We start from the raw sequence: 288,358 nt of genomic DNA, 5'->3' as shown, positions 1-288,358 counted from the left end.
CCAGTCCATTCCTGAACTAGATCTATGAATTTTAACAGAGGTACTTTCTCTCCTCAGCACCTGCCAGAATAGACTGATGCAAGAAAGCTGAGACTCATACAGAAAACGTGAGGTACATCTGCATCTGTGTTCTGGTAGGATGCTGAAAGTAGGAGATCATATTCTTATTAATTGCATTTATAGCAAAATGATCATTATTGAACAAAATTATTATTAAAGAGTCATGTTCCACAAGTGTGTCCACAGTGATTTTGTGTTTATCAGGACTTGACACTGGCTAGAAGACCAGCACCCATGAAAAACCAGCCAGTCATTCTCCTCTGCTATAGCTGAGCAGAGAAGGGGGAAAGAAAAACCAAAAGGCTTATGGTGTGAGATAAGGATTAGGAGAAAACACTCTAAGGGCAAAACACGCTCAAAACTTACAAGGTATGAAGAAAAAATTATTAAAATAATTTAAAAAAGATAATGAGAACTAAAATAAACCTTTAGAACAACTCCTCCTCCCCAGCCCTTCTTTCTTTCCCACTGACAGTGCAGGGAGACAAAGCATGGGGGTTTTACTCAGCTTGTCACTTCTAAAAATCTTCAATTTGCTTAGGAAGAGGAGTCTCTTCTGTTATATTGTGGGGTCCTTCCCATGGGAGACAGTTCTTTGTGAATTTCTCCAACGTGGTTCTAATTTTCAGGAGCAGCAGTCCTGCCCAACCTGCTGTAACATTAGTCACTCCTATTGTATTGTATTTTTGTATGTTTCAGTTGTAACGGTTTGTACCTTGGTTTGTTCCAGTTTCCCCCTGTTATAATGGTTGTGCCCCTGTTGCATCCTCCCTCCTCTTTAGTGTCAATCACCCTGCCTCCTCCCCCTGTTCCCTAAAAACTGCATGTCACTCCTTCAACCCCTCCCAGTGTCCTGTCTGTCAACCCATGCGCTTGCTCTAGAAACTTCTACCGAGGACATCAAGTGATAGGTTCTGGCACTGGAGCCCCTCCCCCAGATTACTCCCATTGGTTTCCTCAAATGCCTCTTCCCCTGCTCCCCACGCCCTCCTGTAACCCCATTGGCAGATGGGCGAGCCCCTTCCCTGTTCACCCTTTATAATATGTTGCACAGCCCAGTCCGGCCCCTTCATTTGGGGCTCTTCCTCAATAAACCCAGACTGAACCCTCAACAGAAGTCTACTCCTTCTTCTACCTTTCATTCCACAGAGCCTCGCCCGTGCAAGGCAAAAGCCTTAGTTGCCCTCCCGAGGAACGGGAGAGTGTCCCCTGCCACTTGCTGTGTCAGAGCAAGCCAGGGTGACTCCAAGTGGACACTCAGAGAGGCACAGTGGCACATTCTCATGGGCAAAATAGTCTTTTCGAACTACGTGGTATGGGTCATTTTAGTTCATGGGGTGTAGTTTCTTAAGGATGATTTGTTCTGGTTTGGAAGCAAGGGTTGTCTCTCTCTGTTCAAGTTTCCCACTAGATTACAGTTTTTCAGCATCCACATGCTTCATCATGAACACCTTTTCTCACGGGCTGTGAGTACATGTCTGCATCCCCACATGTACTTCACAAATTACAGGGAAACAGTTTGTTTTATTATAGTCCTTACCATGACTTGTAGAAGAATCTCAGCTCTGATGCCTGGAGCACCTCCTGCTCCTCTGTCCTTTCACTGACCTTGGTGTCCCTATGTTGTTCTCATGTGTCTTCACCTTTTCCTTTTGTCTGACATAGGAAAGAGTTGGGGTCCGTAGGTTTGGTTGTTAACAAGTTCTATCAGTTGAAAGGTTCTTATAGGGTTGATCCCATCCAAGCTCTGCATTGGGAATTACTTGTCATGACCTTTGCTGTTGGCCACATGGTCCCCACCGGCACAGCGCAGGTGGCATCAGCTGCCGCAGTACCAGCTCCATTCAGCGCCTCTCTTCATGCGGGGCGTGGAAAGGAGCAGCTGCTGCTGCTGCCTCTGCCCTTCTGCCCTCAGCATGGCTAGTTAAAACAGCCAAGCAAGCACAGGTTGCTGTGGACCATGCTGAGATAGCCCTGGCCACATGGGCGCTCCCAGTGCTGCCTCCAGCTGCATGGTCCAGGCTGTGTGGCGACTTGTGGCACCAGGATGGCCCCTGTTGGCATGGCCCCTGTGGCCACCTCACCACCCCTTGGAGGAGGAGAAAGAGGAATTGCATGTGGTTTTTTTTCTTCTTAGGTATGTCATCACAGAGGTCTTACCAACTACTGTAATTGGGTTAGCAGCATGGTTATTTTCAGAGCCAGCCTGTGACTGACTTTGCCAGGCATGGAGGAAGATTCTAGCAGCTTCCCACAGAAAAAATTGCTTCCATGGTTGGTTTCTTCCCTCCTCACAAAAAAAAAACAAGCTATGCAAAACCACAATCAGTGTGCTACACCACCATTTGCTATTTCTTATTGTAGGAGTGGTTGGTTAGGGAGGAATCATGACCAGACAGGTAAGGCAAGGTAAAATACTTAAGCATTTCCTTGATCTTTACCCAGTGCAGGGGTTCCCATTGGATAGACAGAGGTTCAGACTGATCTAAGTCATACCAAATCTATTACAGTCCCCAGACACTTTGTAGCTGAGGCTGTGCTAGGCTGCCTTATATTTTATTCTAAATTTGCAATTGCTGCAGTTGTGGAGATCATACCCAATTGTTTTGTTTGAAGAAAAGCTGAAATAGGAAGTGCTATTTAAAGTGTGACTTTGAAGGAATCACTGTGCAAGTGGTAAAATGGCATTACTTAATGAATTAGGAAAAAGGATTGGAGACCTAAAGTCTACTCCACGACAGGGAGAGACAAACCATTAGCATTTGGATGTCTTCCTCTTCAATTTTTTCATGAGTAAATAGAGGAATTAATCGCAGAGAGTTGAGGTAATTAGATGTTGAAGTGCGCTGTACCATGGTAAGAGTCCTGGCCTAGAGAGGAGCACAGGAGGATCTTATAAACAGCTGAGACAGTCCTCCAGAAGCTCCATTCATCTTGTCCACTGACTGCTGCCCAGCCTCTGCTCCACTGAGAGCATATCATGGACCTGAAAATGGCAACAGGATAAGAGCAAAGGTTTTAGTAGAGCAAAGGTTTTAGAAAATAAGATGAGAGCATAGCAGGGAAGAACATGACATCCATGGGCATGATGGAGAAGGAGAGAAGAACCCCCAGTGGCAGGGGGGTTATACCTAGATGCTCTTTAAGGTCCCTTAAAATTCAAATTATTCTATGATTTCAAAATTCTAAGAACTTGATGAATCCTCACATGGAGTCAACAACAGAAAGACATGAAGCTGCAGAAAAGGCAGAAAAGACTGTAAAATCAGCACTTTAACAGGGAACAGAAGCACAGTAATACTAAAGATGTAAAAAAACAATATTTGAAAAGACGTGCAGAAGAGGGGAAATCACTTGGCCTTCTTAATTCCATGGCAAAAAGAACATTTGACTTCAGAGACAGAAGATAGTGTTTCTGATCTCACAGAAGGCAAAAACTAATGATGAAATGATAAAGAGTTTACAGTATAAAAGACCCTATAACTGTAGACAATAATCCAAATAAATGTTACACTGTCAGAAGTAAACAGTAGACGCACTGCAGAATTGAGAGACACTGTCAAATTGAAATTCTTGGGAGGGGCACAATTGACAGGTGGAGATCAATAGGGAAAAGAGATTTGGTGTGGAAGATCACAGAGAATGATAAGTTCCAAGTGGAGGTGAGGTTGAGAGCACATCACTGGAGTAAGATGTGAGAACCAATGAACTATTTTAGGACAAATGATAATATAAGGAGTAGGAAATAAGAGGCATTAAAATGGAAGTGCTAGCTGACTTGATGATTATAAAACTAACAAAGGAGATATTGGAGGATTCAAAATTAAAGGGGGTGTAAGCAAATAAAGTCAAAGGGGAGTTAGAATAAAAGATGTGTAGTGATGCCAGCCACAGTGGAATACAATCAAAACAATTAAAATTCAGTCTTTACAAAATTATATTTTCTGATTGCTTCTGCAATAAACATTTTAATCCAAGTCACTCTTTTACATTAACTGAAGATCACAACATCTTATTCTTGATTGACAGGTAGACATCTGAGATAGACAGGTTGTCAGAGCTACTTAGAAGGTGGAGAGGTTTGAAGTGAAAGTGGAGACTGGCTGGCTGAAGAACTGAGCACATTGGCTTGGAACTATCAGTTTTTTAAAAAACTGCCAAACAGTTTACCCTTGTTAAAAGGAGATAATTTAAAAATATATATGTTTTGTTTTGAAATCCTAAATGTATGCTAATTTTTAACACAGCCTTTAAAATTGTCCTTATTCTAGGATTTTTACTCTTTGCTAAACTCAGATCTAGTATGAGATGCAAATAATAGAGAAATCTAAGTTGGAAGAGGCCTTTAGAAATCATCTGATCCAACTTCTTAGTCTTTAGATTAGGTTATCTGGGGCCTTGTCAAACTAAGACTTTAATATTTTCAACAAGGTGGACTCTACCATTTCCCTGAGCAAACCATTCCAATATTTCGGAGTGCTCTTTGTATGTTTTTCTTCCATCCAGGCAGCAGTTTGTACCCTTTCCCTCTTGTCCTGTCACCATGCATCACTGTGAAGCAAGAACAGCTTTTACTCTATAAATACCTGTTAGATACAAGATTCTTTGATCTTCTTAAGTTCATCATGCCCTGGCAGAGCAAACACAATTCCTTCAACCTTTCACCATATGCCAAGTTCCCCAGCACTATGATCATCTTGTTCCCACCCAAACTGGATCCGCTCCAATTTTCCAGTGCCCTTCAAAACTTATAAAAATCCTTTTGAATGTGAAAGTGTGAACAGATTGTCTGCTGTGAGTTGATGAAGAAAGGATGCCTTTGTATTCTAATCCTAGTAATTCTTTTTGGTATCTCCAGTAGCCATCTGCTTCTTCATTTTTACCATCAGCTGTGAAACGCCATAGCTTCTCCATGTCCTTTCTGAGTCTTTTTTCCTCTGATAGCACAGTACATTGAGGTTTCCTGACACTGAAGTCCCCTCAGTGTTTACTTACATCATCATACCCCATTCTTTACTCAGCTTTGTTTCGCATGTTCAGCTAAGATGCAGCATGTGCTGAGTCTAATGAGCAGCATGTTAGCTTTCTTATTTCCTAAGGGGTACAGAGTGCTTCTTTTCTTTGCAGAGAACTGTTTGCTTTAAGAGTTTGGAGAAATAAGTTCACACTTGGGAGAAGATTCCTTTCTCACAAGGTTCTTTATTGGATAAATGTAAAAATGTCGGCAGTCCATGAGAGTTAGAAATTAAAAGGTTAAAGGTGAAAGTAAGAGAAGAAAAAATGGTGGAATTCTAGCAGAAAGCACCATCTGCCTTCATAGCAGCTAAGAGAAATTGTCAGCAAGGATCCAAAAATATAGTTCAAAAAATAAGATATCACAGGACACTTGTGTCTATGATGCTAATCATAATCTTTTGCTCTTACTGATGACCTAAAGAATATGCAAAAACCAGGGCAAAAATAAAAATAGAGAAAATGGAAGATGGGGGAGTGTTCTAGGTTAACCTTCAGCAAGACTTTCTTTTCTTTCATTATTTTCAGAGCTGAAATTTAGAAGGAAAAAGCTGTGCACTTGAGTGGACTTTGAAAGGAAGTAGGTTTTCTTTACAGTTTTTGGGCATCTTTGTTTAGGAGAAGCTGTTGCAGCTGTGATTAAGCGCAAAATGTAATGCCAATGTATTCACAGGGCTGTTTCCCAAGACAATTTCCATTTGTTCCCCATATTTGGCACAATTTTAATACAGATAGGAAATCTAGGTTCAATCAACACAAGGTTGTCAGCCTACAGAGGAAACAAGAAGTGATCTGGAACTGGATAGTAAAACAGACTAACATGGAAACATAGAACTGTGTATATCTGGAATGAGAAAATGTAATTTAAGATATGAAGAACTGAACAATACAGAGTTTCTTCTTCCTTATAAATGTGTGGTTTTACAGGGAGAATTACACCACTTTAGTAAGCATACCAGGTCAGCGATCTTCAATGCACAGAGTGATGCTGTTACCTAATACTATGATCTTATAAGAAGTGACTAAAGGCTGCTGTGAGAGTAGGTAAGCCCATATGCTGCCACCAAACTCAAAAAATAGACAATGAAGTGGAAGGCAGCTCCAAAGCCAAAGAGGGACTTACAGACAGATCTCTGATGTCCTGGAACGTAGAAGAAGAGAGTTTTCAAGGAGTGTAGAAAAAGGCATTTGGAGTGACTGCCTAGAGAAAAAGAATGAGGGTATTTTTTTCCAGGTTCTAGGAAAAAAACATATCAAAAATAGAAGAAACATGTGAGACAGAACTTTTTTTTGTGGATTGTCAGCTTTGTGATGAACCTACACTACATATCTGTATTAAAATTCTGCCAAAGCACAAAAATTTAAAAAGGCTGAAGGTGGAGATGTGAAAGTAATATATTTAGTGCAAACAAGAGTGAAAAAAACCAAAATTGTAATATATGGTAGGGATAATTAATGCTATTAATGTATGGTATAAAAGATTGTAAAAATCCAAACATATGTCTCTGAGGAGAGCAGCAGTCTATTCAGATTACAATGAATTCCCGGACACAAGCTAAGATAACAATCGATGCTTTAACATAAGAATAGTAGCTTCCAGGGCGATGATCACCGGTATCTCGGGAACCACCTAAGAGCGATTATTGCCTTGCCCATTGCATCTATCAAGACAGTCAGGAGCCAAACTTATACATCTGAATACATGGCTTTCCCTGGAGCCCATCAACGCTGACTGCACGCCTGGAACTGACCTTTGTCCCGCTCTGCACATTGAAAAGAACAGTGATGAATGTGAACAGTTACAAAAGAAATTTGGACACCTTTGCCTCGAGCACAATAAACTGTATAAAACCTTGCCACAAGAAGCGGCATTCGTGAACGGGGGAGACTCTGACACTCGAGGGGTCAGGTCCAAGTTCACCCAGCACCGATCCTGGGCTTGATGCTGTCTCTTTGGCTGTGGTGGTCTCAGAGACCGAAATTCGGTTGTGCAGATAGATTAATAAATCTTTTCGAAATTTTTGATAATTTGACTCATGATTGATCATTTATAACAAAATGACCACTTTTTACCTCCCAAAACTGGGAAGCAGTAGATTCTGTCCCCTATTCCTGATGGTTAGTAACTTACAGAAGGTTTTCTGTTTAAGTCTTAAATTACCATCCAATGTAAGTAAAGATGGCAAAATTAGACCATACTGCAGTATTTTCCTAGATTTAACCTGCAATCCTGCAACTACTGTACTCATTCAGGTACAGGTGCATATGAAAATATCTCAGGATTGTTAGTAGAAGGGGAATGAACGATCTTCACAGTGAAGGAAGATAGCTGAAGTCTGTGTTTTAGAAGCTCACTGTGTAGCAGAAGACAAAGCATAGGGTACTCTGGATATACAAGCCTGACATTGTAAACTAGGCTTCTGCAAGGTCTAAAAATATTTGACTGTGCACTTGGGTAATATCCATCTAATACTTTTAGCAAGCTAGGTAACTGTCTCGGTTTGAAAGACTGTCTGTAAAGGAAGGCAGGAGCCTCCCTTGAAATGGAAAAAATCAACCCCTTCCCTCTGAATTACTGTAATTTTGAAATTCAGGGGCTTTTAGGCAGAGATATGAGAATAGGATCAACAGTTATTTACTAGTATGTATAACAAGGCAAACAAACAACGCCTGCAGGGGGCGTGCTGGTGCGAGCTCAGGGAGCACGCTGTAATGGCAGCTTGGCCCAGACAGGAAAGGATAATGGCGGCTTTGTCCTAGACAAGAAAGGGATAGAAGAGAGACTTTGCTTCGCAAACCTTTGGTCAGTCGATCCTAGTGCCCCAGCAGGACCCTCAGAAGCAGCAAGCTGGAACGGCAAAAATGAGCAAAAATCCCTGGGGGCAGTAGACGAGATATATCAAACCCCACAGCTGTATCGGGAACCACTGGACGTCTTGGCAAGCAGGGCGTGCGGGGCTACAGTATAGCGAAAGCTTGGAGCAGTGGCAAAGAAGTGGCGGGGGCGGACCAGCGGCAACCCAGCTCCCAGCAGGGCAGGGAAAGGCAAGCTCTGGATCCCGGGATTTTCCCCTGACGCACCTGAGCAGATGGTGGAAAGTCCCTCTTTTAGTGACGCAGGCTGTTAATAAGGTTCCAGTACAAAAGCTGCTCTTACGAGCAGAGCTCCATTCGTGGTAGAAGAAAGGCAGCAGGAGACGGAACACTGCAGTGGTGACGAATTCTCCCCACCAGCAACCGACTGCAGCCTCTCTCCCTTCTGAAAGCTGATAGCACAAGGGACTGCACTCAACCCCATTTTCCCAGTCCAAATCTCGGGCCTGAGCTCTGACAGCTTCTTTTGTCTCTCTTAAGTATCCAGTCGTTATTGTCTCCTAGCAACATGTAGGAGGAAGATTCCTCAAGAGGGGAAAAAGTCAACATAAGTACAACTCCTGTAACCCAGCAATAATGTAGTGTATGACCACAAATGATCCGGGACTTCTTGAGAAAGGATTTCCCCATCTAACCCTGCATTAACCTAAAGCTTGCCTCTGTGGAACTTCTACATACACAGCACCAAACAGTAAAACAAATGCTGTGAAACAGTAGCTGTGCTGGGATTCTGCTGTCCTCCAAGACATAGGTTGGCATGCATGAACACATTGACATGTTTAATGTGCTTGTGCTGACATGTCCAGGAAAGTGTATGACATCTGTGATTTTAGCCCTCCCTACCAGTTATTTGCATACTGTTGTCTGAGGCCATCAGGAGTGTGCATGAAATCTATGTATTTGCTGGAATATACAACACACATAAGGCTTCTCAGATGCACAATGGGGAGTTCACCAGCTACACATTATTTTACATTTTTTGTACCAATTTTAGAGTTTCAAATAAAACAGAATGGATTAAAGAGGACACTGGATCAATTTGTGACTACAACTGAGGAACCTGGGATCCATAAACCAGTGAATGGATCTCCCTCATCCATATGCAAGCTCTGATTTCCAAGTTTCTGGGAATATTTCCAATGACAGTCCCTCTTAAATAACACCAATGCAAGTATTCAATACAGGTCACTAATAGCTACTAGAATTTGCATTATTTTTAACTGTTTCAATTAATTGTTCAGTAATTTCAATTGAAAGTCAAAAGTGGAATTGCTAGGAGAAAACAATGCAAGTTTTTCTTTAAAGCAGTGTATCTTTCAGTTAAGAGGAAAGAATCCCATGTCAGTAATGCAGCCTTTACTTCACTGAGCAATAATAATACTTGACAAAAATCCTATGAGTCTGATTCAAGTTTTGGGTCATGGATATTAAATCTGCAAAGTTACACCAGGGTAAAATAAATCTCTAAAACACACAGAAGGAGCAAATGTGCTTACAAGGTGCAGAAACATAAAGAAATTGTGTAGAAATCCGATCTTATGAGAGATTTTGATATGCAATGTTATTTCCCAAGTAATTGTAAGAAAATTCTGATGCAAATCTGCCATGCTATTCACCTCACTAGAAAATTTAGTCCCTGAAACAAACCAAATAATAATTGTATGTGAATACAAAACAATTGAAATGGTTCACAGATATTTTGCATTCTTTCAAAATAATTTATTGTGAGAAGAGTTAAGATTTTCATTTCTTCTGGACAATAAATCAACCAAATTAACAGAAAACTTGACCGTAGCGTTCTTTTAAAATGCACGGAAAGATTGGTGGCAAATGTATTTACTTCTTCATCTCACATGGTGATGAAATAATTTCAGCAAACACTATTTATTCTGAGATATTATGTTGCTTTCAAAGTCAATTTTCATCTATGTTATATCTAATATGCAGAGGACAAGGACCATTTTCCTGGACTGGATGGGTCAAACAACCAGTTCGTGAGTGGAACACCAATAATATGCAAAGTCTAACAGTGTATGTGGTACATACAGAGAATTACAGAATTTGTAAGTTCCTCTAGAGCATCAGCAAAACTGACATATTTCATAAATTTCAGCTTTTTTTGCACTGGTGCAAATTTTCCTTTCTCTTTAAAGGTATTTATCCTAATAAAAAGCTAAAATTGTATCCTGCTGCTCTGCCATATGCTTATTCTAATATAAATCAAGCGTTATTCCTCCAAGTTTCATTTTACCACAGTAAAAGTGTTGAAAGGAACACTGAAACTTCCCAAAAAATATTTTTTCTCCATCAATGTGGCAAGGACATTTGTGGAAAAATGATAAATTCGCATCAGTGAATACAACATTAATATAAAAATAATGTTTTTCTCATAAATCTGATAAAATGTATCTATTCAAAGTCTTCTATTTGAAATAATTCTGTAAGGAAAAGTGAATTAATTCCAGTTTCAATTAAAAGTTTCTCATGGGAATGGAAATTGATACAATAAATTGAGGCAGCTTATTGTTTTGCTCTCCAGTCTTTGACTTACACAACTCGAACTGTTTCTCTGAGCTCATCTCTCAGTGCTTGTGCTTAATAATCTTTCAATGAAGACAAAGTTAAGGCTTCCTTTTCAGTTTTGTGTTCTTTTTAATATGCATTAGATCAACTAACTGAGAAAAGTCTCTAAATATATTTTAGATGGACAAACAAAGCAAAATCAGTTATTACTGAAATAATTTCCTGTCTCCACCCAGTAAAAAGCAGAGTCTCAGGCTCAAGTGAAAGATGAAAGAAAAATGCACATTAATCAATTATGAAAAAGAGAAAGTTTCTTTGAATCAGGAAAAGCTGATTGGAATTAAGATAGGCTTTGTTCATATCTGCAAGTTGCATGGAGAGTACTTTTCAGTGGAACAGAAAAGGGGGATTTGGGAGTGTTTGCCTGCTTAATGCTATAGTTCTTCAGAGCCCATGTGAAAATTTGCTGCTAGCTATTAATCATCATTGTGTCTCTGCAAAGGAGCTGTTACAATGATGACTATATGTCATTATATTTCCACTCTAAGTAATGAATCAGAGTGCTGGGAAAGTTGGATAAGAGTGGCTGGCAAACTTTTAAGCTGTGGAATCTATTTAAATAAATTTACATCACATTTGCTATTTTTGCTGGTATGGGAATCATACTTAAACATTAAACAATATGCTATGTTCATGGGTCCTGGTCTTTTATTCTCCTGTCTCTGAACCTACTTTCCAGGTCAGCTTTTGCCAGTGCTGGCAGCACGTTTTTCTCATAGCCTCTCCTTCTTATAGCTTTTAGTTGCTTTCAAGTTGAATTTATCACAATGAAGTTTTTATGCATGACAGTTTGGAGAGCAGAATAGGTGGTGTCTGAGCCTGCTGTGTTGCTGCAAAATGGGCTCATTCTCTGCAAGCCAGCTCAGTTACTGAAGCCTTACTGGTGGGACACTACAGTGAACAACCAGATGATCCCATCCTGATGAAAACAATTAGCTTCAAACTGCAAGAAGCCACAGGGTCACCTTTTGTTTCAGTGAGACTGCACCATTTAATGTGCTGCAGTAGATTTCAAATTTACGTCGATTTATCCTGTTGTACTCTTCTTTTATGGTCTTTATTTATAGATGTGTAAAGCAATTGGGAAAGTTTGAGTCTCATACAGTTCAGGAATTGTATTAGAAATCTAAACCATTGTCTTATGTTTATTCTACAAAGTACTAGACTTGAAACATGTCAGGCTTAATTGTGTTAGGCTGAAATGCCTAAAACAGAGCCCTGAGGTTCCTCAAACAGAACCTGAAAGTTTCTCTTCAGCTAACCATCAGTAACAAGCCAACAATAAACAACCCCAAAAATGTTCAAGATGCCAGTACCGATGTCTGTTACAAGAATACTGAAAAGAACTGGTAACCATTTATAAATGGAAAATTATACAACCATTAAAAATTAGTTAATTTTGAGCCTGTATCGAGGTGCTGCAAGTCACCTATTCTTCCCAGGCACAGCTGGTTGTGTTCATTGCTAAGAACCTTGTAGGCCACTGAATTCAATAGTACAACACAGCTGCTACTCCTGCAGGGTAGATATTACTTTATTTTGGCATTAACTTAGCTATTAACACAATGATAGTTTCTTATTTTTTCTTATCAGGCTCTCCTAGCACTACTACGACAAAACAAGCCAGTTGCACACTACCTGACTTTACGCTGCTAAGAGCCAAGTACCTGTTTTTCAGATTACCCAGGAAAAAAGATTCTGTTGTCTTGATTATATATTTTGGTATTTAGTAGATAGACCCATCAAATAATTCTCATTCTAGATCAAAACTTACAGCAAAGATTATTTAGAATAATATGATGCTTCCACCCTCTTTGTCTATTGCCTCCCTTTCCACTCTCCTCTTATTTTCTTTCTTATTTTTCTGGTTTTAATCTGCAGGGAAAAAAGATTATCAAAATTCCTCTCTTGTAATCTGCTTGGTGTGGCTTTGTGTTTTTGAAAGGTAAAATTAAATTGTGCCATCAGGTCTTTTATGTCTTAAAATTATTTCTGTTTATCAAATGACCAGATAATGTATTTTAAATGTCTAGTTTTGAACAACATAAAATGCATTTATTACAGATACAAAAAACAGTACAAAATCTGGGCTAATTGCAGTTTGAATTTCAGAAGTCTATTTTTTCCCTACTGTTTATTAACCTTTCTTCAACAATGCATGAGTACAGCTTGGTGCAATTAGTAGGCTACAACAAAAATTAAAATAATTAGTACCACATTTAAGGCCAGGTATAGACTTCTTGGTCAAAAAAATGATGGACTAAGAATATTTGACTTCTAGATATAATTTATTCAAATTATGTAGGATATTATATATTCAAATGTGCAGTGATATTCCTAACTATTGGATACAGATTTTCTTCCCTATCATGCATTTTCTTCCCTATCACAAAAAGGCCAGACATTATTTTGCAATATTGCCACAGCTAGACATTTCCTTTATCCATGAGTGATCTCATGCAAAGAAGTTGTGATACATGATGGTGTTTTACTCCTTATTTAAGTAGAGAAATGTAATAAGTTGTGTAGGAAGAAGGCAAGTTAATCTGTTGAAGAAAAGGTTGCATGAACCTGCCTTTAAAATCCCATGAAGAACCTTTGCTTCATGTATTTTAGTCAAGAAATATGGCTTTGTTGTACTTCTTCAAGACCAGTGACATAGGTCTCACTGATTTTATCAGTAGAAGATTTAGGTCTACAAAATGGGAAAAAGCCACTGAAATAAAAGGTTTCTCAGGACAAAATGGAATACAAAAAGAAAAGAAAATAGAAAGAACCAGAAGAGCAACATAGCCTTGAAGCCAGTTTAGTTTGAACACATGACCACTATAAATCATGAATGTCCTAAGCAAGAATGTATGTGGTTGTGTCAAAAAATGAAGAGCCTAATTTTAGGTCAATAAAAATAAAATATTTAAATTCTCTTAAGTCAGTTTTATAATAACTTTGTTGTGGGTATCATGGCCTCAGTGCAAGAGATAAAAGTTTGCAGGAAGTTTGTATCTCTTATGCGACTGGCATATTAAGAAATGTTCACAAATTTGAAAGCTTCCCTTTTCTTTTATCCTCATAGTTGAGTTAACAAAAGATTTTACATCTCCCATAAAGCTGTGCAGGGGTTTCAGAAGATGTTTTGTTCCTAATTATCCTGTTTATTGTAAAAATTGACTCTTGCAAAGCGTATTGATGCCAATAGGGATCACTGGCTTCACAACACATCCAAACCAGGCAAAAACAGACTAAGAAGTCTTGAGAGTTTTGGTATTTATTAGCATGGCCTAGAAATCATCCAGAATTACGGAGTGTGATGTTAGAACAATATCCATACTTACTCTACCTAAGTAATGTTGCAATGTTGTAACATATTTGTGTTTGCATGCACATGCATACAAAGTGGTGGAAAATTTTTTGTGCAAAAAAACCTTGCTGTACAACACTGATGGTCTTTGCTGTTGTGCTGTTATTTCATAGTCCTCTAGTATTGCTTTCTTTTTTCTTAATTTTCCAAGAAACATAGTGCGAAGAGTAGTGAGAGCAGATTTATCCGAGTCCAAGCCATTGCTGTCCAAGCATTTCTTGGAGTAGAGTCACTATGTTGCCTAAATCTTGTCCTGCAAGCGAAGCCAGATGGACAACATAGCTAATGTTTCCATTTTCTTGGGACTCAGAGGGGTGTTCTCTGTAATGAATTTGATATTTTAATTTTCAGTTGTATTTTGCAGAGTGAATTTGGGAGTGATGAAGCATGAAACATCACTTTGGCAATTAGTATCCTCACAAGAATATATGATTTCTACCTGGACCTGGGTTGCATTGAAACCCATGAAATTGGAAACTACCCAGAAAAGACATGCCATTCCAATGAAACCCAAATATCTGGTAAGGCTGAGTTGAAGAAGTTGACTAACTCATACTGGAGTACTGAGAACTCAGTCAATGCCTAAATTCAGATATTGAGTTTCTTGCAACCTGCAGGACATCAGTGACATCATATATACATCAAAATATATTGGCTTAAAAAGAACTGGAAGAAGCAAAGGAAAGGTTCATTTAAACCTTTTCAGCTGCATTGGTGTAATGTGATGTGAAGTCAAGTGCTTATGCACTTGTAAACACATGGAAACAAACTTGGGAGCCTTTGGGTGCATGACCATGATTGATTTGCAGTAACTCTTTCACAATACAAGGGAAAGATCACACAAACTAAGTGGAATTAAATAACCTCAATTTAATTTATAAGCATTGCAAAGGAATCATCTACTAGTAGATACTGTATCTCTAAGGAATTTGTGGTTTAACTTTCAGCTGTACATTTTTTGACAAGTTAAAGCTAGGTGTCTGTTTGAGCCATAACATTTATATGAGTTAGGCTTCTGGTTACCAAGGCTTTCCTATGATGGCTGTGACAGAGAAAAAAAGCCTGTCAGCCAGAGCCAGATCTTTCTGGCCATCACTCAAGTCTCTCCAGACCTGCTGCTAGACACTTTACCAGGTATCTGATCTGGTAATTTTAAAAGCTGTTAACTGACCCAGAAACAACGGAGAGACTGGGATTGTATTTTACACTGGAGATCCAGATTAAATGATTGAGACCTGAGTAAGATCTGGTTGATAAAGTGTACAGCCAACTGGAGGTAGATGGAACTCTCAGCAGAGAGTAAGTCAGTGGTGTCTGTTACAGACGAGTGATCGTTGGCTCTCACAATTAAGAGATGGATATTATGTGTATGTTAAGAGAAATTTTGTAGATGTATAATGATGTTATTGGAGAAATTTTGTAGATGTATAGTGATGTTATTGGAATACGTCTTCCCATAGTTCTCTTTTCCCTCCCCCCTGTAACAGCCCTGGTAGTCAGGGCATTTGGGGAGGGCTGGCCTATTACTAGGAGGCATGGCATAACGACACCTGACCTCCAATCAAGATGTAAGAAAGTAATCTCCAGCAATGGATGGCAGAGTAGGAGTTGACTGACAAAACTTCGGGACCGGCTAAGGGTATAAAAGGCAGAGCATCCGTTTTGTGGATAAGCACATGGCTGCTGGTCATGGAGACTCCCAGTGCTGTAATTTTTCCTTATTCAGTCCTTATTCAGTCCTTTGTTGTATTTTTGTTAAGGTTTGGTAAATCTTCGAAATTTTCAAAGTGAGCATTGTTTCTCACAAACAGGGGCTCATCCAGGATAAAAACCTCATCTCTGTGACCCTGGGAGATTTTGAGAGGGAGGTGTGCCCTGCCAAGTTCAGCAGCTCGATCGACTTCTCTTCAGGTCACTGGATAAGTAGCAGGTTAACACCCCAAAACCAGCAAAAGACTAAATAATTAAAAGGAAGAGGGGGAAGTTAAGTACCATCCTCATTATTGTTTTGGCCAGATTGATTGTCCATAATCTGGGTGTACAAATGTCAGCTTCAGACAAGTAGTACACGGGATCCATCTTGGTTGGAGCTTCAGGATATTGGATAATTGGACATATAAGGTGGGAGGGAAGAAATGGGGACCCCGTGGCCGATAGGACATGTGTGGAGGAGGGGCAGAGAAGCTGCAGCCTGGATGCGTAGAAGAGGAAAGTGGGGACCCTGTGGCCAGCGGGACGCGTATGATAGAGACATATTAGGTTTAAGGGGACCCAAAAGCCTAGAAACACCAGATTGAGGGTCACCAGATTTAGAGAGTATTGGAGTGATGGTGACAATCGCCCATCAGAGAAGACTACCCTGTATCAGGGCGAGGAGTCATGGCAGTGTTCCCAACCCGCCGGCGCAAAGGGAGCCGGAGACCTGCTCCGTGTTGGGCGACAGCATGCGCAGCGCTCAGCGCGGTGGATTTCTGGTGCTCACTCAGTGCATTAACTTCCCAGAGCTTGCCAACCCAAGCTAAGAGGGGGTGCTACCACTGGTAGCGGCGACTGGGAGACACTGAGCGCGGGGATGTCCAGTGCTGGCCCAGTGGTGCGGGATTTCCTGGGTGGGGGCCGCGAGCGGACGGGGTTTCTTGAGCGAAGAAATGCCAGTGGGACCTGGTGCATTTGAGAGGCGGCCAGCGGGGACCCAGTACAGTAACTTCCAGGTTTTGCCAACCCAGTCTGAGGGTCGGGAACTTCTTGTTGTGCGAGGGGGACAAACCACGGGATTTGCTAGCTCAGTGGTAGTGGCGTGACCACGGGGGGTGTCAGGAGGCAGCTTGGTTGTGCTGGGGTGTCGGAGAGTGCGGCGCCCGCAGCCGCTGGGGTTGGGAACTCCTGGTTATGCAGGGGCTTCTCCGTGACTCACCAGCATCCAGCCGAGCGGATGCGGGGGGGGACGTCCCGGAGGAGACGCTTCCCTGCGGCATCCGGCGGCACAAAGCTGAGCAGGCGCAAAGAGAATTGGGGTGCCATGTGGCCAGGTTTTTGGCAGTCGCCCCATGTTAGCAAGCTGAAAGGCACTGGGAAGGGGGAGTGGGAAAATGCAGCACCTCCCCTGTAACACCCGCCGGCATAAAGCCGTGGGACTGGGGTACCGAAGCCCTGCGCTGTTGTCCCCAGCACTGCCAGCTCCGCGGGGAGGTGGCGGTGGCTTGGGGGCGTGGGGCCTGGTTGCGCACAGCGCCCCTGGCGATCGGTGCCTTTTGGAGGGGTTCCCGGTGCTGTGGGCTGGCCTGTGAGGGGCTGTCCGCGGCGACTCAGGGGTGCTGGGACCAGTGGCGCTCAGCAGGACTGGCCTGGGAGCTCTGGGCTGAGGAGGCTTCGCTGTAGTGTGCGCTGGCACGTGGAGCCATGGGGCCGGGGTGTTGGACTGGAAGGCTTCTCTGCTGTCCGCCAGCGTGGAGCCGCACGACCATGGGGGTCCATGTGGGTAGCTTGGCGGTTGTTTGCACTGGTGTGCCGGGAAGGGGAGACTGAGGTGCAGAGGCTTCCCCTGACCCGTCGGCATAAAGCTGTACGATGCGGGACCACGTGAGCGGCTTGGCAGCTGCTTGTGCTCCTCTGCCGAGGGTGCTGGGGCACCAAACCGAGGCAGGAGAGGAGCAGCAGAACCAACTAGTGGTAGGGTTCCCGGACAGTAAGCAGGTCGTTTATTTGCTTTTGTTTTCCAAGAAGAAGGTAAAGCTTCTTTCTTTCTTTCTTCTGGCTAATCGGCTCTCTCTGTCAGGAGAGCCTGTGGTTAGACTTATTAGGATAGGACTGGGAGCAAGTAGAAAGTCCCCAAGGAGGGAAGGAGGAAGTATAGAGATGTCAACAGGTATACCCTCCGATAACCCACTAAGAAGAAAACAAACTTAATAGAGATGTGACCCCAACGCTGAAACTATATGTACTAGCCATGGTGTGAGTCAAAAGAAGAGTAGATGTATCAAGTTTTAACTACTCTGCCCCCCACTCTGTCCAAGCAAAGTCCTGGACTCAAGAAAAATGCTAGCTCAGAGTGTGCTTTGTTTTTGTCGTCCCTTTTACCACCTCCTGCCTTCTTGTCTCTTTCTCTGTGAATACTAATTTTTGATCAAGTGTGTTATGTTTGTCCAATTATCCCATCATAAAAAACCAAACAATATTTAAAATAGCAGCAATTTTAATAGTTTATTGACAATATAATTTGATTAAAATAAGGGATAATTTGGTTCAGATAATAGTGCATAAGCAAAAGATAACCATGGGGTATGGAGTGCAGGGCTCTTGGACCCTTGCCACATCACGTACGAGCTTGCCAAGTGAAGATTCCCCCCTTATAAGCCAGGTGTCAATGTCATCTCCCATTTTCTATTCATCACACTTTTACCTCCGCCCTCATCACCACCTTTACTGCGCATGCTCCATCACTCGTTTTGGTGGTCGCACAAATCTTTGGGGGTCGTCATGATGAAGGCCTCTCCTCTTCCTCTTTTGTCCTTTAATTCACCTTTGCATTACACATGTGCACTAAGCCAGTAAATGTAAGCCAAAACTAACATTTTACTACATTTTAGCATCAAAGCAATAAATCTCTTATAATTAGCATTTTCCTGGGACCCAACCAGATTTTCCCTTCTTTTTGTTAATTTTGGGGTAACCGTTATCTCTTGCTATTTCCTCCTATCCTGAACATCTGCAGGGAAGGGGGGTGGTAGAGCCCCTCCTCTCGCTTTTCTTATTGGCATTTCAACTTTTTAACTGTTTTATTATTTCCAAATATTGATTACTGTATCCATATTTATTACTGTTTCAATTTTATAAGCACGAATCATACCTATTTACCACAAGTGTAACTAAGAACAGTTGTTTTCCATGCAAATTTAATACTAACAGGTGCTACTTCTCTTTCAAGTTAAGAGAAGTGCTTGAGTGTCAAAAGCTTAGATATTTTTCCATGCATAATGCAGATACCTTTCCCTCTTTCAGTCTGAGATGAAATCTTGGTGAAAAACTCTGTTTCAAAGTCACTGTAACCCCTGCAGAGAGGCCTGGATCTTTCCTTACCATATCCCCAGGCGCCTGTGAGCTGTCCTCCATAGTAACAGAGGCCACAAGTACCCCACCTCAGTTAAGAAGTAAAAGGTGCCCCTTGACAAAACACAGGCTTCTAGGGCAGTGGGATAAGGCTCTTGTTAGTTCCTACCACATCATCCCATGATAATGTAACAGGTGAGAAATGTTGTGTGTGCTATGTACTGGCAGTGATTCTCAAAAATCCTTCTAATCCTCTCCTTTGTGCTGGTCTGGCTCCTGGAGAAGACAGGACAGCGAAAAGTGCTCAAGTTTTGCCCTTACAGAGTGAGAGGCAGGAAGCAAGAATCCAGAGTGGTGTCTCTTTGACCTTTCCTTTAAGGACATGCCTGTCTGTTCCCACCCCAAAGGCACAGAGGATGCTCTTTAAACTGTGCCACAATGTCCCACCCACACCCCCCTCTCCTGTCCCCATCCTCACCATGTCATGATCTCACAAGGAGAGATTCGTAGGGGCATTGGGGCCAGGAGAGCTCTGGGAGAATGCTGTATACATGTGTGCTGGTGAGCATGGCTCTGTGTGCACATGTGTTTTCTTGTGTGCCCAGATGTGAGTGTACATGTCGTGCTTTGCACAGTGTACATGTGTGCTGGTGTGCACAGCACTGTTCACATAGATAAGCTGATGTGTACACGTGATTTGTATACTGCTGTTTACACATATGTTAAATTGCACAATTTCAGGTGTGAGTGGGTCTCTGCACAGTTCTGTGCTTGTGAGTGTGAACAAGTTCTGCAGGTGTGAGCATGGCTCTGTGTGGGACATGTGTATATTAATGTGTATGACACTGCACACATTGGCGTGCAAACGCTCTATGCGCAAGCAGGTCTCACGCTTGTGGGTCCATATGCACTGGTAGAGATTGTACATAGGTGAGTGTCTGTGTAGCACATGTGTGCTGGTGTGGCAGGCCGGGTGTACACAAGTGCTAGTAGCAAGTACTGTGGTGCACAGGAGCTCTTTGCAAGTGACCAGGTAACTCTGTATGTGCATCAGCTCTGCACATGTCCCTGTGTGCACACACATGGGCTGGGGACACCCAAGGACATGGCTCTGGATACACAGTTCTGTGCATCCATCTGCTGTCCCACCTGGGAAAACGGACCTGTGTGTATATGGGTGTTTCTATGTGTGGTACTACCTAGCTCTCCTGGCTAGAGTGGCCCCTGGCTCTCTGTGTACGCTCTGTTCTTGTAGAGAGAGGAATTTGGCTCTACATATAAATTTGCAAAAAGGTTAAGGTTTATATAAAGTTGTGTACAGTGATTTCCATCAAATTTAAATTTCCATTAAATCCCTATAAACAGGTGTTTCTGCAATTGCTGTAATCCACTGCTGTTCTAATCCACATTCCCTGGAAACTGCTACCATCAAAATGGGATGCTAAGCCAAGTGCTTTAAACCTCTCTGTGATTGTAATGCTTCCTAGGCCACACTGTTCTCTTGCGTCAGCAGTGGTGGGTAACTACTTTAAGACTCAATTACCCTTTCAAATAATGAAACATATGAGGCTGTACTATGTGCATTTTCTTCAGTTTAACCCCTCAGTCGGGAGGTCCCTTTCAGGTACTGCTAACCACTGAATCAGCTGTGTGAACTGCAGAGTGAGAGTAGAGAATTAAAGGCCTGGTAAAAGAACCCAAAGAATAGGCTATAACATCCAGACCGGATGAGAGATAACCAAAGAAGCTCGAAGATGTCCAAAAAATAGCTTCCACCAGCCAGCTCGAGGACTGTTTTAACTAAGACTTTGGGCGGGGAGTTTGAACCATATTGATTATTGATGTAATTGTCCTGTTTTAATGGATGGGAATTACAAGCATCTGTTGAGGGGAAGTACACAGGAAACTGTAAGGTATTGGGGCAGTTTCCTTAGGAAACAATTAGAGTAAGACAGGAAATAGAGGGCAAGAATGGGTTGGCCCCTGTGTTCGCCACTGAGAAGATTAGAGCCCTGCTGCAGGCAGCAACCCTGTAGGCATGGTAAGGGGGGGGCAAGAAGGCCATCTGAGACATCTATCATTCCTCAATTGTCTTTTAATACAATAGGGACTAAAGGGCAAGACTGAATTTGCCTTTGTACTCACCACTAAGATACACCGGCTGTGGGTAGCAACCCCATAGGCACTGTAGATGGGGGGTAACAAATCCATACCAGACCTCTGTGATCCCATTTTGTCCATTCCAAATTAGTGTGTCTAAGGAAAACGTGAGATTTTTTGTTCTTTTCCCACTGTCCTTGCCCACATCAACAGATGCTAGTATGAATCATTAAATTTATATTTTTTGAGTAGTCAGAGTAGATTATCTGAGTGAAAATGAGAGTTAATTGTTCGAGCCAAATGACTTATAGAAAAGAAAAAAGGGGATTTGTTTTAGATGAGTAATGTGATAGTTGGCTCTCACAATTAAAAACAGATATTATGTGTATGTTAAGATAAGTTTTGTGAATGTATACTGATATATCCTCCCATATTCCTCTTTTCCCTCCCCCCTGTAACAGCCCTGGTAGTCAGGGCATTTGGGGAGGGCTGGCCTATTACTAGGAGGCATGGCATAACGACACCTGACCTCCAATCAAGATGTAAGAAAGTAATCTCCAGCAATGGATGGCAGAGTAGGAGTTGACTGACAAAACTTTGGGAGTGGCTAAGGGTATAAAAGGCAGAGCATCCGTTTTGTGGACGAGCACATGGCTGCTGGTCATGGAGGCTCCTAGTGCTGTAATTTTTCCTTATTGTCCTTTGTTGTATTTTTGTTAAGGTTTAGTAAACCTTTGAAATTTTAAAAATTAGTGCTGTTTCTCGCAGTGTCTCACATGAAGACAACCATTGCCCTCCAGGGCTCCTTCACATCATCGCCAGAATATCTGTTGTTACCAACATTACAATATATATGTTTTCCTGTTCTGAATATGTGGGAATCTTTAAAATCAGAGCGTTTTTGGAAAGGTATAAAAGACAGGCCTTAGAGACAGTAGAACTGTGATTAGACCTAAGTAGTAGCTATAAGATTGGTTAGCAGAAAAATTATGTAAGAAGTAGAAAAGTAAGGACAAATAGAACAATGGTCTGTGTATTAACACTTGTCTAGAATAACTCCTTAAGTTGCAGAAAAGTATATCTAGTAAGATATTAGGAAGTTCTAAACTTAATAATGGAGTTATTGTGTTGGCATTGTGTTTTAAGGCTTACAAGTAGGTATTGTATTGGAAATAGGCAAGCATTGTTTTAACCAAATGTAGGTGTACTTACAGTGGTTGGATGCAACTACTGTCAATATGTTTTTGCTTTGTGTGATTGGTCAAAAAACTTTTAAAGTAAGTTGTAACATTCTTTGTCTGCTGCCTGGGATGTGATCTAATGACATCTTCCCATTGTCATAACCATGTAATGAGTCTGATGCTGGAAAATAAAACAGCTCAAGATGTGTTCTTAGCAGTCCCGTCCTGTTCATGATTTGTACATAGCCCCCAACCAGCAATATGAATACAATGCTTCATCATTGCCAACAAGGCCTAATGAATCCTTACACCAGGCTGGTTAAGATAGCTAGGATGTAACTAAAGACTGTTGTTGCCTGCTGCCTATTCATTGGTTTCTGTCAAACGATGAAGTCTTGGTCTGGCTCCCAATGGATGGGTGTAGATATTAGAAAATGATGGCAACATTTGACACTAATTGGCACCCATGCCAGCTGCTTTCAGCCTCTTAATGTGGTCCCTCCCCATGAGGGAGATGAGGCATGCTGGTGGTAAGTTTGCTCTCTGCAGCCTCTACTGCAGGAGCTCTGTGACAAGTAGTTCAAGCAGACAGGAAAAAAAAAAGCCATAAGGAAATAGTTTTGTATGGTAAACCCTATATTTTTGAGCAGAGTGTTTAGCAATCAATAGCTTTTGATATATATCTAATGCAATGGCAAAAGTTTACGGTGGCCTTGAGATCTGGCTGTACACACGCTTCAAGCCCTTGATCAAGTCTGACAGATGAATAATGCAATGGTTGACTCTCACAATTAAAATGGAAATATCATGTGTAGATGTTGAGAGAAGTTTTATAAATTTATAGTTGTGTTTTACCCCCTACTTGCGTTGTTATCACCGGGTAACCTGGGTAGTCAGGACATTTGGGAGGGTCAGCTTACTGACAGGTTACTCTGGCAGCACCTGAGCGCCAATCAACATTTAAGGAAGTAAACTCCACCACTGGACATGGAAGAAGGAGTCAATGGACAGAACTTTGGGAGGGGCTAAAGGGTTAAAAGGCGAAACCTCCATTGTGTGGAGGAGCATACGGTGGGTGGTGGGAAAAATCCTCTGCTCCCAGCACCGTAATATTTTCTCTATTCAGTCTTCTGTTGTATTTTTGATAAAATTTTAATAAACCTTTTAAATTTTTTAGGAGTATAATTTCTCGTGATGGGGGGCGGGGGTGAGGCTTCCCCCAGGATTTATACCTCACCCCGGTGGCACTAGGAGTTTTCAAAGGGGGTGCCCCCTGCCACAAATTTGGCAGTCTATCGAACTCTCCGAGGACCACCGGTGGTCGCAGATTAGAAGCCCAAAGACAACATGAGGCTGGATAAAGAAAAGGGGAAGGGGGGGGGTGAGTACCATCCTCATAACTATTTTTGCCAGGTTGTGACTCTGTAATTCCACTATATAAAAGTGAGCTTCACACTAATACTATACTGGATCTGTTCTAGTCCCTTGAAGCATCAGGATATTGGACCGTAGGAAGAAAAAGGGAAGAGCGGGACGTGTGGTGGTGAGGAAAAGCAGAGATCCCCCAAAAGAGGACCCCTGTGGCCGGCAGGATGCGTGAGATTGAAGAGTTTGTGAGGGGTTTGCGGCAGGGGTCGCCCGTTGGGGGAATCGCCTTTGTGCGGGGACGGGGACCCACAGCGGGATTCCCAGATGGCACACACAAAAGGGGCTGGTGAGCTCCACATGACGCAGCGGCCCGTGCAGGGTGCAGTGGCTCGTGCAGCGCTCAAAGCGGGGGCTGCCTCTGGGGCACATGCAGTGCTATAATTTCCAGAGACCGGGCTGGAAGCGGGGCGACCGCCGAGGGGTTTGTGTCGCCCAGGAGTCATTGTGGCACTTTGCACACTGCCGACCCGAAGGGGACCACGGGCAGACTAATGCCGAGCCGAATCGGGATGGGTGCAGCCACTGAAGCCGCGGTTGAGCTGGGCCAGGGGTGGGGCCACAGCTGCCAAGGCGAATTGGGCCCGGGGCAGGCCACAGCCGAGCTGAGCCAGGTGGGGCTGGGAGCTAAGTGCCTCTGGGGACCAGAGGAGGGGGGAAGAGCAGGGACAAGTCTGGTGATACAGAAGCCCCTAGATAAGTGTTTTTCTTACTTGTCAAAAGAGGGGTACAGTTTGTGGGGTTTTTTAGGGTTTTTTTTCATCTCTCTCTTCCCTTTTCTTTCTTTTTACACCCATCCTTGTTTCCTCCCCTGTGAAACAGAAAGAGGACAGAAGAATTTTCTCCTTCTAACGCCTTTATTAAAGTGATCAGCTCAGGATTAGGAAGGTCGACGAGGCTGCAGTCTTCGTTTTTTTCTCAGTGTGGCTCAGAGGAGGAGGAGAATGTGCAGCTTTGTCCACGAGGAGCGCAACTGGGGGTCCTACCCTTACAAGAATACCAGAGCAGGTCGCCGGACTTGTTCAGCATTTACTTCCTTCTTGGCCCCTGGTCACCATTCCAGACAGCTTCTGTAGTCAGGGCGAGGGACTCAAAGATCTGCTAACATCTCTGTAGGTCTAGCACCCTGTTCCTCACGTCCAAGAATCACTCTAATTTCTTAATTTTACATTTGGCTCGTTGTTTTGAGGGGTTCTATGGTAAATTTGACATCCCATAGTACATTGGTCTCAAAATCTGCATATTCTGATGTCCTTTTCCCTCCCTGACTGGGAGAGGTACACCTTTGCCTTAGGCTGGGTTTTACCAATAGAGAAGGAGGGCTATCAACCTGCCCTGGCTAGGGTCGTTAAGTGATACAAAGAGAACTATTAACTCTAACGACTTGTAATTAACATAACAAGCAACACTGCCGCGGCAACTCCAGGTCTAAATTTTGTAACTTAGTTTTTCTACAGAAATAAAATTTACTCAAATTTACTCAAATTCTGTTCATAACACCCTGCCTCTTCCTTTCCCTTGTAAGAGAGGCAGGCTCTGTCGGGGGAGGGCCTGTGATTGGTCGGTCAGGATGGGACTATGGGCGAGTAGGGAATCCCCAAGAGGAGAAGTGGAAATTTAAGAGATACCAATAGGTATCTCCAGTACCTCCAGATAGCCCACTAGGAAGGAAAGTAGCCCAGAGGAAATATGACCCCAATACCAGAGATAAAGACAAGCTCAAAATGAGTCAGTATTGCACGGTAGAATACACCACAGGGGAAATCAGGAGCAACCATGTACACTGGCCAAGATGTAGATCAGACAAAAGATAAATATCTCGGGCGGGCATTAAACATCTGTGTAAGAGCTAAGATACCGTTCAATCAGGAAGAAAGTGACTACCCTCCCTGCTGGGAGGGGGAGACCTTATCCTCGAAGGTGATCCTGTTTAAAGTATCAGAGAATGAGACCCTTTAAAACACTTGTCCCCTCCACCTCCAGTAGCCCCAATTGCACCTCTCCTACCCTCTGATGGGCCTAGCCAAAACACCAGAAACAGGGTGGCACAATGAGAGGAAAGCAGATCAGAGGATATGATTATATCCCAATAGGATATATAGGATATAGAGCAATAGGATTATATCCCCTGAGGGAAGTACCCCGGTGGGAGCTGCAGGGAAGAATTGGATTCGTAGTTGTACCTCTAAGTTCCTCTGATGTGAAAATGTTCAAGAAAGAATTAAAAGGATTACTAGAGGACCCCATTAGATTAGCAGAGCAGTTACACCAGTTTCTGGGGCCCAATATTTATACATGGGAAGAAATGCAATCAATGACTGTGCTATTCACACCAGAAGAAAGACAGATGATCTGGGCGGCTGGGATACGGGTATGGGAAAGGGACATCCAGGGGCCTAAAAAGGTCCATAATGTGCCCCAATTGGGACCACAACAGCTCTGGGGGAAGGCAAGACATAGAGGAGTATAGAGCATTAATTATAAGATATATCAAAGAGGCAGCTCCATGAAATCAAAATGCTTGTAAAGTTTTTGATGAACAGCAAAAGAAAGAAGAAATCCCAACAGAGCAGCTAGAAAGATCGAGGAAGAATATGAGGCAATATTCAGGATTGACCCTGATACAGTAGCTGGATGGATCTTACTAAAGATAAATTTTGTCACTCAAGATATATGGAGAAAGTTAGAAATGTTAGATTGTTGGCAAGAAAGGAGATTAGAAAATCTTTTAAGAGAGTTACAGAAGGTATATGTAAAGAGGGACAAAGAGAACGTCAAGGCAAAAGCCAAGGTAATAGTAACCACCATTAGAGAAGGAAACCAGCACGTAAAGAACAACACATGTAAGGGAGGGGGACCCTGAATGTGAGAAGATGGATGGAGGGGGATGCAACTTCTTGGGACTGGGCACAAAAAGGATAGTTTGGGAAATGGGGAAACCTAGGACCAGTTTCCTTTTACTGTAAAGAGAATGGGCATATCAGAAAGAATTGCCCCCCACAGGGAAAAGGACCTGAGGATCTATGAGACTGAGCAAAAAGGAGAAGTGGGAGATTAAGGGTGTCAGGCTTTACCTCCTAGGGACTGAATACCATCAGGAGCCCTTGATAACTTTAGAAATAGGTCTCCAGGAAGAATTTAAAAGAGGAAGAATTTGAATTCTTAGTAGAAACAAAAGAACTTGTGTTTGTAGAATTCCAAAGGGGTGCAAAAAAGGTCAAGATACCATGCAGGTAGTAGGTGCAAAAGGGAAAGGGTTCAAAATCTCACTTATTACAAGTTTGAAGGAACAAATAAAATAGGAATTGGGATTCTATTAGTTCCAGAAACAGGGTACAATTTATTAGGATGGGATTTACAGGTGCAGTTGGACGTTGGAGTACTCCCAGAGGAAGGGAAAATGGGAGTTAAGCTTCTCCAATTAAGGGAAGAATATGAGGAGAAAAGTCATAAAATGGTGTGGCCAAAATCGAAAAATTGAGGTAAATTGAATATGAAACCTGTAGTAATAAAAGTAGTTCATGAGGACCATCCAGTTTCCAAGGAGGAAAACTGTTGTACATTGATGGATCTTAAAGAGTAGTCCAGGGGCACCAGGTATCGGAGTTTGCTATAGTGGATGAAGGGTTGGTCAAGGAAAGGGAAAGTTACCTTCCAAATGGTCAGTTCAAGCATGTGAGTTATATGCCCAAAAGCGACCTCTGGAAATATTAGCACAGAAAAGGGGAACAATAGATACAGACTCAAAATACACTTTTGGAGTAGTGCATACACTGGAAAAATTCAGGAAGAGAGGAGGCTATTACATTCAAAGGGAAATTCACAAAAATTCACAAAAATCTTATTTTAAAGTGTTAGAAACCTTATGATTACCAGAGGAAATGCCAGTAGTATATGTTAAAGGACATTAAAAAAGGCTGACTCAAGAGGAATGAAGGAACAATTTAGCAGATTTAGAAGCTAAAAATGCAGCTGAATCAGGGACACTCTCCACATGTGGCACAGAGATGCAGGGATTGAAGGGTAATTTACTACTAGAAGAGGTCACCTATGGATTATTAGTATTCTGAGGAGTAAGAGGTGACCAAAAAATATTACATTATTAGCGCAGAACATTTAGGAATGTAGTTAACTTTCATCATATAATCAGTCCCACAGAAGTCAACAAAGCTTACTGTTAGCAATTCTGGGCACTTGGTGCTCTTTTTATTTTGAATCATTGAGGTTTATGTGAAACGTGTTCAGTCTAGAAATACATTACCTAAAAAATATTTTTGTATTTATATTGACAAAATATACAGTTACAGTGTGAATTTTATGAATGCCAGAGACTAAAATACCTTTTATAAATATACTGACATTCATAATGAACTGATACCTTGCAAACTATTTGTGTTTCTCTCACATGTTTTTTGTGTCTGGGCTTAACCCTGCAGGCAATTATTTACTTCAGTAACTTTTCCACATAAGGCTTCTCATGGCAATCTGAAGGCCTATCCTCACCTAAAGGACAGCTGTTTGAGCCCTTCCCTAAGGTTGCTAAGTAATAATTTCCACTTGCAGGACTTTCACATGATACTTATAACTAAAAATAAACTCCTTCATTAAAATGCACAGACTACCAAAAGCAAGGGTGTCCTAAGTTCTCCTGATAGAGCTTTCTTTGGATCTCTTGTCTCCAAAAGAATGGCCACATGCATCTCTGATTCTTCCCTGCATAGAAAAGTGCCTCCCAATTAGACTTCAAAATCCTAGAGATTTGCGCCACTCAACCAAGTGCCTTACTGTGTCCAGCTGAAGTAAAGCCTGGCTATGAACAAGTGAGCAAGGGGCTACTGTGAAGTGAATACCAGGGACCCAGTGAGAGCAATGGCATCTGTGGATGCAGATCAGCATAACACACCTGCACAAGTAGGGATAACCAGAAGATGACCACACAAAAGGAGAATCAGAATGCAGGAGAGTGGTTGAAAAACAGGGATGTGGGAGAAAATGCAGTGGGAGGAAAAGGAGAGGGGAAAGGAAACAAATTGAAGAAAACCAGAAGGCAAGAAATGAAGGTAAAGACTGACAAAAAAACCCCAGCAGTGGTGAGCTAAGAGTAAAAAACAGTCATAGGAAATAGCAAATTACATATTGGAAAACTAATGGAAACTTTATAGGACTTGACAAAAAGCTGAATGTTACACACAAAACTATGGGGATGGACAAGTCTGTATCATGGCCCAGTATTTAGCACTAATGTTTTTGTAAGAAAGTTGAACAAGATAATTGAAGTTTCTGCTGGAAAACAGAAAGTCTAAAGGTGAACCAACAGCTACATAGATTTCTAGACTGGTGCCAAAATTGAAAGGGTGGCAGGAAGTTGCTGTGGCCTCCACTATTTCATGCCCTCCTCTGTAAATTTCCAAACCAACCCTGATAGGGTTGACCTTTATTCTTAGCTCTTAAAGAGTAATGGTTTTTGCCTGACAAATAGACTACAAAGCGGGTATTTCCAAAATATCCGTCACTGCAGAAACACTGAATTTCTTTAAGGAACTGCAAAATATCTATCCTCAGCTTCTGTGCTACTTTGGACAGCAATTATTTTTAATTAATATACAATCCTTGCTGTGCAAAACACATAGCTGATACTTTTTGAATTTGCCACTTCATTGTACTTGAGCAGAGCTCATTGGATGTGGATAGATACAACTGAGAGTAGTATTAGATTGTATATTAGGAAGAGATTCTTCTCTAGGAGGGTGGCAAAGCACTAGAAGAAATTGCCAAGAGAAACTGTGGATGTCCTGTGAGGGTACAGGATGTGGTTGGATAGGGCTTGAACCAACCTGGTCTTGTGGAAGGCATCCGTGCATATGGCATGGGAGTTGGAGCAAGATGATCTTTAAGGTCCATTTGAACCCAAGCCATTCTATGACTCTATGATCAAACTGCCCAATGCCTGTTTTCCCTCCTTTATGTAGTTCTTCACTTACTCTGTGCAGTCAGCTGGACTGGTTACTCTGGATAATATCAGTATTGTTCTGTTCAGGGTTGTGAGAGATTGGAATGTCAATGGTTAATGACTCAAAGTATTCTTTCATTTGTAGAGGCAGGAGGCTACTTTGCTGAAGCCAGATTTGCACTTATCACTCAACTGAGGGAAAGGCAGAGACTTTTTTGTATGCTGCAGTTTGAGCCAGGTAAGGGAGAAGTCTGGTAAGAAGCAGATCATGCGGAGAAAGGATAGTGCTTTTTATCATGCCAATGGTTTTACAGCTGGGTCAGATGTAATCTCCCCTCCCCTCCCCTCCCCTCCCCTCCCCTCCCTTCTGATGGGGAATAACTGGCTCAACTATGCTGATGACAGACGTAGCTGACATCTCTTAAAAAGACTCATAAATCATCAAATACCCCCAAAGTGCCCCCAAGACTTTCCTCCTGAGGTCTACCACCAGAGGACTGCACAAGTGTTACAACAGAAACACAGTGCTGAAATAGACAGTGTAATACTTCTTCCTCCTGCCCAGGGGAGGTACATTCCACCTAAACCTAAATGTACATTAACCAGTTCATCATTGTGTTTCATGGGGTTTTCCTGTGTCCTGATGGATGAAGACTGTGATCATCTCTACAAATAGACACCAAAACTGCAACAATCAAGGCAAGATCCATGGGTGGTGATACCTTTCCACTCTTATCCTTTCTTTCACTTTCTTTCTTTTCCTTATACATTTTTGTCAGTGTTTTTTTATGCTTTTATGTTGCTATATTATATATATATATAATATATATATAGATAATATATATAATATATATTATATATTATAATATAATTCTATATATATTATCTATATTACTATAGATAATGATAACAAATGGCTACCTGTTTTCCACTATAACCAATTTGATCTAAAATAAACCCATATATATATTTATTTATTTTTACATATATTTATTATACCCACCAGTCATTCAGTGTCATCTCACTTGCTGTGCCCCAAGGGATGTTTTAAAAAGAACCTGGGTTACCTTTACCTTCTGGGGCAGGTGATAACATGAGTTCACCCAGGACATCCTTACAGCCACTGTCTAGTCTCACCATTTCTATGCTGTTACTTACCTTAGGGTTTTTTATGCAATGCCCAAATGCTGAAAAATTGAATACTTCCGCAGTTTTATAAAACTATAAAGAAATTTTACTGTCTGTATTTATTTCAGTGGGCAAAGATCTCCTTAATCAGAATGAATCTGTCCTCATGAGGCAGACCTTCCTCACAAAGTCTATGGAATGGCTGAGAACAAAATATAAGTCCTATATATTTGTTGAATTATTTTCCTTATTCTAAGAAACCATTTTCAACACAGAAAAATACTGTTCAAAAAGCTACCAAAAACCAGGACAACAAAGTTCTATTCATTTTCTCTTCCACTTAGCGAAACAGTTAAACCTATGCATATCTTTTAACTGTGAGGACACAGTTTAAGTTTATCCTGCTCATGAGTCTGTAGCAGATTAGCTTCAAGGTACTCAGTATCTTGCAAAGTTGCTCTGGTGAATTTGCTAGCATTATTAATATTCCTTTCAAAGTCTAATTGTGCAATTTTCATTTACATTATGTGTCACTGACTAAGTAAGTAGTCAGTGGTGAAAGCTGGTGAAAACTATTCACAGGACTACTACAAAATTAAGTAAAATATGGCATATTCAAAACTTTATTAAAGGATTTGTTTTAAACAACATGACAATATTTCATCTTAGTAGTTTTTATTCTCCTTTATTCATTAATATTCCTAGATAAGGAGAAATGAAAACACAAACTTTACAAATCCTTGCTGGGTGTGTTTTTCCTTAAGCTATGTAAGAATTAATCTGTTATATAATGTACTTGGATTTTTAATATTATACTTGATATATTCATTTTTTACAGTAATAGTGTAGTAATACATGAAAAGCATGAAAATTGGCTTATGGAAATAAAAATTTGATGCATACTCCATGTATTTATATGCGTATTTATATGTGTATTTATTGAAATAGGCACAAATTTATTGATGTATATATGTACACATGTATTTTATATATTTATAGTGAAATTTTAACATAATATGAACATGGTAAAATTATATACAATATGCAATATATATTTTAGTGTATGTGTATGTATACATACATGTGTATACATTCTACATGTTCTACACGTACATATTGGATACTGCAAGCATTGTATATAGAGGTATGTATATATGTATTTATTTATAAACACACCCTTTCATTAAAAAAAACCCCAAACAACCTTCTGATTTTTAAACACTTTTTGCCTTCAAATAAAATAGGAGGGAGGCATTATCAAAATATTTATTTTGAAAAAGTTTCAATACTTTCCCCAAAGGATTATGCTTATGCAGTCTAATTTTTCTCAAAAGCTGTTTAAAGCATAGAATACAAAGAAATATTGGCTAATTTTCCTGAGAATTTGAAGGCTGCAGTACTGCTGACTGGCAAGCAACGGATTTTCAAAAATAGTAGCTGTCTTAACATTCTCTCTACAGATCTGGCACTAACAATCACATATTTAAATGAATGAGATAAAAGCCCTGTATACAGGAACCAAAGAGGATATTTAATTTCTATGTGATACTGATATGTGTTAGGACCTCATGACACACCTGTAGCAGATAGTATAAGCTAAACAATACTTTCATGTGCTGTTTTTATTTACATTATAATTGCATATTTAACTAGAAACTCTTAAAAGAACAAATAGTCACCCATGAGACATTGTAGGTATATTTTGCATAATTCTCACACATACTTGATTTCATTAGCTACATGTCTAAGAATATATATAACTGTTCTGTAATGGGTAGCAAATTTAGATTCTGTTATTACAAATTTCACTTGTTTATGTAAAGAAAATTATCATCTTGTAGTTGCAAACTACACTATTATTTTCCTTACAGACAGACATCATTTAACTATTTTACCCTACCTTGAAAATGGTGCTGCTCAGTTTAGCAACAATCATGTTTATGGTACTTAATAAGCAGCCTCAAAAAATAGTACAAAATCACAACAGTGAGCTTCTGATTAGTAAACACAGTAACATAATATAAGAAGGATTATTACTAAAAATAGGATTTTTTTTGCCTGTTATCTCTCTGAATCTGCAGAATCATTTCCCAAAGAAAGACATTTTATTTTGATAGGTCTTCAATCAAAAAAGCTTGGTAAAACACCAGACCATTATATGCTGAAAAGGTAACACTAAGCCTCAACAGAAAGGCAGTTCTTAATTTTTGTGAAATCAAATTAAAGATATGTGATAACAGTACTAAAAACTGCAAAAATGAAACAGGGCTTATATTACCTGAGATCGCAGATGGTTGTAAGGGAATCCTTGTGAAATAGGTCTGCATTTTGTGAGTCAAATGCATTACAAACCATTTTTCTTCTTGCCAAGTCAGAAGAGAGTCAATATTTAGATACATCTTGAAATACAATTTTTGGTAAATGTAACATACAAACAATATTTTAGCCTATTGGAGGCCTTGTATTACATGCCAGCATCCATCCTAAAACTATGTGGCTTTATATACTTCAAATATTTACACAGTTTGTTATGGTAGCAGAGCATACTTTGAAAGGAACTGAACTTTGCAAAAACATCTTAAATCATCCTTACACAAATTTTGGCAGTACAAAGCACAAAATGTAAAGGATTTTGGTTTTGTAAAATTGCCGTTTAAGAATCAGATACTTCTCTATACAAAAGACTGATTACGGCCTTCTGCATCATTGTTTTATGGTAAGAATCTGCCTTCATCAAACTTTTACCTTAGGTTTTAGGACAGGGATTTATTATAGATCTTCATTGTAGAGGCTCTACGCACACCCTGTAGCTTGGCAAATAGGTCATTCAATGAAGATTCCCTTGTCTTCTTTAGAATATTAACATTTAAAACAGATTTTACCATCATCCTGTGGTAGATAGATAGTTAAATGCAGCATAAAAAAAGGGAAACTTCACATTGCATCTGTGAAGAGCACACTCCTTTGCAGATGACTGAATACTTACAGGAATGACAATAATTGCACCATCACACCTGTCAAACTTCTTGGCCACTTTCAGGTAAATATGTACAGAAGTCTGTGCAAGAAACACTTGAGAACTGTTTCCAGGGTTTGGCTTTCTCTCACAAATGCTCAGCTATAAAAATATGAAATCACTGGCACTGAAATAGAAATATTTCTTTGTGCACCCAAATCTACCTATATCTTCATAATTATGACTGTAAACATTTATACAACCTCTAGATTACAAATTTCCTAGTGATACAAATTCAACAAATGTTTTCTCCCAATTTGTTGTTTTGGTGATGTATATTCAAGTACACAAGTGCTCACAGGTTTAGGTGTATCTTTACATTTAAACATGCCTAATGCAGGACCAGATCCTGAGTCTTTGCTGAGGAGGCTTTCACAAGCCATATTACACATATTTCCATTGTTTAATCCCAGTCTTTCCCTGCAGACAGTGTAGTTTACACAGTCACAGACCAGGGCTTTAACTCCTCAAACTGCAAACACAGAACTTCCATTGGCTCCACAACAAATAGGATATGCAAAAGGTTCTTGTGTTGGGACCATGATTAGGTCACCTTGCTCTGAACACAGGATGAAATGGAACTGGAGAACTAGAATCATGGAATGTCCTGAGTTGGAAGGGACCCACAAGACTAAGTCTAACTCATCACTACTTTCTGATTTCTGTTCTCATGGTGAGCAGCATTTGGTCCCAAAAGAAGCAGTGGTAGATCAGTGGAGTAGCTCGTGAAGAAGCATCATTCAGGGAGAAGATCTTGGAACCTGGTTGAGTAACTTGTGGCCACCATGTGTTCATATTGATGCTGAAGAGTAGATTGAGTTTAGAAACAGAAAAATATGCACACAATTGTTCATCCAAAAGCATGCAGTCATATTAGTAGAGTGTGAGGGAGAACTTTGGATGGAAACTGTGCAGTATCAACAATATCAATGTCTTGAAAGAACAGGTTTGAGCACTGTGGATGTTGACAGAGTTGCTGCAAATGCAATTGTAGAGAACTGCAATTTGCTGGGCTACGTGGTCATGGTATGATGTCTAAAAAAGCCACATAAAACACCACCTTGCTCATGTTTTGCTCCTGCCTGTAAAAAACCCAATAAACAACAACAACCCCCTACAAATGAAGCATCAAGTGCAGTGGTCCCTCTCCGGTGGAATCACAAGTGTTAAATAAGCCTAATCTTTACTTTAGGGTTTATTTCCTTGTTAGGCTCTAATAGCACTTCTGCCCCAAACACTGAAGTCTTGATGAGAACATGGTATGACAGGTTTGGCTTTTCCCCATGCAGCTGGCACCCCTGATAACTGAAGCTGGCATCTGCTGCAGCAGGGTCAGGAGAAGCTCCTTTGGAATGGGGTCTGACTGTCAGTTTCCCACCAGCAACCAACTCCTTCTCCAAAGGCACTCAGTGGAGGACAATGCCAGTTGTTGTTCCTATTAGCGAACTGGTGGAAGGAAAAATCACTGTTTGCCCAAGCATTCGTGCTGGTCAAACACTGCCAATAATTACTTCTAGGGTCTCTGGTTAACTCTGCTCTCCATTTTAACATAAAATGCTATTAAGCCAGAGGCAGGAAAAGCTTTCTGTCTCTCCCGGACTTTTAAGAGATTTCTTGGATGTTTTCTGGGCCTCATCTGAGGAGCAGAAGTGAGGATGCACTTGAATCTGTGATGGGCTCACCTGGGTCAGGTGAACATTTGCTGGAAATGCAACCCTTCTGCCTCCAAAAAATAAGGAAATTTTGAAAAAGCACACCTCTGATTTCTCATTCTTGGATTTCTTTACAGCTGTCAGTAATAGGAAAAGATGTTTCTGATTAACATGGGTATCCCTCAGAAACTTATGTAGGCTAAATTTTTCTGGCTAAGTATGGAGCACTAAACTGCCAGAAAATTGGAAGTATCACAGGAGTGGTGCAAGTCAAATAACTTTGGTTTTGTACAATAAGCAAAACAAAAGTGTTGCTGAGACAGTTTATAGGATGCTGGTAATAAATGTTGTCCTCTTGACCATTCAGTTTTCACCCATCCGCCTCCATTCACAGTCCTCCCATGCAAATTACTACTAGTGCTATGCAAAATACCATCATAAATATGCATAGTTCTGGACATTTATGGTAATTTTTCAGGATTATCCAATATGACATTTGTGGGACAGGAACATACATCAATTTAAATGAGAGTGACAAATATCTTATCATTTTTATTTCTATGGTATTTTTAATATTTCCTTGAACTCTCCTGAGAACAGCTGGTAGGAATTTGAACAAAATATTTTAAAATTCAAATACTTTACTAGCATACTACTTTTAAAGCTTCATGTTTTAATGCGTATCTGGTGTGTATTATCTTAATGCAGATTATTTATGTGCAATGAGAATTTTTTGTTCCTGCAGGTATTTTATATGTGATTGTTCTATTCTCTACAGATAATAATCAAGAGTAAAACAATCTCATGAATTGGGCTGATTTCTGAAAATGAGTTTGATCTGTCTAATTACTTCAATAATGATTACCCACCTGATAGAACAATTGAGCAAGATTTTCCTCTCATTTTTATTTTAACCGCAGAGAGACACATTGCTACGGCAAACTGCAATTACATTCCAGATCTGTTGTATGTCATAGATGTTTGGATACATTTTTAGTGGAGAAATTAACTGAGACATAGTCTAAAACATTTCTGCTTAGTTACTAGTTACTAATTAGGACCATTTTTGTTTTGGTATTTTGAGTTGGCCAGCACACCAGCTAGATCTTCAAATTCATGGTTTCAGTTAAGATTAGTAAAGTTACTTGTAAATGAAGGTGCAAAGCATTCTGAGACCTCAAAGTATCAGTGGATATTTACCACACAATAGCATACAACAGAAAGTTTGAGAAAACTAGATTTTTACAAAAAACTATTTAAATTGACTGTTACATTGCAAATAACAGTGTTACTCAATATTGTTGTAGAATTCATTAATTTGCAAAGCAAAATCTTTGTTATTTGCACTGCTAAATGCCTCCAAATATTCACTAGTAAAACATGCAATATCATTATTCTATGAGTCTTTCAATCTTAAGAGAAATTATTCTATTCTCATATGCTTAAACAGACAAAATGTTGCAGACCACATAAAAGGGAGAACAAAATTTAATTGTATATGTTTTTAGTAAAATTTATTTACTATTCATATATTTCAACAATATATTTCATGGTGTCTCTTAAATACATAAATACATCACTGCATTTGTACTTTGAAAAATATATGTACTTTTTGCTTTATTCATTAATTGTATGGTATTTCCATTAAAATACTATACAAGTAATGAATGGTAATATCATTCATTAATGGTATGGTATTTTTAATGGACACCAACACAATCCTGTCCTCTTTGTGGAATAAGAGTGATAGAGTTCACTGAAAGTCTTTCATTATTGTGCAAGGTTTTAGATTTAATTGGGGAAATTTGCCAGAAGGTAATGAAACAATGTGGGAAGTTTTCACTTTGCATTACACAGGGATGTCAAATCTGGCATTTTACATTTATTTGTGGCCATGTATATACACAGTGTAAACCTGACTGCGACACACTGCAAATGTAACTTACAGCTGTGTTACTCATATGAAAGGAGGGAATATTTTGCACCCAAGGACACAGGTTCATGGAGGTGCTCACATATCTGCACAAGGGCATTGGTACATGAGCCTCCCAACTGCACAGACTAATATGGTCCCCCCAAACACTGCATTTTCAAAATGGCTAAAATTTATGATATGCCAGAGCATCTTTGAAGATGAAATTAATGTCTTAAACACGTGCTTCAGAATATGTGGATATGCATAGATGTAAGTATAGGAATTTTCTGTTTGAATAGATATTGAGCTTTTATCAGCCACAGAAAGAGTGACCAAGGTTTACCACCATCTTATCCCTGTTCACACAGTTTCTATGCCCAGAGACCTCCATACAGTCACAAGAAAGAGTCCTGCAAAAACATTTAGTGCCTTACAGACACGGGGCCAAAACTAATATCAAGGCATGGCTCCTGGATAATCTCTTTCATCACAAAGTTATTGAATAAAATATAATAGGAAAACACTAAGGCTGCATCTCTGTGTGCTCTCAGGGCATATTTTTTTCTTTTCTGTTAGCATACACTGACTCTTGTAGGAGCAGCACAGAGACTGAGCTGGTGTTTGTCCTCTGTTCTCACTCTTCAGATCAAGCTAAGTTTCAGGAGCTGTTCCGAAAAAAACAAAGATTTGGAATCCACATTTAAGTGGATATGCCTGATAATGCCCTGATCCTGAAAAGCCACTAAATAGGTAACAGAATGTATTGGCATCAGAGTTCCTGGGAGAGCCTTTTGGAGAGCAGCACTGGTAAAAACTGTAATGTGTTACTTTAAATTAATAAGATGTCAAAGCATTGTACTATCTCTCAATAAAAACGAAGATCTGGTTTTACCGGATATCATATACCAAACTCCAGGATTCACTGACAGGATCTTCTCCCAATCAGATCTCTTATGAAGCTGCAAGCATTTCACTGGCCAGATCCCAAGGGGGCGTGGAGTTCAGACCAATGAGAAAATCCAGACCGGGTCTTTCAAAAGTGTTTATAAAGAGTAGGCTGGCGAAATAAAACCCTCAGGGCCACATGAATGTGTGGGAGTAAGTGTCTTTGTCTCCTTGCCCCTCACCTCTCCCCATGTGCAACCTAACAGTCTGGTTTATTTAAAATTTTCTTAAACTATTGGATTATTACCAGCTATTAAGACAGGAGTGCTAAGCACCACCAAAATACTTTATGAAGTTATTAGGTGACAAAAATCAGAGAGTTCTCTGTTATAAATTCACTACCTGCGCACTCACGTGTAGGAGTTACTTGTATCTTTCATGCTGCTTGGGAAACACTAATTGATGCATAGAGCAGGTGGAAAATTGCCTCTCCCTACATTAAGATAGAAATATGTAAAATCTTTGTTACATATCTCTTCAAGATTGTTTTAATTTCCCTCTAAAATTTTTAATTTAATTTAATTTAATTTAATTTAAGTTTAATTTCCCTCTAAAACCATAATTTATAATAATAATAAGAATTTTATTTATGGCAAGTAAACTTCTGGAATTAAACAGAAACTTGTTCAACTGGAACATAGTAGATGTTGATAGATATTTCTTTTGAATTGCTAAGGAGCAAAATACAATAGTTTGATGGCAAGAATCTGCCTGGTTATCACATAAGATAAATTTGTAAGGAATATAACAAAGATATTTACTTACTACTGCTGTTAAACCAGCTTTGTTTATCTTAGAAGATTTTTCCATCTATGGAGGGAAAACAAACTTTCCTTTGAGAGGCTTGTGAACTAAATAAAAAATGTCAAGTCTAAATCTCATGTGGATATCCATTGGGTTTTATCCTGGATCGTCTTCAGGATACAGATGAGGATGGGAAGTTCTCCTAGCTCGGTCACACGGACAGCTAATTTACAAGCGTGGGCACACACTCTATGTCCTGTATCTTCCCCTCACCCCAAGACTTGGTCTCAGCTGCCTACCTTTCATGGGAAACTACAAACCAAGGAAAACATACCAGTAGTAGTGCCTTGTAAATTAACTTGACATTTGATGCAGAGAAAAAAAAATCTAATGCTAAAAGCCTACAAAAGACATGGAAAACAAAAGACTCAGGACACGCACTATATATAGGTGGATTTAAGAGCTCTGGAAGGTGGTTATTCTCTTGCAAAAAACACACTCAGCCCTCCTTCTTGTTGTTAAGCCAACTCAGTCACTCTTCGTTAAAGCCTCAACATCCACCAAATAAAGAAAAAGATACCCTATACATTCAAAAAACAGTCCTCTATGGAGCCAAATAACAGCAATGAGCTGCTAGCTCTGGGCTCACCTTCATCTTATGTCTCTAAAATTGTAATTTTTTGAAATATGCTGTTGTTAAAAGATAAATTGTAATCAGTGATACTAATGCACTCCTAATAGGCCATGCTAAGTAACTAAGATGTATGCCAGTATTTTACGACTTGCAAGCAGCCTGTGAAACATGTGATGCACTGCTGTATCTTGAAAATTAGATTAAATATTTAATTTTCCCCTGTACTTGAAGTTACAAATTTTTTTTTTCCTATGTCAAAGAATACATGAATTAAAAAAAAGCAATTGATGGACAATCATCTGCTTCTGTGACCCTGCTGGTGGTACTGATAGCAGTACGATACAGAGGGACAGAGCAGACACAAATGCTCAGGAATGTTATTATGCTTTATTGTGTCTACATGTTCCTACCTCTGTTCCTCTTCCTTCTTTGTGTCCTACCACACACACATATAAACTCCCCTCTGCAAAACTGGCAGTATTGCATCTCACAACTGCCTACCTTACAGTTTACAAGCAAAGGGTTGTACTGATAAAATTCATAATCTTAGTGTCCCTGCTTCTTGTTATTCACAGATTTATTTACAAGTTCCTGTGTTCTGCTTTTTTTCCTGTTACCACAGTTTACATCACTGGTAGGCCTATAGCTTTGCAGGAATTTTAAATAAAAATCAATATATATATTTGGCAAATATTCTGTATTTCCATAATTTAGCTGTTTGGTTTTTTTTTTTTATAAGATACAATTTTAAGAGGTTTATGGGCTTACAGATATATGAAAAGTATATTGATTGGCTTTTTTAATACTTCAACTACTTAAGGTTCTGTTTGTGTAAAATAGCTTGAATAAAATGAGTGTGTATATATATGTGTGTGTGTATGTAAATGCATTTGAAATGAAAATGTTCATAAATCTTTGTCAGTTGTGCTGATTAAGCCACACACTGATATGGGCAGTGATAAGGTTTTTTGCAAAAGAGTTAAAGCGTTAGAGAAAGATTTACTAATTTTAATTTTTCTTTTGGTAGAGAGTAAAGAAATGATTTAGCTAGTTCAAAGGAAGCAATTCCTAATTATCTAATTTTCACTTCTTTAAGAAAGCCTTTCATTAGTTTACAATTGCCAAATGAATATTTCCTTTTTGTGAAGAGCAGGATTTCATGTATGACTTATTTTCTAAATATTTACAGACTTGCCTTCAATCTGTAAATTCTTGCAAGTTGCTACTCTTATCTGAGTAAATCAATAAATTACTGAACTGAGTCGTTTCTTGTAAGTAAATTTACTGAATCTGGCTCTAAAATTTAAAAATAATTTTAATATTAATTCCATGTACTAGTTCTGTGTATTTTCTTCTGCCACTTTTTGTTTTTGAGATCCACTTGTGAAGAAATAATTTATATTACTTTTTCAGAAGCTGATATAAATTACGTTTACTGAGCTACAACAATAAAAGAATATCACAACATGTGCATATGTAGCATCTACTTTTCCCCCCATTTTTGTTTGAAGTAACAGGATTTTCCTCGTAAGTTCTCCATAAGTAAAAGACTATTGCTCTTAATGTGGGCATACCACATTATTAAGTGAGATCGATATCTTTCAAAAAGATAGTTAATTTGCAGTCAAATGCAGAACAGTTCACATTAACAGTATTCTGAGGCTTAAAGATTATTCATTCTGGAGCTTGATGTTTTATTTTCTTCTGTAAATAACCATAGTGCTTTTGCAAGACATTGCCTCAGCAGTAAAGCAATTTAGAATGTAGGATATTTTTAGATTACATTAATTGGAAGAGGGGAAGGGTGGCAATGAAGTAAGATATATGAATTTGTAATTCATATTTGTACTCTGAGCTCATAGTTGTACTTGGAGCTTCCATCATGGCTGAAGCTGGGAGCTGACATCTAGTCAGTGCAGCATGGCTGTAAAAAAACTCTCTCACCAAAGCACAGAGCAGAGGCTCGCTCTCTCTCTCCTCTATTACTGCTGCTAGCTATTACCATGCTGATTCTATTTTAGAAAAACAAAAGCAAATAAGCAAATAGCTGTGGGTCAGAGAGACATATCTGGACTGTCTGTTAAAGAACACTATCAATCCTTCTGGTCCAGAAAGAGATCTTTTTATTTCTGGTCTTTCAGTCTCCCATTCAAAAATGCGACAGAAAAATAAACTGAAATGAGCTGGCACTAAACATTTCAATTCTCTACTGCTAGGTTGTTACACTTATGGCCATGTTTTAAATCGTCCCCTCCTCCACCATACTTTTGCTGATTTCACCTCATTTGCCTGACCTTATTATGCATTTAGCCTTTGTTGTGATATAGAGTGCAGCATGGTGACAAAGCAAACGTATATACAGAGTAAACATTTTCTCTTCTTTAAAGTTTTACCTCTATCCAGTATTAACATTTGATTTTTCAGTATAATTCAACATTAAATCAGATCTAAGGTCTTGCTGATAAAATAATTACAGATTTTTTACTGCTTGAGACAATAAGAAGTCAATGTCTAAACTGCCTCCAAAAGTCTTTCACTTTTAATTTTTCTGCTGACAACATTTTAGGCAAACACATTAGTGGGATGTAACAATTAAGAATGTTTATTTTATTATTAAAATAAAATACTATTATTAAAATTTTATTTTATTTCTTGTTTATTTACAACAAGTGAGATATCTGCTATATGCCTAACTATATATGTAGCTTGATAAAGTAATATTGTAAACTGCTTAATTTGACTGCTATGGCTCAACATGGACAGCCAGGTTTCAATTCCAAAGATTTCTGTTTGTCTTGCATCTGAAAATAAGGAGACTGTATCCTCTTACTATGTTATTACTTTTTGGTTGTTCTTACACTTGCAGCAGTTTGTTCAGTTTGTGTTATGGAAATTTCAGGCTGATTCATCCAGATTTCCACTGGTTTCATGGATCTGCCAGTGAGAGGGAAGGTTTCAGAAGAAGTTTTTTGGTTGCTGTCCAGAAGTAGGTGGTAAAGTCCTGAAAGTTGTCCCCTTGAAAGGGAAGAAATGTCCCTCTGGCTGCTGTCAGAACACACCTGGGCCCACCTTGCAGGAAGCATGAATTCTTTTAAAAAAGAAAAAGTCTTTTCCTTCAGTAGAATTCTAGGGTGTAAAAGGAAGGAATAATCCAGATGAAACTTGAACTTCATCTTGTGATTCTGTAATATTAAGTACCTTCCCTGCTGAAAGATTCCTACATGGGAGATTAACCATTTTGTTATTTTCTAAAATTTGGTGGAAATATTGGAGTTTTTCAAATACAATATCATTTGGTTTTTTTCTAAACAAGATTTTAGTAGTGCTCAATTGTTACAATACCACCATCATCACCTTCCCACAGAAACGAGAATGTAAAAAGGTATTTTCTTTCTCAAAGGAGGGTGTTCTCACACCATTCTTAAGGAACATGATGCTGTCTTCATTACCTTGTTAAAGAGCATTTCCAGTGGAAATCTTGGTTACATCTGATCAACATGATGCAGCATAAATAAAATAGCTCCACAATACAAAAGAGGAAATATTACCTCTAAGAATTTGTCCATGCCTTTCTGGTAGCTGCCAAAATTAATTCAGGCAGCTTTGTTTGTATCTCACTATATTGCTTAAAAATATGCTTTACACATTTTTAAGCAAAATAGTGAGATAGGTAGTGCTTTTAATTGTTACAGTTATTTTGATCCAGTTGTTTCTTGTGCTGTGTAGTCTGGTCATCTTTCATACATGGAAATAGCAGTTGTTTATGGTTTTCATGGCACTTTTTTTGTGGGGGACTTTCTATAAAAGCTGACAGATACAGTCTGGGAATATGCATATGGGGGCTCGGAATTGTCAAAGCATCATTCAGACTACCAAACTGTCAGTGAGTTCTGCATACACACCCATACCAATGTTCTGTGTGTCTTTCGCAAACCAAATCTTATCAGGCAATAGTTTCACAATAACTATAAATGATATTTTAAGGAATGTAAAGGACTTTGTCATGTCATGCATACTATTATGCTAGCTTCTGTCTCGCTATGTGTGTGGTTGGCACAGAAATCACCACACTGAACAGGCAGTCTATGCAACGTCTTCCTCTGCAGAAGATAGGAGTTCCTTCCTGTTGGCTGCTCACCATGAGGTGACCATCAACATGACCTGAGTCAGTCACTCTGGTGTCTCCCTGAGGAGACATAGGATGAAGGATATCGTGTAAACCACTGGTTTTACAGAACTTTAATGTGCGTTACCTAAGAATCCCTTCAAGATCTCACTCTAGACACTTTTCCTATGTAGGAGAAATAAGATCAAAGTCAAGTGTTATGGATAGATCTTGCAGGAGTGGGTTTCATTGAAAGAGATTCAAAGGTCAACTCACACTCACATATGAAATATTTAACTCACACAGTCTTTTGCAATGGTGCTGTTTCACACAAATACACTGTTCGGGATGACAAATCTGCAAGTATAGGAAGTCTAAACTCCTGGGAGCAATGTCAACAGGGTGCTTTTCATCCATTAGATACTTATGAAACTGACAGAAATCAGCTATGGAAGATTTCTGAAGAAAGCATGGTTATGAGTTATCACATGCCAGCTGAGAATTTTGAAAATTAACTAGAGATGAGGAAAACAGACCTAAAAGTCACCTATTCATGCCTTGCCTTTCCATACCCATCTCCAGGACAAGCCCACAAGACAGGGAGAGCAATTGTCTTCATAGGCATGAAGTTCTGAAGATTTTCCTTGAAGACTATCAGGTGCAGAAATATATGAGCTTCCCATGGTAGCAAGATTGGAGGGAAGGTGTTTTGAGATTTATTGGTTTTTTCCCATTGTTGTTGTACTCTAACTGGATTGGCAATAAATGAAACAAATTTTCCCAATTAACTGTATATTGCTGTGGTGAAGCATCATACCAAATATCTTTGCAAATTTTCTTCCATTATCTTTGATGTACTTATATCAAAGACAGATTTGATATATTTTGTTATTTAATAAATAACTAATAGTTCTTATCTAAAATAATTATTTCTAAATCAATATCCCTATTTGGTTATATAAGTAACATAGGATTTTCTCTTGCTGGGCTAATAATATTTTGGAATGAGACTTTTAATGCTCATGGCTGTGAATGATAATTTCCACATCATGAGTGTTTAGCAATTGTTTAAAATTTTCTGTTAGTGATTGTTTTCTCCAATAAACTACTTTCTAAGACTATTCATACATAGAAGAGCAGAGACAACTACAGCAAATCACTCAAAGATATGAACAAACATTTCTTGACATTGATGCAAGGTGTTCACTAGCCTCTAATGCAGAAGGGAAGCAATAGCTATAGGCATTCAAAGTCATCTCTGAAGCTTTCAACAGATTTCAAACAGGAAAATAATCCTATTTAGGGTTGGTTTTGGCTTATTCAACAGGTAGAGTGTGTACTTGGATGGACTCACTTGCTCTGAGTTGCTGTTAGTTTTGAGTGGCTCACCACTGCAGTTGCTTTCATCCTACCTTATGTTGCTGGAGATGGTCAGTGGAAGTATTGTTTCAGTTTCAGCTGTCCAAATCTGATTTTTCTTTATATATGTACAAATATTCATCCACATCCACATATTTTCACAAGTTGATGTTGTAATCAAATACAGACATTTTCTCTCTTATGGAAATTTTAAAAAATTTCCTAATCTACTTTTTACCAAAAAAAAAAAACCACCAAACTATTTTATACAAGTATATGCTAAGAGTTTTCTAGAAGTCAGAGAAGATATTTTAAGTCAAAAAATGTGTCTGTTTCCCTGCTCTTCCCCTGTGCTGATGCATAAACTTCAGCCTAATATTTGCCTGTATTTAAACTGGGCCTTTGACACTTTTATACTGATTTTTCAGTAGTCCAGATTGATGGTGGCTGAGCTGTAAACAAAAAACTGTGGTGCAACGATACTCAGTGAATTTGGAATTATTCCAAATTAAACATCCATCAATGATTTTCTCACAGCTTTAGCTTTCCACCATATCTTGAACAGACTATATAAGCAATGAAAAAACTGTATTTAATAAAAATATTTTACTCCAGAGAATGAGCTAAAACTGAAAAGACCATCACTGAAAATAAGAACCAGCCTTGCAATCTTCAGACAGAGCTCTCCAAGGGTAGTCTTGTTGCCCTATGCCTTTAAATATGCTATGTTCTGTCCCCTACTTTTATTTAAATACATACATACGTGCATATGTTTGCATACATTTATAGCATTTCCACCATTGCAAAGGGATTTATATATAGCATCTAAGGGTAAAATCCCCAAAACACCATGAGCTTTAGAAAGTTGATTTATGGAAGAAAAATACACTCAGATGTGATTTAAGAAACAAAAGGTCTCTTACATTTTCTTTCTGTCTTGTGGTCATTTTATGATGGTACTCTATTTCCTAATCCTCTGCTTTATGCCCAATACAGGTTGCTGTATCTCTAGGGTGGGTCTGGGAGAGTGGGAAGCCTTGGCATTCTGCCATGTCCTTTTTTTCGAAGCCTCATTCCCATGGCATCCAGGGTGCCATGCAATCTGATTTTTTTGCTTGGCTAGCTTGGCTTTTTTGTTAGTCCAGGCAAGGAGCTTTCTTATCGTTCCATGTCCTTGGAGAGGCTGCGGCAGCAATCCTTTGGTATCTTTTTCAAAATGAACTGGACGGTTTGGTTTTGGTCTAAGATTAGAGAGGATTACTGGCAGGAGAGAGGTTCAGTCGGAACTGGTAGGAAAGGCAAGGGGCTGCTCTTTTTTGGCTCCACACCTCAGAAAAAGCCCAGCCACTGAGAGAAAGCACACCAAGCCCACCTGTTTCCTGTGCTGTGAAGAGGGGAACGATACGAGCGTCACCAGGTTCACATCTGTTTGCCTGAACTGCTATTTGAATCTCATATTTGTTTTTTGTTTGGTTTTTTTTCCTGAATGCCCATGCCATTTTCTACCCACTGTGTGGCAACCTGCTGTTGTTTTTTAATTTCCCTGGCATTTTTGGGTTTTGTTCCAGAGTTGGGGTGGGGGGGGAGTTAAGGTCTGACATTTCAATATCTAGCATTTCTTTACCTTTTTCCTGTACCATGTGGGCAAACTGTCAATAAACAGCTGATTATTTGGGTTTTTTTCATTTTCATTCATTGGTATTAGTTTCCTGTTGGCAGAAAGGGGTTGTTGGAATCCTTTTAGAGGGAACACTTATTCCAGGGTGTTTTCTCCTAAACTTGTCTCTAAACTGAGACATGTCTGCATTGTGCTCAGAATTCTTCTCTGTTCATATAAAGCCTTGTTTCTCAGTGTGATTTTCCCATCGCAGTAGCCAACAAATACCCACTCTGTAAATAAAATTTTCATAGGATTATGATTCTTGTAGAACTGCAGGGCTACCAAGCCCACCCCAGCTCCAGATGCAGAGCCCAGCAGCCCACCTACCCTAAATTCCACTCATGCATAGCTTGGAGGCAAAATATATGTGATACGTTTCCAAGCACTGCCCATGTACAGTAAAGTGTATGACCATGGTTATTGGTTACTCTGTTGGCTCAAATGAGTGCAGCCTATGCTACGACTTTGAAGGTCCTACCATCAATCTCTGCTGACTGAATAAGAAAAACACTATGTAACAGTATCATAATGGTTTCAAGGGAAGCTTTCATTCTTACTCTGCTAAACTTTCAAAAACTCAACTGCACAATTCTCTTCTAGTGAAACTTTAAGACAGAATTCACAAACTGACAGTTTTCCAAGATTCTAATGCAAGAGGGGGTTGTCTTTTTATTTTTGCCATATAGGTTCCACTGCCTGACACACTTTTTCTGTAAAATGGTGACAAAACAACTAAGATGTAGACCCTGGAAGAAGAAGAAGACTATCACTTTTTGTGCTGATCAGTTAATTAAAACTGAATAGCATCTATGATACAAACAGTAGGTAAAGGGATGTTTAGGTTTGCTGTTGACATTTATTTTGCCACTAGCTCTCATTCCAGTCACTGAAATATTGCCCTTTCTGAGTAGGATAGCCCATTTTATGACACAATTTACTAAAAGAAACAAACAAAAAAAACCCCTCCCCTCTCCCCCCTCAAAAAAACCCCAAAATCAAAAACCACCAAAAAAACTCAAAGCATAAAATCATCAAGTGATGGGTCGTAGTGGTGGTTGTGGCAGAAGAATGGAAGATGCTGTTGACAGAGCTTTGCTCAGGACCCTTACTTTTCAGAAAAAAAAAAGTCACCTTATTTGGAGCATGTTCAACTCTCCAAACATATCAAATTGACCACCAGGCTCTGGCCTATCAGACATAAAGCTAGAGGAGATGCCAAAACAAAGGAGTTACCTAAATAAAGCTGGCCTGGATGCAGCCAGCCTAAATTCTACCTAAATCCTTCTGCCTGCCTTTATAATTGGCTGCCTCTATTTCTTATCTCTACAGAGAAAGTCAGAACTATTCCCCTTCACCAGGAATGGACAGTTTCTAGATGAGGACACTCAGTTTTGCGCAACTTGCAAAGTTGATTTGCCTCATTGCCTTATTCATGATTGCCTCATTCATGAATCTCATGAATTCAAGATTCATCAGGCCATAGAGGCAAAAAGCAGAGCAGCTAATGCTGCTGCTGTACAAGTTTTATGATTTCTAAAAAGTAAAAAACCCTGTTTCTATTTTACAAAAATGATCTATTTTTTCAGAATATGTAATATGTACAGACACCACATCAACTACATCCACCTTACTGATCCAAGTCAGCTGAGCTGAACATAAAATTTGTCCCATCCAAACCCTTTTCCAGGGGGAAGGCACCTTGATGCTATTGGCTAGCTTGGTGAGTCTTTGCTGTATCCTTAAAAACTGGGATTTAGACAAAATCTCAAAGCTTTCCTGAAGAAATGGTTGCATAGAATAGCAAGGTAATCTGTTTTCCTGTGTTCAGTTTAAATCAGGTTCTTAAATTCATTATTAAGAATACCTTGAGTTAAGGTATTTTCTGCTTTCCAAGAGTCTTAATTGTTACGGAATACTGGTTTTCACCGTCTTCTAGATAAGCTACCTTTTCTGTTGTCTTTAGTCCCTTTTTACTAGGGAAGACCAGCGCCTAAGGTACATATCTCTAAAATAAGACTCAAGTGAGCAACAACAGCAAACGCAGTCTGAGATCTTATGGATGGCTTCACAGATAAGAGGTAGCACTAAAATCTTGAAGAGATTAAGCATTTTGTTGAACTTCATATTAATAAAATATTTTTTAAATTAGATGCTACTTGTATTACAGAATAATGTACATTTTAATAAAGACCTTCAACAGCATAATTATTTCATTCTTCTAGAATTAGAGACCACTAGAAATTAGAGGCATTTGCATATATACCAATCTGAATACATACACAATTTTGTGCATACTTTCTCTTAAAGAGAACTGTATATATATAAATATATGTATTGTTACATATTTTAACTTGACAACAGATGTGGAATTGAGAGACTTATTAGGAAGTGCAGCAACTTTTGTCTTTAAGAAATGTTTAGATACCTATAGATCTTCCTAGTACATAAGACTGCAGCAATGCTTTCCTAACAGTAAGCATCCTGGCTAGCAGCCAGCACTGCCAGCAGCCCGTTGGGACACAGTCCCACTCACAGGAGCCTCAGCTCAAGGGACAGTGCCTAAGGAGATCCCCCACATTATAGTGACGAGATGTCTCCTTGGGACAGGACTAGAGTCCACTGCAGCCAACAAGGAAAAGAAGCAGCCCTCAATCTGTGGTGAAGTCCTGGTTTATTGTAATCCAAGGGGGTGCAACAGAAAAAGGGCACCGAGGGGCGGGTGCAGGTGGGTTTTAAAGGGGTAGCGGAGGCACCCATCCTCGGACAAATCAAATACAAACTACAGATAATAGACATAATCGATAAACCTATAGTAACAAAGTAAGGGGGGGATTCCAGCTCCTAAACCAATCACCCTCTGCCCTGGGTAGAAGGTTCTAGGAATGTACTGGAAAGGGAAAACCAGTTAGTTATTATGGCTACTGGGGGGGGGGGAGTGCAGGGAGAACCAATTAATTACTATAGCAACCGAATGATAGACAAGAACTGGACACTGAAAAACGCGGGAAGGAAAAACTTGGGCAGGACCATTAACAGAATATGAAAGGGAAATAAGAACGAACCATCAAACACACCACAACATAAGACATTTATTATCTTTGAATTAACTTCTGTAACCATGAGTTTTGACAACTGAGAGAAATTACTGACATTGACAGACTTGTGAAAAACAGTTTTGTTCACACTTTTTCTTCATATCAGTATTGTCCTTTGTCCTACATATTTTTGGAGTGAGGATTTTGATATTAAGAACCTAGATTTTCAACCGCCTGTTTACAGACTTCCCACTGAAATCAGGTCACACCTTTGGAGTAAATGGAATTTCTGAACATGAAGCATATTGTTTGCAATGGGTTTAGCATTTTAACTTGTTTTCTGATAGTAACTTGAACACCCTGATATTTTGGGGCAGTGTAGGTTTTTCAGGTTGCATAATGCCAGTAATGTTGGCAAGTTATTCCTCCTCCCAGCAAAGGTGGCAGAAGCACAATGTAGATATAGCATAATTAAATAATTAAGCATTATTAAATAATAATTAAACATCATATAAATGGCACCAATTTTGTCTTGCTGAAATTATTAGGAGAGGCAGTATTTTATTTTACACTACAGAGATCTTAACAAACAGTGTTTATCATTTACTCTTTTCAGCACAAACAATTTTTTAAATCCTCACAAGAGAGAAACAATTAATGAAAGACATTTCATAATTGATATCTTTCTAAGGTCAGACTACTATCCATAATGAAAATGCCATACATAACTTATGTAACCTTGATGAAACAGAATGAGACAGATATACCTCCAGGTATAGACCAGGGCATATTTTCTGCTGCTTTCTAGCTAATACCATTTAAAGAAAACATTTCAAAAAAATCATTCCATAGCAAGAAAATTCATTTTCATGCATATCACTTGGCAAATCGTACTTATCTTATTTATTTGTGTAATCCTAATTTGGCTGATTTTTGACATCATTTTATGTCAGGTCCACCCTGACGGAAAAGAACTGTAATCAAAACCTGTTCTGGTGAAGAGGTAAAGAAAGCAGAATTTGTGAATTTTCTTGCAAAAGGCTTAGTAGTAATACGCTACATAATTTTACTGCCCACACTATCTTTTTAAATTCTCTGATTTTCTCATAGTGAAATTTCTGAGGTTTTAAAGGCTCTACAAACTAACCAAAAGCAACAACACTCCTGTGTTTGCCATTATGCTGAATATTGTTAGGTAAATACTAGTTAGTTAACCTCCAAGAAGGTACTTCATTATGGCAGAAGTCTGGGCTATCATTGTTAATAAAACCTGGACCTAGAAATTACTTAGAAAAGCTTTTGGCTTCACCAACCAAATACTCCTCAGAAGAGGCTGATGTCCTCAGGTTTACTCATTCAGCTGATGTCCTCAGGTTTACTCATTCTAAGTGTTTCCTTTGGGCCCAGGCATTGGGGAACCTTTTCATCAGTTGACATTGTCAATGCACAGACAGTTGGACATACATCACTTCAGATTTCTTGCCTTTCAACAGTATTACCTCAGTTTGGTAGAGGAGATCTCATGCTGGTCTAATTCCAGGAATAATTTCAAAGACATCTCAGCCATTCTCCTCAGAAAGATGGGTCAATAGCCATGCTCTGAAACACAGAATTTTTAAGAACATTAGAAAAATGTTTGCTATGATGCTTAGTCATTTTTTAAAATGCAAATCAAACTTTAAATCACAAAAGCTCCCTTCTTTGATTCTATGTGCAATACACTGATGCAGATGAGGTGCTCCTCTACCGAGAGATGAATCACGAATTTTAGAGGTAGAATGACACACAAATACTTGCACAAAGGTGTTTCTGATATTTTGCTTTGATATTCTTGTCTTAATAAATTCATTTGTATTAGAGTAAAACGGCAAATGAAATAGGAATATGCAGTCCCCAAGAAAATGAAAAGCACTTGAAATCTCCTAGTTTTAACCTGAGTTCTGATAGTATCTTGTACTTTACCTATAAATAAGCTCTACCTCTGTGTATACCTCTATTGATGTGAAAAGGGAATAAAAACATAATTTACAGTTTGCCAAGGTGACTGTGAGGATTTTTACTCAAAGCAGCCATTCTGTTCTAAGGCATTACATTATAAGTATTACTATTAGTGGAGGTTCATGCAGTAAATCTCTTTTAGAAAAATATTTGCTAGACAAAAATATCAGCCTAGAGCATGAACAATACATAAGATAATTTTGCAGGAGTGAGCGGCATCTGTTTAACTAAGTGGGGTTTTTTTTGTACTTAGCTTGCTACCATTTTACCTGCTGAAGTTCCAAACTATTTGAATCTAACCAAAAAGACCAGACTAAACTTTTTTTCAAGGGCAAAAATACAAGCAACCTGGACTGAACCTGTCCCATTTTGTCTCAAATACAACTTGAGCTTGGCTTTCCTTTGTTGTTTCCATAGCCCAAGAATAGGTGATAGGTTGCAGACTGTTTCAGGCCAATATCTTGTCTCATTGCCTCCTCATCAGAAAGCATCACATATAGGTTGATGGCTGACTCACTTTCTGGCAGCCAGGGCAGAGCAGGTTATGTTACACAGTATTTAGATACTTAGTGAGGATGGAGCTAAAGATCTACACAAGTCTTACCTGTCTTTGGCACTAGGCCAAATATATCAGCAATCTTGCAAGCAGCCCTTGAGGAACTGGGGAAAAGAGATAGAGACTTTGATTAAGGAGTGTGGGAACACAACTTCCAGCAGCAAGTCCATCTGATGGCACCAAAAACTCCAGATTTAGCTGTGTGCATCCCATGCACATAAAGCACCATTGCTTCAAGGCATACTCCAAAGCAGATCAGATAAATAAAAAAAGAAAGCAGACTACTGGAATGTTAGCTGCATGCTGCGGGCAAGTGTTGAATATTGGAAAGCATACCACAGAGATGTAAGCATACAAGGAAATTTAGGGTTATGAAGTATTATTTTTAGAGTGCACATTAACCTAAATGATATGAGAGAGCACATATTTTCCATCACTTATTAGGTAAAATTGTAAGAACATTAATATTACATACGAACATTGCCTTAACATAATAATTCTGTGCTTTGCATGTCTGGGTAAAAAATACACTTCTGATAGGAGTGCTGAATTATTTTATGCCTGAGGTTAGCACAAGTTGTTATTCTGAAGCTGTAACAAAGTTCAGACAGTCAAAAGAGAAATGGAAAGACAGAATTTATAATTTAAATGCAGTGCCATTCATAACCTCAATATATTCAATGAAACTGTGAGAAACATCTTTTTTCAAATTTCAAAGATCCATAAACATATTATAGGAAAGGGCATTCACTGCCTATATCCTCTAGATACTGTCATTCTCTGAAGTGAATTAATTTTGCATTTTAAAATATGTAATCACATGAAATAAAACAGCACATTTTTGCAGAAAACATTTCTCAGAAGTGCTTTGCTAATCATGTTAGAAACATACTAGTTGCTGGGTTTTGTTTCTTTTCTTTAAAAAGTTAATCATATCCAAAGGCTGCATTATGTAGTTAGCTGATGCTAATCATTCACCTTATCAATTTGACTTTATGTCAAATGAAAGGTTCTTATCATTTAGCTGTCTTTCAGTTTGTGTCAGGCTGCAATGCAAGATGTGTTTGCAGAACAAACTTAAGAATAATGTATTGTACATCCCTGATGTAGCTGTTTCATAAGGTCACTTCCTTCATTTGAGTTCATTGGTATGACTAATGCATGTAGAGTTAGGCATGTGCATTCAGCCCTGAGCCAGCAAATATTAGCACAGTGGCAGGGAAGTTAATCAATGCAGAAGCCCCCTGTATTCAGTATGGGGATACAGAAAACTGCCATGGTTGGAAACAAGGTGTTTACAGGACAGGGACCTTTGAAAGAAATTAAAACACAAAGCAGTTCAACTCTGCTTTCATAACAACCCATTAAACACACACACAAAAAACCTGTTTACTTCATTGTAATGTAATTTCAAATAGTATCAAAAGACTTTATGTTGGGAAAAAGAAGGACCATTCAACAGAATTATGTCTAACTCACTTTTTAAAAAAAGAAATACAGGAAAAATCGCTAATATGGTATTCTCTTTGTTGTGTTTATCCTCAGATAATTTCTACAACTGTGTTACTCTACATAAAGCACTTTCCTTTTGAGAGGACTGCAGTTCTCACAAACACGCTCCAGTAGCCTGCTCCTGAAAATAAGTTACTATCTCACTGGAGTAAGTGCTTCTTCAGCAAGAGTTGCAATAGGGTTACACTTGAGTAAGGGCTGTCTATAGTGAAGCAATTTTCTATGCGTGTGAAAAACCTTCCAAGAAGGATTTAACAAGCAAGACCTCAGTACTGCAATATCTGCATTTAATATTATGCATATGAGCCATCTAGATACCCTATAGGGGACCCTTGAGTGCATAAACATTTGAAATATTGAAAGTGACATTTTTTTTTTGATGCACAAGAAGAACAGAATTTTATTTTTTCAATGTTATTGCTGTTGTAGGTTTCTTCCTTTTTTTCCTTTTTCACTCCAAGTCTTTAGTTCAGTGAATTAAGCCATACAACCAAGACAACAGGGGTAACTTTTGTTCATTCTCACTGCCAAAAATAAAAACGTAGGGTGAAAGAGGTGGTGGGGGCAGAGGGAGAGAAAGAGGGAGAAGAAAATTGGGTCCATTCGGTAGATCAACAGATACGTAAGGTTAAGTGTAAAATCTACCCTTTTATAAGTTTAAATATATAAGTATTATGTTTATATGTAGACATGTTCATATGTGTGTGTATATATATGTGTATATATATATATATACACACACATTAATTTGGTATATGCTAGGTTCCAAAACACTACAATTTCTCTCTCATGAAGGAGACACACAAAGACTTATTTCACTTACTAACAGCATTTAAGGAATTGCTAATTTTTATACCATGCATATGTGATTCTCCTGCTATATGTACTGATTGAGGAAAGTTAAATTTCTAGAGATTTTTCCATATAGTATGAGAATCAATTTATTGAAAAGTTAAGCTCTTGTTACAACTTCAAACTTCTGAAAACGCTGTGGTCAAGTCAGTATTTTCCCACACACAGTCAGGCTTTATAAACTAAGTGTTTATTAAACCCTTTGACTAAATATGAGAACAATTTTTAGAACTTGATAAGGGTCACATAAAAAGGCTTTCTTTCATTAACAATTTCAGCTGCAAGTACAACCTAACAGAGCCTGGTGAGACAGAAATTATAAACAAGCTTGAGCAGCAACTATTCAAAATGCTAGATTGTAATTTTTAAGACTGATTTTTTAAAAAATCAATAGATGTACTATTTTCCAGCCCAAAGGAAACAACTTTCCCATTTCAGTGGAGGCATCAAATGTGCCCTCGCCAGGCTGCTTAACAATGGTCATTCCATTACCAGCAGATTGAAGAGAGAGTTACATGACTCATATCCTTATCTCCTGGGCAAAGGCCCCTTAAGCATCCTCCAGTATGTCAGCACCCTGCTGCTGTTGCAGACTCTGAGCCTCCTTCAGAGCTTGTTCTTGCTCTGACAGCAGCCTCAGGCCCTTGCTGAGCACTCCTTCTCCTGCTCACATCCTAACTGCCTTGCAACAGCTCAGCTCCCAGTAAGCCCTGTTACCCAGGAGATCTAGCTATCACTCACCACGCATCTTCTTCTATCACTCCAAGTCAGAACAGCTCTCCTTGCACTCCATGGCTTGGTGTATCCTTGAATTGTCCTTCTTTTGTGCAGAAGCACCACTCATGCCTCTCACAAGCTGATTAATTATACCCTCCCTCCCTAACCCCCCCTCTCCCCAGGTGTGATTTCAGGCCCTCTCCAGAGCTCACCATTTCCAGATGATGCTGACAGGTGTTAGTGATGCAGCAATTAGTCCACCACCACTATCATAGTGTGCAGTGGGCAGCTTCTGTATGAAGAAATGGCTTCCTGGCCTAAAAGCACTAGACTTTTACAAGCAAAAGAATGCCTTCCAGCAATTTAATTGAGTTATTGATGCTGACTCTTGTTCGAAATATTTTTGTTCTTCCTCCCAAATTCTGTGTCAAAACATCCCTCTTTTTCATTCCATCTTTCCAAAATGTATTTTCAATATGACACTGCAAATACTCTTGCAAGCAATCCCCTCAATCACCTGTGCCATTTTCTGCAGCTTCACTTGCCTGCTTACTCTGAAAACACAAGAAGAAAAACACTTGAAAACAAACTCCTAGTAAGATGACTGATTTTACTTTTTTTTGCGCTATAATCTCACTTGTAATATAAACAGCAAAATGACACTAGGCATAGATAATTGCTAAAAAGAAAAGAACCCAAGCATTCATATATTAATACTTGAAAATCAGGTTTCTACAAGTTCTGTGTTTTTCCATTTATTTCAGCAGCAGAAATAAGTGCTTATCATTTCTGGAAAAATGGGTCACATTGGACAAGAACAAGATTTTCCATGAAATTTGGCAGGTTGAAAAAACCCCAAACCCAAGCTCTGCTATCTTTGTTTTCCCACAGAACATCATTAAATCCCAGGCTTTAGAAGTACTACATCTCTTCTGTATAGAATGAAAGATACCAAAATTCTCATTAATTGTGTGTCTGCTACTGCATGGCAGCAGTAGCAAAATATTGCAAAGTTGTAAACAACAGTAAAATGAAAGAATCTGTGGGAAATGTTTATAATATACACAGAAGGTTGTGTAAAAGCACAGATTGTACCAAGGAAATCAGAATAAAAAGTTGTAAGGACTAGGCTGGGAAAAGTGCTGTTTAGTGACACAACAATGTGTACTTATCTGCAGTCAAGCAGGGTACTCATATTTCACAAACTCAATGAAGCTGGGCCATGTCAGTGACTATGATAAGAGATAGGTGATACCAGTGGTGGTTTTTATGCATCAGCAGCTGGCTGAATAAGTGGCATTAAATTAAACATTCAGGTGAGTAGTCAGTTGTACAACTTCAACAGAAATTGTTCAGAGCGAATATCTCAGAACAAAATCCAAATCCTAGCACTCAGCTAGTTAAAAACCTCCAAACATAATAATGAATTGTATGAAAGTCACCATCATATATAAACACCCATAATATTCAGAGTTTTTCCTATTCATCTGGTACTTAATGAATTCTAACCTTAAAATTCAAATTTTAATTTCATGGCAATATATTCTAAGTCAGATTTTCCCAGCACAGGGTCCACTGAAATGTAAGCATGGATTTTGCAATTGTTCACAGGATCCCTCACATGACAAATCTGGCCCTATTCTGATTTGTTCTCTGGACTCAAAACAAAACAAAACAAAACAACAACAACAACAAAATAAATGTTTAGATAAAGCAAAAGACTGCCTCTTTCTGGGGTGCAATGCAATAGTCTGGAGCAGAGCGGTATTGAACAATGAAATCATGTGTGAAGGGTTAGAATTCTGGATAGACCCATTTCCACAAGAAAGCAGTGACTGGATATAGCCAAGCAGAAGGATCAGTATGCGAAGAAACATAATCAAGAATGCATATGAAGAAAATCTGAATATATGGTTGTTATCTGGCAGGTGGTAGATGTGTGGAAGCAAGTGTACACAGAGGTTTTTCTCTCTTTGTGGTTATGATTCTTATTTTTCAAATAAATAGTGTCTATAAATAAAGGGATAAAGCTTCACCTCAATTAAGAGTTTGTAGAAATACAGTGAGGTAATTAAGAATAACACCAAGAAAGTTACTCTGCTGCATACACGAGGATATCATTGCACCTAAAAAGAAGTTCAAAGAAGAAAGTTTTGATATAAATTTGCTGTATCTCCAAGAAAAGAGAAATATAAGTATTAAAGTCATTAAGTTGTATGATTTTACCAAGGTCACTTTCATGTAATCATAATTTTGTTGGAGACTGATTTATGAGTGGACAGATTTGGCAAAAATGTCAAATCACAAGTTTTTTAAATAAATACGTTAAAGAATACTTTGTTTTCATTTCAAATAAATTACAGAGTTGTATATTTTTTCATATTTATTTCAAGGGTAAGGACACAGGAGAATTCTGTTGCACAAATAAAAACTGTAGAACAAAAAGAAGCAAAGGACTTCTCTTAGTTTTTAAATTATTTCTGAATTTAATGAAGCACAAGCTATATTTGATGTTGGAGTATGAAGCCCATGGAAAATTGCAGATTTTTTTCTCTATTGGAATTTCAGGATCCAACTACTACCACTGTTTCACTACTAAGAATGCATATTTTTTCTTTGACTTTCTGTCTTTGTTAGGCATTAAAATTTCTTGAAACACTAAAATTTTTAAGCATTATATTTTAACTTTTTAAGCATTTTTAACCTTCTTAAACTTTTTAAAATGCTTCTTTAAGCTTTCTTAGGCATTTTATTTCCAAAACAAACATTTTTTTCCCCCAAAGTTTACTTTTACTACAATTTCATCACAAGTCTAACAACAGAATCAAATGAGACTGATGTAAATGTCACAGCAAAAATTAAATAACCTCAGTTATTTAGCAAAAGCAACTTTACCTTGCGGTTGATTATTTCAATATTTATAACTTCCAAAATAAATATACTAGCAAACATTCAACAATATCACACACATCTTGCTTTAATTTTGATGCCAAAGCCTGGAATTCCCCATGGCTCCTGCTAGGAAGAAGGTGGGTATTTCTTAATTCAGTTTGCTGAGGATGTGAATGGAGAAGAGACAAAACAGATGAAGAAGGCAGCCAGGGCACCATGGGTAATACCATTAGTAAAAAAGAGAGGGCAGAAGAAGGTCAAATATCTAGGTCAAATTAGGCAGGGCAATGTTATCAGGAAGTCCGCATACAAAGGCAAAAGGGCCTGGAATTCAACCATAAGGTGATGAGTTTGAGAGACATACAAAACTTCACAGGGTGTGCCCAGCATCTTTCAGAATTATATTTGGAGACTAACTTTTCATCATCGTACATTAGTAGTGACTTCAGAATTAGGTCCCAAGTGTTTGGGAATGTGCCTGGAAAAATGACATCATCTGTTTGTCAGATTATTTTCATTAAATAGAAGTATCTGAATGAAATGAAGAAAAACCAAATGTAAGAAGAACAAAGTGAATTCTCTTATACTGTTGAAAAGGTTCCTGGGGCAGTAGTGGGCTCCTGTTCTTTTCAAGATAAAACATTTTAAGGAACAATCCCTCAGTGGCATAGAAAGGTGACCTATTAGGTCTTCACCATGCTTTATTTCTGTGGAACTGAACAGATTCAAAGCAAAAGAGCAGCATTAAGAAATCACAAACCCTAGTTTAGGGCAAAAACCTTATTCCATCAATGTTTGTGTGACCTGTGAAAATGCAGGTAGGTAAGTCTTTGCTACCATGACAGAAATGGAAGTACCATTTCTGTACCATTAGCAAAAATGCTAAAGTTGGTGCTTTTGCAAATATGTGTTAATGCAGATGTCCTAGTGCAGAGCAAACTATACATCTGTTTTGAAGACTCCTACTTTCATGAAATAAGAAGCATGAAATTTCATTAAATAATATAGGTAACATAACAAGAAAGTAAGGCAATACCACCTGCTATACAACACAAGTGTTGAATTAGAATATGAAGCATCCATGAAAAAGTACAGTCAAATGCCTGAGAAATATCCACTGCACTAACTTTATCTGAGCCTAGTACTGTTTTACAGAAAATTGCTGTGAAGAAGCCACAATGAAAACTTATCTATTCATTACTGATTTTTTTTCATTTTGAGTACTTTCTGTATAATTTTGACAATTAGTTTATCACAGAATACTATGAACAAATATTTTAAAACCATCATTATGCTAAAAAAACCCATAGTCATTCCTGTGATACAATATGAAGCAACAAAGAAATCTTTGTGTATAGTCCAGCCAACTAAGTTAATATCATCCCTGGATCTGTAGGTTTACAACCAGAATCCTCAAACAGAAAAGTGAGAAGTGCAACAAGCAATACTGCTGCGCTGCATTTCATTACGGTCACTGTTCTGGTCTATGAAAAGGAGGTTGCACTCTTCCTTCCACCTTCCAAAAGTAAAACCCTACAATACTGCAGGAGCAAGGCAGTGGTCACACAGAGCTATTATCACCCTGTTCTTCAGTGTTAGGTTTTTATTTTGATAACACTCTACCTGAGAATATTGTAAGAAACGTCAAGTAAAGCTCTTTTGGTCCCATGTGTGCTCTTAAGGTGACAAGAGTACAAGTAGAGAAGGGTTTTTAAGAATATTGAGGGCTAAAGACTGGAAACAGTGCAAGAGCCTGATAGCAATTATGGCCAGAAACCTTCACAATGGCACAGCACATGTACTATTCATCCTGCTTTGCTCTTTCGTTATGTTGCTTACACATCTATTTCAAAAAATACCACAAAGACATTTTCCATTGAGGGGTCTTCCTCAAATGTGGGTACAGCTGCCTTCCCAATGTAACACTGTTGCGGTGTGACCGCTTTTCTGTTCCTAGTTTTGTTTTGTATTCAAGTTATATTGTCAGTGTTTCAAGTCATGTTCAGTTGGTATGTTCTGTTCCCCCCATTTATATGTTATAATGGTTCTGCCTTGGGCTCCTTCCCTGCCTTTCCCCCTTTCCAGTTATCCGCCAATCCCCAGGTTGTCAGGGTAACTCCCGCCATTTTGTATCAGTTCTTATGTCAGTCTGTTATCCCGTCCCATGTTACTATGGTTTCTCCTAAACCCCTCCTATGTTTCCCCGGCAACCACCCTGTCCGTCACTCTCTGCCCACACCCTCCCCCTAGAACCTTCTACTCTGGGCAGGGAGTGATTGGAGCAGGAGTTGCTGTCCCTCCCCAGTGCATCCCCCATTTGCTGCTGCTTTGTATCAATCAGTACGTTCTGTATTCTCATTGGCCTGGGGGCGGGTTTCTCCTCCCCTCCCCTCGGGAACCCTCTATAGTCTCTGATAACCCCGCCCCTCGGCGTAGTTCCTGCAGTCTCTTTGGGGTCTTGATGATGTTCGTATCCTGCTGCGGAGAACTGTCTCGCTTCCAAATTATTCCTGTGCGCTCGCCGGGGTCTCTCCTGCTCATCGGCCAAGGGTGAAGCTCCTCTTCCACAGCCGTAGAGGAGTCATCCTAGGAAGCAGTAAGCTGGAGCCTGTCTCCTGACTGGAGCTGCTGCTCCGCGACGACGCTGCTTCCCCAGCCAGGCTGCTTGCGTGTTGAGAGCTAGCCGGAGCTCGGAGACTTGCACGCCAGCATAACACTGCTCTTTGTATGTATCTGAAAACAGTATCTGAAAATGTGTATTTAATGGGACAAGTTTAGGTCTTTTCCATAATCACTGCATTCCATTTTCAACTCCTTCCCTTAATTAGATGTTTGCAGAAAATATCTCAACACACATCTGACTTGCTGTATTTGATTTTGCATGCATTACTTTTTTCCCCTCGTTCATCATATGTTTATGTACCTCATAGTACCATAGGAGTTAGAGATACAGTCGCTTAAAACAGAGGTCCAGATTACATGCTTGTTTCTAACATAGTGATTTTCTTATTGCTATTATCTTCACTGAAGGTATTATTCATGATCCCAGTACATCTCTATAATAATAGTCTCTGTATTGCAAAATTGTTTGCAAAATTATTACAGAAACATGCTGTTTCTGCATTCCTTTATTGTTAGAATCTGATATTTTTATTTCAGAATGTGTAACTAAGTCTATAAAACGTATTTTTTAAGAAAAAATGCCTAATCCCTATGTGTATAGCGAAAATAAAGGCCAAAACTGAACAAGAGCAGTTGGAAGATGGTAAATTATATATTTTAGAGCAAAATTTTTTGTCTCTCTCCATTTCTTACCATATGAGTTATAATGCTTCAAAGTAACATCTCGCCTTAGAGAAAAATTATATAGCAACCTAAAAGGTTTTTGGCTGATGCTGAGGCTGACTTGGCCTTTGTGGATAAACACATTTCAGAAACTTTTCTTGAGCCTTTTGACACTGACCAAACACTGTTTCTCAGCATTCTAAACAAAACGGAATTTGGCATTTTGGTCAAGAAAGGGTAGTATGAATGTAGGTAATGCACGGTTAACAGATTTTTTTTCCTTTTAAATTTTAAGTACTTTTAATTTCACTTTTTTTTTCCCCTCTATTCTGTGAAAAAGGGAAAAGGTAGAATATGAAATATTTAGCATCTCAGCAAACCATTGGTGTGACACGAGGCCTGAGCAGGACCTCGGGACTGCTAGAAAAGGATTTAGTTCATATAATGGCTGTGATTTCTGTTTATGGACACTTTGTATTTGATTGTGTGTTGTGTCAGTAGTCTGAGATCCTCAACAGACACTTTTATTAATTTTAATTTTTTTTTTATTTAGCACATAATGCAGATAATCCAAATTTCAAAAAAATATTACTTCTTAATCAATGGGAAACATACAGTAATAAGAAAAATGCTTCCTGGGTCTTAAATTGACACCAGTTTATTCTGAGACATGACTTTATAATTTAAATTTAATTAAGAAAGAGCAATAGATGACATCCTAAAAACAGTGCTGAGATGACAATAATGTCTTATTTATATGTATATTGGTACATAAGCAGACTTGATTAAGAAAAATTAAGTATACATATATTTTTGCAGAAACTGGACTGAGTAGAGCTGAAATTATTTAATCCATCTTTAAAATCTCCCATTAAAACTACTATTCTGTGTTTCAGTATGCATATACACGCATCAATGTGATTCTTGAGATATTTTATACTCTGCAGTATTGTAAATTCGCCTTGCCTTTTACTGCTTCTATGATGGTTAAGCATACATAAAATGTACTGTAATTTTGGTCCTGTGATTCTTGTCACAATGGATAAAAGTCTTTAAATAATGATTCCAGCAATATCCATTACCCACTCACATAAAAAAAATAGCAGGTTTTTCTCTTATTTATGCCAATTTGTTTTTTAAGGTACTAAACCAATTTAGAAGAGTTGGCTGGAGTGACAGATAACCATATAACACACAGCACAGAGTTACTTCACTGATTTAGGAGAAAGATGATTCATCATGCTTGAATGATAAGCGTAGGAAAGTCAAAGGGTGTAGGAAAAAAGAGGAAGAAGAGGTCTCTGAGACTTGGGAAGAGGAAACAAAATGCATATTGGAAACCATAAAGAAAAAAGCTATATAAAAATCAGACAGAAAATAAACCAGAATAATAAAAGAAAATGCATGCAAAAGACTTGCAGGAGTCTTCCTCTGTCTCAAAAGAGGGTTGATAAAATTTTGCACAAAAGGGCTACAAATGCAGAGCTTACATCAGATTTTACAGAAGGAGGGGCTTTATGCTTTTACAGTACTCTTACAGACAAAAAGAAAGCTTAATTTTTCATTCCAGTGGAGTATTTGATCTAATAAATAGCTTTATTAAAGAAAGAATACCTTGAAAGTACCTTAGGGAACCTTGTGTAAATCATATTTTCTGATCATATTTGTTAAATCATATTTAACAAACCATAGCACTAATCTTAAAAAATTATTGGCGTATAAAATATCAAATTTAAGATATTTCCAGTTTCTAGATCTGAAAGATATCTTGGTTTGTGTTCTATATAAGAATACAATTTCTCTGAGGATTTTTTTGTTGGGCTTTTTTTCATACAAAACCTTTAATCACAATCCTAATGAATTTGTAATCACTGTTGTGCCACATGTAATTTCCCTTAATTCTGTGGGAATTAGGTATCTAGGAGAAAAAATAATTGGAATTGAAATCCTTGATCAGATTGACTTGACTCTCCAGCTGGCCAGCACTATCTAAATTGAAGAAGAATAACTTAAAAATAGCAAAGGCCCACGATGAAGTTACCAGTCCAGAGGAAAAGTTTTGTTATTTGACTTGTTGATTGTTTATCTGTATGCAGTTTGTTTCTCATATAACATAACTGTGGCTAATTGAGTTGTCATAAAATACCTAATACTCTGCTGGAGTGTCATCCTGGTTATTGCTTTTGGAAGTGACTTCTATACATCAGTTATGTAGCTTACCTTAAGAAACACCACTTCCTCTCATCTGGTTTAAAATATTGTTTTCAGGTTTTGAGAATTATCCCATTTATTAAATGCAGTCTGCCTTGCTTTCTATGGCAGAAGTTATTATATAGCACCCATGATTTTACTTTTGCAACTATTCACAGGTATTTGATCAAGATTACTTAAAGGAGCAGTTAAAACCCCAGTGTTAGAGAAATGAATATAACACTACTCTAGAGTTTATGTGCTAGCAGGTTACTTTAAAACATTAATGGATAGGCAGAATTGACAGGTTTTACATGTAAGGGACTATACTAATGAAACCAGAAATACTGTGTTGAAATGCTGAATTATAAGGAGTATGATTTACAGTTTATTCCAAAGCAATTACTATCTATGTGTAAAATTTTAATGTCAGAAAAAAATACAAAAGCATCTCAAACTTTAAATGAGAGTGATTATATGAAAAAAATTGCTGGTTTTTTCATAAGTAAATAGTAAAAAATCAATGCAAAATGTATTTTCATAGCAGACAATACTTAAATCTAGCTTAGTTACTGTTTCAGAAATTTCTTAAGGTGGCCATATGCATTTCAACAAACACCAGTAATTTTAGTCCATGGTGTGTTGCTATTTAATAAGTATACTTTGTTTTCCTCATTTTCTTTTGTTCAAGATTATTAATTCCAAAACCTGAAATCCTAATAAACTGTCCTTGAAAAACAGCTCTGAATCTCAGTTACATTTACATTGTCATTCTGTAACCCTGGTTCATTGCTAATTGGGTTCGTTTCTGCTTTTACCTACCAGAGCATTTTCTGGGTTCTTCCCTTATGTTTGCTATGTAAACCCACTATAAGCCTCACACCCCTGCCAGTAACACTCTCCCCTATGCGAGATTTTTGGTTATCTCAAAATTTATAATACAGTTATATTTGGGTATTTTAAACCTCCTTCTTATTTTTCCCTGGATTTCTTTATCTATCAAAATATTTTCCCTCCTGCTTTCAAATTTGTCACTTCTATACTTTCCAGAAGTGTTGGTGGGTTTTTTGTTAAGTGTTTTTTTCTGTAAAATGTTATGCTCAGTTAAAAAATTTGTCTCCTTTTAGCACAGCAACAAAATTATTTCCAGTCAACCTAACTGAAACAAATTAGGCCTAGGAGAAAATAGAATAGTCCTAAGCCACTGTATATTTTTTGTCATGGAAGCATTCATAGCTGTGTTTAGTTCTTTAATCCAGTTTTGTTCAACGGCATATACTGTATATGTACATTATTTTTTTTTACCTAAAGACATAGCTAAACTAAGTGGGAAAAAATCATGTCAAAACAGTGATCTTATTGATGCATTAGTTAAAGTTTGTTCAATATTTTTAATAGATCACTTGGTAAGTGTGCCAAGTATTTTTTTTTGGCTATTACTATAATTCACAGTCTTTTGGTTTCTTCTGGAGGAGGCACATATCCTTAGGAAGTCAGTGTGATTCCCTCGCTTTATTTTGAGGGAATCGGAAAGATGCATCCTCTGTTTTATAGGCGGTCATGTATTATGCCATGAATGTCACAGCCTCCACACACTTAGGGCCACATCTGCCAAAGGTAAAACCATTTTTAACAAAGGATGCTATCAAATATACTACAGGACTGAGTCTAAGACCTCCATGAGAAGAAATGGACTGTCATTCCTAACCTGGGGAAAAAAGTTAATACTTTTATTCCTCTATCTATGCACATACTATCTCCTCAGATTCGAAGACAGATTCTTTTAAAGTGTTTTCATTTACATATGAATTATAAACCACTAACTTACAGGAATATGTAAATTAAATAGGCATGTAATATTAGACATAAAACCCACAATTTTTATCTTTAAGAGAAAACTTAGGTGCTCAAGCATGTAACCATTACAAGCATAGAAATTCTTATGTGAATATGCCCTATAAGGTTTTACTTACGCTGTTGTAAATCTAAAGTAACTCCTTTGACCTTAATAGCTTTACTGAAGATGTACCCCTTGTACAGATGAGACTAGAATTTGGCCTTTTAACCTCAATTAAGCTCCATGCACGCATAGTATCATACCATGAAAGTCAGGATATCTGAAACAGGTCGTCTGCATGAAACACTATCAGTAGGGAAATGTTTAGGCTGTGATTTTTAGAATGTTTAGGCCTAAAGTAGGCTTAGTTAAGTCAGTGGCAGTCTGACATATTCATCAGCAGTGTCCCTGGGCAGAATGCTGAATTTAGAGCAACTCTGGGTGTATAATTCCCAGTCAGTTTACTTAAGAAAAAGTTACTTAGAACATATGCTAAAGTAAACAACGAGATTAGGGTCAATGTTCTGTCTTTGAGGCCTTTCTCTGGCTGAAGAATTAAAAAAATACTAGTTTTTCCCTTATGGCCTAAAGAAGACCCAACAGCCAAAATATCACCTTTAACTTCTGAGTATCAACTTCTATTTGGTATCAATTTTTCTTTCATTTTCCAACTTTCATACAGCTACCTCTCTATCAGTATCCAATTTTTATGAGACATCAGGTTTTTCTTCTGTAGGAATCTCACAGTGATGCCCACCAGGCAAGTGATTTTTTTAGCAGAAACTACTATTAGAGTCAGTGGAAAATTCTAATTAAAAATCCATGTCACAATCTGACCCAAAATGAGTGAAAAATTCTTTGTGAAAATCAAAAAATAAATGACATTTTAATTCAAAATTGGAGGCTTTGAATGAGCTTCTAGAAGTGTACACTGAAGAGTATGCATTGTCTTTGGCTTTTGACTACTTTCCAGGTACATAGGGAAAAGCAATCAGATTATAAGTGGATTGAGAAGCAGAAAAAAGAAACTCATATCAATTATCTGTGTGGAGATTTTTGCCCTATTCTCTTCCACACATTTCATGCTTAGTAAAAAAAAAAAAAAAAAAGAAATGCAATTATCAAGTATTTCATTTCAATTGTTATTATTTTAGAGGTATAGTTTACATTCTTAAAAGGTCCCTAAATACTTTTCAGTTCAAACAACTGTTATACCACTGACACATTGACAATACCATATTCACTGGCATTTATTTTCATATTGTATGTTGCAGTATTTTTCTGTTAACTATTCAAAAATACCACCTTTTTTAAAACACTATTTTTATTCTTGTTTAAAAATAGTAAATTATATATATATATATGCTGATTTTGGTACTTTGTAGCTTCATTTTTGAGATTAAATTGTAAAATCTGTTGATACTTGTGAAAGGTAGAAAAATAACTGTTGTGTAACAATGAACCTTTTATTTTCCACATATTGAATTGAAGTGTGGAAGTAATATTAGAATACCTAAACCACTGGTTCGAAAGATTAATTTGGAAATTAATCTTTGACACAAATACATTCAGCAGCAATAAATTTTTAAACCCTTTTATTTACTCCTGAACTGGAACATCTATAATTTTAAATTGCCTTTATGCCAAACATGGAAGAAAACTTTGCAAAATGTTGCACTTCAACTGGAAAAATAATTCCCCTCCTTACTTTAGACACTGTAGTCTTACATGAGCATGTTTCTGACAATATTTTTCACTTTATTAACTCAATAAGCATCAAGCAAGTAAGCAGGATTTATTTTGTGGTCATGGTGTTTGGTATTTGGGTTTCGTAAGGGGGCATTTTTTGTTTGTTAGTTTGCTTGCTTTTGTTTTCTTAAAGATAGTTGTTTTCTTTTTTATAATTTAGGCTCAAGTTCAGAACAAGCTTTTTTAATGAATTAAAATGGCCACATTTAATAGCCACAACAATTTCAGAGTTGCAATCAAAAAGTGTAGGGACTCTGCTAATTGTACCAAAGTGCTGTGCAGGGAGAATCAAATGTTGCCAATAGAGGGATGTAAAACAAATTCATTAAAACTAATGCAGAAATTTGTGTCTGCACTACAGTCTGTATAGAATAATAGGTGGGAATCTAGAAATCCTGGCTTTAGCTCAATTTTTACTCACGTGAATTACCAGAAAATATTGCCAAACTTTATGGTGACTGCCATGATTAAAATCACTTTTTAAAGAAAGGTGCAATCTTTCTTAGCTCTTGATTTGTTTAGGCTGAGAATCTGCCAAATTTCTGAGCAGGGGAATCAATAGCTTTGCTTAAATTGCTCATTGTCATAATAGAATCTTGCTCTTTATTACTCAGCTTTATTTTATCTACACTAGTCACCTAGTCACCAGTCTTGACTTAATTCTATTTTCCAAATTAATAAAAGCAATGTTTGAAATGGAAATATAAGTGAGGGAACTGTTAGAAAAAGGGAAATTGATGCTTAGCTTTCTGATTAACTTAGGCAAGAATACATCTACGCAAAGAATTTAAAGTCACATGCCATGTATTACCTCAACAAAGATATTTTTACTTGGATTTAGTATTTATTATATTATACCTAGTTTAAACTAGTTATGTTAACTAGCATGCTCAATTATAATTTTAATTTTTGTAATTTTCAATTATTTTTGATTTCTTTTTTTCGTTTAAATCTATTTCTCATTCTTTTCTTTGTGAGAAATAAGTGTTTGTGTTGATAGAACACAAATGCAATGGTCAAAATTATCTACATTCTAGAATTTAATAATAGAAGTAATTTCCCTATTATTTCTTATTTTGGCATTTTAAAATCGATTGTAATATCAGGTGTTCCCATATGCAAATATTTCACCATGTTTCCTTAAAAGTCTTGCAGTGCTGTTATTTTCCTTTGTATGAAAGATTGTTAGGTATAGAGGGAGGCACTTTTAGCCATGCAACTACAACAACATGTCTAGAACTTGATTAGACAGCAGAGAACTAATCTCACCTTTGATGCCATGAAAGAATATTAGAATGCAGAGAGATGTGTTTTGATAACAGTAAGACCAAACATTTTCGTTTTTTTTCTTTTTTTTTCTCTGAGTAATATCAAAACACTTCAGCAAACATGAAACTTATCAATAGTAGTTTTTTTTCCCTCTCCAGATGTGTTCTCAAGCACTTCTGTTCTTATGTTCATCTCTTCTGACCTCATTCAGCAAAAACACAGTGTTTGTCCCCAGTGAAAGGAAGAGTCCTTCAGTAAAAGGCAGTATAGAAGCATGTACAGCGCATATCCAGGATATCTGATCTGATATCATGCAGCTCAGCATTTAGGTTCTGCGCTTGACTGTTTTATTATCAGTATTGCAAGAGTTTAGATACTCACACAGTACATCTCACGGTTAGGAGAAAGAAAAGACACTTCATTGCTCACTAGTAAACTACAACAATATTTACAAAGAGCAAATCAATACAAACCTTGACTTTTCATATATGTCCAGGCCCATTTTTTTGACATGCTGGATTTGTGTATAATAATAATAATAATCACAAATGCAAAGTAGAATTCTTTGGTTATTTTAATATTGCATCTAGTAAACTAAAACTTAAGAGTGTGTCCTTCTAGGGAAAGGGTATAGTCCAGTATACAAAAATAGTTTTTATCTCTGTGCAGTGTTTAGGATAAAGGCTTCAGCACCAAGAAAAGATAAGGAATTTTAAACTTGACTCAGCTGTAAAATAATCCCCACTTTCTGTCTACATAAGGAATGCACCATCTAAGCTCTCCCACACTGATGGGAGATTTGACCACCCAGTAACAGAGCTGACTGATTGCCCAGTATTTAATTATACTCATATTAATTTCTTCTAGGTGCTCCATCGGAAGACTGAGATTGTCAGATGGAAAGTGGAAGCATACCCCAGCTCCACTGATGGCAGTCAACTAAAGAGCTCTCACTTACCGTTTTCCTGATCTGTTCTGGTTTTGTGGAGACTGGCATTAAAGCTCAGAAAGGAACAGTCCAGTTTTATCTGTGGGTTGTTCTGTCAGAAATTCCTGATATCCTACATGACATTTCACTGATTGCTAGATTTGGGTCAGAAAAGAAATTTCCTTGAGGGCACATTGACTCTGTCTTGAGATATTTTATTGTTCTTTCCTCTGCATTTGAGAAGGGAAATTATGGTCTTTCAGCTGCTGAGTGTCTACTACAAGATGCTGAGCATTCTCAGCTTCTATTAAAATTCAAATCAGCATATCACAGAAGGCACTTTGGTTTTTGCAGGATTGTATCTTTGCTTGGTCCTGAGGAGAGAAGGGCAGGGCAGGAATTAACCTGGCCAAAGCATGAAAGTTTTGAGAACTTCAGTTGATCTACCTAACCTATCTTCACTGAAAAGAGAGTTGTCACCTAAATGTGCAGCTAACATGGAAAAAAATGCAGTTGCCAGTACTCAGAATGATAAAACATAAAATCAGACCAAGATCCAAACTGGTTCCCAAGCAGTGCTGAATATGCTCTTGAGCATGTATGTTCTTTGAGGCCATGTCCGAACAGAAGACTCATTTTGGCAAAATAATATAGCAGATGTTTAACGGTTATTCATAAACAATGCTGAATATTCCTTAATTATACATGTATAAATAAACTCCAAGTTAGATAACTGCAGTAGCAGCTCAGCTGTGCCTATTATTGACTGAAGAGGATGGCAAATTACGAATTTCCCAGTGAAAATATGTACATTTAGGTCTTTCATGAAGAATTTCAAATTAAAAAGAAAAATATTTTGAAAGAACAATAATTCCCTCAAGCTTTCTTAATGTATGAAAATTACTTTTAAAAAGACACATAATTTTGGAGGAAGGTTATCTCTCAAGGTCTTCTGAAAGACAGTTACAGAGTTGAGAGATTAACCTGCTTAAAAAAATAATAAAAGCCTCCAAATAGTGAGCTTCACAATGAGGTGTACCTTATATTATTATTAATAAACATTTATGAAGAATTTTATATATGAAGTGCCTTCTCTCCATCTATGTACACCTATACATTTTTTACATTAATGTAAACATTTGAGACTACACATATAATTCCTGATATACACATATACACATGGCAAGCATTTTGTAAGGATGCTGTATTACTTCCAATATCTTTGCAAATAAAGATAGGAAAAGGGTTTTTTTAAATCCTGATTTATAAGTTAAGATCAACAGATCACATTTTGATATATTAGAATCTCCATAATGTTATACTTTATTTCATTACTACTTGAAATTTACATTTTATGGAATATTTTAAATGGCAATTAACATTCAAAATTTAAAAATATGTTAGAAGAATTCTTTAAAAAGAATTCTTCCAGTATTCTTAACTGATTAAAAGAAATTTAATGTTATTTCCTTCAATAGGTTTTTTGCCTTTGTGAGGAAGACTTAATTGTTTGTTTTGTGAAATATTGACTAAAATGTAATTTACCCATCTATAATCTGCCCCAAATTTTCTGTACAGAAAGGCTTATAACTAAGCTATACACAGATTTTATACGTAGCTAGAAGAGAAATCATGTAGCAAAACCACAAATCATGTTATTTTGTTAAATTTACTCAAAGTAAACTTTTTCTTTACTTAGTAAGTTTCAGACCTTAGGATTTTGGTACAGCAGTTCCAAAACTCTACAAACTTTGTTGTGATAATCCGTTTCTATACAAATCCATTGTATATTAAGTACAAATTTATCTGGAACTTTAACTTAGATTGGGAAAAATAAATTTCACAAATGCATTGTAGAATGAGTCTTCATGGCAAGATTATAATAAAACTTCTTATTGTAAGTTACTGTACAGATATCCTCAATTGCTGTATAAAGTTTATTCTTAGCTTTGCAATGCTTTACATTCTGACTTACTGAAGAGCCTCTCATTTTACCCATCACTGCACATTTTTTCCTCTTTAAGTACATACCCTTTATAGCCTTTCCTGCTGTTTGGTAGAGTGAAACAACCAGAGAAACTGGATGTACATAATATATGTGGGGCTTCTTTTTTGACAGTCTTACTTCCACAATCCCCTACCATATTTGTTAGGTTGGCTTTAGAAAACAGACTTTCCAACCTTAATCCTCATTTAAATACTGAAAAAATGCATGAAATAATAATAACAATAATAATAATGATAATAATAATAATTGTTATTATTAATTTTGTTGTTGTTACTGTTATGTTGTTGTTTTGTTGTTGTTACTGTGATTGGTAAAACAAGACTGGCAAACCTGAGGGGAGAAAATAAATAATTTCATTCTCTTCTCATTTTAAATCACAGCAAATACAAATTAATTCTATTAACCATCGCTGGGGACAGCTAAAGTCAATAGGTCAGACAATATCCTGGTTTTTAAAGGGTGATTTCTAACACTGATGCCCTCACTACAAAAAGATCATCTTCTCACTTACTTACCCTAAAGGACAGCAAAGATCTCATCCCAAGACCAGCAGCTATGCTCTCTGTGTTTAATTCTGACAGAAAAATCATCTTCTGCACTGGTATGGAGGAAAAGATAGCAAGCACAGAATATCTGAGGGGGAAAACAAGAAATGGAATGTGGAGAAACTGCAAGAGACAGATCGTGTGAAGGCTGTGCCCACACTTTCACCAACCCTTTGTGACATATAATACACACCAAGATATAGTTGGCATCATGAAATGTCAAGGCAATATTTGAGCAAAAAAGACTGTATGAGAAAAAGTGTAAGACAACCCACTGACTTTGTCATGCCTAGGTACTGTTGGAAATTATAAGGGAAAAAAAAAGTTAAAATGGATTCCCTTACAATTCAGAATATTCTCTGATACTGTGATACTGTGATTAAGCATTGATAGCTCTTTTTTCCCACTCCTATTTCCTTTTTAAAAAACATATAATTTCTGTTATTTTTAATGTGGCCTCAGCCGGGTTTCAGGGTATCCTCAGTGGGCTACCACAGGGTCCCTCATAGCGCAGTCCTGTTCAGCATAGCCTGTCCAAGTTCCCAAGCAGCTCCCAGGCACAGGCTACCTTAGCAAGCTTAGGTGATACCAGCTCTTTCATGACTATCAGCTCATTTTGTGATTTCAGCTCTTTAGCTCGCTAAGTGCCTTAGGCAGATGCAGGGAGAGAGAGGAGAAGTGCTGTGTGAGGTTCCACAGGGGTGTCTTTATTGAATCTTCTGCCCAGAGGTTCTCAGGGACAGCTTTTCTGCCCAACTGGGCAAAAGTAGGGGTTTTTATAGGATATAGGAGTTTTAGAAATTGTCCAATAGTAGGGGTCGAAAGGAAAGTGACCTATAGGCTTACAGAGGGATAAGCCCTTTCCAAAGAAAAAAAGAGCTTCTAAGGTTCAGTCATCATGACTAGGCATTTCCTATCTTAGGGTGCTGACTGCCAGGGAGGCCTTGCAGGCCCTATGCCTTCTACAATTTTTGAAAGGTCTTTTTTTTTTCTCTCTAATTTGGCAAACAATGACCAAAAAAGTTCTACACTGGAATAAATTCTCTCTAGGTAGTTGATTCTATATTGTACATAAAATATAATCTATATTGCATAAAGTCTATGTACATGTGTATATAAATATAGACAGATAGATATATGTATATATGTATAACTGTAAATGATGCACAGCAGTGATGGTGCCAGTAAGACATAGAGAACAACTCAGAGACACCAAATCAGCTCTCACAGCATACTGTCAAAGTGCTTGAATTTGGTGGGCTGGATTATATTCTTCTTATTGAACAAGGCAGATGAACATTCCTGCTGTGCTAAAACTGAAAGTTAAGGATGAAACCAGGACAGATCTCTCTGAAAGTAACCTGGCCTGGTATTCTGTCAGTGTCTACTCAAATACTATAAATATTTGACACTCAGTAATTTTAACGTTCTACAGACATTCATAAAGAGGCCTTGATTTTGCAATACTACCAACATCATTCATTGACTTCAGTAGAAAGATGCAAGCATCTTTAAAAGACAGTGCAAACTGCCAGACCACAAAAATTTAAAGATACCTTTTTTGACCATTGTATTTGTAAACATGTTACTATAGACCACAATATAATAATACACGATATGCTGTATTTGTATTTCATGCACTCACAGAAAGGACTAATTCATACACTGTGTTACCAGAAACTGTGAAAAAAAAGACAAAGGCAGTAGATATCTATGGAGTGTCGAATAAATGGGAATAATGTGACAATATCCAATATAATTAGACCTTTGGGATCTTCAACACCTTTTAATTTCTGATTTTTAAAATTTATATTTCAAGATAATATTTGTATTCCTATTACTCCAGTGATGGTGTCTGGCCAGCAAACACTATCACAGTAGGTGTCTATTATATGCGTTTCTCAAAATGAGCATGCAGACAAGCTATCCACATTTATCTTTAGAAAACATTTTATTTGAAATGTTTTCGATTTCAATTTGAAATGTTCAGCCTCAGGTGAAAACATCACCTGGAATCAAATCTAAATCAAAACTATCTAATATAAAAATTTAGAGATGAAAATAAGATCTAAGAGCTGATCTAGTCAATCCTCTCAAGAACTCAGGACTGTAACCTGCAATAAGTTCTCTGGAGTATTCTTTACTCTGGATTTAAATGGATCAGTCTATGGAGTCAACATTATTTTCTTTCAATCTAACCCACCATCCACCTCCTCACTAGGAGTTTTTTAGATACTCAGACAATGATCTCCTGTGCTTACATTCTTAATTACCTTTCCTAGGTACACAGTTGATCACATCAGCATGGCCCTAATGTTACATGGTGTTTTGTGTTTTATTGGCCAACTTTTGGTTAACCTTAAAGAAAACTCTGGGTGTATACAAAAAATGACCAACACAATGCAAGCTTTTGGCTGCTGAAATTATTCCTTATCCGAACACCCACACATATTTCCCTTGATCATCAGTTAGCTTAGTCACTTCTCATAATCTTTTCTTTTGAAGCAATGCCTCCATTCTGTTATTTTTATAGCTTTTTCCATTTTTTTCTCTGCATCTTCTCCGTTTGACTTATTATACATCTTTTTTTAATGGCAAGTTGTATTCTAGGTAGTCTAATATTCTTATGCCAAAATTATGGGGTCCCAACAGGATGTTTTAAAATACACTGCATATGAGGGATTGCTGCTATTTCTTCTTTTGTGTTTGTATTTTTTTAAATCACATTTTATCCTTGTAACTTGTTCTTTCCATCCTTTGGTCTCTTTCAATTACTCAGTGTCTGTATCTGGTGAATATTTATTTGTGTTTCAGATTTTTTTTCCCCACTCACATATTAATTGCCTTTTTTTTACTTGTTAAATCTTACATCTAGGTTTCCAGAAAATACTGATAACCTGTCTTGATTATGATAATTCTTTTACTTTTCCTACAAGTTTTCATAGCATCTCAAAATACAGTAACCTGAGTTGTTTCCTTTGCCCTCTGCAAATTATTAATTAATAAAAATGTTGAGATTTAAATTCAGTATTCATAGACCTAAATAACAAACTTTCTTAAAATTACTAAAGTGTCTGTAATTATTTGGGTTTTTTTTGAGAGGGGGAATATTATTATTTTTAATTATTAGAACATTAAAATTGCATGTTCTTTAGCTTGTTTTTGGGTTGACTCATCATTTTGTAATTGAGAATTCAAATGTTCTGTGGTCTTTGACACTATGTAACTGGTGGCAAGTTAGACACAGAACTGGGATTCATCTGAGGGAGCTAAGCTACAGGGATAAAACATTAAAAACCGAACAGTTTAAAACTGAAAATACAGAAGATTGTATCCATTCATGAGAAATACCAATTTCATGTATGCTAGCATGAACCTAAGACTCTGTTTTAGCAGCTCCGAATTATAGGAGATGCTGAATTTAAAAGACACCATAAGACAATAAAGATTGCCTGAAAAGCAGGGACCTTACAGGATTGGGCTCAATGGCTGGGAGTCAGTACAGCATATTTTTTATTTGATAGGCCTTCATTTGATAGACTACATTCTTACAGATACTTGAATATACATTGCTCATTAAACACTTATAAAAATATATACAAGCTTATTTTTTGATAATTGCAAGTGGATTGACATTTTCAATTTCACTGAGAAATTAAACCTTTATGTTATATATATTATCTTATGTTTCTTGTGTGTATAGCCAGGGAATGTTTCTGTATATTATATGTTTCTAGGAAAAATGTGATGAAATGGCTGACTTTCATTTCTATGAACTAGTATATCTCTTCAATGATACTCTATCCATTTTGCAGATGTTGAGAGACAAGAGCAAAACAAGTGAATATTTCTAAGCAAAATGCTTCAAAATGGTATACTTTCAGAGAAATATTTCAAAAATGTACCGCATTTATGCTCAAAATGGAGTCTTTCCCTGGGAGAATTTACATGTTTCAGCATTGTCTATCAGCAGCATTTAGAGCAGGAGTGGTACCATTCAAATGCAGCATTTAGAAGTGACCACTTGTCATTACATGTAGCTGTATGTTCAAGAGTCTTGTAATAATAGCCTTTAATTAAACTGCAGACTGTTAAAGGTTTTCTGTTACCCTTTGAAGTTCTTAATGATTAGTTGTGTCCAGTCTTTTATGCCACACTTAAGGATAAATTAAATAACTAAAATATACCTACAAGAGAAAGAAAGACTTTATAAATTTTAATCAGATTTCTGAATTTCAAGGTTTTTAAAAATAATAGATGTTTTGATTTTCTTTTGTTGTCACACTAGAATGTGACATACACTTGAAAAAACCAGTAGATTTTTATGGGAATAATCAGTAAGCATGACACATGTAAATGAGCTGTTTTCTATGCATGGCTGGCAAAAGTGCTAATTAAATAGTTGGTATTCAAGGCTATGCTCCTTCATTGTTTAGTGACATAAAAATCCAGTGATGTGTGCCAGCAGACATTTTAAGTTGAATGTTTTCTCCTCTGTCTTCTTTGCCATGAAATGGAGGCACCATGATAAGAACACTAGTGTAAGCAAAACACTGAAATATGCTTTAGCAATGTTTTAACCATGTAGTGTCACTAGTCTAGTTTTCTAATGAATTTTTAATTTCTTTCCTCACATGAGGACATTATGAGTTATTACTGATGCATATTAAATCATGTATAGGAGTCATTTTCTCACTAAATTTACATAAAATGGCTAAATGCCAATGCACCAAGTGGAGCTTACTATATCTGGTACAGTAAGTATGCCTCTGCAGGTTTTCTGCGATCAATTTCCTGTATTTCATCAGCGGCCAGATAAAGGTCTTTTCTGAAAAGGGATAATAAAAGCTATTGTGTATACCCTGAGATCTGACTATGCCTGTGATGATTTCTACAGGGTTATTAGAACCCAGTCTGGAATCAAAATTTGCATGAGACTGAAAATAAAGTTCTTTTGCAGATATAGCTAAATGGACAGCCTAGTGCTTCTAATAACCAGCAGGCTGCTTATTGAGGCTTTCCACATTTAGCACTGAATACTGACTTGAAAACACGCATAACCCATTGTTTTAATTTTGCAATTACTGATGTATCTCTGACACTCCTGTTAAATCTGTAGCCACTGAAATCTTGCCATCTCCTCTCTGTTCCTCAGTGTAATTTAAAACTGCTGTTCTTCTCTTACTGTTACATACACTCACCTTTCACCCATATTAACTCTTCCCTTCTTGTCCTCATTCTAATAGAAATTCTGTATATTCGCCAAAATATATTATAATTGATAACAAGTGTACAGTAAGAATGGCACCATTGTTGTAATATTATTAACCCAAAACAGACTCCTTACAACTAATGAAGGAAACGTCGTTCTCTCACTCTTTTTTATTTTTGATATCTGGAACATCTTTTGACCTGGCACAAAAAAAGGTGCTATTTAAAAATAAATGTATGCTTTTCCCTGCACTTATTTTGAATTAGTCTTGATAAAAAATTAAGTAATTCATAATATATTATTTAGATGCAATGGTTTTATGAATTCCAGGGGTATTTCAACTACAATTATAATAATCTATTTATCAGTAAAAAATTTACATAATCACACTTCCAAATCCAGCAGACTGGAGAGACATCAGAAGGACATCCAGGAATGTGCATAATGACTCTGGGCATTAGATTAACTTAATAATATAGTGCTGTGCAAAATGTTATATTACATAGCTGTATATGATGAATAATTTTTAAAATATGAAAGCAAATAATAACTTTCTCTTCTCAGTTTTATTTTAAGCAAAAGACAATATTTGCACACAGACTAGGAATGAAATTATTCTATAGGAAATAAAGTATTCTTCCTACAAAACTGGAAGAAATTAAACTAAAATATAATTTATAATATCATCCTAGAGTCTCTCTCCAACTATTGTGGGAAATGTCAATTTAATGATAGTATCATTAAATGGTTGCTTGATTTTTTGTAGTTTAGTCTATCTCACTAATTATCGGGACTAAAGACCAATGCAGGGAAAAATGAAAGTTTTTGATACTGTCAATACTCACAGTCTAGGGACAGAAGTGACTTACTTCTGGTAACTGTGTTATGGATCTGTATTATGGAATTGTGTTTACTGTGAATATTGCCTCAGCACATGAAGTCACAGAATCAGAGAATCACTGAACTAACTAAGCTGGAAAATACCTTTTGGAGACAAATGAGGTAGAGCATATGGATACAATGGAACATAGTAAACTCACTTCATGATGGTGCAAATGCTGATACAGATTGTAGGTTTCCAGATTCAAAGTTATGAGTTTGTATATGCCAATGTCCATGTATATAAAAAAGGATCTGCTTAGCTGTTATATGAGCAGAGCCATATGAGAATTATGGGAATTTAGAGGAAGACATAAATTTAATATTCATAAGTTTCCTGCAATATATTTATGTCCACTGGTAAGATATTGGTAACACATAAAATCCCAAGTACTCAGCTGAAGAAGAATCTCTACAATGTATGCTTACACTAATTACTGCCATAGAGAAGTGGTCTATTTTGAAACAACTTTCCAAAGTCCTGTACCTTCCGACACACCTAGAGTGAATTCTGACATGATACAGCAGCAATTGCTTTCTGTGATAGAAAATAGCAAAAGAGAGTAATTCATATATATATATATCTAGAGAGAGAGAGAGAGAGAGAGGGAGAGAGAGAGCTAATTTAAAAAAGAAAGCTAATTTTACCTTTTCTGCTCTACCACAACTGCTGCTGAATTAGATGACAGGAAACTGTGTATGTGCAATACCATCCTTTCTGTGCAGGTTTTCTGTTACTGACTCCAGCTCTCTCTCATACAAGGTTATTGTAGGTTAGATTCCAATTACATTAAACCAGCACTGTTATTCTGATGATAATTATTTTATTACACCCTAAAATCTTGTTTCTTAAAGATAGTATTCTACATGACAATGATACTGGAGTATTTTTTATGGTAATGTCCCTTTCAGTCAACTGCTATTATTAATAGAGACATATTTTTAAAAAAATAATTTTAAAATAACTATTATATGCCCCTTTTATTTGACACAGAGTTTATTCTGAAGGAAAAATGATCCCATTCAGACTATACAGGTTCTTTTGCAAAAGGTGAAATGCTGCTCCTATTTGAATCACAGACAGTTTTACCAAGTTTTGACCCAAAGCACAGAATATTAATTTTTCCCAACAAACTATTTTAAGACTCTAAAGAAGACAAACTGCTGACTGTCTCACATACTCATTTACTTACAAAGTCCATTTTGACCTGGCTACTACTTTTCCCATGCTGAGGTACAAACTAGAGATCAAAATGCTAAGCAGAAGGAGATTCCTTATCACAATTCCCTGTGCACTGGCAGTTTCCTTTATTTATTATGTTGGTGTGCTGATCTTGCTCCCTTCTGCAGCCCTGCTCACCCACCTCACAGTACCATCAAAACCATAACAGTAATTAAGCAAAAATATCTGGGTTCTTATCACACTTTGGCACAGATATTTGAATAATCAGCATTGAGGAGGAGTGAATACCCAATCACTATTAATCTTGGGCCTGTCCTGGCCAGTTCCAAAAGCTGGACTTAAATTATCCTTGTGGGTCCCTTCCAACTTAGGACATTCTATGATTCTGTGCTTCAGATTTTAGTAAGAGCTGAAGGAACTGAGAAATATGGCAACCAAGCATCTACACCTGAAGGAAAAAGATCGGTTTTGCCCTTAACTCAGTGCATCCCATACATTAAATATAAGTGTTTACCATTCTAGCACAAACCACCTTTAAAATGTGTTTTTATGGTGTAGGCCAGGCACAGAAATTTCAGAGGCAGTTATGGATTTTTAAATGAACAGCAAAGCACCTTGGGTATGAGGTGACAGCAGGGGCCTCCAAGGAGCCTTTTAGTGGCGTATGCAGAGCAGGTGGGTTGAGCCGCACCTGGTAGTGCTGTGGAGCCAAGATGGTATCATTACACCTGCATAGCATGATTTCTCCTTAATCTTTTCCGTGACTTAAAACAAGTTAAAATATCCATGCACGATGTCATTAACTGGCTTTAGTAACTACTTAAGACCTGGACTTGGTTTTAATTTTTTTTCGAATCTCTCTTGTCGGAGGAGCACACCGGCGCGGCGGGTCAGTCGCGATAATACCTCAGTTACTCGGCAACGCGGGGGAAGGGAGCTCCGGCTGCTTTCAGCGGCGGCTCCTCGGCGGGCAGAGCTAATTAGAGGTGGTCACTTGCAGCAATTAATGGCGGTAATGCAGCCCTGCGGTCGGAGAGAGGGCAGGAGCAATGAGGCCGGGCGAGGGGGTACCGGTTCGGTACGAGCAGGAAGAGAGAGGCATGGAGCACGCATCGGCGCAGTCCGCCGCTTCCCGCCCCATCCCATGCGCGCCGCCACCGGTCTCCTGGAAAACTCCAATCAGAGCGGTCGTCGAGCGGGAACGGAGCCCGGCGACTGGACCGCGGCGTCCCCACGGCTGGACTGAGACTGCGGACGCTCGGGATGCTCATCGGCGACGCCGCCGCAGATCTGAGTCAGTGGCTTGGTCTTCGAACCCTCAGGATCGAGTTGGGGAGCCGTGGAGGGAAGGGCGGCCTGGCAGGGAATCCGCGGACCGAGTGCAACCTCTTCATTTGCGAGGGGAATTTCCGTCCCCTCCTGTCCCTTCCCCACCTCCGCAAGCATGGATTAGCATTAGCTGCACGGAATTATGGGGAAAATAGTTTTTTGAGCATTAGATTTAAAGACACAGACTGAACATTCCCTTTCCACTGCATTACTGCATACGTACCTAAAATAAGTCTGCACAGCTTGGTGTCAGACTCAATCCTGATCTCCACAAAGTGGATGACACAAGTTCATCCATGTCAGACTCTGACCCTGGCAGGGTCACACCAGCTCTACACCATAAACTATGGATGTATATGTATACATACACAAATGTATGTCTATAATTATATGTTTATACACCAATGAGAGCTTCAGGAAGAAAAAAAGAGGCACTATTGACAAGCAACAGCACAGTCAAAGGGCTTCTTTCTCCTCCTTTCCCACTCCCAGAAAAAGCGATAAGAAATGCCTTAATATTTACCACATGCACTTGCTGTTTAATAGAAAATCTAATCGTCAAAGTCTGACATTTTCTTTCTTCTAAATTAAAATAATGGAGGATGTAAGGGGTAATAAATATGCTTACTCCAGGGTGAGGAATCTCTTGAAGTGGGGTATGCTTTAAAAATTTTAATGACCTTTTTAAATAGTGTCCCTGTGGGACAGCTATGCACATATACCTCTCCTTCTAGCCAAAAGAAGTCAGAAAACTGTTTTTAATTCAGATGGGAAGGGAGGGATCTGGCTAACAGGCAGTGTGTCCTTGGTTTCTCTACAAAACAAAATATTTCACAACAACAATTTTATTTGAAACAAAAATAATGAATCTGCCCTATGCTATTGCATACTAGTGGAAAGTTCAGGAAAGTAGAGGTGTGGTCATGAATATATCCATTCATACAAACAACACTTTGGGTGGTGAAAGGAACTCCCTCCTTCAACAGGTGCCAGCTTTTGTTCAGCAGGCAGGGCACTAGTGAAGGACTGGCTTCTCTTCAAACCTCCCCATCACCTGCCTGCGTTGCCCTGCTTCTGCTCCCGATCCAGATGGCCCCAGCTGCTCCTCATTCATGAGTGGTTGCATGAGCAAGTCAAAAAATAATTTATCTAGCACCAACACCTGCCCAGTTATCCCACCAGTCCTCTGCCTGCCCCATGCACCAGCATTCCCGATGTCCAGGGCTGCAGCAATGGAACTGCTCAGAAATTCAGCAAGTGGAGCTGCTGAAGAGATGTGTTACTCAGCACAAGGGTAGTTGCTCATCATTTCAAGTTTTTATGCCAGGAACTGTGCTGTGCTTTATGAAATGCAGACAGAATCATGGTCACCTAGGTTTAAAACACATTCTAACAAGGCACACATAACTAACTCTTCACCATGCCTTTGAGACGGTTCATAGTCTTTACTGTGCATGGATCTTAAGCAGAGGACTAACTTGAACAGCACTTAGAAACCATTATAAAGTGAGGGTAAAAAAGTAGTAGTTAAAAATTGAGAGAACTGAAAACTGTCCTTCTGGTACCTGTGTAAACACTGAGATGCCCTGGTGGATTTCCTCCAGCACCCGAAGAAATACATTTCTCATTGCTTTGCTTGTGCCATTTCTGCTTTACATTAAAGAAGAAATCATCTGCTAGACTCATACAAAGTGATCTGTGTACTGTAAAGTACCTCTACTAATATTTTATCAGTCCTAAACTGGAGGGTTAAAATAAATACGTTAGTTTGCGCAATTTATTTTTTAAATTTCGTAAGAAGCAGTTTGGTTGCTTGAAATTTTCAGGAAATTGTTATCCAGCTCTATGTGCTGAAGTCATTTTAAGAAAATTAAAGTGTTTGTCTGGCTGAAATAGCGTGTAAATGAACTAATTTTTTTTTCTTCTGCCTTCATTTGTTGTATTTCATGCGTTGTAGGCACTACCAATGATATTAGTTGTAGTGTGGGAAAATATTATAATTGAGGTCTGGTAAGTTATTTGCAGACTTCAAGTTTTTCTTTACACCGTGCTGACATTTAGTACAGCCCCGTTGAGGAAAACAATGTTGCCATTCATAGCTCTAGACGTAGATTTCAATCGACTTAAGCGGGTATAATGAAACTTGGTCATTCACCAGTTACCCATAATGTGTTCTCAAATTTTCTCTCAGCAAAAGTATAATGACTCAGTATTGTGTGGTTGCATAGACAAGGACACAGAACAAGAGACACCAGTTTTGTCTGACGGTGTGAGAAAGTCGTCAAGGGATCTTTTCTTCCAGATGGTGTTAAATTCAGCTGCCTTTTTAATATTGGCCTTGCACAGCAATATGCTGTTCTCTTTTCACAAAGAATAAGCCCCAATCCCTGCTAGTTAACATGCATACTCACACAACCTGCAACTATATTCCAACTGTTTTACAATGCACTGGTATGCTAAATAAACTTGATCCAGTCTCCTCCAGTGCTAGAACTGGCTTGGAGAGAAATGCCCACTTATAGTTCAGCTTTTTGGGTTTGGGTTTGGTTTCATTTCCCATAACATAAAACTTTTTCTTTGGTTGATAGAGTGACTTATTTTTCCACACAAGCTTTGAGGGAACAACATGTAACAGGTCGATAATTCTAGGGAAGGATTACCTTTCCTAGTTACTTGCTGCGTGAGCCTGTTAAAGCATAAAATTGAGGGCCTGCTACCACATTTCCACATGCTCTCTTTCCCCAAGTCAGAAGTTTACTGTGTAGGAAAAAGGTGCAGAGAAATGGGTCTCTGCTCCTGAAGAAGAGGAGTAAGAGCAGTAATAGTAATAATAGCCAATAATATTATAATATTTTATTGATTAATAATCACGTGACATTATTAAGATACAAACCAATTTAAGATTACAATGGCAAACGCGATTATAATGCTGCTGTTTTTCTCTGATATTTTCTTTCACAAATTTACAACGAAGACCAAGACGCAAGCAACATCTTAAGTAAATTAAGTAAATTAACCCCATTCATGCCTAAGTAAACAAGGGGTTTCCCCAGAAAACAGTTTATCGCCTTAATTGAAGCTTGTTAAGAAACAAGACCACGCACTTTGTCATGTAAATGTTAATTGTAGTAGACAAGGGCTCTAGGTAAATAGCGCCCCTAGACAAGCAGTTAAATGAGAGGCGGGCACTCTGCGGTGAAAGCCCGGCGGCTCAAACACAGTTTTGATGTAAATAAACACAGCTCCCCTCACCGGGACCTGCAGCAGTAAAACTTTGAGCATACGGAGAGCAGCCAAAACAAAGGTTTAACCTCAAAAGAGCCTAGCCGGGGTCCCGGCCGGCACTGCCGACGGCCACGGGGAGGACCCTCCGGCGGAAACTAAAGTTATTTTAACAGCTACAGAGAGGATGGTCTAACTTTTGAGGCAAAATTCTTTGGTTTAGCTACACAGTGCTCCTGCTGCTTCCAGAACACGCTAGCTGGATCCTTGTTCCATCCTTCTCACAGTGCAATGTGTGGCGTGAAGGTAAATATTGCCAGTATAAGCCCCAAACCAATGTTTTTTATAAGCAGTTCGACAACGAAGCGAAAAAACAAAATAAAATCAAATAATTATAAAGAGTGGCGAGCAAAGGTTTTGCCCCAGACGGATGGAGACCGCTGACCCACATTCCCTTACCGCTGATCTTATTTTAATCTGCCGTGGAGAACGTTTGGTTACTAACTCAGTATCACATTCGAGCGTGCCTCCGGACAAACTTTTAGGTCAAGTCCAAAGGAAATATGTTACCCTGAGCAATGAATCCCCCTCAGTTTCACTGCAAGAGGTGCCTAAACAGCCATAATTATAAAGATAATATTTGTTAAAAACACAGGACTGTTTGCATCCCGACACATCTGCCCTGACCTTCCCTTCCTCCATCGGGACCAAAACCCGCGTCCCCTCGCGACCTCCGCTGGAGAAGGGCGCAAGTTCCGCCCGGGCGCAAGTCCCACCCTTCTCCCTCGGAGGGCGCGGCGGGGTGCGGCGCAGGGGAAGCGGGCGTGTTCTGCAGTCCCGTCCCTTCGTCCAGCATTTCTGGGATGGCAGTGGGTGGGAAATGCTCTCGCGGGTGTCGGCGGTGGGCTCCCCCAGCCCCGGCCCCGGCCCCCGCCGGGCTGTCTGTCACCGACCGCCGGGGCACGGCGCTGCCATTTGCCCCGAGCGTGGGAATGGGAGCACCCAGCCGTTCACATCTCCTGCACGTCGTTTAACGGAATCAATTAGGCAAGACAGACCCTCCGCTTCTCCACCTCCTCCCCTCCCCTCCTCTCCCTGTTTTTGTCAGGTCTGTATACGTCCTAACTATTTCGGTATAGGATGCCAAAGCTGTTTCCAGGATAGACCTGATCATCCTTAAACAAAAAGAGAGGAGGCGCACACGTGGGTTTTGGAGTAAATGTCACTTTCATTTCCAATGTTAGGTGCAGAGCAAGGCATAGAACATTTTTACACACATTGACGGGGGGAGGGCGATCTCGTCTCATGTCTTTCTGCTTCAGTAGCTTCCTCAAGGAAACCCTCTCGAAACAGAGAAGCATCTATGCTCGCGTTTTGAATAGAGGAATAAAAATCGGCCATTATTTTTTTCTCAGTTTTTGTTCAACTCCGCCGAGTTCTAAGTAGATATAAATTATTAAGCTTGCCTGCACTTCGGTGTAAACTTTTTCTGAAAGCCTGCTTTCACATGATTTGAAATGAACCTCAATGCTTTGTCTCAGATGCACACAGACAGGTTTGGGGTTGGATTGTTGTTTTTTGTGGTTGTATTTGGGTTTTATTTTTCCTCAGTTCGGTAGTCAGCTCTGTATCATCAGCACCACCATCTTCATCACCAACTACCACCTTTATTTTTAAGGCCATTTCATTGCAATGAATTACTTTGCAAAATGAAACTCAGCATTCGGTTTCTAACAGAAAAAAAAAATCCTCTTAGTCTGGTTTAATACTGACTGTTCTTGATTTCTCTTTATTTATTCAACAGCAATAGTTGCACATACATTGTTTACCATCAGTACCATGTTCTCTCTGCAGCGGGTGAATATCCATTCTGTGCCATGAGACAACTTCATATTTTGGAATAAGTGCACCATCAGCTTTGTATTTTGGAATACGTATGCCATTTAACTTTCCCCAGTCTCACCTTTAGCTGTAAAAATGTTACATTCAATAAGATTTCTGACCCTTTTTGATTTTTACTCTCTCGCAGCAGTCTTTCATTTTCTCACGCTGTACGATGATCTTGAAGGAGTTTTCACTTTCGGTTATCTAGCTTTATGAAGACCAAAACACTCATACAGCTAGATAACCAAAGATAACAACTCACTTCCCTCAGAACTTTTTTTTTTTGTCCTTGTTACAGTCCATTCTTTCTGGCAAAACTATTGTTTCCTCCATGAGTACTAGCGCTGCTTTAAAATGTCATCCTTTTATGTAAGTATTTCTCTATGTATGTGCCGCTACAGAAAGACCCCTTGCCTCCAAAGTTTATTGCGAACTTTTTGTTTCAGCCAGTAATTTCCGGCAAGGGTAGCCATCAATTCGTCTCTTAATACCAGAAAATAAAACCAGCTATTAAGTCGCGTCAAACTGCGTTAAGAGAGAGGACCATCCATTCCTTTGCAGGCCCCTATTTGCATTGTGAATCGCTTCGTTTCCATGAAAGGCACCTTAGCCTCTATAAAGATGAAAAGCCTTCGGCAATTTCCAACGCAGTGTAAGGAGGAACAAGAAGGTGGGGAAAATCCATTTCAGTAGGAAGTAACAAGATGATTCGAGGATGCGGCTCCTGATCCCCTTACATTGTACACGGCATAGAGCTCTTTGCCAAATGGTGGCAGCTTGATTGCAAATATCTTGCCTGCGTGTGTATTTTAGAATAGGGAGATTCGCCCTTTCTCGGAGCTCCTAAAGCTGGGGAGAAGAAGACGGCGGTCTTGCCGGCTGCTGCTGCTCCCGGTCTGAAAGAAGGAGATAAGGGCCATCACTGGAGGGCTTTCAGTGCCAAAATGCGGGCCAGCCCGGCAAGGTCAGAGGTCCTGGACCGCGAGAGACCAAGATAATGATGATGTCATGAGAAACTTAGAGTACACATGGCTATTGATATGCATGAGCCACCAGCGGCCGGCGCCGGGACCGAGTCTGGTCTGGCCTCCAGCATCGCCGCCTCCGCCGCCCTGGTGCGGGGGATCCGCTCGCCGCCGTTACCTTTCTCCTCCTCTGCAGCACAGACCGCTCTAACATCCGGAGGCCGGGAGAGAAGACTCTCCCCGGGGACGGTAAGCAGCCTGTCCGACCCCAGGGAGCGCTGCTGCCCTTCTCTTAGGACAGCCCCCGCTGGTGACGAGGGATGCCGCGGCGGGGAGCGGGGCCTTGCGCTTGAAAGCCGGGAGGGGAGCTGTGCTACGCAATGAGTCGATGTGTAATTACATTGACAATTTGCCCTGTCCTTGTGTGTCTATGAGGGATTTATTGGTTTTTTTTTTTGTTGGTTAGTTTCTTTGGGGAGAGAAGGGGTGTGCATTTATTTTTACTCCGCATCTCTGTCGTGCTTGGCGTCCATCGTGGTTCAGGTATTTACAGCGGGACGGTTGCGCAAGGCGTTCTCTTCTGCCTGTCTATGCAGGAAGCTGTAAGCAGCAGGCTCATCGTCTTCTGTAGCTTCTATAACCTCTCTCCGCCCTTCTTCCCACCCCTTACTCCCTCCCAGCCTGTGTGTGTTTCTGCGTGTGTGTTAGAATGCAACACAGGTGAACATTGCAGCAATATTTACTAAGGCCATACATCATCTGACAAAATGCCTTAATAAAAAAGCTGATTTATCGTTTCTTTTTATTGACCTTGTACTAAGAGAAAAGAACTGCATGCTGGTGTTACTCATGGAACCGACAGAGAAAAGTCTTGATGAGTTATGTAGAGTTTTATGATTTAAGTCTCTCAGCTCCTCCTCCTCCCCTCCCAGCCCCCCGCTAAAAGAACATTGTACTTTGAATTATTTAACAATATAATTTGTATAGAATTTTTTCAAGTGCAAACATTAAAGGTCTCTCGAGTATATGTGATAAAATGAACCTTCTCACTGTGATCTACCATGTTTACTATTGAAATTAATAAATGCACTTCAACAGCTCTTGTGTGCTATGTTCAGCGTAAGATACATATAAAAAAACTAATCACAGACGAACTATAGACTGCTCACAACTCTTAAAGGAATATGAGGTTAAAATTCATGCTGCAACTTTTCTAAGCTGCAAAATAAAACATGTGTCCAAGTACAATCACAGTCTATAGGTCGCACAGCATTTAAATGCATTTGTTTGTAGATTAACCTGCACTTACATACATTGCTGTTTTTTAGGTCGATTTTTTTAAATTCATGGGGTTAAACTGAACTTGTTGATGCTCTATGTCGGCTACAGAGCTTGCTTGTATGATAAAGCTTATGTTGCTTATGTTCCCTTGTGTGTGCACAGGGGAGCTATACGTATATGTGTCAGTCTAGGTGCATGTGTCTGTGTTTGTGTTAAAATATATATGCAGGTGTATGTGGTTACACTGTAAAACAACAACTGTATCAACAAGCCCATTTTTATTGCAATTATGGAAACATGAAAATGGGGGGAAAAATTCCATTTGTAAGACATGGCTCAAAATTAATACTGCCACCAAGAAGTAGCACACAGACATTGCTAATCTACTAACTGCTAAATCTGAATTCTGCGGGGACATTACCAATTTACTTGTGTTTTCAGATTCTAAGACTTTGAAGCGAAGCACTTCTGTTTTAAACAGGTATTATATATCCTGGTATAGACTCTTTTTTTGCCACCAGGAAAAGGAACAGTGTTTTTTTACCTGGGATACATAAGACGTACTTGTGAGCAGTGTTCTTTGATGAAAATTCAGAACCTGGCACAAAAATGGTTAGAATTTTTATGATGCTGTGTTATGTCTTACTGAGCTGCTTCATTATCTCTTGGATTGTTCAGGCATAACAGGGACAACTGAATCAGACATCTGAAGCAACCAGAGGCGCATGATCATCTTGATTACTATACAAAGTTCTAATCAGTTTATATGAGTTTTTCTGAGTTGGCAGATAGGCAAAAGATATTTTTTGCGGCAATAACTAGGGGCAGTTTTGTTGGTGATCCGCATGTGTTGCACAGGACAGGTTTGTGAGCTTATGCATTAAACTCTTTCTGTCAGAGGCATGAAATTACAAGTGATCCTTGTGTATGTGTGGGTGTCTGTGCATCTATGCTTACATACAAGTGCATATGTACATATGTGTATATTAACACAGATGCATATGTACATGTTAAATGCATGCGTGTCACCAGTTGTCACACCACCAGATTTAAATGCAAGATATGTTGATGTAAATTGGTGTTTTTTCAAAGAGACAAAGCATATCTCTAAAACACCAAGCTTTCTTTTCACAGCCTCGCTTACACACTAACTTGGGAAGTAACTGCAATAGACCTGACATATTTTGTTGATTAATCATTGTAGCCTAAGCACATCAAAGGAGGCAATGTGGTGGTTATGACCCAGCTGTTCATTAGTCCTATTACCAATTACATTTTCGAGCTCTGAGACATCAAGAGCCTCAACATCATAATGAGTTTAACTTTTTGCTTATTCTGAATATGAAAATATATTCAGCAGTTGTAAAGCACTTTTCTAAATCTGGACTGTTGCCTAGCATGTCGAAAGTTTAAGAAAAGCACAGTTGTGAAAATTCTGCCCAAAACATCACCTGGATTGTCAAAAGTAGCTGTTAACACTGCCCACTCTCTTCCAGTTTACATAATTGTATAAAACTTATTCCAAAGTCACTGTAGAAATACCTTCTTATTGGAAGTTATGGGATACAAGACATTGACTTTTTCCTTCTAGCTCCCTAGCAAATTCCTGCTAATGGCTTGTAGATTGTCATACTTGTTTTCTAATCTTTTTATAGGTCTCCAGATGGCTGTGATGTAAAGAAGAAACATCCTGTATGGATTTCTTAAGAGCAAACCGTTTCTATTGACTTCAAAGAGGAATGCTTATGATTCTCTAATTATTCCAATCACACCCCCATCCTATCTCCAGCAACACCACCTTCTTTGGGAGGACACACAGGAACCCCACTTAAGCTGCTGTGACATACATAAGAAGTGTGTAGTGTTGCATAAATTCCCTTTTTGCACTAAATTATGACAAAATTCATGTATACATTGTGGCATGCCAGTACAGTCCAAACCATTTTCCTCTGCAGAGCAGCATCCCTTTTCTCTCATTCAGGGAAGTCATTCAACTGCCTCACCCTCAAATGAAGGTGGCTTATAATTTTTTTTGTGACCACAATTTCATTTTTCAAGCAACTGAAGATTATACTTCTCTTACATTAAACATAGAGTATGCAAAGAGGTACAAATCCAAATTCAGACATAAAAAAAAGACAGAGTATCAAGAATTCAAAGTCACAGGAAAAAAAAATCAAACCCCCAAACAGTCAGTTTACACGTGGAAACCATGTGCAGTTAAAGGATATGTTTTCTGTCAGTAATGTATACAATATCATCTGACTTTTATTAAAAAAAACACTAAACAAAGATTACCATTTCTTGTTGCAACTGTAACTACCTGTGGTCTGAGTTGTTTAAACCTGAAAAATAGCCCCCTAAAAAGAAAAGGATCATAATTTAAACATCTTGTTCCAGAAATATATGCAAATGGATAAATCTATGTGATTAGAAGGCACCGAGTATATTAACTTTTGGGATTATTAGATAAATCACTAAACACTTGACCCTAGATTAAAGGTGGAAAAACTAATTACATTAGCTGCAGATGATTTAAGATGATGCAAAACAGATATGAGTGATATACTGCTGTATCTGCAGGGTTAAAGATGGCAAGCAATATTTACCAGAAATATTATACATAATGTAATGTAATGTAATGTAATGTAATGTAATGTAATGTAATGTAATGTAATGTAATATAATATAATATAATATAATATAATATAATATAATATAATATAATATAATATAATATAATATAATATAATATAATGTGTATTTTAAACTACATTGTTATTTCTGGAGAATTACACTTAAAAATAGAAGGCTAAAAATATTATTTGGGGCTGCTGAACAGAAGGGGTGAAAACTATAGAGGCCGATCTGGGATGGAAACTGTAGAGGCAGATCTGGAATTTTTGTACTATCAGCTGCCAGTTGCTTAATAAAGGTTGGAGGCTCCACCTAGCCTTCAGCTCAAAACATGCAAAATATATTATACCAGCACTCTCCTGCCAGATTTCCCACATTTCCTGACTGATGATGTCGTGAAACCAGAATTACTGGGAAGGCATAGTCTCTATTTACAGCTCTGCAAGCTTATGAAGGGCTGCGGGGGTAAATAAATACAATGTAAGTTGCTAGTTTTCATCGCATTATATTGATCACAACAGCCTCAACTAAAAAATTATTATTGTTATTGTTATAAATGTTGTTGTTGCTGTTGTTGTTATTTCCCAGGCAGCAACACTGTTCTTAGATGTTGTGATGAGGCAGTTTCACCCAACGGACACGAGTGGACTGTGGTTGTTGAAGGATGACATTGTTTCACTGGAAATGATAGGGAGATGCAGAGGGGCACCCCCAGGCCAGGGTGAGTGGCCGGGTAGCTCTTCACTGGCCCTCCTGCAACTCCATTGGAACTGTCCTGTCCTGACACTCCATTGCCAGATGCGTACCCGTGCTGAGCAGAGCCATTTTGGCAGGGATAGATTTTGGAAAACCCGAGAAGTGATGGTCGCTTGCACTGAGTGACCCACTGCGTGGGAGGCAGCAGATGGACTAACTGCTGCAAGCAATCCTTTGCACCCTAACCAGCTGCAAGATATGCCTCTGACTTACCTTCTTTCCTCTCCCCTTCTTTTTTCTTTTCCCTCTGCATTTCTTTCCCCCACCTCCCCCACCCCCCCCCCCCACCAACTTTGTGGGGTTTTTGTTTGTTTGTTCATGTGGTTTGTTAACTGCTATTCTTTAACTCTGTGTTTGCTCTTGTGCCTGCGCATCTTCCAAGGGCAACCAGGCACTGCAAAAAAACTCCCTGAGAAGCCCCAGCTGCTCAGCATCCCCTGGCAGTCTGCTAGATAATTAACGTTTCCCGCAATTAAATACAGCCTGACGACCAACAGGTTTAGCAACAGACACAAAATCGGCTCACCGGCTTAAGCCGCTATGTCTAGTCATAAACCCTGCCTTGCTAATCAAAAGTCCCTCGCCGAGAGTGAGACAAGGCAGCTGAGCGACCCGCGCCAGCTACCCGGGGAATCTACTTGGGAAATCTGCATCTGTCAGGGGTTCAGCGTCCAAATTTTGCAGGGAATTCAGGACACACACACATACACAAACACTTCACTACTTACATATCTTCGCCTTTATCAGGAAGTGATTTTACCCTACATGTAGGGGGGTGAGTTGAGCCTCTGGTGGCAAACAAAAATTCCCATAGCCAAGGCCTCTAGGATCAGAAAAAGCTCTTTCAGGTCTCCAGAAATTCAAGTGTTTCCCCTCTCCATCCCTATTTAAAATTGTCCCTTAGATCCATGGTGTTGTTCTTGCTCCAGCGACTCTAAAATAGTTTAGAATCTTCCATCCATAAAAACGGGGGAGAAATGGAGAAAGTTGGCTTGGGTTTGCCGTTATTATTATTTTTTCCACACTTTTTCCCATGCCCCGGAATAGAAAGTGAACTGTTGTATGTGAGGTTCTGCAAGATTTTGGGGGTTTGGCCAAGGTCTAGTCCAGCCTCTCTGCTGAGGAGGACGTGCTCCGAAATTCAACCAATTTCCCCAACGCTTTTGTTGCTGATGAACTGAAGCTCTATTGTTCTTCATCCATTGCCACGGTCTTTTTCAGTTCCTACTATATGTTATGCATTGCCAGAGATAATGAATTTGCACCAAAACCTCTCATAGTCCCGTTCTGACAGACAGAACAAATTAGAAAAGTCTAGTGCAGAGAAGAGCAATAAGTACTTTTTTCCTAGAGAAGAAGAGAAGCTTGCATTTCTTTGGAAACATTAAAAAAAAAAAAAAAGGGAAGAAGCAAATGGTCGAACTTCCTAGGGTGTTTTCCTCCTGTTAACTTCTGAAGAACAGTTTCATCTGAGTCTTGTTTCTGGGAGGCACTGATATTTTGTGCAACTTTTGTCAAAACCAAGCAGCCGGTCAACAGCAGGCAAAACAACATCAACAACAACAACTACAACTACAAACAAACAAACAAAACACAAAAAGCCCCCAAAAAACAAACAGGAAAAATCATGCTGTTAACAAAAAACACTCTTCCCATTCCTGTTGTCAGGCGAACTTGTAGCGTGACCTCTCGTTACTGGGAGGAGGATGTCCTAAAGCACTGCCGTTTCCTTCTGCTCCCTCTCATCCATCTCTCCGGGTTTGAAAACAGCATGAAAACACCAGTAAAAGCCCCACCTAGCTTTTAGGGTGCGGGGGCCGACGGGAAGAAGTTTGGGTTAGCGCCGGAACGGGAGGTGTGCAGCGAGGGAGGGGTGCAAAGAGAGATGGAGGAGGAACAGAGGAATAGAGAGAGGTATGCAGGGTGAGGGGATGGCAGGACGGCTCATTACTGCTCTAGCCCCTGTCTGGGGGCGTGTGGGGTGTGACTGAGGGGGGTCGATGTCGTGCTGGCACCTCAATCTGGGTCGGATATACACGGCGCCCCTCGGAGGGGAGGGGGCTGCGAGGGGTGGGGGTTGGCGGTGGGAGGAGCGACGCTAAAAAATTACTAAATACATACATACACATATAAACACCCTACAGATGCCCTTACACAAACACATGTGTGTGTATGCATGTGTATGCATATGTATGCATCCATTCATATAAATATTCATAGATATGATAACAAGCCTATGACCCCCCCCGGCGCTTGGCTCCAGGGAGAGGGAAGGTGCTCTGCCGCTCTCAGCTGCAGGCTTCTACGGAATGTTTCCACGGGGAGAGCCTCGCAGCAGCCCTGGGCAGGCGGGCATTCCCTGCTGGCACAGCCTTCGGAGCCCCGGCGGACAGAGAGCTCTGTGAAGATCCGAACGCCAGCCCCGAGCGGACATAGAGAATTCAGCACGAGTGCCCGGCTGCACGAAAAAAAAAAAAAGAGTAAGAGTCGACAGCGGTCCCCCGGTCAGAAACACACCCACGTTTCCCCTTCTTGGAGAGAGCATTTAAGTTTAGTTGAGATACTTTGAAGGGAGATGCAGTGCTTGAGCATGCGGTGTGTTGCCCTAGGAATGGCTGTGCTGAGGTCCACAAACATACTCTAGAACAGCTCATAGAAGGCTGAAAAAGTGTACATAACGTCAGCAATAAAGGAGAGAAACTTAGGTCCTAATAGAGAACATCACGCGTTTCTAAGCCACCGGCTACATCTCACCCTGCCGCCTCGCCGTCTGAAGTTCCCCGGGAAGTTCTCTCAAACATCATGACACACCTCAGAGTCTCCAAAAGGGGAAAGGAAAGAGGAGGACAGAATGCTCTAACCTACACCCCGCCAGTACGGTATCTGATGAGATGAGGGCTACCCCACCCCTCCGGTCGCCAGCCTACCTTCCCCCACTTCCTCTCTCCGAGCCTAGTACCTGCGATGCACTATAGAGCAGCGCCCGGATGAATGCTGCTCCCTCACCGGCTCAACGCTCATGCAACGCTTTGGGTAGGGAGGGGGGAATTTTCTTTCTATCTTTTAAAATTGCTTGGAAGTTTCTATTTTCCGCTAGTCTCCTGATGAAAAGAAGCAGCAAATAACGTCCAAATACCACTACTACTAGTAGTACAATTGCTACTGTATATATATATATATAACAGAAAATTAAAAGAAAAAAGATAGAAAAGGCTAGACAGACTCTGCAGTGCTGCGGCGAGGTCGGCTTTCTTTTGGGGCCAAGCGTTGGGCTGGGCACCACTGCTGCTGCTAGAGCTTACTTCATGGGGTAGAGTGTGGGCGGGAGCCTGCGCGCCCGCGGAACAGCGCGGAGCATCTCCGCGGCTGCGCCCTCGCTCCGAGTCTCCCCATCCCCTCTTCACGTTCAAGGCTTAGCGGAGCGGTCGCGTCTACTGACGTCAGCTGAAGGCATTCTGCACATCCATCTACACTTACATACATTAACGAAAGCAGGGCATTAAAAAAAAAAGAAAAAAAAAAAAAGAAGGAAAGAATATTCAAATCCCCCTGTTTGGAGAAGAGACCTCGGATCCTGGGAACGATCGTCCCTATTTGCGAAGATCCTAATTAGCGGGAATTAGTAGGGCCTCTCCTTTTCTTCCAAATATCATCATCATTATCAACAAAACAAACATCCCCGAAACGAGCGATCGGGGCCGGCCGGCGGCCCGTAGAAGAGCCCGTATGGGCGCGGGCGGCCGCGGTGTGTGAGGCGGAATCCACTGTTGTGCCATTCTCTTCTCCTCCTTCTGCTCCTGTTGGCTCCAGCGTGTGTTACTTTTAATACTGATGCGTATGTAAGGTATATTTGCATTATTTTTAATTTACTGAAAATTGCAGCCTGCCACTTGTCGTTTGCTCCTCCCTTTCTATTTCTTCAAATCTACTTCTCCTTTCCCCCACTCCCTCCTATTTCCCCGTGTTTTGGTGAGACTGCAGTGTCTGTGTCTTTATATACTGTTTCCTCCATGCATCTATTCTGTATAAGATTACAGGTTATGAATAATGCTAGTTTTACAAATCAAAGTGCATAAGATGTTTATTGGACAATAAAAAGGCTTGAGGGTCTTACTACCCTGCTTAGTTATCACAACGCTAGCTGGAGACTGGAAGTTGATTATCTAAGTAACTTCATATTAAGAAAAGCAAGTTTTAGAAATCACCAACACACCCCTCCTCTTCCGTCCCATTTTAAGGTATAAGGAAATATAGATAGGGGTGCAGTGGGGGCAATTTAAATGGATTTAAAAGATTTCATTACTGTTTTGCAGCCTCTAAGTGCACGTGTATCTGCGTTTATTTCAGAAATAGTTTATTTCAAAATTATTACTTAAAATATGCAGAGCCAGGTACGGAGAGATTTCTCTGAGGAAGACATTTTGTAGTTTCTGTCTTAGGCGCTGCATTATTAAATGTGTGACATATGGTTTCTAATATGTGCATGTTTGAATCCAGCACCTAATTTTTCACAGAAAGAGCATTTAGATTTTCTTAAAAAATACTGCTTGTAGCCTTGCACCTGCTTTATCCAAAAATCCATAGGCCTTGAATTATATGACCATCACAGGTAGCACATTTCAGTTTACCTTAATGTGTAATGAAAAGAAAGAAGACTAGTTTAAATACCAGAAGACTGGTCTGGTTTTTTTAGTCCAGGAATGTTGTTTTGAAACGAACAATGTCATTCCACTGAAAAAAAAAAAGAAACCCCATGCATAGTATTTTTTTCTTTTTCGAAAACTCGAGTGTATGTGTAGATTATGAATGATTTACCTGAATGGACACATCGGACAAAAGTTATCCCTCCCCAAAGACTGTTATACATGTATTTCTTATAATAAAGATTGAAGTGTCTCTTACTCTGTGACCGTTTCATCACAAGTATGTTTTAATTCTTTGCCGTTTCTAACGTTATTTCCAGTGCTACTCCTCGCTCCAGTTTTACGAGCCCTACGGTCACATGTCACCCAGTAAAAAAACAGTCATGTGCCTACACGTAAAACGTGTGAAAAAATAATACTCTCCCGAAACGGAAATCGACACGGTCATCCATCAGATTAGTCTACCACATAGAGCACCAATCCATTAAGAAAGCCCCATTTCTACACATTTTTACGAACAACGGGTGCCGGGGATTCCGGCCTGCGGAGGCAACCATCCCCCGCCCGTCTCCTTCTTTTAATAAGCACACGTGAGCGCACGTGCAGCTGTCCCTCCCTTGAGGAGCCGCATTAGCGTGTGCGGGGAGGCAGGCAAAAGTGAGCGTGGGTCTGTCTGTCTTTCCGTCCCTGCAGCGCATCCCGCATCGTCCCCCGCACCCCATGGTGGCTTACCCCGCGCCTCGCTGCAGCCCCGACGGGACGGGGGTAGCCCCCGCCTCCTTGCCCCCGGACCAAGCCCCCGCCAGGATGCCGGGAGTCCACCTCGCAGCTTCCCTCCCCCTCCTTTCGCCTCCTTGCCCCGCTTTACTGCACGGCGGCCCTGCGAATCATAGCGGTCTCTTTTGTATCAGCCCTAGGGCTGGAGGGGCGGCAGCGCATCCCTTCCTCGCCCTGCCTGCGCCTCTGCCGGGGCCACGGGCAGAATGGGGAGAGCTACGTGTCCCCTCACATCCCAGACACTTGACGCTTGAACATGGCGGGTGGAGTAGGAACAATAAATATAGCCCCCGCCCCTCCTTAGCCGCCCCGCATACACATTGCCCAATATCGGCAGAATATCGGATTTACCGCTAAAACCAGTGGTACCTATGTTCCGCGGAGCATCTGCACGGATCATCCAAGGTGACTAAAGCGCCACCGAAGTTAGCAATTTCTTGGATTCCCGTCCAAGGATAGATAAACAAATGAATATATAACCCCGCTAATAATGCTCTGATTTGGGGTGGCCGCTGCACGAGACAGATTGCTGGGTTGTAAATAATAAATGCCTGAAATAAATCCTTTTCTCCATATTCTCATTAATTTCCCCCTATCATCCCTTTTTTCCCTCCCCATCAATGCTTTTAATACCTATCCTTCTCTAAACCCAGTATTCAGCGTTTTACACTTAAATTTTCTCCCACTTCTCTTCATTCCTGTCTTCTTATAATATATGTAAATAATCCGAACTGTGTATTATTCTACACATAAGCTTTATTTTTAGAAAAGTGAAGGTGCAAGTACTATGGGTATAGTAGAAGTATTTTCTCATTTTCACTTTTTTTTCTCTTTACTTTTCGTTTTGTTCTTACTTTTTTGTTTCCCCTGCAAGACTGAAATATTGAAAGGAAAAAATGTACAACATCAAACAGATAATATTTGGTGAAATAATTAAAGTTTGGCATGACAATTTTTTTTTCCTGTAAGAGAGAAAACCCCAGAATTTAGAGTTTTATCTGTGCATACACACACACACACAAACACGAAAATCTATTTTTTTACACAAAAGCTTCCAGTGAGTATACACCCTCACTGTGTACCTCCTCTGGAAATAATAATAAAAAGCCAATGACCATTTTTTGCGGTTCAGACCATGTCTCCTTATTAGAGGTACAAAGGCAGAAATCAAGAGAAGAAGAAGAGGGGATGGAAGTTGTGTTTCTTTTATTCAGAATTCATGTGATCACTAAATGTTAAGGTCTTCAGAGGTTGAAGTATACTAAACTCTTTGTTAGGTGTGTTTTGGTGAGCACGCAGAATGCCAGCTTCAGCTCCAGCCCGGGATGACCGGCCAGAGAAGCTGACTCCATGCAAGGCATGGTTTTGGCTTGCGGCACGGGCTGAAGAGGAACGAACCAAATTTCCTCGATGTCGTTCCTGTTCTTTTATTTGAGTATTCAGTTTATATCTAGGTGTAAAATAACTGACCGAAAAGACAAGGTTTGGAATGCAGTGCTATCTCTCTGTTTCCCACGAATGTGGTCTCTAGTAGGGGAGTGAATTAGATTGTTATTTTTTTGCTGTTTTTATACTTTTATAGGTTGCCTTTTTTTTTTCCTGTTTCATGACCTTGTTATATTTTAATTTGATTTTTAATTCAGTCTGCAGGTACGAAGTTCATGTTTACTTCTCCCTCCCCGCCCAGTGTACAATGCCTGGCAGGCCGGACTCCACTTCTGAGAGGGGAGAAAAGGCGGGAAGGAGGCGGGAGGACATTCAGTTCCTCCGTGGGGTCGGTCCCGCCCAGGGCGCGCGGCTGCCCGTCCCGGCTGCCCCGAATCCCACGCCCCTCATCCTTCCCGGCGGCGGGGGAAGAGCGCCTCCTCCCGGTGCCCGTCCGTGGGCAGGACCCGCCCCGAGAGCGGATCCTGCCCTCCGTCTCCAGTGCTGTCCCTCTGATACCCTGATGTCCTACTGATACCACACTGATACTGTACAGGACGTGCCCTTCCAGTGCTGTCCCACTGATACTCCTGGCCGCCGTGTGTGGACTCTGCTCCAGCAAAATTTTAAAAATAGTAATTTAAAAAAATTAAAGTGGTAGCAAAAAAACCAAACTTGAGAGATACCTTGCGGGAAGAAGCATGCTCCGCAGATAGAGCATCCCTCGGGTGACAGGCATTCTTGGCTCTCCGCCCCGTCTCTACTCCTCGTCCCCAGAGGGGGTGGGGTGTGGTAATTATCGCCTCCTTCCCCTCCCTACACCGCGCTTCGCATGTTGTTTGCCGCGATCAAAATACGGTGTCCGTCTGTGGGTGCCTGTTTGAAGAGAAGTTGGGCTTATGAAAAGCAGGAGACGGGAGCTGCAATATCTCAGGGAACAACAATATTCTAGTATTCCTCCCTGCAGAATGGCCCTCCACTCTTTATTGAATTTGTACCGGTGTTGCGTGGAAAGACCTCTTTCTCGGAAGCTCTTGTTAGCTGATCATAGTAGGCTTTTATCTTCCCTCGATTCTCCCTTCTTCTTTTTAATTAAAGTAATGAAAATGAAAGGTTTGATGTTACAGAAATGAAATTCTTCAGCGAGGGAATGGAGGGGAAGAGTTCTAAACGCAGTAGGCTGTCAGGAAAAAGATGTACTCCTGGCAAGTTAGAGGTCGTTGTTGATTGGATTAACCGCTTCTTCTTCTTTTTTTTTTTTTTTTTCTTCCCCGTTTCTTTTCGATTTTGGTAGTTCATTAGTGGAACTTTCTCCAAGAGGATGTGTTTCTATGATTGACTTCTTGACATCTCCTCTTAGAAATTTGTGGTTTTCTCATATCTCAACAGGCTGTGAGCAAACAGAAGAGTAAACTGTCTGTCTCACATAGGAGGTTTCTTCTGCACCTTCAGGAAGTGATTTCAGAAAAATTATAAGAACATGATGTGTTGTGTGTGTGTTGGTGTTTCTTTTTAGTTGTTTGGGGTGTTTTTTTCTTTTTTATTTTCCTTTTTTTTCCCCAGTGGGGGCTTTGGGCTTATGTCCATAAAATACTTAAATTTAAAAGCAGCGTCGCTGCTAAATGTTGTTGCAAAATCACGCGAGACATGTCTTCCCTTTGCGTGTTTTAGTTGCCGTGCTGCATGTGCTGATGGATACGAGCAATGCACACTGAGGGAAATACACAAAATTCGCTACATCTACCACCTAGTAAAACCCGCGTGTAAATTTCTCCTCCCATCAATAGGATAACAATTTCGAGTTATTTTTCTTAGCATAGGCATCTCAGCCAAAAGACCGAGCAGATTATCTGAGCGCCTCTTTCACTCCGGGCGGTGGGAAAATAAAGATTAAAAGCAACGACAGAACCGACGGGCTGCAGAGGTTCTAGGGAAGAAGACTGGTGGTGGCCTTTGCCCGTTTGTCCTTCTGGGAAGGGTGTTGTCCCTCTATTCTGGTAACACCTCAAACTGCGATGACTGTTTTGACACCAAAACGACGGTTCTCACTCATTTTTGCCCTCTGCAACATATCCACCGTCCTTACCGGCGCCACCGCGTCTCTACGCTGTGCCGCGCCTTGCAGACGAATGGACGAACAGACGGACAGTGCTGCTGGCGCCGATTCCAACGCTGCCGGAGCACCAATCCCCCTATCCGGACACCAGCATCCTCATTAAAACCTCGCAGTTTGGATGCTTATACGCCTGTTGACAAAACGTTTCGGAGCTCTCCCAGCGCATCCCCCGAACAAAGCATCGAGAGGAGAGCTTACGGGCAGTCCATTCCACACCCGGGACATCGACCAGGACAGAGATGCAGAGCCCCTTGCCATGACAGCCCACTTCCTCTCCTGTTTTCTTCTCCATCTTTTCAGTAGCAACAGAGGAATCGAGAAACAGAGCTAGGGTGATGCCAGACTGCTGTTCTGTTGCCACGTTGTGGGACCTGTGGAGGTCTAACAGGAGAACAGTTTTAAAGCGGGATGCAGGGCTGTTACCACACCTCCCTCTGACCCTTATAGGACATCAGATCCCCTTTTTAACCCCCACGAGGACGCTGAGCGGGAGAAGACAGACCTGTACACAAACCTGCACCTTGTCCCCTGGCGCAGGCTGTGCCCCATCCTTTTCCGGTACAGACCGGCACACCCCGACAAATCACTGGAATGAGCCCACCACCTCGTTCCAACACCACTGATTTTGATTTAATCCCGAGGGACACTCGACGGACGGTCTCCGCTCTCTAACTCCCCATGCCTGTGCGGTGCGATACTCAAGCGTAGATACGCCACGGACTCCCGCGCGTGTGTTTAACGAGGCCTATGGGCCCATGGGCCCACATCAACTGATCAGGTTTGAAATCCAATAGCTTCCCCTCGCGTGAATAAGATTTGTCACTGACGGCGAGAAATTAGGGGGCAGGAGGATGTTAAGGAAAAAAAGGCTGCGGCACCGGGAATCCCTCCGTCCGAAAGGGATGCCTTCCTGGATCGCCCCTCTCTTTCCGTTCGGCCCGGACCCCAATTTTTCCCCGCCGCGCGTTATTTCGGAAGGCAGAGACACGAAGATATGAGAGGGGACGGGGAACAGGGGGGTTTCCCCACCTTGCCCTCAACCCCGGACATACTTTTCCCGCCTCGGGGTGACACGGCACGGCCGGACCGCTCCGAGCTCCCCCCACATCCCTCACCCGGGGCTCCCCATTCCGGTACTCACTGCACGGTCTCCATTCCGCAGCCGCCCGCCGAGCACCATCATTCGCAGGGACGTCAGGAGAAACTTCTCCAGACCAGTCCCTCTCGGATGGGCGGGAAGAAAGGAAGAAGCCGCGTGGGGAAGGAGGGGCAAGTTGCTTTTGGAGAGAGGAGGGCGGCCACGAAGGCTGGCCCACACCGGACTGCGGCGTGCCTCACTCCTCCCCTTTGCCCCGGTATTTCCCACCCACTTACCTCCTCCGTTCCCTCCCCAAAATAGACAGCCATTAGCAGCGGGGAAACGTCTTTCTAGGGAGCTTTCCTTGAGAATTCCCTCCGGGCATGGTGAGGAGTCAGAGCTTAGCCGGTGGGCCTCAGGTATACTCGAGACTGGGACAAGAGAGGGAGAGGGGTGTCGAGGGCTGCTCGCGTCCCACGCCGTAGGCGGCTGGGGTGGGTATGGCCCTCCCCGTGCCATGCATCGCCCCCTGCGCCGCCCTTAGCTGTCGTTATTAACAGTACTATTCCTACTGAGGCCGATGGTAAATTTAAGAGGCCTCTGCAAGCGGAGGTGGGCGGCGGGGCTAGAGGAGACAGAGGCCATGGGGAAGATTCTTCTCGGGGAAGGTGGGCTCTGCTGGCGGCCAGCCCCCCAGAAGGGCAGCGGCCCCCTGAAGAACATTGCTGCGCATCGCGGCTGAAGAGCCGGTGGTGCCCGGCACTCTGTGACACAAGCAGCCAATGAGCGGCAGCTGCCCCTCTCTGCCACATCGGTGTCCGAGGGTCTGGGGTCGGAGTATCTGGATGCAGACCCTCTCGAAACTTTCACTGCTGCAGATATACCGATAGCCCTTGCAATTCCTTGGCCGGACCTTTATCTGGCCATATTCTCCCAAAGCTTTACCGAAAATTGTTGGCATCTCAGTCACAACCGGGAGGGTACTTCCCCACGGTTGTGACTGAGACATCCATCATGATTTGTGCGCGATTTGCATGCCAGGATGGCATCATTCCAAGCCTTCTTCCCTCTGTAATGCCAATGACGACACATATTATTTGCCATACAGCTATTTGGAGCAGAATGCATCAGAGTAAAAATAGGCAACAGTGATATTTGTCAACATGTTTATGTTTATACCTTTATATATACTATACCTCAAAACCCAAATAATGTAATAAGAAGTTGTGTTAATGATACCGAATTAAACTAATAAGAGTTACAATATATTAAAACTCAGATTCTACTAATATGAAAATAAATATAGCATAAACAGAAAAAAGTATTTTAAGTATCATATAAAATGTTCACAAATTGTCTTTAGTTTCTACCGATTATGGTTTTATATAAAGTTATTATTATAACAAAAATAACTAAGCCAGACCACGTTGGAATTCCTATTACTTTAATTACCTCAATAAAATCCTTGAATGATGCTATTCATTCCAACGAATGCAGAAACATTTTCCTTTTTTCAAAGCAAAACCTAAAACATATTAGACCTGACTTCATTTCGAAATGAGAAGAGTTGGCATTATCCTTGTTTTAATGTTCCACAACCTGAAGCTGATGAAAAAGAAGGGAACTCCTGAATTTGTGTAGTTGGAGGTTTTGTTTTTTTTTCCCTTACCCAATTTATCTTTACTGCTGTTAATTACATGTACTTACTTTCTCGTATAGACAATTTTTTTTTTGTCTCTCTTGCTGTGTTTGGAAACACTCAAGCCCAGGTTTTCTTCTTCAGCAGTTATTTGGGTTGGGGTTGTGGGATTTTTTTTTTTTCTTTGTGGGATAGGGATTAATGAAAATTGCTTTTGACTTCAGAAACCACCTAAGTTCTTTTTGGGCAGGTCAGCCCCAGGCATGAGCTGCTATTGAACTCTTAAGAATTCAGGAGGGATAAAAAGCAGATTGTTAGATAGGAAATCATCAAATTGGTTCTAAAGCCATTGAAATCGGTGCACCGGATTTTTAAAGAGTAAGAATTTGGCCCAGTTGTTTAAGTTACAAGGATGTGTGGATGCTTGTTTTAAAACGGAGCTCTCAAATTTATCTCTTGTTAACTTATGTGTAAACATATGGTGGGTAAAGGTAAGGTATTCAGCTTTTTCAAGAGATTTTAAAGGGGCAGGAAATCTGCTGAAGTTCAACTAGTTTATTTCCAAATTTATTAGTGTTCCAGCCATGCAGCTGTACGGAACATAATTATCAGATAAAAAATCTTGTTAAGAGCCTGAAAACATACAATAGGAGATGAAGCACTTAAAATCCTTCTTAATGATTCTGGTCAAGGGAAATGCTTAGTTCTATTTCCGTCTTTCCTCTAAAGGTTTTCTCTGCTCAAAATTCTCATTGCGAATAACACACCTGGATTTCTAACCATAAGAATAGGACATTCTGAAAACCGTCCGGGCAGGCAATGAAAGCCGGAATCAGGATGCTCTGTCTGTGGCACTTCCTGAAGAGACTTCTACTTTAAACAGGACACACTCGTGCTCCTCTACCCCAGACATAGTCGCTTCAAATGCATCGTAAGTATTAAATGTAATATTATTGCTTTAGTTATTTGAACAGCTCAAAGTAGACTCCAGTTCTGCAATTGCTACTAAGCCAAGAGTTCTGTTATGGGGAGGGGACATTTTTTCTGGTGGAGAATGGAACGAGGTCTCAAAATAATGATAGAAAGTTTTCTGTGTTCTTTGGAAATAGCATCCTTTCTTTTTTTTTTTTTTTCCAAACTCTGAGCAGATTTTTTTTTATAAAAATGTGCTTAAGTAATAAAATGAGAAGTTCTGAACATGTTTTGGCTTGGCATGTTTTACTTGGATTGTTTAAAATAGGGTAAGATCCCGCTCCCACTGCAGTGCCCATCCAATGATCCTGTGATTCCGTGATTCTAAAATTCTGTGACTCTATGAGCGGGAAGTCCGGCTTGTGCGCTGGGACGCGGGACGCCCCCGTCGGGAGGGACACAGTGATAGCTTTCTGGTTTCTGTGTAGGTGGGGAAGGAGAAGTGAGCCTGCCCGACCTCAAAAATGGGGTAGGAGTCTCCCTGCTGGGAAGGTACGAATAGGCTGATCCCAAACAGCTATGTGAGGAATAAGGCAATATTTCCCTGAGCTCCACTGACTCATTTCAGCTGGGATCATTACCCCCATTAGAAGAAAAGGAAAAGTGATATGAATTGCCTCAGTTACTAGTTTCTTTTTTCTTTTTCTTTTTCTTTTTCTTTTTCTTTTTCTTTTTCTTTTTCTTTTTCTTTTTCTTTTTCTTTTTCTTTTTTTCTTTTTCTTTTTCTTTTTCTTTTCTTTCTTGGTGTGCATGTATGTTTTCCAGACATGATTAAAGGGGATGTTTTTCCCAAAGAACTGTAGAAACAACAGGATGAATTTACTTATCCCACCATTTTTTTTAAGCCTATATGACCAACTACCAACTACCTAAAACCAAGGGATTGAGGGATTGAAAATTATCATAAGAAGTAGTTCAACCCACAGTGATCGTGGACCTGTGACCAGGAGTTGGGATTCAGCTGTGTGCTGAAGGAGCAAACTTGAAACCCTCATGCAGGTGTCACCCCACCACATGGATTAGGTGTCCCTATGTGTCGGCAGACACCCCTGTAACCTGCAGCACACAAGCCTCGGCATCTGTGTTAAGGATAGATGCTAGTGAGAAGGAAGGACTTTGGTCACCAGACGCAAAGTGGCTTTGAGGAAGAGTTTCCAGGCACAGTCACTGGTGGATGAGGAAACAGTCTCGTCCTGAGAGGACAGCTTCCCTCCAGACACAACCTGCACGTTGCTTCTTTGCTCCTACTTCCAAAAAAACAACCTTTACCTCATGGACGGGACGGGAAGGAGAGCAGAACGAAGGGATACACCTCCCAGAGCAGGGAAAACTCTCTTTGCTGTGGTTTACCAGGATGCAGTACCATCCAGAGCAGACTTTCGTGCAGGATGATGGAGACTCCACCTGCTTCCTAGCTGTCACCGGGACCCCATGTCCACCCTGCCACGGCCAGCGAACTTCACCAAGTAAAAACTGCAACATTAGGGAAAACCACTACAAAAATCATATTTCTCCACCCCCACCCCCTCCGGCTGGGTTAATATCGTGCTTTCATCACGATGTAATTGCTTCTGCCTGGTTTTCAAGCTGTCCTGAACGGATCGATGCCTGCACCTTACCTGTCTGGTGCGGGCAGGGGGGAGATACAATAACTTCCCCCCAAACAATCAACCTCCAAATGGTATATTACAGTATATCTGGTGTTATTACCGTTATGAATATGATTCTTAATAATCGTCATTTGCATTGTTACTAAAAGAAAGGTCGAAGAAACCAACCTCCGGAGGTAGAGCGGTGCACTCTCCCCAGAGCGGAAGGACAGAAGGTAAGATGGTCAGAGAGGGAGCGAGTGGCAGACCCTTTCCGCTCAGTGAGAGTCACCCCTTGCCGCCGGTAGGTGCGCGCGGCGGTGCCGGGCCCGCGGCGGTGCCAGCGGCGATCCCTCGGGAGCGGAGTGCGCGGCGCGGGGCGGTCGGGCGGGACGGGGAAAACGGCGGATGCCCTGCGGCGCTGCCGCCCCCTGGCGGCACCACGAGGGAGCGCCTCACCTGGCAAGAGCCCGCTCCGCATCCTGCCGCGTCCCCGGGGATCTCACACCACCGTCCCCGCTGTCTCGGGGAGTGTAAAGAAACACAGCAACATCCGAATAAGCAGGAAAAAATGGCGTTAGGAAAGGTAAGGCCCGCGGCAGTGACGTGTGAGAGAGAGAGAGCAAGTTCAGCCTCGCCACCGCCCATGTCCGTGCTTTGCAAGGAAAAAAATCAACATGGGAGTAAAGTCTGAAAATAAAGAGACTTTCTTCTTTTTAAGAGATACTCGAAACTTTGGAAAATAATTGGGAAATGCGGCGGTGTGTCTGTGGAGGGTCACTCTGGATCAGCCAAGGCCCAAATGAAAAAATAGAGCGAAAAGGTGAAAATTTGGAAAGGGTAAGGGGAAGATGCAAGGGAAGGGGGGAGAAAATTTGAAGAAAATGCAGTGGAATGAGGCCAAGGAAGGGGATTGTACTGAGAATAGGTGTGGAGACAGGAGGACTGCTGAAATAGACACGACACAAAAAGATGAGACCTGAAAACACCTGCAGCATGGAAAGGAGGAGTTGTGGTTTTTAGTTTGTTTATTTGTTTTCCTTTTTATTTTTTGTAATATATATGTTTAGCGGGGTTTTCATTATGTTTATTGGTTTTTTATTGTTTTATTTATATATTTATGTATTAAAATTTTATTTCAATAATTTTATTTTGTCCTGTGTTAGGGGTCTGCAGTGGTTCTGTCAGCCGGGTCCTCCCTACCCCGACCTGCACAACGCCACGGAGGTTCCACTGCTATCCAGAGGAAGAGGTGAAGGTTTGAATATCTGTATAAGGGAAAGCTTCCTTTGGGAAGCACAACCTGAGAGGAAAGTTCCTACCAGTCATCCCTTTAGTCACTGATCACCAATTCTCACTTGCATCAGAAAGCACAAGCAGAATTAACCCTTGAAGGGAATGCATGTTTATTAATGAACATTAGCTTTCTTGTGCCTAACAGAACCCTCCCAATGACAGAGTTCTGCTGCTACTGAGACTAAAACAAAAACTTTGGGAGATTGGCAAAAAATTGCTATTTAAGGTATCAACTGACCCATTTCAAAACTCTTTTCACTGTGATGAAGAATTAGGGTCTTATTTTTGCTGGCAGACCCTGATTCTTATACAACCCTTTTGCTTTGCTTGTGATTACTCTTCTCAAACGTGTGAAATAAATAGGTTTTTTCCACTATTTTAAAGTAACTTCTCTTCTTGACTATTCAAATTTAGGACAGCTGAAATTCCAAACAGATTTCAAAAAGAGGGCGCTGAAATGATTTTTGCAAGCAATATTCTTGTGTGCTTGTCATTTGTCCAGCTCTCTCCTTCCATTTGTCTTCTACTTTGGGACAAAGTCTGTTTTTCTGCAACAACTGAACAATTTGATAAACTGAATTGTTCAATTAATAACCCTTGAATAAGGGCTATAAATAGAGAAGAAGTCATTGCAGAAGACTGTGTTAGGCCCAGCCTCTGCCTCTGCATGTTGAAGTAATACAGGACAGATTTTAAAAAATGATTGTTATATTTGGGCTGCGTCTCTCATGATAATCTCTCATGAGTTGCTATACTGACCTCACTAAATGATTTCATAGTTAGACTATTACTAAACTTGACTAGTTCACTGTCTCAGAGATATAAAAACATTTTAGGAAACACTCAAAATATCCCAGTCTATATGCAGAGATATTAGAGGCGGGAGAAAATGTCATCAACAGCCTTTGATTTTGATCTGTGTAATATATCTGTGGAATTTTGCCCAGGAATTGCTCACTGAATGCTATAATTCTGATTAGGCTACAGCATATCCTTGCTAAGACTGGTCAGTCTGGATACTATAAAGAAAGTCTGCACAGGATGGCTAATCCAGAATATATCCATTTGCATGCTGGTCTGATTGGCTACTTTCAAAAGTAATCTTAAGGTTTGACATGAGCACACAGAGTATATTTCCTTTAATGTCATTTTGTGAAATTTTATGTGTAACTGGATACTCTGAGAGTGAACAAAGATTTCATTATTTATCACCTGTGTATATGTGTTTTATTAATTAAAGTTTGATGACTAATATTGGCATATTTACACGTGCAAGCAGTTTTTTTCACGGTGGGAGCAGTCTTGTTGCATTAGCTGGCACTTTGCAGACAACTACAAATCTTTTCAGCAAAGTTCTGGTTGAACAGTAGGTATGTGATATTACAGACCAATGTTTGTACTTTTGCCATCACTTTGTTTTCACTTCCCATGTCTATTCTTACACAGAGATATTTTCTCATTCCTGCATGTGCACGTTAATTCCATCTATCATGCACCCTTAAGTGTACCTTGTGTCTGTAATTTATGCAGTTATTAATTTTTCCGTGGCTGTTGAGGAATAAATAAACAGCTGTTTCTTTACACTTAACTCAACTGGGTATACTCTACAAAATTGGAAAAGCAGAATCACAGATTCATGTACGTTTGAAAAGACCTCCAAGATTATTGAACCCAATCTTTGATTACCACCTTATCAACTAAACCATAGCAGTAAGCTCAGTCATTTCTTGAATACTTTTAGATATTGTGACCCCACCACATCCCTGGGCAGACTGTTCCAATTACACTTTTCATTAAGAAATTCCTCCTGATGTCCAACCCAAATCTTCCCTGACACAGTTTGAGGCCATTTCCTCTTGTCCTGTCGCTGGTTGCCTGGGAGAAAAGACCAACTCCCACCTAGGTACAAGCTCCTTTCAGGGAATTGTAGAGAGTGATAAGGTCACTTCCAAGTCTCTTTTTCTCCAGGCTGAACAACCTCAGCTCTCTCAGCTACTCCTCATCTGACTTACACTTTAGACCTTCTCCAGCTTCCTTACTCTTCTCTGAACTCATTCCAGCACCACATGACTTTATTGAAGTGAAGGATCCAGAACTGGACACAGCACTCAAGGTGTGGCCTCAGCACGCTGTGCTGAGTAAAGGGGGACAGTCACTGTACTGCTGGCCGCACTGTTGCAGATACCAGCCAGGATGCCTTTGGCCTTCTTGCCTCCTGGGTACAACACATTTTGTCCTCACTGTTGAATAGCACCCCCAGCTCCTTTTCCAAGGCAGCTTCCCAGTGACTCTTTCTCCAGCATGTTGCGCTGCATGGGGTTATTGTAGCCAAAGTGCAAGGTTTGACATTTAGCCTTGTTGAATCTCATATCATTGGCCTCAGTCCATCAGTCCAGGCTGTCCAGATGCATCTGCAGAGCTTTTCTACCCTCCAGCAGATCGACACTGCCAGACAATTTAGCGTTGTACTTTCTGAGGGTGGACTCAGTCCTCTTGTCCAGATAATATCGAACAGGACTGACCCCAGTCCTAAGACTTGGGGAACACCACTGGTGACCAACAGTCAGCTGGATACAGCACCATTCACTGCCATTCTTTGGGCCTAACCATCCAGCCAGTTCTTAATCCAGCAAGGAGTTCACCTGTCCAAGCCGTGGGCTGCCAGCTTTTTCAAGATGGCAGTCACAGAGTGTTCAAAGACTTTGCTGTGTCCATGTAGACAACATCCATAGCTTTCCCTTTATCCACCAGGTAAGACACTGGGTAAAAAAAGGAGATCAGGTTGGTCAGGCAGGACCTGCCTTTCCTAAACCCCTGCTGCTGATCCCCTGGTTGTCCTGCAGGCGCCAAGTGATTGCACTCAGGTGGTCTGCTCTGTGACCCTGCTGGACACAGAGGTCATCCTAACAGACTGGTAGCTCCACAGATCTTTCCAGCCCTTTTTGGAGATGTACAACACAATGGCCAACCTTCAGTCATCTGTGACCTCCCCAGTTAACCAGGACAAATGATAAATGATGGACAGTGTCTTGGCAAGGCCTTTCTACCAGCTCCCTCGGTACCCTTGGGTGAAACCTATCTGGTCCCATAGACTTGTGAATGTCTAAATTGCTCAGCAAGTCACAAACTACTTTCTCTTGGATTACAGGAGGACTATTCTGCTCCCTGTATATTCTCCCCCTGTCAGGGGCCTGGTTTCCCTAAGAACAGCTGTCTTACTGTTAAAGTTGGAGGCAAAGAAGGCATTAAGAACCTCAACCTTTATCTTGTCCTTGCTGACATGGTCCTCCTCCGTGTTCAATAAAGCATGGAGATTTTCTCTGTCTCTCCTTTAGTTGTTGATGTATTATAAAAATATTTTTAAACTTCTTGCACACCAGTGATTGACCAGATTGAATTCTAATTGAACTTTTTCCTTTCTAATTTTCTGTCTGCATGACATCATGACACCTTGTATTCTTCTTGCATAGCCTGCCCCTTCTTCCAAAGGTCATAAACTCTCCTTTATTCCCCAGAGTTCCTCCAAGAGCAAAGCCATGCTAAGTGACAGATTTAGCTCTTGGCTGATTACGTGTGCTGAATGTTTAATTTGCACTGTATTAATTTCCAGCACTGTAAAATCAATATGCTTAATCTGAAAAAAAAAGTTTGCAAGGAAAATTAGGATGGTTACATTATGTGATGTCTAGATACAAGAACGGCCATATCAGAACAAAAGTCCACTTAGCTCATTATCTTTTCCATGACAGTAGTCTGTAGGGGACTTTCAGGGGGAAGTGCATACAAGATTAAAAGCATACATGAAGTGCTCCCTAGAATGCTTCACATTTTCCAAAAATAAGCCGTAGAAAATTTTCCTTTACTCTAGCTGGATACTGTAAGTGTATCATCATACTGAACAAGAAAAATGCAACTATGCCATTATAATTTATTTAAACCATTATGAACTTACGCAGCATGTTTGCTTCCACAATTCTTTATGGCCAAAAATCCCACTACTTAATTGTATATAACATGCTCATCATTTGCCCTTGTCAACATGCTGATGGTTTCTTTGTATATATCCTGTGCTTCCAGTGTTTCTGAGAGCACATAGTATTTTCCTACAGATCTGCTATGCCTGTATTATTCACACATAAGGATATACTCTCTCATTCATATATTTTCCAAGTAGAAAATTAATGTTTTATGTAGTTTCTCCTTTCAAGAAAATTTGTCTCCTGCCCATCTTGTTCTGTATTTAGAACAGACAGAGTAATTTGTATCAGATGAAGTATCCCCACTGTAAAAATGCAGCTGTAAAGGCTGTCATAATGATATTTTCTAACTTTCACTTCCCCAAAAAAATGCTACCATAGTGTAAAGCATTGCAAAAAAGTGACTTGGGCCTCACAGGATGCTGCATTTTCACTGTGAGACTGAAAACCCCATCCTTAGCAATTCTGCAGAAAATAATCAGCTGTGCAATGTGCTGTAAAAACAAAATTATATTTTACGCCAATTATGTTTATCATGCAAACACATTACATTTAAGTTTTATCACTTCTAAGTTTTCCTGCACAGCGAAGTCTTCTATTACATTATTTTATGTCTTTGGTCAGAGAAGTAAAATCACCACAGCTAGTGCTGATCAACTCCTGCTCCCTGAAGGAGGCAAGATTTTTGTAACCTAAAAGAACTTATGGATCATTGTCCAGATAAATACAGACAGATAATTGAAACTGAAAACTTTGGGCAGACTATGAACAAACCACAGACAGAAACACAAAGAAGAGGATAGAAAGGACAATTAGAACAGCATGCTTTTCACCTTTCAGAAGTAATGAACTCAGTTGAAATTCAGCATTCACACAAGCATTCTCATGTTAGCCTTGAAGTGTCTTTAGCAATCAAGGGGATCCAGAATAGAACCAAAGCATTCTACAATATCAGCTGGAAGAGAAGGAAGAAATACCAGCAGTAGAAAGATTACTGTTAACCAAAATATCTGCTCAAAACAGAGTTACCTTGGATGTGTCTAGATGGACTGCAGAGAATGCAGTATAGATTTACCTATTGCAGGTGCTCTGGATATTTAGTCTAAAACATTAAGTACAATACATGAATACCAAAAAGGTAGCCCTATGACTAAGCAGTTTAAGTATCCCAGAATCAGGGACTCCAGCAAACTGGAGTTCCATATATCAGTTTAGATGGAGGAGGTAACTTGCTGCATTGGTGAATTTCCAGTGAATTAAGGAGGAACAGGCTATATCTGTCAATAGAGAGGAACAATATATTTTTGCTGCTTGTAGCCTTAATGATCTGATTGTTTTAAAATCATTCCTCCTTGCTGTTCCTTGGATTCTCTCACTCCCAGTATTTTAGCTCTGGAAATATACGCATTGTGTTTGAGAAAGGGTAAGGTATGAACGAGCCACATTGCTGGCTTGCTCTCCTTAATGTGACATGCATCAACTGTCTCAGCATAGTTTCCCAGTTCTACAAAGATGTTTTTAGATTTTTGCTAAAGGAAAGAAGAAAGCAATTTTCAGGGAAAGCAAACACTCTGGATGGAAAAGGTATGTGACTTAGCTACTATTTCAGACTGTACACTCGCTTAGCAAAGCAAGCACAAATAATCAGTAAGGGACCTTGAGACAGCTGCTGGTAGTTACAGCGCTAATTCTTTCATGTGTTACATTGTGAAACAGTGAAAACTGAACACTATTTAAATTAAAAAAAATGCACAACGGACACCATATCACTAAGAAAGCCAGTAACTTTACTGATTTGTCTGCAAAATACAAATTATACCTTATTTCCAGCAGGAGAATCTTTTGAAATTTTCCCATTTTTGTTCACTACAGACAGCTGAATTAAGTCCCTTGAGATACACAGATGTGGTTTAACTTAGTTATAACATCTTGTCATCTAGTGGCGACAAAGTCCAGCTTATGCCGCTGTGAGCCTCTACTTTAATATTTGTTGCAAATGCTTGTATGCTCCCATTTACAAGCTATTTTGTTATCACCATTATTTTATGGAAGCAAATCCCCATGAAAGAGAAGAAAAAAAGAAAAAAAGGATACAACAAACCATCTGAAGCAATCCAAGTGTAATGCCTGTGGTAACCCAGGTCTGATATTAAATACACAAAAGACTTTAGTACTGCATTTTTAATTTTTAATTTTTTAAAAAATTACTTTCTTAAATGACCTTTTTTTTTGAATCAAATAGAGGTATGGATCAGTCTGAGGTATGAGAAGGGAAGGTAGAAATGCAACATGTGACTATGAAAATAATCAAATGGATACTTTTGATGCAGAAAGTCTGTGGCTCAAAGCTTGGATTGCTCCACATCTTTGGTTAAAATATATTAACAAAAGCCTTTTATTACATCTACAGTCTGAAGCGTTCCAACAGACACCAGTGTTCCATCAGTTCTTCAAGAGACCTGTAGTGGCAGGAAATGAATGCCATATAACTGACGACATCACAGCAGATGGCACAAACAGGAACAGATGAAGTATGCCATGTTTAGGCAACAGCCTTTATTGAGGTTTCAAGTGGCTTTTAAAAAAATTACAAAGCATTTACCTTCAAGGTGAAGGAAGAAGGAAAACAAATAGCTGTTAGACTACAGATAAAAGTAGGCATATAGGATTGCAAATACAATACAAAAGGGTTGACGTCCTTGAAAACAGCCTATGAGTTCTATTCTTATACTAACTTTACCTGAAAAAGATCTGAGGACAACAGCTAATTTTTACACCAGTCATTAAAAATTGCTAAATTCCTCTTCTGGGAAAAATATAAGCCATTTTGTTATAAAACACAGTTTTTGAGAGACACTGAAATGAACAAAGCTTTACTGTGAATGGCTCAATGCATACAATATATATGTTGTGCAGATAGAGTATATAATATAATTGTCACCAGCAATTAAACACTAACTGACAACATCTTTTAATAGAGATTAGCTTAGCCATAACAATACTTGGGGGTGCCTAGAATGCCACTTCAGGTGTTTGAACTTACAATTAAGAATGTTGCCTAAAACATCATATAGCATGGGTTAAGGTAAAGTAAATGTTAATACTCTTTCAGGGCTCTGCCCCAAGCTCCTTAAATACAAAGGAATCACACAATAAACCCAAATTACCTTTTGCAAATACAATAAATGGTAAGATACAGATAAAGGAACAAGAAAGGTAGACAGTTATAGTTTACAGAAAGTGACTTCACAATCAAAGTTGTGCTTCTTATCATTAGATCAGTTTGCAAATATGCATTATCCCCCACAATTTTGCCAGCATAAGTTAGTTGCCTTCTGCAGCAGGAACAAGAGGGCTGACTGGCATTTATTTTCATGTGATTCAGTTCTACTTGTGTTTATACAAAAAAAACCACTGTCAGAGTTAATATAAATTGCCCAGGCAATACTTTTCATGCTACTTTCTGCTTAGTTACTTGCAGTACTATTATACACTTCATTTTCATTAAATTATATATTTCATTTTTTTCATGTGTTGCTGAGGCAAATCGCAAGGTAAACTATTAATATGGCTATTCTTAATACATCAATAGACCAAATCCCCTTCCCCACTGAGAAGTTTCACTACTATACCAATAAAATTGTATTTTTTCTTGAAATGACAAGGTATATTTGTGATACATTTGCATATTTTTGATACACTAAAGTTTAAAATTCTCAAAAGAGAATATGAGTACAGGTTAATCTGAGGGTGAAGAAAGTGTTTTTTTTTGTTTTAAAATTAATTATGGGCCCCATTTTACCTTTTTTTTTGTTTTCTTTTGAATTTTTAAATTTATTTTTTGGGTTTTTTAAAACATGCGTATCTTTGTTTACCCTGCAGTTTGCTACACGAGGTAAGATGGATGCACTAGTAGCACAGTATTCTGCTTAAAGAGTTTCCAGATTATGTACTAGCCCCTGCACGGCTGAAAGTGCCTGTAAGGCAGGCTTCTGTAAAGTCATGGTAAGTGAAGAGCCTATGTCCTAATGCACACTGTAGTCTGATCATCATTCTCTACTACAGAGAGGTACACTCCATCATTGAGCAGTGCACAGCAACTGCATGTATAGGTGGAAAAAGAGTGTGGATTTTACTTGAAAGTACTTTGTGTTGACATTTTTCTGTTGCAGTTGTATTTTTCATCATAATGTCAATGTATGTCATTGAGACCTAGAATGACCCTTGAAAAAAGGAGAAATATTACTCTTTTACTATGGCATTAACATTTTGCTTAAACACTTTTCCCCTCCAACAGAATGATTAAACTGAAACACTTGAATATACCATTTTTTTCTAATAGACAAGAGGGACAAAGAGGGACTTAAAGAAAATGACACATTCCCTCTGGTCAAGCTATCTTAGTCAAAGGAACAATATGAGGCTGGAGAAAATGTGGATGCTGTGTGCTGAAGCAAGTCCTGCTCTGGTGAAAGAAAACACACAGGGAGTGTTGCTCAACAACCTGCCCACTGTGAGATGATGTGACTGCAGAGGTCCATGAGAACCAAGGACCAGTTGGCCAATATTGCCTGTATAAAATCAACTGACTTTGAACTACCCTTTAACGATAATCTCTTGAAGAGTTTTATGTCTGTGAGAGAGGGGAGGAATCTATACAACAGGCACTTTTGTGCTGATCCCTCCCTTTACCTCCCCCTGCTGCTTCAGCACATATTTACCTGCACTCACATAGCTTACAGCCGTTAGAGCTGCACATCCAATTCAGATGGGCAGAATACCAGCTTCATTAATGAGAAAGGAGCAAGTTACGCCACTTTGTCATTTAACCCATGGAAAACTACAAGATACGCAGTACATTACATAATAGAAGGGCCCTTAACTCGTTACAATGCACAAAACAGCATGAAAGAACTAATCAGTATATACAATGGATGGCAGTTCACCCAACTGATTGTAAAATGCTGTATTAAAATGATTCAAGTTGTTACACTATGGGTAAAGTCTAATTGTTTACAGATCAGTCTTTCAGCAGCTGACTTTGATCTGTAAAATGTATACCCACTGAAAGAAAACTGAAAGAAAATAGTTAAATGTGCAACTGCACAAATATAATTCCCCACTATCAAGAGAACAAAATCTATTACCATAATTATTATATATATTAGAAAGCTATACACAAGCATGTTAATTTCACAGATTTTTTAAAAGATTCTTAATATTTTATATAATTAGAAATACACATTTCAAAACCAAAACTTCTGCAAAGAGAAAACAGTTATCTTAATTAGCAAAGCATGGAGTTCCTCAAGGCTTAGGGTAGTGCTTTCTATACAGAAAGTCCTTTTTGTTTGTTTCTTCAGGACTGCTTAAAAGATTAGCAAAGCTGTCAAGGAAAAAAAGAACAAATTTTGGCTTAAGGAAACTACAAAAGCCACAAATGCTTTGCAAATTCTGTCTTACTTTTTAATATGAAAATAAGCAAAATGTAATGTACATATTTTTATACTTTTATTTAATAAGTGATGCAGACCCAGAATTTTTGAAATTAAATATGTCAGCCCTCGAACTCAACATTTCTATAAGTATGGTCCTCTTGAAATGGTTTGATCCTTTTAAACTGAGTGCCATACTCTAACAAAATGCCTGCATGTTTGTGAGCATTTTCAGTATGTTAGGTGACTCAGTCTTTTTCTAGCATCAATTCATGGCCACCCAACTGCTGGATCTGTCAAAACATCTGTACATTTTCTATATGTTGCATAACAGCTGCTTTCTCTCTCAGTAAAGATCTGCCATTTCTGGCAAATGTTTTCATTTTGTCTATTTACATGTAAATAACGTTGAACCTGCAACATGACACTATCTATTGTAACATACATCTTGCAAGGGAGCACAACAGTGAAAAGAAGTTAGCCTTAAAATCTATTTTGTACAAGTGTTCTGTTGTACAACTCAAGTGCTAAGCTTATCTCAGCATTTCTGTTTATCCTTATACTGCATCACTGAGGCAAGTTAAAAGTACTTTTACAAAACAGAGTACCTGACTTTTTTTTCACACACGGCACATATAATGCATATCGACCCTTCCCCCCTCCCCCCTCCCATTATGGTATAGCACACACACACTGCAAGAAAAAAAGAATCCCAACTAATAGGTCATAATGTTATCATGTTGCCCATCCTTCAGAGAGCCGCATGCGCTTGACAGAGGGGCTTTCCCTTTCGTCCGGCGAAGGTCTGGTGAGTCCAATGGGAGAGTGGAATTCGTTCCGGTGATCTTCTCGATCACTTCCATCGTAGGAACTGCTACAGCTGCTCAAACTGTCAACAGGAGATCTCCCCGCCTCATGGCGCGCGTGCTGTTGGTATCTCGATGGTGTGGTGGTACGGTCTCTAGGAGGAGAAACAGGTTCTGACTTGATGTTGAGGCTTTGAGTAGAAGGCAGGGAGAGATTTGTACTCTGAGATAAATGAGTGCTAGTGCAAGCTCTGTAGGAGGAAAGGAAACTCAGTTACAGATGGAGGAGGCATGGAGCCCCCAGATATGCACAAACACTCACATGAAACACCACTGTAATATCTCGCACAGGATCAGCACATGCAGAGATCATGGGGGACTGTTGTCTGAATGGAATTCATGAATTCCAGGAGATGACAGCACCACAACAGATGGGGTCAGCTTTAGGGGGACAAGCCCTCAGTCTTGCTTTCAGTCTCCCATCTCTCCTTTTTTCAAGATCAAGTGTCATCAAAATTTAGGAAGGTGAGCCTTTGCATTGTTGGAACCACCTTCAGGTTTCTGTATAACAAATATGTGTGTGTATGCATCAGCTGAGATAGAAAGCATGGACTTTCTGTGGTGTTTAATCCAATTAATTTGAATGCACACAACTATTTTTATTGTGGTTTGTTTTGACATGTGACTTCAGAAGCAAAACAGAAACAAATAAATCTGGTCTGGTAATTTTTATGCTTTTCAGAATAAAGTTGAAATTAGTAGTCCTAACATTGACATTGACAAAATAGCATAGGCAGGCAAGGATTTAGATATTATTTTAGGGTTTAAATCCATAAATCCATGATTCAATCCAGAATGCATTTTGGATAAACTACAAAAGGGAACCTGAGGAATAGTAGAAGATAGAGGACTACACTGTTTGCCCAGAGGAAAGCCAAGCTTGAAGGATGCTACTAGCAGACAGACTGCTATTCTGAAACTTATTCAAAGGTAAGCTATGTAAGTTTTCTAAGTTTTTCTTTTCTTTTTTTTTCTTTCTTTTTGTCCATTTTTTGGACAGGCAGTGGCAGAGGAAAGATGACACAGGCAGGGAGAAGAGTGAATACTGAGAACACACTTTATGGGAAAAATGGGATTACTTTCATCTGCACAACATTTTGTACAAAAGCACCACCTCCTGACAAAACCTGACTTTTCTTTATTAAAACAGGATTTCCAACATGCAGTTCCCATTATGTTCCACTTCAGGGACCATTTGCTAGGCTGAAGTTAGTGTCTTATCCAAGAAACAGAATTTCAAGGTTTCTATTCATGAGTATTTATTTATACAGGGTAGGAAAGCAGTAAGGGTAACACTTGACTTCATATGATTTTAAACCTAAAGGGATATGCAGGCATTTTTAATGCAGAAAGGTGTAATATTGGGATTTGGAAGGAATTGCTGAGAATGTAGAAGACACAGGTAAGTTTAGTGTAGACTTTTAACTTTACTGAAATACTCTCCCTAGGGTGTCATCAGCTGAGAGCTGAGTATTATTTAAACAACATTCACTACTACTTTGATGATTTTTTTTTTCTTCCGACAGATTTAAAGTAAAGCTGTATGGCTTCAATATTTAATAATATCCTCTGATTTTACTAGGAATTGCTGTAGTGTTTAAAAATGAATGGATCTTGTTAGAAAACAAAACAGCATGTTCTACCTCCAATTTTTTAATCAATCCTTCCTTCCTATACAGACAAGTTTGTCAAATCTGCAATGAGCCCTTTCCTAAGTTACAGAGTTCATAAGTAATAGCCTTCACAGTAAAAAAATGTAAGCTTTTTCTTTTTTCAAAGAGGATATTTTCTTTGTATTGCTTCTGTAAATATTAAATTAACACATATAAGAAACTGTATATATAAGACTTTGCCATTCCAACATAGTGAAATATTCCACTCTTCCTGAAAATGTGTTAAAAACAGTCCAAAGAGAATCAAATACACATTTCTGTCTTTTTTTTGTCTTTTCAATTCCAGTAACTTTATTTTTGTGTTGCTTAGGACTGAACAGTTTGTCAGTTTAGTATGATAAGATTACATATGATTTTACATGCCAAGCTTATAGCTAAACCTGAATTTTCTATAATAAATGATGGTGGAGCCTAGAGAATTGACTTTAGAAGTGTTTGATTTGAGCAAGTGACATGCCACTTTGCAAAGCTTGGGATAATTAAAAAAAGATAAAAATAGACAAAAATAACCATATTCAGTCAAATTTGTTCACATGGAACATACTGGCATTCTACTGTTTGACAGCATCCAAAGGAACAAATCTACAGGGATAAACTGAATTTCCATAATACAGAGCTGGTATTGCTGTACCGGAATGTTGCATTTTTAATAATGCTTCAGAAGTGAGTATGAGAATGCATCTCTACAGACTTTTCTACAGATTCCTTGTGATTCAGCAGCGGTATTGCATAATAACCTGGCATAAAAATTAATGCCAGTTTTATAAATGCTTCAGGTTTATTTGAATTTTGAACCACCTTTTTTTTTTGGTACATTTATAAAAGGATAAGAAATCATTTTGGTAGGTCAAGACTGAATTTCTGAACTTTAAAACAATATTAAAACAATATAAATGAATTGTTACACTTATTTTGATACACCTCTTTTTCTTTATAAATACAGCCTTTTGCTGCTGAAAGTATTTCTGAAATTTAATATATTTTTATTTTATTATAATTTGCAATACTTCATTAACATTTTCTGAAACATTTTTATGAGAAGCTCATCTAAGCTAAATCTGCTTGGGAAACATAGTTACATACGTGTGAATGGTGAAATAATAGGTATTTAGGTGCAATCTTTGTATTCTAAACAAAGGATTGACCTCTATTTAGAATGGAAGGTGCACAGTAAGAAATGAGAATTCTGTCTGCTGCAAAATTATTTAAGTTCCTGTATATGTGGGTGTAGAAACAGCTGTTTTCACTTAAATGTATCAATGCATATTTCACAGTGTTGCTTCATAAAATTACATGAATACGGCCTGAGCATGTCCTATTGTAATCATTTCAACCTTTACTAAATTCCCTGGTAAACAAACAGGTTTTGGATATAGAAACCCTACTGAGAAACTAATGAAAATTATTCAAAGGTTTGTGTACAATTACATGCACTGAGTAAGTGTTGGGCAGTCCACTTATGCACATTATCACCTTTTTCCACGTTGTATGAAAACATTTCATTTTATGGAGACAGTGAAGAAAATTAATATCTTAACTTGGCACACCAGTCCCTCTTGAGGCCAGTGTAGTTAAAATTTGATTTTTATTCAGATTATGATGGCCACATGGAGAAATGCTGCTTCCTATCTGATTCCCACACAGAACATCTACACAGCTCTGCTGTATGAGAAGTGGGGGAGCAAGACAGTGCCATGAGCTTGGGATGATGACACCTCTGTGTGCGTCTCCTTCTGTCTGATTCTCCAAATGGTATTGAAGCTCAGCATGCACAGGTAGAAGTGCAGGTCTGAGTATGTGATGAATGAGGACATGAATATTGACCATGTAGATTTTTGTAGAGTGAGAAAATGGTCTATTGAAGGAAGGGACCCTCATGCACCTTTTCTTTTACACCCACTTTCACTTCCCTAAATCAGTTTACTGCCTTGCTTCATATAATTTCCCCCAATAAAACCATGTAAAGAACCATTGAAAATTCATGGTTATGTGCTAATTTGCATCTAGAAAATATTTTTGACTTAGGAACAATTCAACTTCTTCCCTCTGCTCTATTTTTTTTTTTAAGGTAAAAGCTAAGAGGGATTTAGGTCTTTTTTTATACTTTTCTGATCAATGTAAAAGCAGAATACGAATTTCTGTGTCAAGATATTTTGTTTAGCTCTCACATGTTAAGGTTACACTTTTTAAACAGGAATTAAAAAAATAGCATGAAGCTGAGTTACTAAAACATCTTATAATAGTGGCATAAGAAAAAAAGGCTAAATCTGAAATACAGCAGGTTTTTCTTCAAAACAAGGAAATTGGCAGAACTGATACAAATTCATGAAACATGATGTACCTGTTTCCAAATTTTTCAGGAAAAAATAGTTTAATGGAGAATATGTATAGCTATAGTTGTCATCTAGTAAAAAATAATTGTAGCTAAGTAATAATCTTTCTATATAAGGGTCACAGAACAAGTCAACATTATATATGAATTGGGACAACTTTTTATTCATGTAGGCAGAAGTTTGGAGAAACTTTTCTTACATAAATAATTACCTATACTGAAGCACCTTCAGATTAAATATTGTCTCTTTCCCTGCATTCATATTTTAGGAAAGTAAAAACCTCACCTGTGGATGTTACTTTTAGATTAAAAGATTGTCTCTTAGGCTAGGAAATGTGGATGGAAGAGAACATATTCCACATTATGGATTTGTGCATAAAGTATTTTGATAATTTATTATGATGTTTGGAAAGGACTTCTCTTCTGGTTATCAGCAGTTAACTTCTAGTAGTCTTTTTGGTACATGTTAAATAAGCAGTAAGAGACTTTGATGTACTGCTCAGGCCAAATCACAAAGCTTTGGGAAGGACTGATTTTCAGCAGAATTTTTGTATGTATTTTTTCCAGATGTAGATGCATTAAAAGACCATGAAAATGCTATTCCTTTTTTAACCCAAAAAGTTGAAAAGTTTGGTCGGTTTCAATGTCCCAGTCATGTCTAAACAGCTTCTATATGTCTAAACGGGCTGTACATTGTTGTGCTGTTCACCAGGGTTGGCAGAAGGCCAAAAGCTGGACAGACAGGGAAAATGAACTTCTCCCATGTCCTCACGTATTTGCCCTTGAGTCCATCAGGACTAGTGTGGTTCCTAATTGCACAGTCAACTTGAAGAACTAAGAGCTTGGTTGCAGAGATCTCAGATTACCTCCAAGATGGTTCTAACAGTGCTACTGAAATTGCTGAGGACTTATCTGGAGCAAGATCATGCGTCTAATCCTATCTTATTCTACTATTAATCACATTCTTGTCATTGCATCTTGCCAAGCAGAGCTGATTTTCACCTTTAGACTTTGTTGAAAAACAAAACCTGAAGGTGACCTGGAATGTGTCTTCCACTAACTGTTTTCTCATGGGTTTTTATAGCCTACTGTTGACAACAAGCATCTCACTGCCAAACCTTTTCAGTATATGACTCCACTAAGCACTGAGATTTATGTTGTTGAAACATTTCTGGATGTGTTTTCTCAAGTATGTGAAGATGACTGTAATTTTGTTTCATTTTAAAAATCTTTTTGCAAATTCTAAATCAGGTTGATATACACTGGATACGTTCTACAGAATTTCAAGTTTTTCAAGTAATTCAAAAGTTAAAAGAGATGCTCTTTCATGTAGAACTCAGTGAATATGATTTTCTGCAGTGATAGAAGACTTCTCAAGACCCATCTCTGAAGCAGCTTTCATAGCTGAATTCACTTACAAATCACTGAAAGAGTAATAATAATAAGAGTAGCAACTCAGAATGTATTCCACAGCCACAGACATTACATTTTGACACTCTGTGATATGAATCAGAAACAGATCACGATGTGTGACAAATCTGAAAAGGCATATAGTTTAGGAGTTAATTTATACCTTTTTTTTTTTGCTAACCAAATAGCATTATTACATTCCTTGGTATGGTACCAATTGTTTATACAGTGATACCTAACGTGAGCTTTCAATTTATTTGAGAATTCATGATTTTAGTTGTACAGTAAGTCTGAATGCTGACCCAAAAGTAGTGCAAACTCACAAAGAAAAGTATAAGAGAAAGATATAAAGACTTTTTTTCTAGCGCAAGTATTTCAGTTGTATGTTTTTATGACATTTGCATCTATATATACTTATTTGTACAGAAATGAGGTTTAAAAAATTAGTTCCTTTGAAACATTTGTATAGCTTTCCTTAAAAACCCAAATTATCAACATGGTAAAGACATTAAAATAAGTTACAAAAAATGTTCAGATAAAGTAGAAGGAGAATTTTGAAGTTTAAGGTGCGTTTAGAGTACTAAATTGTTCCACACTATGGCAACAACCTCAAAGAAACAAAGTGTATATGTGGAAGACCTCTTTCACAAAAAAGGTTTTCTTTTCAAATGTATATGGATTCAATCTTTTCTTCATGAATACACTCCTGCTGTTTTCAGCTTCTATTTTTATAGCTAAACCTTTTAAAATTCCAACATGTCTAACCATATATTAGGCTATTGTGCCACACTAGTGCATGCCTATGGTCTTACTCAATAGAAATTGTAGATATCAAAATATTTGAAAATCATACACCTGTTCATTTAAATGAGCCAAGAGGTTGCTTGTTCAGGTGATTTCTCTGTGTGAATTTTCACACTTCTAAAGATCCAGAAGTGATTGAGCACTGTGATTCTCTGAAACTTGAATAAATATTGTAAAATTAGCCACTAGAGGGCAGGAGTACATGTATTCTTCAGCACAGGCACATCAGAGTGAGTTGCGTAAGCTTACATTTCTTTGGCTTAATCGTACTATTTTCTCATAAAAATCATCTCCAAATAAACGAAACTTGAATTTCAGGGCTGAGCAGAAGGGAGTATGTGATTATTATATAAGGTTAAGGCTTAATCTCAGGTCAATTAATTATGTAATCTTACTTCATTAAAATAGCTAAAAAATTTTCTTACTGTAAATGTTTGTGCAACAGTAACTGGAAATTAAAAGCATAAATAAAAAATATGACATCAGTACAATATAGGTGTTCGATTTTAATAGTAAAATAAAATCTATTTAAAGAAATAAGATCTGAAACATAAACAGTACACTACTGAGAAAATGCCACAAACACAAAGTATTTCATTGCAGCTCCCTAGCAAACATCCCATGAATTACATTGTTCCAGTTTTGCAAAATCTAGTTTTTATACACAGTAGATATGTTCTGGTATGTTACCTTGACATATTTCACGTTTGGAATTACTGGGGAGACTGAAGTGACTGTAGAACAGTAAAATAAAGAAGGCACTGCTTACCCCAATTGACTGAGGGCAGATGGTGGCATGTTATGTAGGTGTTGCTGTTGCCACCCAGTCACAGAACCGAGATGAAGAGCACTGGCTGTATTAAAACCAGAGAGAGATGATATATCTGCACTACTCAGAGAATATTCTAGATTTGAAAACAGAAAGACAATAATTAAGAGAGAATTAAAGAGGAAGCAATTAAACAACAACTAGGCTAGTAATTTTCTTGTCACTTTGTAAGCCATTTAATTTTAATTACACCAATCACATCAAGTTGCAGGAGAAAAAGTAAATCTTCCTCTTTCCTCAACTCATTAACTTGGGAGCAAATAACGCACTAATAATTATTCTGTAATCTAGCAGGGTTTTACTGGGTCTGACAGATTTAAAGCATTCTTAACCTGAAAATTCACCATAACTACAAAAGGACTGTCAGAAAGACTTGAAAAATACAACATTTTGGTTACAGTCTTCCTTGCAGAAGTCTGCAGGCAGTCTGCTTCTGAACATTATGTGTGTTCCAAAAATGTGCTGGATCTATGTCACTGTGTGCACTCAGTACAGCAGCAATACACAACAGGAACTGTAAAGACGCCTTGAGGATTCACTTCTGCACCCTCCCAGGTAGGAAGCTGTGACAGCCAACAGAGTTACTGAACTGTGGTTGCAGATAGTGAAGTTGCTTATTTCCACTACCCTCATGGTTTTAGCATGGTGCACTCAACTGCATGAAATTATATCCAAGGAAGACTAAACTGTTAACTGTTTTAAGGTTACTGTGGTTTTCTTTTTCTTGGTGGGTTTTTTGGGGGGCTTTTTATTTAAATTTTAATTAAAGCCAACAAAATAAAGCTACCAAATCAGTTTTACTTCAAGCAAATCAGCTAACTTTGAAATAGATGCGTCTGAAGTTAGTGACAGGCAGAGAATAAGCAAATGTAGCATAAAGGCATAACAGTTATGAATTTTTCAGTTTCTCCCAAAGAACATTAGCTAACTCATTAATACTGAGATAGACACTTATCAGCACCTTGCTCCCTTCCCCATGTTTGCATCCTGCATCAATACTTACCAGTACCATACGTTGTTGAGATGGCTGATGGGTATCCTCCCATCCCTTGCCCTGGTAGAGTAGGAGTTGCTACGGAAACCACTGGAGTAGCCAATGACTGAGCAGACTGGGAGTTATTTATCCTTTGATTCTTTTAAAGTAAGTAAAATAAACATATTATTGACCAGTTTTAAGTCAGTTGAGTGTATTTGCTTTCTGGGAATGTTTTGCACATGAGAAATACAGGCTATTACAAATTTCTAGAAATTAATCATTTAACATGTAGCTTTGATGAACTCTGCCAACCCTATAATTTACAAGCTTTCAAGAGATCAGTTGTCACCATAGTAACCCATTACATCAGTATCTCCTAGGTAACTGAACTAGTAAGATTGCTTTTATTGTGGGTAGAACAGATCATGTGAAAAACGAATGAAATACATGAGCTCGATTCCCATTGTTTTCCTTTTTGCTCATATAGAAAAAAAAAACCTACCACAAAAAACAATGAAACCCAAAAAGCAATGAAAAACCCCCAAACCCAGTTCTTCTGGGTTTTGAAAGTGAGGTGCACCCCCAGACTGCTGAACTCTGAACTCTTACCAGGGGATGGAGCTCTGACTACGTTTTTGTGCAGTAAAAAAACCATTCAAGGCTGTTAGATTGCACAGCAGTTACACACTTTAACTCCAGGGCACTAGGCGCTGCGCTTTAAAATTAAACTAGAGAACTCTAATTATGTGAATGGCAGGAAAAAAGGGCTAGAGAGCCACCAAAAAAGGTGGCTGTCATAAGGCTATGCCATCTTCAACAACGGAAGTTTACATGCTCTACACGCATTACCGAAAAGAAAGCTTAATTCTAGCATGCTTAATTTGAGTATGTGCATCCGGTCTTCTATTGCTATATTTAAAAAATTGCCATGACCTTTTTGTACACAACATAGTTATTTTCCACTTTATTTCAATGAAAATTTTAGCTACATCATAAGAATAACTGTTCTTTTTTCTTTGTTATAAAGATGAACATCATTATCACTTACCAGAAGCAGATCAACATCCTCAGACTGATTGCATAGGAAAGGAGTATTAAATATTAGTAAATATATATATTTACCAGGAGGCAGGTTTTAGCTTAGGGAATATTTTCATATCATAGGGGCAGCAAATAAACGTTCTGAGCATATCTTGGAAAAAATACACCTCATAGGTCTCTTATTTGTCCTCCTTCTAATGGACTGTTCGACTCAATTGTAGGAACGACCTATCCAGTTTTCAGCACAAGACTTTCTCCAAGAATTCATTTGTCTTCCACAGTCCCATTGTTTGCAGATTGTCATGCTGTACCTAACCACTCACAGAGTCCCTTGGAAAATAAAATTTTTTAGGGGCTTGGAATAAATAATTTGATGCAGACTGCCATGATCAACTTTGAGTATTGCCCTGTAGGACTATTCTATTTGTCACTTTATGACTTAGAAGGTAGCATCACATTTATGGGCAGTTTTAGTTTGATGATTAATTTATTTTGCATCAAGCTGAAGAAGCAAACTTGGAAGTTGTTTTAATAATGTTTTTTATAAAATAGAAAACTGCATCGCTTAAATTACTATATTTTAAAGTTCACTTTTAATGTTAAATCACTCAAAACAGCTTTACTTGGAAAGACTGACAAACTTCTGAAAAGTAAGTGCAAGACATGGACACAATACCTTCCCAATTCAGCCTTCTAGCATAGTATATTGCCTAAATTTTACCAGGCCTGGCAGGAGAAACAGAAATTTCATATTCCTTTTTCTCTTCCTCTGTCTATTTACTCCCTGTTATCATTACAAAATTTGGATCTCACAGCGATAGAGCTCAAATTAATTTATTACTGCTAATACACCATCTGCTAAGAGTCTGTGTGGCTAAATATTTAAGAAAAACATAATAGGTTAGAGATGCTTAGGGTTTAATTTAGCCTTTATAACAGCCTCAGGAAAGTACTAGGAGAGAGACTGCAGAAAGTGAGGCTGTGCACAGTTAGGACACAGTTCCTATTTTGCAACTCAACAGACAAAAGGTAGGAAGTAAATAAAACTTCAAAAAAATTACAAAAACAAAAAAAAGAGGCTCAGCCTACATCCTCAACTTGGTGTCAAGCCCTAGTTAGAAAAACCAAACAATCAAGAATTCAGTTTCCTGAGCCAGCCTTGACATTCCTAAATATGTCTTGTCTTGAAGTAGATAAAAAGAAGAGCTTTGAAAATGCATTACCACTGATGGCATGTTACTCTTGCTGCCAGGTGGAATAAGCACACGGAGGTCTGGTTTACGGTTGTTCATTCCCAAATTCATTGGAGGTGGAGATTTTGCTTGCATATTTTTGTTCAAGTTGCCAGGTGAGACCAGCAGACCTGGTGAGTTGCGGGGGTTTCCATATCCATTTCCTGTTAAGGTAAAAACAAGAGGGAAAAAAAAGAGAAGATACAAGTCCAATGAAGTTCATTGTATCTTTTAAGCCCTTCTAAAACTGTGAAATCAAAAACTCATGGTAGATATCTGTGTCGTGTACCTTTATAGGAAAATACAACATGTGCTATATTTGGAACAACTGGTCTTCAAAGCTTTCTCTCATGGCAGCTGACATCTCTGTGATGTCCTGAAATTAACTTGATGATACAATTTTGTTTACAGCACTGTAGTATATAGCACAATATACTGTGCCCTTGCAGCAGCCAACATCTGACATTTGTCTTACAAGAGTCAGGAAAGTCAGATAATTTACGGGCATAAAAACTGTCAAAGCTATCTCATATTTTCTTGACATCTACAGAAGATTGTGCCTTTTCTGACTCAGCCCTTTGCAGGTCATGATTTTTTTTTTTTTTTTTTTGCTTTTAAAAAAGGGATGCATATAGCAAGACTGTAATTTCCACAAAAGGTGGGGGGACGACCAGAAGGATTCATAAATTCTTTTGGCTCTTTTTCACTACACTTCTTGGACTTAGTTCTGTAAATACTAAAATCAATGGCAGCAACATCATAACATTATTGGAAAACACCACCATATCTTTCATTTTCTTCTCACTTATGCAGGCCCCAGGAACAATTCTGACAAGCAAATGTTTCCTTCATCTTTTTTAGAAAAAGGTGTTCTCTCAACTCACTGCATTGACAACTATGTGTCCATAAAGTTAATGACCTATTAATTCCATTGTTTCATTCACTGATTTCACCTCTTACATAAAATCTAGGGAAAAGGTGACTTTTTAGGGTAACCTTGAAATTCTGTCTACACAGTCTCAGGAGAGGTACAGAAACTGCACAGTCATAGAGAGGGAATAGCATGAAAATTAATATGGAAAGAGAAAACCTTTACCTCAGGTAAATACCAAAGAAACAAATGCTATGGAAGACTTCCTTTTCTGAGCACAGCTTTTGTTCATGAGCTGCACCACACAGCCTAGAATTTGTGTGAGAAGATAAACTAGTCAGTCAGTGTGGCAGATCCCTCTGGGTCAGAAACCCTGGAACTCCAAATTTCCTTTGTTTTCCCAAAGTCAGTGCAGACCACAGTATCTCACCCCATCCTCCCCAGAGTGAAATGATGTTTATAGCCCTAAAGAACATAAATAGATTATGGAACTAAATTTGATAATGTCTATGAGGTGGGCATAAAAATGACAGTACATGTCAGCAATTTGCTCGTCTGGTCGGGATAATGATGTGTGTCTGAGCTTGACTAAGATTTTCAAGTTTTTAATCCTCAAGTGCATCAGCCATTTGTATTTACCAAACCAGAAAGTCAATGGAAATAAAATTTGTGAAAGCCTATTAAATATAAAAATGCCACTTCAAACTTTGGAAGACTGTGAACAGTGAACACTAGTATTATGGCACAAGAAAATTATTAAAAACTGCTTGAATTCTGTACTTGTCAGGTACCTTCAGCAGCTAGTCTGGTCTGGCTTGTTTTTTCTCATAATTTCTATTGTCATGATATCTAAGCCTTTGAAATATTTTGAAAAATTAAGAGCACTCGGATCACTACTAATATTCTGTATTAAAATGACTTTGGAGATTTTGGACTAAAATATTTTCATAGTTAGTCTTGTTGTTTATTTCCTTAATAATATTATCCAGTTAGGAAAACAAAATGAGTTCTGAAATGTATTTTAGACTTTCCAAGCAAATTCAGCAGAGTGCTTTCAAAGGCTTTTCATTTTGTACCAGTAGACTTTTTTTCTGAAAACTAAGAACTGTCCTCAACATAAATGAGCTATCTATTATGCTCTAATTAATGCTATGTGTTACTACAGGAGGTGAAATTAGAAGGGGCATTTTGAATATACAACAGTATTTTCTACCAGAAACCACACTGTATTTAAAGAAGTTCATCTTTTACAAACTGAATACTGAAAATTGAGGCAACAGAAGAAACTGAAGCAATAGTAGGGTTTCTCTGGTGTCAGGAGGTATCTTACCAGCAGGATATAAAACTGTCAGTGAAATCTGTCATATGACAAGGATTTGCTCAGAGAGTGGCAATGGAGCTGTTTGAAGCAGCACTGAGGTTTTTTCAGTTCTACAATATAGGACATAAGATATATAGCAAAACGGATTCCACTGTAGTCTATATATTTCTAGTTGTGATTTTTAGAGAATAAATCACCTTACAAGAAAGAACTCCCATTTCCTGCATAACATATACTTAATATTATATCCTATTAAGAAAGAGTGCTTAGGGGAAAGAGTGCTTCTGTATAAAGCTTTATTCTTCAGAAACATACATCTGACCTTCACTGATGTGAAATAGTTTGAACAGTTATTACATTTATATTCTAAAAACATCAAGTTCTTTCAAAGAACTACTGCAATAATTTCTTTGCCAGCAGATTTCTTCTGTTCATGGCATATTATGCCTTCTAGCATTTTGAAGCCATATAGTAACAGTTCCTCTTTCCAGTCACCAAACTTATTCTTTTGGTATAGTGAGGATTCAGGAATGTAAGACTGTGGACCTTAAACCAATAATACAGAAACCCATCATTTGGAAATCAGTGATGAATGCATGCATGTGATAAAAAGATAAGAAGAGTCTGCATGGAAACCAGTCCTTTAAACTGTACCCAGTTAATTCAAGAGGGCTGTGGCCTGCTCTAAGGCAGTTCTCCCACCTTCAGATAAATCCACCAAAGAGAATGGGCTCATTTACATTCAGAGGCAAAAACATAAAGCGTAAGACTTCTAATGTACAAATTAAATCTTCCTTCATGCTGTACTTTAAAATTGCACTCTGCCTGGGCAATTATCAATTTAGATGTAATGATAGGCAGAACCCCTCATTCTGCTATCCACCTGAAAGCACAAAAATTATATGTCATATATGAATGGATTTCCTGATAATAGATCATAAGAAAATGGATTTTAAAGCAAGTTGGCTTTACATTTTTATTTGATTTAAAGCCATATTTTTTCATGGAATAGACCATTTTTAAACATTACAAATGCATTCTATAAGGCATAATGAAAACAGTGAAAGTAGAAATAGTGGATGCACAAATTTTAAAGGGCTTATGTCAGAATTTGTAAATTTATGGCATTTTTAATTCACCAAATTTTCAGAAAAAATATTTTTCCTTGCATTGTTTGTTACACTGACTTGTAAGAGTAAAAATATTTTATGCAGAAAAGAGCTTATTTCTAGACAAGCTAGTGCAGCAGCATGTGTCATGAAATTCAGTGCCAGACTTTGTATTTGGACTAATGGCAGAATGTAAAGACAAATGCTTTTTGAGCACAGAACACTCCTCTTGGACATACTCTCACATTTTGCATTTAGGCACAAGTGCCATTGACTGTAGAATGAATTCCATCCAAGTACAAACTGCATGATTAATCTCTTTAATTTCACTTTTCAAAAAACTCAGAAAAGTTATTTTTGTGCACTGATAGTTACTCAATCAAGAATAATTATTAAAAAAATCCATTTAATAATGAAAAAACCTACATTTTTAACTGAGCTACAAATTCACGTAATACTGTCTTAAGCATCTTAATTTTAAATTTTATGATTCTAAGGATACCAGAAGGGCTCAAGCTTAATCAGGACAGAATAGAGAACAAAGTTTCCTTCTCTCCTTTCATCCCCTATTAGTAACACCTGTATATTTAAAGGAGTTTTGGTCATTGATGTTTACAGGGGTTGCAAAGTGGCCGTAATTCTTAATATTCTCAGAGTTAGGACAATAAATCTATACTAAGCATTTAAGCCAGGAAACTTTCCACATGTTAAGGAAACACAAATGACAAAAGAGTAACTTTTTTCCTTATCTCTCAACATTCTTGAACATAATTTAAATAATTCAAAGTCTTTAAGTCTTGAAATATTGGAAAATTTTAGGACTTTCTTGAACATTTGAAACTGTCATGTTCCTACTTGTTCCTTTTTTTTTTTTTCCTTTTTTTGTGATTTCAAAGATATAGAGATATACTGAATGAAAAATCTTCTATGGTAGTCCGAAGAACTAAAGTGGAAGAAAGAACAAGAGGCACAAATTGTATGTCCTTTATTTTATCTCTCATTTGTTTATTCTAGTGTTTTTCACTGCCATGGGTTGAGAATTTACAAGATCCTTAGGAACCTGACATTAATTTTAACACAAAATGAACTTTCCAATTCATGAAGGATTTTTAATAAATACTAATGCTCATTTCAAGTTTCCAATACATGTATGATTTTACTTGTGAAAACTTTCTTATTTCTTCCAAGATGCATATATACATTTGATTTCATGGAGGATTTCTACTTCTTATTTGGTCATACTAAATGCATATGTCATATATATGACATTTTGACTGATCACCAAGCGTCTCAAAAATAATTTTAAATACAGAGTTATATATATAAACATGAGAGCAAAGTATTCTGTTAATTATCTCTACTTCAAAACATATGTATACATACGAAAGAATCAATAAAATTTTTTGCCAAATTTGTATCTAGTTTTTCACTGTTTTCTCAGTTCATTTTCCTATTTCCTGAAGGAATGGAAATTGTTCTTAGTAGTAATTAAATGTAGTTATTTTAATTAAATTTCTTAATAGCAATGAAAAATTTCCTTTTCTCTCTTACTTTATTGGTTTTTTTTGGTTTTTGTTTATTTTTTTGCATACACACTGAAACAGGCTATGTTTTATTACCCAAAATAAAAGGATAACCCCTCCCCTCCTCTCCCCAGTGGCATCCCATTGGTCACAGTCCTCTTTTCCCGCCCCCTCTCCCCTGGGGTATAAAAATCCACGGGCGGTAAGCCTCGGCCTCTTTCCTGCGTGGGCGGCCCCGTTGCGGGAGTGTCGGGTCCTCACGCAATAAACAGACCCTTGCGCCCACGTGGCAAAGAGCGCTTCTCGTCTTTCGTCCTTCGTCTGTGCTGGTTCCGTGCTGGGCTGGAGTTCGGGCTGGCCAGGTTGGACTCAATAATATAAAGCCCAGAAACCCAGGAAACCCAGCAGCTACCCTCATCCAGGAAAAAAAGAAATCTTCACTTTTAAATAGCTGCCCATTGCCACTACATTCAACTAATGGACCTTCTCAACTGAATTGAGGGGAGTCAACTCATACAGATGTGTTATTAAAAAACCTAATAACTTCGTGTGGAAGAATTCTCAAACATCCTGTGAAAGTATCAGCTACTTTTTCGGGAGGGCTGAAACAGGATGACAGTTCAGAGAACACACAGACTTTTGGAAGGATGGGAAGAGAATAAGAAGAAAACTATCTCAATGACTCTTTCTTAGTTTTAAAATTAACCACTTAGAAATAATATAAATATATGGAAGAGATTTCTACATGAACAGAAGTCTGAGCCATCTCTCTTTAACTCACCCATTTTTGCCATGCAGGTTCTATAACTGTCAATGGGAACTTGCTCTTTAAGTTTAAAGAGATGAAAATGGCTCTGATGGCACTGCAGTTGCCCTGCGTGTAGGATGAAAGACCATGAGAACAAAAAACGGACCTGTGCGCCACACCTCATGCAAACACTTCACTGCTGAGTCAAGTGCATGGCAAGCTAACCTGCTCACAAACACTGTGGTTATGCTTTGTTGTTATAATAAGAGCTGTACTTAAATGTTTCTAAATTAGTACTTCCAGTAAGTATTCTCCCACTTTAGGAGTTCACACCTTAAAAAAAAAAAAAGTAAAGCTGGCACCTGACTTTTTGAATTAGACTGTGGCTACCCACACAAGCAACTCTGAGAAACCCTTCAAAACAATTTTCAATTACAATTAGTCTTCCCAAGTAGCAGGCAGATATTTCATCACATGGACTCCCTCCTTGCAACCCTTGGAAATAGGGGTGTATATTATAGACAATGAGGGTCTCTGGTAAGTTATACACTTAGAGAAGGGGGAATGTGCTTTCTTCTTCAAGGATGATCATCCCTATTCCTTTTTTCCTTTTCTTTTCTTTTCTTTTCTTTTCTTTTCTTTTCTTTTCTTTTCTTTTCTTTTCTTTTCTTTTCTTTTCTTTTCTTTTCTTTTCTTTTCTTTTCTTTTCTTTTCTTTTCTTTTCTTTTCTTTTCTTTTCTTTTTTTTCCTTTCCTTTCCTTTCCTTTCCTTTCCTTTTCCTTTTCCTTTTCCTTTTCCTTTTCCTTTTCCTTTTCCTTTTCCTTTTCCTTTTCCTTTTCCTTTTCCTTTTCCTTTTCCTTTTCCTTTTCCTTTTCCTTTTCCTTTTCAACTCAGCAAAGAAACGGAGCAATAGATGATCCAAGTTAAGGTCCTGTTTGTGATTTTTCAATCTTGCACTACAATTATTATTGCCAGGATGCTTATAATCTAATGTTCAATCATAGAATCTTATTATTTGCTTTCATAATTATTTAATGGCATCTCACAACTTTCATGCAGAAACACTGTGTTTTTGATATCTTTACTTCTGATTGTATTGATTAATTTATTTCCCTTTCCACTATTTTGTTCTAACACCTTTATCAAAAGTTATGCTCTTTTCAGAACCTCTATATTCCACATTATCTTGTTTTGATTGAAGCTTCAGCTAATCAAAACAGTGACTAAGTTGAAACTATTGAGAAAAATCACTTATTTATACAGTGATCTTCACTTTTGTGTTCTATAAATATTACATGTCTGTAGTTTAAACATGGACACTTCTCTATGAGCAGCAGGAATATATTCTTTCTGTCACAGTTCTGTAAGGTCCAAACCCCAGGGATCAGAGATCATGGCTCTTACCATGGTTAATGTGTCTAACCATGGTAAAACAGGTGTCCTGCCCCTAGCACTGGTGTTGTATCTACTGCCATGAGAAGATAGCACAGTGCCATGTCCCTGACATAGCATAGTGCTTCCTCCTCACTCTCACTTGACGTTTACAAATGTTAAGTCCATGTTCTGCAGTAGGAATGCATTAGTCTTCCATACTATGTGTAGTCTAATAGGAGAGGTCAGTGCCTCTCCTATTAGTGACGAGGTGGTTGTTCAAAACCTAGCTTGCATTACAGCTTTTCCAAAAAATCTTGCTTAAATCTCCAACTTACTGGCATAGCCCTCATCTCGTAGCATGTGAACAGCTCATATGTGGCCTTCCCCTGAGATCTGAGATAACCATCTACCATAAATATGTTTTCAGGACTTAACCATGGTCTTATAAGTACAGTAGTTGAAAAGATGCTCCATTCTAGTCCTGTTTATGCAAAAAATGAGAAGGGTTTTTTTTTTTAGTATGGGTTGTTTCAACATTTTGACAATTGAGAAAAAGAAAGCAACACCAAAATGTGACTTATGTCAAAGAGAAAACTATATTGCTGAAAAATATATTACTTTCTGAAGATATATAGGAGAAAAATACGTTCCTGGGAAGAAGAGAGAACTTACCTCTTTTGACTACCAGAAAGAGACTTTTGAGAAATCACGACACAGAATCACAGAATGGCTTGGGTTAGAAAAAACATTAAAATACTCAGATCCAAACCCCCCTGCTAAGGGTAGGGACACCTTTTGCTAGAAGCTACTCAAAACTCCATCCAAGGTGTCCTTGAGCATGTCCGGGGATGGGGCAATCACAGCTTCTCTGGCCAGCCTGTGCCAGAGCCTTACAATCGTCAGTCAATAATTCCTAGTGAATACCTAATGTAAATCCGCTCTGTTTTAGTTTGAAGCCGTGACCCCTTTGTCAATCATCTGCTTTTAACAAATTATTTGTTGATGACAAATTATTTCCTTTTTGGGCTGTTTGAACTCAATTATCATTTTGAGGAAACTGATTTCCTGTGAAAAATATTTCAAGACAAGTATAATTCCAATTATAAACAGGATGCCTTATTTGAAAAGTTACCTAACCCATCCCTGTCTCCTTTGGTGTCTATTACTGTGAGACTGCTCCAACTGTTATTACAGGAAAAATGAAATTGTAAGAGATCTGGAAGACAAAGGGAATCGTTGGATTCAATATCTTAATTGGTGGATCACAAGTTAAAGGGCAGGGGTCATGTTAACTTAATACTGTCAGGAACTTCTGTGTGGGGCTGCAGTCACAACTTCAGGAGGTTAAAAGCATTTCTTGTTTTCTTTCTCACAGAAAGTCATTGCTCCAGTCCAGATCCAAGAGGCATCAGCTTTCAGGACTTTCAGGCCTCAGGACAGGCATGAAATACAGACATTTTCTAATTTGCAATGCCTTCTTCTATTTTATGAATTTGAACAAGAATATGTACTGCAGTGTGCAACAGAAGTTGTGCCTTAGTGAGTAAGAATGCAGACAGAAAAACCAGTGAAATCCCTGTCTCATTTAAAAAAAGCATAAAATTCCCCCAGACTTCACTTGGAAAGGGATTTTGTCTAAAGAACACAAATTAGTCTTGAGAAACATTTGAAACTTCTTGTAATAAAGGAAGTCAATCATGTCTGTCTTTAAGATCTCGTTTACAAAGAACAAGTTTGTATTACTCACTTAACTGTTCATTACATGTGAACTTAGGGCTCTTTCCTTTTCAAACCTTTCAAGCTGTCTTTTTATAAAAACAAATATTGAGACATTATTATTAGACAGAGAATAACTAAATGAATTCAAGAATTACGCATCGGGTAGAAGCCTAATAAAGGCCAAATTTTTACAGATTTTCATTGAAGTCTACTGAGAGTGGGCTTGCATCGATCTCCTCTTTGGTAAGAGGTCACATGAGTTAGCTGAAGAGAGACAACCTTTGTATATGACACCCACTGCAAGATTTTAGAATTTTTTTTATATGAAGAGCAGCATCTAGCCTTTCAGGCTTATTCTCAAAGTTTCATTGATATGACTTTTGTGTGTTATTTGTTACTTGGAATTAGAGTTGGAAAGGCCTGTGTTGACTGCCTACATAGATATGAAATTCAGGAGATAGACTGTTTCTTTCATACTATATATTAGACCTTGTCAAACAAGTTTTAGTGTTCTGCCAGCTTTGACAAAATCTCCTACCTGTAGGTACTTCCCTTAAAACAATGAAGGAAAAAAGTATCTATCTATCTATCTATCTATCTATCTATCTATCTATCTATCTATCTATCTATCTATCTATCTATCTATCTATCTGTCTGTCTGTCTGTCTGTCTGTCTGTCTGTCTGTCTGTCTGTCTGTCTGTCTATCTATCCATCCATCCATCCATCCATCCATCCATCCATCCATCCATCCATCCATCCATCCATCCATCCATCCATCCATCCATCCATCCATCCATCCATCCATCCATCCAACCATGTATTAATCTCTAGGTATATAGATATATATTCTCATATGGAAAAAACCTTGGAAGAGGAACACTTAAAGGTGAAATACAAGTAGAAGGAAAACCAGAGCAATCACATTTTTAATTTATTATCCCACTCCATGGTTTTAAGTCAACCTGTCAATTTTTGAATTCTAATTGTTTGGATTTGGCTCTATTGCATCACAAAGTCTGTTATGAATGACTGTGTGTCCTTTCTTTTGTGCTGTGAGATTCCTTGGACAGAACTATTTTTTACTTCTGTACCACATTTTGCCTAGTCTTTGGGCCAGAAGTCTGTGGATTATTGCACTCATCAGGTAATAAGGGACAGACAACAATTTATCATGCTCTCTGTGGCAAAGCCAGTTACTGTCTTACTGATAGGTTGCCCATAAACTGTGGTTTGAGAAATATTTCTCCAAGCTCATTTGTTTATTTACATATTTCACACTTGAAGTCCAAGAATTACCTTCTTTTGACTATACCAAGCATGATTTCAGGGTAGAGTGAAGAATATTTATGTAACATTTCAATTTCTTTAAAAAAATGAAATTTATTTGTTTATTTATATTTATAGTTCCAAAAGTCTTTAATGCAGCTAGATGTCTTTGAAATCATTGCTTATTTTTGGTACTGCTGGTCAGCTTAATTGGGCGGATTGCACATCTTTTTACTAAACCACTCTTTGAGGATATATCATTCAGATTGCCTCTACCCTGAGGGAATATAACTTAAAAATTTCTGCTATTACACATATTCCCATGTGGCCTGAAATACTAGTAGAATATATAATACACTCACCCACAGTCAGTACACCACCCAGGAAAGGAAAAGGAGAATGAAAGCTCTGGAAAATTATGATACTAGCTGGCACTTCAGGACCTCAGCCTTCTGAAGATGAGAAGGCAATTGTTGGCCTGTGGCTAATTTCCAGAAGGAAACTACTTGCTGCAGATTCATAGGTAAATACAGGACTTGGTTATTAAAAAACATGGGATAAAATTTTCAAAATGCAAAGCTGATCTATTCAGTTTCTAGTGCTTTTTAATAACAGGTTTAAAGGTAGTTTGAAGATGTTAGATTGAAAGACAGCAAGTGCTCTGACAGCATTTGTAGAGCCCCAAGAACTTTTGAATAACTTTCTCCTTTAGTTTAATATTAATATCAAGTTGGGGGCAGTGCAGAAATCGAATAGAGAAACAAACATATTACAGAAATAAATAGTTGAAGTATGTATATATTTTATTATACCTGTCATGGATTGAAAAATTTGTACAGGAATTTTCCTTTGATTTTATTATTTACAGTTGTTTTAAGTCTGTAGAAATGCTGTTGATTTAAATCAGCTCGTTCCATTCAAAGGAAAACTTTATTACAAAATAGAAAATATCTTTCTCTGAAAGCTTTTTCTTTTCTTTACAAAAGAAAAAAATAGAATCCAGTCTAAAAGGAGAACTCACTTTGAAAATCAAAAGTTCAAACTACGGATGCAAAGAAAGACATCCTCCAATACTGTTCTATTTTAAAACTTTAAAACTATTGAAAAAATTGGTTTTCTATCAAACTTTCAACATAAACAATAAGCCACTGAAGAAAAAATTGAGTTCAGATATTTCACAGTACTAAAGCTTCACAGGCACTTACTTGTGTTCAAGTTGCCTTTAAGAGGTTTTGTTAAAGACTACAGTCTGTTAAAATTAAAAGAATTTCATGTAGTCTATTATGTAAACAGGTAGACATATCACTTAGCCTTCATATTAGTTACACAGTAAATGAAAATGGATTTAGAGCATGTATATTAGCGTCCAAAAAGTTCTTGTTCTGTCTTTCAATCAAAAGCCTCTGTTTTGAGAGAATAGTGCCAAAGACATTGCTGCATTTATAATTTAGCAATGATACAAAATGTGAAGATCACTCCAATTTTGTTGGCAGTTGCTACTATCACGTGATAGAAACTACTCAATCAGTGTTTGGCTGAGAACAAATTTACTCTTACAAATCTGAGACAACCTTGGTTTACCTTAAAAATACCATACATGGTAATTAGTTGTGTAATATAATAAAGAAGTAGTCAGCTTTTCGAGTTCTATTTATGTCTTAGGTTAACTCCCAAGGTAAATTGTGGATGATTCCAGGGTAACTACTTGAAATAATACAAACTAATGAAAAAAAAACAACTTCTTTAAACACTGTCTTAAATAATAATTATCCATTTCTGAAATTGCAGTAATAATGCAATTTATTTTGGCTCAATTTATTGAAGTAGTGCACAAACTGAGGTCTGGTGCTAGTAACAAAAAGTAGTTTCATTTTATAGTGGCAGAAATGAAACTGTTTAGACTCTTTTCCTTGGAGTATATTATTTTGAATATATGCTATTTTTTCACACTGTGGAAAAATGCAAATTCAGAAGGTTCTAATTTGGCCAGAAATACAAACCCAAACATGATCATGCCACCAGCTTCTGATATGCCAGATGGAGGAAAACACACAGATTTTTGTTTCTTGTGAAAAATTATGAAAAAAGAGAACTTTTTTCTTCTTGTTTATTCTTCTTCACCTTAAAGAAAGATGACTGTCTGAAATACTGCTATTGTGGAATGATACAACTAAGACAGAGGATTCAACCTTATAGTGACCTTTCCATCTTCCTTCAGCCCTTTATCTAATTCTTCCTACTGTTCTACTTTAAAGAGATTTAGAAAACATTTCTTTAATGACATTTAAAACTTTTATTTTCCAATAAAGAACAAAGACTATTCCTGTAATTAAGTATTTATGATGTAGTCTTGGCAATGTTCCTCATATATATGCCTCTCAAATAAATTGCTTACTCCAAAATTGAATTTCTTGAGGGCTTAATGCAAGTCCTTTATTTCTGATTGAGAATAATCAAACCATTGTCTTCCTATGCTTAAATATGTTTTTAATATATTTCCAAAAACCTGCATATTTAAGTGATACACAATTTTTACTAAGACCAAGGATTATTAACAGAAACAGACATGCAGATGAATTTTTATTTTACTATACCCCTGTTTTAAAATAAAACACTGCCTTCTTTACTAACTGCTTTTCAGCATCTATTTAAAGGAATAGGAGACCATTAACGAGGTGATGATATTTCTAATTGAGCCAGGAGAGGGAGCCCCTTAATAGGGAAATAATTCCTATGTCAGTCCCTCTGCAGCTGTTCCTGAAGTTCTGATCAAGCTTAAAAGTAAATGAAATGTTGACACTGCAGAATGAATATTTCTTTAGCTCTGTTTCTCTGTTTCAGGGGACAATGAACAAAACTATAATTTTCTGTCACACTTTTTTTTTTTTTTTTTGAGAACAAAGGAGACTTATAGTGAAGTTTCAATGGTTTGCCTTCCCTACTCTAAAATTAATACAAAATGACTCCCTAAATCTTTAGTAAATGTTTAAACTGCCTTTCTGGTACAGTGCCGTGCAGTTCTAATTGTACTGTTAATGCATCGCATAAATATCTGTGACTCATCTATGTGTGAAAAGAAAAGGGGAGTGGAGATCCCTAATTCATGCTGAGAAAAGACAAGGGAGAAAAATCCTAAACCATTATATCAAAAATTTCTTTATAAGTGATTTTAATAGAAAATATTGGAATTGCCATTTATATAAGCCTTGATTTATGGTGCACAAAGTGGATCTTCCAAGGATTTCTCCATACAATTCTCCCTGAGAGCAGTTACCACAGCAAAATATCATGCTTTACCAATCATTTGTTTTCTGTGAACATACATGTTCTCAAACTGCAAAAGTAATTTTGTCATTGTCTTTTGTAACCTGTATTTGTCATAATGCAACATTGCTGATATTGCTAACAAATCACTGAGTTTACTGAGCAAAGGGGACCACTCTGACAACAATGCTTTGATACCACAGATCTCAGCAAGTACAGTTCTTGGTAGTTCTATGGGAGCAGGACTAAATGGCTTATCTTTTTCTCTGCCTGGGTATTTTGAAAATCCTTTACCTGTTGTGTATCAAAGTTAAGAAATTAAGCAAATACATATGGCAAAGCTTAAGTTCATTACTAATTGTTTAAGTAAATGCTAACAGATTTTGCTGACTAGCAATGGTCTTAAGAGCAGGGGTTTGAAATACAGTTTACACACAGTACGTTGAAGTACAATGAGCAACTCACAACTAAAATCTTTATTCAAGATTAAATTAATAAAATGAAGCCCCAATTCCACTCAAGTGAATGGCAGACTTTCCCCAGATGCAAAAAGGATCAAAGTTTCTCACACTGACTCTACCAGGAGTTTTTCTTGAATAAGGCAAAGCAATGTACCCAAAAGTTTTTATGGAAAGGCTAATGTGAAGGAAATCAGACATTTGTTTCTGTGGAATTTATTGAGGTACAAGATTTTTTGATGCTGCTGGAAAACAAGTCTCTTTCTACTAATAAGAGAAGCACAAATATCAGTGAATGCTCCACAACCCAGCTGAGTGAATTAATCCCTCTGCTAATGGATTTTTACTATCCCCTCTCCAAAAGAGAGCTATTTTAGAACTGAGCTTTTGAAGTAAGTCCTTTATTCACTTGGAAAAACAAATATAAATTCTCCTCTTTTTACCTGCACTGGTGCCTGCACCGGTTGCAAGGTCCCCACCCATCAGGCCACCTAGGGGTTTGAAATGAAATGTAAATGAGCACAATAAATTACAACACTCAAACATTCAAAATATTTTCTCTACCTTCAGTCAGCCTGCTGTAGTACCCATCATTTCTTTCCTCTGACTTCAACATGCAGTTGAATCAGACCCATAATTATGAAATCATGGTGTTTAATGTTATCTGTGTAAGACACTTGCCTTTCAAGGACAAACAAAATATGGAGTACCCATAATTTCCTTATTTTAGTTTCATGCTTCCACAGCATGTGAAAAATTATGTCTGAAAGTTATGTATAGTACTCCTTCATTTGAAAGCTGTTTTTAGTTGAATGCTAGTCAGAAAAGGAAAGGATTGGGAGGAAGAGGATGAAGATTCCTGGAGAAGAATGTAACTCAGAATAAATACATATACATAGTTTTTAATTTCCTCAGCCTTTCACAGACATTCACACTAACGATTTTTAAAACTTCTCTTAGAACTTGGAGATGGTTCTTTGAACCTGGTATACTTAAAGATCTTGATGTTGCTGGAGGCAGACAGATTGAAACAACCTAATCCCCACTTACCCTCATCACAGATGAGCTCTCATCATCGCCAGAACAAAGCACAACCCCTTGCTATGTAAAGCACTGAAGTACAGACCTCAACTAACATTAACCCATCAAGGAGCTTGTGAATGAATCAATAAAAATAAACTCTTCATTTAGCATGTAGACTGATGATTTAAGTAATGAGGGTACTGATTTACTTCAATTTTTTGCATTGGCTACATTTTCTTCCCTGCTTTATGTTGTAATGAGATCTTGCATGAATTAAGTAGATAAGCTGCCTTTTTAGGAAAAAGCATGCTGTCTGCCCTTCTGTTTTTTATTGACTGTATTGACTTCACTCTTCACTGATTTTTTTTTTGGTTATGGTTTTTTTTTTTTGAGCTTTTTTTTTTTTTTTTTTCTTGATTTTTCAACACAGCACTTTTGGATAAGCTCTTATGACTGTTAAAAAGAGAGTTCTTTTTTCTTGGGGTACAATTTATAGTGACCCAAAGCATGCAAGGAGCTGAGAGCAGAGCATTTGAAGGAATGGGATTGAACAGAGCCTACCTGTGTTACCTGCACTTGGAGGCCGATGTGTCACACCAGGAGACATGCTATTCCTTTGCAAAGAAGGATGAGCCAGTGGCAAAAGGTTGGGGTTTCCCAGTGAGCTGACTGGGTTACTGTATACCAAACTGTTGTGGTTGGACACTGGGATAGAAACTGGCATCTCAAAGTTTGGTGGTGGAACAGCCTGTACAAACAAAAATTGAAAACAAATAAGAGAACAGTACAAAACTGAAACAGCCTTTAAGTACAGTTACTCTATATTTAGCTCAAATATTTTGTAATTGGTGATTAAAATATTTGTGCTTACCCCCTTCCCCTAAGACTCAAGAGAAGAGTATCAAAACAATTGCCAAGTCTTTTAAATGTGATTTTTCAAATAATGTTTCCATCTTCCTTTAATGCAGGTTGCACATTTATTTCGTAAGACCTGGAAAGACTTGTTTCATTTTTTCTACTTTTTTTTTGTTGTTTAAAACAAACCTCTGTCTCATGCAGCATAGTTTTCTATTTCTTTCATTCTTTGAAGTCCTAATTGTTCACTTGTCACCCTAATCTAGTGTCATAGATTACTGCAAGATCAAAGTTACATGACAATGGTGACTTCATTGCATGGAAAAAAATTGGAAGGGATAGAATACAAAAGGCAAGGCTCTAATTTCACCTTGTGTTGCTTTAGCAACCAGAATTATCCCAAGTCACATAAAAGACACCAATACAGTAAATAATTTTTTGAATGAGTTTCTTAGCTTGGAAGGGCTTAAAAAAAAGTTAAGATCTCCTCAGGGACAGCTAACAAATACAAGAAATTTAGATACACACTAATCTTTGTGGGCTATTTTTGGGGGATGGTGGTGGTGTTAATGATGCCTTTCCATTATTCTGTTTTCCTACCTAAAAGCAAGACCATCTCCTGAGCTTCTTCCCTTTGCAAGAAAGCTTAAAAAAAGAAAAGCAAATAATGTACCACACTGACAGAGATATGGTACAACAGAGGTTGTGAGGAGATGCATATCTCATTATGCTCTTAGGAAGCTCAGTTCAGGTTTCCTTGGCTGGTTGTGAGTTTGTTGGTTGGGGTTCCCTGGGGAGCAGTTGCTTGAATTTCTATAAAAGTTATGACTACATTAGAAATCCACATTTAATTTATTTGCTTTAAAAATTATTTTCTTGCCTTTTTGATCAGAAAAACTTTTTCAGAATTACCTGACAGCATTTTACGTATTCAATATGTGAATACAGGCCAAGTACTCCTCAATTTGCAAGTTTTCTAATATTTATATTCTTATAAGCTTCAAGAAACAGCCTAAACACATAAAAATTCTTTGAAGTAGACATATTCCAAGGGAGGAAATGAAAGGTTTTAATTTTATTGTTGGACATATCAACTCTTTGTCAGTCAACAGAGGCACCCAGACCTTGTGCCACCCATGTCTCTTTGGCTGGAGCTGTTGTCTATGCCCTCTGTATTACAGCACTATCCATCAAATTACAGTTATCTCTTAAGGCTGTTTTTTTTTTCTTTCTTGGTCCTCTCTAGGGACAGAGAAAATTTTACTCTAAATATAGAGGAATTATTTTGCCTAACCACAAAGAGCAAGATTTTCAGGGTATGATGTTAAGGATACTTTATACAAATGCCTTTGAACTATTTTGAAGTGTTAATTTAGCTCTGATACCCTCTCCTTTTTTTGAGAGATGACCATAGCAACAGTAGTTACGCAGATGAACCTGCTGGCATTGCTCCCCATCCTGGGGGAGCATGGGAATTTGCTTCCTTTTGCTGAGAAGCTGAAATGCACTCCAATGGCTGTATTTTTCATAGACCTGATTGATTTAAGTAGAGGTAGGAAAGCAAGGTGACGTGTTTTGGGAATCTAAATGTTCTACATCTAATCTACAGATGTAAGAATCTACACGTAATCTACACCTTTATGACGCACATTTAAGGTCCTTGGAAATAGAGTCACATAGCATAATCTGAAATATTTGATCAGCTTGAAGGTATGTTTTGAAGCACGTAGTTCTTTTTACTGGCCACAGAAGGACCCAAAACATTCGTAAATCCCATGTTAGTCAGAAGCACATGGCTGTTTGTGGAGTTCAAAGTCAGTGTTTGAGCTCTCCATGTTTCAGTCCAAATTACAGCCTGATGTGAGACATGAATAAGCCAACATGGAGTTTCAGATTATTGCAACATACAATAATCGGGCTGCGATGGAGCTCTCTCTACCTGGTGGATTTGAGCCCGTGGACCTGCCTGCTTGAGTACCAGTCTGTGTTGCATTGACTGTCAGTCAAGAGAACACTGCAGAAGATTTTTGTCACCCTGTGTCACAAGACCTATGAAGCCTGCTTCTGAGTCTGGGTAGAGACTATTATTGCCTCTATTTTCTTAATATCTTTTCCTAATCTAAACTTCTGTTATCTAAACTCAAACACCTGTAAAAATGCAAAACTGAAGGTCTTGCCAGAATTCTAAAAGCTTGTTTGTTTTAACCACTATGTTCTTCCTTCCATGTACAAACCAAACTGTTCAAGATTCTTCTTTTTCTACATTTGTACGAAAAAGCTCCAATCTTGGTAGCTCTTCTGGTTGCCAGTCTCTCTAGTCATGTGAAACTGTTACTTAACTTTCATTTTGTCATTTAAAAAATATATTTTTAAAGTAGTTGAATTATTTAATTTCTGCGCGAACAGTCTAATTTTTGTCATTTTACCCACTATTAGGATCAACTTACATCTGGTTACAGAGCACTTCATAGGCAATTTTATAAGGGCAAAGTTAGTTTACTCTCTGTTTTTCAGCACAATATACTACATCTGAAATACAGTAGTTTTTATTTCTTCACCACAATCAAAAGTTAGAGAGACAAGTTTGACTGGATAAACATCACTATTAAACACTACATCTCTAGGTACAGTTCTCTAGATCTCTGTCTAACTTTATTAGTGTTACAAATTCCTCACAAAGAGCTGCAATGTCCTGCAGATTCCCCATGGGTCGTATTGATTCCATTTCAGCCGGTTGGACATTAAAGTTTCTGATACACTTGTGTAATATATATATATATTAGTAGGAGCTACAGAGGAACTGAAGCCATCTGAGGCCACAGAACAATCCATGTCCATACCATTGAGCTTTCCCAACCTCAAAAAAATCATGACTACATGTAGACTGACAACTGGGAATTGTTCCTGGCCTGGACTAACAACCAAAGAAAATGAAGAAATTGTCTGGGAGAATGTTATTTGGCATCAAAAGGTGCCGAAAGCCTGATGGGGACTGTTCAAAAAATTCACCGCAGAGATAAGCACACTTCATGCTGCTTTAGTGTGTTTTTTGCTTTTTTTGCTAATTCCAATATAGACAAAGTCTACACCGTCATGTGCATAAAATTTGCCACATTTTGCCTATTTTTCCCCCTTCCTTTGTCTTTTCTCCTTTGGACACCACTGCCAAAGAGGGCAGATGGCTCACCAGAGATGATACTCCCAGTGTACAGTGCACAGTGTTGGATGCTCACTCCACAAGCTATGGTACATGTTGCCAAACAAAGCGTTGGACACTCAACCTCCTTGGAACTTAATAGGCCAAACATTCTGTGTTAAGTATTGGTTTTATTCCCCCATGTTCAACCAGGCCTTCATTTATTTAGAGACAGAGATACTTATAGCTTCCTTATAGTGGGCTATTTCTGTCTCCTCTGCTTTCATCATTCTTATGAAATTTACAAATAAGTGTCTAATTTTTATCTGATGGTTTAGAACAATATGAATACTTATCCCCAGAAAATTATCTGAGGAAACATTATTGGGCTTAGCTGTTAGGAGCAAAAGCCAATGTTGTTTTCATTTGGCAGCAACTTTTTTTATGTTACAAAACCAGGCAGCGGCAATGCATTGTTTTATATATTCTGTAAGTAGTGATTTAGAGACTTGACTCAGTGACTTTATTATTAATTTTGCTTCCTTCTCCCCAATTTTCTTGGCTACCTTTGATAATCACAAGTAAATTAATATATCTTCCCTGTCTTAGTTATTCTGATTTGTCCAGTTAAGGATATTACTGTGTACAATACATAATATTTATATATAAAACCAGATAGTTACACATTTACATTAAGTATAAGTTGTGATCTTGATCTTGCCCATTGCATCTCGGCTTATGCCAAGAGAAGGAGTTTCTGTTGCATTACCAGAGAATATCTACTGTTTCTTCATATTGTGGTAAGCAGCTTGGATGGAGGACAGAGGACCTGAGCTCAGCTTATGATGTAGTCAGAGGATGGCTATTCTGTCTTATATGAAAAAATGCTAACATTTTGCTGTTCTATATCTCTGAAGTGTCTCTGAAGTAATTGCACACAAAGATTAATACACTGCACCTCATAACCTCCTGAGAGGTAGGAATCACCAATTAATTCCTGAAGTAGGACTATATTTGATGTCAAAAAGTTATATTTAATGAAAGCAACTGGAGTGAAATTCCATTGATTTTGGGAAAACAAAACTGATATACCACGCTCAGATTAACTGTCTGGTTTCCAAATCTTATATATTTCCTCACTTTACAGAAAAGACAATTTTCCAAATGCTTATGGAGGTAAAGAAAGAGACAGAACTCACTACTATGAGAATGAAGTTTTTTTCCTAGGTTTTTTTAATGTCTTAAGATTTCAGATGATTATAACATGACCTGTTTTGTCAGGAAAGAAAAGAAACAGGTAGCATGAGATTAATAGATGTTCTGAAGGATCACTCCAAATATATTTTTAAGGCAGAAAAGTAGCTTGATGAAAATTCTGTCAGTTTGATTTGAAAAAGCCAAGTCATCCTTGAATGAGAAACAGCATGAAAGAATGATAATTGGTGAGATTTTGATGTGAAAAAGGGTTAAGCAGTCTGGCTTTTAACAGTCTCCCTAAATACTGCAGTGATCATTTGCCAAGTTGAGTTGTATCCTGAGAAACCAAATTAATAGTGACAGCTTTAGAGCTTTTTTGTTCTGAGAAAAACAGCTTTCCAAAAGAAGCAAATAAAAAGGGAGGTAAAAAAAATGGGATAGATCTGTATTCCTCCCTGAGATTCTACATACATGTTGGGTACCCTTAATCAGTCATTTTATATGTTACTTTATCAAATTTGGTGCTTTTCTAGTCTCTGGGAAAGTATTATTTAGTATCCTTATATTTTTCCAAAATATTTTTGGCCTGATGTAAGAACTTCTTCAAATTTTAATTACCTTGAGTGAAAAATCCTTCTGCTGAGACTTAATAGAAAGAACACTTAAGAGTGCTTGAGACAGAATCTAAGCCTCCTTAAGAAGTATCCTCATCTTAGTTGTCAGATTTTGTATGTGCAATTGAATAACAGTACAGAAGACACTGTGCATTCTGGGTATCCAGACAACATCTCTGGTAGATAACCATGCAACCTTTGTATGGGAATGACAAATGAACAAATACAAATTATCTCTTATTCTTGTCTTTTAGAAATAAGAAGTTACCTATGCAAATTCAAATGTTTCTTTGGGTCTATGCAAATATTTGGTTTCCTACTTTGCTTTCCACAGACATTTGGAAAACCAATCAAATATAACCTCCAAACCTCCATACTTGTCATCTTTAAAAATGTAATACTAAACATAATGACAAATAATTCATCCTTTGTATGTCTCGTGCAAAACAAATAGGACATGCAGAGTTATTTCTCTTAGATATCTGGCAAGGCATATGACTGATTGTTAGAAATTTTGACTCAGTTAAAAACAATTTAGCTCATGTTAAAGCATTAAAATAATGCTGATGAGGTCAAAGCAAATTCTCTGATAAAGCTGTAAAATCACCCCAACACACAAACATGTCTGAGACCTGCCATTAGGCTCTCATGCAGTCTGTTTCTCTGCAGCGAGCAAGAAGCTGTAACCCTTCAGTGCTGCAACTGAATTTAGCAGAAACAATGCAGAATTGAAGTTACACATACTAAACACACTAATTACTATATATAAAGCAATTTCATTTTGACATTGCTTTTCCTATATTGCCACAGAAAGTATTCTGTCAATTTGTTAGCCTGTCCACAGAGAAAGATTTCCACTGTTATTTTTTAAGTGTAATTCGGGCAAGTGGTGTAGTAAAACACTTCTGTAAATTAAGTGAATATAGTTCATATGTATATATTTCACTTCCTTCTGTAGGTTTCACCCATAATAGGCTTTGTCTGTGTGTCAGAGTTAGAGACTTGAAAGAAAAATACGCCATGTGAAATTTTCTCACCACAATGCTTAGTTATATATTCGGCTATTAAAGCCTTTTTCTAGCTGAATTTATTTCCTTAAGAAGCCAGAACTGAAAGGGTTATGATTTGTTACTCTGTCAGTTATCAGCAGACAGCCATCTAACCTTTGGTACTTACAGGTATTTTATGGCTCTTGATCATATTATCAAATTCTTCATTAATTTTTTTGTATTTTTCTTCAGTGCGTGGGGTGAGAGCATAAGAGGAGTCAGGATCAGGGCTTTCACAAGCTTTGTTTTCTTTCTTGTGCAATGCCTGCCAGATTCAGAGAAATATCAGAAAGTAAAAAAAATGAAAAGGAGCTCAGAGTACTTACACATAATCTTTGCCTGCTGATCATTAGATCAATATCTTCATTAAGTTTTCTGTACTTGTCCTCGGACTCAGGGCTGTGACCTACTGAATCATCTGCATCAGGGTCTGGACTGTCACAGCCATTAAGTCCTTTCTTTCTTAATGTCTGAAATACACAATTTGGGAAGTTCAATCCTTGACATGGGCTGCAAGAAAGACTCAGCAGTGTTAAAGAAACACAAACTGCTCATCATAGAAAAATGTTAAATTATGCTTTAAGGAAAGAAAGTGACTAATGATCCACCACACTGATGTGTGGTTTCCAATGAGTGAGGACCATACAAGACCTCGCTCTTCTGAAGCTGGTATAAATCAATAAAGAATGAATCTGGTAATTAACAAAAAGTTAGTGTCTATGCTAGTACGTCCCCTGCCTCATGATTCCCACATCCTGCAGCATTACGGGTTTAAGCTAAATACAGAATGCAATTTATTTTAACATAAACCGAAGTTAACATATTTATCTATACTTTACCATGGAATACACTGATGTTCTTATTTTCTTTTAAGGAAGATGCAGGAGAAGCAAATGGAAAAAGAATTGAATCTGCAACAAATTTAGGAATCCATTTCTTCACAGAGGAAGAATAATTACCCAAATAGAATTCAAGGACTTTTTAGCAATGTTGTTCCTAAGTCTATGCTTGTGATAGGACAAGAGGGAGGACAGAGTTGATGATAGGGTTATGAAATAACAATTAAGAACTTCTAGACATGATGTTTACTTTTTATTGACTACACTTAAAGTGCTAAAAATGCACAGGGCTAGAGCTTAATGCACGGGAAAAAGCACTGCTAAAGCAGATGCTTAATGAAAAGTCAAAATGAAAGAATTTCAGGTTTAGCTACTCAGACATACACAACCATGTTTACCATCACTAAGACAGGAGAGTTGAAAAATCTTAAAACCAGGACTGAATCAGTAGCTTGCAATTCAGAACAGTTGTCTTGCTTCAAAAAGGCTTTAACTGATCTACCTTTACAGAGCCCCAAAGAACAGCCATAGACTATATTAAGGTAAAAGAATATGAGAAGAAAGTGTGGACTCCTCAAGTACAAGCAGTAGTACACAAAGAAAATATATTCACAATTTCTCATATTTAGCTTCAAGAATGAGTCACTCAAAAACTCTTCAAAGTCTACTTAACTGTCTACAAACTTTTTAAGTTAGCTTACAGTCCATTCTGTGTTGAAACCTGGCTAAGCAATCTCAATTACAATGAAAATATCACATATTTTGTCTGTTAGTAAGTGGCTAATGTGCACTGTCTGTCAATGTGGGATACTCTGGTATCTTTTTGCCTTCTCAGAATGGTTGTGTATCAGCTTTTTGTTCCTCCAGGAATAGTACATTTCATAATTTTTTTTTTAAATTATGATGGTCAGCTTACTACTGTTACTACCCTTAAATATTATAATGTCATGCCATGTCAATGTTCTACTACTGTGGAAAAACCCCTGAACCCTCCATTTTCATTGACTAAACAAAGTGATGGTGATCTACTCTATGAGATCTGAGCCTTCTAATCTCCCATTGCAGACCTCTGAAACAGATTTAGGCATTTGTGAAAGGCTGGCCCAATGTAGATCTTTCTTTTCAAACTTCGTATCTATAAAGACTTCAAGTCAAATCCATGAGCTACTTCCTTAACACCAATAAAATTATAATCCATTTGAATAAAAACTTGAGATGCTAAAACAACTCGAATGATTCCCTACACCTTTTTCTACTCTCCTTGCTCTTTTATCTCTTAAATGTTAAATGTTCAGTTAGCAGAACAGACATAATACATGATATCTACTGCTAGCAGCTTGAAACAATCCAATTAGCAAGAGGGTTTTGCAATCAGCTGCTGTTTAACAGATTTAATAGATACAACAAGATACAGTATAAGCAAAATGTCTCATTGCAATCTCAACTAACATTCTTCTCTTCACATAAGCATGAAACAGTTGTCCTCTGAATACATAAAACATTCTGTTTCAAACTTAGATCAAGCTGTCCAGACATGAAACCAAGATCAGCATACTTGGCACCATTTCCAGAGCTCGTATGATACACTCATGGAGTCCTGCTGATTCCTATGGAGTCCCTAAGGACAGATGTGGATGTGAGCTGGACTAAATGACTTCCTCAACTTCAGGCTTTGAGATGACAGACAAAAAGAAATATGAAAAGAGAAGAACCAGAGGAATGCTTTGTAGCCTTTTTGAATCTTTTCCCCTCCCATCATTTACAAATCCTGCTGAATTCACAAGACTGTGTCTGTGAGAAGCAGATGGATCTTGACCTCAGCATACTCATAATGCCTTAAAGTTCTGCAAATGATTAGCACTCAGTTGCTGTGGTGGTTTGTAGAGATTTGGGGATGCACTGCACCTTTCAGATACTCAGAAGAGGAAAGGCAATGGGAGCCAACATATGTCTTGCAACAGTCTCCAAACAGACTGGATTCCCTTCCATCGTAGAAGTATTTTTACTAGATATTTATTTTTACATTATTTTCATACCCTTAGAAATCACGTTGCTTGCCACACCAGGCACAGAAAAAGCAATCTCTATTTTCACTAGAAAAGCCAAGATGAAAAGTAATAAATTGTGTCAATATTCTACCCAAAATTCACTTTAGCCCTAAAGAGCAGAGGCAAACCTTTCCCTTGCAAAAAAACATCAGTCTTGTGGTTTTGGCTGGTACCTTGGCTGATGGTGCAAATCAAACTCAGTAATGCAGACCATTTGCTCTCTGCCCATCACACCTCAAAAAAATTCAATTCAAATCAAATCAAATCAAACAAATACAGACACAAACCCTTAACCCCCATCTAGAAAACACTACAAAAATCCCAAACAAAAACAAGGATGTATTTCAATGAGATGGGTTAAGGCTAGGCAACAGGAATTTCCACATATTATTTCCACTAAGAGGCACAGCTCCTAGCTTTGTGAGTGCTGGAACTAATGCCTAGTTCCCTGTGAATTTGATTTTGGGGTAAAGTGCAATATTCAGAAAAGATTTCCTGTGGAAAGGTCTCTGGGGATTTCTCTTCTCAGTACCCATCCTTCTGCTGACCCTTTGCTGCTTCTGTTTGTCACAGCTTAGGTTGAAATGCTGCCTTCAGCTGCAAGTCTTTCTGGGAGTAATTTCTGGTTCTCTTTTCTTGCACAAGAACAGACAATTTTCCTGAAACTTGCTGGAATTTCACTGTCTTGGAGACCCCTCCCTTTGTACTAGATTTGCTTGGCAATGAATAAAAAATGAAGTTATAAGGGAAAAGACAGAAGAACAGATTGGTAGATTACACAGGGGCAGGAACACACAGGGTCACATCAAAGTCTTCCTCTGGAGAGGAGAGCAGGCTGGAAGTGATGTGCTTAAACTCTAAGGCACTAAGGTAATGAGTTGTACCAAGGACAGAAACAATGACCCTGAACATATCAGGATTATCTCTGCCTCCTCAACATGCAGGCTAGTTTTCCCTATCTTATTACTGTGTTCATTATTTTACTTTCCTTCATGTCATTAACTACCACATCAAACCTCCCTTTTTTATTTTTCCTTCATTTTTTCCATTATTGGTGTTCTTCAACACAAGTTTGTACAGTACAGGTAAAAGTGATGCTGACCAGTGTCAAACTGATTAACCCTTTTTCACAAGCTCTCTGGAGATTTCCTCCTCTCATCTATTTAGTGTCACCTCTTCAAAGAAGAAGCTGGTTCTGGAGTCTTTGACAGTCTTACAGTCATTTTGAAATGGTTTTTCTTGTTGTTGAGTTGTCATAGACTCTTACAAACCCCAGAATAGACCTATCACATCCTCCTGGAGATTAGCTAGCTTCCAAAGATTTCATGGCTATTCTGGGAATTTTTAAAAGGACAAAATAACACAAATGTATAGTGCATTGCATTCTAGAGAACCCTAAGGCAGATTTCAGTTATTTTAAAAGAAAATAAGCCATTTTTCAGCTACAGAAGCTCCACTTCTTCCAAGCAATTAATCAAGTAATTATATTGGACTCCAATAACCTGAAATTAGCCAAGGCATATGAAAAACAAAATGGTCAAAGGGAAACAACCTTAGGCTGAAATGTGCTGTGCCAGCAATTAGCCTAAATCTTACTCTGTAAATCTCAGAGGAGAAATCCTACTATAGTGACATACTGACTGCTGCAAAACAGAGTATAAACAATTGTTTGCTTTCTTTTCATGCAAAACTTATCATCATTATGGAAGCTCAAAAGAAAATATGGCAGTAATATCCAGGTCTGATTTTATCAAGGCAGTGAAAATCATTGTAATTTTGAAGAATTTTGAGGAGGAAACACCTTTCATTTTCCTAATCTAGTCTCTGTTTCTGCAGTTTTATCCTCCAGATGTTTTTTGGTCTTTTTTAGCATCTCTTTAACAGAATGAGCGGAGAAGGTTAGAAATGATTTTCTTTTTTCCATCTTGTAATTTAGTTTGTTCATCTTTCTTTTCAATTGGTTTATCTGCTATGGAACTGTAGCAGCAGGTCTCTGACCACTGAGAGAAGCACAACTTTCCCAGGTATCGTTCTGGGAAAAGTCTGTGAGAAGAGCAGAGAAAAGAATGAGAAACAATTCTTATCTTAGCTTACTACACCTAGTAATGTAAACATGTAAAATATATTGTAGAAATTTGTTTACCAAAGAATAGTTTCTTAATTAACTAATACTAATAGTATTTAAATTAGAGGACCTATTAAGTCCAACTATATCATAACTATCTGAAAAAACAGTAAGTTTCTTAGTAAATAGTAATCAACCTTCTATAAATACATAGAATCTATACAACTTATTGCCAGTCCTGGCCTGTTGCAATGACATGGAACTGCTTCTCATAGCACTCCAGGGCTTGGAAATGCTCACAGTACAGGTGCCAAATTGAAGACTAGGTCAGGCGATGAAGGTCCCAAAAGACTCAGATCAGCCCAGTATGTTCCTTTCTGATATGCTCTGCAACAAAGACCTAACAAGGTTAGGTTAACCACTATCTTCATTTGAACGCAATCAAATTTATGGAGGTCCATCAAAAGAGCAGAAAATATTTAGACATGGGCGTGATTCATTTAAGCACCAGTCTGTTCTCTGTGCAACAGAAAACTTTAAGTTAGAAAGTGTTGCATGAAGAAAACCTCCTCTCCTCTCCTCTCCTCTCCTCTCCTCTCCTCTCCTCTCCTCTCCTCTCCTCTCCTCTCCTCTCCTCTCCTCTCCTCTCCTCTCCTCTCCTCTCCTCTCCTCTCCTCTCCTCTCCTCTCCTCTCCTCTCCTCTCCTCTCCTCTCCTCTCCTCTCCTCTCCTCTCCTCTCCTCTCCTCTCCTCTCCTCTCCTCTCCTCTCCTCTCCTCTCCCCTTCCTCTCCTCTCCTCTCCTCTCCTCTCCTCTCCTCTCCTCTCCTCTCCTCTCCTCTCCTCTCCTCTCCTCTCCTCTCCTCTCCTCTCCTCTCCTCTCCTCTCCTCTCCTCTCCTCTCCTCTCCTCTCCTCTCCTCTCCTCTCCTCTCCTCTCCTCTCCTCTTTTATAATGACATTTTAGGATGAAATTGCATGATACAATTTATGGTGCAATCAAGTAATGAAAGATTCTACTGAAATGAAAAACTCAGAGGAAGAGATTGGTTGCTATGGGAACTACCCATCTGAATTTCCTAACTTACATGTAACTAATGTCTTAAATTTTATGTTTCATTAACACCAAGTTCTTAAATTTTAACCTTTAATAATGGACATAAACCAGTATGCTGGTACTAATGTACTTTACTTGTATATTTAGGAGAATAACATAAAACATTATTACAATTACGTTATCTAACAAACTCCATGCACACAAAAATGTATAGCAGTAATACAGAAAAATTGAACATTTCTTCCCTCTTTTTCAAAGATCATAAAAAGCTTTTGTGGTTTGTATTCCTTTTGAAAAAAGCTACAGAGCTTATATAAAGCTGAACTTTTATAACCCCATGCTAATATTTTTGATACTACTTTACTGAAGTTTCAAATTAAAAAATTCCATTGTCTGGTACCATACGTATGTCTTCTTCAAAAAAATACACATAAATGTGCTTTTCACAACATTGCATCAAACCCACTGCTTGGATTTGCCTTTCATTTACACATGCCAGGCGATTATTCTCACCACCTTCAAACACCTTCTCTAATCACACTTCCTGAGAAACCAAACAACACAGACACCCTTTGCCAGTAACACCTGCTTCTTTCTGCTTACCAGTGATCGAACAGTGGATTTGACAGTACACAGTACATGTGTACTGCAAGCTCATCAGGGCATGAGATCTCTACCTGATTGCAGAGTTCAATCTATCCTCTTTCACTCACACAGTTGTGGTGTGCTAAGGCATCTCTGCAATATTCTGCCATATTTTGCAAACAAAATCTGTTTTTTTTAAAGGGCACTAGGATAGTGGGATTTTTGCTTCATTGTTACCTATAACTCTGCTACCTAACTTGAGTATTGCAGAGCTTTGGAAGGCAGTGCACCTGGTGCAGCCCCAGAGCCTCCAGGACTTGTCTCTGTGTCTCTGCTGATCTTGCAGCCTGGAGCAGACTGGTCAGCACCACCACATCTCCTGCTACCTCTTTGCATGCCTCTCATCTATATCAGAGAGCACACCTTGTTGCACTGCTGTACCTAAATCTCCCTTCTGGAGAGATGATGAGGCTGGAGATGGGAAGATTCCAGATGTTTGCATGCTTTCTAAAAGAGAGAATGCAAAATCTCTTTTTTATTGCTAAATCTTGCCAACTTGTAGGGGCTTTTCTGTTAAGTATTGACTTAAATTACACTGGACAACTTTGGCTTTTTAAGTATAGAGAGCATGCATCAGATTCAGAGATCTCACAGCAGCTAAACCACATATATTTTTGTGATTTTCTCTGAAAGAAGCAATCAAGAGGACTCCAGCATTAAAGCTTTATATTAAAATTTCTGTAAATGCATGCTGAAGAACTTGGTCTCTTCAGCTGGTGAAGAGGAGACTAAGGCGAGACCTCATTGCAGTCTACAACTTCCTCATGAGGGGAAGAGGAGGGACAGTCACTGATCTCTGGTGCCCAGTGGCAGGACTCAAGTAACTGGCCTGAAGGGGTGTCATGGGAGGCTTAGTTTAGGTATTAGGTAAAGATTCTTCACACAGAGGGTGGCTGGGCATGGGAAGAGACTCCTCAGACAAGTAGTCACAATGCCAAGCTGTGAATTCAAGAAGTGAATGCTGTCAAGAAGTGTTTGAACAATATTCTTGGGCATATGTGATTCTTCAAGAATTACAGGTGATTCTTGGTCTGTGATGTGCAAGAGCCAGCAGCTGGACTTGATGACCCTTGTGGATCCTTTCCATTTCAGCTTATTCTGTGATTCTGTGTAAACTTATACCTCCCTATATTCACAATTATTTCCTGGGACATGCAAACCACTTCTGTCCATCATTTGTATACTGTTTTTAAATGAAGAATTTAGATCTGAATAGTTCCCAATGTTCTAATTAAGGCTATCTTCTCATCCTTTGGGCTTATTCCCATCCATCATCGTGTTGCAAAAGGTCTGAAAACTCACATATCCCCCTGGGCAGCTGACATAAGTTTCCTACACCAACCCTCAATGCAGGGGATCACATTTCCTGGGCTCTGAAAGAGGAGAAGGCAGCAGCACCTGCTGATCCCAGCCAGGAATCTATGGGGGGAGAGGCGCATCAAGTGACCGATGGTGCTGGCTGACACGATGTGGCTGCAGCCAGCAGGGAGTGGGTCCCCAGCAATGTCACGCATCCCTGCCATCTGCACCTGTCAGTGCCAGCACCTGCTGCCCTATGGCTATAGATGGCTGCTCCCAGGGCTGCGGTGCTGACTGGGTACACTGTGCCTGGCTGCTTGGTTTTTTTGTCTTTTCTTCCCTCATGCTACTGTCACAAATCTCAGTTCTCATGTGGTCACAGCTACAAGAGTGCAGTGTTTGCACCTTGCAGATATATACATATAAATTTGTGTATGTATATCTTTATCTATACATATATATAGATAAATATATACACACGTATATGCATACGTACCCTCTACTAAATCACATCTCATCACCTTTTATTCAAATCTAGGTGGATTTTTAAAAAGTATTCACACTTGCACAACCAGCTTCCATTTGCTGTGATGCAGTATAATACTACCTTAATATTGTTGGTGTGCTGCATTAGTGGAGTTTAAAAAAGAGATGTTTCTTCAGACAATACTGGCATTTTCTAAATAATGAATTCACATGTGAGATTAATTGGAGATGTTATGATTAGTGACATAAAGGTAGGCTGGCCTAGTTGTGATTACAGCTTCTGATGAAATCCTCTCAACAAGTATTTGATGTTTAAAAAGAAAAAATACTGGCTTTGAATGAACAGAATTCCTCATAAATGTTAATAAAAAATTACTGTAAAACACACATTTACATGCAAAGACTGTATTCAAATACAGTTGAAATTTCTGTGCAGGTATTTTTTCAAACCATATTTGAAAAGAAACTCAAATTCTGTTCTGTTGTATTAAAACACCCTAAAACATTCCAGAGACTGGCTTTTAGTGTGTTATGCACAAAATTAGCAGATTATCTAACTTAGATCAGAGATATTCTCAGGATACTTTTGTTTTAGTGATGGAATAGTTACTTGTGCCTTTTGAGTATCCCAACGATTCTAACTCCTTATTGAGGGCTCAAAGGCCCAGGCACTACTACTGAGTTATGGAAACATGGAAGATGTAGATAAAGGTAAAAATCATGAGGTTACTCTCCTGTATTTCCCACCATTCTTTCTACTTGCTGTCCTCCTATGGATGTGTACTTTTTGCAGGATGAAGGCAAGCACCACAGCCTAGTAGCAAATATCCCATTTTGCATCCCCTATTTTTTACAGAAAATAGACTCCCACTATTGTTTGAGACAGACTGCAGAACAACTAAGTTCATGAAGACAAAGCTTCTATATTTTGGCTACTTCAACTAATTCACTGACAGGAGCACCACCATTCTATAGCCAGACCTGGAAGCCAAGGTGTGTAAAGATAACCTAAAGCCAGAATAGTTGCATTTCTGACTTACTTTTTCCCCTTGACCACAGCGAAATATCAGTCCACTATATGCCTCCCTGATTTTCCAAACCCATTGAAATGTATGAAGTTTTTAAATGCCCAGGTTTTCCCTAAGCTTTATTGAGCATCTTTGAGAGAGAACAAGATATTGGTGAGAGATAATACATTTGATTCATATGAGGTTTTGCTGTTAGACACAGAAAATGTATGGTTGAAAAAATAGACTTTACAATAGCCCAGAAGAATAATTTCATTTTCTTTAGGGAATATGAGGCCCCTTAAAAATAAACACCGTAATCATCAACAGGTTGTTATTTCACTCATTCTTTTTATGTTCATCTGTCGATAATCCTTCTCTGGCTCCAGCCTTTCTATATGGAACACCATCTTCAGCATTTTCATTTGTGTCTAATTTAGTCAGACATATACACAAATACAAGGCTGAAGTCAGATCTCACACTAGTGTAAATTTGTAGGTGGATTTTGAACAGCTGTAAAGATACCAGTCAAGATATTCTAGATGTACAGTAGTGTTACCAAGTCTGTTACATCATTGTTGTTAGCTCTTGAAATATAGAATATTTGAAATATGCAGGGCTTAATAAAAATGACTGCAGGAAAAATTAACTATTTTAAGGTAGCTGGTGTTTTTCCATTATATAACTGGGAACCTTTAATACTGAATGCCATATTCAAAATACTTTAAAAGTGAAATACAGACCTTGAGAAATGTGACATACAGAAGAACACATAACTTTACAGATTTTTTTGTCACAAAACCTATTACGAGAAATAATGACAGCTGACAGGAATTATTCTTTGCATATAGTTTGAGCATTATTTATGTTTTAAAAGATCCATGAGATTCTGAAATTATATCTTTAAGGGCTGCTTCATACATTATTAAAATGCAACCCTACAAAATATGGGAAAAATATGTTGTGAACCTGTGTAGTTTTGCTAGTCACTGAAATGTTCAGGAGCAGAAACGATGGGTTCCTCAGACAAATAACAGTGTAGCATATGATATAAGTTAGTTTGGATGCAATTTTTCCTAGACTATGAAGCAAACACCTTTGCCCTCAATCATGGGGCCAGGGAACCTCTGATGACCACAAAATTTTGCTTTTCTATTTCATCTGAAAGAGAACACTTCCAGCAGCACTGAACTCTGCACTACCAACTCAGCAGTGAAAATGCCACCCAGTGAGAAAAGAACACCACTTCCTTCAGCACCCTGGCTTTCTTTGGAGGTCTCCCATAAAAATATTGAATGAATCAATGTTCTGAACAGGTTTGTTATTCCTTTCAGAAACTGAACATTTATTTTACAGCAGATCAAATGATAGGGTATTACAAAAGAAAAAAAGTACCAGTATGACAATGAGCAAATGTTCCTTCTATAGGAAATAGAACATTTCCTTCTATTTTCATAGTACTATAATTGTTTATCCATTGGTAAAAATGCCCAAAGCAATATATTTTTCAAAAATGGTGAATTACAATAGAGGCTAGATCCCTGAAACTCTAGCCTCCTGTTTCTCTGCTGCATGGAGGCCTTAAATAGCACAAAGCAACAACCATCAACTGAATGTTCTGCTGAGAGAGCTGTCACCAAGGAGAGACAAAAGGTTCTTCAGTAAGTTTAGAGAAAGCAAGTTACAGTATTTGACAATCCAAATTGGCCCATGATTTTAACTATGGAAACAGATAACTCTAATGATGCAGAATTTCATATTTACGATGGCTTTTTTTTCCCCATGTATGTAAGTTCTGTTATTTACCAGAAACATCTGTGCAAATTGTATCTATTTTTAAACAGTTGCTAAAATCTCTAGACTATGTATTTCTCAGCTTACCAAAGTGTCATCTGCTACAAAGAACTGGATTTTGTTTTCCCAAGGAAAATACTACAGGAGTGGTAAGACGCAGACAGAAAGTTTGCAAGCTGAAATTTCCAGATAAATCAGCTAAACACTAAAGGAGTGAAAAAGTGCAGTCAGGAGTATGGAGATACTCAATGAAACTCCAAAACCAGATTACTATCCTCAAAAGCTGATCCTTCAAAACAATTGTTTCCCTCAAGCATAACTTTAAAAGTTATACTGCTCTTATCCCTCTGCTCTTGCATTGAGATGAGTAAACACTTCTCTCAAAAGGAGAGAATGAGAAATGGCAAAGTTATAAAAAAATGGTCAGATTCTGAAAAGCTTTTTGATAATTTTCTGGCAAGGAAATTCTAAATTTCTATTATGGAAAACTGTGCTATCATGGAGACAGAAGCCCCTTTACATGAGATTCTCCAAAATGGTCAGATTCTGAAAAGCTTTTTGATAACTTTCATTAAAGGAAATGCTAAATTTCTATTATGGCAAACTGTGCCATCATGGAGGCAGAAGCCCCTTTGCATGAGATTATCCAAGGGTTAAGCGGCATAGCCCTAGTAGACACAGTTTAACTCCTGGTTCTCTTACTGACTTCCTACAGAGGCTTTGGTAATTCACTTTTCTACAGTTTTCCCTCTTAAAAAGTTGAATGACCACCCCCATAATTGGGGTGCTAGAAGAAGGAAAACCCAAGCAAGTGGTAACATAGTTAGAAGTATGAATTTGGTACAGAGAAACAGACCAACCTTCACATACACCTGCAAAATGTGGCTTTACATGCTCCCTTCTGAAGCTGTTAAATTAACAGCACGATGGTCAGTTTCAGTGCTCTGCTTGGGAAAAGAGGAAGCATTAGAAATAGAGTTGCTTCTAGTTCTTATCACTGCTTGAGAAAACGGGTATGTCAGAGGCAGACTCAAGATCTAGTCAGAAATGGCCAGGACATAGTTTACAGGGGTATTAGAAAAATCATGGCTGAGAAAAGGAAAGTTCAGGAAAGGAAAGTGCAGGAAAGTTCAGGAAAGAACAGTTCAGGAAATGAAAGTTCAGGAAACGAAAGGACAGTTTAGAGAAGTTCAGGAAAGGACAGTTCAGGAAAGGAAAGGAGAGGACAGTTCAGGAAAGGGAAAGGGAAAGGGAAAGGGAAAGGGAAAGGGAAAGGGAAAGGGAAAGGGGAAAGGGAAAGGGAAAGGGAAAGGAAGGTTCCAGAAGGGAAGGGAATGAAAGGTTCGGAAGGGTTTGTAGAGGTTCGGAAAGGTTCAGAAAGGGAAGGTTCGGAAAGGTTCGTAAAGGAGAAGGGAGGGGAGGGGAGGGGAGGGGAGGGGAGGGGAGGGGAGGAGAGGAGAGGAGAGGAGAGGAGAGGAGAGGAGAGGAGGAGAGGAGAGGAGGGAGAGGAGAGGAGAGGAGAGGAGAGGAGAGGAGAGGAGAGGAGAGGAGAGGAGAGGAGAGGAGAGGAGAGGAGAGGAGAGGAGAGGAGAGGAGAGGAGAGGAGAGGAGAGGAGAGGAGAGGAGAGGAGAGGAGAGGGAGAGGAGAGGGAAAAAAATCTTCATTCAGAATCTAAATGTTTTGTTTGTAAAATTTGTCTTCTGGAAGCAGTGAAAACATTTTAAATATTACGGTGTTTTGCTGTAAAACTGCATTTCTTTTTGGGACAGAATTATATCTTGATCAGTTTGGATCTCTTGTTCCTGCAGCAGAAATCACTGTACAGGGCTGCCTGCTCTGCCCTGCCATCAGAAAGTTCTCACCCCATGCCAGAATTGTGGAGCTGGAACAGTCAAGGGGTGGGCATACTTTCCCTTCCTAAGACTCTGCTGTGAAGGTGCAACTTCCAATGCAGGAAAGGCAATAAATATCTTGGGGATACTCACATCTCTAGATAACACAGGTGTTTCCTCAGACCCTTACAGAGTCATGTCACAGGTAAGAAGGGGAGTTTTTAAATTAAAAACCTCAAATCCAGAGCTGCCTGGTGGACTGCTTCTGTTTTAATGAATCGACCAACGTGAAAAGTTTTGCACCATGGATATTGATAGTGTTTTGGGGACTGTGTTCCTGAGAAAAAGATAAACATTGATTTCTGGCCGAGAAATCAGAAATATTCAGATTTCTCTGAATATTAAATCAGAGATATTCAGAAGCCGCTAGTGTAACAATTTTTTCCTAACATACTCAGTCTGTGTATAAGGAAGAACCATACAGGGTCCTTTCCCAACAATGAGCTGAAATCCACAGTGCAAAAGCACTATTCCCAGTCTTGTGCTAGAAGCTTGGACCAACTATAGACCAAACTTGAAACCATTATGATGTGGGATGGAAAAGCAGTGATATTTCTGCAGCAAGAAAATTGAGCTCATTTACTTATTCCATCATCTTGTCTATCTTCTAAGCTGTATGCAGCAATCTGCCTGCTGCCACAGAAGCCAGAGCTCTTTTCTAAGCTCTGGAGAGCATTTACAGTGCAATAAGCAACCTAGAGTAAAGTGTATTACATGGAATGATAAAGGAATACTTAAGGTTCTCTAACATTTATTCTCTAACATTTATTCTGAATACAAAATACTTAATCAGAAGGTAACTGTACAAGATTGACTAGGATTACCTCAAAATAAACACAGCTCTGCCTTTTGGTATATTAAAATTAAAGATCTGGCAAGGAGATTCTGACTGATTTTAGTGGGCTCAGGCTTTCACACAGGAACTTACACTAGTGAAAGGGACCAGCAGTGTCCTAAATAACTAAAATTTCAATTCAATAATGCTAGAAAACCCTTTCCATGAAGAGGCCAAGGGCCATATATAAGCCATGAGTATACCAGAATTTCTCCAGTTCAGAATTGCAAAATTTTAGTCCTAGAATCTATAGAGAGATTTGCAGTCCTGAGGATTGTCTAGATTTCTCAATATTGTGAAACTTTGAAATAAACTGCAGGAATGCTTATTTACATTGATTCCAAAGTCAGCAAGATTTGTATTTCTCCCTGGGTATGGTAGATCACAAGACCCCAAATAAAATAGCAGTAGTAGGAATTGATGAGAACTTTTATTTCTGCCACTCATTTGGTCATGGAGATCAGCTGGAGGCAGACTTCAGAACTTTTTGGTTTAGTCAGGCATTTTATGCCATTACCCTTCATGAAGAAGGAAGTGGAATTAAGAATATTTCTTGCAGGAAAAAGACTGTACAGGAGTAGGTGAATTTCTCAGATTCATTAATGGGAAAGGAATGAAAAAGTTAATCTTTGTAACAAACAAGAGTATTTTCTATAACCCTTGGGATACAATATATTGTCTCAAGTCCAAGCCCAGAAACATCTCCCTTGTTCAGGATACAGCTGTGAATCTCTCATGAGTATTACTATCAGGTGGGTTTAGTCCTACTAGATGAAATGCATATTATTGAAAAAGGTAATTTCACAATTGTCACTTTATATTTACATATATGTAGTTTTCTAAAGGGGTCCTAACTGTTCAAGGGTTTTTCTAGTGTAGCCAATTAACAAGAACCTCCCTCTCTTCCTGCCCCCGTCTTGAAAGCTATAAATTAAAATGTCTCCAGGACAGTGAAATGACAGTACTTCCTTCTAAGCCCCTTGGAACAGAAGCAATTTTTAAAGTGTCAGGGTAGGAAAATAGTCAATGAGCAATGTTCTTTCTTGCTATGAGCTTATACTAAAACCACAAAGAGCAGTCCACACCCTGCTACAATTGCCTTGTTGGAAAGAAGGGCCTTGTGACAGGAAGGGGCTATGGAATATATCCAGTAAATGGTTTAGGGACATAAAAAGCTCAGTTTGGCAATACCTACTATTTAGGCACCTGATCATCATAGGGAATTCACAGTGTGTTAGGATCTGAGGCAAGGGAAGAGTTTGGTGCTACAGAACAGGATCCAAACCTAGCAGTATGGATAGAATTGTGAACGACCCAGAGCAAGCAAATGGGTTTTCAAAAACCCTATCCCTCATCAGAAGCATCAGATGCTTATCCAGGGCTACGGAGATGCCTTCACCCACATTCCTGGGTATTCAAGTATTGACTGAAGCACACTGTCCCCTCATACAGGCAACTTTTCAAATACTTGAAGAAGACACTCTTAAGAAAACTCTTCTGCTCCTGATTTTTTCTATATAACAGCTAGTGGTTAGAAACACAATAACTGGAAACATAGGTTCTATTTCTTCTTTGATCTGAATAGGCTCAAGCCTATTGCTTCCCATATTCCTAGAAGGAATAGAATTACTCAGCTTCCTATGCTCTAGACAGTTAAACATATATATCATTCACTGTAATATTTTGCATTTGTGAATTAAAAAATGCACAATTTGTTCAGTCAGAGAAACAGAACTTGAAAGCAGACAGAGTTCTTTGACTTGTAATAGCAGTTTTGTTTGAGGAAAACCTGTTGAAATTATTTGGGTCTTAAACTGGGACTGGGGAAGACTGTCAACTTTGACCCATTGAGTCAATACTTATTAAGCACAGGTCCTTAGTACTGTTCAAGGTCAAATAACAGATTTTCCACAATATTCATGTGCCTCCAGATGAGATTTTTGGACAAATGACCATTGCCATATTGTGAGGCAAGTTTAGATACTTCTGCGAAACATTTTTACATAAAAGATGGAAAGTACTGAACATAATTATGAGCTTTTATTCGTGAGTTAAACAATACATGTGGGTCATGGAAATTTACATCTAGGGTAGGTAAGCTTCTTTTCAGACAGTTTACCAAAATGTAGCTCGGATGCTAAGGCACTGGTACCTGCTGGAAGGAATCCATAAAATTTCCATTTTACTGATATATGTTTAAACATGTTAGAAGCATGTAATAACCAATCCTTGGATTATAAAAATGAAAGGAAAATTCTTATGTTTTTTTGCTTTTCATGTTACAGCCATATTGTAGGAAGCTAAATATTTAAATGAGACATTCCATTTGGTACTGCTTCTTTGTCAAGATCTTGATCTCTTTTGAACCAATGTCTAGCAGCTGTATTGTTTAAGCTACTTTTGTTGACTCTTCTATAATTTGCTTTCTTTGAAGAGCCTGTGTGCAATAACACTTGATTAAAAAAAACTTACTTGAACAACCCAAAGTAAAACACACGATAATTTATATAATTCTGCGCTATAATTGTCTATAGATCACACAGGATGATAAAAATAAATGAGTTTGAGACTTTTTTAAATCCAAGCATATCCGATGTATCACAGATTTTTACTTTTTACATTTCTGTCTATCACACAAATAATTAACTGCTTAGAACATACATCATGCAACTTCTTTTAATAGCTTTTTACTTTTTCATTAATGGCAACCATATATAGAAATATCCATGACAAAACTAAGAAAGGAAAACACAACCACCTAAAGTTTTGGATTTAGAGGTTGCTGCATAAAGAAAATGTTGACTGAAGCTGTTTTAATGAAACTTTTCTAATGGAATGAAAAATGGCTATTTAAGAATTAACAACATTTAACAGCTCTGGACTATGGACATTGATTCAGAGCTGACTATAGACTTGTGATTATTAAAATGTAGAACAACAGAGCACATGTCTATTGGAGGTTTTATAACCCTTCAAATTTGGTAACTAACAATAATTTTATTAATCTTACATAAAAAGACACATAGAGGCCTCTCTGAATTCAGAGCAAACAGGGTCTAATCAATATCAAGTTCAAGGACGGATACAAATTTTATACTACACAAATAAATAATTAATTTATAATTTCTTACTGTAACAAGGAAGAAAAGTCAGCATATTTTGAAGTTTAACAGAACTTTCACCAGAGCTATGAAAACTGTGGAAAGCCATTTCATAAAGATAGTGTTATCTGTGTGCAGTCTAGGGAAGGAGAGGTATGCAGGTATTTTGCTTCATGCAAATCACATGAGTAAGGTGTTCCAGCCTAAGCAGAAAATTTAAGATGTTGGCTCCCTAGCAGGAGAGTAAAGTGGGCAAAAAGCCAGGATTAGACTGACTTTTCCTCCCTATACTCTTTGGTGATGAAATTCTTCTTGCAGAGTGCTGTTGTTTCTCAGGGAATTCACTACTCTGACAGGGAGTTTTACTTCTGAGTATAGATATAAGTGTTACTCATAGTATGAACTATTGGGGGTCCAGCTCTGTCACCTGTACTGACACTGGGACTGCCTCAAAAAAAGAGCCATGATTCTGCAGAGATTTGCAGGAGCATTCAATTTTCTTCTTGTGAGAAGTTTCAATGTCTGAAAGATGACTTCCATAAATCTTCCATAAATAAGTCTTATTTATTTTAAAAAATAAGACCTATTCTAGTATTGCTTACTACAAAAAGAGGCAGGATCTGTAGAAAGTTTTGTCTGTGTTAGAAACAGTAACAAGGCAGATGTGAATTTTGTCAGAACACACATTGACATCTCTAGGCTTTAATCAGGGACCTAATAAAACCTGAATACTGGGCTTTGCGTAGGAGAATTTTTTGACTTTTGCCAATATAAGGCTCTTTTAACCTGATGAGTGGTAGCTTAGACCCCACATTTGGAAACATTTGCATATCAAAAAACCCCATGTTCATGTGTAAGCATATGAAGAATCATGCACCACGTAACTGATTTTGCTAGAAACTCAGTGTTGCATAATCTTCGATACTGATTTAACAAAGAACAGTCAAGAGCTTATGGGAACCCAATGATACAAAAAGTCTTGGGTGGAAAAGAGGGCAAGGTCAGTAATTTGTATTAAAGATAGTTGTGAGAAAAGAGAATATGTAGTATTTTTACATTTGTCATTATCACTACTGCGTACAAATCTGGGTAAACAACCACATTTTGTGTTTGTTTTACAAAACAGGGATATTTTAATGATGAAAATTAAAAATGGGCTGGTCACAAAAGCCTTTGTGTCTGGAACACAGCTGTAAGTAACTCACTATCTAGGTTGAAAATGGTAATGCAGCGTAGTGTATCCTATTTTTCTGTGCTTGAAGTGAAGATACAATAGTAGAATTCAGCCTTGGTAGTTACTAATACACCACGCAGACACAATAACACCCTGTGTACTGCATAAAGGAATCACTTGTGGCATGCCTCCATTACAAAGAGCAGAGGGGGCCAACATGCAAGAAGACAAAATGCTTTTACAAGTGGAGGGAGACCGGTAGAGTTGATGTACGCAAATACAAGGGCCTTGATTCTTTTTAGAGTGATTTAAGTCCGTTTCCATCAATTATCATCCTTTGTCTCCAGAATCTTATCACAAGCAGCATTACAGGAACTGAACAAAACAATACTCAGGCTCAAATAACCCTGTGAACTGCACTGACATTTCCACACCCTGTTGCTGTGTTTGACCAGGTTACTCAGGTTAAAAAAAACCACGAAAAACAAAATGCAAAAGATTCTGTACAGAACAACACACATTCTTGTTTTAAATAACATGCTCAGCCCTTTCTGGTGTTTCTTCTGCTCCACAGTACTACTGATATCTCACAATGCAATACTGCAATGGATTTGAAATACTGCAATACAGAAGAAGATTGACTTTCTCTAATTTGACAGCTTTTCAAGTGAAAAGTTCCTGCTTTGCAGGCTTCTCATCAGGTTTATTTTTGAGTAAATTAGATCCTTTTCTATTCCAATTTTTCACAGACTTTTGGTGAAATTTGAGTTTCAGAACAATTACAGATTAAAAAATGTATATATCTGCAGAAATGCTCTGCAGCTAAGATTTAATTTTTCAGTGAAATAAATAATGTCTACCAATTAATATTTACTGCTCTGAGTCAGACTAATAAATTTTTCTTTCTTACTGATATGTGGCATTTTGAGGGCACATGAAATCATTGAAAAGCAGCTACTTGTTTCATTCATCCACGCGAGATATGTGACATTTCATGGTAATTCTTGACAGAACACTGCAGTCATTGCTTGTCTTAAAATAAATTAAAAAACATGTGGAATGTAAAAAAATGGACCTTGGGAAAGTCAGCTGTTTTTGACAGTAAGTTAGTTTCTGTGAAACAAAGCCTTGTATTTTAGAAAGTGTTTATGATCCATGTGGAAAATAAAGTGTATCCTTGGGCTAAAATATTTATTGGCACCTAGGAGTCTGAAGAGAGCAAGTCAGGCCTGTGGTTTTTTGAGGGTACTTTATCATCTCCTGCATTCTCAAAGGGATCAGTGAATTAATAGAGCTGGATTACTCACCCTTCTATTCCACGCCTATTCCTCTCCATTTTCCTTGGCAAGACTGACTGGCAAGCTATTTTTAGTGAGACAGTGCTCTATTTTTAGACAAATAGCAGTTAAGACACATTGTTAGGAAAAAATTTTTAAAAAAAGAGAAACACAGGGAGGAGGGAATGAGGTTTCCCATCTCATATTGTGAAGCAAGCCCTTCAACCTGTAACTTCAGGCATTTCAGCTGCTTCCAATCTTGGAAAAATAAAGAAAATTCAGAGTGCAGGGATTTAAAAATAAACCTGCCCTCTGGCAAACAGACCAAAATACAACAAGCTGTTACTATGTGAAACAGTGATTACAAAAGCAAAGAATGTTTCTCAGTGACTGGATTGGGATAAAACTTTGGAGCTATTAAGGTCTGAGAATGTTACACAGACATGTGAGATATTTCCAGTTCCTTAGCCAGATATATAACATTTTGAAGAAAGAAAGAGTGCTCTGTGAAGTAGACCTTGCTCTAAGAAATACAGCTTTAGAATTCCAGTTTGGCAAAAAAAGGAAAAATTAAAAATCGGAAACATGTTTATATTCTGCACATATTTTTCACTTTCATCATTTTAGCATTTTGCAACAATTCATCCAAAAAATTTACTGAGTTATTAAAATATTTTAAAAACTATTACAAAACAATAAAAAAAATTACATGATCCTCAAGAAAGCTAAAACAGGACATCCAGATTGCCTCCTAAATACACTCAAAAGAAGCTTCTCATCTATCACATGCTTCAGAATAATTAACCTTGGATCTATTTTATTTTTTTCTGTCCCTTCTCTCTTGTTCCACATATGGAAAAGTAGCTCTTAGGTGAGTGTCTTTTCTTTCATTTGAGATACATTAGGATTACAAGCTATGTTTCATGTTAACCAAATCCTTGCCGAAATAAATGATAATGAAAAGTTTTCTGGATTTTTTTGAGATAAAGCAAAATGAGAAAATTAATTGTGCAACTTTCCCGTTGCTGCATTTTTTCATGTACTGAATTAATTTGAAATATAAGAAATCCTCTACTTTTCTTTTTCTAGATTGCATAGCAACTAAAGTCTCTGACTTATTAAATGCAGAGTAACAAGGAGATGCAGAATTATCAAGGAGAGCTTGAAAATAGCCTGGGATATGAAGAGTCAAAACTCTCATGAGGAAAAGTGGGAGGAAGGGAATAAAATGCTACGTAATGAGTGCAGTAGAAGGACTACTTTGGACACTCTCACTGACTGGAACAGCAGTTCCATTGAGGGACTACTTTGGATAGAATAGAATTGTCGTATACAGTTTTCCAGCTTTGAAGTTTTTCTGCGCTACTATTTACATGAATCTCAAATTCATGGAATAATAAAATTAGATAAGAATGTCAGCTTTTGTTTAGGAAAGATGCATTTCTAAAGCAATTACTTTAAAAAATGAAATCAAGATTGATAAAATGTACAGACTTGTAAAACTTTTGAAACCAAGATATTTTTACCTCTGGGATTTTTTTAACTAGTCACACTTAGAAAAAAACACAGAAAAAACTCACATGAGAACATTAATTTACAAACACATTTTTCAAATTGTGTTCAACTTCAAATCGGCAAACAAAGACCAAAGGAAAAATGCTGAAGATCTTGCATTCAGTCCTTTGGTTCTGTCATACATGATGGCAATAATGGTTGGGTTTGTATTTTCTAAAAATGAAAAAAGACAAAGGCATTTAAAAAGCCTAAATAATCATCCAAAGGAAATTTTTGGCCAGTTGACTCTTTTCAAGTGTCTGTCCTGTGAGACTGGTACCACTAGCTGGTGTTTTAGCAACCGGTCTTCAACCAATTTACAAAGGAAATCAATAATGCTATCCCCATTTCAAAGATAGTGAAACCAAAGCATTAAGAGGAAATATGACTTATCCAAGGTCACAAAACAGTATTTGACAAAGCTATTAATAAAACCGAAGTCTCATGAGTCCTAGTCCAGGGCAGTATCCAATACACTGCACTGTCTTTAGATCACCCTGAATAATCTTTCTTACATACAGGCTTACTTTCCATACTGTCCCAGGTCTTCAGCCCACAGTAGCTGAAAGAAATCCCCTGACTTCAGCAGCTCAAGAGCTGATTGATGTCTATTTCACAGCTTGTTTATATGCAATATTGTGTTATGATGACAAGAGAAGAAAATACACTTATTACACTAAACAAGCTACAACAGTTGCCTTACTTTTCCTAAAAAGAGAGCATTTAGAGAGTTGTATGGGTTTATTTACTATGATTATACAGATAAGAGTCTTAATTGATATGAAGAGGTTTTTACAATCTAATTAACCCCCTAGCTAGTCATTAGCTCTGTGACCTTTAGAAATAATTGACAGAAGAAAATTTCTTTTCTCTTTATCTCATTCAGAACTGTCACATCAAGTGACTAAACCTAATGTGCTATAGAATCCACAGTACATCTGTAAGGATTGATGGGATAATGTGCACTAAGACCATAAGCAAAACAGGACTGTGGCATTCCTCTCTGGCACAAATACTGTCCATGGCCACCTGACTGCCATTCTCATCAACTCCAGCCTTCTGAACTGAAGCTGTACTAAGTTTGAACTCATGTCTCTCAAGGAGATTTAAAAGTATGCCAATTAACACATTGTGGCTGGTCATACTAAAACAACTGGATTTTCAGTTCAAACTAGCTTTTCTACAAATCTGTGGAAGACTGAATTGACATCACTAATTGTATGTTTTCATTAGACACTTTTTTTTTTCCAGAGTAACAATGGTTTTTTTTACCAGCAAAAAAGCACACAATAAAAAAAATCTGAATTCCACTGCCCTGTAGGTCTTGTTATTACTTTGTTCCTTGTTACCTTAATGTTAAGGTCTTTGAGGATCTCTGTGTGTTGTAAAACACAAAGGATGAGCAATCTGCAGGCAGAATTTCACATGTTCAGGACCTCACTTTTTCCTCTTAGGGGAAAATGCAACTGCAAATGCCACACATTTCTTCTGCTATGTTAAGACTGCTCTCCCTCACCAAATACAGAAGTCCACTGGAAAGGGAAAGATACTCTGTGGAAGGTCAATTCACTAGTAGTTGCTAGAGAATGAACATCTGTGCAAAACAAGTTAAAAGGACAATGCTAGATGCTTATTATCCATGAAAAAGAATCTATAATGTAAAAATTAAAAATGTGACATATTGCAAATTAGAACTACTTATCTTTGTTTGTTTTGTTTTGTTTTTCCCTGGGAAACCTGCAACCCCATCACAATATCCCTAAAATAATTTACTCCTTAGAATACTTCAGATTAATTCTTGATGAAGTCTTCACTATCACTAAAAGCAAGAGTTGACCCAATCCAAGTTTTGCAAACTTACCTAATTTCCATGAGAAAGAGGAGGCAAAAGAGGATGGAGGACCACCAAGTGTAATGGAAAATCAGTCCCTAACAGAGTAAGACAATGTATAGACAAAAAGCCAGATGAGGTTAAGGTTTTATTGAAGCAGAAAGATATGCCAGTATATTGCAGGAGCTGATATCTTCCTATATGTAAAAATCCATGTTGAGGACCATGAATCCTTCTAACACTTGGTTAAAAGAAAATGAGAGAGAGAGAGAGAAATAAAGGAGAAGTTGAAGACATGTACTGGAAAAAGAAAGATCAAAAAACAGGTAATAAGAGATATTTCAGAAGACACTAAGCTGATGGAAGAATTTTTTGTAAGGTAATGGAGGTTTTATCTCCATTTAATGTTATTAAGGTAAATATCTTAATATTTGGTGGATGATTAGCATTCATGACATAGAACCTCAGTCAGCAAAGTGAAAGATAAATGAAGTCTGTGGTTTGCTTTTTCCTCTACTAGTGATTAGTGGTGTGGTAAGGGGGAGCTGAGGAGATGGATGCATGTGTGCCTGAAAATGTAGGATAGGGGTGAATTTGAAAGGGCTAACCTAGCAAGGGAACTTGAACTAAAGGTAGTGACCACTGAATCAGCAGATGAAAAGAAGTCAGGTGGAGAAAGAGAGACAATAAAAGCAGCAGGGTCAAATAAATTAATGGATTGGGGGTTTAAAAAGAGATAAAAGATAAAGTAGCGAGTGATTTGTGGAGGAATGGTTTATGTGCACACAGAGCAAGGCTCAGCGTATTAAACTTAGTATACCAGAAACTGAAGCGCAATGAATAGTCAATGAAAACTCACTAGAGGTCTTCTAAAGCTAAAACAGTAGCTGATGCTTTGACATGAAAGAAATGAGAAGGAAAAAGGGCCGATGAGATAGAAAATAGGCAGGAAGTTCCACCTTAAATCAGCAATAGCTTGATGGCTTAGACAAAGAATCACAACAGATTTCTATAGAATAGTTAGAATTTTAATTATATTTGCAGCAAAACATTTCCCCATATTCCTGCTCTGAAATCTGTCCCCTTCCGTCTGAGGCTCACTCCTAAGTAGTGAGCTTACAGTGTTACAGAACTGGATTCTTGTTAATCACAGCAGTGTGGCAGTGGGATATCACTAAAATAAGTTGAGATATCACTAAAATAAGTAAGTAAAATAAATACACCCATTTCTGTTTTATAGAAACAAGGAAAGGATCCGGCCTCATTTCTAATAAATCCAAAGAATACATAATGCATGCACCTGACTGTTGTAAAATGCTGTCATTTTTTTCTTTTCCATTTCCTTATTGCCAAAAGTAAGTTATTGCATAGTCTTAGACAATTATGCTGTATAAATTATTGTTGGAATTTACATACATACTTGGAGGTTGGCATAAAGATGAAATGTTATATTTCTCCTCTGTATTGAATGAACTCACCAAAGTTTCTGCTATTCCTTAAAATAATCACTAAATCCTCAAATAATCTCACTTTTTAACTGAAAGAAAATTGAATGAATGACCATGGTATGAATAGTTTGGTGGGTGAGGACATAATGGCTTCAAATTTAAGAATCCAGTTAATGCTAAACAGAAATTTCAGAATGTACCTTTTTTGTTTAATTGATTTTGTTTTGTTGCCTTTTTTTTTTCGTTTGTTTGTTTCCCAGAGTTAATTCATATCTCCATGCACAATAATTGTCACTGTTGCTTGAAATGAATAAATGTGAGTGTAAAATGCATATATTTTCTCCTTCATGAGTACATATTGACTTTTATTTGCCCTTGTATGTTGTAGGCATATTTACTGGGTCTTAGCTGAAACACATTCACCTTGTAGACAATTTTTGTGACCTGAAAACTCAGATATGTTAAATAGCATGTTAATCAACTTCATTTTGATGAAGCAAATGGAAACATCATCTCAGTTATATTTATTGCAAATAAATAAAATTTCTACATATGTAAGGAAAATAAGAGCTATTTTAAATCATTAAACCAGAAAACTTCAAACAACAGCAGTAACTGGCCTTTACAATTCTCTAACTACTAGCATTCAATTTTTTTATCAAGATAGATTTATTGATATAATCTATCTCTAAGTTGGGTGGAACCAATTGTCTGTTAAAAAACAGTGTGGTGTTTGTTAGATATATGATCATGTTTTCTTCTTTAGATGTTAGTTTAATTAATAAGTTATGGCCCGAAGACTTACTTTTTCATAAATGATAAATATAATTAATCCCAGTAATTATATTGAAAACATTTGCTTAATAAAATTAACAGCTTTAGCCAGATCTGCATGAAAAATTATATAATTTTTGTATTTGAATAGCAGTGGTTTAATTTAAAAGTAATTAACTACATATTAGAGAGCCGCTCTTTTAATTTCCTTCGAATATAGATAGTTCAAAGAACTTACACCTCATTTTAATAACTGATAAAACAGTTCTACCACAACTCAAAAGTGACTAAATAGTTAATATTATGCTGAATGTGAACAGAAATTGGATACTAAATTGAAACCTTTATATGGTTGACAGTTATATTTCAAATTTTCATCGGTCTGCCTAAAAAAGATTTCTCTCTTGAATGTTGTGCAGAAATCTATAAGCACAGCTGTGGCCTTGTCTTCTGCTGAAATACAGTTATTGAATAGACATTTAGTTGAAAATGCTCAGATTTAATAACATTGTCTTCTTCTCAGCTGCTGATTGCTCTAGAAGACAAGATTAAAAACTTTTACGTGTGAAATCTAGCAGTCTGAAATGGAAAAGAAGATGGACCCCTAACATGAAAATATGTGCAATGTGTAATTGATCAGTTTAACTGATCAATTAAAATGCTTAATTGTGCGGCAGATTTATATCCTGTACCTGAAAATATACCCAAACTACACTAAGAGTCAAGGCATATATCAAAGCTCTATCCTCTACTGAACTTGTAAGTGTGATGTTCATTATCCATTTAAGGTATGACAATATGGAATTCTTGTTCAAAACCTACACACTGGAGAAGGACTCCTTGGATTCTCAAACTCTACCAGTACTGATATAACACCATATCACTAATGGTATTTTATGTTATAGGCAGAACATGGAAAAATATAGCAGAAAGTCAAACTCAGAGCTGACTGAGCTTTTGCTTCATTTGATGTTTTATGTCTATTGTTCAATTTAAGCAACATTTATTTAAATTATCCATTTTTATGTTGTTCCTTTTAGAAAAGTGAAAAGAGCTGCCCACCAAACTTCGGGTATAGACAGAAAATTACACATCTGCATGCAAAACTGCTGATCTACCTATCCAAATTGGCCTGCTATTTATGCAGAAAGGGATTTTGCTGATGCAGTGACTTGTTTTTCTGAAAATTTCAACATTATTTGAAATTTTAAGTTTTCATTCAAGATCCTTGGAAAACCATAGTCCTTATGATAAAAAGTATTCATTCATTGTAAAGCAAGCAATAAATCCCTCAGTGTATTTCCACCTATTTCCACACAAAAGCCTGTAGGAAGAAGAAAAGATATCACAGGAAACTCTTCTGCCAAGAATATTCTGGCCTTTTGCCACTAAAAGAGGAGAGGACTTAATTTTGGGCATAGAATTTGAATTCTTTTGGACTTCCCAAATCTAGGGGTCAAGAAAGGCCTCATGTATATACAAAGGATCTGAAGTAAGAGAGGAAAAGAAATTATGGAGAGGAGGAAGAAATTATGCACTTTCCTTCTAGTCTTAACTCATATAATTTTTTTCTGCTGTCAGAACCTCACCCTCTTCTAATGGGGGGCAGAATCTGAGGGAAATGAGGAGTGAAGCAAAACAGTAACTTCCTAGATGTTGACATAAGGATAGACAGAGAAGTGATATATATTCCTGTTTGTAGTCTACGCCCATCTAAGGTGGTGTGACTGTCACTCTATAACAAGTTTAATAATCTTAATTATGCAGAACTTTTTAACCTTTTAAATATTTTATGTATAAATAACTCACTAACTTACATTCTAGTCTCAAACACATGACTAACCCTGGTGAAGATTCCAGAAGTATCAAAGTTGTATTTCAGACAACATCCAGATAATTAAAAAATCTGAAACTAACTTTATAAAGATCTGGAGTAAACTAAGCATATACATCAACATATTCAGGATTAAACTTTCACTGACCCTTAAGATAGGTAATCATCCTTCTATTATGCTTTTAATTGATACCATTAGATCAGCCATGTGCTTTAAGAACAGAAGTTGTATAGGTCATATAACCCATTTTTGAGATATCTGTCTAAGATATGAGTGCTTTTTTTATAACAACAAGTCATTGAAGGCTCTATGTATTTTGCATAGCTTGAATCCAAATGTGATTGCAACATACACTGACTTTTCTATGACTATTAGAAACTTAAATTTTAAAATTTTAAATTTAAATTAATAATTTTCAGTAATCGTAAAGAAAAATTGCTCCTTATAATTGTAAAAAAATTAAAGACTGTTTCTAGCATTCTGACAGTATTGCATTGATACTGTCACTATTATATTGTGGTAACAATATTCTGTGTGAGTAGCTGATATATTTTTACTGTGTAGATTGTAAATTAACTTTTCTTTTGCATTTTATTAGACACCCTCTGTAAACAATCAAAAAGCTAAGAAAAGCAGTCAAATTCCACCAACAAATGCTTCTAAGTCTTCTTCCACATCTTTTACAATGCATTCTTAATTCCTCCTGGACAGACAATATTATAAATTTTTGATTGTGGAGACAAAGTATGCAATGTCTTCTGGAGAGCTTGTCCCTGGAAGAGACTAGGAGACAAACAAGAGATTCAGCTGGTAGGTAGTGGTCAAGGCATGGAGAGGATTAATGCAACAAAGTGACAAAGCAGCACAGAAACCTGGAAAACAGGGAGCCAGAAATCCCTTTGCAGAAGTTTCTGCAAGACTCAGAAGGATAAAATGCTCATAAAAGATGTGGATTTCCTGCAGCTTTGCCTTTGTCACCTCCAATGCTCAAGCTAATACACCACTGTCTTGTTCTGCTCTCCTGCTGCTATGTCACTTGAAGATACAACCTACTTGGACCACCTCCATCTCAGAGCAAAACACAAACTCTTACCTCAACAATATCTGAATTTGTTCGGCTCTCATGTGGCTCATTATACTCCGTATATTTCAGCAACACTTTGTCCATATCAGTGCTGGCATACTGGAACAGTTTGTTGGTGCTGTTGAAGATGATTAGAGCAATCTCACAGTCACACAGAACACTAAGCTCATAAGCCTTCTTCATTAACCCAAATTTCCTCTTTGTAAAAGTCACCTGGAAAGAAAAGCAAAAAAGTCCATCAGAAAACCACAGTTGCTCTCTGTAGTCTTTCTCCTTTTTTTTGGAGCTATAATTTCTGAGTGCTTTGTCTTTGAATTGAACATGCTCAGAAAACAAATCAATAAACATAAAAGACTTCCAAAATAGAACATATATGTGTGTGTTGTATGTATTACACAAGGGAGAAATACCTAATTATCATTGCACTAAACTTGAGATATAGGTAAGGACTATTTTCATTTACTGGTGCTATGAAGTGTTGATACTGCAACTTTAACTTTTAAATTCAGATACCCTTTAGATGGCATACATCTTTCCCATCAACATTTGCAAAATGCACCTCAGATGAGCAGCTGTAAATACTTTGAACAAGTGCAGTCAATTCTGATTTTTTCAATTGATTTTGATTTCAAGCCCCCCAACTCCTGCTAGCTTTGAAGCAAAGAAAATATTTCATAAGCATTTAAGTATTCCAAAAGAGATACATTGCTCATATAAACACACTCATGATACTTTTGAAGAAATATCTAGTGTGAAAAATGGCACTCATGAGAAAAGAGAATTATTAAACATGAAAGAAAATATCTGGTCAGCAGCCTTTGAAACAAAGTCTTTTCTGAACACACACATATCATATTTTATTTCATTTCAAGCCATATGCTTAGGAATATGAACTGGCATTTTTAGTACAAAGGGCTTTAGGTCATATTATATAGGAAAGAAATAGGGATGCGCTTGCAAGTTCTCAGTAGGCCAGCAAATGCCCCTACCTAATGCAAAATCCAGGCAGTATGAAAATTATAATTATTCTCTTCAAAACCGTAATTTTCCACAGGGATTGTTTTGACAATGAAAGACCTGCACATCAAAAAATTTTTTATCTGCTTTTCTGCACTAGGTTACAAGTTCCAGTCAGATATGTGACTTGAAATACAAAACTACTATGAGATGTTTAAGCTAATTGTATGGTTGAATTTTTCTGCTCTGTTTCTTCATATGTGCAATTTCTGTTACATATTTTTCATTGACAGGAATTTTTAAGACAAAAATGGTTTTGCTAAGCCTATAGTCAATTGAATTTAACTCATGGTCAAGGTACTTGGAATGTCAAGAACAGGCACACAACCAAGTTTGTTGGTCTGCCTGATTCTACATTTGTTGCTATCATCCCTTATACACCCATAAACAGTGGCACCTCTGCATATTAATGCTGTGGCAAGAAGATTTGTCTCTCTGAGATTCATATGGCTAGTGCTTTAACTTGTCACACTTCTTAACACACTTGTCACAAGTTAACGCTAAGTGCAGCCTCAGACTAACTCAACATCCCAACATATCAGGCCAAGGAAAATGTAACTTTTTAAGTACCGCTAATCCCTATTTGTTAGATTCTCTCAGAAAGACGAGGCTTTGTGTCCATACTGTGAGCACTTCTTCTCCCAAATGCATACCGAATGTTATGCATACCTTTTATTTTAATTTCAATACTTTTAACTTCTGTCAACATACTGTTAAGAAAAGATGGATTGTTATTAAACACAATTATTGAAGCATTTAAAAAACCCCACTTTCTAGAGCACTAGTCTCAAGTATGCATAACTTATAATTCTTTCCAAATTTGTTTATCATGGCTTTTGATATTTGATATTTGGAATGAATAATGAGATAGGTAACAAAACTTCACTAAAAATCTAAATAATAATAATAATAATAATAATAATGATGATGATGATGATGATGATGTTGTCTTCAAAATACTCCTTTAATGGTTTCTCTGATTACACAAAAATGCAATGAAATGCTTGAAAGATAGATACATATATAGTTATGTATATATATATACAAAAGCTTGTTTTAGAAATAATTAGTGATACAGAAAATAAAATGTACTGATTCAACATATTTTTCTGCATCTAACATGCTTTTCAGTCAACTTTTTGACCATGGTGCTGTAGGTGGAGTATCTCTGCATTAAGCATGCTTTTCATTCAAGTCCACCCCAGTACAAAAATATCCTTAAAGCCAGTGTTTGTGTTCACTGTTAGGTAAAATGCCTTAATATTTTAAAAAACCATCTGGCTGTGCTGCACAGGAGATACTTAATTCATTATACTTATCACCAAAGTGATGCTGGTTACAGTTATATTTTACGGACACTGAAAAAACCCACAAACCAGAACAATGAATAATCTAGACCTTCATTTTATCTTTCTTTAATACACAATCATAATTGCTCTGAATTTGATATGGTTTTAATTTCTTGATCTTCCTATATTATCTTCCTAATATTTTCTAAATTGACCAGATAATACCTTCTGTAACTGACAATTAATGAATTAAAATTAATGAATTAAAGGCAATTGTGTCTACTACTGTTTCACTACTTGTGATTTGGAATTTTAATTTTTGAATATGTAATTCATAGTGGTTTATCTTTACACATACATAATTCATATACAGAGATGTAAATTTATTATGCTTTTATAACAGTTTACAATAGAGAACTTTTCAAATGTATAGTGAAATGTCATGTCAGTGACTTCAGAAAAAATTACTAATACTCTTCAAGCCATTTAAAAAACAAAATTAGCTTTTTGCATGCATTCTTCTGTGTGGCTACATAATGAACATGAATATGCCATATGCTAAAGTACTTTTGTGAGCAATATAAATAAACAGAATTTTTATTATTTAACTTTATTTGTTTGATTTGTTCACCATTTGCTATGTGAACCATTCTTGTCCACACCAAAAATTATTAAACACCATCTAATAAATATTCTCTAAGGTAGCCAATAATATTCTAGTAAAGGAAATATTTTGTTGAGAGGTAAAAATAGCATAATTTTTTTAATACTTCTCTTTTGTCTAGTTGGAAGGGAGTGTGGAATCTTCACCGAAAAATCTCTGATTATGCTTGAACTGACTTAGGGTTGATAATCAACAAGACAGTCGTATTGCCATAAACACAAACTGTAGCTACATGACCAAAAAATTCATGTGTTGACCTAGTCTTATAATTTGTGTTCAAAGTCTTGGTAGTGTCATATAACAACTGACAATGTCACTTTGTTATCTGATATAAACAACGCTAGTGATGCTGAAGGAAAACACACAGTGAGAAATTCAACATATTTCAAAAAAGATGCCTCCAAAAAGTGTATACTCTTTGACATCTCTGTAATATTTAATTTTTTCAGCATCAAGAATCAAATCACTACATGCTACTTCCTGACAATATTAGTGAACATACGCTTAATTATCCCCACTATCTAAATCACTGCTAATTTGCAGATTTTTCAGGTAAGAAATCTACTTCTTTTTAGGAGAATGATAAGTAGTTTAGGAGATCCTTTTAGGATAGAATATTTTATAATGACAGGGTGAAAATAATGAAAAATTAAAGTGGAGTGGAAGTGGAACAGATAGGAGGCAAATATTCAATGGTCTTTAAAACATTTTTGAGCATGTGCATATAAAACATGAGGGTTTTGACAATGATACAGTTTCTAAATACCTGTATGAGATGCTTGATTGCATTGTTTTATATATATTACAAAGAGAGCAGGGTGTGGAGATCACCAAAATTATTTCTGCATCCTACCAAAAAAACCCGAATTCTATCCCTTTGTATTAACTCAAAACCCACTAGTCTTTTATGTTTGTCTTAAAACTATAGTCATTCTACTTATTTAATTTTTATTTATTTATTTTAAATATTCTCTGAATAAGAATGGTGGTATAAAGAAGATACATTACTAAAGTCTGAAGCATTTTGTATATGAATAAGCATTAATGCTTATGATTTTGTATGGTGTCAGCTAATCAAGACATTGCTTGATTATAAAATACTTACAGTGAAGTAGTTAACTTTCAATTTCCTTGATATAAATCAAGATGAGCTTCTTATATATTTTGGATGAAGCTCTAACTAATGGTGAAATGTGCTAAAAGAAAGGCATTGGATAAAGAGAATTATTAAAAGGGTGATTTTCAACTACAACTTTGGCTCTTCAGTTCCCTGGAAACAGCTTTCAAATAGCCTAGTCTATATCTGCAAGTAAAGCTGTAGAGAGTCTGAATTTGAGTATGCATGTCACACAATGATATGCCCAACTTAGAGGGCAATTTGGTGCAGAGAAGACTTTCTTGTTTAATCATTATTAAATTAAACTTACTTAAACTATATAAATTAGAAGATACTGCCACTTGGTTGCAATTACAAATTCTTTCATCTGCCTAAATTTTAATTTAGCTATGTGGGTTTGTAAATTGGGATGCTAGCCACTGGAAACAGTCTTTCTTTAAGTAAATTTGTAACAACAATTTTATAATTCTTATATATTTTAATATACCATTAAAAAAACAGAAGCATCCATAAATATTCTCATTTAATGAATACAACCTTAAGGATGCATGATCTGTGTTTTTGCCATGTGATGATTATGTCTTTCTTTTGATGGGAGTTGGTTTGGGATTAGTTTAGTTTAGTTTTAGTTTTAATTTTGATTCTTTGAATAATTTTTTCTGAAATTTCACGAACTATGAGAGGCTGAACCATAATATCACTCCATATGCGTCACTAGCAATCACAATATATGTGCTAACACTGTGTTTCCAAAGTAGCGGTCTCATGATGTTTCAAGTGATTCAGTCCAGCCAGTGTCAGAATATCAGTGCTCTCCTTACTTCTTCCTATTCTGACTATACAGATATATAGCTGCTGATATAGGAAAATGAGAGACACGGAATTTTCACAAATGCTTCCCAAGTATATTTCCCACCATTAAACAGGCGAAGAAGGGGCATCACTGATGCACAGAAGTATCTGATAACGGCACCATGTTGTCAAAAAGAAATGTTATCTCTTTGTCCTTATTTCATCTGGAATGTCTAAATTTCTGACACAGGGACTAGAGCAAGCACAGTAGATATGATGTATGTGATAAGCAGGAGATACAACGTCAGCAGTCTATCCAACTTCAAACATAAGGCCAAGTAGGCCATATGTAATCAGAGGGGCTCTTCACTAAAATGTCACTGCCAAGCACCTAAGCCTATCGTGTTGAAACATCAAATAACTACTGGAGAGGCAAAAACTGTTGGCATATTCTCTCTTCCCTTTTTCCTCTTATTTTCCTCTATTCTTGTTTAGAACCATTTGTCATACGAAGAAGTCTGGCTGAAACAATATTTACAATAACTCTAATGGGAGCGGTGAACAGCACTAGTGCAGAATTTGATCTAGACAAACCTTCCTTTATGCAATAGTTGGGCATACCACATTAAATAAAAGACTTCCAGCAGACTGCTTCTGTGTTCTTATAACCCTCCAGCATAACTTACAGGGATGAGACAGCATTGATTTATGCTGGTAAATGGGCTATTGTCCCAGAAAGCCCCAAGCATATTGTGCTATGACTTGATGAATAGTCCAGATAAAGAGGAGTTCTAAGAGGATGCTCTAAAATTATAGCCATAACAAATAAAATGTTCATGATTAAAACCCATATAAAAAAGAAGGCTTTGTATGTTACACCACATTTTTAGAATCTTTGTGCATAAATACCCGATCAAGTACTTAAAGTAGTGATACTATTCAGTCTGCCCAAATCCAAGTCATGAGGGTCAATCTTGTAAGTTTTTTCTCTGTAAACAAAGAAAGGAGGGATAAAATCGGAAGATATATTAATTAAAGATGATACAGCAACCTCAAAAATTAGGAGGTCAGCCGGTATCAATATGCTTCTCATTTCAATTTATAAATTAAGATCTAAGACAAAACAGGAATGAAAGAAAAATAAAGGCTAGTCTTTGATGCTTCACTTCCTTTTGTTGAATACAAAGATATGATTATGTCCTTTATAGACAGATCTACAGATATGTACAAATTTTAGGCAAGAAAACCAATCTCAAATACACAGTAGCTGATACAATATACACAAAAGCTGACTTTTTTTTTGGGTATGCTATCACCAGTTCTGGCAGATAAAAACATATGTTTACAGTAAAAAACATGTTTATAAGTTCTGTGCTGCTAAAATGTTCATAAGGTAAAGGTCAAAGAATATTTCATTCCCTGCTGAGCAAATGGTCAGGAAGCACATTTGTCTGCATTTCCTGTCATAACAGGAAGAGTGTAACTTCTTCCTCTCCACAATGGCTTCAGTTCTGCTTCCACCTCTAGCTCTTTCTCCCCCAGGGCTTTCTAAACCATTCCTTGCAAGACAGCAAGACTGTGCCTGTGTCTGCACTATTTTTCCGCTCTGCTGTGTTGGCAGATGTACTGCACTCTCTTTACTTAGGCTTCTTGCTCACACTTCAAATTAAAAGTAATTTGACCTAAATATTTACCTTAGGATGATTCGCTCCAAATGATGTTCAGAACATCAATTTGTAATAAAAGAACATTTAACCTCAAAATATTGCATTTTAGAAATCCGTGGTCCATTTCAGTAGCTCTGTTAAAGTGTTACTTCTCAGGTAGTCTGGAATAACATGAAAAATGTTGCCAAAGTTGTACAGATCACCACAAATTAGGAGTCTTGAAAACTTGGAGCGCAACTCTTTTCTTGCAGAAACCTGACTTTACCTCTGAAAAACCACTCTCACTGTCTAATTTTAATGCTATATTTTAAGTATATATCTGTGTTTAATTTAATATAAGCAATTAATAAAAATATGTAAAAGATAAAATGTGTGATTTTTAAGACAAAGGTTAATTGAACAAAAATTATGCTTAGATGCATTGTCAAGAAGTTATGTTTTCATGTGAAAACATTTCCCTAGAGACAGGTAGTGAAATGTTATGTCTAGGATAAAATGAAGATGCTCCATGAAGGAATAATGAAAATATAAGTAAATAGGTGGAGAAAATGTTTTTTATCTTGTGCTCATGTTTGCATTAATATTCAAGGTTCTTCGCTCTTTCAACTGGGAAACTTCTGATTCAGACAATAGTCTCTTAACCTTTCCTTTTAAATAGAGCTGAAACACAGACAAAAATAGATACATGAGGCTGAAATTATTTTTGAAAATAGCATCATTAAGTATCAAAGTCAGTATAACAAATCTAGGTCTTCCTGCAAATGCTCACTTCCTTCCAGGATATTCTTCCCTTGCCCCAATACTTTCCTTTAATACCTGATTTGATTTGTTCTCTATTGAGCTGATAACTCAATAATGCTCAGTTTATAGCTTTACAGATATTCTGAAATTAGAGAATGGTAAAAAGTCTGGCCATGAAAAATTTAAACAGCAAGTGTATGTTATTGTTATACCCTACAGATTAACACAGACATGATGCTTTAAAAACGGGTGTCTCAATGTTAAACACCTTAATATTGAAGTTTAGACTTATATGGTATTTAACAAAAGTTAAGACCCCAGCAACTCATTACAAATTGAAAGAAATGAACGCTGTGCAGAATCATTAGATATGATAAACTCAGTTGTAATTGCCACTCTACATAAGCAGGAAAAAATGCAAAACTAATGAGCAAGAAAATCAAAGGGACAAAAAATCACCATGTAAGGCTTCATATTTCCTAATACTAATCAGACAAAAAATGGGGATTAAATGCAAGGCAGTGTTCCAGATCTGACACCAGAAAATCATTGGGTCAATACGCCCTCATTCCTGGGTCAATAGACCTCTGGATTTAGCTTACAGACCATAGATTTAATGAGATATTTTATGGGAGACTTTGTATAACAGTAAGACAATATAATTTATGTCATTACACCTATGTATTTTAGGCCTGGACAGCTCTGTCTGGATGGCTGCAAAATATTTCAGATGGTCCTCATCTGAAGCAGACCGCAAAAGGCTATCATTAAAACTAACAAAATATTTCACATTTATACAAAACCCAGAAAAAACACAAGGACTTTTCTGTGACAGAGGAATAAAATTTTTCATTCATATGTTGACCATAGCAAAGGTAGATAAATTATTTCTTTCAATTAAGAAAACAGGAAAATAAGGTTCACACGTTTTCCCAAGTGATCTCCCTCTTTTTCTTTTTTTAACCATTCTAGAAGTGTTACCAGAATTCTTCTCCAATCTGCTCAATTGAAATTTCTGCAGAGAGAACTTGTAGCAGCGAGGAACTTCTAGCATCAGGTGTCAATGCTAACATTTTTGGCTATTTGCCAAAATGCTATTGATTCTGCTGATGTTGGAACTACTATGCAAGCAGTCACAGTCAATTTGAATGGTCTGTTGACCAAGCTAGCACAACCTCACAACCTTGTTGAGCCTGAACAATATTACCAGGGATTCATTCCTGGTATACATTTATAAAGACCATATTATCCATGAATTATCACTGGAATAAAAAGAAAATATTTGGTCACATTGTCTAATTATAACAGGATTCACTTGAGAGTTTTGATTTTCATTTAATGCTATGGTAGTAACCAAATCACACAAAAGAAATAAATATTTAATCTAGGCCTGACAGTTATTAATTTTCCTTCTACATGTGTCAAAAAACAGTGAAAGGGAATTTTTCAGGTAGTCTTCTCTGAAACCTTTTCAACCAAAGAAAATCCATGGTCATTCATAGTGTCAAACATTAGCGCCATCTTTGTCACCATAAAGTATCCATGAGGATTAGAAAAATATAGCCAACTTGCAGCTCACAAGAAACATCATTAAATTAATGGTTTCTGCCAGTTAAAGTCCTGAATTCTGCACTCATTAAAGTCTCTCAGTAACGTGAGAACTCTTAAGCAGGCCAGGGTAAAAGGACTGGCCTCTAATGAGTTAATTGAAGCACTTTCCCTTTAATTTATCCCAAAAAGTCAAAGCTTAAAATAGTTTCTGGAAAAGCACAGATTGTATCCTCAAAGTGTGCATGTCTGTGATATTTGCAGCCAGAAATATGACTCTGGGTAGTTTGAAATGACTTTTATTACCAGTATGGTCACTAAAGTGCACAAATCCAATGAACTAGACTTGCTCAGAAGAAATTCTCTTGAAGGGAGATCACCTCTATTTTTGTCCTTCCCAATCCACTCATACCAGCACTTTGAAGAGTAGGGGAGTCTTCTACTATAGCAGATAGTAGTGTGGAAGAAAGCAGCTTTTTCACAGAGAGAACAAGTACATCATTCAATGGCTGACATAAAGGAGGCTGGGAAATTGAGTGGAAAATCAAGGACAAGAATTTTGCTCCCTGGACCCTGCAGCAACTTGAACCATTTTACAAATATTCTAATTTCCAAATAGATTCACCTTTGCATCAGGAGAGGAGACAGAATAATAAAATTACTGCTATAGCTCCTTATTTGATACATATTCCACGTATTTTTACCAGCATGTGCTGTACTGCAGAGGATTTATGTGCTTGAGAATAGCTGAGGATGCACCATCCAGGTATATCATATATAAGATATCTTGTATTGTGAAACCATGCTGTGTTTGAATGTAAGCAACAAACAATAAGACAGTTTCTAGCCAAGAGACTTGATGCCGTTCTTGCAAATGTTTTTTGGTGAGGGAGAAAGAAAATATTTCCAACTGTAAATGGAGCTACAAATAGGCTTTGTGGAACTGTGCTTGAGCTGGTATCTTAGCTTCACTAATCAAAAAATTTTAACCAATTTTTTCTGGTGCAACATTTTAATCTTTTTTTTTAAAATATATTTATGCAATCAAATAAGAAGAGAAAATAGGAATAGAAGAATGTTCATAGTTTAAGATTACTGGAAATATGCAAGTACGGAAACAAATAAACTGATGCTGCTATGCTAAAGCAGCAATACATTAATATTGCTATGCTAAAGCAGCAATATTTTAAGAACCAGTGAGGTTTATGCAAGAGTACATCTCATATAAATGGTTAAAACAGTCAGCTATTATTAAAAATCCAGTTGTACTTAATCACATATATATTATTAAAATTAAAAAGCCTAATCCCACAGTCCAATGAAATGATGAAAATCTTTTCATTTGGTTCATTGAGCTTTAAATCAGGGCACTAAATGCAAGATAAAGTCAGTAGAAATTCTTTTAAAATTATCATTAATATATTAGTAGAAATAAGATGCAGAATCAAGACAATTTTACAATATGGAAAGTAAAATAATGTAAATCTACCTCCAGCCTCACAGTGGCTAAGATACATTAGCCAATATTGAATTGGGATTGTTCAGCCAGGAAAAGAGAAGACTGGAACTAAACTACAGCTTTCCAGTACCTGAAGGGAGTCTACAAGAAAGAGGGAGAGCAACTTTTTACAAGGGCATGGAGTGACAGGACAGGGGGGAATGTATTCAAGCTGACAGAGAGTAGGTTTAGATGGTTTAGAATTAGATATTAGGAAAAAATTCTTTACTGTGGGGGTGGTGAAGCACACATACAGGTTGACAACAGAAAATAAGGCTGCCCTGTTCCTTAGAAGTGTATGAGGTCAGGCTTTGAGCAACCTGGTCTTTTGGAAGGAGCCTCTGCTCATGGCAGTGGAGTTGGAAATATGTTTCTTCCAATCCAAACCATTCTGTGATTCTATGAGTCTAAGAAATGCTAGTGAAACAAACACTTCCTGCACTACAGTTGTTAGTATTCTAGTGTTACAGTTCTATTCATAATTATTAGTTCCAAAACTGATTCTGTAATCCTTGAAACTCTACTATGAATAATTTGAAGATTAGCTGTCTCCTTTTTTTAAAAGTATATCTAACCATTTAAAAATGGTTTTTTTACAAAAGTGGGGCTAAAATCTCTGTGAATACTATATTTGAGCAAGCAAGTTGAGATTGAAACTGTTGTATGAACTAATGTTGTGAATGGTAAAATTTTGTGGTATCATTGACAAAATCATTCAGGTTCCCTTCAAAAAGAAGCCATTATAGCATGGGCAAGTTTCAAACAACTACTGACTTAATATTTATAATAAATTAAATTCAATATTTAACATCCAATTTTAACTCCATGCTATAAGACAATTAAAATAAATACGACTACATTTATATATTGTTAGAATGATTGCTTTTTACCTGTCTTACCAAAGCAGGCAACTTTTAGGGAAAACAGTAAATGCATCCATCATAAGGAACATTTTGCTGTTACGCATGATTTTCTGCCATAGAGATCACAAGTTACTACTAACACTACATTTTTTAAAAATTCTTTTAAGGACTATAATTTGTTGTTATGCTTAGACTGAGTTTTTTAAGGCTTTATAAAATCCTCCAAGACTAACAGATTGTTAAAAAATCCCTAAATATATGAAGAAATTTATAGATTTATAGATCAAATTAGTAGTACTACTATATTAATAGTAACTCAGTATCAAGTTCTTAAAAATCAGCTACTGAAGATTATTCCTAAATTGCAGCCAGGGGCAGGAAGAACACTAAACACAGTATTAAATAATTATGTGGAGAGATTTTCGCAGTTGTGGTTCTCCAGATTCAACAAAACATCCCCATCCATTCATTTTCATCAAATGTAAACAGCAGCAATTTTCACCAATATTATTTGAAAATATCTGTTACTGAATTTTATTTTTGTGACCACAGGGAAGAAAATTTCCTAATTCCTAAATGATCATATTTCAACTAGCAGAGATAGTGTTGATAATATGTGACAGCTCCCTAACCATTTTATTTAAAGCAGAGCTAAAAATTAGTTAATCTGTCCTATTGGACCTATTTAGCCTTAGCTAAATAGTGATGGTCACTTGGTTTTATGACTACAACATGCTTGTATTATTGTATGTAGATTTTAGAATGTGTTAGGCTACTCAAATTCTTAAAATTCAGACAGGAAAAGAGGAAACTTTTTTATGAAGTAGTATCTTCATAAAATTTTTATGTGAAGGAGGTAAAAATAAAGACACTGCAATGGTGAAGGAGCACCTTAACCTTCAAGAATTGGGATGTCTGAATTTAAATGAGTGCTCATAGTATAATAACTCATATTGAACACAGTTCAAAAAATATAGTACTAAAAGCCTGTGTCCTGTAGCAACTCACAGGTGTGCTTAACCATATATATTCCAGACTGAACTCAAAGCAAGTAGAGCACACACAGCAGTCTTTATAAAATAAAGTCTTCAAATAATAACTTCCTAACTGTGCATGTTACTGAACTTGAAAACACTGTGTGTGAGGTTTCAGGCTGTTTACAAAAGTATTTTTTCTTTGATAGTCTAACATACATTGTGTATATATATATGTCGGGATATGCATAGGTACACAGACTTATCAACTTTTTAATCACCTTAATAATAAGTTACCTTATAAATATAGTATGATGCTTAAGTCAGGTATTTTTCCAACTCACCTGTCTGTTACGTTCATCCATAATCCTTGTAATCTGAATCTTTTTTCTCCCCATAGTCCCCGTTTTTTTTCCTCTCCTTCTTCCTTAAAATTACGTATTTTTCCCTTCTCTTGTATTCCTCTTTCCTGTTTCCTCAAAACAAACCTCCTTCTTCAGCACTTGCACCACTCAGTTCACAGTCCCCTGCATTCGTTCCTGCTAAACACAGAAAGAAAATCAAATGTTACCATGAAATTGATAACCAGGAGAAAGTTATTACATGGAGCTGGCCAAGCATCCTCATTATAATTTAGTGTACAAGTAAATTTGAATTAAAATTTACTGCACCTATAAAACAAGTAATCAACAGAAGAAAAAAAATATTCAAAGGCTTATTTCTATGAAAGAAAACACCAAATACAAATATATCAAGAAATAAAGAAAAAGATTGAAGTACAAGTAGTGAAATTTTAATGGAATTAATGTCTCTAATTTTAAATATCACTCACAGATCTAATATGAAAAATTACCTAAGTCAGAGAGTTAATAAACTATTCTGTATCTATGTATGCTAAGCAGGCCAGCTAATTTATTTGTGAAGGGAAAACAATGTTGTACTTTGACAGCAGAGGTGATAATTTCCCTCATTATGCAAATACAATGGACATTTAGTTAAGTGTTACTTGATATATGAGTTGCCAGCTACCTTAAACCCAAAGTTCCTAGCTTTATTCTTTAAGAATATAAATTAGTGAAAGTATTACTGAAGATATTTCACATATTATAATATGTGAAAAAACATTAGTGCCCTTTTCTGTCATTTCATTTTAGTGTAAATTCTAAAATTCTAAAATCCTGGAAACACATGTTTTCTTATAAAAACAGAACAATAGAGGCAGATGAAGAATGTTTTGAAAAATATTTTCACTGTTTTAGTAATGCATGAGCTTTACAATATTGCCTCTGTCACAGAGCCAAGGAGAGAAATGTCCAGTATATAAAAATACACAATGCAGGAAACATATTTCACAAAATGTTATAGACCACATAATTAATTTATATAATATCCAAAGTATTTTAACAATAAAATAATTTTATTTAATAATAAAAGAATCTATAGAAATAGTTAAAAATACAAAAATTATTTTGTCTTGTATAAGGTAAAAACCACAAGTTTTTCTGCTTTATAATCTCAGTTTACCATATTAGTATATTTTTATATGTTTTAAGTGAACAGCACAAAAGTTTTTGAAACACAGAATAGGAAAAGGAAATCTGAACAATATGAATTTAAATGTTCTTTTGAAGTGCAGTAAAAATATGGCCTTGGAATTAAAAAAAAAAGTAATTTTAAAACACAGCCTGGCATTTCCTCATTTATTCTAAACTTACAGTATCTCAGCCAACCTGATAAATTCTCACAAAGTATTGCATAACACTAAGCTGATATCCTGGTCATTTAATCCATTATTTGGCTCTGATTCAAAGCTACTGAGGTAGAAAAGTTAGATCTCACTCCTTCTGATGTTCAATTCTCTTTTGATTTTCTTAGCATACATTAAACTTTAGGTTGTTCAAGTGTTCTATCACTCTAAAGAAAAAAATTAACAAATAAGCAGTCAGTCTGAGTTTTCTAGCTAGCCACTATGGTGTAATTAATCTGTTGGGCAAAACAGATCTTCAAGTATACTTATTATATTTCTATGCATTAATGTCTTTTTTATATTATTTTCTGGGCATATTTGTATATTATTACCAAAATACAGAACACAGAATGTGGAATAATTCATATTGCAACTATAAGAAAATATAGTCTGCAAAAATTCTTGGCTTCTTTTTATATTTGAAAACAATAGCTACTCACTGCTTAAATAGATACAATGGTTGTTGATCATATTTGCAGCAACAACAAAAAAAGAAGGCAAAAAACTTGAAATAAACTTATTTTGCAAATGTATTTTTTAAAGCTTCTTTTCCAAACAAAGCTAGGCAGTCCTATCTGATTTTCAGTGTTGACAAACAAACCCAGTCTATTTTTAGAAACAGTTTTTACATTTCCTTGGTTTGGGCTTCTTTCCTGTTTTTCCTATAGTCTTACCTCCAACACAAAGCACAAATTAGAATGGTGTTTCCCATGCACATTTGGAAGTCAAAGAGTCTAACTGTCTTTCTCAGCAGAAGCAAGACATCCTCTAATCCACAGCAAGGGCATATGGAATAACTTCCTTTTCTTTCATTCATCTGAGGCCAGTGGTGCTATTGGTTTACAGCACTGTCTGCCTAAGCTATTCACTGCAGTTTGGAAGGTCAGGATGGGCAGATTAGAGCAGTTGTGGCTGGTTAGTGAAGATGAGCTGCTCTGCAGAACAAGATACTTAGTGAGTTCAGAAAAAAAATCACTTAATATGGAGAAAACTCTGTCAGGAAGGATAAAAATCACAGCAGAAGAGCAGTATGTTGAGTTCCTCCCAAAGAGCAGAAGAGCAGTATGTTGAGTTCTACATTTAAGACCAGTCTTTAAACAACAACAGCTTTTACAGACAGTTTAAACTCAGAACATTAAAATTCCTGTGATCTACACAAATTTATTTTCAAGTAATTCATGCAAGACTTGATAAGCAGAATTTTGTATAAAACCTATAGTTAGGTCATCTGTATGAAACATATAATTTGCAAAGAAACATAAATTTGCTTCAATGGGCAGTGAGTTGGATTAAAAAAAAAAATCTTTCTTCCTATATGTCCTAGTTTGCTTTTTGCTTACTAGTCCAATTTTAAATAAAAGGCTTTCAATTTTTCTACTAATTTCGTTTTAGAACCACCCCCCCCCACACCTATCAACACATAGTCTTTCAAGTGCTATTCTTACTATCCAAGGATTGCAGTATTAAGCATTTAAAGTTCATTATTACAGTAATAAGCAAGTATTTAAAGTCCCTGTTAACTGGTAAATTGTTATTTTACTAACGCTAATAAAGCACATTGACTAGAAAAGTTGAATGTACTACAAAAATGAAATAGTACTGCAGGCCTCAATCATCCAAATGAAATTAAAAAGGAGCTTTATTGAAGTAGCTCCACATAAAACTTCCAGCTTAATAATACAATCACGTGCAAACAAATTACATTTGAAGAAACATGGAGTTAAATGTTATTTTGTTATAATTTTCTGCATTTGTTTTGTAAAGCCAAGTAGTTAAAAAAAATCAAAACCAAAACAAACTAGACTGCTTTAAAAAAGAGGAACTTTATTTTTGGCGGTCTTCTATTCATTATATGATTTGGCAAAAGGCAGTGGTAGCTGACAGAAGATTGATCTGAGCCTCGAGAAGGGAAAAGAGCTAAAGGAAAAATGTAGTAAATCGCTTGACCAGTACTGTCTCTCTTTTGAACACTGACACACAGACATATGCACACACATAGACACACATGCACACCCACTATCCCTTCTCTGCAACACAGAAGAATCTTGACAGAATGGCAGGAAGCACGCACAAAGCAGTCAGGGAAGGATATTATGTCAGCAACCACAAACAATAAAAGGTGTAAAGGTGCTTCCTTCCCTAAACTGTTCCAGAAGTGCAAAATGGGAACCAAAACTGTCCACTTCCTTCTCCGAGCAAAACAGTCTGAATTTGCTCTGCTGCAACACCCCAGACAGAGAATCCTTTGAGCAGTTACACCAGGAGAAATAAGTAGTATCAAAACAAGACAGTAAAAATATTTTATTTATAAACAAAAGAAAGAAGGCAGTCAGAGAAAAAACAAGTTAAAATGTGCTAGAGTTTGTAACATTTTCATGGTTGCTTTACAAAAGTAACAAGCTTGTCATAACGACATCCTTGTTCCATTAAGCAGCTTACATTCTGAGTTTAATAATTAGGTTAAAACTGAAGAACAAAATAATTTTTTCTTTATTATACTATATAAGGAATTAAAGAAAAAAGTGCTGTTCCCTTTCCCCTACCATTCTTATCTTGATATATAAAAGTAACTTAAAAGGTCTATGAAATCTTTTTATGCAAACCTGTTTTCTCAAACAGGTTTGAATCTGTGTCTAAAAATGTGAATGTACTGAGTAGGAATACATCATCTACTTTTCGGATGAAAACTTAGCTGCAAAAATGTAACCATGAGTATTGACAATGAGGGACGCATATTAAGATAAAATGGTCATTCAAATGGTTTCTCTAAAATCCTGACTATGTTCTACACACCTACAAAGACAGCTACACAATGAAGAAACAGCTGGGCATACTGTGTCAATTGAAGACAGCACTCACTGTCACCTTGAGTTGGGTATAGTTTAAAGAAATGCAGAGAAGGGTGAAAATAATTATCTGTCATGTTATCTGACTGAAATCAGCTGACATTAAAGATAGAAGTGCTTCTTTACATTTACGTGGTGGTTTGTTTGCATGGTCATAACAAAGGACAGAGTTTGGGCCATTGACAGAAGGTTGTGATAAAATTACGTATGTCATCACCATGACAATATACCAGTAAAGCAGCAATGTTACGATCTACAGCATGTTTCTCCAGGCAGAAAGCCATGTAAAAATGAATTGGAGTCTTCTTAAGCTTTCAAACATCTGTCCACAACATTCTGATCTAGAAATAAAACATAACCTACACTTTGGTGTTTTGATCTTAAGGGCAGGCTACCATACAAAAAGGTTGAAAGGGAGTAATTTTAATTGACTGAATTTAACTCTCAGGAGATCATGCATTTGGCTACAGGAAATATAAAACAAACAGTTAAGCCATAGCAGAAAAATTATAATAGGTGGAAGTACTAGAGACTACTAGAGAGACGGTATGTCAAACCAAAAAATCTGTAAATAAAGAAAATATTTGTAATCTGTAACTACCAAGGCTTATTATATTATCAGCTATTTAACCTGACTTCTAAGTTATGGAATAAGCAAAATGTTCATAAAGTAGCAAACGATAAAATCATTCCCAATATGTAAACTGCTATTTAGAATTTTAAGAGAAAACTTAAATATTTGGTTTGAATTCATATTTCAATATTTTTTCTACTGCTTTTGAAATCATCCGCTGGACTCATAAGATTATTTCTACTGATAGTCCATTTATTTATTTGTTTTTGTATAAAGGATAGTAAAATGTGTATATTTTAAATCTGAACTTCTAGAACTGTACTTTATTTGCTTGTTTACATTTCAACATACTCCTAGTATAATGACAATAAGACAATGAATTGCAGAAATTTCCTTTCTTGCAGCTAATCAATCAGTTGGCTTAATCAATATTGTTATTTTCTATGCCTTGGAACAGCCATGAGAATGTTTTGCAATGTGATTGATTTTTTAAAATTTGGAATTAAGCACTTCTGAAGACACATTGTAAGAATGCTTCAGACAACTGTGGCCCATGTAGCTTAAATACAATACCAAGTTATCTCACAGTGCCAGAACTTGTGCATCATGGGTGGAAGAGTTTCTTGTTTTGCAAAGTTCCCCTGAAAAATTTTTTGGGGCAAACTAAACATCACTGCCAAAATAGCAGAGAAGATTCCTACCAACTTCCTAACAACAGCTGTATTTCACTGTACTATACACCCTGCTTTTCAAGAGACTGATATCCAGACACAGAATATCTTGTCTGTAGCCGCCTCTCTATTTAAGCCAATCCATGCCTGTATGAAAGAAAAAGAGTGACTTTAGCTTATCTTTCACAATACGTGCTGACAGACATCCATCCAATGCAGTGGTGGAAGATTTTATGAATGTTGCATGCATGCTATACCAAACCTGGCCATGCTGATAAAGAACCATGACAAAAGATCAAAATACTTCCATGTGATTGTGGAATTTGCTGCAGATGATGAGTCATTCCTTGCAGCAGTGGACCACAAGAAGCAACCACCACATGAAAACTAGCTGCCTGGACTCCAGTAGATACGTGCCTGCTATTTTTGAGGAAGAAAGGAAGACCTGGCTAATTTACAATGTTTCTGAAGATGGCTAAAATGAAGAGGAGTATTGGATTTCTAAAGCAAATATAGCAGACACTAATTAGATTTTAAGGAAAATAATTAAGTGAAATGTTGGTATAAAATATATACCTGTGAAGAGTCATTTTTAAAACTACACTAATTATTTGGTGGCATTTCCATGTGTACCCATCACCCAAACAACAAAAATTGAAGTAAATAGTTTGAAGAAAAAGTTTATATGTTTATGATTAAGTCCCTGATGTACCCTTAGCAGCTAGACAGACATAATGGCAGTCTGACCAACATATAGGGAATAAGATCCATAAGGTGCTTCAGACTGGTCAAGCATAACAGTTTATTCAATTGGACACACTAACAATAAAAGGGGGAAAAAATAAAGGATTGAAAACTGAATTACCTAGTTGGTCTGAAATGGAGACTGTGGCTAGGAATGGGAACCTGACTGAAATTGGAGTAGGGAAATTGGACCACTAGAAATTCAACTAGGAGTCTTGACAGTTTTGAGCTAATAATTTGATTGGATTGCATTATAGTTACTAGATGCACAAAGAATGTAATGAAAGGTGTTTTACAAATTCAGTCTGTCATTTACTGAGCTAAAGAAGAGAAAGCACTTCAGTGGTCAACAGGGTAAGACTTAGCACTTTGTGAGTTGAAAAGGTCTTGGACCTACCCTGATTTGGGTCTGCTTGTATTGACAGATGTATTATATACCAGGTAAAACACTAGTGCTATAGTTTGGGAGCAGTCTTAAACACAAACAACTGGAAAGTGTTGGCTTATTACAGGAAAATGTAAGATCTCTAGTGTTAAGTTATTGCATCACCTGAAAGCAGTCTCTGACTGTGGTTAGATCTAGATTTACAGATTTTTTTACTAATGTTTGCATGTGAAGGAGTCTGTGGAATTTAAATCCCCAAAACAGCTTTTCGAAATCAACAATTATTCCAATAATACCTGGGTATTATTGGAAAAAAATATAAAATACAGTATCAAATCATAGTCTGAACTTGGGTACAGGTGCTTAGTGATGCCAGCATGAGTGACGGGCAATCTGAGATTTCCTGTATTGAAGGAACTATGGATTAATTCTAAAAAGGATTATTTCATAACAGATTTTTGATTACTTTCTGCTTATAATTTGCTGAATGCTGGGAAGCTTGGTACATGTACTTAGACAGTGTTTGTCTAAACTATGGTCAATGACGAGTCTAGATGCAATAGGTGAAATGGATGGAGAAGACAATTAAATTTTGGATAAAATGGATGGAATTGTCAAGATCTACATGAGCTTTGTCTCCTTTGTCTTCACCCAACAAGCTCCAGAGAAATTTTATACGCCCTGACCCAGAATCCTCTTCTCACCCAAAGAATTCTCTGAAATTCTGCAAAGGAGTCCTCCTCTTTCTCACTGTAATCAAGTGTATCTATAGTTTAACAACATAACTGAGTTCTGCTATTCCAGGTTTGTGTTGCACTACCATTTCATCTCTGTGAAGAGGAAAAAAGGCTTGGATTGCAGAGACCTCATAATCATATTTTGAAAAGGAATGTCTTACACATTTGCAAATGAATCATTTCAGGAAGTTTTTAGAGAAAAGAGAAATCTTTTAGAAACAGTATTTTTGTGGCATACATAAATGGAACAAACTGTAATAAGAACCCGAAGTGTCTTTAAATTACCAAGCAAATGAATGACTGAGCACTGTAATTGGTTCAAAGACTAAGCTGAAAATTAGGAAGGATCATCTAAAGAGGTAGAACAGGGGAAAAAGCTGTGGATGAAAATGACATAAAACTGGGAAAATGAATGTAGAAACTAAGAGGAAAAAGCCCTGAGAATAAGTTCCTAATTATATGAAAAACTTCTAACAGAACAGACTCTATGGAAACATTGTTAAGGAGTTAATGAAAGGAATATCTTCCAACATAATTAAAGTAAGTGAGAAAAATTGCTTAATTAAAGCTCGAGTGAAAGTAAAAATGTTTCAGATTTATGATGGGAAATATCTTGATGGGAAAACTGTATAAATATGTTGGGGGGGGCATAAGAGTATTAAGGAAATATTTGAGTCACTTATCAGTTTGCCTGCCCTAGTGGCAACAACCTTTATAATACCTTGAATTTGGCTAGCTACTCAAGCCAAAGATGAGCAATGACTCTTAAGCATATCCCTTAACATGGTTCAGCTTCCTACCAGAGAAATGAAGTAATTAAACATAAAATGTATTCACATGTCCTGAGCCACTGAAATTCCACAAAATCTGTACAAACCATTGGTGTCCCATGAAATCTCTGTATGCCAAACTCTCAAGATATTTGATAGCATTTTGCTGTATGATAACACCTACTCAGGCTTGAAAATTTTGATTATAATACTTTAGATATTTTAAAATTTATTTTTCACTATTAGATCTTGTATGATGCAACCAGCCACCCAAGTTCATCACTGACTCTCCAGAGATGGAAGGAGTCTCAGACAGACATGACTTTAAATGTAGAGAATATTACTGATTTCTATATTACTAGTTTCTATTTCTGCTCCTTTTAGCTCATAACAACATGATAAGAGATCCACCACTACTACTGAAAAAAGAAGTCAGATAAATGTTGTAAGCAGATTTAGTACTGAATGTAGACTAGCAATTTTGGAAAAAAACAATTACCTTTATGTTGTATGATTATTTGGATCCTCAGTGTACCCCAAAATGATCCTTTATTTCCAGCTATAGAAGCTGGAAAATGAGATATATTATTTCTGTCTAGAAATAATCTGTCTGTGGTGTTAGACCATTTCAACTAAAACTAAACTACCACAGAAACAAAAAGTTGGCTTTCTTGTAACATAAACCAAAATGCATAACTCATGTTTAATTACCTTTATTAGATTTTTAATGCAACTTCAGATCAGTATACCCTCCATCTGGTAATTTCTTTTTTAAAGAGGAATGATTAGACACAAAGATATTCTGATTTACTTTTGTGTAAACTCAGTTCTAGAAACACTTTTTTTTTGCTTTAATTCCTGACCTTTCTAGAAATGTCAAGAATTAAATATAGTTCTTCTGAAAACTTAGACTGCACACCATTGTGGAGAGCTGCTAAGCTGGTAACAGTTCCTTCTTTTTGTATGAATGGTAATATGATAGATATGAGTATAAAAACTATGAGACTCCCTGAATGCAACTGCTTGCCCAGAGACACACAGCTGCAGGCTTAAAATGAGGAGAAGGAAGAAGAAGTGCGGGAAAAAAGCAAGGGAAATATATCAATCTTCCCAATGACCATGACAATTCAAAATTCTTCCAGTCCCACACAGATGCTTTTTTTTTCCCCAAGGACAAAATGAAATGAAATGTATGTCAGGTACATAATAAGGCTAATAATAAAAAAAGAAACAAACCTCACACCTACATTTCACTGCAGAGAAGTGAGGAACTACCTCTGAAATATGAATACCTGAAATATGTGTCCTTTCTAATGGCAAAGCTCATAAATTAAGACAGGCTGCTGCTGTTAAACATACAAAATACAGACAAATTACATAGAAACACGTGAATTCAGAATGGATTTGCTCTGAAAGAGGGGAAGACAAGTACAGTGGCAGTATAGCAACAAAGCACTTACAATTACAAAGAATTTACAAGCCATTTGATAGGAAATTAACCTTGCACATATATTGCCTTGTGCCTCATGTCTGCAATTCTGCATGTCCAGGATAAAGCATCTGTTGAAGAAATTGAAGGTTCTGACTACAGGGAAATAATGTGTGGCCAGTATGTGGCCATATCTGTTAGCATTAGCCCATCATACATTATTGGCTGAAGCTATTTGCTTTCTATCTCCTGGCTGCATCTTGACAAGAAGGATCTCTCCATGCTAGAAGATACAAACTGGATTCCCGGTGGTTTGGAACTAGGAAAATGCATTAACAGATGCAACTGCTTATAAGAAAGGAAAGATAGCATGGAATTTTCTGTGTAAAAAAGGTAAAAAAATACCTCACAGGAGAAAAAAATTTGTCTGAAATAACTGGCTTAAAAATCTATTGAGGAAGAAATTTTCTGTTGTTCTAGCTTAGTGGGATATTCTACAAATTTTATTTTGTCCTTAATGGTTAAAATCAGACAAACATTAGATATATTTCTGTTAACAAAATTCGCATGAAAATAGAGAAAGAGAGAAACCTAGGATATACAACACACTGAGGAGTTATCCTGTGATATGATAAAGATATAAAAGAGCTGCAACTTTGTATCTGCATTACTTGCAAAGACATACATAGCCTCATCTAATAAAGTGTGCTTCTCAACCACATCATAGTTTATATTTAGTGTTTGAAAACTGTTCTAGGTAGCTAATTCATACTTTCCACATGAGGATTTGATCTTCTAATTTTTCACAGAATTGGAGTATAACAGCTCTCACCTCAAGACTTGTGAAAGAAAAAATTTCTACCAAAAGGGTTACTGTTTACCAGAGTACACCTGCTGCTCTCTGTAACTACTAAAACCACAAGTGAGTATCATATCCTGCATACAGAACCTCAGCTATAACCTCTCCACTAGCACATGCAGCTGGATTTATTTATTTCTTGCTTGTATACAATGCACTGCATTTGGCAATAGCCAATGCAAAAAGTCAACACCCTTGACAAATATCAGAAAACAGACATAAAATATTCTTAATTTGCAGAAGGAAAATACAGTGGAATTTGCTTGATAGTCTCCATTCTACCTTCAGTGAGTATTTTGTTTGTCTAATAGGATCACTGGCAGCATGGCTCATCTTACAATCATCCTAAAAGCATGCTGGAAAAGCAAAACCATAATCAATACAAAGATACATTAGCTAAATCTTATAGTGGCTATGGAGGTACATTATGCTTTCTCAGAAATGGCACTTTTTGAGTTCTATTGATATATAAGATGGTTTCTGATAAAATATATCCTTAGAAACACGCAGCTGTGGCAAAAGTAGCAGTCAGCATAATTCAAAGAATTGGATTCAGTGTTGGGATGTAAACATGTGTGAGATCTGCTCCCTTTTCTGTCAAAAATATTTCATGTCACTTTCATTTTTAGTCAGTTTCTCTGCTGGAAATCTGGGGATAAGGAACATGTGGATTTACTCATGCAAATGTTTTGAGAACAAAGGACAGTGAATATTTACTGTGCAATAGAGACATTCTAAGGGCTATACTTCTCATCCGGCATAATCAATGAGTATGAAACAAATAAAGAATATTTTAAAATATATTAAAGCAATGTTGAAGGCCAAAATTATGACCATAAATATATTGATGCCTATATTTAAAACCACTAATTTCAGAAAGTTACAGTTACCTTGCATACCTAACACATTATATATGCACATATATGTTGTCGAAGCTCTATCATCCTTTATGCTAATCTGTATCTTCTTGAAATAAAGATATTTGACAGTAGTGTCATATAAGGTCCACCACGGTATACAGCAGATACATCAGTTTCCTGTTTCCTTCTCTGTTTTACAGCATCCTAATCAGCCTAATTAAAGCTTAGTTCATTTGAAATCTCGGGTGGCAATTTGTTTTACTCTATCCCACTGTGGTCTTTTTATAAAGAGAATTAAATTTGATCTTCTGACAGCAATTATTAAATGATCCCAACTGGCCCCAATTAAGACACATGGCTCACAGGCCTCAAAATCCAATAAAGTGCCAATCCCTGTCTTTCACATGTATATCTCCCTTTACCTTGTTTTATTTTCTTAAAGCCAACTAAGCTCATGTTAATAAGCACAACTGAACATCATTTGTAGATTATTTCAAGATAAAATGCATCACTTTACTTCCACCAACATTCTGAAGTAGGGACAACACATTCAGAATTATCATTTTGAGACCTCTCTCTCCACCTGTCTTTAATGATCTTCACTGTGCTGCATATGACCTACATATCCTCCCTTGTAAAATACTGCTGACAACAAGCGGTGACTAGAGAAACATATTAAATATCCATGGTCTGAGTTCTACACTTACAATTCTCCTTATAGTAATGCATCTCTTCTGTAGGCATTTCCACTTGATTGTCACCTCTTCACTGCAGAAATTCAAAGAAATATGATGTTCATGTAAATTCTGAGGTTAACCTTTTTTATCTCTAATTTCTGATCTAATTTTTCCACACGTGCAGTGATAATCTGTGAAGAAATATTCCCATGATTTTACATAAAGGCAGGTAGCCCCAGGATTTGGAACTCATTGATTGTGTGGTACTCCAGGGAAATAGCTGAATTAAAACCACCGTCATGAGACTGAAGTAGCTTCCATACACATCTGGTTCTTGTTCTAAACTCTAACACCTGCTTGGAAATTTAACCTCCATCATTTCTCTGAAGAACAAATAGGACAGATTGATCTAATGCCATTTGGTTTAGGTCAAAGCTGAGCTGGGTAGTGTTCTGCTAAATTAATTGCAATGTAATTGATACTGTTTGACACAGTTTTATGACCAGGCTGTTCTCTCACTATTAAAATATATAAGATTGCATATTTCTGCACATTCACCCTAAGTACATCTTTGAGTAAATACAGCACACGTTTTTTGTCTCAGTATTTCCAATGAATTACTATATAAAATACAATAAGGTGTCCAAGTGCCATCAAAAGATTAGGTACTAAATAAAAAATGCGGCACTTCCATTGTGGTATTTTTTGTCTGAATTTCCTTAATTTATGTACTGAACATATGTAAGCATGATTTTCTTTAATATAAAAAAGTTAGAAATACACTAACTTTCAGTGCAAAATTTTCTTCATGAACAGGAAAATGTACAAGTTTATGTAAAACATCCTTAGACATATCTCCTGTTGAGCTGGGAAATACACTTCGTTGGTTTTGGTAAAAATTAAAAAAGTTAAAGTGAGGCCAACCATTTCTCAAGTAAAATACTTTTCTTTTTTTTTTTTTTTGACTTGCAAATATGACATTTAAGAATTAAAAAACATTGTCTCCAAAAAGCAGGCAGCATTTTTGCTTCTAGAAATGCTACATGACACCAGTAAATTTGCATGCAATAAAGCTGAGAGAGAATTTCTAATAAGACATTGAAATCTCTAAATATTAAAAAAAAAATCAGTATATTATTAATTACTTCTCATTGTATTCTAATAATCCCATACATGATATTTATTTTAGCTCGTTTGCTAAAACCAGCAAATCCTGTGACAGATTTAGTGCAAAGAGCTGAAAATATCCTGCGGAAAAAAACTCAGTACAGAGATCAGATCAACCCAAATCCTGCCATTACTCAGCACTGCAGCTATGTACAGATGTTTGTAGTGGTTTAAGGAGCCAGTGGGGGCTGGAAACTCTACATACTCAACTAAAACATGATTGCAATTGAACCTCATCAAAGTAAGAGCTCATAATTTGTCACAGAAAACAGCCAATTAACATATGTTAGAAAAAAGCTCTCATAAAGATAATATATGATTAACGATCCAATGCAGCTGTCATAAATCAAGTCTGCATTTTAAAAAGAAGTATTAGCCTGGGTTTCTGGATGTTTACACTGACAATGGAGACTGTATTTTAAAAAAGCTGCAAAGAAGAAGCCCCTAGTAATAGTGTGTCTCCTGGTTTGGAGTTAGGAGTTCTGAGAGATCCAGCACTTTCTGCAGTTCTGGCTGTTCTGGTATAAATAGTTAAGAACTTTGTCAAAACACAATGACTATTTTGTTTTAGTGCTGTTTTAAAATGAAGACCTTCACTGTGAGTGAGGTGGTCTTCATTGATATACTTTGCTGTCAACACAATCCTCTGAAAACACAGCATCTCTTTATTGCTACTAAAAATGCATTTTAAAGATATGCTGGTCCCAGGGCCAGCACTGTGATCCTGGCTCTTCAAATGCATAGCCTGAGTGCAACTGCAACCCAGCTAGTTCTGTTATTTCATATTTACACAGCTGAAAATGAAATCTGAATGCTGCCTGCAACCATAATTTTCATAGAGAGAAGGATTTAAAGTAGTTTATGCACATATATGAATGGAAAGCATGTATATTCGCATATATGCTAACCCATTGCTTTATTAAGACAGAATACTGACTGCGATGCCTAATCTGAGCAATTATCTTTACTCCTCATATTTTGCACACCACTATTTTAATTCTTGAAACACTGCATAAATAAGCTGCTGTTTTTTCACAAAGTATTATTCATTTTTCTTCCTGTTATTATTTAGGATCCCATGTGGCAACCAGTAGACTCTGAAGTGACTTGAATTGTAGCTTTTTGGTATGTTTGTGCATATATGAGAGTGTGTTTGTCTTGACATGGTGTTCTAAAAGAAGTACTTCCTCTTTTCTGCTTAAAAGAGATCCTAAATACCCAAGGATTTGAAAGTCACTAGTCTGGACTAATGTCTGACTCGACATTAGTCAATGTGTTTTTAAAAATGCTTAATTCCTACTCAGTTATACATGGTCAAAAATGGACAAATTTTAGTTGGTGCTAACAAAGAACAATATAATGGCAATAGTAAAAGTGAAGTGAAATGACATGTTTATTAAGATCCTTTTCTCACCTTTAAAGTCCTTCAAGGATTCAGAAATGCTGTTTCCACTAATCTTACAGGCTGGAGTTTCTGTCATCAGCACAAAGTTAACTATCTAAAACCAGAATTTGTTATACAGTTGTTATATTGACACTGAAGTGTCTGGTGACTGCAAAGCTGTGGATTCACAACCGCTGAATTGGCTAAGACTTTTGGATATGCTAAAACTTAAAATGCTGAGAGGTCAAAAAGAAAATCTAAGTGTTAAAAGCTACTCATGTGAGCAAGACTACTTCAAAAAGATCAAAAGCATTGATATTTCTGAGCCATTTGCGTAGACCACAAATGGATAATATTGTCATTCCTCACTATGTTACATTATGATAAAAAAATAATAATTATGAATCACTGCTCCTTTTGACAAAACCTTGTGAATAATATTAGGGTTATGCTGTTTTTTTCCCCCTCAAGGGTTTGTTCATTGATTCCCAAGCAATCAGTAACATTTTTGATTAAGATCTCAGCTGAATATCCCAAGGCTTCTCTACTACTGAAAATTCATGACTTTTACTGTCCCCAATTAATGATAGTAAACTATGCAGCCTCAAGCAAAAGAGATTAATTTTAATTTTGCAATGAACAGAAAAAAAAAAAAGACTGGACAAAATGCATTCAATATCTACTAAATTGTTATGTTTGTAACAGAAAATTCAGTTTTGGCTCTAGAGACAGTTTGAGGTGAGTAATAGTATTCAAAATGCAAAAGAGTACTTTACAAATGATACAATAAACAAGAATCAGATGAGAACTGTATATTTTTTCGTGTACTTTTTTAGAATAAAACCACATTTTGGATAAGACTTAAGGTTAGTATGTCTTCCTGATTATAAATCTGCTTTAAAATATTCTGCTAATGGTAAGAGCAGAATAATTGAAATAAGTTCTTAATTGTATGGAAATATTGTGTCAGAGGGATATCCTCAGTTGTAAACTTTAATTTCCTCTCTTTGTAGGTAATACAAATATAATTTCACAACTAGGTCACGCATAAATGACCAGTAAATATCAGTGCACTGCTATTATGAGCATATTTTCCAAGAAAATGTATCAAATTGTGATTTATTTATCACAATATCTCCAGGTAAGAAATCTCCAGCATTCTCTTTTCTACATCAGATATAACAAATTATGCATGATGGAATACTATAAGTACATTCTTTCTGCTATCTACCCGTGTTGTGCTGCAAAAGTGAAAACTGTCTGAGTCAGTAACAGCTTCTACTAAATGGAAATGTCAACAGCATGCCATAACTTAATTTAAGATGTTTTAAAAATTATTTCAAAATCAGAATGTTTGCAAACAGAGTTCATGAAAATAATATCCCACTTCCTGATTGCTTCTGTGCATATATAATTCTATTGGAATCTTTCTTTTGATTTTTACAAGCTAGACTTTGGAAAAAAGTTGATAAATACTGTATTAAATGCCCAAGACCACTTTGATGTCAAAGCTGCAGACTGTAAATGGCCTTAACCCACACATATCTATGGCATTATCCCATATAAATGAAAGAAAAATATGCTTGTGCTTCCCAGTCTCTCCAATAAGTCCACTGGTTGGCTCTGGAGAGGAGAGATGAGTTGCCATGATGTGAAAGGCTCTAAATCCTCACAGCTTACAGCAGTGTTACACAGTAATGAAGCATCACAAAAATTAAGCACAAAACATTCAAATAGGAATATTCATCATCATCATCCTCTTACTCTCCATGTGCTGTGTTAATACAAAAGTTCTATTCCTGTTACTTAGAGATGAACACTGAGAAATTAAATGGCTCCATTCTGCAATTTTGCATGAAACAACTATAAAATACTTTCAATGTGTTTGAGAATAAATTAGGAACTTTAACAATTACAGCTTTTGGTGTTAAAATTCCTAAATTTTAGAATGAAGCTACTGGGATACTTTGGATACCGTCCTGTAATTTTAATCATCCAACATTTTCCCATACCAACTCATGGATTTACTTTTCAACACTAGCACCCTGGGACAAGAACTAGCTGATTTATCTCCCATGTTAGAAGATCTTGTGGCTCAGTCGTCTTTTTTGCCTTGGCTCCAATAGATGGAAGCTAATATCTTGCTGTATTATAAATTTAGTGTGGTTTTGGGGCTGTTTTTTCAGGTTGAAGTCTTTACTTTCATATTTTTTTATTTGTTGTCCGTTATCTTTTGATGTTAGATTCCCAGATAATTTGTTCCAGTTCACAGCGCAGTTTCCTTAGATGAGAACCATGTGTTAGTAAGTCCGTACCTCCTTCTGAAACCTCTTGCAGGTATAAATAGAGAGTGTAGCCAATCTACATGAGTTTGTTTCTGGAAATCTTACTGCTGCATGATTCTGTAGAAATAACAACTGACAAGACATATGCAAGAATTTATGGTATGAATTCAGGTGTGCCTTGGCTGAAGGAATGACCCGTAGTTGTCATTCTTACTGTACTATACCTTGTCTGCTAAAAAAGCATGGAAACAACATGGCATTCTTTTTCAAATTTGGTTAAACCACTGCATCACCCATTTCTCTTCATCAGTCAAAAATGCACTGATCATGACGTACAGTGGCATGTCCATGGTAGGCTGGTTTTGGATGGATTTAAAGTACAAAGTTTTAAAACCACAGCTCACTCTGCTAAGCCTGGCTTATCTGATAAAAAAGTAAAAGAGCAGCAAGAACAGAGTCTGATGCTACCTGGAACAGACTGTAAGGATACTTTCAAAATTAAGCAGCCTTTGCATCTGCCACAGACAGAGCATATTCTGCATCAAGACAGATATGCATACAGGAGAGTAGTAATTGCTTGTTTCCTAAACCCCAAGCCAGAGTCATGCTCTGCTGCTATGTAAAATAGTGAGATTAGATGTTCATCTTTGTAAAACTTGTCAACTTAAATCAAAGGGGTGTCAAATGCTCTTAAACTGTATGGTGTATGGTCACCCCATGAATGAAAAAGACACTTCCTCAAGTTGCTACAGTCAAACCAGCATGTGCTGTGATCCTGTTGATTCTCACAAACTAATCAGGGTCAATCAGGGTCAGATTTATGTATCGCAAATTCTTGAGGACAGGGACAGTATCTTCCTATAAACTCCAACAGTACAAAGAATAACAGGTTAAATAATGGGCCTCCAGTCATAAGACTCCACACCTGTACTGGTAATAAAGACATTTCAACAGATGATATTTTAAGGTGCTATGCTAACAGAAAAGAATGTGCTACGAATGAATTACATCCAAGATCCTGATCACTGGGAATGTTAAAGATACCAAATTAATTCTATAATTATTTTCATATGCCTAACATCTTGGCCAAATTCCATCCTGGATCATTGTTCTGCCATACAAATTGTAATGCAGCTGAAGAAGAAACTCTTTGCTTTTTGGTTTAGATAGATTTCATAATATTTTGTCCTGTTTGAAGTATTAACACTTCACCATGGCTCTGCTTTCAGAATCAGGTGAACTAATGGTGCTCCTTGCTCATACTGTGTTTCAAGTAAGTTGTGTAGAGGCCCATTTCATATGTAATTAGAGAACTTTAATATTAATAGGAATTTCAACTTATCTGAAGTGAGCAAAGTGTTTCTCTTTTAGTTTTCCAGAAAAGTAACAAAGAAAAAAGATGCTTATAAGAACTTACTTTCAAATTAATGAAGATTAATGAAGCTATAAGCTTTTGAAATCCACCTCCCCCTGACAATTAAATTAATATCTACATACTGATAAAACTGATTACAGTATGGAGTTTTTGGAAATACCAACATATGGATGACTATAACAGCGCCATGAAAGAAAACAATGGATTAAACCTAAAGAAATGACAATACTTCATTCTTGAGCATTGTCTGAATAAACTTAAATTGTCTTTCCAAGGTTGAGTCTCCGTACAGTTTTGTCAAATACCAACAGTGATTTTGAGTAGATTTTTAATGGTTGATACTTCTTATGCCTGAAATATATAGCCTGTAATTAAACAAATTCGTCTTCCGTTTTCCAAGCTACAGGTGGCAGAATTCACTCATATAAAATAATTAATCATTACTTTTTGGATCCTGGTTTGCTGTCAAATCTGTATGAGAATGTAGTAATATATTTGCTTATATTTTTATTTAGTTTTCTCCCCAGATTTTGGCTGTCTTTCAAAAGAAATGTGTGAAACTTTCTACTTGACAGGGTCAAAATCATTTTGGATTACAGTAAGACCTAAAATTACATAGAAACAGTATATTTTGAGCCTGGTCTCACTGAAAGAAAAGTAAGTTGTGAAAAATATGGCACAACAAACTCAGTACATTAAGATAATTAGTAAGAAATTACATGTATTTTAGTCAATATCTATTGTGAGATTTATTTTTTTAATAAGAATTATAAATTCAAATCCTTTGTTAAGTTCACAATTAATATTAACATAAAATGTCACATTGGTTTTGACTACTGCTAGACTTTTTACGTTTTACTGCAGAAAGTAGACCCAGTGTTAAAGCTGTGGGGTTTGTAGCTGTATAGTAGGATTACATGTCATGCACATTATGAAAGCAAGATGTGTGAAGGGTAAATATGTGCATTGCATAGAAATAATGGCTCATCTCAACAGTGCTGCGCACCTGTTGGAGTGTGCAGCGACTTTTTATTTTTGTTTGTGGAATAATGATCAATAATTTGTTCTACATAATTTTTCTCTTCTGTCTGCTAGGAAATAATGAAAAAATTCTTAGTTTGCATTTTAGGAGTGACTGTGTAGTCTCTCTGAAAATCTGATAATACTGTAGTATAACATTTTGCTCTTGCTGTCTTCAGCTAGTCTAAGATTTTTAAAGATTAGCACAGCTCTTGAGAAAATGCATTCTACAACTAGAGTTAATTTTTAATCTCTTGCTGCTTATCAGAGATTTGATCTGATATTATGAAGTGGGTTGATACCTTGATCATATTACAGCTTGAAGTCTCTGTTCTGATTTTTTGCCTCCATACATATGTATCTTATTTCCCTTTTGAGGTCCTTAAAATATAAATACATTAGCTACATAAAATGAAAGAGAACGGGAAAACACTTTGAAAATGTGTAATAATGTTCCAATTCGGCATATATTTTAAGTACACTGGAGTTTAAATGAACATTACATGCAATGTCCTGAAGAGATAAACCTTCCATTAAAATAAAAATTATAAAACTTTAAGAAATTGAACAGCTCTGATCTGTTCAATCATCTGACTTTTCTGGTGTATCTGAGTACATCTTAGTATCTGAAATCATGTCAATGCTTATGGCACTCCTTATTTTAACCTACCTTCTCTGGTTGTAGTAGTGCCTTTCCTTTGATAAAGGGGAAAACTTCATCATTTTAGTTCATCTTAAATAGACTAAAAATATGTCCCTGATGTCATGTTGTTAATACTAATGCAATATTAGTATTATTTAGATCACTAAGCAACACAATCTGAACATGTCAAAACTAATGACAGAAAAGGATTTCAGAAGTAACCATCCCTTATGCACTTCATCAAGTCCCAGCATACTACAATGAGGACTGAGATTGAACAAGAAACAGAATTTAAAGTCCTGGACAGATGCTAGTCCAAATACATTTATTCAAGATATGAAGAAAAAAGAAAATATGTATTTGTCTGTTAAAGGAATGGCTTTTTTGTGTCTAATATATTAGAGAAATTCTTAAAATTCATCCTCTCATAAAGACTGTTTGTGCAATGCTGCCAAGGTCAGGATCAGCCTGGGTTATCAGCCACAGACTGGTAAGTCCTAGACAAGCAAGATAAGCTGTCTTTTTCTCCTATCTGTACTGCCGTATAGCCAGTTTCTAACTGCACGCTGAACAGCAAGTAATTGAGTAACAGTTTCCCTCAAGTCTGTGATAAATTTTGCATTCTGACACACTTTCTTTGTTGTATAAATTCATACACATGTAGGGCATAAATCCCAGAAAAGTTACCCAAGTATCGAAACAAGAGGGAAAATAATATAAATAATCACATAACAATAACATGGCAATAATATAAAATGACAATAATATGAAATATTGCCATTCTTTAAGGATACTATTTAGTGACCTCAGCGTGAGTCCTTCTAGAACAAAGTTGCAACCAGCATTGAAACACGTTATCTATTATTGAATGTAGTAGTTTTACACTTCTGATTTTCAGCAGTGTTTTGGGGAACGCTGAAACAGAGGAATATAATATTTAGCAATGATCTGTAAAATGTGCTGTATATCTTTACCAGTAATTGATCAATATTCTCACTGTGAGCATCCGGTATAGCATTTTAAAGTAGTATTTTAATACTGGTTATTCAATCTCTGAACTGTAACAGAGCTAAATACTAAGTACTAAGAGCTAAGTACTTTGAATTAAAATACATTAACACAACTCTTTTACCATTTTGTATCTACGGAGAATAAATCATAAGCAAAAGAATGCATATTATTCCACGATGCCACAATAAAATTTGCTCATAGGAACCAGTGCTATTAAAAACACCACATTCTGCTGAGATTGTGGTTCAAGGCTTAATGATTAAGTTACACTGAAGACTATCCACTAATGAGCATTTGTAAATTCCCAGCTTAATAATATGTAATGCTTTAGATTGTTTCAAGAATTATTTGTGCTAAAAGGTTCCTTGGCATTGACATCGAGCATAGTCCATTGGAAGACTACTAAAAATGACAAGACAAAAAAAAACCAGTTGAAAAAGTAATCAATTTGCCAATCTTACAGAGTAAGGAGTTTGCACAGAAGTAAAATTTAGGAAAATCTAAACGTAATGAAATTAACTTCAGGTACACATGTCAACTTCCTCAGTTTTTTTTTCTGAAATTAACTGATTTGTATAATTTTATGTAAGAAGAAGAAACCACCCACAAACAACTCTTTTTTCCCACTTCCGATTAGCTTTCATTTTCTAATAATACAGTCTACGAAACATTCTGAATTGTACCCATTTAAATCACATTATTTAAGTAACTTGTACCCATGAGATAGTGTAAAATTCAAAGGATTTAAAATAATTTTAGAAGACACCATCACACCAGACTATTAAGCAAAGTCTTAATGGGGCAACATTTTACTTGATGAAAGTAATTTTGACATTGGTACATCATCAAAAACCAGTAAACTTGAACTCTTTGCAGTACTATGACTTGTAGCCTCAAACCTACAAGCATGAATGTATATGCCTAATTCGAAGCACTTAAATGGTTTGCGGAGGACTGCAGAATTCTTCTTGTAACTAAGATTAATTACATATTCAATGGTTAATAGAATAAAGTCACAGATGTTGTTACTGTACCCGAATAAGTCAAGTAAGCCAATGAGAATGTGAAATCAATGAGTATGTGTGAGATGAAAAACCTAATCCCTCATGCAGTGAACATGGATTCAAGTTTTGTGCATCTAAATACAGTTCTGTATTCAGGTGAAAGGGGGTATTATCAGTGCATGGAACAGTATTTAGAAAAACTTGGTTAAAAGTGTCCCATCAACTTTCATAACTAATTTCAGCTTATAAATTATTAGACTGAAATTTCAGACATGGAACAGAAGAAAATAGATTATTTCTTATTCAAACTACTTCATGGATGCCCACAAGTGCAGAATCCATTTGACCACACTGAAGCCATTAGCATTTGGCATCTAGTCTAAGCTTCTTCAAACACAGCCTTATTACTTTATCATCAATGAGGAAAATTAAGCACCATACCAATATAGCTGTATACATGTCACCGTAATTGCAACAACAAGAATAGAAATAACAAGATGCACAGCAAGACAAGCAGACAAGAGAATTCCTTTCCATCTACAGCATTGTACAGCTGAACCTTAGTGACTTACAATGCATAATAGGAAGAAGAAAGGGATAATTCCTTGTAAAGAAGAGGAATAAATATTCAAATACAAGTTTTAGAATTACATTAAATGTAAAACAGCCTGTATATTATTTAGTAAGCAATCATGTTGACATACTGTTTATGTTAACATAAAAAAGTTCATGCTTTTGACATGAAACATGACACACCATTAAGAAGTCACTATCCATAACTACATCAGTAGTATGCTTAGGGAAAAATAAAATTTGAAGAGGAATAAGGGAAAAAGAAAATTTGACAGAACAACTCCAAGTACTGCTGAGAGGAACTGGAATAAATACAGTCCTAATAAAAATTACACTGAACAATAAGAAAGTGATTTAAAAAATTAACCAAGAATATATATTTAATTTTAATGTTTTCTGATAAGTATATATGGTTCAAGATAGATTTCCTGGGGAAGTTCCTTACCTGAAGGCCTACCTTGGCAAAGGACATAACTTGGCAACCTAAGATGTGATGCTGAGATTCCTAAAATATGCTGTGGGGGTAATTATATCTGTCAATATGATATTTGCAGAGGACTTTTCGAAAATAGCCACGATCTGAATCATTAAGGATTTTAAAACTAAGGCAGCAAACCTTAAAATTAAGCAGCTACTTCATAGCAGATAAAGTAAATGAGTGAAGGTATAAGGCAAAGGATTGTACTTGTTCAAGACAGGATGGGAGTGTGTCACTGAATTCTGAACAGGCTGCAAGTGACAGAGCTGAGCTGCTAGAAGCCTTTCTAGGAGGGAATTACAATAATCCTCTCCATCAAAAGGGCATGTGCTGCTGCTGCTGCTATTAGGTCATCACAGGATAAATAAGACCACTGTCTGCATCAAGCACACCATAGAACAGACATTTTTCAATCTCATTCACTACAGAAATCTCCACAAAGAAGAGGGGGCTGAACTGGAGAATAAATTTCTACTACAATTTCTTACTGCTCTCAAATCCCCAAATCAGACTGCAGTGATGTGTAAAAAGAGAAAGAAATCTCCTTAAAAAAACAAACACATGTTGGTAAGATTTGTGTTTTTGCTGTGGTCAAAGCAGAGATAGGTGACAATATGCCCCCTTTCACCTGGCCTATGTGAAAAGAAGAGCTACATTTGTGGAATCTTTTGTGTGAGAGTCACCCAGCTCCTTATCACTCAAACTGGGACAAAATCCTCCATATTTAACACTCCTGCAATACCTATGAGCACTCACTTCATGACGTGATTTTGGTGTCTGCCAAACTAACCTTAAATGTCAGCATTTTATCATTACTCTGACATCCTGCACCACAAAATTGCTGGCTTCTTCCAGAATCACAGAATAAACTAACCTTAAATGTCAGCATTTTATCATTACTCTGACATCCTGGCTTCTTCCAGAATCACAGAATACTTAAGTTTGGAAAGGACCTCTAGAGATCATCTGCTTCAACTCCCTCATGCAAGCAGGAGAATTAGCATTTGATTTCCTCATGCTTGGGCAAACTGAGATTTTCTTGCATTTACACATGTTGAATTGGCCTATAAACTGAAAAACATGTTGTAAGTTACAGCACCCAAAACGTCCTTGTGTTCATAAATCACAAAATACTTAAATATGCATATAAATTAAAATGTCGGACTTTGGGTCATCAAGTTGAATTAAGGTAAAAATTATTACATGCATTTTATAAACATTTTTGTAAAAGTTACATTTTGAAAGAATACCATATTGTTCACTCTATTCATGAATTAGTAGTATTAAAAGTGGTATTAAAAGTTTTTAAAATTAAGCACCTATCAGCCTCTAATGAACAGTAAGTAACTTTCTTAAAAGAGAAAGCTTATGTGATATAATTTATGAAACTTCTGGTAGCATGATTATTAAAAGCAACAGCTTGTACTCCTGTAGCTTGACTGAATTTCAAAGAAAGTTCATAATGGAGTGGGGGAATTAGCTGATGAACTTCCATCAACTATAGCAATAGCCTTCATGAATAATTCAGTATCTGTCCATCTCCTCTTATGTCTCAACAGACTAACAGCTGCAGCTCTCAAATGACAAGTGTTATTTCTTTTGAAGCTTCTGAAAAAAATACACTGATTATAAAACAATGTATATAATAAAATTTTCTTTTCCTCCTTTTCACTTATCACCTATAGACACTGGTGAAGTTTTACAACAAAAGTAGAAATTTTCAAATGGAATTCTTGGAGTTATGCAGCAGGTCTACAGAAACAGATGGGAAAAGAATTCAGGTCTTCTACTAAAATTTGGTCCTTTATCTTAAAACAGCCACACAATATATTCATATTACTGTGTCCCTGAAACCTCATTTAGATCAGCTTTGTGCTTGTATAAGCTTTCATAACACCTATGGCTTCATGCAGACAGGAAGAAACTTTCTGGTCTGTTTTAGAACCTAAAGTTTTCTGTAAAGTGCTGTGTGAGAATTTCACACTTAAAGATGCCAGAAAATAGAGCATTTTTGGTGAAAATTCTGATATGGAAAAGAATTTCTCTTTTGCTAGCAAGACTTCAGTAAATGGAAGAAGGAGCTTAAGGAGATAGTAATGCAAGTTTCCTCCTGTAACGAAACCTGTACCACTATTCCAGTTTTAGGAAGAGAAATGGCTTTCACAGAAAAAATCTTCTCACACTTCAATTCAGAATGGAAACTATACAAATCTGCTTATATATATTTTTTATTAAGCAAGATAGGCAATTAAACCAAAACTAGATTAATTTTAGTCATTCAGAAAAAGATTGTCCACAGCCACCAGGCCTTATTGCTTAAAGGAAGAGGTCTCTTGGATAAGTTTGTATGAACAAGTTGACTATTTTTCAGTGTTATTACATAACAGTGGATATTCAGGGAAAGAACATATTGGCTTAATATAATGCTGAAATAGCTGCAGTTGCCTGGTTTTCTGAGAAGCTACAGTGTGCAGAAGTTCTGACTGAAACTTGTAGCAGACAAAATCTTTTTTATGATACAAACTTGCTGCTTTGTCTTCTTTTTTTTTCTTATTATTTTAAAATATAGATTATTTCCATCCACAACCCAGCTTCTGCTTATGGGAAGTGTACTCTGCAAAAGAGAAGAAAAATTCTCTGCCTTGCATGCCCTATATAGACAAACATAATAAAAATTAAGAAAGTATTGAAGATTTGAAAATGATCCTGTTGATAAGAGATTACACATTTCTTAAACATCTGCTTTACCTTCTTGTAATTAACTGTTTCTTTTCTCAGCTCCAGAAGTGCCCTGGTTCTTCTAATTCAAAAAAAAGGCAGGATCTTTCAGTGTTTGAATTGCCCAGTGGGTCTGATATAGGCCTGAATTTAACTGGGATGCACATTGAGCATTTGAGTAAGAACTTTCTTGCCTGGAATTTTTCTAACAACGTACCGAAGAGAGAGGTTTCATTCTATAATGTCAAATGTATATTATCTACACAACAGAATCTACACAATCAGAAATATATATGTTATGTTTTCACCTACTTATGTTTGATATTTTCACACTTAGTTTTTCAAACAAACTAAAGTGGAATTATCAGACATTCAAAACAACAAAGCTATCTGTCTGTTCTTATTTTTACATTTTTTAGATAACAGAAATAAAAAACTTGAACAGTTATGGAGACAGTCTATTTGCAAGCTTAATGACAGTGGCAACTAAAAAAAATTAAAATAGTATTAATAGCTTTGTCAATTAAGCTTAATAAGATCATTTAGAAGTGTTACCATGAAAGAGCTGCTTTGTCATCAGTCATATTAACACTGTGAACATGCTTAAATTTTCTGAATAATGCAGAAAGGGACCCTCAAAATTACAGCATTTTTCTTCAAAATAATATTCTTATAATTAAAGCACTGTCTATATTTTTGTCAATGACAAATTGTTAAAGAAACAGAAGCCATAATATAATTGGCCAAATAATTAATTTTTGTACATATATTTTTTTGTGTTGAATATTGTGATGGGATTCAAAATTAATCACTTGTAAGGTATCTCCTGCACTGCATAGATGCACACAACTGAGATTTAGGCAGGTGTAGCATGACGGTACACCACAGCAATTCTCTGCACTGTGTAAGAGTTAGTGGTCAGCTACATCTCCATCCAGACAGTCCCCTTCTCTCTTAAACTGTGTGTAAATATAATATTTTCTTGAGTAATGTGTTTGTCCTGCATCTGCAGGCAAAGAGATTAAAAAACCAATTGTGCATTTTTAGAAAGAAAAAATTCCCCATACAAGCAGTGCATTCACCAGGGGCAGTACTAGCTCAAGCTATCATTGCTGGTGAAGAACCATGCTCTATGAATAATACATTTTTGAGGACAGTTCACATCACAAAAATAGGTTGTTTCTGCTCATGAAAAATCCACATCTAGCCTTACACAGGTAAAAAATCTGCTTCACCCAGCTAGAGAGGGTGGTTCTCCCATTGGAAACATGCTACTGGTAAGGCACTGGAAAATATTTTCACAGGAAAAAGCCCCAACTGTTCTACTTCCTTAACAGCAAGAAAAGCTAGTCTTATAATATTAATTATGTCTTAATTTTCCAGTGTATAATCCTGCATTCAACTGATACCTTTAATGATGTCTTCAAGTTATTTATGTCACTGTTGAAGTATAAGATGGAAGTATATACAGGATTTACTGACTTGTTTTATATATTGGCTTATCTGAAGGTACGCAGATATCTGCATACTATCACTTAAGTATCAATGTTTATTCCTGAAACATTACTGGGACGCTGAAAATACTAGTCCCTATTCAGTAGTGATGAAAATAAATGGAATACAAAACTTCATGCCAATTAAAAGCTGCAGCACCTGTGAAAAAAGCAGTCCTCAGTCTATTGCTTTTCTGATAATCATTTGACCAGTTCTCTTATGATTTTGTTTATTCGTTTATTTGTTTGTTTTTTCATAGAAAGTTATCAGCTATGTAAAATGAAAAAAAAACCCCTGAAACACCCTCTTTATTTCATATCTTCTTACTTATTAGGTATCTACAGTGAGATCAGCACTGGTGTTTGAAACAGAATCTGAAACTGCTTAGCATTCAGAATAAAGTTCTATATAGTAAGTCTTCAGCTTTGGAATTTATCATCTAATTTGTCCAGTTTGGATGTGTATAAATGTCATCTTTTTTACCATATAAGATTCCATGTAGGATCATAAAATACCAGGCAAATGGTGTTGAGATTCTTGTGTTTAGCATTTAGATCTAAAAGCAATGTATTGTTGTACTAAGCTGCAATGAATTTTATAGGCTTTTAAAATTATATTTAATTTTTGGAGGGGAGGGAGTTTTTTTTGTTTTGGGTTTTGATTTTTTGTTTGGTTTTTGCTTTTGATTTTGTTTTGGTTTTGCTTTTGTTTTTCATAAAGGAACCATAATGAATATGATTAAATTTTAAAAAATCAAAGTTGACAGGTGGCACAATGAGAAAATGTTACATTCTGAAGTCTTTCATTTGGTCTTTACCATCTTTCCTGACACTTTGGAGAAGTATCAATTCACAAGATTAGGATATAAATTCTACTCTTTTAGAAATGTATTAAATTATCCCTTTCTCTTCTTGCTACCCAAACAACTAATAGGTGTGTTGCAATCTTAGTCTTAAAAGGTTAATAGCTAAGTCGTAACATATTTCTGGAGTTAAACTGAGCCTAGCAATCAAGACATGGAAGTAGTAGAAGTAATCATCTAAGGATCCTATTTTCTCTGTCTGCTATTTACATTATATGTGATACACTGATGCTATTTGTCTCCTAGAAATGCCCACATTATCAAATCCCATCCTAAATTAATTTTAGGACTAATTAAAAAATTGAAATTATTTCCAGAAACTTTGAAGGTGTAGCTTGTAATAGACCTCTCCAAAATACAAGAATAGTCTCCTTAAAAAACATACAAATTAAAAATATTATGATGAAAAACAGGGGTTACAGTCATCTTTCAATTAAACCTGTCTATAAAATCAGGAGAAATTAGGTTTGGTATTCTTACATTTATTTTTTCGAGACCAAAATATGCCAACATATATAAAAGCACATACAAAGACCACACTAAAAATTACTATATTTTTAACCTATAATACAGAAGATTTTAGGTTTAGATCAATGGAAGAAAGACTTTTATTTTATATAATAACTGTATATATATGGAGAAAGAACACCACATGTTTACGGACTGATTATTTTTATGAGGTCTAATTAAAGAGACTTTTTTGACAGTTTTGTTTACAATTTAAGGCATAGCCGGCACCATGCAATCATAGTTTGAAAACCATACATATTTGTATAAAAACCACACACACACACACATACACACACACATATATATATATGCACGTACATATGTATAAATATATGTACATGATCATAAGAAACAAATTTACAGAAAAACCACAAGCCTAGTTAATGTCAGTCTACCACTGTTCCATATTTACAGATAGGCTTTTTAACATAATAATCTATCAATTATACAAAATCTGCAACTAGGTGAGGGGCAACAATGTGAATTCAGAGTTGTAAGTATATAAAGGCATTTCCCAAAATGAAATAGTCTTTAAAAATACCCCAAAAATATAGATCAAATTTATTTAAATATATTTAATTTATGTTAATGTATATATGGCCGATATTTCAAAGCCAACCAAAACTAGCCTCACTAAACTAGTTTTCAGTTTGGGGAATTAATAGAGATTCTAGCTGTGGAAGTTTTTTTTCTTTTAGCTGTAGAAAAAAAAAAAAAAGAAGGCAGAGCTGTCAGCCCATATGAACAACGTACAACTCTAAAGGAAAATTTAGGTCAAAATAAAAGTATTACAGGCAATACCAGCTTGTAAACCAAATTCTGTTTTTTAATAAACATGTAGAATGCCTATACATATTTAATATTAGCATTTTTTTAATGGCTCATGCTGTAAACTTAATAACCCAGTGTGGAAATTGCTGTTGTCATCTCTGCCTTCATTGAGAGAGAGGTAGAATACAGCAAAGAAGGAACGCAAAATTTGAGCTGGTGATTAATTTTTTCTTTGGCAAAGACAGTGAGAACACCCTATCACCTAATAAACAGTGTTTTTCTTGTTAGATACCTTCCATAAAGTTTAATTACTTACGCCAAGTCTTCCTTTTGAACACTGGGAAGAAAGGCAAGACATTCATAATGGTAAAAAAAAAAATTTCATTTCTTTCCATCTACCTTCGTTTTTATTATCCTTTTTGTTCATGCTGTTACGGCCAAAGGTAGAGCCATTCATTAATGTGTATTTGCACAGCATCCTGTACAGTCCCTAATCTATGTTTAGATATGTTACCAAAATATTACAATAAATGATAACATTAAGGTTTATAGCTTTTATTCTGTAGGCAGTAAAGTAAAAAAAGATCATTTTTTGATTTGTTTCCATTCAGCCTCTTACTGACTATAATTTTGCATGAGAAGGAACACATTATGCCTGTATACAAAATCCTTTAGTATAATTAATCTATATTCAGGATACTTAAGAGTGCATGTGTTTGGATGATCAGGATTATTTATAAGTGGGGAAACTGTATTTATATAATAAAATATAACAGAAACACTATAATATTGTCTAAAATAGTTGGAAATACTACATTTATTCCTGAATGGCCAGAATTACTGTCGCCACTTGAAACTGAGGCCTGTCAACATTCTGTGGTGATTTCTATAATCCATGTAATTGGCAAATTTTAACTTTATAAAGTAGGAATTAAAAAAGAAAGCTAAGATGTTAAACAAACACCCTGTTTAACCCAATGCAAAGTTGTCTGGATAAAACCCGAAGAATGAACAATATGTAAAAAAAAATACAAAATCATTAATTTCTTCTCAGTTACTTAGAAAAGAGAATCCTGTATAAGTGACTACAGCAGCATGTTCTGCCACATTTTTTCATAACTGAGCCCTGTCAATGACAGCAAAACAGATTGTGTGCATCTGCTGGGAATGAGCCAGATGACAGTGGAAGAAACACACATGGATACCTTGGCACAACTACTAAAGAAGTAGAAGAAAAATGGACAGAAAGAAGCAGAAAGTTCTAAACTTTAATTAAAATTAATTTCTAGCAAAAGTGAAGTTCTAAGAATCTGTTCCTTTGCTTTAGACTGTAACTCTCGAAAAGCCGCTACATATTTGTAGTCTACGTTGCCTTGTTTACTCTCCGTGGTACTCATATGGACACTGTTACCACAGTGCTTGGGTCACACAGATCTGCCTCAGGGAAACACAATCTCATTCTACAGACAGGGAATTGATGCATGAGCAAAGTGAAATCTTCACAGTCATATAAAAGAGGTTCTGGAAGAGTTGATTCCGCACTTCCCAAATACAAGCTGCCATCACAGACACTAAAATATCCTTCCTCTGCTTAGCTATGCTCTCAGACAAAAGTAGCATTATACCTAAAACCAATACAAAACAGATAACCTGCTAATACTCTAGCATTACAGGACATGGGCCTCTCACATGTTAAATTAGCATAAATGGTGATTAAGTCAGCTTTGCTATTGCTGCTTGCATCGTCCCAAGTTTTGCTTGAATATATGGATTGAGAACCCAAGATGGCTCTAAAAAGAATCAGCAAGCTACAGTTGTCAGTGAAAAACTGCGACCACAAATAATGGGAACTATGTATTCTCACATAAAAGGACAACCTGATCTTCAGTAAATAGTAAAAAGCACTCTTCAGCTATTGACTCATCATGGCACCAGAACTGCATGCTTATACTCAGGAAAGAATTCAGAATTTCTGATGAGTCTATAAAATCTTTTTTTTTTAGCTGTAAAGTAAGTTACATTGTTTCCCTTTTGGTTAATTGAAGATAAACTGAATACTTGAAGGTAGACCAAATAAGCTTGCTCCTCCCTCCCTCCCTCCCTCCCTCCATCTCTTTTTTGAGAATATAGTGTTCCAGTAAAAAGGACATACAAACAACTCTGAATTTTATCATGATGTTTTACACACTTTTGTCTTATACATCAGTAATAAAATTGGACTGCCAGCTAAGCGAAGATTCATACACTGCCTAATGGTCTGAGCACCTTAAGTAATCTGGAGCACCTGGAAGTCTCATGAGGCCAGCAGTCTCAGCCTGTATACACTCCATCTACAGTGATTATTTGGTATTCTGAAAGTACTTCAAAATCACATTAGAAAAATTGAGTGATTTCGACTTTATGAAACTCACACAGATCGTTACATAATACAATTAACATCTAGCAGACAGAAGCTGAGGTATACTCTCCTAATCTGAGAACAGCTCTAGAAAAGCATAAAATGTACCTTCACATTCCATCTCATTTCAGGATGTGTGAATGGCAAGCACACACGTACACCCAAGAGGGACTTAGAAAACTGCTTAAGTCTGCTTATAATGCTCTTGATCAAAGAAGTGGTACATCTCTATACATTCTTCCCAGGGTGGTCCAGAAGAGAAGATAAGAAGATCTTCTTTTGAAATGTTCTATTCAAATGGTACCTTTGTTTCTAATGAGTCTGGAAAAAGAGTCAGAGCAGAACTGAGAAAAAGAAGTGGATGTTAATTAACAGCAAGAATCCTGTATATAAATCAGTTTTTAGTAGGTCATCAAGTCAGTGAAGTTATGCTAAAATACATGAACAAAGAACATAGTGTCATATATTTACTTATGTCTTAAATACTCTTAAATAAACACATTATTATATTTTGATGTAAGTTCTCTTCATGAGAAGAGATCAGAACTTCCAAATTATAGTAAAAGAAAAGGAAAAAGCAGCATGTTTTTATAACTTAGGAGCAGCTTCAAGGTCTTGGAAAAATACTAGTCAAGATGGAATATCCACAACTTTTTAACTGGACTTAACTCTTCTTCATTAACTCAAGCCTAATAATGTGATCACAAAATCAGCTTTTGACTCATAGCCACACATTCAACAGGCACATTAACTATACAAGAAACTGGCTGAAGAGTCATGCATGCTAGGCCACAAGGTCTTCCTAAAAGACCACCCAAACTCCAGATGTAAAGATGTGAGAGAACATGCAAAAAAATGGTTATTTTGGAACTACTTTTTCTGTTATAGGTTTATGAAACACTCTGAGGCAGACTGAGAGATTTAGCACACCCTGGAGCTGTAATTCCTGTCTCAGCCAACCCATAGTCAGTTCATTACTCATTTACAGCATGCTCACTGTCCTCACATTCAAATATCTCTTCGTGTTTCTAACTCTTATCCTAGATTTCAGAGCTTCATTAGACATGGTATGTATCTGTTCAAAAGCTAACTCAAATGAAAGGATGAGGTCACTAAAAATTATGAAACTCTGTCACAGAAATATTTATTATCAATTTTTATGTATTTAGATGAATGTACTTGTAATAATAAAGGTAAAATTAAAGTAATTATTTTCTTATTCATTGTATTTTATAAAGTAAAATCAAACTTTTCAGACAATGCAATAGCAAAGATGGCATTGAATTGGTTGTTTAAACTAGCTATAAGTTTAAACAGAAAGCTATATTACAGACTAGAATCATAGAAAGGCTTGCATTTTTTAGTATGAGAGGTAAAAGAGATTGAGAGACTAACTCAATAGGTAAGGAACTATGGCATTCCAGCAAAACATTACTCAATTACGATCCCTCCTTTGATGACTATTTCATTACCTATACAAAAATGTAACAGTTTCACATTTGGAAACTGAGACTAGCTTTCTCCCACAATATTTTATAACCAATGGAAAAGAGAATTTACCATTAACTGCTCTATGTTAAGAGTTGGAAGACTTTCCAATCAGGTTTCTCAACTCGTGAATTTCTGACATAAAAATTAAACCAATGTTCATAAAGAATTTACAGATCTAATTTGGGATGTGGATTCCAGTAGACAACACGGTGCAGCAAAGTAAAACCTAAATTCCATTTTTATATGTTGCCCTAAGTCCTTTCTAATTTTCTGAACACATTCCAACGCAAATTTAAGGTTTTAGTAAAAGTGATAATTTCATTCCACTCAGGCATTTCATAACAGACTTGCACAAAAAAAAAAAAAAAGAAAAGAAAAAGAAGTTTGCAGTTCCATTGAAAATTTACACTTGGCGGTTCTGAGTCCCTTTTATACTGTTTTTCAGCTTTTGCCTTTCACTTGCCATTTTACTTTTTTCACTTCACTTTTATACTGTTTTTCAGATTTTGCCCTTCACTTGTGATTTTTTTACCTTGTATCTGTTGCCTTAAATAAAGTTCATGTATCTCTTGGGAGATGATGATTACTGAATTGTACATTAAGGATAAACATACATTTTTAAAATACTCCCAATATTTTTAGGTTTTGGAATTCATATTGAAAGATTCTCCTCCCTAGTCTCCTTGGAAATTGAAACTGATGGGTTACATTTGGTGCTGACAATTATTGCATTTAAGAAACTTGTTCAAAATTTGGAGCATGCTTTGAAACAGAATGTGCCATATGCTCACCTTTTCAGAAGAAAGCCTACATTTTAGATTTAGGTATCTAGTTTAGATCATGGTCATAGAAAGCGGTCTTTGTGAACAGACATAAGAGTGGGTATTTATTTAACTAGTCTGCATCTAAGAGTAGGATGTAGACCAACATATGAAAATGGAATGCTGATGATTCTTTCTTTCACATATTATCATCATCAGAATCTCACAAAATTATACATCTTTAGATTCCTTGTGATTTTAAAGAGATCTTTTTAATATATCCACATTGTATTTTGAATTTATATTTATCAAACATGGGAGTTGTATTTTTAGAATGGTATTTAATTCATAGAGCAACCTTCTGATCCATTAGTGGAACAGCTTCCTCTTTCTGATCACATCTGGAAAAGAGTAGAGCAAAAGGGGTGAACAAATACTTTCTTCCCAACTATTCTCAAAATTACGTTTTATCAGAAATCTGTAGAAGAGTCCTCTTGGAGTAGTCAATGAAGTGATGGTCTCATGAGAGGTTTGCTTGTAATCACATACATAAAAGTGTGGTAGAACAGAGTGCTACTGTTCTACAATGGTGACTTTTAGAGACTTGTAACAGAAAGCAGCTCAAGAAAATCATAATTTGTCCACATAGGTGACAAGCACCGCTCCTAAAAACAGAGCAGAATGTCTCTATTTTTGTCACACCTCTGTTGCATGGCATATTGCTTCTCATTGTTATATACTGATTAAATAAAAACACACCCTGCCTCCACTGAGAAATCCTTGCACCCTCAGATATGTGTATTACTACATGATTAGAAATATAGGGAAATAATCCTAATAACATTAAAAATATGATGCCAAAATAGTAATATTTCTATTGCTTGCTTTTTATCTGTCATAATGATTTGCATTATGCCTATCACCACTGTATCACCTCTCAAGCAATTTTTAAAAACATGAAATTCCAGAAAAGATAGCACCCAGTAAGGATGCTTTCTACATTACTATTTTGCACATCACCACTCAGTGTAATACTAAGCCGGTGACACTATCTACTGGAAGCATAACTGAACTAAATGCAAGGTTCTCAATGAGGACTTAAGTACTGGAACATGTACTGAAAACAGATTTTCATTTTGCTTTGTCAATAACAATTTTTGGAAAACCCACAAAAATATTAGTCCAACTTGTATGCCAATATTACGGGAAATGTAGAAGATCATTCTTCTTTTTCTGTCCTATGCATAATCTTTTTTATGGCAGCATCAACAATAAAATGGAAACACCAGATCCTGTTTTCCCTGTGAAGATATGCAGATTTCTATCTACCAAGGATACAACTATTATTATGGGACGTTTGCCTCAATTAGGTAGCCTGACAGTCTTTTCATCATGTTTTAAGAGTAAAGTGGAAAAAGTTTTTTCCACTTCTTTTTCATTTGATACACATTTTGAACATAAATTTATATTGTTTCCAATTGCTAACTACACATCATATAACAAAGAGCACTAGCCTGGCTTATAGTTTTTTAAATGTGTATATTCAAGAACATGAATGACATTTGTTTTAGTTTTAAATGACCATACCAGTACATACACTCTTACCAACATTTATGGTCATATTTATAATTTCTAAAATTTGTCTATGTGTGTTTTGGATAAAGTTATAATTTTTGTATGCCACTGCATGAATGCATTTTCTGGCTCAGTATTCTGAAATAAAAAATATGTCATGAAGAAGATTCGTAAGTATGCAAATTCACAAATTTCATAGATTGCACTGGGGTCTTAACGTGGATTTTTTTCTCATTCTTCTGCATATCATATGATATGTCCATCTCATAAACATAAACAAGATGATGGGAAAACTGAAGATTTCTCTAAGATTCTGTTGGCAAAATCAAATTTGTGTCATCAAATACCGTTCCAAAGATCTTTCCTTACAGCCTTACAACATATTTCCATCAACAATCAGTAAGACCACTGCCCTATGTCTGCAACAATTAAAGATTATTCACAGCAAGATTAATTATATACACTTCAATAGGAATTTTTAATGAAAAAATTCTGCAAGATTAAAGTTTTAAGTTTGACTAACATGACTAACTCTCCTTCATTGTATCCCATCTTAACAAACAGACCATATCCACGTTCTTCTCCCTAAAATGCATCCTCCTCTATTGCTATTCTCCCACTTATCATAAGCAGAAACACATTCAGGACTCTGATGGACAGACATATAGCAGTCCTGAGGCTAAATCTAGAGAACGTACTGTCTCCTGCTGGTTTCACAGAATATCCCCAAAATATTAACATTTTTATAGTAGTAACTTAGGCATTCCCATGGGATATGGCCATCAAAAGTGAGTTCTTGGCAGTAAAATTCAGAGGCTAAAATGCCAGGCTGAAGGGGATACGTGGGCCAGCATTACAGGATGGTCACAGGACCTCAGTGTCCTGTTGTTTGTCTACAATGCCTTCCCCTCCTAGCCCCCATTTTAGGGACAACTTTTACACCCAACTCTGATGAAATTATTTAAAACAGTGTTCATTGAGAAGGCCATATTGAATTTTTAAAAGTGCTGCAGTGAAACTTCTTACAGGATGAATATGTTCTGAAACATTATAATTTCTCTGATGACCCAACAATATCTAAACAATCTGCTTAAAAAATGGACTATTATTTCAAATGTAATGTCATATTGAAATTTTTTTTCCCGAGGGGGAAGAATTTTATTCAAAATCACACAAATAGCACATGCTAATCTGTGACTTGATTTTTTATATTACTAAAATTAATGTTCCACGTGGATAGTGTTCTGCAATTTGTCAACTTGTTCTGATGTGCTTTATAAACAATTTCACAAGCCTCCCTCCTTGCCCTTTGTACATACTTTCCTAACAGCTATTGATTGACAACCTAAAAGTAAATAGTGAAATTTAACTGAGCGTGGTTTCCACAAGTGGCATGCACCCTATATCTATAAAGGCAAACATAAATAATGTTGTTTCTAATTCAGTTCACTTAGACTTTGAGATTACATCATGAAAAATAAGACATAGTAATATTTAAGGTGAATTCCCGCACTGGTATATGGTTGATAATTTTTATTATAAACCTCATTTAATCAATTATACACTTGAAGAAATAAGAGTAAGATAAGACTTGTTAGATTTGAATCTAAGTTTCATATCAGCTTTATAACCTGGGAAAAGAAGGCAGAGGAGCTGTATGCCATCTGTTCAATTCTGTCCTTAATCTGTGGGCTGCCTTATGGTTAGCTTAAATGAAGGAAGCAGATACTGACTGACTTCCAGGACCAGCTGTACTGGCCAAGATCTCTGAAGCTCTCTTCACTCGAGCTCTTGCAGCCTTCCAATATTAGGGAAGGTGCTAGAAGGCAGATATAAGTACATCAACCCTGCTGCAGCAGGTGACTGCTAAAACACCTGTTCAGGGGATTAGAAATGGGGCACTGGTGTGATTACTGAGTCCATATTGTGCCAGTGTATTCCATATAGGACTAAAATAATTCTCAGACAATTTGTCCAGAAATTTTTCTAAGTCAGATAACACAATCTGACTTAGATCTAATTTAACACAATCTGACTTAGATCTAATTTAGATCTCTGCAATCTAAGTGTGGTTGTTTAAACAAAACAAACAAACAAACAAAAAAAAAAAAAAAAAGGGAAAAAAAAGCTGGGTGGGGTTCTGTTTGGCAGTATTTCAGAGTACCAGTCCTACACTGGAAATGAAATGGATTCTTTTTTGCTATGCTTCCCCCTATTTTTCCACATTTACTTTCTCTTCACAACGCAAGCTGCAATGTAATATATCAGAAAATTCTATCAGAAAATATATCAGAAAATTCTAAGCATGTTAGCTTTCCTCACAGAATAACAGGTGTCATTTGCATACTTCGAAACACTTTCAAGATGCAAGGAAGTTGGTTTCTATCTCATATTTCTTGGGTTAAATAAATAACTGATCTTATACTTTAAAACTACTGGGAGAAAAATGCTATGTTAAAAGGGCTGATGGCAAAACACAATCCTAAAATATGCGCTTTTAAAATGTTCTAAATTCAGATACTAATTTGCATGACCAAGATTTGCATATATAGATTTAACTCTCTGCATTCAATCAGAATTTTTCTGTAAGTAGGCCCTTTAATATATCATATGTGCATTGAGAAGACACGGATTTTTGTTATTCATATTAACTCTTAAACTTTGATTTTTAATTGCAAACTGACTATATATCTTTAAACTTCTTGAACTGAATAAGTACCAAGAAATTTCGCTGCTTTTCTTGAAAGTCTTAGCATAACAGGCTTTATTTCCAATTCAGTTTTCACTAAATTGATCTCATACTTTTCATAAAACTGCGGCATTAATTGTGTAAGAGTATTCTCAGTCTTGGCTGCTTCTTTATTATTATAAGAACATACCTGACAGATCCAATATACAGCTGAGGCTCCTAGGTTTTGCTTTGCATTGATGCTAGTTAACTTTTTGAAAACTAAACTTTTCCATCAAATAAAAGGTAAAAAATTCTACTGTTGTCTGATAGAGCCGAATGTGGTTTTTTGAGGCAGTCAGGAGTTATACGACCAGACTGCACTTGTAAGAAAAGGACACTGTCTCTACCACTTCAAACTCCACCTCAATATTTTATGCAAATGAACTATTTTTCAGAAGTACTGATCATCCACACACACAACCGAAAGAGTAAGATGCACATTTTGTGAATTTGAAAACTGTCTTCACAGAGTTTTCTTGATCATACATCAGCAAAATAATCAGGAATGGCAACAAAATACGGTAAGTATTCTTTGAGGACTGTAGTGAGCGAGCATGTTGCAGACCAGTGTTTTTAATCTTATTTGGCTGTGAGGTCCCTTAGGACATTTCAAACGTTTCTATAACTGCATTTATTGCCTATTTTGAGGGCTTACTTTTCAAAGCATCATGCTAGCAAATGTTTAAAATTCCTTTTTAAGTATTTTTTTTAGCCTAATAATGCATTGTTGAGAAATTCATTTCAAGCACATAGGAAACAAAAGGAGAAAATTAAAACACACCCTATATAAATTAAACTATATAACTTAAACTTTTTAAAACACAGCTAGGCAAAGCTATAGTGAAAGATAATAGAAAAGCACCTTCAGTATCCATTAAAATGAGACATCTGAATTTATATGAGTTTCCTGTCTGATTAAAATAACGCATGCAAAATTAAAAACATAAATATTAATTTTATGTACCACATAAGATGAAGAAAATGAAAGAATAATGTTTACATTTATAGTTGACTCATTAGTGTTTTATTATGTGAAACACTAGGAGGCATCAGTTGGGTAAAAAAAGAGTTCTTATGAAATATTATATGAAATTACCATAGAATTTATCAGCTTTCTATTTTCATACTTCTAAATGTTAAGGCTGTACATTTTAACTAAATTATGCAAATAGGAAAAAACTCTATTCTCACTGATAAATGACATATTTAATAATACAGGGGCAGCACTTAATTTCTTGGCTATTTTCAAATCAGACTACACACATGCAACACAAATAATAGTTTTTAAACACATTATATTTAAAAAAATAAGAGAATAAAATAAGATTCTTTAGTTGTTGTTCAATATTATAATTTTTGATAAATCTATGAAGCCCTGACACATTTTAGGCACATTCCTCTGCTCGTAACCTCTTAATATGGTTAAGTACAGTGAATTTAGTATAGCTCTAGACACTTTTTAAAGCCTAGTCACTTTTAGTAACTTTAAATTGTGATTACAGGAAAATATCTAGACAAATATTTTTTTAAAAAAATCCAAGAACAATAATCTACTACATTTTAATTGTATTTCTCCAAAGTGGTGTATTAAGAAGTTTTTATAAAATTTGTGTAACAATGCTACAAGTGGCTGTACTTTCACTATAAAGTCATACAAATCCAGTAATGTCAAAATTGAGTTTTCCTAGATTTTAATTACATTTAACAATGACTAAGCAACAGAGTTCTAGTTGTCTCATACAATAATCACTTCAAAGCGAAGTGTGTCTTGCTATGCCACAGCAATCAGCTTTTATTGCTGTCCAATCAAAATGACATGTGAACTGCCTAATCCTTCTTTTGTAAGGCACATAAGACTTTGTTGCCACTGTTGGTTTTGTGAATCGCCCCTATAAGCTGGTCTGATTTCCTAAAGATGACAGATCTCAGTGAATAGACAACCTCTCCTACACTGCAGTCAATGAGACCATGGCACTAAAGTGGAGGGCTGAAGACACTAGCTTTTAATCACCTGTCCATATGTATCATTGATCATCAGTTCTAAGAAAATGACCTTAAAGCTGGTCAGAGGACCCAAGTAATTACTTCTAAAAATAGTTTAAAAATTCAGTTTTTCAATTTTTCACTTGCACCATCAGTGTTTGCTGATCAAAGTTCTTCTGAATCCATTTTGCTTCTGAAGTAGGATCCAAAATTCTATTTTCATCCTTTTCAAATATCAGAATTGTAACTCTGTTTGTTAAGCTTAAAATTTTCTAGCTTTCAGAATTAAATGTATTATTTTAAAAATATTTTGTACCTAAATCATTACAGAGCATAAATGAGGATACAGCAAAATCTCTCTGCTGATATCAAATAGCAAAATTAAAAAACATAAAATGCATAAAAAATGTAAGTGTTTTGGCTATGATTCAGGATGCTGAAGCAAGGACTATAAATTCTTGGAAATTACATAACAGCTTATGTAGATTCATCACCATCATCAGTGTTTAAAAAAAATACCAATACACCTTACTTGATTTTTGGAAAAATTATCAAACAATTTTGAATAATTATATCAAATAATTATATCAAATCCAGATAAAAATGGACCTTAATGTATCAAATACCAAGCATTTTTTCTTTCAATAGCCTTGTAACAATTAATGACTTCTTCCTTAAAGAAATGTAGAAATAACTTCAGCTGTCTCTGAAAATGAACCAAACTATCCTGATGAACAACAAATTAATCTGTTCTAGAGAAAAGTAAAATTAAAAGAAATTAGGTGGGCAAAATATTCTATTCACAACTCCTGCTCAGTTCCTAAGTTTCTAATTACTTTTATCTACTGAATAATGAGTTACCAAACTATTTCTTAAGCAAACTTTTGTGAAAAGCTTCAGGAAACTTCATTTCTCTTTGTCTGTAACATTATAGGCATTTTTTTAAAAAAGAACCATTTAAGAAAGGTATGTCTGGTTTTAAATATACATGTTGCAGGTAGATGAAATGTCTAAAAAAAGGAAAAAAATCTGGATCCCATATTGGAAGAAAATTCACAGTAAGAAATTATTTGAATTAATTTTCTTATTATGGTCCAAAACTAGAGATTCAGGAACATAACTGTACGAGACTTAATCTCCCACACTATTCATCATTTAGTACCAATTTTAATAAGGCTCCTAAACTTACATTTCCTTTTTTCTTGGTCAAATGATCTTAAGAGGATGCAGACAGTATCTGATCCCTGCATTCTTTTATAGGACATTGAAAGTGACATTCTATACATCTCTGTCCTATGAAAGCTTTAGGACAGGCTAGAGGTTTAGTCTCTTTGGGTTCTGATCCTGTAAATTGTTATCCCTGTGACTTGCTCATTTTCTTACAAGTAGCCTCAGCATTGACAGGGGGACTAGTTGTGTAAGAACTCCTTGCATGAAAGAGCCTTTCCATGTTCAGGTCCCAGAGCTACCTTCTCATACTATGTAGAGCATATTAGTATAAATATACATGAACAGTGAGTTTTTAAAATAAAAGTACACGTGCAACCAGGAAAATAGACACCTGGGCTTAAGGGCCATTGTCTTAAGTTGTTTTTCAAGCAATTTTTCTATTACTTCCAAAGGACAGACTTGTGGGCACATATTTCAACATTGGTTCATTATGAATTATGTACTCATTAACACAGAAAGAATAATATAATGGATATTTTAGGAAAACTAACCAAGAAAAAAAGTTTTGTGGATTTTGGACTTAAAGTAAGGTACTTGAAATCCTGTAATAAATACAGTTCACAAAATAACAAATGCCCAGAGAAATCATATGACTTATCATTTGCACTGAAAATTTGTATGTGTTGGAGTAGTGGTTTACAGGTGGTACTATTTCCTTGCCCTGCCAAGCATCTAGGGATTAGTTATTATACTCCATACAAACACCTTTACTCTTCAAACCCAATAGCAGGAAAGTGACAATGAAAGAAATCTAGTCTTCTAAATGAGAAGTTGCTTCTAAAATAGTTTGTTTGTCATTCATCTTATAGTTATTTTAAAGCAAAGATATGAAACTAGGACATATGCCATTAAGGTGATTGTCAGATATGTGCAAGGAAAATTTCGTGTCAAAGCTATTATTTTCTGATCATCAGCAAAGTACTGGTAAAGTGCCTTTCTCTGTTTAATTCTCTTAAACCTTTAGTCTTAAATTGTCTATTACAGTATTTATTTAAGTATGTAGTTATTTGGTAATAATAATCATTACACACAATAAAGAAAACAGAACTTTTCTACAAAAGACAATGCTTAGATACCCACAATGATTCATTAAGTTTTGTTTTGTGCCATGCTGCACTGCTTTTTATTATTATTATTATTGTTAGTAGTAGTAGTAAGGAAATGGGATTATTAACTTTTTTTTTATACTTGTTTTGTTTTTCAGGCTGACAAGAAGTCACACTAAGCTTTATGGGAAATAATAAGTATTCTAATTACATAATGCAACAATAATCTTACAAGTCTCTCATTTACATTAAACTTTATCTTAGCTCGTAAGTGATGATGTTAGTTAGTCTGTAATTCTGATTAGCTCCTTTGGGTTAAAAAATTTAAAGATTACTCAAAGTACTGTGTAAAGACCAAAGCATACTGTTCCAAAATCGGCTTGCAGACCATCACTTATGTTCCCACATAAACGCAAGGGTTCTTTCAATCTCAAAGGTAAGTAATTCAGATGAAAGATGTACAAAGTTGAACACTTGCAAACATGCGCTACTTAAACTCAAGAGTGAAGAGCCTGTGATACAACTAAGTTTAAGAGCATTTCACTGAAACTAGATTGTTTCCCTAGTCTGATAAATCAGAGTGCAAGCACTACAAGGTCATAGCTTGTAAATCAACTAAATCAAATAAGATTCCAATACTTCATAATATCAAGCACATAAATTATGTAAACTAACTTCATCGAAGTTTAAACACTTATGACACTGAGAGAGACAAGTTTGCCATAATTTACTAGAGATTTAACTCTTTTTTAGCAAGCTACTTTTAAGCAACTGCACAGTCACACACTAGAAGTCTACAAGCAACCTCAATCCCATTTTACATAAAATAACTGATACATTATTCAAACGCTATAGGAAATGTACCTAGGGCTTTTGTACCATGCCCACCACATTTTATTCTGACGATGAATTTCACATGTACTTACATTGTAAACAGTTAGCTGTTTGGCTGATCAGACTAGTCCTTCAGATATTTTCCTTTCACAGGAAAAAGAAAAAATCCCTTTACTTCTTCCAGTCTTAAATATTCACCACCTGGTTCAACATGCAGCCGCTTTGAATCACACACACAACCTTCAAAGTCAATCCAATAAGCAGCCAGAAGATGCCTGGGGTGTGTGCGTGTGTGTGTGTGTGTGTGCGTGTGTGCGTGTGTGTGTGTGTGCGTGTGTGTGGTGTGTGCGCGTGTGTGCTGCGTGGAGGAGGAGAAAGTGGCTGAGCTGCTGGTCGGATTAAAAGTAACCGGACTCGTCCTGAGATCGTCCAGGAAGGAAGTGGCAGCAGGCGAATGGGAAAGGCGAATAGCTCACAGCCTCTGTAACATCGCGGAGGGGAAGGGGGAGGCGAGAAAGGGATTCAAGCCATACTCTTGATGAGGTGTCCTTTTCTACTTCTCTCTCTTCCTCCTTTTTCTTCTTTTTATCCGTGTCTCTATTTCTCTACCTCTCCCACAATCCCAAACGAATGACTCTCTTCTCCCGAGCTGAAGAAATCATCAGTTTCAGTCTCGCAAAAAGGGGGCGGGATCAGATCTCGAAAGCGTTTTAATAAAACAAACATAGAGCAGCAGCAGCAGCGGCAGCAGTTCCTTGCCCCTCTAGTCTAAACTAGATTGATAAATTGCTCCACTACACTACTTTAATTATGTATATGGTATGCAGAATAAATCACTGAGCATGAGCACCTCAATCAAGCACTTTTAAAATGATAATTGCATCTTGGATGAATCAGTCTTTCCATTCCTGACATTTTGCTAATTTTAGTTTTACGGTGGGGGTAATGGCATATGCCACACGCAAACCTAATGACATCCTTTATTACACAAAGCGAAGACAAGGCGGCGAGCCGCTGAGTGGTTTCCCCCTCCTAGCGGGGTACCACAGCGTGCGGAGGGAAGGCAGGAGGGCTGCGAACCTGGAAGGCGCGCATCGCCCGCGGCAGCGCATCAGGGGCCAGTCAGCGCGGCCGGTCAGGTCCCGGCTGTGGGGAAGTAACCAAGCTCACCGCAGCCGGGGACCTGCGGAGCCCAGGTTTCCCAACGCCCCTGCGTGTCGCATCCCCGGCACCTCCGAGGCGGTACCTTCGGAGTGGCTTCATCTCGGTCGGGGAGGGGCGGGCGCCGAGAGGGGGCAGCCGGCCCACGGCCTCCAGTGCGACCCAGAGGGCGCCTACCACTGCGCCGCCTCCGGAGCGCAGCAGGGCTGCGGTCCTCCGGCACTTGCCCCCGCCCCCGAGACCTCCTGCCGAGCCCTTGGCTGGGCTCCCCTCCCGGGACGGGCGCCTGCTGAGCGGCCCAACTTTCCCAACTCATCCGGCTCCGCGTCCCGCGACATGGGAAAGCTGCTCCGGCGCAGCGCCGGCTCAGCGGTGCTTTCCCCGTGATCAGCAGCGGCCAGATCCGGGCCCGCTCGCCTCCTCGAGCAGGTCCAGGCCACGGGAAGCTGCCGGAGACGGTCTCGTGTCAGTCTCACCCGCAGAAATGCAGCATTGAGAGCACGCTGTGTGTGGACAGGGCTTTATTTTTTTTTTAATAGGTTCAGTCTCTTCTAAAACTGGACTGAAAGGACTGCACTGTTAGTTTGAATCCAGATTAAGCACATGCAGTGATTTGAGCAAAACTGGATCTTGCACATACTTTTAAAATTTTTGTGCCGATATCCAGCTCTTATGATCCTTTGGGAGGAGCAGGGGAGTTTGTAAAGGCACAGACTATTATTTGTATGATAGATTAAGGTACTGGAACAGCACACGTGATAAAACCAAACGACTTATTCAAACACAGAGATAAATATATACTTGGGTTATTTTAATACAAGTCCTTGGTCTCACAGTCTTTTCCGCTAGAAACATCTCATTGGGCCATTGACCTACTTCCAAAGTGTTTGACAGCGAATAAATACCTTTTCAGTTCAACTGTACTCTTTAAAACATGGATTCTCAAAGCACAGTCAGAGCTAAACAAAGCTCAGGTAGTTCTAACAAGCACCCTGCAATTGCTCACAATGCAAACCCTTAGAGAACACTGAGGGTCTCATCCCTGTCATGGTCTGTCTGCATGAGAGTGCACCACTCTCCGTGCAGTGACATGCTACAAATGTACCCACACCAATAATGACAGTGATGCTGATGTGCTCAGAGCTACCAGGCAATCAGATGCAAGTGAAGCACATTGTACATGGTGTTAAGAGGCACATATGCACCGCAGTGTTAGCACAGCCTGAAAAACACTGGGAAATAAATACTTTCTCAGCTTCAGGTCTGCTATGAAGCACAGCAGGAACGAAATACAGAACAGTTACACAGGTTGTACCCTTGCTATGCCTCTTCCATAGACAATTTTGGTCTCCCAGTGTGGCACCCAACTATCCAGTAATATTTGTATATTCTTAGTGGCAAAAAATAGAAAATTATGTTAAGACTTGACACATTTGTGCTCTAACTGAAAATGACTGGCATCTGCTTTATTTTGTACAGGATTTGTAAGTTTTCTGGTGTCTGGTAGTTGGTAACACAGCCCTTCAACTGGCAAGACAGAACGTGAGCACTGTCATATTTTGAAAGTAGTTATTACAATAAGAAAATACTTCAGAAAACAAAAGGATATAGCAGTTTAGAACTTCAACTACACCTCCATGTGGGCACTTGTGGTCTAATCTTTTTATAGTGCTGACCTTCACATACTGGAGCACCTTAAAGCCATGCCAAGTTTTAGTCACAAGCACAATTAATCAAATCCGTGTAAAGGACATCTTGATTTTTACAACAGGATTCAGATGCCAGATGGACAAACAGATATAAGGAGAGGGATCAGGATTTGTCACTTGTTTCAGGTTTAGACAAGGCATGAACTTATGCAGCAAAATTTGAAGTGTTTGGGTGCTTTTGTTTCCCTCTCTTTGGATTTAATTTAAAAACCTGAAATAATTTCAAACAGTAAAAAACCCTTTGTGCTGATGTCTGTACATGTACTGAATCTCCACAAACGCACCCTTTTCAAATTTCTGGCACAAGAAATTTCTGTGGACAGCTTTTCTGCTGTCCACAGTCCATATATAGATCTACTGACAATTTTTTCCCCCAGTCTACCACCTGAGGCATGCAGTGTCTTAAACCATGAGACATCGGTCATAATGTAATAAGTATAAAATCAGATCTCCAAAGGTTTATTAAAGAGTGCATCCAAGTATCTCTTTACTCTGCAAGTGTGATAACTTCAAGGTAACATTTCCTTTTAAGATGATTATCAAAGTATATTTTTGGTTTTTTTGTGGATGCAGAACTTTTCTATTAGGAGAAATGAGATAGCCATCCTTTTAATGGTGTTTAAAGTGAAAAGCAGTGAGGTTACTATGAAATTACCCACCTCCTTTGTGTCTTAACTCTGGGCTACCTTGGTTTCTATTTTCTGTTTAAATTTCTGCTAAAACCCATTCCACTCTACACCTTGCTTTCTTCCACCACCTCCTTATTTATAAGAGCAACACAGTATAACCCTTCTTCCCATGTCTGGCTGCTTTTAAACTTGGCCCACGCTGGGTGCAGCTCTTGAAGAGAGCTTTATGAAATTATTTTAAAGTGAGCTGGGGCGGTTGCCACAGCAACCCACCCTGAGAGAAATTGAGGCTATAGATTAATCTACCCCACAAAATTATTCAACTGTACTGTATTTGTTCTTCATTCATTCAGAATATTCTCTCAAACCATATGCTTTTATAATGAACAAAAATATACAAACTCAGATAATTTCAAAGATAGCAGGGTTGTATTCCAGGAGCACAAATTAATTGCTTTGTAAACCTCTGCAATGAGATGACATGTATGCGATTCCTTGCAAAATTTTTTGATTGAAAAAAAAGAAATATCTGCAAGGTATGCATTTTATTTATTAACTTAAAATAAAATGGCATGCCATTACAAAAATGGTGTTATCACCACACACATCATGCAATGATTACAGAAACCCTTTGTCACAGGTGTACCTGTATGTATATAACACAGTAGAGTTTTGCTCTCCAGGTTTTGCTTTGAACAAAAATCTAAAAATAATAAATAGTACTTGGTGGTATTAAATGTAAAAAATATTAAACACTCACCACATACACCCTCTTTATTGTCAAAATCATCCGCCTCCAATGCTTTACTTAATCTTTCCCATGGTAGTTACTTCACAGTTTACAATTCATGTTCGGCACCTTGGATGTTTAAAAGCACAAAAGTAGCATATTATTAAAATTCAAACCTTCAATATATTTTAGGAGATTAATGAAGTAATTTCTATAAAAAGAATATGAATCTTTACTGATGTGCACTTAGGCCTATCTTGTAAGTAGCTGATGTTTTCAGAAGCTGCTATAAACTCCATCTAAATCCTACCTTAGAGGTCCTATACTATCAGGCTGTACTTATCCTCCAGTCAGTATTTATACTTTGACATGCATTTTGGGAAACACAGCCATCTCATTGTTTAAGAAATGCCTGTTTAAAAGGCCAGAGTGAATTATAAAGTGGTAAAATGTGGCATATTAATTTTGTTCCTTCTATAAAGGGCCAGGTATCTATCTGCAAAGGTATGTGTGGTGCCGACGCCAGACATGCATCTCCTTGGGTCTCCTTTGAGGAAGGCAACCAGGTAGCACCCGCAGAACTTTTTTTTACCCCAGATATTCATTTTTCTCTGCACATGTAGTTGTGGAGAGGGGGACCCAACCAGAACGACTTGGTTTTGAGGGGCAACCTGTCTGGCCTCTGCCCCAACCCCTCACACCTGCACACATCATTACCCGGGCTTCTCATCATTTATTTATTGACTCATAATTTCTACGTGCTGGGCTGTTCCTCCGGGTGAGGTGGTCGGGAGACACAGCAGGGGTAGGTACGACACTGGTCTCTGGCCCCGTCTCTTCCTGCTCCGCGCATCTGGCGGCGCCGGGCGGGGCAGCGAGTGCCAGGGGGTCCCGAGTCGCGCCGGCGCTGCCGGTGCCACGGCCGCCGCCCTTTCCTCGTCCCCGTTCCGACAGGAAGACGCTGGGGCGGTGCGGAGGCGGTGTAAAGCCGGCCGGGCGCCGACTGACGCCAGAGCGGGTGGTCCTGGCGAGGACGGGCGGCGGGAGCAGCGGCTGTTCTACTGCAGCTATGGCTATGTGGAACTGGCCGGGAATAGCAAAGGGTTGGGAAGTCCTGACCAAAGGCCGGCTCTGAGGAGGCTGGAAGAAGAACCCTGCCCCGCGTCCCCGGGCAGAACTGCCCTCATCGGGCCCCTTCGGAGCCTGTTCAGAGCCTTTGCCCACGGCTCCGACCTTTGGAACAAGTGGGTGTCGCCACTATGGCAGGCTCTGCAGTGCCAGCGGAACCCGGGTTGCCAATCCCGTCAGCTCAGGGCCAGGCTGGAGCAGGGGTGCTGCCCGCCAGCCGCGGGAGGGTAGGTGGTGGGTGGTCGGAGGCAGGGTTCTGGGGCTTCAGAGGGGGTTGGAGTGGCCAAACATGTAGGGCGAGGCTCGGGAAGCTACAGCAGCACATGATAGTCCTGGGACGGAGACAGATCGGTGTCCGGCTGGCTGGTTATTGAAGCCGGGGAGTGAGTGAGATTAGGCTTGGAGTTCGACTAACACAGGGCATTTATCTGTTACTTTCCAGCCTTTTGGAAAGATGTTTTTTCAATTCACCACTCCCTCTCTCCTCCCGACACCTTTTTTTTTTTTTTTTTTTTTTTTTTTTTTTTTTTTGAGATTTTTTTATGCTCCCCTGCTGATATTTTTAAGGGCCTTTGCAGGGAAGAGATTGATTTTAGAGGGGGAAAAGGCTGCCAAATGCGTTAAATCAACAGTGAAAAGGGATTTGTTTGTTTTGCTAAATTGATCCTGTTCTAGTAGATCTGAAGTGTTTCATTGTTACTAAAGGAGTTTCTGAAACTGTAGTTTGGAAGTTGCTATTGTCCTTTGAATACCTCATAAACAGCTGCCCAAAGATATTTTTTTATCCAAGACATTTTTGAATTGTAATTTTTAAAAAACTGTTTTCAGACTAGAGATTGGAGATAACTTTTTCATAGACAAATAAATTTTCTTTCAAAGATTAGACATTACTAAATTTGTCCTAAAGAATATAAAAATAGTATTTAAAAATAGTATTTATCACTTTGTTAATGACAACACACACTTATACTAGAGTTAAATCTGTGTCTACTCTTGCCACACGTGCATTTTAAAACTAAGTAATTCTTAAGGTATGTATATTTTTTAAAATTTTTCTTCAAAACGAGACTGAAATGGTGTCTGAAGGAAGTTAATAGCTATAGAAATCCCAAATCTCCTGCTTGGTGCGGAACATGGATGCTGTGGAGCTTATATAGTATGTCCAAAGTTCCCTAAAGTCTGTTGAAATGCAGTGTACTGTGACAGGCTGAGATGAGATACTAAAATGGAAGCTCAGTTCTATGTCACTAGTCATCCAGATCCAACTTCTGCCTCAAAATTAATCTTTGGGTGTGCTCTAAGTCCAGTTCCTGTACCAGCCACTATCTCTCTGTAAGTAACTCAAATGTACTTAGTATGGTATGCCCATGTTCCACCAAATGTATAGAGTTTATATATACACATATGCATTTTAGGAGTATAATGCTTGTAGTCCATGATCTTACTTAAGTGTAAATATAGGAAGAATTTAACCTACTAACCTCTTGTTGAAGTTTAAGGACTCCAAAAATGTGTGTCTAGACTTGCCTGAAAGAAGTGCATCTAGGGTTTTGAAGATTTTCAGTGCTAGTAAGAAATTGGCAAGCAAAACTTCAGTCTCAGATAAACTCAAATCTCAGTAACTAGTTTCAATTCTACATCCCTTCCCCAGTCTCTTCTGACATAAAGTTAATTAGGTAAAATTTCAAGCTAAATGGGCTTTTTTTCCCTCTTATGCAAAAATACAAAAATAGATCAAATATGAGCTTAGAGTGGAAATTTGGAATCAATTCCCCATCTTAATAGGGTTTAAGTACAGGAATGTATTTGAAGAATAATTTTGGAAATGCTGTCATTATCATGAACTGGTGTTCATGTCTATAATTCTGCATCTTCATGTGCAGAAACATCAGAATTTTTTTTCAAAAGCAAAACATTTGGTGGAAGTGTAATTTACTGTGTGGTCTAATACATCTGTGATTAAAGTCTATCTGGATTGTTAAACATCCTTCACCCAAGAAATACAGTATGTTCACTATTCAACTCGATTGCTAATATAGAAGAACTATCTCTCACAGCTTCTAGAATTGATGCAGAGGAAGATAACTTTGTATTTCATTGTTAATTTATGCAGCTCTGGAAGTCTTAAACCTCTGTATCATTAGCTGAGTATTTCTAAAGTTCCTGCTAGTGCAGTTGCTTCTACTTATCCCTGAGACGAAAGGCTTACATAAATTGTTTCAGAATTAGCATTTAAGTAAGGAGCACCCTTTTTAGTCCTTCTACCACATTTATTTGTCCATGTGATTGCCTTTCCTGAATAAGGAGAATCTCTCTGTGATTCATTTTCATTTTGGGAAAAGCTGATAGGGGACTAGAAAAATATTTTTTAGGCTATGCATTCCTTCTCTTTTCCAGAAATGGAATTGCCTGACTAAGGTATTGTGATATTTTCAGATATTTTGACAGAAAATGCACAACCTAAAACAAAAAAATATGATTGCACCCCCTTGCTAATTATGTGACACTCAAGCTTTTGTCTATCTTGCACTGAGTGATGATGTGATACAGAAGCAGACAGCCATAAATGGCAGAAAAGGCTTAATTAAGTATTCTGCAGCTGCTACAAATTAGATCAGCATCTGCATCTGTGTAGACAATGAAATTCATGGTAATTTTGAGGGCCAAGCAAAGTGGAGGTTTGTTTTGGATGGACGCCTAGCCACAATTCAAGCAAAATTCAGACTCAAATATGTGCTAAGGGGGAAAAAAAGGTTGGTCAACTTCATCTCCTGTTGCTGAAAGCAACAAAGTTTCCCATTCCAGCTTTAGATATGTATTCCAATGTCACACATGAAAGGCATCTCTTAGAGTGTTCAAACTTTGGGTTTTTTCCCCTAAAAAAATAATTCTCAGGAGTTTTCCAGATTAGACTTGGAGCTATATTTTAGATAAGCAACCAGCTTTTTGCTGTTTTCTGACAATTTGTCTCTATTTCCGATTTCATACCACTTTCTGGAACTAAAATTGGAGTAAATGATGCACAAATGTTAATGATAAGTGCTCCAACCTGTTCTAACAGAGATATTTACACCATAAATTGAATACAGAATACAGGAGCGATAGGTTAGTATCTGGGATGAGGGTATGAAGGTATTACTCTGAAACTTTTTTATACAGACATGCTTGTATGCATATACCAAGAAAAAATAGGTTATTCTCTGGACATTTTGACAAAATGCACTGGTTTTAGGTGTTTTCAAACTCTTCTAAATTCATAGTTTTGTTTCGTGTTTGAACAGCTCCAAACACAAGTGTTGATCTAAAAATATGTCTTCTAAGTGCTGCTGTTATACTAAATCTCTGTTGTAAAACCAATAATTAATACAAATATTTCATTAGATTATTTAGAGAGTACTTTTGAAAGTTGAAAGCTCTTCTTTGTAAGTGAAGAACTCTTCATTTCTGTGATCATAAATGTAATTGCACAATAGTTGGGTCAGCTTTTAGACATGATTATGCCACTTATGTTAATCTATTTAAACCTTCCATGAGCATCCTGCTGTGGGGTTTTAACTCTTCCCATGAAAGTACTTTAAAAACATATTATTGACGTTAAAAGGAAACTAAGCCTCTGGTCATGTTTGGATTTGCACTTTGGTTTGGATGTATTTAATCTGAAATTTTTGTTACTGCTATATTATCTAGCTTGATCTTCTTTGTACACTGCTGTATGATGCACAGATTTAAGTTCTCATTTCTGGTCTGTTATGTTATTGCAAATTTGCACCAATCAGAGCAGCAAGTTTTGATTTCAGTAATGATTTTACAGGTAGCTATCCTAATATGGCTAAAGGAGAAGAAATCTGATTACTAAATTGAAGTTCCTTCAACTGGAAATTATTTTTTTCAGGCAACTAAAAACCATATAGAGACAACTTCAGTGTTTTCTTTTCTTGTTAAAAAATTCAATTAACTTGATTCAAATATGTATTGAAACTTCTTGAACTGAGCTAATATATTGTTAGCCTTTTTAGTTTTAGGCTCTCAGAAACAAATAAATATGTTACGGTGACTCTCATATTTGTCTTTATGTTTTAAATCTACATCAGTTGGAAGTTCTGTGCTATAAAATCTCTACTTCTGGACATGACTGAATTGGTTTTTTTTGCTGTTGCTTAGCTAAAGGGGCAAGAGCTGGGGAATAGGTACATGCTTGGAAGGGGTTTAGAAAATTTTCTAGCTCCTAAGTGTGACTGAAGAATCTTTTTGTAGTCTACATATTCATGTAGGGGAAGATAAGACAATAGGAATATGGGCAGAAATAACTCAAGAGGACTGTTGCCAGTGGGGATAAACAGGGTAAGAATTTTTGGATTAAACTGAGATTCAGTGAGGAGTTCCCACATCCTTTTTTGCAGATTAAACCTAGCAGTTGGGATGCTATTGAAAGAGTGCTTTTTCCCAGGAACAAAGAAACCAAGTTCTTCTTTACCCTAAGTGGAAGCCAGTTCCCTTGTATTTCCGTGGAAGAATGTAAGCCTAAATCTCATTTCAGTGAGACTGAGGTGTAGTATTAAATGGCTCATGCATTGAGTAAGTGCAAGGACACACAATTAAATGGGAAGATTTTTTTTTGCAAGGGTAGGAACAATCTCTTGATATATAAGTAGATTGTTTCACAGTCTCTTCTATTTTTATCAGTGTTAATATACTCTTTTAGAATTACTGCACACAATAATAATTTGTTGTTACCAAGCATTCTTTCTACAATAATTTTAAATTCAGGACATGGATTGATACTAGAGAAAGGGCAATTTGCACGCAGTCATATAGTACTTTAAAAAGTAAAGGAAAAGAATGAACGCTGCAGGTATCTACAGCAAAAGCTATAGGAAGCATCCATTTTCTGTACTTCTGCATTCTTATTTTTATAATAATAAAAGAAAGTAGAGAGAAATTAAAATTATTGGGGGAGAATTTTTCGTTAAAAAAAGAGTCAAAACAGAAGATAAAATGTAGCAACCCATAAAGAGAAACATTTGATTTGCAGGATAAAGTCTTAGCACATTGGTATCATACTATTCAGCTTTTAACTTTTTTGCCCTGACAGATGTTTCAGGATACAGTACATCAGCTACATTAACACTGGATTGCACTTCATCTGCCTTAAGTAAAATTCTTAAGTATGTATGTAGAACTAGTAATGCTATATAGCTATATTTATGAACAAAGCTGTAATTGCTGTTTCATTAATTCTATAATTTTATTAATTTATTTTTATTATTTTTGCCTGTGCAGTTATTTTACATCTTCCAGTAAACTTGTGTATGTTAGCTTAAATGTAGATGTTTATTCTTTGCAAGCTGTATTTATTCAACTTGATTTAGAATCCAGTGCCTTTAAAGTTATGCATAGAAAGCACTGTGCTTTTGTCTTTATTGAAGATTTCTTAAGTGGTGCTTTCAGAGCTTGTCTCATAATGCTTAGGTGCTTTCAAAGGAACAAACCCATATCTGACTATGCAATAAATTGTCACCACTTTAATTGAAAAGGACAACTCCCATTGACAAGCAGTTTGTGTACCTGTACACTGTGACAAGGAGTATACTTTGAGAACTTCCCTTGTTACCTAGTTAATGGTGAATCTAGAGTGCAACAGCGTTTTTGAAATGGGTTAGGAGGGTGAAGCTCCAAGCAGCCATTGAGAGTGGGTGCTTCTTCACCTGGGAATCAACCACAGTGGGATGCAGGCGTGGGGAGAAGCTGCAAAGACATCCATTTGCAGCCACCAGGACAGCTCAGGGGGATGGAGCCCTCAGGCAAGGCTCCGAGTGGCTCTCTACATTGCCAGCAGACTGCCAAAGAGGAGAGTTCTCCACTACTCCTAATGGTAGTCTGATCCTTTGATTTCCATGGCGACTGTCTCAAAACAATATTCAATTAAATTCTGAACAAAAACATGAATTAATGAAAGTCCAAGAAGAAAGTTATATACCTTTTTTAGAATAAGGTTTTGCCTACTGTACCAAGGGGAAAAATGATAAATTTAAAGTATATATATACATTCATATATATATTTGTACATATATAGTCTTTATATGCACAGGTGTTTGTGTGTCTCTGTGTGTGTGTATATAAATAAAAATGCACATACACTTTAAAATAGAAGAATAAAATGGAAATTTTTCATGTTTAAAGTACTCTTGTATGAAGCTGTAATTACAGCTATTCATTCTATTCCCTCAATGATTTTTTTATCATGCATCTCATCTTATCTTTTATATGCAACTTCACTGCCTTCAGTGGAAAGTGTCCAGTTTTTACCAGTATAAGTGAAAGCAGAAAGTTATGAGATGTTTCTAAAATATGATGTAACAGTATATGAAAAAATTTGAATTAACTTTTGAATAACAGAATCCAGATTGTGAATCTCCTAAATTGAGATTTTTACCAAAGCTTTGTGGTTAAATCCCATTTTTTATTTACATGCATTATGGAAAAACTAATATAGATATCCTCCTTTCACTAAAACTTGGATTTACTGGAAAAGACAAACATAAGATTGAAACCTGAGCTACGCTGTAGGTTAAAAAAAAAAAGTTGTAGAATAAATTGCCATAATTTACAAAATTAACCACAGAGCTCTTAGTTAATAGGGAATAGTTGGTACAAAAATAAAAGAATGTACCAGGCATTTTAGGGGTGATTCTCTTTCTAACTGAAATAGTTATAAAGTTTCAGTGAATTAAATTAGGTTTTCCTATTTCTTAATCTCTCAATATTTCATTAATAACAGAAATATTTCAAAATTTCACTTAATGTGCTGAAATCTGTTGATGACAAAAATAAGAAACCAGAAAGACCAATTAAGGGTACTTATTTAAATTTAATGGTCTACATTATCTAGTGAGTAATCTCTATATTTTGAAACATTAAACAACCTTTTTCTAGAAAAGGAAAGCATCTTATACTAAACTTTCATTTCACAAAATACTTTTTCTCTCAGTACAGTGAAATATAGAAGTAACTTCACTGAAATTTCATGAAATTATCCAGGAGTTTGTCACACTGATTACTGTTTCCAAGCCTTTAAAATCAATAAAGCAAAATGCTGATGAACTTAGAGTGTATAGAACTAAAGGTTCTAAACTGCAGGCTGTATGTTTTTTCTTGTTTTGTGTCTTGTGAACAATGTCTTGCCAGCTCCAGGAATTGCTATTAGTATTTACCGACTTTGCATTTAACAGTGATTGGTTTTAATGACTGTTTAGGGGATTTGGTTTCCATACATTACACATTATCTAAGAAAGAGCAGAGTTTTACAGGCATTGCTAATTTTAAAGGCAGCTCTGGTTTTGGGGGTCGTTGTTTGTTCTACATTTCATACTTGATCAGAAAATATATCTTTAATATTTAGAAGTTTGCTTTATGCTTTGATCAGTAATATTTTATCCTATTGGCCTTTTATTCTCACATACAGTAGGATATCTTTTCAGCAAACAAAACTGTGATTATTTTCATATAGCACATTCCAAAACAAGAAATAATGTCTTCTCCATTTTCCTGTCTCTGAAAATGAAGAAAATGGATGACAACTATGCTTGATCTACCTCTGCTGAGGTAGGACCTCCCTGTCAGCTGTACAGGTCCCACACTAAGCAACCTAGCAGAAACAAAACCAAAGATCAGGGATGTTTAAAAGGGCATTGTTATTCAGGTATTATTGTTAGCCTAATCTTAGACTACTCATTGCTGACATATCATTTATTTTGATATGTGGGGAAGCTCTACTACAGAAATAGTCTAACAGTATATTGACGTATGATTCCTTTTTCTCCCCCATTAGTGTCTTCTATGTTGTGCAGTGACTTGTAACTATGGAATCTGTTTACTGAGAAAGATTCATATGGTTAAGTTTTCTGTCTGTTTACTCACTTAAATAAATGTTTTCAATTTAACACAACAATTTGTAATGAATACTGTGAAACTGTAGAAAGAATGAATTAATGAAATAGAAATAATAATAAAAATGCTTTTCTCCTCTCAAAAATATTTATTTTAATATGTGGTCATATTTTCCTGCATTTTTACATTAATTGAAGTCTTATTGTTCTAGAAAAAAAAAAGAAAATTCCCCCATCATCTAATTTTCCAGTTGTTATGCAAATTAAGGAATATACACTGGCATGATTTGTGGTTTTAAAACAAGGGAATGTGTAAATTCATGATATCTTTAAAAAGCACCATGTCAAGCACTTGTCTCACAGAGCCTGTAGCTTACAATTTACATTTCAGTTTAGTATAAGGCAACCAGTTTGCATGAGAAACCTTTGATTGTACTGTAAAATGCTTTTAGTAGTGTTAATTTCACTAATTTATTACAAAGGAAACTTAGTTGATGTTCATAAGGAATTTCTAAGACTTAGAATGACTGCTGAAGTTCCAAATACTGAGCAGTCTACAGACAACAAATCCTTTTGGTTTGTTTGGAAATTACCAGGATAACTCATTTATTTTAAAGGATGCAGATGGAGAGCACAGAGTACACTCTCAGCGAGCAGTGTCTAGCTTCTGCTGTTCCTGCCTGTAATCCTTTATTTTCTTTCCATTCAGAATCATAGAAACAGTGGAAAGAAAGTGACTATAATTATCCAGTCAGTTTAAAGAAACTTTTCTTGGCAACAGAAGATAAAATCAAGCACTGTATCAAGTTAAATGCAAAGCATGCTACAAAGCTTATCTGTTTTCTCTTGAAGAAAGCTTTGTGAGAGTAACCATGAGCCTGGAGCTGAAACACCCAGTGCTGTGGTAAGCAGAACATTCCAGAGACATAAGAATAGTTATTTAATATTCTTTTCTATTAAAACTCACCAGTGCCCTTCTTCTGCTTCTCCAGGAAGTTGTACCCGTCAGCACCTGCTGAGGGCTTCGTTGATCAAAAAAATCAGGTAAAAAAATCCCAGTAGAATAAAGCCAGACCAGCTGGCTTTGAAGAGAACCCCCCAGTTTGGGTTGTGTTTGCCTCACTCACCCTCTGCTCTGCAGACCCAGGCTTTTTCTCCTTTGGCTGTTGACCTGTAGGCTGTGTGATGTGTGTGCACAAGTGTCTGGCAGGCCAAGGTGCACCTGCTTCTGTCACTCCTGAGTAAATTTAGCTGTAAAAGGTATCACTGACAAGCAGACCTTTGTCAGTGCTGGCAAATGAACAGAGCATTGCCATCCCCCTTCAAAAGTACTCTGCAAGTTCAAATGGAAAATATTTACTCGGTAGTCTTATCGAGTATCCAGGAATTGCTTCTTCAAGAGGAAGGAAGACCAAGAGGCTCATGTATGGCAAACAAATTTCTTTCTTTAAATAGATGTTAAAATTACATTATTCCAAGAAGAATCTGTGAGCAAGATGGGGCTGTGTTCTCTTAATTGTGGCTGGAAGAAACTTTTTTAAAATAGGAACACAGCACACAGAACTTTAAATTCAGGTTGTTAAATTGTGCTAACTGTTAAAGTTGATTATCTTTCTCTTCCATAATTCATTGTGATTTTTATCCAAAAAAGTATTAGAAAACTTAAACATATCCCATAGAAGGTATTAATCTCATTCCCAAAATTAAAAAGCATGCAGAATTGAGAGTCTGAATTTCAAAATCACATGTTTGTGATTTGCTACATTTTGTAACACTTATGCAGTCATAGTCTAGGAACCAGACCCTTTTAAAATGGGACTTAAAGTAAATGGAGGGTCTTTTGAGGGAAGTGATCAAAACTTGGTATGCTTATCCTTATTGGATATTTATGATTTATTTATAATAAGCGTATTCATAATTTATATCTACCCCTTGCTTTTCTTTTTCTCTTTTTTCTTCCTGGAGATGGCTTCTGGTAATCGAAAGAGAAAGGTGTAATTTACACCTGTGTGTCTTCTCACAGAGTTAAAAAAAGAGTCACCAACATAGGTGCCAGGATTGGTAGCAACATACATAGTTACTCCATTTTCCACTTGAAAACTAGGCCATAAACTCAAGTGGCTTTAAAGAAAAAAATTCAATAGTGTCTACTTTGCTCTAACATGCTATTTAGAAGGAGCAAAATATTCCTTTCTAACAAATGAGGCAAAAATTGTGGATCAGGAGCTCTTTGTAAGATAAACAAGGTTCCTATTTACTTACTTGTATAAACAACCACTCACCAAGCTTTATGTCTCTGCAGGGGCACCCTTTCAGATAGGAACATGGACCTTATTGGCATCATCTTGTATCCATGGAAACATTTTAAGTGCTGCTCTCTCAATATGTACTTCAGTTATTCAGGGTTCAAGAGCTGAGTACCAAATAATTAAGTGTTTTTATTACTTTCTATGTGGTAGCGTCGTTCTTGGGGCTCATATCTGTCATAATAAAGATCTTGTACTTTCATGATGTTTGATAAAATCAAGTGTTTCATTTCAAGTCTCCTGTCCACTCTATTCTTCGATTAAAATTAATGTTCTAAAAGTCCTGATGAATTGAAATTCTGAAACTTTTTGTTATCCTTTACTGTTTGAAAAACAATATCATAGTTCACATCACCATCTGACTTAATCAATGTTCCTATTGCATTACTCTAGTCTGGTTTTCTATATTTCTAAAAAAAGGAATAGGAAGAAACTTATAAGAAATCAGACTATTTTCTCTTTTTAACCGCCATACCCACTCATGTGGCTCCGTTGTAGGTCATAGAGTTGAGAGCTTCATTGTCTTGAAACTGAAAAAAGGGATGAAAATTAGGGAGTTTATTCTGGGGTTTTACCCAGAAATGACTGGAAAACAAAATAATAATTTTTCTTTCAAGATGTGTCTGCCACATTACTTAGTTAAAATATCAAAGCATAGAGCTAAGAGAAATAAGGGATTTTATTGATATTTCCATGTAGAAAAAGAAACACTGGCATGAGCTACATTTATTTTCAAAGCTATCATTCTGAAGAAGATCCTTTGCAGATCAAATGTAGTTATTTCAATATTATCTTGGCTCAAATTCAAAACTCTCTTGTAATTCCACCTATTAATTGGTAGAACTGATGCACATTTTTAATGTACTGTGATTTAAGATATATGAAAATTAGTTATTGCTATCCATTAGTTAACATCTTCTATGTATTTAAAGAAAAATCATGCCCTAATTTTGTTTATAAAACCATTTTCTTCAATTAAGCCAGGCTGAAACAATGGAATACCTTGTTAATCACAATGGCTGTCAGAAAAACACATTTCTGTCTGTAAAGATCCAGTACTTCTCTCTGAAATGCTAGTTTTAGAGCCTTGGTTTGCTAAGTATATATCCCTGCATATTATTTTCATTTACCACTGTTATTGTTTTTATTTGCCACGTTGTGTCCACAGCACATTCCCTGATGAGTACAAATGGCACAAATGATTTCTCCACTGATTAGACTGGAAAAGTATTTGTGTAGAAATTCTGTAAAACTTTGATATGTGATAAAAACTGTTACTTTTTTGCATGCCAGATTCTCCATATCAGGTTTATACTTTTATTTATGAATATCTGTTTACAAATGTGTTATAATTTTATTTAAAAAGTGTGATCATAGTGTAGGCAAGTTGGAGCTGCCTGACCCCCTGTGAAAGCCTCAGTGAGTACTCTGCCTGTGGGCTGGCCTGTTCGCTCTGCGGATTGCCACATGAGACCTAGGATTGTGATTGCTCTCAGGAACTTTTACTGTGAGCCAACTAAGCATATCAGAGAGGTGAAACTTTCAGCCTCCAGAGAAGGAAGCAGTGCACATGGCAATTTTTCCCTTTCATCGTGTCCCTGACCTTGCTACAAGGTCAAGGTTGTTGGGGTACTAAATGGGAAAGTAGAAAGAGAACCTAATCTCAACTCAACCCTCTATGTGTTCAGCCTGAGGTTGATGAGGAACCTCTGACCTTGCTCATGATCCTGAAAAAAAAATTTAGCTACATTCTTGAAGGATTGCATTGCAAAATACAGTGAAAGCTGGTCTTGACTTTGCCCCTTTTAAAATGATGAAACCAAGATTGGCCCTGTTGAATCTAGACTGGTAAAAATCCAATTCTTCCTAACCACAGACCTTGCGGAGAAAAATGAATGAGGAAAATTGGTAATGGTATCTCTTGGGCACATAAATCTTCATCTAAGTAATATGTTCTCAGCTTTATGATTTTTAGCTTTTTAATCCAAGATGTCTTTTTTTTTTTGCCTCCTAGCATTTGTTAAAGAATCACTTCCAAAATGCTAGAAAGTCAGCCTGAGCATATTGCAGATAAAATCTGTCTCCCTTCTCCATCACACAAAATAGAGATTCAACATTTGGCCTATATTCAGTTTTTCAGGTGCTAAAAAGCTATGACAAAACTGCACAGATCGTATGATAATGGGCATATTATACAACTCTAGATCATCATATGCCTAACTTATTATTACTATTTTAGCTTTCCACAGATCACTTTTCTAGCACCATCAACTTAGGCATACTTCAGAAAAATAAAGACTCATTGAATGGTTTTTGAATTTATAGATAAAATACAAATAAGTAGGGAAAAATCCAGGAAAAAATTTCAGAATATGACAAAGGAACAGGTAGTATTTCTGTAAAAAGAAGAGCGAGTTGAGTTATGTGAAGATTCTTATGGACCATCGGCAGAACAAAATGCAGACAAGGAATTCTCCAAGGAGTAAAATAACCTCCTCTTATTTTTGAGCTATCAGAGCAAAAGCAGGCCATAAATTCTCATCATTCCATGCCTGAAGCATACCAAAATCAAAAGCACTGAGAAAGAAACCTGACTCACTGAAAACCAGCTATATTTGAGGAACTTGTGCACAAGAAAATTGGTTCAAATTTGGGCTAGAAAAGGTGTGGGAGTCTGCTTCCACTGGTAGGAGCAGAGATTTTCCAGGAGGGAATTACAAAGTTACAGTAGCAAGGTGATGGTGTGTGAAATTCCCTGTTCACAAATTTACCCAAATAGGTGCAATGCAGTGGTAAATATACATGGGCAAATTTGCTTGTGGTGTCCCCGCTATCACTGTGCAAACTCTGAAAGGACAAAGGATGTAAATATGCATTTGGCAAGTGAGAGAGAGAGAGTAATGTTACACAGGTTTTCCTGATACAGAGTAGGAGCTGAGATTTTTCCCTAAAGTTTTGAAAGGTAAATAGAAAGTAGAGGAAAAGAGTGAGTTTAGCTGCAGTATTCTGAACAATTTTGAGAAAAGGATGTAGGGCAGGGTCAAGATAAATAAGATGAGGTATCTGACAATTTAAGTGGTTGTTAGCAATGGTGGTGAACCACATTTCACAGAAATGAAGAACTTTATTTAGGAAAGAAGTTGCACAGTAAAATGTTGGAAATAGGTAGGTACATAAGGTAGGTCCCAAGGTGTTGGGAGGTGTAATAGATAGGTCTTTATGAAAGAGAATGGAGTAAATGCAGTGAGGTACAGAAAGAGACAGAGGGAAGAGACAGTGTTTAAGTAGGAATAATTCTGTTTGTGGCTGTTTGTAGGCAGAGGCAGATGCATGCTGTGCAGCAAAATCAGTCAGATTTGGCATAAATGTAGCTGAAGGCAGGAAAAAAGATAATCCTAGAATCACAGAACACCAAATTGGAAGGGACCTCAAGGATCATTTGGCCCAGCCTTGGAAAAAGCATGTCTATTAGGATGGGAGAAAAAGAAAACTTTGCGACATGCTTCTTTGCTTTTCCAGTTTTATGCCCTAAAGTGAAAACAACTTTTCAAAAAAGAAAATTAAAAGCACTTTAGGGGAAGAATAAACAAGTGAATGAGGGAAGAATCTGGCCTTGCAGTGAGTTACTGATTCTGTTGGAACACTGAAACAACTGTATACACAACTGTACAAGCACATCAAATGCTCCTACTTGTAGATTTTGTTTAAAAAATGCAAAAGAAACTATGGGGAGAAATTATTCGTGTAGTCAGAAGTACTTTCTGACATGTGCAGGAATACTGGGTAGCCAGTGTCTTTGTGTAATTCAATATGCAGGGCATAGGGGCAGTAAAGGAGGAGATACGCTGCAGGGCCCAAGTTTGGCATCTCATGCAGAGCAGCCTTTGAGTAGCTCTGTGAAGGTTGTAGCACTGCCTCAATTACATGAAGTTCACATAGAAGATACGTACTAGGTGCACACCTAATAGGTGACAGGCTGATAATAAGGCTTATTCTAGGAATTACAAATACCTAACTCACAGCAACCTGTCTTATTAGATTCTCTCACAGTCAAAATAATAAAAATGAAAACCAATTTTGAGATAGACATGAATGCATCTATACCACTGGAGTGAAAGCAGCTGCAGTCTGGAAGAACTCAGTTATGTACAGGCCATTATTTTAAATGTGCTCCAGGATTCTGTCAACATAGAGAAGACAAGAGAACTTCCCCAGGAATGTTTACTGCAGAACAATTGACACTGGTTATAAGTTACTTTAAAGTAATAAATAGTGACCTTTTTTGCCAAAGTGCAGTTTGTTACAGACTGATCTGCTATATTGTATGATTCTTTTACATAGTAATTGCTAGTATAGTTGCCTCAGAATTGAAATGAAAATACGATAGGTAGTGATTCACAGATACTATCTAAAAGCAAACTGAAACCCTCAAAATGTTGCAAGCTTTTAGAATGAAAAAAAATTAGTGCAAATCAGCAATATGGTGTATTGTCAAATTAATTATTTGAAAAGGAATATTTATAATAAATATTGGAAAGGATCAGTGAAATAAGGGGTTTCGCTAAGCATTCCCAGTTTCATGTAAAAATGACTCAACTCCTCTTCCCACAAGTCATTTTTCATATTTTGCTGTTGTCTCCCAAACCCATAAAAGCTCAAATTTTATAAATACATTCTGTTAAATAGATAAGAGATTTATTTTGCATTTGTTCCAGTGGCTACAAAAGATGCTTACTAATAAATGAGTAAATAGGCCTCCTTCTTTTTTAATGTTTTCATTTTATATCAACAGTTGATTTGAAAGCTACCATTTGAGGTAGTTCTGGGACCAGAGACATACACAAGTTACATTGAGATTTTCATTGTTTATGACTTGTCAAATTTCAACCATTCAAATTTAAAGTTACCATTTTGGGCTATATGTCTTGTGCTGGATTTTCTATGATGATTTAGCAGTAATTTGAAATGAGCAGAAGGAGGGTTATTCTAGATTATATCTGTTAAGGGAACGTGTAGAATTTTTTCACTGGAGATTGCTAACACCTACAGATTTTTGGAATAATGGAAGAAGTTCAGGGACAGTCTTGGTAATATACCTGCTGCCTGCTCAAATAGCATGTCTGCCAAGAAGAAATTTGCCAAGAGAATACCAGGTTGTGTATGCTTGTCTGAGACTTCAGTCAGGAAACTGGCACCAAAGAGGGGAAGGATTAAAAGATCTTGCCATGCCTATAGGCATTGACCCAACCTGCTTAGAGCTGCATGGCAGCTAATTCTGATATTTGAGGTATTTTAAGCACTCAACATTATCACAGAATCTGAGCATTACTAAGGTGTGTATACTTTGCATTGTGTATGGATTGATAGATTGATGTTCTGGCTGCTGGCTGCTCCCTGCCTGTTTGGTCACAGTTTGTAGTACAAACGAAGGAATATACAGGTTGTTCTTTCTCTCTTTACACCTTTTTCCTGCTCCTTGGAATGATACAAAGAACTAAGCTCGCCTTGACTTTCTCTCTTTGTCCCACTTTCTCAGTTCTAAATATGACAGCAAACATTGTCCAGTGCTCCACAAGCAGTAGGGAGAAAAATGTCAAGTAGCATTCAGATATTCTGAAGAATTGAGTTTTGCAATAGCCGCTTGTATATACAAAAATATAATTCTAATCCTCAATTGTTTCTTGGCATTAATGTACCCTATTCATTGAGACTGAAACAAAGCTGATGTCTCTAACAGCACTGATTTGAACAATATCCAAAATCAGTCTTAGGAATTTTGATTAGCATCTAAATAAGTGTTAAATAAATGTTACTTTGGAAAAACCCTGACCAAATGCATTAATGATAAGTTGTGAAGTCGTAGTAATTGCTGATATGGCATTAAATAACATAGATAGCATAGTTAATTGATATCACTGTCTCAAACGTATATCTCATCAGCTGCCAAGAAGCTGGAGTGATTATGACAGTATTAACTGCAGTTGAAATGCATTAGATAAGATGCATAAAATGGAAACAAACATTTGCTATGATCATTTTACTTGGTCATTCAGTGACTTTATTTTTGGTAAATGTTGCTTGGCTATTAATGAATGCTTCCAGCTTTCTCATGAGCTACTCTGTTCTAGATGAGCTAGATTTTAAGGGAATATCATATGGTTTAGATGAAGACTGTAAATAGTTCAAGGAGTCTGCACAGGGTGAAGTAATTGGTAAGGTGCAGGGATCATGCTGATAACAGAGTCAGGACCAGGAAGAAGTGGACCAGGGACAGGGCTGAGATGAGGCTATGCTATGGCTCATTAACCCAGTCAGGGAACAGTGCAAAGATGGCACTGGTAAAAACGTAGGAGTCTGTTTATTCAGGAAACAGCTACCCAGAGCAAAGCCTAATAATCCATTGAGAGACTACTGCACTTAAAACTTAGCTCCAATTAATTAAGACTGATAATTTGGGAGAAAATACAATGTGTGTTGGTGAGACAGCTGCTGCACAGTTCCATTGGACTACAAGGAGTTTTTTTCAACAAAATGAAGATGTTAGCTTAATGAAGAACTGGGACACACAAAAATGACAGTCTGCATCAGCCACTTCAGCACCTCCCAGCACATAAGTCCAAGCAAAACTGTTGATTTCAGGGGAAGTTTCTTTTGGTCGTAACTTAAGAGAAGCGACAGCTGAATGACAAAAAGGAAGAAAAACTGGTTGAGTGTGTTTTCGATGTCATCAATGTCAGAAAGAGGGTGCCACATCTGAGGACAAAGCATCAAAGAAATAACACTTTACATAGGAAACTTTTGTACCTGCAGGTGATCTTCCCATACATGGTATAATCCTGTTGTCAAGGAGATCCAAGTTTTTCATGACCTGGATACAATGCTGCTTGGCTGACAGCCTTCTCACCAACAAAGACATGAATAAAGTGTAGACTTTTTTTCAATTAACATCTGGAAGATTTCATTTTCTACCAAGCCCTATTTTAATTTTAAAAATTATAATCTGCAGTCTGCAGCAGTGGGTGGATTCTCTGGCAAATTAAATTGCCACAGAGTCACACAAGCGCCTGACTATTATCAAAAGATGTGTGATAAACAAACATTTATTTCACTGAAGAATTATCTTCATTTAGTACTTAAGTGCACTGGCAAATAGTCTTTCAAATAGGCTTGATCATGGAACAACAATTTCTGTTGGAGAATCTGGATTGCTTCATTTTTATTTAACTTGACAGCAGACTACCTGCAGTTTCACCACTTAGATTATTTTTATGCTCCAAGTGTTTGTATTGTAGTAAAATTTTTTATCATATCTCTGCAATGGGATAGTGCCTTATTCTGCATTTGCTCTGGCTGTCTGTAATTGAGGCTTTGTGCAGAGAGGGTGCTTCAGGAAGATGGGAAACTCTTAACTCAGCAACTTTTTTCCTGTTATGTTTTCCTGTTTCTGTATCCACAATGAGGGAATCTTGTGAAGCTTATTTTCAGGATGATTCTCTGGTGTTTTAGGTAGACCTGTGATGAGAAAGAGATATATTCTGTGATTTGTCTTGAACAAAAGAGAATGCAGATATGAAACAGAATTCAAACATCTCCTGAAGAGCAGACAGAGCTATTAGTGTGCTAATGGTATTCTTCATGAAGCTCAAAAGGGCACCAGTGAAGGTAAGAAGCTGGCAAGTACTATGAACATTTCACATTCATGGAGACACATAGCAGTCAGTAATAGATGTCATATCAATCTTTGGTAGCCTAATGTTTCTGAGGGGTTAAGATCACAACTTGTCTCTGAGAAGAGTAGGTAATACGTAATAAATCAAAAGGAAAAGCAAACTGTCCTTCTACTTCCTTTAGAGTCTTTCACTGATGTGGCTGGGATTGTATGAGAAGAGGAAGAGAAAGAAGGATGAAGGGATCTGATATGGGAAGGCATCTGATTTTGTCTCTATAGCACAAGATTCCATGCCCGAGGGAGAGACTCAAACACTTCTTAATGGGGTGCATCAGGCACAGCATTGCCTGCTGGTTAAAGGACATGTTTGCCCTGTTTTATTTTGCATTGGTGTGGTCTCACCTCAAATCCTGTGTTTTGGGTGCCACAATACAAGAAAGATTTAAAGCCATTGGAGAGTGTACAAAAGAGGCCTGCAAGGATGATGAAGCATCTGGAGGGGAAGTCATATAAGAAGTGGCTGAGGTCACTTGGTCTGTTCAACCTGGAAAAGAAAAGACTGAGGGGAGACCTCATAGCAGTCTGCAAATTCCTCATGAGGGAAAGAAGGGGAGCAGGTACAGATACCTTCACTGTTGTGGCCAGTGACAGGATTTGAGTAAATGACATGAAGCTGAGTTGGGGGAGGTTAGGTTGGACATCAGAGAAATGTTTTTCACCCAGATTTGGAACAGGGTCCCCAGAGAAGTGACAGCACCAAGCCTGAGTTCAAGAAGTGCTTGGATAATGCTCTCAGACCCATGATGTGATTCTTTCAGTGTCCTGTGCAGGGCCAGGATTTTGCCCAATTGATCCTTACCGGCCCATTCTTTGATTCTCTGATTCTCTGATTTTCTGATTCTCAACAGCTTTTGTTAAAGAACCAAGAATCTGAGGAACAGTAAACCCATTGAGTGGAAAAGGACTTCTGGTGGTCCTTGCCTGGCTTCTGCAGAGACCTGAAACCACTGGGTATAGTTTCTGTCTTCAGAGACAAATGAACAAATCATCTGAAGGAGCAGCAAATACTCACATCACTAGAGCTGTCTACAGACCCAAATCTCGGTGAAGAATGAAACCTTGTACGGATCAAGAGAAGAAGGGGAGATCTTGGTTCCATGGGTCTGGATACCAGCTACCAGCTTGACCACAGAGAATTTTTTCCTTGTAGGTTCACTATTTGTTCAGGCTGTGCATGCAAGTGTAAAACAAAGATTTACTTTATTTGATCTAACAATTTTTTTTTTTTTTTACCTTATAAGATCTCCTTAAGATTGACATTATCCTGCAGTAGTGTCACAGTTGGCCATCATTAATGCCTCGTCTTGTGAGGTCAGGATTCCACGCCCAACTGCATTTAGCAGGTCAGTACAGTAATTTTAAATGTCTTTCTTTCAGATTTTTGCCATCTTCAATTATACCTTTCCTCCCTACTATTTGTGTAATTTTCTTCTGTCTGAAGACTCTTTACTGTTCTCTATTGCACAGCATGACAAATTACCCATCAAACCATATCTTTTCAGCCCAGAAATGCATGGTAACAGAGTCATGGCAGTATCACATGTTGTGTATTTTATTTCCTCTCAGTTCATTCAAGGATGTCACTTTATTTTCCTGCTTCCTTTTGTCATCACATGAAGATTAACTATTCTAGTGTTCCTAAACTTTAGGAAAAGCTAGAAACACATCCTAAGCTCAGAGCAGTACATATACAATTCTGCATCACTTAGCACTTCCCCTTCATGACAAAACCATATCAATGATTTTTAGTCCCTGTAGAAGCCATAATAAGGCGTTCATCCTTATTATACAGCTGAATAACCTGGGTGTGGGCAAGACTATTATTTGCAGCCTCAGGCCATCAACCAAATTAACTGTGAGTCACCGCTCACTTTGACAGTGTGCACTAGGTTCTCTTGGGAGTTATGAAACTCTCTGGGTCTGATGCATACTGTGTCCACAATCTGTCCTCTCCTCCCCTCTTTCTCTTTAATTCAAGATAAACACCAGTAATTGTAACACTTGTGCTGAGATATCTCTCAGGCATTGCAAGGATCTGTTAGAAAAGTGAACTGGAAGATCTAAGAGTGTTGGCAGCTAATATATATATATATATATATATATATATATATATATATATATATATACTTTAGAAATCGTGATTAAGAAGACAGAGGGAAATTTTGCTGTTGACAGCATCGTCCAGAGCCCTCATTAGCATTCAAGAGGGACAGTTTGACATGAACAGGATAGTTCATGGGCTCACAGATTCCACAACATTAGTGTTCAGTCTGAATAGAACTGCAGGAGCAAACACAGAACTGTCCTCATAACCTATCTCAGATGTGAGATAGGATCCTGTTCTTCTTTACAGGGTATTTTATGGGTCACTAGGAAGAATGAATGATTGAAACTTACTTCTGTAAGCCAAACTGGAGGAATTAGCACTTTGGGTAATCAGAAAGATCACTTGGGATGAAATTTGGCTGGAAATAACTTCATATGCTTTCATGTAATTATTATTATAATTAACAAAATACTGTTATTTTTATTTAATACCATTAACATTAATTTTATTATTTATTTAAGTAATGCTTGCTCCTAGAAAAGCATGAAAACAGAATACAATAAACTGAAAATGTCATAGTGCGAAGAATCCCAAGACCCTTTTGGAGACTTGTGTTAATGGTCCAGTAACTTATAGAGCGGCAGATACTGAGAGACAGGTCTTGAGAGGTGCTGGAAGAGCCAGAATTCCCAATAGCTAATATAGGTACAGATTTGGCAACACCCCACTCTCTGCAGCATTTTACTATAGCATTTACCTATTCTGTGCCTGTTCTGAGTCTTACATGTTGAGATTTTTAAAATTCCAGGTATCAGTTAGCACCACGAATAATGTAATTATGTTTAGTTTTTTCAAGTATATCTTTGCAAGTTCAATGGAAAGATTAGTATAGAAATAAAAAGACATGAAGAATTTAGAATAAACCCGACTTGTGAACCAAAGACAAAATATTTTACTTTGTTTTTGCAACTTTTTATGAAAAATCTTGAAATTGATTTAAATGGGACTGGAAATCTCTGGATGTTGCAGTTAATTTATCTTCTAATGTCTTTTAATCCATTTGCTTTAGAATGTCAGGTGGAAAATCCAGCTCCAGTATGTTTCTCTATGTATCTCTTTGATATAAATTTGTTGCTGCAGCTGATAATTGTTGCTGCAATTGTAAGAATTATATAAGCTTTGTCACAGAAATCATATTGTAAAAGGTTCCAAACAACTTGACAATGTTGACAGTTGTTTTCAGCAAGTGACTGCTTTACTGTAGCACTGTCAATGTTGATGTCCTTGTGCACATTTAAAAGAGCAATGTGATTAAGGCAAGCTTGTCCATGCTAGATATGAGCCAAGTTTTCAATCTCCTCATGGCACTGAAAGATTGCTCAGCTGTTGCAGACAAGCAAGAATAGCTGGCAGATTTCTGCCATTAAAATAAAAAAATCCTTGTCTTTGGGCATGCATCTATAGGAATGTGTAACATCTGCTACTGACCTTAAGTTCTAGATAAGAACAGATTGTATTTGTAACTCAAATTCATGTACCTTGGTTTAGATGATGCACTTCCAAGGATATTACTAAAGTATTTTTGTAAGAAGATATTTGTCTAGACAGGAATCTAAAGAATGATGTACTTCTGTCCATGATATGCATCTGTTAATTGTTACAGAAGTGAAATGCCATTATTCCCCCTAGTGTCACTTTCACTGCGACTTTTGTCCACCTTATGTTGAATTTAAATAATCTATATTGTATTCTATTCTAAGAATATTTCTTTTTTATACATGAAAATCAATGCTGGTATCTTAATTTCTGTATGCTGATTTATCTATCTAGAATATCAGTCATCTTTTCCATATTTTTTTTCACTCTTAACTAGATGAAAAGCCTGAAAAACTCATTTCTTTAACTTTTGTCAAGTGAAATGGGCCTGATTTAACATGGTCATATATTCTATCTATTGACCCTGAATTCTTTATGTAAGATGTCAAAACCATGGGCTGTAGAAGATTTGTTACTGTGCTTGGGTGTAGAAATAGTGGGAAGAAGTCAACTTCAACAAAATAATCTTACAACAAACCCAGTGTGATTTTCTTATATAAATTAATGTAGACTTTCTTAGTCCAAATATACTCATATTCCACTTTGTATCTATTAAAAACCCTTAAAAAATCTGGATTTCTGACAATACCCTGAGGGAGAGAAGGGCATCAATTTCAGGTTGACTCAGGGTGACCAGTTCAAGTTTTCCCAGACACTCAGTGTGATGCTCTGTGCAACATGGACTATTTAGATAAGTCTATGTCTCAGGAAAGTAATATGGAAAAAAGCTGTGAAGCTATCTATAAATAATTTTTTTCCTGACAAGCTTGTCCAGTGAAAGTGTGTGGTACTGAAGGGCAGCATTGGATAGTGTAACATTTGATAGTGTCTAATTACAAAACTAGCTTTCCTCTTCTTGCAACCCAGTGACACATACACTGTTTTCCAACAAAATTCTGAAAAAAATGCCTTGGACAAAAGTCTTCTTCAAAAAATAAGCCCAACTCAAGCCCAGAAACTAGTGTACTCTCTATATAGAATGAGGATGAACTCTGATAAAACCAGAAGTTTTTGACAAGGTATTTAAAGAGACAAATACCTTTAGGTATTGTCCTCCCTTGAGGAAGGAAGGAGATAATTTAAAGATGCACTCTTCATCTTAATTCTAATATTTCCCTGTATTTTAAGACTTGATGCTATAATGTAAACATCGTTATAAAAAAACTTGTTATGGTAAATCATGGGCAGCATCACCTGTGCCTCCTACGATTATAATGTTTCAAATAAAATAACACCAAGTGTAACAAGAAGGGCTTTCCTCTTAACAGAAACCAATATTTATTTAGCATTTTGCATTGTTAGGTTAAAAAGATGTGATGCAGTAAATGCCACATTGCAGGGAGATGTATGAATTTTTACACACCCTGTGAAATTTAAGGGGACAATACACTTTTCTCCTACTATTTTGGATAAATATTTGTAACCCAATACTCTCATCTCAGAGAGCAGCAGTTTAACTCATGTTTCATTCTCAGGCTCTGCGGTTGAAAACCTAAATCTCAGAAATGAAGGGCTGTAATTATCAACTAGTAAATCTCTCTCTCTCAGTAGTTATTATGTAAGGTCAATTTAGAGTGAAGAATTTTCAATCTGGACTTATTACTAAAGGAAATCTTTCATGCAGAATTGAGGAAATAGAAGAGCTTCTCCCTGTACCCCGTCTGCTCTCTGCTTTTTGTGTCCCTTCACTACAGCTGCAGTCATTACCAGGCTGACTCCACTTTGAAAAGCTAAAGCCACATTCTTCAGAACAGTTGCTTGGTGTTGGTCAAATTTCTCTGCAGACTTTTTTTTTCCATTGGAGACATGGAGGCTGACGCATAGTTTCCAAGGACTAAGGACTTTGCATGTATTCTGTCTCCAAAATCATCTCTTGAATTCCAAATATTTCTCAAGTGACTAGCAAAAGAATATCCAGGTAATTTTTGGACTGGTGGGACAAATTTGAGTAGAAAGCCAGATGGCTGTGAAAATGGATTGTAAAGTAATTATTTCATTTTATGTTATCTTCTTGTCTTTAATACATGTGTGTTTTCATTTTTACAGTTGGAGCATTCACAAGATCTGAAGTGAGTATGAAAGCTCACTAACTCTAGCAGCAATTGTTGTCTTTGTTGCTCAGACTGCAAATGCTATCACACAATGATTCATGTAAAAAAGCAATAATGCGACTCAAAAAAAGTAAAAGCTGAGCAATAAACTAAACCTAAAGAGCTTGTTACCTTTCCCAAAACAACACTTTTTCATTTCTGACCTAGGTTTATTGTTTTCCCTCCTTCTTTTAGCATCTTTTACATTGTATACTAAAAATAAATGCCTTCAAGGGTCAAACTTTTACTTCAAAATTACTGCCTTTCATATCCTTTAGTTTCCTTTCAGGCATCTAAAAAACTAAAGTCAAAGTAACACTGAATAATTTGAAAAGTTAACATAATTTTGTTTGTGGGAAGTCTAAGTAAATGTAATTAAAATAACCTTTAAACATGTTGTTTCTCTTCAACTCTCAACTAAATATTTTAAAGAACTTAAGTTTTAGACAAATAATTTTTTTTTTTTTTTTTTTTTTCCTAACAAGACAAAGAAAAAAAACCAGCTTCAAGGGACAGGACATGAACCCATCAGAGATCACTGCTCCCTTTCCAGCAAAAGGAATAAGTTTGGCTCACAACCTTGTTTTTTTCTCTCTCAAAAAACTGTGCCTAGATACCACTGGGAAGATGAGGGCTGAAGACTGACGCACAACAACTGTAAATACAAACATACAAGTTGATAAATAAGGCCCTGATTCTGTAAGCAGGCCTGCCCAGACATAGCTCCCCTCCAGACCTCTGCTCAACCACAGTCAGTCTGCATTTTTATTTTTCTCTTCATTTGCAGTATTATCATGGGCTCTAATTTTCTGAATACTCAAAGCTGATTGGTTAGACGACATAACATTGATAACATTCGATAATGAACAAACCATGTTCCAAGAAGAAAAGGAAATATTTATTTTCTGGCCATACCTGAAGTGAAAGGCAAAACATTCAAGAATTTCTTACCACAACTGATAAGGGAAATTTCCCTTTGATTTTCTGCTTCTGTACATTGGCGAAACCTTGTTTCCCAAACTTTGCGACAAATTTTTTAACATATGTTATATGAACCCTGCAGTACAGACCAACTCAGGAAAGTCACTAGATATCCTTCACAAGGCTTGCTTAGATGTTCCATCACTACAGTTCATTTTCTTTTGCTGAAACTGTAGGAGCAGTGGAAAAGGAACTAAACCACTACTGGCATTTTTGAGCCTAGTTAATGGGATTCTTCTCACCAGGAAAGTTTGGAATCTAATCTCGTCATTCAAGTTCCTTTTTCATCAGTGCTGCTCATATTTCAATGCTTAATCATAAATATTAAAAATGTATTACATATTTTGAGCTACATTTTAGAGTTTTCTTCACACACAATAAATAATTGAACTTGGTCAGCTGTGTGCCCCTTCTTCCAACTCTGCATAGGCACAACTAATGCAGGGTTGAATACAACCTAAATTTCTGCAGCATGAGCATCTTAACAAAAACACATATAGAACAATCAGAACAACAAACTCCTGAACTTTTATCAGATGATGATTTATTGAATATAAATTTGTAAACCTATTCCCAGAAATTTTTTTTCTGCTGTTGGTATTTGCCCAAGGAAAACAAGGCCAGAATACACTCCTTCTGTGGGCCAGGAGAAACCTCTTTATATATGTCTCTGAATAGTATAGACCTAATAATGATTTATTAAAAAATTGTTGGGAAAGATGGAGCTTTTCAGACTTAACAGATTTTTTACTGGGTTTGCCAGTGTGGAAAAAAGGAGAATCTGAAGATTGATTTGCACAATGGAAAAAGTTTTGCACATATTCAGGGAAGATTTAAGACACTGACAAAACAGATTCAGATAAAGTGTGAAAAAATAAATGAATTATGTGACCACTAAATCAAGGCCTTACAGACATGTCAGATGCTAGTTTACTCTTGTATGGATTTTGAGATCTTTGGACTCCTCATCTTTCCCAATGGAAAGATGAGGAAAATGTAGTAAGTTTTCAGTCTTAAGGGTAGATTCTTTGGTAGCCTATAAGAAAATGCACTTTCTGGAACACCTGGAATTTGTGGTTATGTGCTGGTAGTAAAAACACCAAAGCAACTGCTAAAAGAAATTCCTTTGTGTCTTTAAGAGGAAGTTACATGTACATAAGTTTCATTTTCACAAATTCTTTAGAAGCTTGGAAGTGTCTGGTTTTATGCAAAGTTTCAATGTTTTCTTTGGCTTTCTTGTTTCATTTAAATCTTGAAATAACACAGTTGTCATCCATGGCTGAAAAGTCATGTACTTTGGAAAACAGTGTCTCGGTCCTTGTGGAATAAATTTGCCCTCCACCTCAAGACCTGTGGTGTGACTAAGTGAAAATATAAAATACAAGTTCTGCAGAGAAAACATGAGAGTTTTGTGTTTTTGGTTTATCTGTCTGTCTTTAGATAGTTGTACAATTAATTCAACTGTCTCAGAAATCGAATCATATTTAAAATGAGAACTTATTCACAACAATGTCTTTGGAAGATTTATTCCTCAAGTATCTTAATTTCTGTATGCTGATTTATGAAGCCATTCCAGATCTGTTACACAGCCTAATACAATGGGTAGGCTTTGCTGGTTCCAGGACCTCTAAAAATCTTGATGGTGCCCTGGAAAACTGATATGCCTCAGTTGTGATCAGAGAAAGCACTAGAGCTGAAGCTTTGCTTAAATCTACAATTTGTCCTGGTTAGTGGTAAAAACATAACTGTACCATGGACTGTGTAGGATAACATGTGTTTAGGGGGTATTGGGTGCTTCCAGCCCTGCTGGAATGCTTGGAAGAGGGTGTTTGGGTCAGAGCTGCAGAACACGTGTCGCTATCAGATTTGTGCTCCATCTTGCAGGTGAAGCCATGGCAACTCCAGGTTATGTATCGGGATATCCAAGTCCATCAGGTGAGTGGGCATGAATTTGAGAAAGAAATTTGCACATATGACAATCTATGCCAGGGGGCTAGTGGTGGTGAAAAGAGTGCTGTGCCCCTCAGAATCCCATTCACCACCCCAACACCTTGGCCTGTTTTTTGGATAATCTATCAATTTATACATTGATGTATGTTTTTTAGGAAAAAACACCTCAGGCCCAGGAATGGTGCTAATTATGATGGTGTAGTTTCAAAGACACTGTCTTGGCTCCAGTGCATGGTTTCAAGGAACTGTATCAAAGGCAGAATTCAGACCATTTTAGGACCAGAGATGCAATTTAGCTGACTTCCAGGTGATGAAAGATTAAGGAAAATAAAGTACTGAATGTCTTGATCTCTGCTGAATATCTCTTTCCTACATCTGATACTGGGCCCCCTTTGCATGCTACAAAACTGACAGAGCCAATAACAAAAAGCCCCTGTTTTGCTTATATGTGCTTCCTTGGTCTATATAAGTTGTTATTTAGCAGCAAAGTGCCCTACATATCCCCGAAGTAATAGCAACAAAACAGACTGTTTCATGTGTTAGTAGTTGAGTGGGGAATAAGTACTAGAAGGATTATAGGTGGAAGCGTAAACTTTAATCATCTGCCTCAGACCTCAGAAAGAGATATTATTATATATTTTTTACTCTTTTTTCCTTTTCCCCCAAGTGTAAGTTGGAACTGAAATTTTCTAAGGCTCCAAGCTTTATTTGCTCTTTTACACTGTTGTATTAATTTTGCGCATGGGCACGTGTGCCTTTTCCTGAATGCTGCTGTTGTGTTCCATCATCGTTGTCTCTATGTAGAACTTGATATGGAGGAGTGGGTGCCAGTGCACCCAGTTTTGGTAGGGAAACTTATTATCTGCTATCAAAGACATGCTTTACAAAGAACAGAAATACTAATTGAAATAGAAATTATCTTTTATTTCCATTGTCTGTAAGGTTTGATAATGACTTTTTCCTTTGTTAAAAATGCCATACTACAAATTTGTCTTTGTTGGCAATTCAAGACCTTGTGCCCTCACTTAAGATTTCAAATGTGCAGGCAACTGACAAAAGTATGGAGAATCCGATTAGCAATTGATTAGCATAAGATAAAGAATTACACATTATGCTGAACTAATTTCTACTAACTAATTTCTGATATGGGTTAAAACCCTTTCAGAAAATCTTCATTTATAATAAACCTGTGTTTTCTTTCCCTGTGATTCTTATTAGGAGGATGAAAAGTTTGCAGTGCCTTAGCTCCTGATGTAAAAGTCACTAAAGCCAATGGAAGTATATCTATGCATTTCACCAGGCTGCGATTTGAAAGAATCCTGTACAAAATACATAATTTATGTCTCTCCAGCACAAATATCCTTTAATTTTAATGGAAGATTTTCTGGTCCACAATAAGGTATTTTTATTAATGTGTAGCATAATACATTTTGTTAATGAGAATAAAATTTAGCTCTGTTAAATCTAGATAGTGTATCAGTGAACTGTAATAGGTTGTTCTCTATAAGTAAAATGGATTCTATAGCAATGGCAAAACTTATATTTATTGTGTGGCAATGATATATATTTTCATTCATGATATTAAGATTTTTTTTTGATGGAAAACTAGGGTTGTGTCAACAATTTGAAAGTACTTAGTTTACTTAGTTGCAGCCTTTTTTTTTTCTCAAAGAATCAAGTGCAATTTGAAAAACCAAAACCTAAAACCTAATGGTCCAATTTTTCAAACACACATGGCAGCAAAAGTTATTCGTGTAAATAAGGAGTACTGCTCTCTTTCATCATATTACTGAGGAAAAGAAACACGTTCAGAGCTGACCCTTGCCATTTAGCTTGTTCTTGCAATCTCCAGCATGAAAAGTAATCTTATGGGCCTTTTTGATTTTATTGTAGAAATAAGATTGGACATTCTTCACCTGGCACAAAAAGAATGGCAAGATTCCTTGTTCCTTCTGCTTGGGTAAATATAGAAATTTGAAATCAAGCCATGCACTATATTGTTGGTTGTTTTAAGGTTACCACATTTATGCCTTTAAATAAAAACTTTTAATAGAGTAATTTATAATTATGGACATCAATTTTCTTATTTAGTTACATCCCTGTGTAACCTTTGCAACTCTAAGAAGTGAGAAATTCAATGTATTGAAAATGTGTACATTAAGGTACTTCCGAGTAATTTCTTGCTACTAGTCCAAGCCAGCTCAGAATTTCACATCCTTGAACAGATTGACTGGTTTGGCTTGTGTAATAGGTACTCTGCTATCCTGGACTACTTTGTAAGTGGATGGAGATGGGTGCCTTTGAAAATGCTAATTGGTTGCTAACCATAACAAGTCAGATTTGTGTGAGAGTGGAGAAGGTAGAAGTACCTATGTAAAGTAAAATGGATCTACTGACATGCCTAGCACAGACCATGGAACTAGAAAGGATGCTTTCCAAATCACCCAAGACTTGGGTTTGAAGCCATTGACAAGGTTTCTGACAGGAGTTTTGGGGAACAGATGCTTGAATATTTAAGATGGTTGGCTGCATCTACAGGTAAACCAGCTCTGCAGGAATCTGTCTTGGGAGTCCACATATTGCAAGGAAATCACTCTTTTTATAAGAGCATTGAATTAACTGTCATACTTTTGCTTTCTAAACAGGAAAGAAACATACATGGGAAGTCTAGAAAAGGGGAGTTTTGATTCAAAGTCTCAATATAACATCCGTCTGTGTTATTACACAGAATACTGTATGATATCATTGGATAAAATCTGGAGATTTTTTATCTTTCCATTTGGAGAGAAAGCACATACAGGTATCTTATGTTATTTAAGCATCAACATATTTGAAGTTTGGGTGAGTTATTTGCTTTCCAAAAAAGGACATCAAAACAAAATGCATTAACTTTTAATTAACTCTTACATGGGAAACAGTGTTAGTGAAATTATTGTTGTGAGAAACATCTCTGTCTTGGACTTACTATGATATTTAGCAGACTTAAAAAAGAACTACTTAAAAAACAGGCTCCCCTGTAGCTCAATGTGCTGACTTCTGCCAAACCCAGCAGGTCTGTTCAGAAATATTTGCAGTCCTCCCAGGTTGGGACAGGCTGCTTCCGATCCTATAGCACACTGCTGGAAGCATATAGAGCATTCCTGGGTTTACAGGCCCAACATGATATTTCATGCAGCTCTTGTTTCTGTGGCTATGACCTGTTGCTGATAGTCAAGCCACCATCTAAACAAGAAGGACTTAAATCTCACAGTGTGCTGCTTTCCAGAGCAAGTGGTCATTTGCTCTGATTTCTCTTAACCACATTAGTGCTTAGGTTTGCTGCTCAGAAAAATACGTCAATTTGGAGCAATATGCTAGACAAGGAAGAGGGGTTGCACTGGAAATACAGAATGCATTAGTAGGTATTATTAAATGTGCCAGGATGATAATATTATGTTATCTCCGGTTTCAGCAGTTCAAATGTTCTCCTTACTAAAATAATAAATGTTCAAACATTCAAAGTAGTGTAGCCAAAATCCAGTTTAGGAAATATCTTATTTAGCTATTAGCAAGATGATATGACTTTTAAACTCTATCTCTGACCCCAATTTCTCCATCATATTTTTTCAAAGGGAAAAAATAGTATCAGAGAGTGATTTACATTACATTGGATTTTACTGCACCTTGGCATTGCAAAGGAATGTTTGAAATAGCTAAAACTACATAAGGAATAAGTCAGTTTCTAACTCACAGAAAAAAAAATTCTGAGGTAAGTGAGCTAACCCAAACACTGTGGCTTAAGGAGCATTTTGAGCAATTGCTGTTTCAGCTGTCTCGATCCACAAGACACTATTATAACAGACTGGCAGTAAAGAACACTCACAGCCTTTTTTTACCTGAAAATATTAACTCTTACTGAGATGGCTGATGGAAAGAATTAATGAATTAGTACAGATTAGTACAGAATCAGAGATTTTCATCTAGGGGTGTGCAGCAATAAAAGAGACGCTGATTTGACATCTTTAATTCAAATGTAAATACAAGACGGCTAGTCTGAAATTGTTGAGGTTTCTTGGCATTTATATTATTGCTGCTAAAATTAGAAACTGACAGTCTATTTTTAGATAATCCAGAGCTGTTATAGGTTGGAACTGTGCTGCCCTGTTACCTACTACCTTCATGAAATACCTCAATCATATTTGAAAATACATGATTAATTTTAATACAGTTTGGAATAATCATTTACATGCAAATATGCCGAGGACTTCAGGAGATTGTTTCCTGTCATACTTAATTGCTGATGGATGAAGGTCTTTTATCTCTGCAGAACCTTTAAGACAAGCCATGTTTATGCCACAGAAATTATTTTCTTCAGACAACGCTTGAAAAGCACCATAATATTTAATAGAGCTGATTTCTAAACTGATATGAAATGTGTTGATTTTGCTGATTCTTTGTCCTGGCTTCTTCAAAAGACAACAAAACCATTCCTCACCAGAACAAAGAAGACCAGAAGTGTTAGCAACAAAGTGGATGGAAATTTCTTTTTTCCATTTCAATAGTTGTATAGCAAGAAGAAAGAAGCAAGTGGTGGTAGGCAAAGGAAATACTCCTATTCATGGGGAATCCCACTTGCATGAATCCATTTGAGTGTACTCAGGCAGAAAGAGCAGGCAGGGCAACTAAGCTCCCCAGGCCTAGCAATTATATATAAAAAGCCTATCTTTATCCAAATAGATGATCTATATTCTGGAAATTTCCACCATGCTTCTTTCTGAAGTCCTACTTTTCCTAAAGTGCAGAGCAGCAGGATCAGTAGTTGTTATGGGATACCAGTGGCTGTAAAGTCATCCATACTGAAAAACTTGGGCAATTTATTAAATCAGTGTGAGTGATCCATGTCACTATCAATTTGTTTGAAATTTATAACAGTGGATTTGGGTTTTTTAGTTTTTAGGGGTGGGTTTTTTTGCTGGTTTGGGTTTTTTTTCTAAATTCTTTGAATTTTCCATCGCCTGTCAGAGATCAGCTGTTGTCAGGGAAAGTTTGACATGAATGATAGTGGCTGTGGGTGGCACAGGCAGCATTAGGTCTTACCTTGGTGCTACTTGTAATTTGAGGAGACTTGAGCTTTTAACATTTTTAACATTGGTGCTTTTCACTTGGGCATTTGGAGGGGGAGAGAAAGATAATAGGGGAAAAATTCAAAAAAAATTATAAAGGAATTTGGAAAGGAAGCTGGAAACCAGTGAAATGTTATTAAATTAGCAGCACTGCAATCCCCAGTTTTCAGAAATACCAGACTAGATCTTCAAATGTGAGGTTGGCTTCAGAATAAAGAAAAAGGAATGCCCAAAATAAAAAGAGAGAGAGTGGAAGAAACCTTATGATGTGTTAGTCAAAGCCAGAAATGTCAGTGTTTCATTCCATGTATTCATTATTTTTGTAATTTGTCTTCTGCTTTTTTCACTTGTTAGTAGTCATGATTTTTTAAATAGGAAAAAATATTTATAAGGAGCTGAGTCTTAAAGATGCTGGATCTAATTCTCTGAGGTTCGCTTTTATGTAATCTTCCTAATATCCAGTCAATGGTCATAAAACTACAAGTGCTGCCAACACTGATTATGTTAAATTTATCATATTAACTTAGTTAAAATAATTCACTACATTGAGGTTTTTTTTGTTTCTGATTAGTAATGCATATAACTGAATGGAAATTTTTTTATCCTGCTTGTGATTCTCAGTCAAAATCTTAATTAGCTACTCTTGTATCATTTGAACATTGAAGAGAGAAAGACATTGAGTGTGTAAATGATCTTACCTTCTACAGATGATATGAAGGGTCCAGCAAAAGAGGTATTCCCTACAGCAGAATAAAATTAAACCATTCAGCACGTGTAGCAACTCTTTTGTGGTGTCTCTTAAAAATGTAATTTTTGAAATGTTTTATGCTAATGCTTGTCTTTATATCTTGAAGTAATTTCATTAAAACTACCTAAACTGTCATATATTGAGGAACATCTTCAAAGCCATAGAAATTCAAGACTTCAAATCTGGCAATCAACTACATGAAGTAAGAGAGAATTAACAATATGCATGCCAAGCCTGCTGTAAGAGCTATTTTAGAAAACATAGCTTATAAAGTAGGTTTTTAAACAGTATTTTCAGACATGTTTTTGTACTTCATGCATCTTGAAAATGGAAGTAAATGGGAGAAGAAACAAAGGTAAGTCAATCATATACTTTTTGGAAATTCATGTAAATAAAATGATACCCCAACTTTACAATTTTTGGGTACTAGATTTACCTATGGAAGTAGATTTCCCTCTTTAAAATTCATATCTGGATAAGGCACCTCCTACCAAATATGTCAGTGAAAAATTTGCAACTGTTCTTGTGTTATTAACATGATAATGTTCACTGTTAAGTGTTCATCATACTTGGGCATCTCAATCACAGAGAAATTAGTGGATAGGCATGAGAAGAGTTATTCTCTGTTGCAGCAAACAAGAGAAGGTAACAGGGGATCAGATGGGCTTGGCTCATCCTTAAGAGGTATGGCAACACTAGAAAAAGCTGAAAAAGGATTCTGCTCTGATTGTGCCTGCCTGTTTTAGAGAACAAGTCTGCCTGCTGCAATGTGAATCCTCTGAGACAATCCTTGTGTTCCCTACCAAACTGGATCCCATCAACAGACCCAGTCACGTACACCCACCTTCTCTATTCCCTTTCTAGCCTGCCACTGCATACTGAGAGATTCCCATCACCTGAACATTAAACAATTCTAGTATGGTTATGAAAGAAGCAAAGCAAGACACCAGCTGAGATACACTTTGTACCCAATTATATTAGCACGTACCAACATGTTTATTTCATGTTGACTTAACATAGCATCCAAAATGTCTCAAAAGGAGAAAAGTTGTATGCTTTCAGCTAATCTCTTCATCCATGTGGTAGTCATGCTTCTGACAGTTTAGAGGGGGATACATTCAGCAGTTGGACCCCAGCATGGTTTTGGTTTTGCATTTGCATTTGCACTGGTGATCCTTGTAGGGTTGTCTCTGAATGTTCCATCTCTCCTTGTTGCTGAGGAAATGCTTGTGGGAAAACAGGTATTACAGATGTGAAATAGTGAGTGGAAAAAGTAGATGGAATAATTAACAGAGAAATTGATTTTTGTTTGTTTAGATAGAAAGATACCCAAAAGCTAACTTCAGAGTTTGTTTTCCTGGGTGATACCCTCAGCCTGTGAGGGGGAAAAAGGAAAAAGTGTGGTACTCCAGCTCTTACAGGTTTGGCTGAGAAAACCTTATGGAGCAAACACTCCCTTATGTCTCCTGAAGGCACAAGGCATGGCCGGCCCTCTGTCTTGGTCCTGGCATCACTGCTGCCAGGACATGAAGGGGCTGGTCCATTCACACCCAGATTCAGGATCCAAAAAAACTCATGCTGGCCTGCTGGAATGGCTAAAAGCAATGAGTATCAAATATATACAAGGAATGGAAGACAATTCAAACTTTCAGCTGTTGTTCTATCTATTTTAATAATTTTACAGTATATCACTTGGACAACATTGCCCTAAAGAAATGTAGCAGTTTGGACTGATTTTAACAGTCAGGTCTCCTATGATCTGCTAGTTTTCTAGGCCTATGTCAATACTGTTTCAAGCTACTGTGAAACACAAAACCTCCTTTTCCTCCTTTACACTGGCTTGGCATATGACAAAAAACCCCCAAACAAGAAAAGACATACTGCTAGTAATTGTGACCTACAATTGGAGCTGGTACAGGGAACTGAAAGCATGATTTCTTTAAGTTACGACATGCTTCACACAACCTAATACCACAGCAGTGACCCTACTGGGTCTTTTCTGAACAAGTTAAAAAAAAAAAAAGAAAGGGGAAAAGAAAGGAAGGAACCCAAAGTTTTAAGCATCAAATTACTAAACAACAAAAATGGTATTTTCTGTCTTAGATATTTAAGAAAGGTTCGTGAAAGACACGGATATTAAACCAAACATTTGGTTGGCTGTGCTGCAGCAGGCTGCAAGAATGTAAACTTTTTTTCAATGACTTCAACTCCTAATTTAAATCTAGGATTTTTAGCAGTGAGCCAGAGACTATATTTGGCAAAAAAATTCTCCTGGCTTTACTCAGTTACCCAGCACATTCAAAACAATACTCCTTTACAAAAAAAAAAAAAAAAAAAAAAGCCCGGTTTATTCACAGCATGTGTAGAACTTGGACCTTCCACCAAATTCCACTTTCTTCTCTTGCAATATGTCTGTTGCTGTCTAATGTGCTCGACAGTGCCTGTACTTCATTTTTAGCAAATTAAATTTGTGCCTCACAGGAACTGTGGTTTGGTCATGGTACTGCCCCTAGGTATGGGTGAGGTTTGTTTTTTCAACCAGCTCTTGCTTAGCCACATGGGTATGTGCTGTCACACTACACAACAAAATCTTCTCTATAATAACTGGTTCAAGTAGCCATCCACTTCATGAAAGTAAATCCCATTTAATTTACTTTGTGTTTACCATTCTCCTTTCAAACTGTACTGTTGGCACAGATGGGTATTTATACAACTTTTATTTTAAACTATTTATTTAAAGTTGTAACCTCAGTAACAATTGTTGTCAGATTTATAGTGCATGTTTAAAACCAAGGTTCTTAAAACGTAATATTTCAGCAAGGAGGAAGCAGTCAATGAACTTGTACACTTAGGAGTCTATTCTCTCCCTGAAAATGACGCGTGTACACATTACTGATGAAGGCGCTAGGCCTGTGAGGCTGAATGTATACGTCTGTGTTTATGCAATTATGCTTGATCAGAACCCATAAATATTATCTGCAGTCTTCCTGCAAAAATCCATGAGGCTGATCAGGGAAGATAGGCTTGGAATCTTGGATCACTGTAGTCCTGTGGCAGAGGAAGACCTGATGGAATACTCTGTGGTCCATGGGTAAGCTCAGGTCTTGCTTTAAACTCTGAGGAAAATAAAAATAACAAAATGAGATGGACAAAATAAAAGAAAAGAAGACTTTTGCTCAGCCACTGAAAACATGTGATTCAAAAGTGGCTTTCAAAAAATCTTCAAAACTAGGAGGAGAAAAACATCTTCCACTTTCTAGAAAAAGCTTTCAGGCTTGTTGTAGGGCAGAAGGAAGCATTATTTTGTCAATAAATAAAAAATCTTCATATAGGCAGATATTATCACCTGAGCACTTGTTCTCAATGTCCATTTTCTATGGCTAGCAGGATGACCAGCACCATGTATGAAGTGCAGATTTATTTATGTCTACAGGGACAAAAGCTACATTCATGAAGGCAAAATTTGGTCTAAAAAAATTGGTTCGTGTTTTTGTATTAACCAATGTACTGTTTGTTGTCTTTCTCCCCTTTCAAAAGTAGTATTTCAAAATTTGGATTTAGAAAGCCACGGGTGTATGCATGTCAGCACTCCCTGCACTAATTAAACAATGGAAAAATAATGAAGGAAAAGTATTTGTTAAGGATTTGGTTTATTCAGTGTTCTTGAAAGTTACAATAACCATAAAATTGCTAGGCAAACTCATGACCCTCTCTTTCTCTTGAGACTACAAAACTCAATTTTTACAACAGACTTGTGAAATAACAGAGATATGGGTGAAACGACATTAATCAGTTAATCAGCAGTAGATTGATCAAGCACTCTTAATTCTCCATCCTGTACTGTAGCTTCTAGGGTTCAACCCTTTTAAAAGTTTACACTCTTAATGATACTTACTACAATCATTTCTGCATAAATTTGATTCGTTTTAATGCAAGACCAGGTTAAAACTTGACAAAAAGGTGGAAGGAGAAAGCCAACCTCTTTTCTCTCTTCATTGACACCAAACAAAAGTATTTAGGAAAAGAAATCCATTTTAAAATAAGATAATAAAAAGTGATAGTACAACATATATATATATATACACACACATACATATACATGAATGCTAACCTTAAAACCTCATTGTTCACCCCACTATGTTCTCCATATTCAAATAACTGTCCTTGATGTCTTTTCTTTATGCAAAGCAGTAGAAAATGGACACAAAACCCCACAAGTTGTTAAAACTGTCTTTTCAAAAGGTCAAATATTTTAGGCTAATGAGTAGGAAAAGTGAACCTGGAAAACGCAGTATGATCTTTATAGCACAGGCTCTAGAGCAGGATGATCACACAGAAATGCCAGTGCTTCTGGATCATGCAAAAAACGCTGTAACACTATAGTTTTATTCAGACTGGGAGCATGCAGATGACTGAAGCAGGGCCTGTGTCATCTGTTCTGTTTGCACCCCAAAAACTGCATCTCTTTCAGGGTAGGTGGGGGGGAGAATAGGTGAATTTTTTTCCATGAAGAGTATAATTACATAATTACAAATGGCAGTACAGCTCTCTTACTGAAAAGTTAGTGAGGGAAAACAGCATGAAATAATCAATGGCTCAAAACAAGGTTAAAATATTCATGGTGGTAATATAATCAAATGATAATCCACTATATCGGACCTTTTCATTGCCTGTTTTCCATGTCTCTGCAGAGGAGGAAAGTAATATTATCCAAAGCACCAATTAGATATCTTTTAGGAGTTTTTTACAGGACATTCCTGTCTTGCTAGTGCTTGCCCCACTTGGACGCTACAAAGCCATACAGCTGATTTTTGCTTTCAAGTAACTTTGAAAATACTAAGCCTTGCAGAAGTGCAAACCCTTTATTTATTATGAGATCTCCTCTTTTTGCTGAATGTAAAATTATTGTCAGATATATTGCAAAGATGGAAAAACACAGAGAGTATCATTTGGATGGTAAGTTTTTCTCATTCAAATTACCTTTCCAGTGTAATTATTAAGAGTACCTATTAATATCAATTTCCTTTTGCTGCCTGTGAAGCTGTGCATTTATGAAACATCACTAGGGTGAAATCTTATTGCCAGAGCTATGAGTAGACTTTCAAGTGGTTGCAGAGAAGTGCAGGTGGTCAGCACTAAAACAGTGTCATTGTCAAGCACTTTACCTCATTTATAAGTGGTACAAGAAAGCCATTATGGCAACAAATCACTCGGCCCTTGCGGTCATGAAGTGGGGAGGGCACCACCACGCAGGTTTGCAGGAAATTAAGCGTGAGCTGACAGGTAATTTTTTATAAGCAGGGTGAAAAGGTGACTTTTCCCTTTCTTTTATCTCTTTTACCTTCCCCCTTTTTTTTTCCTTTTTTTTTTGTAGGAATTATTTGAGCAACAGTGTTACTATTAACTGATTCATAACAACAGTACAGCAATTTCTGTGAAGCTGTATGTGTGTATTGATGTTATTTTAATCTATTTTCCATTCACTCTTCTTCAGGTGGTGTTAAACTGCATATGTGAAATAACAGTTGTGCCTGTTATTTCACATATGCAGTATGTGAAAGACACATCCCTCATAATGGTTTCAGGGGTGACTGTAGAGGACTTTTAGTGGGCTGTCCTACCTAAATGGGCCAGAGATGGCTTGTGCTCAAAAATAATAGGAAGAAGTTTTCTTGCATTGTACTGTGTGATACAGTACACAATTTAGGATGCTGGCATAATAAATTCTCATGTGCACTTTTCCTTCAGGAAACAGGTCACTGAACAGCATTTCTGGTGCTGAGCATTGCTACATCTGACTGCAGTCGTGCTAGAAGAAAAAAAAAATCAATGTTATATAAAATCAAAACATGGATTCACCATCTTTTGTGTCTTTAGGATGTGTTTTTCCACCCTACCATGTGCATTTAGTCCAGAAATATGGCCAGAAAAGGACTGTCAACATTGAAATTGTCTGAGGAATGCTCATGTCTCAGCCTGTGCGCATATCCCATATCCTGGACACAATGTGAATGGTGGTCAGCTCTTCTGATGCCAGGTTGGCAAAAATGGGGAAAGAATGGTTGTCACTTATCTCACTCCCTCCAAATTTTTTTGTTTCACTTTTAACACCAGTTTGCTTGAAGGGAGAATAAGATATGGTCTGCTTAATGAACTCTAGTTAATAATGAGGTTCAAGATGTGGTAACTGGAGCCATGAGAAACTCTGCTGGTATGGAACACCACTGAGCAGGGAAGAATGCAGGGTGTGGATTCCTAGCTGTGTGGGGCTAGCTCATTGAAATCCCAGTGCAGATGTTCCAGAAAGTGCAATTGGCTTCATAGGGAAAATAACCAAGGTCTTTGTAATCAAGGTCATTGGTAAAGTAACCATGGATCTGTCATCCCATGTATGACATCAATGGGTTTGCTCTGGGCCTGGGCCATGGCTTGGTGGGATAGCCGGGAATCTACAAGGGCTGGCTCTGACGCATCACACAGCACAAACCCACTCACCCTTGTACAAACATTGTTTGCAAGCCCAAATATCACCAGCTAAAACACTCTACTGTTTGTCAAAGCAGACAGTATCTTTTTTGAAATTTACATAGTTCTGGCATAAAGAAACGAGAATGTATGTGAGGTCAGTGCACAAGCAGTACAGGAGAGGTAGGAAGGAGAAGCAGAAAGGTGCTTTTCAGAGGAAAAAGGAAGCAAAAAAGGAAAATATTTAGAAAAGGAAGGTTGCTCTGCCCCCTCCAAGGGGTGGAGAGTTAATATGAGAGATGAGCATATCTTTAAAATTATTAATGAGATTTAAAATGGCCTTATGTAAAAGATAGAAGCTACCAAAAGACTTTAAAGGGGAATTACAGATGTCACACAAAATTTTATTTTAATGGTATTTTGTCTTGGTTGGATCAGAGATTACCTGAATTTTAAGCCTTGTTGTAGTTTAGTCTCATACAATCTCCTAAATGGAGAGGGTTATTAATATCTAATATTTTTCTACAGTGCTTGAAGATATAAGCTGTATGTGGTGAGATAATGCCATAATTAACCAAAATTTACAATGCCTAACAGTTATACCAGCAATTCAAGACCAGAATGACCTCTAAATTATACAACATTAATACTTCCCAATCCATTCCACTAAATGCGACATTTCAGGACATCCTTTTGCTGTCCTTCTCATCTGAACATCTCAAAACATTCAAGTTTTATTGATAAGGAATGAATGAACATTCACAACTTTACTGTGATACACTGTAGAAAATACTGTCAAGCAAATTCATGGAAAAGACAAAAAAGAAATAATAGCAAGATTTGGAACCATTCAGAATCACAATTCTTTGCTGTTAATTCCATTTTTAGACCTTGACACAAGTAAGGCTCTCATGTGATCTCAGAGAGAGGGTTAAGCAATATTTTTTCACATATTCAGCCCATACAAATAAGTACTCTGTGCAATTTTCAAGAGGAATTAGTATTTTCTGGGCAGCAAATTCTTACCTGGGGCAGGACAATGTTAGCACTTTCATCTGAAAATCACTGTTGTCCAGCAGGCAGAATATATTTAAGTAATTTGAGTCTGAGGGAGTGGCGACCATACAAGAAGGAAAAAAAAGAAAACTATCCAGCTATTTTCTTGGTTAGAAGCATTAGCACCAAAGAAAAGGGAAATTTGCCACTTTAACAACTTATTCCACAATTTTAAAAAACTTGAAAAGAGTGCACAGCCTTGGTTATATTGATATTCCCAGACTACAGAGTAGAAAGCTGAATGCTACTCCATCATGATGTGAAAATGAGCCAACAGTAGGTTATGACTCATCACAAAAAGCTTTTGGAGACTCCATGCAGAAGTACAAGCAGATCAGGATTGAGTGAGGGCAGCATGTTTCACCTGAGGCTGAAGCACATATAATGTTGCTTTTCATATTTATGTTTAGGGGAGCTCTTCTGAAGCTGAACACTGCTGGTTGGTGTGGCCCAGAGCCATTATTTTAGGACTCTCACCACCATTGTGGACTGGTTGCAGGCAGAATTTTTGGTGGGTTGTCTACTCTGAAGTCAGTTGTGAGCCAGATCTACCTCCAAGAGAAGTGGAATGCATGTAATTTGCTGCTTCTTGCTGGTCTTTGTGGGCTTGGCATACAAAAAAATGCACCAACCAACAAGTGGTTGTGTAGGATCACCATGCCCTTTTGGAAGAGGCAGGAGACTGCAAGTGTTATGTGGTGAGGCAGTATGGCTGAAGAGCATGCGTCTCTCCACAGAAAAAGGCTGGTCAAAATGGCTTCTAAATAAAGGTGTTGAGGTGTGACATTACTAAACACAGCAGGCAACAAAAAAACCTCCATGAGCACTTATGTCCAGAAGACAAACTTGATGCCTGTCATGGGCTGCAGATGAAGCTTCAGATGCTGTATTTCTACTTCTTTTGTTGGGTTCCTCCATGATCTGAGTTATACCGTACCACAATGATTAGCCTTATGTCCCCATTTAGCTTTCCCATGAGGCGAGAATAGTTTAACTCTGATGCACAGTCCATTTTCACTGGTGTTTCATCTGCATTTCATCATGCTGGGAGAAAGGAGCCTTTGAGCGGTTCTGAGGACCAACCGTAAAGAGGATAGGCATATTTTGTCATTGTTTTGTCAACATGTGTGATGGTGCTCCTCTTTCATGAACTATCAATTGTTGACAATTTGTCTCTGAGTAAGTATTTAAGAAGTTTGCTGTGTTTTCATAGTTCAGAGGTTACTTCCTGTCTGTAGCACTGCCAGGGATGTATGAGCCTGATTGGTGGCTACATGGTAGGTGCATAGAATATTAAAGTAATTTAGAAAAGACAAGCCCTTCCATAATTTTCCTTTTCACATGTGTTAAAAGAAAAGGAGAGAGATTTACCTCTCATTTCCATTGTACTGGAAGGAGGTAATGGTCAATAGCAAATAGCATGAGCTTGACAGGACAAACACAACCTTCAGACCTTCCTATGGTTAAAATATTGCTGTTCCTGGATACCTGGAACAGCAAAACTGATGAGTTTTCCCTGAGTCCTATGGGAAGTTTTCATAGCAAATCTATTGCAACAGAACAGGAAGTATTACTATGAACCTTTTTACTGATCACCATTGTTTTTTCCATGAAAAAATATGGCCTGCTAATATACATTATTCAAACTTCTTGCAGTCCTTAGTTTACCCAGTTAGAGTGACTTGGGTACTGCATATATCTGCTGGCCCCAGCAAACCTCCTGGCAGGTGATGTGGCTCTTTTTCCCTTAAAAATTCCATAGAAACACGAGCTGTGCAATGTGATTCTTCACAGTTTCCTTTTTGAGCCTACAAATTGCCATTGTGAAGAAAAGAAAAAAGTTGCTATTAATATAGTCTAAAGTGACTTAGTTTATTATTTAGTAGTTTATTTATTTACTAACTGGGTTAAAAGGGAGAAATACTATTTCAATGGAAATAATTTCTGGTCTGATAAATGAAGGAAGTCACCCATTCCCAACTTGCATGAATAATCTCATAAACATCTCTCTTAAAATTACAGAGATTTCAGGAGTTCTGACATGTATACAAAGCCACTGACACAGCGAGGGTTAGCCTTAGGGTGAGACTTGAACCTAGGAGGAATGGAAATCTTTAACCATTGCTTAGGTCATAGAAGAAGATCAAGCTCTCTTTCAGCTCTTGGATATCTGTCCCTGTGTGCACAACTGCATACCTCATAAGCCTATGCTCCCTCCCCGTGCCCCAAGCTACAGCAGTGGAGGCAGTTCCCAGCCCTTGATTCCTGATATGCCAACATATGTTGGCAGTACTTCACTTTGAACAAATTTAAATTTCTCTTGGAAGCAGGTTTCACTCATCTGGGAAAGACTATTCTCTGCTTCCCTCTTCTACATCTGAGTATATATCATCCTATATCCTGTACTGCTCTGACACATGAAGCCAATCTTCAGAGTCACTCTGTTCAAATGCCCATGCAATTATAGTGTCATATTTAACTTAAATCTTTGGAACAGGGATGATAAAAAAACTAAAGTAGCCAAAATTTTCATGTGAATATTTGTGTCTGAATCTTTGGGAAATCCAGCAGCGTGTTAAGGTATTGCTTTTCTAGTTTTGTAAAATTCTCCTTCCCTATTTGCTTTAACAGGAAATAACATATGTACAATAGCTACAAGAACAGTGTAAGATGTGACATTGTTCCTGTTCAGGGCTTACTTCCAATTGATCTTGTCCTTATTACAAGAACAACACTTACACTATACAAGAAAGAGTACACAAAGGTTAAGTGTCACATTTGCAGGAATGCTCTCCTCTCAGCTGTTGGGGTTCTGTCATGGTCAACCTCCTTAGGCCTTCCATCTCTTTAAAGTATATAAAGGAAGTATCTATCTGCTATTTTGCTTAAAATGGTTGGATTTAGTGTATCCCTAACCTGTGTTTCCACATACTCCGGCATCACTTTGTTTAAGATCTGGTAACACAAAAATGGCAGAGTTTGATAGGTAACTGGAAAAGAGGAGCTGGATTAGAGCACTATGTAGAAAATACCTCTGTGCACGGTGGCAGTGTTATATATTGTGCTGTGAAGGTAAAGTTCATCCATGTCATATAGGAGAAGAGAGTAGGACACAAAATAGATTGAGTGGCTTCGCAAATTTGGGTACTTAAGGCATGAGCAAAAGCTTCATGCCAGTTTCAAAGGTTTTGTGTCCAGTCACAGATCAGTCAGTGCTTACAAAGTGAATGATGAGAGCAGAAATGGATCAGGGCGCCTTGAAAACATGAGCAGAACTCCAAGCTGTGACAAGCAGCAACAAGCAGCTCCCATGCCCTGCCAGCATTTTGCTTAAACTCTGTGAGATTTATTTGTGCAATCGCTGCTACTTCCTCTTGTACTTTGAGGACTTGAAGGAAAGTGCAGGCAAGGGAAAACATTGCCAAATAAAATCTCACAGGATTGGATATGGAAGATCTTGACTCTATCTCTGCCACTTGGCCTCAATTTTGCACAGCCAGATGAAACTGTCATCCCGTGTGTGTGCTCAGAGCTTGGATCAAATACAGTGTTTGTACTTGAGCACTGGTACAGACTGTAGTGGACAGCTTTTTTTTTTTAGCTTTTTCTGGTTTGGTTTTGTTTGTTTTGAGTCTGTTCATTTGTTTTATTAATTGTAATCATAGAAATAAATAATTTCTCCAATATTTTGTTAGCGCTAGAACATCAGCAAACACTGCCCGCTTAGATCCTGGCAAGCAACTAGCAACCATGTGTATCCACTCTTCTTGCTTTACCTTTTTTTGTAAGGCTCTGTAAAATGTTGACATTTGCAAAGTTAACTTCAGACTGTTAAAAAGCAAGACGTATATTATCAACCTTACAGCTCTTTTTGGATCAATTTCCTGATTCAAATTCTTTATTGAGAATATCTTCATTGATTTCAGAGGTTCTGAGTCTGTCACAGCTGTTCAGGCTTCATAAGCATATTTGAATCAGACCCATTATGACCCCACCTCTCCAGCTGATCAACCTGCTAGATAAGCTTTGCATTTTCAGTTTTACCAATCATCTCCAACATCCCTGGATATACTGGGAAAAAAACCATTCAGGCATTTTTTTGTTATAGCATCCTTTCTCCCCCTGGAGAATTTGGATGCTGTACTGTATTTCCCTCTCTTTTCCTTATATAAAACATGGTTTATATCTTCTCTCAGAATTAACAAAACAAAAATAAAAAGACTCCTCACAATTTTTGATGAGTTGAATCTTCCAGGGTTTGAATCCTTTGCAAAGGTCTGTGGTTTGGATTTCTCTCTTCTCTTAGTATTCTGTGTGTGCCTCATTTTCTTCGATTTCACAAAACTATTTAAGTTTATCCATTAGTTTTTTCCTCAGTTGCCAGTTTCTTTTCCTTTACAAGTTACTTTATCAACTTGACTAATAAGTGCCCTCTTTTCTGCATGTTTTGGCTACCTCATTTCCACAGTGTCCATTCATCAGAACCAGACTCTATGCAACATACCCCTGCCATTTTTGTCTATGTTTTCTATCTCTCTCTTCCCTAATTTCCATTTCCCCCCCTGTACCTGTCACTCCTTGCTTTTAATGATTTTTGGAAAGTTGTACTCCTCTAGGTGAAGATGTCTTTTCTTTAATTTTCCCCCTCTTTTATCTTTTTTTACTTTTCACTCTTATTATAATTATTGTGATTTACTTTTGTGTTCCCATAAAAAATAGCAAAATTTTATTTCATTAAACATTTTGGAATTCATGTCAAAATCAAAATTGCCTTCTCAAATTGCTACTGGTTTAGAAGACACTTCCTAATTTTTAAAATGAGAATGGAAACAGCAAAAATATCTCTCAGGGCATCTTCTTCAGTTAAATGAGGCAAATATTTTCAGTTAAATGTTTTAGTCACAGAAGAAGAAATTTTGGACCAAAACAGAGAATTTGCTGTGTTTGGACAGTAGGTAAGTTATGACACAACTTCTCAGTGTTTTGCTGAAGACCTCTGTAGAAATACTTACATATTTGTATAGTGAGTCCTTCTGGGCTCACTATGGTTTCCTCTGAATTAATCTATTCATCTCTGATTGAATGGGAGCAGTGCTGGGTGCTCTGTGTAGGACCTGAAAATAATTTTCAATTAAAGGACCTGTAAGATTTAAAAAAGCATGTAAGAGTTTGTACCTGCAAGAACTTGCATTGCTGGCTTTTAAACAGGGGCTGCTTCATGAATATTGGAGCTTCAGGATCCCCAGCCCCATCAATTGTTGAGTGAGCGTGGAACAGAGAGCCAAGGGCACTAATCTTATCAGCCTTCCTCACTTAAGCTGTTCCTGCTCATCATTACTTATCACCCAGGGGACTGTCTGGGTTTGAAATATAGGTGTCTGCTAAGGAAGGCAGGAGCCTCCCTTGGAATGGAGAATGTGAGCCCCCTCCCTCCGAATTATTATAATTTTGAAATTAAGGGGCTTTCAGGCAAAAAGATATGAGAACAGGAATAACAGTTCTTTTGTAGTGTGTACAAGAATGCAAACAAAACAACAATGACTACGTCACTAACAGCAAACAGAACCAGAAACCCAGCGACAGCGTCCCTTCTGGCCACCGGCACTTCGCTCTCTGGTGCAGTTCCGGTCACAGCCGGGAGGGCGCTGGTGGCTCCAGGTGGGCAGGGCGGTGATTCCCACGTGGCTGCAGGGGGCGCTCCAGTGGGGGCTTGGGAAGCACATGACAATGGCGGCTTTGTCTGAGATGGGAAGGGATGGAAGGGAGGCTTTGCTTCCCAAACCCCCTGGGGCAGTTGGTCCCAGTGGCCCAGCAGGACTCTCGGAAGCAGCAAGGACAGCATCAATGAGCAGAAATCCCAGAGTGGTGGACAAGATGTATCAGAAGCTCTATGGCAGTCGTTGGAACTGCGGGATGCCCCGGCAGGGCAGGGGATGCGGGGCCCAGCAGCAGAAGAAAGGCAGCTCCCAGCTGGGTTATGGTGGTGGCAGTGAAATTCTTTCCCCAGGCTATGGATCCGACTATCCTCCTCCAAAGCCCAGAGAGAGCGAGAGATCCGCAACTGCCCCAGTCCCCATCCTTTTACCTGTTTTTGTTCTTCTAGTATTACTGTCCCTCCCAGAGAAACTTGTAAAAACCAGAGTAGTTCCCCCTCCCCATTTTCTCAAGCACCCAGCCATCAGTGCTTCTTAGCAATTCATCAGTGCTTCTTAGCAATTCAACGGAGGGAAAAAAATTCCACAAGTAACAAGGAAAGAAAAGGAAAGAAAACCCAACCCCCAACAGGGACATTAAAAAACCTCCACAAGTAACAACAGTTTCAATCACGGAAACCCAAGTAATTCAGTGGCAAGCTTCTTTTGCAGATCAGAACCTAGATTGTTAGGATTAATTATTTTCATGTCCAAAGAGCATTAGAAATGTTACTCAGTTTGGTTCTAAAAGAAATTTTGACAAATATACTGTATTTAATAGAGTCTAGTGGAAATGGTTAACCACATATTTACTCTAATTAATGAAAATTAAAAGGAACATCTTAAATTTTAATTTGGTGCTTTGCCAATTTAAGTATGAGGAATTATGAATGAGATATATTAAAAATAAACACAGCTTTTATTTTTCTGGGTTATATAGGCCCTCTTCTTACTACAACATTAGTTAGCAAAGTCTCCTTTCAGCAGTGGAAATTTCATTATCACTTCTAACACAGGTTTTGTAGGACATTAAAGTTTCCAACTCTGGTTTCTTTCTTTGCAGGTTCACCTTTTGTGAAAGAGCATGGAAGGGGAAAGAAATGACAGTGAGAGTGAATTATGAATTCCTGAAAGCTGAGGTCAGAAACTGCTTGTATTGTGGAAGCTGAATTCACTTCTCTTGATTAATGCCAGGCAACAGTGATCACATGCATGGGTTTGCTGAAGCAGTTGTAGCTCATGTATTAATTGTTCCAGTTTTTCAGTGCAATATTTTAAGAGTAACACATCACTGCAAAAATCTGTCAGTTGTTTGAAAACTGGTGTCTGAAGTTCCTCACTTTCCACTCTTGGACAGAGATCAACATCCTCCAGACTGCTTTACCAATAGTGAATATCCTTCTCAGTTCTGACCCATGCATTCATGGCACTTGGATGAAGTACCAACTGTGCCGCCACCAGGTCCCTATGCTGTCCATGCTACTGTTGCCCTTACATCTGGTGGTTACTGAGTCAATATACCTCAGAAACTTTTTAGGTACTTACCTAAGCAACTCAGTAATTCTGTGAGAGTCACCCCACAGTGGGACAACTGCAATTATAGCTCACAAAGTGTCACAGCTGTTAATTACATGGTCTCCAAAGTGCTTGGAGGTTCCCTGACAAAAGTCATTTCAATGTGCAAAATACTGCAGCAAAATAAACTAATCTAGATAGCAGAGGTCAGTCCTGTCTGCCTACATTAACCTAATAGCCTGCACTTTTCCTCTTTCCTTCACCATTTGCAAAAACAGATAGGGTTTGTTTTTCCCTTGATCCCATGGATTTGACAGTGAAAGCCTATTCTCAGTTTGCCATCCTGAACCTCCCCACTTTCCTGGTGATGTGGCCCATGCCATGAGGAAAATCTGTAATTGTGGACAGATGCCTTTTTGAGGAAGGTTCAGATACTGCAGGAGAGGTGGGAAAGTACCATACAGAAACCATGGACTCCCCAGAGCAGCAGCTGAGGCCTGGAAATGGCTAGTGAGAAATAACTGTGTGAAGACCAGCGATTTTTCAAAAGCTATGTCTTAGAATTTCCACAAGAGACTCTAAAGTCTTTTTTTTCTCAATGGGGTAAATATTTCAGTACTTATTTTGAATATTTCAGTATATTTCAGTACCTATTTTGAATACACTTTTTTGGGAATGGTGATACTTCTGTGCTCAATCTTCAAAAACTGGAAAACTGCTAAAAATGGGTTTTGTCAATAAAGACTAGGAATCACTCAGGATCCAGCCATGGGCTGTATGTACATTAGAGGTACCAAGTACACATACAACATTAGGGGTAAAAACAGGCTCGATAACTGTCAAAATCAGTCAGCCCTGCTATTCTCCACATCCTAAAGCTCTTAGCATACTTTGCAGTGGAATAAAACCAAATGATGTCTGACAGGTACATAGAAGATGCAACATCAAAGCAAATTGAGAAGGCAGTGAGACCCATCTACTCAAAGTAGTGCTGTCGCAGTGAGGGTGGTTGCGACAAACCTCTCTGGTTACCTGACTTCAGGGTGAGGGTGGCAAAAATGAAAAAGAGCGGGTTCAATAGAAAAGAGCTTTAATGAAGGGTGAAAAATTACAAACTTGGGTTTGTTATCTTTCACCCTTTATTAAAGTTCTTTTTGCCAAGTAGAAGAGCACAATAAGAGGGGCAGGATCCAAAGACGGGAAACTAAGGGGAAGCAACAATATATACACTTGGGGGTGGAACATTCAAGAGCTATAACCATATAGGGGAAACACCAAAGGCTTATGGGGGAACTCTCAGGCTCACCCTAAGTTAAAAAAATTATTCCCAGGGCTTGAAACTAACTGAGTCTTTTAGAGTAGAATCCAGCTGACTCCAAGTCACAGCTGAGCCAATTCCCACACAGATCCAGCTTGAATATTATAGGGGAATGTTCCAGGATTTTTCTATGCCCTTTTTAAACCTTCTGGGGCTGGATACAGCCTCCCTTGGTTATCTACCCCACTGCCCAACCTCCTCACAGGAAACAAATTTCAACCTATATCCAGCCCAAATCTTTCTTATTATCTTTTGTCCTCCTATCATATACTATTTTGCAGGACTTGTCTTCATCTCCTAGATGACCCCCTGGTGCAGTGGTCACCCTCATTTGGTGACATCTGCAAATTTCATGGAAGACTGCTCCAGCATCTCTTCCATGACACCGATAAATGTGATTGGTCAACAGGACATGTCTCACATATATCTGGAGTAGCAGTCATCATTGATACTACTGGTGATACTAGAACATCATGTTATTTGCTTTAAAGAGCTGAAACAAGCAAACTCTAAGATCTTGGAGAGACTGGCAGACTAGAGATTGCACACAGAAAATCATAGCAATGTTCTGTGGGAGGGGACCACAGGGAGGAGGGGGTGGAGATGCCCTGGGAGGAGGCTTCCGCCTGACTGTCAATCAACTGTGGTCCGCTCCCTGATTCTAGAAGGTTCTTCTCTCTCGCTTTCCCGGTTGGGTCTCATCTTAGGACAACCCTCGCCCCCCTCTCTCATTGGTGTACCCCTTGTCACCCCACCTCAACTCCTCCCCTGACTCCCCTTCCCATTGGACACATGTATGCTGACTGTGCCTACCTTCCTCCAGTTATAAACCCTGGCCCCACCCTTGTTCTGGGCTCTGCCACAGGCTTCCCTTTGGCAGTGGTTGTGTTCCTGCCCCTCTCCTTGTCCTCACCTTACCTGGACCCTCCCACCTTCCTCCAATAAACCCTGGTGGACCTATAGCCATGTTCAGAGCCCTCCTTCATCGTCTTGTCGTGCACACGTCTTGTTTTCCAGGCCTGAGAGCAAAGTGGGCTGGGGGAGCAGGTCACTCTGACCTAGGGGAGGTAGCTCTTGACTGCACCTGCCCAGGGACAACATCACGATTCTGCAATTTTCATGAGATGTGAAGTGATTCTCCTCAGGAGACAGTCCATTCACTGAGATTTATTATGCAAGCTTAATGACTCTAACATTTGCAACTCTTGAAATTTGTTGTTTCAGTCACGTCTTGATCACTAGCATATCTGACTGAAAACAAGGGACTGAATTTTGAATTTTTTCAGCTGTTTCATGGAAGAAATAATAACTAATTAATAGCATCATACTTCTTAAAGAGTCCTCCAAACTACTTTAGCAAATCTGTGAATAGAGAAATTAGAGTTGTTAGAAGCAAATTATCAAACTTCTGGTAAAGACTACTTTGATAATGTTATTGACATCTAAATGACAATATCAGCAGAGTGCTCTGTGAGACAGACTTCTCCAGAAGCATTGTCAGCCACAAACAGTACCAAGTTCCTGTGCTGGAGCTCATTGATGCTAATGTTTGAAGGC

The 288,358-nt window shown here is 37.4% G+C and overlaps 1 protein-coding gene and 1 long non-coding RNA gene across 17 annotated transcripts; both read right to left on the bottom strand.

The window, feature by feature from the left end:
- Positions 1-49,682: 49,682 nt before the first annotated feature.
- Positions 49,683-93,499, bottom strand: LOC115915105. Of its 2 annotated transcripts, none has more exons than XR_004061481.1 (3): positions 92,198-93,499; positions 52,386-52,441; positions 49,683-51,382 (listed from the first exon to the last, which is right to left on the bottom strand). It is a non-coding gene; the product is annotated as an uncharacterized LOC115915105 (long non-coding RNA). The 2 variants fall into 2 exon arrangements; XR_004061482.1 differs by lacking the exon at positions 92,198-93,499 and adding an exon at positions 72,092-86,090.
- A 19,248-nt stretch (positions 93,500-112,747) lies between these two features.
- Positions 112,748-247,356, bottom strand: MEF2C (myocyte enhancer factor 2C). Of its 15 annotated transcripts, XM_030969027.1 has the most exons (13): positions 247,173-247,356; positions 237,222-237,320; positions 221,420-221,632; positions 189,664-189,861; positions 177,159-177,362; positions 149,434-149,577; positions 142,818-143,004; positions 141,677-141,724; positions 127,571-127,743; positions 126,355-126,378; positions 125,334-125,463; positions 124,271-124,406; positions 112,748-117,473 (listed from the first exon to the last, which is right to left on the bottom strand). In XM_030969027.1, the coding sequence occupies exons 4-13, from the start codon at positions 189,715-189,717 to the stop codon at positions 117,152-117,154; spliced, it is 1,422 nt and encodes a 473-aa protein (XP_030824887.1). In that variant the 5' UTR covers positions 189,718-189,861; positions 221,420-221,632; positions 237,222-237,320; positions 247,173-247,356; the 3' UTR covers positions 112,748-117,151. The 15 variants fall into 15 exon arrangements, with proteins under 15 accessions (XP_030824887.1, XP_030824886.1, XP_030824897.1 ...); XM_030969026.1 differs by lacking the exon at positions 221,420-221,632; XM_030969037.1 differs by lacking the exon at positions 221,420-221,632 and having other exon boundaries at positions 112,748-117,377.
- Positions 247,357-288,358: the final 41,002 nt, after the last annotated feature.

The sequence above is a fragment of the Camarhynchus parvulus genome, chromosome Z, assembly GCF_901933205.1.
Source record: "Camarhynchus parvulus chromosome Z, STF_HiC, whole genome shotgun sequence".
Taxonomy (NCBI): Eukaryota; Metazoa; Chordata; class Aves; order Passeriformes; family Thraupidae; genus Camarhynchus; species Camarhynchus parvulus.
This window is presented reverse-complemented; position numbering and strand designations above follow the sequence as displayed.

Coding starts and splice junctions, on each gene's coding strand:
- MEF2C (XM_030969027.1), bottom strand. CDS start 189,717: ATGGGGAGAAAAAAGATTCAGATTACAAGGATTATGGATGAACGTAAC. Junction 143,005..149,433: donor TCAGCAGGCAAAGATTATGT/GTAAGTACTCTG, acceptor TTGTTTGTACAG/GCTGTTCCACCACCAAACTT. Junction 125,464..126,354: donor AGGATGTTGATCTGCTTCTG/GTAAGTGATAAT, acceptor TTACTTTAAAAG/AATCAAAGGATAAATAACTC.